The sequence below is a fragment of the Plectropomus leopardus genome, chromosome 17 (assembly GCF_008729295.1).
Source record: "Plectropomus leopardus isolate mb chromosome 17, YSFRI_Pleo_2.0, whole genome shotgun sequence".
Classification (NCBI taxonomy): domain Eukaryota; kingdom Metazoa; phylum Chordata; class Actinopteri; order Perciformes; family Serranidae; genus Plectropomus; species Plectropomus leopardus.
The window spans coordinates 780,478-1,068,835 of record NC_056479.1 but is presented as its reverse complement, the minus strand read 5'-3'; the positions used below and the strand labels follow the sequence as shown (position 1 = coordinate 1,068,835).

Sequence of the window (288,358 nt, the reverse complement as noted above, 5' to 3'; positions counted from 1 at the left end):
CTGGAAGAGGGATACCTCCTCAGCCGCTCTTCCTGAGGTTTCTTGCATTTTTGTCCCCCATTACATTTTTTGTGGGCAGAGTGTACCCCGCCTTCTGCCCAGTGACAGCTGGGATTGGCTCCAGCCCCCCCGCAACCCTTGCGAGGACAAGCGGTTACAGAAAATGACTGACTGACTGACTGACTGACTGAGGACTTTTTCCTTAGGCAATGTGGGGGTCTAAGGACAGAGGGATGTCATATGCTGTCAAGCCCTCTTAGGCAAACTGTGTTTTGTGATAATGGACTTTATAAATATAAAATATGAAATATTAAAATATAAAATGTCCCATTTTCCTGTCTGAGTCAATGGGCTGCATATATATAAATGGTAGCACTAAAGTCAGTCTGGCGGTGTCATGTAGTGAGGGACACTCACAAAAAAGCCAAACTACTCTAGTGAATGAAAGGAACAAACTAATGTGAAATGAAATTATTTATTCACCAATTTTTCAGATAAGTCACGAAATCTTGTTGCAGCTTCCTCATTAGCCTTCTGAAAGGCCTGAAATTTCTGCTCCTCCCTGGCTGCCTCCTCTTTCATGAATTGCAGGAGGGCACTGCCCCTGCTTTGTTTTAGTGGTAGAGTGTGCAGCAGAGGTTGGGGCCTCTACAGCCTCCTGTGTGAGGCAACTGGAGCCAGGCTGAGCCCTTCTTTATCCTCCCTGGAATGGCTGGCTGCCACAGGTGGACAATCAAAAGCCACAGCAGCCACAGGTGCCAGGTTTTCCACTGGCACCTGTGGCTGTGCACTACAGATGGCCTTCTCCCGATGGCCTTTTGCATGGCAGAAAACCATGGCCATGTGGCTGCTGTGCCTCTCCCTGGTCCGTCCCTGTCCCAGTGGGTGGGCATCTTAGCTCCTACAACACAATAAACCATTGTGAAGAGGGGCTGAATAGTTATTAGATCATGCATACACAGGTTCAATGATTTAGAGCACATGAACCATGCATCTAAGATGAATAAATATCTCCTGGTGCTGAGCTGTAACAAAAGCACTCTAACCACACCTTGTATTTTATTTTTAGGTTGTCTCATTTTTTGCTATCTGTATGGGACTGACCAGGCCTTGAAATTTCATCTTCTTCAGCATTTCCCTGAGCCGACAAAACACAACCCAAGATATTTTTACTCGCCACATCCAATAAGTAATTACTGTCATGACATGTTTCTGATATTTACGTGTGAATTTAGGACTTCAGAATTTTGGCCTATCATTTGGATGAATGAATAGTTACCCAGGCCCCAATATATAATCATGGATCACTGATTCCGAAAACATAAGATGAGTGAAATACACTGAAGATAACTTTATTGAACTTACTCCCATCCTTTTTTTGCACAGTTCCTTCTGCCCGTAAAGATTGCAAGGCATAAAAGGAGGGTCTTGTCATCAGTTTGTATATAATTGAGAGCTTTGCCATACAATGGTGATATGCATTTAACATGACAACGACTTAGCATGACATTGTTGTTTAAACCACGGAAATGTACAGAAAAAGCCTTCCTTTGGCTTAAATCATTGATCTCCCCTGATAAAATGCTTGGTTAAAGACATTTTTAAGTAAACAGTGAGAACATTTATGTAGTGGTTGTGCTTGTCGCATGCCAGCTGTGGAACTGGGGGTGGAGCTTATATACCGGTGTGGCGATGACACTTCAGCGTAGCCTGCTCTTGCTTTCCTCTCCTCGGAGAGCCTCCTCTCTCCTTGACTTCACAACTCCTCCGAGTTCATTAGAGCAATTGGGATGTCCTTATGTCCTTCGGTCTTGAACGGTTTCTGGGTCAAGTGATTGAGTAAAGAAGATGGAGGAGTCGAGGAGGGATATTTGGACAAACCCAACATGTGAGTTCAAAATAAAACAGGAAACACAAGACTTAAAAGACTGGGGAATAGAAACAAAAACTTAATCACCAGGACAGGGCATGACTGTGATAGGCGTCTGAATGCAGCACAGGAAAACTGATGTTGTTCCAGGTCTAAGAGTTAAATCCTCTACTGCCCCCCTTCTCTCTGCTCTTCAAGTGGCCTCTGTGCAACGTAAGCTGTTGTGTAATACCAAGGGCTCCTTATAGGTGGGAATGGCCATGTATGAGGGATTTCTAGGAGGTGATAGTCCACGATTTCACATAAGAATTGTGGATTCCAAACTCCTGGGCGATCTGCTCAACTTGAAGAGTTTCGTGATGCATTAACACCTCTTGTAGCACCTGCTTCAATATGCCCGAGGGAGCCAGTTCCTACCGACAAGCACATAGCCATAGCATCATGTGACCAAGAAAATTCCAAAAAGTGTTTCCATTGCAATTTTGTTAAATATGGCTTTTTCCAATCAATGAAATACCACATCATGCAAGCATAAAAACGTTTTTGCAATAAATGTGAGTTTTTTCAAAATCGGTGGGTTTCCATTAGGCGTATTTTATTTTCGCAATTTCTACTCGCAATTTGATGGTAAATGGAAATTAACTATTTTCTCTGCATATTGTGCATATTTGCTTCTACTGTTACCTTTTGCACAGCCCCTTTTGTACATCCTGCACAGCACTGTACAGCTGTATTATTCAGAAAAAGTGATATTGCAGATAATTTTTTATGTTATAGTACTTACTATAGTACTAAGAAAGCTGTCTGTCATATTTCTATTGTAAAACATAGGATTAGGGCCATGCTAAAGAAAAAAGAAACAGATTTTGAGAATGAAGTTATAATTTCAAGGAAAAAGTATTAATGTTACATAAAAAAAAAAAACCAACTTGTAATTTTATGTTAAAAAATTCAGAATATTATGAGAATAAAGCTGTAAAATCATGTTCAGTGGCAGAGCGGCAGCTAATCGTGCAAAATGTCCGACAGAGTGGACGTTGACTGCAACTATGTTTAAACTTTGGTATACTGTCCTGGGTTCAGCAATCCAACTATTGTTGATGAAGATATTGAGATGAAGGAATTCTCCAAGAGATGGCAGAGAACAAGTGGTTGAGCAAGGAAACAGTGAGTGCATGTCTGAGAAGGATGCTGGCAGCTGAAACAGAAGGTGCTTCATTAACTGTTGAGTTGACCTGAGGCCAAGAGAAGGGACATTATTTTTTCTGTGTTGGAGGCAAGGTTGTTCAAGGCTGGGGAGGGTCATGGTCCATTAAGATGACACCAGAAAAACATGGCATTGTCCTCACTCAAAACCCTGTAAAACCTGCCCACACAAATCCATGGCCAAGTGGCACCTGCACCAGTTGAGGATAGACTTTAAAAAAAAAAGTCAAACTAAACATGATGAAGACCTTTACTGCTGAGGCAGTGCCTGTGGTAGATGAAAATATTTCTCTCTATACACCAGAGGGAGAGGTTCTAGTGGTAATGGTAGAGTACCATAAGGCCTGCCAACAACCCTTCCAAAGCACCTGGCATCATTACAGTCTTCAGAGAACATACTGTGACACTTAGTTCCACAGGGGATGTATTGACACAAGTGTGCATATGCAAAGCTCCTCTTTCTGAACCCTTCACCATATAAAAAAAGCCAAGATTGTCTCAGTCAGATTATGGATTTGCATAAAAAAGGAGTCTTCAGCATGCTGAGTGAGTGTTTATTTCTTCTGTGGCGGTTATAAATAACTACGTTAGAATTTGGATTTTCACTCTCTTTAAAGTAAGGGGCACCATTAATCCATTTAGGAGAAAAATATATTTTAAATTATAACAATTTCAAAACATGTTACCACTTTAATCAATCTCACAATCTGTACTGTTTATCCTGTATACATTGATCTTGTTTCTCTCATAAAATAATGTCCAACATAGACAATGTCTAATAATGTCAGACAACGACTTGGCGATAAATGAAATCTTTTATTTAGGCAAATAAAATGATGAGTAAATCGAGGAAGGTACAGTATAAGGCATAGGAATCAAAGTAATGTATATACAGGTGATGTAAATGATTAAGTATGGACGCGTTCAAAGGGGAAGTAGAAAGAAGCCCTGAGCTGAGGGCTCACTTAGTTTTAATCTATGAATTTTGGGGTGCAAATGGGACGTGGGGTAGCAAACCTTTGTGCCGAGCGACCGCACATCTAGCATTTAGTTTTAGAGAACCTAACGTGATTTAGACATTTATTTCTCGTAGCTACTTTGTTGAAGAATTACTCAATTTGACCTGTTACATATAAAGTCACGTATCTTATTACCCCTATGGTCCATTTACAGTAATTTCAAACACATGCTAGGAGACCTAAAGGCAACTATGAATGTAACACACAACTTTGAAGATCCTTATTAAATAATCACATGTAATATAAAGTTATCCAATGGACTATAAAGAACTTGGTAATTACTTAGATATAGAATTACTGTTTAACATTATACAATGAATGCAAAACAAGATAGAACTATAAAGTTGATTACAAAATTACAAATAACTAAGGCCACTAGATGGTAGTATGGCTCCATCACAGAAAAGGAATAAAATATGATTTCACCTAACTCCCTTAAATTAAATAATAAAGACATGGGAGATGGTTCTACTTACTTGTTAAAACATAGAGATGAACTTTGACCTATTAGGAGAAAGATTAGGGAACTAGGTTTACCTTAATCCACAATTTTGGTTCACGTGGTCATGTTAAATGCTGGTCTTAACAAAAGAATGTAGAATGAGTTTATAACATGTCCTGCCTTTTTTCATCTCAGATGACAGGCAGGGGGGAAGAGGACATCAGAGGGACCAGTCCTCTACACCAAACTTCAGTCATTGTGTCAAAAAAGTGTAATGGACAACTGTTCTTGCATGTCTGAGCGACCCCAGGAGGTCATTTGGATGTCTTAACACCCTGCTGTGAACTAGATGAGATCACCAAAAACACACATCTCTCATGGCATCTTGAGCAGGAAAGCGTCAAAGGCTGACACTTTTTGTGGCTTAAAAGCAGAACCTGTTTGCAGATGTCCACTGGGGAGTCTTAACAAAGTTAATTTAGAACCCTCTGTTAACTTATCTGGGTTCATAAAACAATTTCTCTTGACGTGTCCCCCACTTGTATAGGGCAAGTTGAGCTCTGGAGATCCCAGAGGGAAAATGAAAAGACCACATCCCTCAACAGGACTGTTACAGAGGCCAGTGAAATTTTGAAAAAATTGGTCTTTCAGTGAGTGACATCCATGAGCCACCACCAGAATCCAATGGGCAGGTTGACATTGAAGATTTCTTGCATTCTATCAGCAAAGAGGTCCTCTGTCAAGGCATTGTGAAGAGTAAGTTCAAATTTTCAACTTGCAGTAAATGATTGGGACGGATTTAAAGAGGGTGCTGTGTTAAGTATATCTTACTGCAGGCACTTGGCAATTTCCTGTATGTTTTCTAGGATAAGGGGTGCATTTCCCTATGTGTTACATTGCCATTATTAATATCTATGCTTATCATGTCTGTTTAGCTCTTACCTAGGTCGTGCCGCAAACCCATGTGTGGTGTGCCCGTCACACCATAATTGGGCACCTTGGATAAGTCCTCAGACCAGGGCCAGTAACATTGTATTTAGCACTGAATACTTGAAGGGTCAACGCAGGAAACCGTCAAACCCAACAGAGCAGGCAGAGAAGGACATCATAGAAGAGAGATTAACAAATGAAATAATAAACTTAAAGGTGAGATGAGTTTTTCCAGCAAACTGTACTTGTTATTCGATAATGGGGCATAATGTAACGGACTTAAGTGTAAGCAACACATTGAATATAATTTTGCCAAAATCTGTTACATTTGAACTGTTTTTTTAATGTACTGCCCCTTGTTTTTACAGGCTGATGCTGGTGCAGCAAAAATGGATCTTGTTCTCTGCTTGCGTGAGTCAGGGCGTTCCAAAAGGTCTGGGGTGCACCTGGTAAATTGGGCAAAACACAAATTGGAATTGTGAGGCTTTCATTTGAGAAAATTAAATGTGTTTAACTGCCAGTGTTTCCAAAAAATCAGTAAGGTACTATTGCTTCAAATTTAAATCCTTTTATTGTCAATGTTTTTTCCTACTTAAATTCAATTTCCCTGTTAAGGTGGGTGGGCAGTGATGATGTGCCCTTGTGGAATTGTGAATGCTGTAAATTTCAATCTGAGAGCAGAAAGTCCAAGGGATTATGTTGACATGCTGCTATCCTTTAGTCACCAGCCTAATATCGTCAACTATGACTTTGCCAGAGGGTTAGTGAGTCACACCAACTTGCATCCTATAAGCTCTACAAGCGCACTTGAGCTCCTTCACCTATCTCCTCCTATCACCTCCACCTCCTATCACCTTGCAATACTGTAAGAACAAGGCCCTTCCTTGCAAGCCCTACTGCTGAGACATTGATTTACCCCTTAATTTATCTAGCCTTCTCCAGGTTTGCACCCAGGCTCTGGAACTACGACATTTAACACTAAAGAGGCCCCTGCAGTTTTTCAATCATACCTCAAGACCCATACTTTCTTCATACTCATTCATCCTTGTGTTCGCGGTCTGTTTTTCTCTAGTCTCCCTACTGCAGCCCCGTAGTGAAAAAGTGACCTTAAGTACAAGAAAAGTGCTATATCAGTCCCATTATTATCATGACATGCTAACTTTTAACCTTCTTCATACAGAGGTTTCCGAAGCAGACCCATGGGAATGACTGTGGTGTCTTTATGATAATGGTGGGTTGTAATGTCCTTATGTGATGTGGGACACTTGAACACCATTCTAGAACTGTCATTCCACAGTTCCACCATAAAATTCTAGAACTGTATCATTCCATATTTCCATCATAACATTCTAGTACTGTATCATTCCGTAGTTCCATCAAAACATTCTAGAACTGTGTCATTCCACAGTTCCATCATACAGTTCTAGAACTGTATCACTCAAGTTACATCATAGCATTCTAGAACTGTATCATTCCATAGTTCCATCATAACATTCTAGAACTGTATCATTCCAGAGTTCCATCACAAATTTCTAGAGCTGTATCAGTCCTCACTTCCATCATAACATTCTAGAGTGGTATCATTCCACAGTTCCATCATAAAATTCTGGAATAATATCATTCTAAATTTCCATCATAACATTCTGGAATGATATCATTCTGCAGTTCCATCAAAACATTCTAGAACTGTCATTCCACAGTTCACATCATAAATTCTAGAACTGTATCATTCCATAGTTCCATCATACCATTCTAGAACTGTATCATTCCATATTTCCATCATAACATTTTAGAACTGTATCATTCCACAGTTCCATCACAAATTTCTAGAGCTGTGTCAGTCTTCACTTCCATCATAACATTCTAAAGTGGTTTCATTACACAGTTCCATCATAACATTCTGGAATGGTATCATTCTACAGTTCCATCATAACATTCTGGAATAATATCATTCTGTAGTTCCATCAAAACATTCTAGAACTGTGTCATTCCACAGTTCACATAATACCATTCTAGAACTGTATCATTCAAGTTATATCATAACATTCTGGAATGATATCATTCCGTAGTTCCATCATAACATTCTGGAATAGTATTATTCTACAGTTCCATCATAACATTCTGGAATAGTATCATTCTACAGTTCCATCATAACATTCTGGAACTGTGTCATTCCACAGTTCACATCATACAATTCAAGAACTGTATCATTCCATATTTCCATCCTAAAATTCTGGAACTGTGTCATTCCACAGTTCCACCATAGCATTCTAGAATGGCATCATACTGCAGTTCTATCATAACATTTTAGAACTGTATCATTTCACAGTTCCATCATAACATTCTAGAACTGTATCATCCCACAGTTCCATCATAACATTCTGGAATGATATCATTCCGTAGTTCCATCATAACATTCTGGAATAGTATCATTCTACAGTTCCATCATAACATTCTGGAATAGTATCATTCCACAGTTCCACCATAGCATTCTAGAATGATATCATTCTGCAGTTCTATCATGGCATTTTAGAACTGTATCATTCCATAGTTCCATCACAACTTTCTAGAATGGTGTCATTTTACAGTTCCACCATAACATTCTAGAATGGCATCATTCTGCAGTTCTATCATAACATTTTAGAACTGTATCATTTCACAGTTCCATTATAAATTTCTAGAACTGTGTCATTCAAAAGTTACATCATACCATTCTAGAACTGTATCATTCCATATTCCCATCCTAACATTCTAGAACTGTGTCATTCCACAGATCCACCATAGCATTTTAGAATGGCATCATTCTGCAGTTCTATCATAACATTTTAGAACTATATCATTTCACAGTTGCATCATAAAATTCTAGAACTGTATCATTCCATAGTTCCATCATAACATTCTAGAACTGTATCATTCTACAGTTCCATCATAACATTCTAGAACTGTATCATTTCATAGTTCCATCAAAAAATTCTAGAATGGTTTCATTCTACAGTTCCATCATAACATTCTGGAAATGTATCATTCCACAGTTCTATCACAAATTTCTAGAGCTGTGTCAGTCCTCACTTCCATCATAATATTCTAAAGTGGTATCATTCCACAGTTCCATCATAACATTCTGGAATAGTATCATTCTACAGTTCAATCATAACATTCTGGAATGATATCATTCCACAGTTCCATCCTAACATTCTAGAACTGTATCGTTCCACAGTTCCATCATAAATTCTCGATCTGTATCATTCAAGTTACATCATAACATTCTAAAACTATCATTCCATATTTTCATCCTAACATTCTAGAACTGTGTCATTCCATAGTTCCACCATAGCATTCTAAAGTGGAGTCATTCCACAGTTCCATTATAACATTCTGGAATAGTATCATTCTACAGTTCCATCATAACAGTCTGGAATGGTATCATTACATAGTTCCATCAAAACATTCTAGAACTGTGTCATTCCACAGTTCCATCAAAACATTCTGGAATAGTATCATTCTACAGTTCCATCATAACATTCTGGAATGGTATCATTCCGTAGTTCCTTCAAAACATTCTAGAACTGTGTCATTCCACAGTTCCATCATACAGTTCTAGAACTGTATCATTCAAGTTACATCATAACATTCTAAAACTGTATCATTCCATATTTCCATCCTAGCATTCTAGCACTGTGTCATTCCACAGTTCCACTATAGTATTCTAGAATGGCATCATTCTGCAGTTCTATCATAACATTTTAGAACTGTATCATTTCACAGTTCCATCATAAAATTCTAGAACTGTATCATTCCATAGTTCCATCCTAACATTTTAGAACTGTATCATTTCACAGTTCCATCAAAAAATTATAGCATGGTTTCATTCTACAGTTCCATCATAACATTCTGGAATGATTTTTTCCAGAGTTCCATCAAAACATTTTAGAACTGCATCATTCTGCAGTCACATCATGACATTCACAAACTGTATCATTTCACAGTTGCATCATAACATTCTAGAACTGTATCATTCCACAGTTCCATCACAACTTTCGAGAATGGTGTCATTTTACAGTTCCACCACAACATTCTAGAATGGTATCATTCCACAGTTCCATCACAACTTTCTAGAATGGTGTCATTTTACAGTTCCACCATAACATTCTAGAATTGTATCATTCCACAGTTACATCGTAACATTCTAGAACTGTATCGTCCTATTGTTCCATCATAAATTCTAGAACTGTATCATTCCATATTTCCATCAAAACATTTAAGAACTGTATCATTCCACAGTTCCATCACAAATTATTAGAGCTGTGTCAGTCCTCACTTCCATCACAACATTCTAAAGTGGTTTCATTACACAGTTCCATCATAACATTCTGGAATAGTATCATTCTACAGTTCCATCATAACATTCTGGAATGATATCATTCCGTAGTTCCATCAAAACATCCTAGAACTGTGTCATTCCACAGTTCACATAATACCATTCTAGAACTGTATCATTCAAGTTACATCATAACATTCTGGAATGATATAATTCCCTAGTTCCATCATAACATTCTGGAATAGTATTATTCTACAGTTCCATCATAACATTCTGGAATAGTATCATTCTACAGTTCCATCATAATATTCTGGATTGATATCATTCCGTAGTTCCATCAAAACATTCTAGAACTGTGTCATTCCACAGTTCACATCATACCATTCTAGAACTGTACCATTCAAGTTACATCATAACATTCTAAAACTGTATCATTCCATATTTCCATCCTAACATACTATAACTGTATCATTCCACAGTTCCACCATAGCATTCTAGAATGGCATCATTCTGCAGTTCTATCATATCATTTTAGAACTGTATCATTTCACAGTTCCATCATAACATTCTAGAACTGTATGTTTTCACAGTTCCATCAAAAAATTGTAGAATGATTCTGGAACGTTTTTTTTTTTCCAGAGTTCAATCAAAACATTTTAGAACTGCGTTATTGTCATGGTTCCTGCATTCTCCTCCTCCCCCTCACCTTCCTCTGACCTGCTCTACCTGCAAGCCACGCCCACTGCTGCAGCCTGCTCTCCCCACAGCTGCAGCTCATCACCAATCTACCCAGTATTTAAGACACTCCAGCCTGCTCACTCATTGCCAGATCGTCCTCTGCATCATGCATGTCTTTCCAGCGCTTACTTGCCAGATCTTCCGTTGCCGACTCTGCCTGTTCCCGACCTGCTCTCCTTGCCTGACTCCCCATCAACCTACCTGCCTTCTGTCCCTGACCACGTGCTCTGTTTCGGCGTTCCGGAAAACTGACGGTTCTGCTGGTAAAGACCTCTCTGTTCGGCTTCGACGATTCTTCTGCCTAATCCCTGTTGGTGCTGTTGTCTCTGCGGACGGACTTCCCGGTGACCGAATCCCTGCCTGCCCCCGACCACTCCTCCGCTCGACCCCTGACAACGCTCCCACACGTGTTGTCGGCTCGTGGTGCTACGGGGCTTCCTCATCATCAGCCACAGTGGGTACAAGCTTCGTTTCTTCGCTTCGTGCGACACCCAGAGACATTACCAGGGCTCACAGCCCGAAGAACGAACTCACAGTCTGTAAGCTGAACTTCTATTGTGTTGGTATTAATAAAAGTTATTACCAACTGCCAGAGCGTTGTTGTGTACTGCATCTGGGTCCTAAACACACCCATTACAATTATTCTGCAGTCACATCATGACATTCAAAAACTGTATCATTTCACAGTTGCATCATAACATTCTAGAACTGTATCATTGCACAGTTCCATCACAACTGTCTAGAATGGTGTCATTTTACATTTCCACCATAACATTCTAGAATGGTATCATTCCACAGTTCCATCATAACATTCTAGAACTGTATCATTCCACGGTTCCATCATAACGTTCTAGAACTGTATCATTCCACAGTTCCATCATAACATTCTAAGAGCAGCAGCACATGTAGATGCAGCAGCCAGTAGCTCCTCAAATCTTTGCTACATTTTTGCTATATTTTTCCATTTTTGTTTTCAACACCATGAGCCCTTCTGCTGAAACACAACTTGTTCTATGATAGAGAACATCGGGAAAAGTTCTGTGAGTTCTGGATTGAATGCAGCAGACCATGAGAGGATCCCCAGTGGTGGAAAGTCAGGCCAGAGCGGAGAAACAAAACTGAAAGTGTGGGGCAAAGAAAGGGAGGAGAGCTGGCATTATGGTGAGGCTAACCCGACTTGAACCGAGTGCTTCTACTCTACCAAGCCTTCTCTGGCCAATGTCCGGTCACAGGATAGTGGAGTGGATGACATGCAATTAAGGCTCCCTCAGCACCGGGAGATCAGAGACTGCTCTGTGCACATGTTCACAGAGACATTGTTAAACCCCTAACATCCCGGATCAAGCTGTTGCACTGGATGGACTGACCTTGTGGGAGCCATTTGGACACAAGACTGATGCCAATTCAAACTGGAACTGGATGGAATTTCCATAGTAGCTGCTGATTTTAATCAACTCAACCTTCAACTCCAAAGATGTAGTAGGATCAAGGACAAAGGTAATTTCGTTTTTCAAAACTGATTTTAAAAATGACCAATAAATCTACTTTCTAAATTCTGCAGTTCCATCATAAAATTTTGGAATGGTTTCATTCCACAGTTCCATCAAAATGTTCTAGAACTGCATCATTCTGCAGTGACATCATAACATTCTAGAACTGTATCATTCCACAGTTGCATCATAACATTCTAGCTACACACTGTAATAATACGCTGTATTAACACAAATGGTGTTCTATTTTTCTATGAATATGATTCCATGAGCTGCTTAATCTGCTTCATCAGTCTGTAAAATTGAGTCCGATTTTGAGGGAACATGGTGAGGTAGTTTCCAAAGCTGCTGTAAATGTTCTGGCCCGCATGTGCCTCCTTTCTCACCTCTGCCGGCCTCTGGAGGATGGCAGCATTCACAGCATCCATCTCCTGCGCTCACTTCCTCCTTCTCTGGACTGTTGATGATCTTGAGGTGGAGGGCTCTGGGGAGGGATCAGGTGTTGGGGTAGACGGGCTGGGTGACTGTCCTGGATTGGTTTTAGGGGTCGGTGCAGGTGGAGTCATTTGGCATCTAAAACACAGTCTGATGTCAAGCCTGGCAGGCAAAGTGAATGTAGAGTGTTTATATTTAAGGCAAGAATCAAAAGGATTTGCACACTGTATGAAAAGCTCCCAGTAAATTTTCTTTGTGCGATGTTTCAAACTAACAGAGATCTTCCTCAGGCATTTTCAAATCATCAGCATATTCATCTCTCAGGTGATTGTGATCTGCTTGATTGATTGGCAATCCACTCTCAGGTAGAGACAATCAGATTGGGCCAATCAGAGCACTCCTATGTGGGGGACAAACATGTCTCCATGAAAAGAAACCATTATAATAAAAGATTATATGGAATACAACACATCAAAAGTTACAAGTATAAATCACAAACCATCCAAAGATAGTAATCATAAAAAACTAGCAATCTAGAAAAGTGCTTAGTAAATAGTAGAATATATAGTTGAAAATGTTCATACTTGATAAATGTCAAATTTAAAGTATTTGGCTCCTAATCTCAAAGCCAGTTGTTGCTGGCATCAATATTAAGCTATGAATGGCTTTGTTTGCATTTTGTTTATAATACAGTACATTAGGTTAATTGGATGCTACAAGTAGATGTTATCTTATCGTATTACAATATGGGAAATTATGGGAAATTAGTCTCAGTAGATCGATGATTGATGAAATTATTCAGCAAGCTCAGGCATCTGATGAATAGTGGAAAAAACATGCTATCAACACTGTCCTCACTCTGTTCTCCACCACTTTCCTCCGTGCATGGATATAACTGTCTCAGATTTGTTTCCATTTATTTTAGCAGGTTTCCAGGTCAACTTCTTAAATGGAACTGATTTGTCTCCAGCTATTTTGATAAATATGTTTGTGACTGTGCAACGACGATGACACATCGTAGAGATCTTGCTAATTGCGGAGTTGATCTGTTAACCTGTCTTCAAAACTTTCTGCCATTGTTGTTGCCACTTCTTATGTGCTTTTCTGACCCCTGACTTTATAGCTTCCAATCGTGTCACCATACTACACTGCCCCTATCAGTTGTATAAGTAACGGATCATGCAGATTCAATCAATTTCTGAGATGTGCACAACCAGTGCTCCAAACCGCCACAGGATACTCAAACCACCATTTGTGTTTTTGGCCATTGAGCTCTTCAGTGGCAATTGTCCACTCCCTGTTGGTATGGAAACTTACTTTTTTCTCACACAGGTGCAGAATATTTCTCCTTTCTCCTCCTCAGCTATTTTTTTATATTCTATTATTCTATTTTTTCGACTCCATGGCCCCTTCTACTGAAACGACTTTTCTTTGATAGAGAAGCACTTATCAACATCAGGAAAAGTTGTGTGGGGTTTGGACTGAATGCAGCAGACCACGACAGGATCCCCACCAGCAGCACGCGCAGAGCAGTGAGTCAGACCAAAGGGGAGAAATGAAACCGAAAGCGCCGGATGAAGACAGAGGGAGGAGAGCCGGCATCGGGGTGAGGCCAATCCGACTTGGACCGAGAGCTGTTGCTCTACCAAGCCTTCCTCTGGCTAATGTCCGGTCAGAGGAGAATAAAGTGGATGAGATACGATTGAGGTTCACTCAGCAACAGGAAATCAGCGTCCATAAGGACACAAGACTGATGGAAATTCAAAAAATGCAAGAACTGAATGATGACACTAGTAGCAACATGCTCAAGCAACTGGATGGAATTTTCATAGTAGCTGCAGATATTAATGAATTCATCCTTCAACTCCAGAGATGTAGTAGGGTCAAGGACAAATGTAATTCAGTTTTTTAAACTTTCTTTAAAAAATGACTAATAAATCTACCTTCTACCCTCTACCTTCTTCTACCTTCTCATTGCTGTTGGCTACAGTCTTTGCAGTGTCTCTGACAACGTCTTTGTTTACAGAATCCCATTAGTTGTTGAAACAAGGCATTTTACTGTGAAACATTTGCAGGTCTGTGTTGTTGACAATGCAGGAGCTGCAAGATTTCATAAATGAGTGAAATATGTGCTCATAAATATGGAAATACAGAGCTCATAGCAGCAGGCAGTTCTACAAACGTCACAGCAACAACGCTGGGGTTCGGCAAGGTTGCCACCATGCACTGCTCAGGCATGCAGGATGTTGCAGGTGGAGAAAAAGACACACACTATGTTGTCAAAGGCAAGCCGAAAACCCCTGGTTTTCCTGTCTGCACATAAACACTGAAAACTTCTGAATATCTTCATCCTGGAGGGAGTTTTTCAGAATGTCTGTTTTCAGTGACCAAAAGCTATGTTTTTAAAAATAACAATGTATTTGTGGACTAGGTATAAAACACAAGAAGCTAATCAGATACGGGCGAAACTAATCAGGACCATCAAAAAAGGAGGGAAAATACACAATGAGAGGAAGACAAACGTGACTCACGAGGATACAAACTACAAAATAAAACAGGAAATACAACACAAAACCAAGACATAACACCCAAACCATGGCACTGTCAAAGTGGTGGTATTTTAAGAGTTTGGAATGACAACAAGCTGGCAGTTGAGGTGGTTTAATCATGGATCACAAAAAACAGTAAAACATGACCACATCACCATAAATTACTTAAAAGTCTAAAATAAAACAGGTTCCAGTAAAATCCACAAGATAAGTAGAATGAAAAAGTAAGACCATTAAATTGTTTAAATAGGACAGTGCACAGACAATGAGAACAAAAAGTAGTAAGTGTCTGTCCCTGTGCTTGGGTGGAGTAACATCATACAGATGTTTATAACTCGAATAACTTACAGAGCCTCTCCTCAAAAAGTTTCACCATGTTTAAAATGTCTTCATTGTTTCCCATGGTCATGTCTTGCTTGAACTTTTGGCTGAACTGCCACCAAGATTTCCCATGGTACTGCTTTGTTTCATATGCATCCAAGCGCTTTTTAGAAACCATGTTCAAATACAGACAACATTAACTTAGAGTACGAACAGAGGGTGCTGTCCATCTCTGTATACATATCTAATGAACTGAGCCTTAACCCTAAAACACTAACGTCGGGTGATTTTCACCCACGCGATTATGGTCACGTGATTTTCACTGTGTTGCTGATGTGTGAGTTGCATGGGTCCTCGGGTAGCTTCAGTCTGCTCACTGACATCATCGAAGGTATGCGTGTTTCCCTGTTCCCATCCCTGTTCTTTTCTACAGGCACTTGTTTGGGTGATTTTCAACCAACGTTAGTGATTGAGAGTAAAATATTTTTTGGGTGGATTTCCCTACGTAAGTGTTTGTGTATTAAATCAGGTGATGTCATTACTTTTCATGGGTAACAACATTCAGGCCTGCCATATTTATTGCCCCATATCATGCACAGCTATCATCCTGTCACAGGCTTGGTGACTCTGGCATGCCAACAGGTGAGTAAAACATAGCTAAGGTTCATTTATGTTGGCAATTGTTATACACAAGGAGAATGCCATGAAGAGAGGTGACAACCAAATGAAGAGGAAGCAGTATACAGTATGCAGGCTTTGGCACTGGCACTCATCAAGCCATGGGCAGAGTAGAGGCTCCCCTCTTCAAATCTGTCACGTCAGCTCAGAATCCTTATCTGTAGCATGTGTGACATCCCTACCCCTGGCACTCCTACAGGCGAGGCAGGACCAGTGTGTCCTCACCACTCTGTGGCGGTTCTGGGGAGGGGCCAACAGGCGCCAGTGCCCCTGTAGCACTGATTCTGGACCCCCCTGTGGCCCCCCCTCCGAACGTAGATTATACAGTAGCGCTGAGTCGCCGACGCCGAAGGTGGAACTAAAGTGCGTGGCTTAACATTCTAGTCTGACCCTTTAGTGCGCTGCACTACTGAAAACAGACGAGCGCGAACACGTAAAACAACCCGTAGAGAAGCTGTCCGAAGATTACCACGACAACGAACGCTATTATATTGTCAAGGTAAGACTTCTGGTAAAGAGATGTTGTTTGCTAACCTTATGAATTATAATAGCAGCGTGCCAGAACACCAGGTGCTAATGCCAGCTTAAGTTGATTGTATGGTTCTAGCTAACGTTAGTTACCCTTAACGTACGTTACCACAACACAAAACCAAGCAAGCCTGCAACAGTGGGGTTGCTGAAGTGTAATTCCTCTTCATTGCTTTTTGTCTGTAGTTAAAAGTGAAGAGAAAAAAGGACATTACGTCCTATTTCTACATGAAAAAGACACAAAATGATGCAGACATTGAGACAGAGCCAGATGATGGTGGTGAGAGAGCTGAAGAGGAGTTGAGAGCGACAGAGAGGGAGAGTCAGAGGACATGGGAGACACTGATTTTCAGAGAGAGGGCACAGAGCAGCAAAGAGAGACAGATGAAGATCCTGAGAGTGAGGAAGCTGAGACTGAGATGCAAGCGGAGGGTGAGACACAGACAGAGAATATATGTGCATCTACAAGCACTGGACCATCAGGTATGTGATGCTGAAAAGAACACTATCCTGTTTTGTGTGTGTAACTTTTTTTATAACCCTTTTTATTTTAATGTTTATTTAACAGGAACAATAAATAAGACATTGCTTTTTAAAATTGGGAAAATTATATGCATGTAAAACATCTAGCTTCAGTGTATTTGCAATTTTAGTCCCTGGTCAGGCTTTAGAATATATTAATTTATATTTACTGAATGCAATAAACATTTAATTAATTAATTAATACAATTAATAAATAGCATTAATAAATAAATACAGTTTAGACAATTGTGTGTGTCTGAGTGCCTAAGCAGTAAGTGTAGCAGTTTAGTCTATATGTTGTGTTCATGCAGAACTTATGTTTACATATATTCGGTTTATCTTTCTCCACAGACATCAGCAAATGTAAAGAAGAAAAGGCAAAAGCACTGAATCTTGACTCATTTGTTGATCGGTTTGCCAGAAATCACCAAAACCGCAGAATACAGTTGCTGTAATAGTAGGGCAGCTTAAGACTGTCCCACAAGACCTGCACCTATATGAATCTCTTAGCAGCACTTAATTCAGTACTACTGTGACTATTATACTGTTTTTCATTGTCACTGTAACGTTATGACTGCAATGGTCTAACAAGTTTTATGAAAATAAAAAGTCAAATAAGATTTCGAATCTTTGTCTTTTTTGCCGCGGGTTTAATGTGCCCCTCTATCAAAACCCCTGGCCCCAGCCAGGCCCCCTCAGTGAAATTGGTCTAGAACCGCCACTGTCACCACTACTACCCTGCCTGTACTGACTGTATGTAAGGCATGCAGTGTGGTTAGAGTGGTCCTGGAATTTGCATGTAATCTTTATTTAGTGTAATAGTTATGAATAAATGTCACTTAGTGGTATTTTCCAGGGGATTTTATATAATCAAAACATTTTTCTACAATTCTACAATTTCATTTAGCAGACGCTTTTATCCAAAGCGACATACAACACAAGCAAGAATTTAGACTTAAGGAAAAAACCCTTAGTAAGTGCAAAAAGTGCTTCAGGTGTGATTGGTCACAGGTATTGCCGTCTCGTGGCAGAAGAAGTGCCGCACAGCCCCCCCCCCATTGGAAACCACAGTAATAACCAGTAGCGATCTCAGCATGTGAGATTCATCAATCTCAGTATAACTACTTACGATGACAATCAACATAAAACATCACACAACTTTGTCAGTGCTAGATAATCATTAGGTGCTGGGTTTTGGACCATCAGACTTACTCTACCCCAAAGGGCAAAGAGGAGAAGAGTCAGGTTAATTGCCTAGGTGTTCTCAGAACAATTGAGTTTTCAATTGTCTCTTAAAAGTAGAAAGGGACTCAGCAGAACGCACAGAATTTGGAAGTTTGTTCCACCATTTGGGAACAACAGAAGAGAAGAGTCTGGCTAGAGATTTAGAGCCGTGCTGGGCTGGAAGCACCAGGCATCTTTCGCATGCAGAGAGTAGTGGGCGAGTAAGAGAGTAGACCTGCATCAGGGATTCCAGGTAGGCTGGAGCAGTTCTTGTGATTGTTTTGTAAGCCAAGAGAAGTGCTTTGAATTTGATTCTGGCTGCCACTGGAAGCCAGTGAAGAGAAATTAGCAGCAGGGTGACATGTGCTCTTTTGGGCTGGTTGAAGACCAGATGTGCTGCTGCATTCTGGTCATTCTGCTGGTGATGAGGAAACCCCGTAGCTCCGTGAGCCGACAACACGTGTGAGAGCGTTGTCGGGGATCGAGCGGAGAGATGGTCGAGGGCAGGCAGGGGTTCGGTTACCGGGAAGTCCATCCACGGAAACAACAGTACCAGCAGGGATCAGGCAGGAGAATCGTCGGAGCAGAGCAGAGAGGTCTTTACCAGGGAATCCGTCAGATTTCCGGAATGCCGAAACTGAGCATGTGGTCGGGGACAGAAGGCAGGTAGGTTCACGAGGAGTCAGGCGAGGAGAGCAGGTCGGGGACAGGCAGAGTCGGCAACGGATGATCTGTTTGGAAAGTGCTGGAAAGACATGCATGCTGCAGAGGACGATCTGGCAATGAGTGTGTGGGCTGGAGTGTCTTAAATACCGGGTTGATTGCTGATGAGCTGCAGCTGTGGGGAGAGCAGGCTGCAGCAGTGGGAGGGGCTTGCAGGTAGAGCAGGTCAGAGGAAGGTGAGTGGAAAGTTACTGGCAGGGAGGGGGAGGAGGAGAATGCAGGAACCATGACAGTATTTTTCATTGGGTACATTATATCGAGTAAAATATACCCGACATTAGTGATGGTGTTGCTATTAGTTAGTGTTCTAGGGTTAAGCTCAATCTGTCCAGCAAAGCCAGACAGTATTGTGAGAAGGAATCCAATCTGCTTGGAGACTCTCCATTGATTGTTTGCCTGCTGATTTCAAAGACTCTTCAAATAACCCGCTGTAGTCAGTGAGACTACAGTGGGCTACAAAACCCGGAACAAGGCTATCAGAACCCTTTATCATCCTTTAGAGATAACAGCACTGTGAGAAGAAATAGAAGAGAATTTGTGTGTGTGTCCTTGTTTTTCAGCTTGGGTCGATTCTAACATCTGGTAATGGGAAATGCCTCCATCAGAGGCCAACACATGGAAGAAATCTATAAGCTTATGTAAGCATTTGTGTGTGCGTCAGAAATCTCTGGCTGCTTGTGTAATTTGTTTCTGGATTTACTCAGGCCCAATGGTGTCTGTGCCTGCCGGTGTCTGCCCACATTTGACGAAAGCCTGAGTAGCTCCATGAAAAAAGGCGTAACTTTAACACCAGCAACATCTGATCAGAGAACTGTAACGTTAACTGTAACTATAGAGAAGTCTTAAGAAAGCAGGGTTTACTTCTAGCATTTTATTTAACATCAAGCATTGTTTCCACATGCCCCAACATGCTGACTGGAAATACAAGCTGTGCAGCCTCTGTGATTTTCCTCTGGCTTGTGACTTCAGTGGCTCTGGTAAAAGCAGTGGACAACATCGAGGGGAATGCAACTGCTGTTGAGGTGAGAGATGCAGGCAGACGGATTGATGTTGTGTATTAATAGCATGATGGGCATAATCAGCTATCTCCTTTATCAGGAGATAATGCCATATTTCAGCTACCCCTACCCTGATACCATGTGAGTCTGTGTGTGGAGGAAACACATTTTGGTTTTGTTGTAATGCTTCATGTTTTTATAGCAGCAACATGCACATTACTGAAACGAATGAAAATATGAAGGTTCCTTCTAGGACTTACATCCTTGTGCAATTACACTGAATTTGGCAGAAGTAACAAATTACAACTGAGCCTATGGGCCAGGTCAGATGTAACAGACAGAGGGTTAACTGTAAGACTTAACTGTAAAGTTTTGGATCATCTGATTCAAGATCCCGCAACTGCCACTGGCTTTGTGATATCTCTGACCACAGTAGACTCATGTCACTTGTGACTTGGACTCACTGTGTTCCCCAAGAAGGACCGAGATGAGATCAGTCACCTGCTTATAGCTCATTAGCAACGAGCAGATGAGATGAGGTGTAATGCAATGGTCAGGACAAGAGAGTAGAGATGGCACAAAGTGAGACATATCATTCTGTTCTCATTCTGAAGTCATCAAATACTGCTGCCTTGACAGTACTTTTGCTGTTCCCCAAACCAAAAGCCACCTCTCACATCCACTTTATATATGCAGCTGAGCGGCATCTGCTGAGAATGTGGCAATAATCCACTCTGTATAATACATTATACATGAAAACATGATTCACCTTTTAACAGTCCCTCTAGGAATTTGGGATGTTGTGATTGTAACAGTTTGTAACAGCCAAATGCCATGAAGTCTAACGACCTTGCAATTTTGTCCAATCACTCCCACTTTACTGCAAATTTGACTAAATTCATTGTACAGCTGTGCACAGCGTGTTGATCCACTCAACCCCTCTCTTTGTCTATCTCATGAGAATACTGCTGCACCTGTGACAGGATGATCATTTCTGATGCTTTTTATTATGCATGTAAGACCCTAAATTACATATAGTGCATAAGTTGTCTGTGATTTGGGTTCCCAGAGGCTTTAAAGGCCTTATGGGATATTATTTTGCAGCAGTACAGGTATACATAAAGGCATTTTTTTCATGAATACAGTATATACAGTATGATAGTGTACAGCACTTAAATTTTTGAGTAAGACTCAACTTTGGGATGAAATGAATATTGTATTATCATTATTATTATTATTATTGGTTTCTTAAAAAACATAAATAGTAAGTATTTTTTCTATTGCTCTTTTTTGTGTGCTTATTTTATGTATATTCTTTACTGGCATATTATTCTACTAAATTCTCTCATGAATTTTGTTTAACGCTTCTAGGAACCCAGATCACCAAAACGTTCTCAATATGTAATTTAGGCTCTTACATGCATAATAAAAACATGAAAAATGATAGACATTAGCCTCGATCAAAAACTGAAATATTACTATTTCAGTGGTTTTTTTTATTGTTTTTTTTTATTTTTTTATTTTTTACTGTTTTCTGAAGCTGGGTTGATCTGGGTTTGGTTATCCCCGATCCATATTACGTAATATGGACAAAGCCAATTTAAAGTCAGGTGTCACTTGATACTAATAAACGCCTACTGGGAATCCCTCAAAACTCCTTTCATTGTGGTAGATTTTATGTTGCCAGATGTGGCAATGTCATTCTCGAAGTCTTCAACTAATGTAATGTTATATGTGCAGCACACAGTGTGTATGTTTCCTGGCTTTTACCAACATTACATAGATGGACACCAGTGAGTAGGTTGCAAATGGTAAAGCAATAAAATAATATGAACAAATCAATAATATGGTACTAGTGATAGCTAATCTTACAGTGCCTTCATTAATCACTGCATTCATAGTTTTGACAACAAATAGGTGCATCTCAGCTCGCAGGTGCTTCATTATGCTTACTGTATGCTACATTAATATAGGGAACAAAGCATTTTATAAACTCACCATTCAGTGAAATGCATTATTTTGAGAATGACGGTACATTTGGAAACACTCACTCTGAGTGCCAGACCACACTCTGGCCCAAACAAACTGGACTGTGCGTAAATGCAGAGCACTGATAGAATATACCATTGGGTTAGACCATTGGATTTAGGAACGCAGCCACAGTCAGAGGCTGGAACGGATAGAGCTGCAGAGTCTTCTTTGCTCATGGCTGTCATTGTGGAGGAGAGAGACCGTTGACAAAGGTGGAATCCAAGGAGGTGTCAATCAAAACATGCTCTGCCACACCCACACAGTCTGGAGAAATGCTGTCCACAAAATGAGCTGTTGTCAAACTCGCTTTTATAATAGTTAAGAAGCTTTAATGTTATTATGCTGAATTGTTTTATCTTGACTATGTGGACCACTGTTTTATTATTTATTTGTATTATTCCTTGTTCTGTCTAACTCAGTTAGCTTTATTTGTTCATTTCAGAAACCCATCCGTCAGTCCCAGTCTTTGTGTGCTGGTGAGCAGGAGTATGTTGACGAGAGAAAACAAGTAGTCCTGGAGTCACTCAACAGGCTGGGAATCAACTGTTCTGCAGTAAGAAAAAAAAACTTATTTCACTTTAGGAAAGACTATATAATTTAGTCTGTCTCTCTTTGTTTTTTTCCTGTAAAAAAAAAAAAAAAAGATTTGGAAAGTTTCAAGTCTGCACAAATGTCCTACACATGAATATTACATGATAACCTCTCTTCACAGAACACTAATATCTGCATAAATATACCTGCATAATGACTATGACCATCGCACAAACTCATGGTAACATAGTAGATCTCAGCACATCCTTATGTCATGTGATTTGACTCTTTGACAGTAACCTAAATAATAATCTGTACTGTTGAGGCTGCATTGATGTAGGTAGCAGATACTGTGGCTTGCAACTAAAAGACTGAAACTATATGTCATAAGATATGTTTGCTATATAATATGGGATGTTATCATACAATCAAAAAAGATATTTGAGCATGCCTAGATTAATCTGTTGGGATTACCCAATACATTTACATTTTTTTCAAGCCTTATTCTGTTATTGTTCTGTTACTTTGCCAAAATGATGGTTTTGCTATGGCTGCTGTATAAATCTACATATACTAAAATTAAAGTGGTAAAATGTTGCTTACTTAAAATATGATCAAACATGCAGCGGTTATCAAGGGTTCAAGGATACTTTATTATTATTCTGACCATGAAAATCAAGTACTCAATTCCATGTTTAATAAATAAATAAATAAATAGATACCTATAAAAAGGCAATATAAAACCAATAAAATGCATTAGAATAATGGCAATAACTGAGCAACAGGAGGCAACAGCAGCATTAAAAAGTGCAGCAGCTTGATAAAGTGCAGTATGTGATAATCGTCAATTGTCCATATTTTTGAGTTTTTTAGTGATAAAGCTCTCATAAAATTAGTGTACACTACCTGCTCAGCACCAAACAGCAGACACACAAAGCTAGCTTGTGGACACAGAGGAGTGTGTAACGGCTAAAGTGCGATAAATGTTTCTCAGGAGTTGATGGAGACCAAAACAGAGCTAAAAACTGGACATAAACTGGACTTTAAATTCATCAGGTAGCAGGTACAACTATTGATAATGCTTATATTTTTGTTTTGGATAGTGATGAGATGCCAAGACAAAAAGAAGATAGAACAACAAAAAAGGCCATTGGCAGGATTTGAGGTGTTATAGTTGGCCTTTAAAACCCTCATTCATTGACACAGCCTATAAACTAAACAAAACATTCAAATGCAACACTTTTGTTTTTGCTTTATTTTTTTCAGGTTTACATTAAGGGTGTAAGACAATCAAAAGATTTATTTTTCTCAAAATTTGGTGGTAATTTTTTTAAAATCCAAGTTAATAAGCACTTCTCCTGTTCTAATTCATCTACCGACAGGTGTATCATTCATAGAGAGAGAGAGAGAGAGAGAAAATGAGTCACACAAATGTATTAATATTCTGGGAGCACTAGTTAAACTCCTGTTTCAATGTGATATTTTTTCTACACCTCACCATGGGCCTCTTTCTCCTAATCCTAACCCCCTGTGCCAGTGTGTGCATTTGTTGACGTCATGGCATTGGTTGCCATGTGCCTTTGTTGCCTAAACATAACCACGTTCAGCAACATCCCACCATGTGAATTTGTTGACATAATGGTAGTGGCATCCTGGGACATAAAGGACAGATACAGAAGAATTCCTATTGCAGCTCCTTTCACAACAACACAGACATAGGTCATTCTCTCACGGGTGTTTATTGGGCATTTCTGTCCTCCGCATAACGCCATCCTGTCACACTGTAAAAAAACTAATTTGTAAATAGACATAACTAAACATACATCAAAACACTGCACACAGTGCAACATAAGAAGTGAAAATAAAACTACAAAAATGATGGTAAGCACAAATATAAACAGAGTGGAGCAAAATACCTTATTGGCTGCTTGTCATGAAAAGAGTTCCAAAAGTGCACAAAAGTCCAAAATAATGACATTCTCTTACAGCTGACTGTTTTACGCAATTATTCTATAAACTATCAAATTAATTGTCTATTCATCTTGTTTCAAACAAGGACTCGGTCCCCCACATGGCTCTGTTGGGATCAGGTGGGGGCCAGCGGGCTGCTGTGGGTCTGATGGGTTCCCTCTATCAAATGAAAAAGGAAGATCTGTTGGACACACTGCTCTACCTGGGAGGAGTCTCTGGGTCAACCTGGTAACAAAAACCATTAACACACATAAACACAACATTCTGTATGCATGAGACACAGCTGCTTGACACAACTGCGTGTTAGCTAAATGCTAAACATGTGGAAAAAAACATGGGAAAACATGGGTAGAGGGCAATGAGCAACAAAAGAAGAAAAAGCCCAAAACTTGGCAGGAAATGAGTAAGAAGTACAAAAAACATCTGACAATTAGTTTAAAAGAAAAGAAAAGAAAAGAAACAGAAGAGAAAAAAAGATAGTGAAACCACAAAAATGACTAAGGAAAAGTGCTTTAAATTGTATTTAAGCAATATCACACGAGAGGGAGTGATGTGCTCGTATATCATCACAGCTGTGATTCGGTCGTAGGCATGAGGCCACAGGAAGAGTGCTGAAGATAATTTAGTCTAGTCTTTTATTTGTTAATAGTAGCAAGCTACAATCCATCCATCCATTTTCTTCTGCTTGTCCGGGGTCGGGTCGCGGGGGCAGCAGCCTAAGCAGGGAAACCCAGACTTCCCTCTCCCCAGCCACTTCATCCAGCTCTTCCCGGGGGACCCCGAGGCGTTCCCAGGCCAGCTGAGAGACGTAGTCTCTCCAGCGTGTCCTGGGTCTTCCCTGGGGCCTCCTACCGGTGGGACGTGCCCTGAACACCTCACCAGGGAGGCGTCCTGAAGGCATCCTGATTAGATGCCCGAGCCACCTCATCTGGCTCTTCTCAATGCGGAGGAGCAGCTGCTCTACTCCGAGCTCCTCCCGGATGACCGAGCTTCTCACCCTATCTCTAAGGGAGAGCCCAGCCACCCTACAGAGGAAACTCATTTCGGCCGCTTGTACCCGCGATCTTGTTCTTTCAGTCACTACCCAAAGCTCATGACCATAGGTGAGGGTAGGAACGAAGATCGACTGGTAAATCAAGAGCTTTGCCTTTCGGCTCAGCTCCCTCTTCACCACGACAGACCGGTGCAGCGCCCGCATTACTGCAGACGCCGCACCGATCCGCCTGTCGATCTCCCGTTCCATCCTTCCCTCACTCGTTAACAAGACCTCGAGGTACTTAAACTCCTCCACTTGGGGCAGGACTTCATCCCCGATCCGGAGGGGGCACGCCACCCTTTTCCGGCTGAGAACCATGGTCTCGGATTTGGAGGTACTGATTTTCATTCCAGCCGCTTAACACTCGGCTGTGAACCGATCCAGTGAGAGCTGAAGGTCGCGGCCCGATGAAGCCAACAGGACCACATCATCTGCAAAGAGCAGAGACCTAATCCTGAGGTCACCAAACCGGACCCCCTCAACACCCTGGCTGCGCCTAGAAATTCTGTCCATAAAAGTTATGAACAGAATCGGTGACAAAGGGCAGCCCTGGCGGAGTCCAACCCTCACCGGAAACGAGTTCGACTTACTGCCGGCAATGCGGACCAAGCTCCGGCACCGGTCATACAGGGAACGGACAGCCCGTATCAGGGAGTCCGAAACCCCATATTCCCGGAGAACCCCCCACAGGATTCCCCGAGGGACACGGTCGAATGCCTTCTCCAAGTCCACAAAGCACATGTGGACTGGTTGGGCAAACTCCCAAGCACCCTCAAGGATCCTGCCAAGGGTCCAGAGCTGGTCCAAAGTTCCACGACCGGGGCGAAAACCGCATTGCTCCTCCTGAATCCGGGGTTCGACTGTCCGGCGGACCCTCCTCTCTAGTACCCCCGAATAGACCTTACCAGGGAGGCTGAGGAGTGTGATCCCTCTGTAGTTGGAACACACCCTCCGGTCCCCCGTCTTGAAAAGAGGGACCACCACCCCAGTCTGCCAGTCCAAGGGCACTGTCCCCGATGTCCACGCAATGTTGCAGAGTCGTGTCAGCCGCGACAGCCCCACAACATCCAGGGCCTTGAGGAACTCCGGGCGGAACTCGTCCACCCCCGGGGCCCTGCCACCGAGGAGCTTTTTGACCACCTCGGTAACCTCAGCCCCAGAGATAGAGGAGCCCACCCCCGGGTCCCCAGGCCCTGCTTCCCCAACGGAAGGCGTGTTGGTGGGATTGAGGAGGTCTTCGAAGTATTCCTTCCACCGATCCACAACATCCTGAGTCGAGGTCAGCAGCGCCCTGTCGCGAACATACACAGTGTTGACGGAGTACTGTTTCCCCCTCCTGAGACGCCGGATAGTGGTCCAGAACCTCTTCGAAGCCGTCCGGAAGTCATTTTCCATGGCCTCAACGAACTCCTCCCATGCCCGGGTTTTCGCCTCAGCGACCGCCGCACTCCGCTTGGCCTGTCGGTACCTGTCTGCTGCCTCCGGAGTCCCACAGGCCAAGAAGGCCCAATAGGACTCCTTCTTCAGCTTGACGGCACCCCTTACCGCCGGTGTCCACCAGCGGGTTCGGGTGTTGCCGCCCCGACAGGCACCAACCACCTTACGGCCACAGCACCGGTCGGCCGCCTCAGCAATGGAGGCACGGAACACGGCCCACTCGGACTCAATGTCCCCAGCCTCCCCCGGGACATGGTCGAAGCTCTTCCGGAGGTGGGAGTTGAAGCTCCTTCTGACGGGATACTCTGCCAGACGTTCCCAGCAGAACCTCACTATGCGTTTGGGTCTGCCAGGTCTGACCGGCGTCCTCCCCCACCATCGGAGCCAACTCACCACCAGGTGGTGATCGGTTGACAGCTCCGCCCCTCTCTTCACCCGAGTGTCCAAGACATACGGCCGCAAGTCCAACGATACGACTACAAAGTCGATCATTGAACTGCGGCCTAGGGTGTCCTGATGCCAAGTGCGCATATGGACACCCTTATGCTTGAACATGGTGTTCGTTATGGGCAATCTGTGGCGAGCACAGAAGTCCAATAACAAAACACCACTCGGGTTCAGATCGGGGGGGCCATTCCTCCCGATCACACCCCTCCAGGTCTCACTGTCATTGCCAACGTGAGCGTTGAAGTCCCCCAGCAGAACGAGGGAGTCCCCAGAAGGAGCACTCTCCAGCACCCCCTCTAAGGACTCCAAAAAGGGTGGATACTCTGAACTGCTGTTTGGACCATAGGCACAAACAACAGTCAGGATCCGTCCCCCAACCCAAAGGCAGAGGGAGGCTACCCTCTCATTCACCGGCGTAAACTCCAACGTACAGGCACCGAGCCGGGGGGCAATAAGTATTGCCACCCCTGCCCGGCGCCTCTCACCAGTGGCAACTCCAGAGTGGAAGAGAGTCCATCCCCTCTCGAGAAGACTGGTTCCGGAGCCCAAGCCATGCGTCGAGGTGAGGCCGACTATATCTAGTCGGAACTTCTCAACCTCGCGCACCAGCTCAGGCTCCTTCCCCACCAGAGAGGTGACATTCCACGTCCCCAGAGCTAGCTTCTGCAGCCGAGGATCGGACCGCCAAGGTCCCCGCCTTCGGCTGCCGCCCAGCTCACACTGCACCCGACCCCTACGGCCCCTCCTACGGGTGGTGTGTCATGGTTCCTGCTTCCTCCCCCTCCTCCTCACCGCCAGTATTTTTCCACTCACCTTCTCCTGACCTGCTCTCCTGACATGCCACGCCCACCGCTGCAGCCTCCTCTCTCACAGCTGCGGCTCATCGCCAATCAGCTAAACATACATCAAAACACTGCACACAGTGCAACATAAGAAGTGAAAATAAAACTACAAAAATGATGGTAAGCACAAATATAAACAGAGTGGAGCAAAATACCTTATTGGCTGCTTGTCATGAAAAGAGTTCCAAAAGTGCACAAAAGTCCAAAATAATGACATTCTCTTACAGCTGACTGTTTTACGCAATTATTCTATAAACTATCAAATTAATTGTCTATTCATCTTGTTTCAAACAAGGACTCGGTCCCCCACATGGCTCTGTTGGGATCAGGTGGGGGCCAGCGGGCTGCTGTGGGTCTGATGGGTTCCCTCTATCAAATGAAAAAGGAAGATCTGTTGGACACACTGCTCTACCTGGGAGGAGTCTCTGGGTCAACCTGGTAACAAAAACCATTAACACACATAAACACAACATTCTGTATGCATGAGACACAGCTGCTTGACACAACTGCGTGTTAGCTAAATGCTAAACATGTGGAAAAAAACATGGGAAAACATGGGTAGAGGGCAATGAGCAACAAAAGAAGAAAAAGCCCAAAACTTGGCAGGAAATGAGTAAGAAGTACAAAAAACATCTGACAATTAGTTTAAAAGAAAAGAAAAGAAAAAAACAGAAGAGAAAAAAAGATAGTGAAACCACAAAAATGACTAAGGAAAAGTGCTTTAAATTGTATTTAAGCAATATCACACGAGAGGGAGTGATGTGCTCGTATATCATCACAGCTGTGATTCGGTCGTAGGCATGAGGCCACAGGAAGAGTGCTGAAGATAATTTAGTCTAGTCTTTTATTTGTTAATAGTAGCAAGCTACAATCCATCCATCCATTTTCTTCTGCTTGTCCGGGGTCGGGTCGCGGGGGCAGCAGCCTAAGCAGGGAAACCCAGACTTCCCTCTCCCCAGCCACTTCATCCAGCTCTTCCCGGGGGACCCCGAGGCGTTCCCAGGCCAGCTGAGACGTAGTCTCTCCAGCGTGTCCTGGGTCTTCCCCGGGGCCTCCTACCGGTGGGACGTGCCCTGAACACCTCACCAGGGAGGCGTCCTGAAGGCATCCTGATTAGATGCCCGAGCCACCTCATCTGGCTCTTCTCAATGCGGAGGAGCAGCTGCTCTACTCCGAGCTCCTCCCGGATGACCGAGCTTCTCACCCTATCTCTAAGGGAGAGCCCAGCCACCCTACAGAGGAAACTCATTTCGGCCGCTTGTACCCGCGATCTTGTTCTTTCGGTCACTACCCAAAGCTCATGACCATAGGTGAGGGTAGGAACGAAGATCGACTGGTAAATCGAGAGCTTTGCCTTTCGGCTCAGCTCCCTCTTCACCACGACAGACCGGTGCAGCGTCCGCATTACTGCAGACGCCGCACCGATCCGCCTGTCGATCTCCCGTTCCATCCTTCCCTCACTCGTTAACAAGACCCCGAGGTACTTAAACTCCTCCACTTGGGGCAGGACTTCATCCCCGATCCGGAGGGGGCACGCCACCCTTTTCCGGCTGAGAACCATGGTCTCGGATTTGGAGGTGCTGATTTTCATTCCAGCCGCTTCACACTCGGCTGCGAACCAATCCAGTAAGAGCTGAAGGTCGCGGCCCGATGAAGCCAACAGGACCACATCATCTGCAAAGAGCAGAGACCTAATCCTGAGGTCACCAAACCGGACCCCCTCAACACCCTGGCTGCGCCTAGAAATTCTGTCCATAAAAGTTATGAACTGAATCGTTGACAAAGGGCAGCCCTGGCGGAGTCCAACCCTCACCGGAAACGAGTTCGACTTACTGCCGGCAATGCGGACCAAGCTCCGGCACCGGTCATACAGGGAACGGACAGCCCGTATCAGGGAGTCCGAAACCCCATATTCCCGGAGAACCCCCCACAGGACCCCCGAGGGACATGGTCGAATGCCTTCTCCAAGTCCACAAAGCACATGTGGACTGGTTGGGCAAACTCCCAAGCACCCTCAAGGATCCTGCCAAGGGTCCAGAGCTGGTCCACAGTTCCACGACCGGGGCGAAAACCGCATTGCTCCTCCTGAATCCGGGGTTCGACTGTCCGGCGGACCCTCCTCTCCAGTACCCCCGAATAGACCTTACCAGGGAGGCTGAGGAGTGTGATCCCCCTGTAGTTGGAACACACCCTCCGGTCCCCCGTCTTGAAAAGAGGGACCACCACCCCAGTCTGCCAGTCCAAGGGCACTGCCCCCGATGTCCATGCAATGTTGCAGAGTTGTGTCAGCCACGACAGCCCCACAACATCCAGGGCCTTGAGGAACTCCGGGCGGACCTCGTCCACCCCTGGAGCCCTGCCACTGAGGAGCTTTTTGACCACCTCGGTAACCTCAGCCCCAGAGATAGAGGAGCCCACCCCCGGGTCCCCAGGCCCTGCTTCCCCAACGGAAGGCGTGTTGGTGGGATTGAGGAGGTCTTCGAAGTATTCCTTCCACCGATCCACAACATCCTGAGTCGAGGTCAGCAGCGCCCTGTCGCGAACATACACAGTGTTGACGGAGTACTGTTTCCCCCTCCTGAGACGCCGGATGGTGGTCCAGAACCTCTTCGAAGCCGTCCGGAAGTCAGTTTCCATGGCCTCACCGAACTCCTCCCATGCCCGGGTTTTCGCCTCAGCGACCGCCGCACTCCGCTTGGCCTGTCGGTACCTGTCTGCTGCCTCCGGAGTCCCACAGGCCAAGAAGGCCCAATAGGACTCCTTCTTCAGCTTGACGGCACCCCTTACCGCCGTGTCCCCAGCGGGTTCGGGTGTTGCCGCCCCGACAGGCACCAACCACCTTACGGCCACAGCACCGGTCGGCCGCCTCAGCAATGGAGGCACGGAACACGGCCCACTCGGACTCAATGTCCCCAGCCTCCCCCGGGACATGGTCGAAGCTCTTCCGGAGGTGGGAGTTGAAGCTCCTTCTGACGGGAGACTCTGCCAGACGTTCCCAGCAGAACCTCACTATGCGTTTGGGTCTGCCAGGTCTGACCGCGTCCTCCCCCCCACCATCGGAGCCAACTCACCAGGTGGTGATCGGTTGACAGCTCGCCCCTCTCTTCACCCGAGTGTCCAAGACATACGGCCGCAAGTCCAACGATACGACTACAAAGTCGATCATTGAACTGCGGCCTAGGGTGTCCTGATGCCAAGTGCGCATATGGACACCCTTATGCTTGAACATGGTGTTCGTTATGGGCAATCTGTGGCGAGCACAGAAGTCCAATAACAAAACACCACTCGGGTTCAGATCGGGGGGGCCATTCCTCCCGATCACGCCCCTCCAGGTCTCACTGTCATTGCCAACGTGAGCGTTGAAGTCCCCAGCAGAACGAGGGAGTCCCCAGAAGGAGCACTCTCCAGCACCCCCTCTAAGGACTCCAAAAAGGGTGGATACTCTGAACTGCTGTTTGGACCATAGGTACAAACAACAGTCAGGATCCGTCCCCCAACCCGAAGGCGGAGGGAGGCTACCCTCTCATTCACCGGGGTAAACTCCAACGTACAGGCACCAAGCCGGGGGGCAATAAGTATTGCCACCCCTGCCCGGCGCCTCTCACCAGTGGCAACTCCAGAGTGGAAGAGAGTCCATCCCCTCTCGAGAAGACTGGTTCCGGAGCCCAAGCCATGCGTCGAGGTGAGGCCGACTATATCTAGTCGGAACTTCTCAACCTCGCGCACCAGCTCAGGCTCCTTCCCCACCAGAGAGGTGACATTCCACATCCCCAGAGCTAGCTTCTGCAGCCGAGGATCGGACCGCCAAGGTCCCCGCCTTCGGCTGCCGCCCAGCTCACATTGCACCCAACCCCTACGGCCCCTCCTACGGGTGGTGAGCTCACGGGAAGGAGGTCCCATGTCACCTCTTCGGGCTGCGCCCGGCCGGGCCCCATGGGTAAAGGCCCTGCCACCAGGCGCTCGCCATCGAGCCCCACCCCCAGGCCTGGCTCCAGGGGGGGGGGCCCCGGTGACCCGCGTCCGGGCGAGGGGAACTCCGAACCATTGATTGATGTCATCATAGGGGTCTTGTGAGCTACACTTTGTCTGGTCCCTCCCCTAGGACCTGTTTGCCATGGGTGACCCTACCAGGGGCATGAAGCCCCCGACAACTGAGCTCCTAGGATCACTGGGACACGCAAACCCCTCCACCACGATAAGGTGGTAGCTCAGGGAGGGGCAGGCTACAACAGATTGATTTATTTGTTTAATTAATGTTTTTTTGAGCTCCGCCAACACAAATAGTTCTGCAACTGCTGGACGTGACAGCTGTTGCCTAGCAACGCATAAACGTTTTCCTGCATGCTGCTTCCTAATCTGTTTTAGCTCGGTCTTCATGTTATGCACAGACCAGATGCTTAGTATCATTAACATTTATATCTGTGTTTTCAGTGTTCTGTGTTGCCACTGGCAGCAGAAAGTTACATATTTTATATCGTAGTAAACTCCTCTGGTGGAACAGCTCCATCTGAAACTTGGTCAGCATGGCCTTAACACATTGATGATATTTCTTGTGACTATTGTAAGTTTAGATCGAATTATGTTGCCATGGCATTGTTTAGTGCTAAACAGGAAGTTGTTGTAAAATAGTTTGTAACCTTGTCCAGTCTTCCTGAAATTTAATTTTTGTTTTGTAAGGCTCCAGGCCTGAAGACATTAACAGGCCAATTAAGTGTCATATCGACTGTGCCACCCACTGGCAGCTGGAAGTATGCCTCTTCAGACAATTACTATTTGATGTACATGACAGTACATGGTGTGGTCTGTAATTTATTAACAGCAACTTTATGAATATTTAGTGTTTTCTCCGACATGCACAAAGGCACGGGAGCCCGTTCATTGTTGCTTGCAGCTCTGATTTTTATTTCATTTCCTTTATTCACTTACTTTTTTTTTCACAAATTTACCATCCTTACTTAGGCTGGCATATTAGTAATTTGGATTATTGCAGATGTCGGTGCTCTTGCATATGAGGTTTTCTATCTTTTGGTACAGATCTCAGAAGTCACAGTTTTAGTTTTCTAGCCATTAGTAAAAATTTTTGCTTCTCTGTGTTAAAGCCCCAGGTTTTGATAAAACCTGTTAAAATTTGGCTGAAACAGCTTGTAGTACTTACAGGAAACAATACAGTTGCTCCAATGATGTTTTTCTCCACCTATGTATAACTCTCCCCTCTGATAGGTCCATGACCTCCATCTACAGTGACCCTCAGTGGAGCACCAACGTGGACGCAGCAGTGTCCAGGCTGTCAGGTCCTGGGGTCGATCTGGACTATGCTTTAGTCTGGCTGGATGAAAAGGCAAAGGAGGAATATTTCTCTCTCACTGATGTCTGGGGAGTCTTGACCTCTGCTGGGATCATGAAACAGGTACCAGGGCAAGAACACACACTTTTACTTCTAATATGTCTCATTTGAATGCAGCACCCTCTGTTTTGAACACTGTATGTGTAATCCTTCAGAGAAACCTTCCTTTTATTAGATGGACCTACGACATTTGTCAGATGAGATGTACAGAAATGCTACCAACCCTTACCCCATCTACAGCGCCATGGAGAATGACTGCTCCACAGGTAGGTACACACATGCATATACATATGTCACATTAGCAGCTTAGTGAGCAATTATTTGCAAGTGTTAACAGACTTACTGTCTCTTAGGGAATTGGTTCGAGATGAGCCCTCATGAGGCTGGTTTCACAGAGTTGGATGTCTTCATTGAAACGTCTCTCCTTGGCAGCAAGTTCAAGAACGGAGAGCTGCTGGAGAAGATGCCAGAGATGGACATAGTCCAATTACAAGGTTCAGTTTTACAGAGCAGAATGGAAATACACACCATGGCCTGTATTCAAAAAGATTCTTACTGTCTTACTGTGCGTTCACACCAAATGAGGGAAAAAAATTGCGTTGCATTACTCGCTCGTATACAGGTGCTTGTTTATTTTTGGAGCATTTTGAAACTCACAAAAATTCACCGCAGCACAGCTGTGGTTGTGCTTATGTTAGCTTGGAGGGGCGGCTAACAGCAGTGAACCAAGATGCACACTCTTTATTATTTATCAGACTGTCACAGCACATTACACACCCTCCGTTGTTTACATTCCACAATAAAACACCAACTTCCATTTCTCAGGGCGTTTTGCTGAGAAGAAACTCAACAAAAATAGCTTACACAAGACACTGTATTTTCAGAACTTACCATGTATCTTTGTAGTTTGCTCGCTGATCTCCAAGGCCTCGAGGTCCGTATTTCTGTCTTTGTACAGTACTGACACTGAGTAAAGCTCAGGTCTCAGTAACGTCTGGAGAATCTCAACTGCCAGAAATAAAGTTATCACAACTGTAGGATATTTGGCAACTGAAAAATGCTACAGCACATGACTATCATCACAAAAACAACACTTTTTACACTGTCATCTTGTGAGCCAGGCTCACAGAAAATACAACCAATCACATCTGTACATAGAATGTGTCATATTGAGCAACAGAGTTAACCACACTCTCTACTGAGGTCAAAGTTTCTTTCCCTTCCTTGCTCAGATTTACTCTTAGAATCACCACTACTCAAAGACTCCCTGCTAGATTTTTTTAGGCTAAACTAGGCTAGGCTCTGAGAATATTCTCTGAATGTTTGTGGACATGGACCCTGGAAACCAATTCATAGCTTGCTTTTATTTTGAAATGATTAAAGTATATTGGAAAGTCATTACCAATACATGCTTAGAAACATGTTTCAAAGTAAGAGATTAGATACAATATTAAATCTGCACCAGTTAATCTGTAAAATTTGGCTCCAGATCTACGTATTTATCATTCTATTTATATAATATATTCAAAACAAAATAAGCAATAATCAACATTAAAAAGGATCTTTTGGTATCATCTCTTCACTATTTTCCCCATGAGAATGGTGATGATTCTTACATATTCACTCACTCACTCGCTCTCTCTTTCTTATATATCCATAGATCTATGTTCACATGTAAATAGAGTTTGTCATGTACTTTATGGCATTTTGTCTTCTCTACAAGTGATTTGCTGTTTCCTCCTTTAAACATACCACCTTTGGGAGTTTCTTCCATGTCGTAATTTAATATTAACTGTGATACATCATGACTGTTTAATTAATCAGTTAAACAAAACATGACTAATCAATCATTTCATACAGGGTACAGCTTATAGCATAGGCTAATAAGGCCACATGCACAAACACACACACACACACACACACACACAAAGGGAACAACACACCATACAGAAGTCCTGTGTCTGCCAAGCATCCGAAGGCAGGAGTTTTGTCAGCAACTGGCCAATAAAGAGAAATATTCTGTATATTAATCGATTTGATCTTAAATCAATAACCTAAGGCTGTATGACAGTATTTTTAAGTTTTCAAGCATACCTTGCCCTTCAAAAATGTGTGTGCAGTGGAAAAATATCTACAAAAAGATCGGTCCCTTTCGCTTGCAGTTCCAGGGACTGTTGGGCCCTGGCATTTGGTGCTTGAGCCCCTTAATATATCCAATATGCATTTACTTACTATGCTATACTTTGGTGAATAAGTTCCTCTATTTTCTCGTAATAGTGGTTGTGGTTGAGACTGTTGACTCATGCATATGTGCTCACAAAGAAGGACATCACTATTTTTAAAAGTGATCTCAAAGTGGGAAAATTCTTTTCCGACTCCAAAGTCCGAAAGTGTCCCACACCTGCTGAGTTTAATTTCCAGAATGCTGTTTGTCTGATAGTTGGAGTGAGAGAGGATACATCCACATGAAAGGGTTTTTCAGTAAAGTTGAAAATTGTGTTCATGCACATCACTGAGTCTGGATTCAGAGGTGGCTGCAGAGGTGGGTCGTTTGTAGTGAGAGATAGTACTTTTGGGAGTTGAATGAATTCTCTGTCAGGTGTATACAGGGCACTTATTTTGTTCTGAAATGCTCAGACTGTGTTCAGCATTTTGTTTGGCAACTTATCTCTCCCATATAGCTGTAGATGCAGCTCGTAAAGTAGTGCTGTTTTGACAGTGCTTTTGCCAAGCCAGTTTTCGATACCAAATAGCACCTTTTTGTGGGCAGGGCATGCTGCTGGACGTGTGGATGGGTTCAACAAACAATGTACTTTCAAGAAGATCGTTTGATGGCAACTCAACACCTGGGTGAACGTGCTAATTTTAGCTCCTTAAACCTTTGCAAATTGGCTTGATTCAGGAAGAAGGCAATGACCAACAAAAGAAGAAATGACCCATGGATAAGCAAGAAATTAATCAAATGACCTGAAAATTTGTAAGAAAGACAGAAAGAAAGAGAGAAAGAAAGAAAAAAGATCTAGAGAAAATGCTTAAAAATTACAATAATTTCTTAAATAATTTTTAATATGTAATTTTGATCATTATAAATTTACTTTCTCCCTAGATTCTTAAAAATAATTCTTTAAATCTACAAATTTATTGCAATTTGTGAAACAGTTCTTGTCAAGTTGCTCATTGCCTTTTTCTCCATGTTTTTAAATAATTTTACCAGTTCGTAAGTCTAAATATTTTTGCCAGGGGTCTGAAAGCAGCACAAGAAAAGTGATGTCACTCCAGGTTTCAAAGAGTTAATACCCTCTTTGTGTTACATTCTGTAATTAACATGTTATTTTTAATTTCCTGTTGGCTATTTATTTGAAATGAGGCTCAGTGGATTGTCCTCTAATCGGCAGGTCAGCGGTTCGATCCTCGGCTCCTCTGGGCAACATTTCAAAGTATCCTTGGGCAAGATACTGAAAACCATATTGCTCCCGATGTTGCGTCATCGGAGTGTGCATGTGTATGAATGGTTATTACCTAGTAGGTGTCACCTTGTACGGTAGCCTCAGCCACCACTGTTTGAATGTGTGTGTGAATGTGACATGTCTTGAAAAAGCGCTTTGAATGGTCAAAAGACTAGAAAAGCGCTATATAAGTACAGTCCATTTACCATTCCTTTTCTTCCCTTTCTGCCACTGCTGCTACTTAACACTCAGTCACTAATATGTTATATCAAGCCTGAGCCCTCCTATGCCTGCCACCTCAGTCTAATTGTTGTTTTTTGTACCTCCACTGGTCATCTGACTGTGACCACCAGCCTGTCTCACATCCTCCTCATCCTGCCCAGTTACTCAACCAGAGGCCCCACAATCTCATTCATGTGTATTGGCTACATTATCATTTAATTGCTAGCTGTCATGTGAGCCACCAATGAAAGCTTTTCAAGACACACAATGACGGTGACACACTGTAAGAGAACCAAATCTATGGCAAAAAAAATTATGTATTACTCACATAATTACTCACTAAAAAGTGTATGTGTATTTTGTCTTTGTGTCACAGAATTCTCATTGATACTGTAGAATTGCTAATCATGCATACATGCTAATCCTCTTTGTCACACTGTGTGTATGTGTTGAACTTTTGTAGGTATTCTAGGTTGTGCGTTGGCTGATAAGCAGGCCATCATCAACTACATCCCTGCTTGGCTGAAAGGTAATCACAGTTTGACATTACCATTCACTCTAAATGTGTTTTTTACAAGCTGCAGCCATAAATGTCTTGCTGTGTGTGTGTTTCTGTTTCAGAGGCTGAATTCAGAGATGCTGCTGCTGAAGAGTACCTTCGTGTATACAATATCCAAGATCAATTCTTAGACCTGACCAGAAGCACCATTAATGATCCTGTTGCTCTGTCTGAGCTGGACCAGCTACAGAAATTGCTAGAAGGTAGGGGTGATGATGACAATAACCCTGTTCACACTCCTCATTCTCATTCCCAAGGTGTCAAATATGGCAACTTGGTCGAGGCCGTCTGATTCTAAAGCACAATGCACCCCTTAGTGTCAGTATGGGTCGCACTGGACTTTATGCCAACTCCAATAAAACCCCTCTACAGCACTGATTAGCTTAGTGTGGAAGGGAGGGGGTTTGGGCTGGAGGAGACATTTCAGCCTGTTCTAATTCTTGTAAAAAAACTTGTAAAATACCACGTGAGATAACGTGAGATTGCAACAACAAAAGCCACCTTTGTATCCCCATGAAACATCGCAGGACAGCGTCAGGTGAGAACAGCTGGAGAGAACCAGGTGCAAGGTTATTATAAGCCTGAGGATGGCTGGACGGCAACTGCCACACCACTTGAGAACATGGATTGAGAACAAAACCTGCACTTTCATTCAGGAGTCCGGTGTTTGCTTCCCATCTGAATGTGATGGGGTTTTTTTTCTACACCTTAACATGTGCCTCCCTCCCCAAATCCTAACCATCTGTGCCAACATGTGCATTTGTTGACATGAAAATGTTGGTCCCCATGTCCTGTTTTTGCCAAAACATAACCATGTGCAGCATCATCCCACCGTGTGCTTATGTTGACATCATGGTAGCGGTATTCTGCAACTTAAAGAGCAGACACAAAAGGATACCAAAAGAGTAATATGTAGATGTGGTAGTCCACTGCAAAGCTGAAACATGACGACTTGGGATTAGACCATGTTGGACATTTAGATGCTCTTTTGTCTTCCTCCCTGTGAGGGAGACTGGAAGACATAATAGCATCTGCCCTGCCAGGTCACACGTTGGCATGTTATGTTGGATGCACAGCCCATCAGAACACCTCTTTATGTGCTTTGGGGCTGTTGTCCAGGAGGGCCCTATCCATGAGTCACCTCGCAGAATGGCTGTGTGGGTACCTAGAGCATAATAGGCCTCTGACTGGCTGCTGTATTTGATAAGTCGGGACTGAGAACGTGTTGGCTCAGGGAATTTACTATAAAACTCAGCTGCACGCTACTTTGCAAGATTGCAGCTACAGATACCCAAAAAGTAATGGCATCAAAGTTTTTACATTTTCTCACCATTTCAACTTTTTTGTACCTGTGTTGAAATAATCACAGATAATAACAAATCTCTGATTGAAAATGCCACAGACTTATTACTTACTTACTTATTATTATCTTTTCTAGAGTATGTAAATCAGGACAAGACAGCAATGCTTTTGTCAAGGAGTACGGAGGAGACGAGAAGTCTTTTTCAGGGCTGGAGTCTGGGACTGGTGAATACAGTCGAGACCTGGAGCCACAGCTTGGAGAATGCTACCCTGAAAACACATGGTCAGTGTATTCCAGATAAACAGTCACTGGTCAAAGTTGTAGACACACAGACCCATTTTATTTTGAGATGTAAACACATCTGTATATTTCTTTTTGACATGTTTTTCCCCAGCCACTCTGCTTACTAAGTACGTCCTTCCCAAGATATTGAAATGGGAGTGGGGAACAACAGCAAACTTTCTCCACCAATACCAAGGTGAGATGACAGACATCTCCAGCAATTGTCACAATTAAATGAAGTTAAAATAAATGTTATTTTGCTCATGTTTTTAAAAAAGAAATAATTTTATATTTTGGATAATTTGGTTATTTGCTTCTCTGTTGAAAGTTGGACAAGAAGATCTATGGATCTACTTTGTATGGGTTATATGAAGCCACAGCCAGTAGCTTGTTAGCATAGATTAAATAGGGAACAGAAAATGGCTAGCCTGGCTCTAAAGGTAACAAAATCTATCTACCAGCACCTCCAAAGCTCACTTATTAACATGATATTGTATATTTCCGTGATATAATCCAGACAACACTTGCAAAGCTCGGAGTAGAGCCGCTGCACCTCTGCGTTGAGAAGAGACAATCAGTCAAGAGCATGGGGGAGGGGGGCCATTAGAGTTTCTTCCAGCGTTCACTGGTGAAACTGGCCACTTGACCCTCTCCGTTTTTTGGGGGGCATTTTATGCAGATATTGAATTGATGTAGCGTTGTTGCTGTAGTTTCGAATCACCTTGTACAGATCACTCTTCTCTCTGATCCCAGCTACTCCACTTCATGTTTTGATCTACTGTCTTTTTTACTACAACGACAAATCCCAGCAGCCCCAAAATTACACACAGGGAGCATGAGAGCACCTCCTTGTACCAGCCGCCGAAAACACACTTTGACGTATATATAAGTCAATGGCACTCAAGCATTTGCTTTTGAATGACGTATATATACGTCAGTGGCACTCAATGAGTTAATTATTGGTCCTGAAGCTGAGAGAGAAACTGAAACTAAAAGTACAAACATTATCACTGAAAACCTGTCAACATGTAAAAAAGCTCAGAGTTGTCTTTGATTCGGATCTTAGTTTTGAACCTGGAATCAGAAATATTATTTAAACAAAGACATTACCAGAGTGAGACCATTTCCTTCTCGAGCCAACACCGAGACACCAATGCATGCTTTTATTACAAGCAGAATTGATTACTGTGATGCTCTACTTTCTTGTCTTCCCAGAAAAATATTTCTCAATTACAAACTCAGAAAGAAAGAACCAGTTTGAAAGTATCTACATTGGCTTCCAGGTTGCTTAAAAACTGATTTTAAGATCCATTAATTGATATTTAAAGCTCTTAATGGTCTTGGTCCTAGCTATCTGTCAGACTTGCTTTTATCTTATGAGCCTAGTCTAGTCTAGAACCCTCAGGTCTTCTGGCAATAGCCTTTTAATAGTCCCTTTAATTGTTACTAGTTTGTATCTAATTTTATTATTTTTAACATATCTTTTCTTGTTTTACTTTGTGCTGTTATCCTTTCATTTACCTCTTATCTGCTGTTTAGAGTGCTTGACTTAATTATTTATTATTATTACTAGTATTTATTTATTTTTAATTGATTGATCGATTAATTAATTGAATTGTTCTAACTCTGGATTTCATATGCATTCAGCAAGCAAGCCTCATTTAGTGAGAGGTGCTAGTGAGAGGATTTTGTTATAGCTGGACAGAGCCAGGCTAGCTGTTTTGCTAAGCAAAAAGCAAAGCAAAGCAAAACAGCAAGATATATTGGTCCACTAAATAGAAGATTAAGAAAGAACCCTAAGCCAATCAATCTCATCTGACTCTGTGCAAGAAAAAACAGGTAAATAACTACATGTATTTAAAAGGTTTTGAAAAGATTTCAATAAACTACAATCAACAAATTGTAGTCATGAACCCACAGATAAGCAAACTTTTAGGAGTTGGCAGAGACCAAAAACAGAGTTGAAACTTCACACACATTAGGTAAAAACAAATATGACACCAAAATAAGTGCTTATGTAACTCCATATCTGCTGGATGTGTAAATAGCAATCTGATCATTTGAGAGTCTTTTCTTCAATCCATGATGACTAATGAAGGAGGAATATGGACACAGTTACACATAAAAAATACACCTTCACCCAGCCATTGGCAATCACAATACAATACAATTAGTAAGTAAATGTGTTAATAAATAAAAAGACCAATAATTTAAAACATGCTGATGTTTGGTTGAATTGAAAAAAATCCTTCTGTTGCTGTGCAGACTCTACGGTTCCATCTTGCCTGAGCTCTAATGAAAGAATCCACCTGGTGGACGCTGGATTTCTGATAAATGTAGGCTACCCTCCATTTCTGGGAGACAAGAGAGACATCGACCTAATCATTGCACCAGAGTACAGTGCTGGAAACATGTTTGAGGTACTGTAAAATAGGTGTTTGTGTGTGTGTGTGTTTGTGTGTGTGTGTGTGTGTGTGTGTGTGTGTGTGTGTGTGTGTGTTTAGTCTGTCTCAACCCTGGGTTGATACTAACTGCTGTCAATAAATTGCATAAATCTTGTATGCATGAAAGGCCACAGAATGGCATCAGGAAAAAACACTGCAGGTAATGACGTAGTAAATTAAGCAAAAAGTTCCCTATAGAGCGGGTAGGAGGGGTCCAACAAACTGATGGGGTGTGACGTTCACTTCCTGTCTGAATTTCATGGGTTTTTTCACCTTACCATGTCCCTCCTTCCCCTAATCCCAATCATACGTGCCGGCATGTGTATTGACATCCCGGCATTGATGCCATGAGCTGTTGCCTAAACATAACCACATGCAGTGTCATCCCACCATGTGCTTGTGTTGACATCATGGTAGTGGCATCCCAGAACGTAGAAGAGAAGAGCAGACGCAGGATACCTAGAGTGTAATAGTAGATGCGAAAGTCCACTGTAAAGCAGCAACATGTGATGATTTGGGATGAGCTAGTTCTCATTTAAATGTGGATAGTCACCCAGATTTAGGGTCCCTGACCATTCATAGACTATTACTTTACTTGCTTACTACTTCCAAAATCATTTATAAGTCTGCCAAGTTATAAACTGTTTACAGCACATGTTCAACTCAAGTGTAATTTATTGCCCAGACTTTCTTTCCAGGGAATGAAAGCTGTGAAAACTGGAATACAATGTTCACTCTCTGCGTTCACAGACTCTGACTCTTGCCAGAGACCATGCAGCTGAGATGAAGATGCCTTTCCCTGAGATAGACGACAAGATCCTGGAGGACAGAGACTGGCCAAAGGACTGCTACGTGTTTGAGGGAAAAGAGAATGAGCCCACAATCATCTACCTCCCGCTCTTCAACAGACAAAACTGCAAAGGTCTGTTGCACACATGCAGATCTTTCCATGACTTTTCTTCTCAGAAGAACTGCTCTGGAGGCAGATCATGACTATTTTTCGTAATTCAACTTCAGCAACAAACAAACTAAAACTAAAGCAATATCTATTGTTTATCTAAAACAATAAGGTACTTAAAATGTTTCCACTCATCCCTGAGTGACATCTATCTTGAAAGATCAGCAAGCCGGTTTACTAGTGCTGACCTAATCATTTAATGTATCCCATGGCCACGTCTTGTAACTATCACAACCATAACAGTGGTAGCTTGAAAAAACTGAGGAACACTGATGGTTCACTTAACAGTAAGATATTGCAGGTTACTTACTTTTAAATATATAATTATGATAATTATAAATATAGTTCTCTGGAAATTTTCACTACACTTTTAAAAAATAATTTTCGATATCTACTAATTTCTTACCAAGTTGCCCATTACCATTTCCCCATGTTTTAAAAGAAATCAAACCAATTTGCTAACAGTTCGAAGGTTTAAATACTTGTGAATGGCGTCTGAATGCAGCTTAAGAAAAGCGATGTCGATCCAGGTTTTAAAGGGTTAACAAGCAGAAATGTTACATGTTCTGTGAAAACAAAAGCGTATTTGGAAAATACACAATGCATCTAACAAGTGTAAATGGAGACACTGTCTCTAAATGTCAAAAACTGACACAGAAGGGTACCTAGTTAATCATATTAAGTCGTTTAGGTCCGCTGACAAAGTGGTGGTATTTGATAAGTTGTTGTGAGAGTGGGCAAGATCATTATGACCCCCCCCCCCCCCCATAATCGTGAAACCCTTATTTGAAAATAGCTTGATTGAAACATGTCTGTTATGGATATGCTCACAGTTAAGGATGCTTAGTGTGTCCTGTGGTCATAATCAACCACAGACACATATTACTGCTAACAGTAATATGTGTGTTCACATGGTGCCAGCTCAGTTCAGGATATACCACAGCCTGAGTTTGAATGCAGTCGCTCCTGAAATATTACAATTGAGGAGTCTTTGGAAGGTTTTTTTTTAGGTTTTGGTTAAATTGCAACACTAACTGACAGCTTTAGAGGTTTGAAATCATGTTGAAGGGACCTCGCAGTCTGGCGTTCCTTTAAGCCTAGAAAAGCAACGCGGGAGCTGATTGACAGCAATTAATTTACAGTAAATCATGATGTGAATAGTAGCAGACTTTGCTGATTTAGATGCCAGAGTGGAACAAAATCATAATCTGTGTGCAATTTGCAAGATGTCAAGTAAAAGGGTTACAGATGATTGAGCCTTAACAGGTCTTGACTGTTTTCTATAGATGCAAAGGAATTCAAAGTGAGGATGGATGACTTCTCCACCTTCCAGCGTCCCTACAGCCAGGAGAAGATTGAGTCACTGTTGGAGGTGGCGAAAGCCAACATAAAGAACAACAAGGAAACTCTGCTGAGGGAGATTAACAAGGCTGTTCTCCGCCGACACAACAAGAGGTAGGGATGAGTGGGGGCAACATCAATATAGGTCAAATCAAAATCTCACATCTCAGTACAGCATGTCATCTGTGGGCTCTCTGTGTACACAAAAGATTATAAAAAAGGCTTCAATAAATATGTGTCGATGTGAGTGTGCTGAGAAAGTGAGAGGTGGATTGCTGATGGCTAAATAACCAAATAATTAAAAATCTAACATGTCCTCCTCTTCTCTTTGCTTCCTCCCTCCAGGTCATCTGTGCTGAACTAGATCTCTGATTCTTGTTTCATCATGATTATAAATGAGATATAGACTTTACTGTGCATGAGTGTAAGCTCTGAGCCTCAGGTGGCAGAGAAAACACAGCATGACACAACCAATATGCAATCATGTAATGTAACAACATATCGTATCTTTTTACCTGTACATTATGTACGCTATGTAGCCAAAGTACACAGATATCCACTTTTTCATGTCTTAGCTTAGCTCTCTTAGTTCCAATGAAGGGAGATAATGTTCCAGCAATAAATTGCAACAATTTATTTGAAGAAGACTGTGTGCTGTCTCAACATGATGCCCCCACGACCCACGAGGTCAACAAATGAACAAATGAACAAATGAGGAACTAATCATTAGTTAATGGTCAGTTCTTGGGTAACTCCCAATCAAATGTCATAGAGTAACTAATCATTAGTTAATAATTTGTTATCTGATAATAACTGAGGGAACTGATGAGGAATGAATGAAGACCAGTAAATGGTCAGTTCTTGAGTAACTTCCATTCAGATACCAGACAGTGGCTAATCATTAGTTAATAATGAGTTAATTTAGACATGAGTTATGTAACTAATAAGGGATGAATGAGGAGCTAACTATTAGTTAATGATCAGTTCTCTGGTAACTCCTAAAATTAGTTGATTAGTAAAATGATTGACAGAACAAATGAGGAACAACCTAATAACCAATCAATCAAACTTTATTGACCAGATGTAATTACAGTGAAATGTAATCCTGCCAGCTCCTGCATATTGTGCAACAAAGAAGCCCAGTAAGTAACACTTATAAATAATGAACAAATCAGCAACAATATATGCATGGAGGAAGCAGTGATCCTATTTGGGATCCCAGTGGCCCAAGAGTAGAAGCTACACCTGAGCTCCTCAGCACCAGCCTGGTGCATGGAGCAACATGGCAGAGAAAGGAATTTGGAATCTCAAGAAGATCCAGAACCACAGCAAGTGTTTAGTCCTTCTATGTCCAGATCAGCATTTCCCCAGATGCAGAGATGGATGCAGAGATGGTTTTGTCCATTCATGTGGTCTGGATCAAAGATGGTGTTTATCTTCTTTACCTAGGTATTTGCCCTGATGTTAAAGTTTGACAAACCTCAAACGTTCAACAAAAAACTAAAAAGTAAAAAACAAAACTACACAACAACTAATAACACATAGCAAGTCAATCGTGACTACTTAAACATTCCCCTTTTTGCTGAGTACTGAAACATTACTTAATTATTTCCTGACCATTAGTTGTCATTTTTGTGTAGGACTGCATTACATGAGTAGTTAATGTGAACTGAATCATTACTTAATTATTACTTGACCATTAGTTACCCTTTTTGCATCCCCTGAAGTAAAGTGTCACATCATACTGAGTACTTAATGAGTACTGAATCATTACTTAATAATTACTTGACCATTATTTACCCTTTTTGTGTCTACTGAAGTAAAGTGTAGTGTCATAATAAGTAGTTGATGAGTACTGACTCATTACTTAATTATTACTTGATCATTATTTACCCTTTTTGTGTCCCCTTAAGTAAAGTGTCACATCATACTGAGTAGTTAATGAATACTGTATGATTACTTGACTAATACCTTCAGTATGCTTTTTGTAAGTCTTAAAAGGGGCTACACCCTTATTCACTGGTAAATATTATCCTTCTGTCTTAACACATTGTGGGTCCTGCCAGTCATTACAATGTCAACATAAATTGGATTAGCTAAATTTTAACAATAAATAAATAAGGTTATGGTCTAGAGAGGCACATAAGACAGTAGATTCTGTTCGGATTCGGAGCCCAGTCATTCAAAAATAATAAAAAAACAAAACAAAAATATAGGCCTTTCAGTTAAGTGTGTGTCCAGAGTTCAATGACTTCACCTCTCTTAAAGTTTAGTTCCTTCAAAGTTCTGGTTATTCAGTTAATCCAAAGTTCGGTTCATCCTACTACACACTATGGAAGGAGAGGACTCCAGGTGTTGTGGGTAGCTCACCATCAAAGCAATATCACGTCATCATCATCATCATCATCATCATCATCCCTGAAGTCTATCAAAAAGCACCCTTACCTATGAAGAGGTCGAGAGGAATTTATTAATTTACATTTTAGTTCTCCTGTGCAACATTCTCAAACAAAAATATTGTATTGTATCATCTGAAACAGCAAGCTTTACTCATTTCCCCAAGATCTCAACTGATGAACTACCTGTCTGTTGTACATGGCAGGATTTACTGAAGAGAAGTTTCAAGTGAAATATACACAAATAGTAAATACAAATATATGACAAATATAACTATACATTTAACCCTCAGCTTCTCAAATAAAACATACTTACTGGCAATACCACAAAAAAAACAACAGTGAAAGGGATGACTGAGGATTGCAAACCTCATCTGCCCTCAGCAATAAACAAAATGGCTACCCTTGCTTTATACAGGAAGTTATCTAACCGGAACCTATCAAAATAAAAGCCCAAAATTTAAAATAAATGTCTTTGCACATCTTATATATGTTACTCATTTGTTAAATCTGTTACATCACGAATATCACAATCATGTTCAAATCCAAGACTCCTTAAGTCATGGCTAAACCTAATAATAACCAGTTATTATTCCCATAGCAAAAGTATTAAATTGAAATACATAAAGGGACAGTTAGTTCCTCATTTGTTCCTCATCAGTACCCTTAGTCATTATCAATTAATGAATTAACTAATGATTAGTTGCTGTATGACATTTGATTTGGTGTGTTACCTGGCATTCACTATGATTACAGCATTATTTTATTATTAAGGGTTCAAACCCGAAAACCTTTCATTCATCTTTGATCTCTTAACCATTTTCAGTGTTTATATATGTATTTCCTTAACCCCAACACAGTGTCACAACCCTCCGCATTCATAAGTACAATTTCCTTTCAAAATATTCACATCAACTTGCAATTATTTCACCTCATCCACCTTTCTCCTCATTTTCTTTGGCCTACATGACTCAGAATTGGGTTTTTGGAATCTTGGAAGATGTCATAGCAGTTTTGGTGATATTTAGCATTGCTGACATGCATATCAGCTAACACCTAATTGTTAGAGTTTTGTGTGCCGTTACACACCCACTGATAATGCTAATGAGAAAAGGTTGCATGATTTACAAAAGATGGATTTCTGGACATCACAACATAGATTTAGACTCTGAGTTGACAAAAAGCCAAAATAGTTCTACTTCCTGTTTTTGACCCTTTTTTAAAAACATAATTTATGTTAATAATGCTAATAATGAAAGATAGCATGACTACACCATGGCAACACATGGATTTTTGGATTGAAAAACACTGACTTGGACTCTTAGTTTAATTTTCTAAGTTACCCAAACAAAATTCCATTAAAAAAAAGTTTTGCAGGCCTGAATTATTAGCTTATTACTCAAAATGTCCTATGTACAAGTCTTTGCCACCAGGTTGAATTTCATTCACTAGGCCTACAGATGACATTTCAGTCATACAAGTTCATAGGAAACATAAACTTGGTGCAAGAAATTTCCATTAGACTACTAACAAAAATGTGCAGTGCGAAGGTGAAGGTGTGAAGAACATAATGAGCCACTGGATGAGTTCAAATTGAAAGGAGCGAGGGGAGGAAGTGAAAGATTCCTGACAGAATGCCCCAAAGGTCTTTCAAGGAAATTTCCCAGGAAAAGATTAGGAAGTTACAGACCCGTAAAAGGAAGTGTTACTATTTTATATCACCATGTGATGGTTTCACAACCAGCGCCAGGCAATGAACTGTGGGTCTAAATATATTAGACCCCAGTATAAAACAAATCTAATTGCTAATTTTCTAACAGCATAATGTGAACTTCTTCATGAGGCTAAAACACTTACATCCCCAGCAGAAATACAGGAGTCCTCGGAGTCCTGATGTGTCAAAAAAGTACTTTGAATACTTAAGTAGTATTTAAAAGCAAGTACTCCAGTACTTTGCCTAAAGTAATAATTTGTCTGAGACACTCTCCTTGGTTATGGAGAAATATTTGACCTGGAGTATCTATACTTTGACTTAAGTGATAGAGTTGTGTACTTTGGCCGTCACTGCTCATTCTTTAGTATGTGGCTCAGTCACGCTGATTTTTTAAATAAAGTGACCCTAAGCTGACGCTAGAGGTCGCACCGCGTCCACAGGCGGCCGTGCAGCGTCTTTATGTAGGTCAGTATCAGCCAGCATTTATCACTGCCGTCGGCATCCAACACGCTGCAGCCACAGATGGTTGCTTTGCGACCATGTTGTATTCTTTCTTTTTATTATTATTATTATTTTTAAAAAAATTGGTGGCATTTTTGTCTTTATTGGATAGGACAGAGTCACAGCACGAGAGGGGACGACATGCAGCAAAGGGCTGTGAGCTGGAGTGGAACCCGCAGCCGCTGCGAAAAGGACATTATAGTCATATACGCCGCTCTATCCACTGAGCCACTGGAAGACCCTGTTGTAGTTTTTAGAAATAAAAATGAATCACTGCCCCGAGCGATTTATATATCAAGTTTATTCACTGACATCATCACTGGGCTTTTATTTTATTGCTTTTTTTTCTTTTAACTTTTAAATAAATGTATTGAACGTGACAGTGTTTGCTTCAGTTGTTGCATAAAATATCAATGTTATGGCTTCTAGTAAAGTTTCCTCTATACAAAGGATGACTTTCTCATTCTTTGTGACATTTTAGGCACTTTGCATGGTTTCCCAATAAAACTACTGCTGATTTACAGGCTTCTTCAGCTGAGGGGACACGTTTTTGATTGTTTGACTTTACAAAGATAAAATTGTGTCATCATACAACATCATGAATATGTTGAGTGTGTCAGTATGTGTCGGTGTGTGTGCGCTCTCGGTGCGCTGTGCGTCGTCAGTGAAGTTGCCTGATCCGCTGCAGACGAGTGTGCGCTGCAAACATCCACCCTCTGCAAACGGAAGAACAGACATAAAATACACCATGAAGGGATTTCACAGCTGACAGGTCTTCTGGGAGGATAGATACAGAGATGGTTGATGCTTGTCACGGGTAAAAACATCGAGATGTTGCCCGAGCAGCTGAGCGGGAAGCGAAGGAGGGCGATGCTGTGAGGACGGATCTGCTGCGAGGCTTCAGAGCAGCCGACGGGGAGCAAAGAATCAAAGAAGAGGGGAAAATGTTCAAAGTTAGGCCGCGTCGTCTACAAGTGACACCCCGCAAAGTGTCGTCCCGCAACAGCTGCAACAAATGAGCATGAATTGAACGAAGAATGCATGTCGTTTGGGATATATCTGTGATTCTGCAAACATATTTCATCTGCACGTCATCAGGTAAGCTGCCAAGAAACAACTGGGCTTCTTCAAAACGAGAGAACACAAAAATATAGAATATGGAAAATTAAAAATGAATTAAATTGTTGAAGTGATGTCATCTCATAGTAAGTCACCAATAATTACTAACAGAAATACCATGTCATTATTATAGTGCTATTATGATTAAGGTATTTTTAGTTAAATTTAATTTCCTGTAAAATCACCATGATGACACACCTGCCAAGGTAAGCCATCACCAGTAATTTCACTGGTGAAATTAGGCGTGTGGTTGACAGTATTTACAGTAGGTGTCAACAGGCTGTTTGCATGGAGACACGCAGTATCAGTCACCATTCAGATCCAGAACCACTTATGTGACTCAATTCATGCATCAAAATTCACACATCATAACCCAGTGCTTTCATCTGTAGACTCTCAAGCACACGGGTTCACTCATGTAGAGGACATTAGTAACAATAATAACTTTATTGGTATATCTGGTATATATTAGTATATAACTTTATTGGACACTTAGGATGCAACATATCAATAGAAAGCCACACAGTAAGCAGGAGGAAATTTTAGGCAAAGTTGAGATTAAGTCAAAATAAAAGACAAGAGATCCAAAAATGAAAGACGCAAAATATCATCAGGGATGCACGATAATATCAGCAAGTCAGGGGTACTGGCAGATTTTGGCTTTAAAATGAAATAAGGGAATCACTCAACATGCTAATTTTTGCTTATACCACAAACCAATATTTTTTTTCATTGATAATGTGAACATGTACAAAACAGCAACCTTAAATTTGTTTTTATTGTTTTGCAAAATGAATGAATATTACACAGACTCAAAAGCATTGTATTTCATGTCTCCATCTGCTGGTTGGTCATCATGATAAGAGTGTGCAGAACATGATGTTAATTCCACTACAGAAGAGGCTTGATCATCACTAACATCAGGTGGGAAAAAAGTGGATATATCGATATCAATATCAGATATCAGCAAAAAATCAAATATAGGGCATCCTTGAAAAGAATGTAAACAGTAAAAGCAATACACAGACAATAAGACATCACATCAAAGCAAGTCTATAAAAATGGGTTTTAGGAAGAGATTTAAAAGAAGTGACTGGTTCTGTGAGTCTGGCTGTCCCAGGCTGATGGTTCCAAAGCCGAGGGGCCATGATAGGTAGAACATGGACACCTTTGGATTTCTGGACTGCAGCTTTGAAACGACCACAAAGGCCACACCTGAGAATCTAATGCAAGGGTCAGACTATACTATGTAAGACTAGTTATAGCCCTACTAGCTGTCCTACAGAGTGGGCTCATGCTAGGACATAACCACCCACAGTGACTGAAATAATAATATTAATGAAAATGACAATAGGACAAGAATAAACTGATTACATCACACATTGTGAAAGACGGTTGATCATGGACCAACATTTAGTCTGTCATGTCTCCTTCAAAGTCTTTGCAAGATTTTTTAACTCCATAATCACCTAACCTGACACTAGGTGAGTTTCCATTAATCCTCAAATTGCGCAAATTCAAATTGTGAGTATTAAATATGCCTAATGGAAACACGTCACTTTCGAAAAAGCTCACCAAAAAGTTTTCACGCTCGCATGAGGTGGTATTTCAGGTGATTCAAAAAAGCAATACAAGCAATAAAAGTTGAGTGGGTCATCTGGAAGCTTTGAATCCACAATTCCTCTGTGAAATCGTGGACTATCACCTCCCAGAAATCCCCCATACATGGGGGCCCCCACATATAAGGGGCTTGTATTTCCATTATGGCTCCATAACACGCCTTCGTGGCCTTGTATTGGAAATAATGACGGCTAGTACGGTGGCTGCAATAGAAATAAAGCTGCTAATGTCGCCATGCTTCTTTGAATGTTATCACCAGAGGAGAAGTCACAGAACATCACTCAGCGGAAACACAGTCATCTCACAATTGTGTTTTATTGACATTTCAGAAGTATCCCTCAAGTTTTATGCAAATCTGTAATGGAAACCCACTTATAGTGACTGTCGGAACCAGCAAACATATGTACGTAGTCTGAACTTGGCTTTGGGCTGCGAGTTGGCTCATATAGGGTCAGCATATCTGCTTTGTAGCCACTGGGTCTGGGTCTGGGTTTCTCTTCTGGGACAGCTTTAAAAGTGATCAGTAAAATCTGAAAAATTAATTTAAACAGGGAGCCAATGAAGTGCAGCCTGGACTGTTAAAAACCAGTCAAAAACCTAGCTGCAGAATTAAGAACTAGTTTAAGGCAAAAGAGTAACTTATGATTTATTCCAGAAATTAGTTACAGTTCAAAGCTAAGATCTGAATCAAATACTTTAGTACTCCTAAAGACCTGGCAATACGCTTCGCATCAACAGAGAAGGGACCAAGACTACCCTCAATGAGACTGATAGAGTTTGAGGAACTGGATAATTATATCTCTGTTGAAGGTAATTTTGTGCCATCTAGGAGTGTGACTTCTAAATGTTTCAACTCTAAACGTTTAGAAAAACACTAAGTGTTTGAAAAATTGCCAACCGTTTAAATGTTAATTAATTTTTTTTTCACGTCATAATGTGCGGATGTTGTCAGTACCGGATCCGTTCGGCCTGCCTGATCCTTTCCGTGCATGCGCAAGCAGTCCTTGGATAGCTGCGTACAGCAGCCTCACTTAGACAAAAATGTACGCCAGTACCTGGTCCGTGCCTCCTAACCTGCCCTTATGTGTAGAGGAATTATGCTTGTAATCCAGTTTCCATGCTGACAGCTTGTCTCAGGAAAAAAAAGAGTACAAAAAGCAAAATGTGCATAGAATATAACTGATTATTATAATAGATGAAAACAACTTGTGATTAAAAAGATGTTTGCATGTGAAGAGTTTCACAACAATAATTTAATTAATAATTGTATATATATTATAATATTATTATTGTATTAATTATATATATTGACATTACATTAAAAAGATGTTTGCAAGTGAGGAGTTTCACAACAACTATTTACTTATAATTGTATATATAAATATAATAATAATATTATTATTGTATCATAATATATATTCACAGTGCATCAGGAACTGCTAAGCTAATTTTGACATTTTATGGGTGTTTTTGGAGGTTATTGAGGATGCTCAATTCATTTCTGATATTTTCAAAATATATGTTTTAAACCAGAAGTCTGCATATTCTAACTGCAGTTGGGCTGATTTTGATTAATTTTTATTCAGTTTAGACATTTTAGAGAACACAATGAATTGCCTGTATTAGACGGTTTGGCTTACTCTGTATTATGCATTTGTTCTATTCATGTGTTTATAAATATAGTACAGTTTAGAGGGTAGAAGGTAGATTTATTGGATTTTTTTTTAAACAAAGTTTTACAATAAATTAAAAATTACAATTAATGAATGACTTTACTGATTTGAAGTTATATCAGTTATTTCAAATACATAATACAGAGTAAGCTACCTGTCTAATGCAGGCAATTCATTGTGTTCTCTAAAATGTATAAATTTCTGGCTTTAAACTTCTGGTTTAAAACATACAATTTGAAAATATCAGCATCGTCAATAACCTCCAAAACCACCCATAAAATGTCAAAATTAGCCACAGCAGTTAATCTATACATCTGACACGTGCTGCACAGTGCATAGCATGGTAGAAAGTCCCAAGCCACAGACTCTGAAATGTTTTGAAAAGAGCATTAAAAAAGCGCTGTGTCTCACTTTGAGCAAATTTAAGAGACTAAAGTAAAATGTTAACTTTGTGACAGTAAATCAACTATAATTTACTCTAATAGTACTGGAACAATGCAAAATCTATTAAAATATAAACATCTAACTGTAACGTTGAGTGATGTGAGCGACGATATTTGTGCAAGACTACAGCACTACAGTTAGGGATAGGGACTGTTTGTTATTTATGAGGGGGGAAGGGGTGCTGCAAAATGGGAGGAAGAAGAGGACTCGTATTTTTAATTTTGGCTTAGGTGAAGGACATACAACTTAAAATGGTAGGATTTTATATATATTTCTATTTAAACAAAAAGTCACACCACTTCTCTGATAAATGAGGTACAGTCTCACAACACTAACACAGAAGCTTAAGCAATGTCCTGCTGTGGACAGGGCCGCAGCAAAACATTTAACCACCTAAAAAAAGGGACATACTTCCCTCAGTAAATGGATTCTCTCTCGAGCATGGTTTAGTGGAACAAAAACAGTACTCCAATTAAATGGCCTAATTCAACTAACCATAACCGGGAAAAACAATATCTTTGAAAAATTTCAATCTTGCTTCCATCAGAAACACAGCTCTTAAAACAGCTCTGCTGAAAGTAACCAACAACATTCTATTGCATGCTGATAAAAGCATATTCTATTTTAGTTTTAATGGATTTATCTGCTGCATTCAATATCATTGATCACACCATTTTACTTAATAGATTACAGAAGTGGGTTGGTGCCTCTGGTTTTACCTATACCTGTTTGACAGACAATTCAAGTTTTACATGAACAATTATGTGTCTTCATCTGCTCCGTTCTCATTAGGGGTCCCACGGGAGTCACACCTAGGACCTATTTTGTTCTCATTATATGTCAATTTTTAATTTTTCAATTTTATTTATAGAGCCCATTATCACAAAACATGGTTTGCCTTAGAAGGCTTTACAGTGTACGACATCCCTCTGCCCTTAGACCCCTGGAAGAGGGATCTCTCATCATCCTCTACCGCTCTTCCTGAGGTTTCTTCCTTTTTTTTCCCCCGTTTTCAGGGGTTCTTTTTCGGGAGTTTTTCCTTGGGTGATGTGAGGGTCTAAGGGCAGAGGGATGTCGTACACTGTAAAGCCTTCTAAGGCAAACCATGTTTTGTGATAATGGGCTCTATAAATAAAATTGAAAAATTAAAAATTGACATATAATGAGAACAAAATAGGTCCTAGGTGTGACTCCCGTGGGACCCCTATAAATAAAATTGACTTGACTTGACTTGACTTTATCAAAGAGGAAGGTCTTAAGTCTACCCTTAAAAGTTGAAACGGTGTCTGCCTACCTGACCGAAACTGCAAGATGGTTCCATAGGAGAGGAGCATGGTAGCTGAAGGCTCTGGTTCCTATCCTACTTTTGGAAACTTTCGGAACCACAAGTAACCCTGCATTTTCAGAGCGCAGTGATCTTGAGGGTTGGTAAGGAACTATGAGCTACGACAGATAGGATGGAGCCTGACCATTTAGAGCTTTGTAAGTAAGGAGGAGGAGGATTTTAAATTCAATCCTGGATTTCACAGGGAGCCAGTGCAAAGAAGCTAAAACAGGAGAAATATGATCCCTTTTCTTGCTTCCCGTTAGAACATGAGCAGCGGGGTTTTGCACCAGGTGGAGAGACCTAAGAGATTTGTTGGGGCAACCAAATAATAGGGAGTTACAGTAATCCAGCCTAGAGGTGACAAATGCATGTACTAATTTTTCAGCGTCTGTTTGGGACAGGATATGTCTAATTTTTGCGATGTTACGCAAGTGAAAGAAAGCCGTCCTTGAAGTTTGTTTTATATGGGAGGCAAAAGATAAATCTTGATCAAATAAAAACTTTGAGGTTCCGTACAGTAGTGCTAGAGGCCAAGGTACTGCCATCTAGAGAAATTACATTGTTAGAAAAGGAGCTTCTGAGGTGTTTGGGGCCAAGAACAATAACTTCAGTTTTGTCTGAATTCAACATCAGGAAATTACGGCTCATCCAGGCTTTTACATCCTTAAGACATGTTTGAAGTCTAGATAGCTGATCATTTTCATCTGGTTTCATAGATAGACATAATTGCGTATTGTCAGCATAACAATGGAAATTTATAGTGTTTTCTAATTATGTTGCCTAGAGGAAGCATATATAAAGTAAAAAGTATTGGTCCAAGCACCGAACCTTGTGGCACTCCAAAGCAGACCTTAGTATGTGCGGAGGGTTGATTGTTGATGTTAACAAATTGGAAACGATCTGATAAGTATGACTTAAACCAGGCTAGTGACGTTCCTTTAAGGCCAATTAAGTTTTCCAGTCTGTGCAGTAAGATTTGATGGTCAATGGTGTCAAATGCGGCACTGAGATCTAATAGGATTAAAACAACACTAGACCTGTGTCAGAAGCGATAAATAAGTCGTTATAATTTTTGCAAGTGCCGTCTCTGTACTATGATGAACTCTGAAGCCTGACTGAAAGTTCTCTAATAAACTATTACCTTGGAGAAAGTCACAGAGTTGATGAGCAACCACTCTCTCAAGGATTTTAGAAATAAAGGGGAGATTAGATATCGGTCTATAGTTAGCTAAAATCTCAGGATCAAGAGTGGGCTTCTTAGAAGAGGTTTAATGACAGCTACTTTAAAAGACTGTGGTACATAGCCTGTTAATAAAGACGCATTGATTATATCTAAGAAAAAGTTTTCTAATAAGGGCAAAACTTCCTTAAGGAGCTTAGTTGGGATGGGGTCTAGCAGGCATGTTGATGGCTTAGATGCAGAAATCAAAGTATAGAGTCGATGAAGGTCAATGGGGGAGAAACGGTCTAAATAAATTTCAGGCCTTGCTGCCATATCCAGGCTATCTGTGTCCGGGGCCAAGTCAGGTAAGGGCAAGAGGTGATGGATTTTATCTCGAATAGTTAGAATTTTATCATTAAAGAAAGTCATAAAGTCGTCACTGCTGAGGGCAGAAGGAATACAAGGCTCTATGGAGCTGTGACTCTGAGTCAGCCTGGCTACAGTGCTAAAAGGAAACCTGAGATTGTTTTTGTTTTCCTCAATTAATGACAAGTAATAGTTTGCCCTGGCATGGCGGAGGGCCTTCTTGTACACTTTAAGACTGTCCAGCCCAGACTAAACGGGACTCTTCCAGGTTGGTTGAACGCCAGTGTCTCTCAAATTTTTCACGACGTTTGTTTCAATTTGCGGATCTGGAGGTTAAACCAAGGAGCTAATTTTCTTTGTTTTCATTGTTTTCTTCTTGAAGGGTGCAACAGTGTCGAGAGCTGATCGCAGTGAGCCAGTAGCATTATCAACGAGACAATCAATTTGAGATTGACTTAAGTTAGTAGGAGTATTCTCAGTCGCTGTAAAGACATGGTAATGATGTCAATGCAGAAGGAATCAGTTTCTTAAATTTAGCCAATGCTGGATCAGATAGACATCTAGAAAAGTAACTCTTACTAAGAGACTTGAAGTCAAGTAATAACAAATTGAAAGTTATGAAATAATGGTCTGACAAAACAGGAATCTCAGGAAAGACTAATAAATCTTCAATATCGATGCCGTATGCGAGGACTAGATCGAGGGTGTGATTGTAGTGGTGGGTGGGTTTATGTACACACTGACTGAAGCCAATTGAATCCAAAAGCATGGAGAAAGCAGAACTAAGGCTATCACTATTAATATCCATGTGAATGTTCAAATCCCCTACGATAATAATTTTGTCTGATTTAAGCACTAAACTTGAACTATAGAGTTTTAGCTTAGCCTTACTGTGAATTGCTAAGCTTGAATCAAAAATAGCAGCGACTCCCCCTCCTCGGCCAGTGTCCCGTGCAACGTGACTATTTGTATGACCAAGAGGAGTAGATTCATTCAGGCTAACATACTCATCAGGATAAAGCCAGGTCTCAGTGAGGCATAATAAATCAAAGGTTATCCAATATTAAATCAGTGACTAAATGAGCCTTGGTTGATAAGGATCTAACATTGAAGAGTCCGTATTTAATTCTCCTGTTATGATGCTGTTTGATAGGAGATGAGTTGATTTTTATGAGATTTTCTTGTACAAATCCCCTTTTGTTTATTTTAGCTTTAAACAAATGAAGTGGTCGGGGGGACAGACACCACGCTTTTTTTATAACATTTACATTATGGGTGTGTGACTGTGCTAGAGGAAGCTCAGAGAAGCGTGTAAGACTGCGACTCTGCAACCTGGTCCCAACTCTGGGATGTCATGGCTTTTGGGCCTCTAATAAACTCGGCCAACTTCCTAGAGAGTAGAGCGGCTCCATCCAAAGTGGGATGGATGCCGTCCCTTCGGATAAGACTAGGTTTCCCCCAAAAGAGTGCCAATTATTAACGAAGCCCACATCATTTTCTGGACACCACCACAACAATCAGCGGTTGAGTGATGACATGAGGCTAAACATGTCATCACTGGTCACATTGGGGAGGGGTCCAGAGAAGATTACGGTGTCTGACATCGTCTTTGCGTATTCACACACTGACTCTATGTTAATTTTAGTGACCTCCGATTGGCATAACCGGGTGTCATTGCTGCTGACGTGAATAACAATCTTACTGTATTTACGTTTAGCCAGCAGCTTCAAATTTGACTCGACGTCGTTCGCTCTGGCCCCAGGGATACATTTGACTATGGCCGCTAGTGTCACTAACTTCACGTTTCGCAAAATAGAGCTACCAATGACCAGGGTTGTGTCCTCGGCCAGTGTGTCACTGAGCGAGGAGTACTTATATGAAACGTGAAGGGGGGGTGGGAGGTGTACTGTGGGCTTCGGCTTACTATGCTTCGCTCGGACAGTCACCCAGCCCTCCTGCTGCACGGGGGTTGCCGGGGGGATGGCTAGCAGAGGCTATGCTATGTGGTCCGCACCGGCTACAGGGGGCTTGCTAACTATCGCAGCTAATGAGGGATTATCCACGGTGCGGAGCAGCGCTTCCAGATCGCTAAGCCTCGCCTCCAGTGCAGCAAATAAACTACACTTGTTACAGGTAACACTATAACTAAAGGAGGCAGAGGAGTAACTAAACATCTGACACACTGAGCAGGAGAGAGCAGAAGAGGGAGAGGAGCAGGGAGAAGCCATCACTAACCAGAGCTAATGCTAAAGTAGCTAACGGGCTAACAGTGAGTGAGCGGCTGTGTGAATAAACAGGAAAAACCGCTGAGAGGAGAAAAACAGCTGTGAGTGATTAAATAAAACTTATGTGAGTTTTCGGTCACAGACAAATAAAAAGCAGTCGAAGGAACAAGTTAAAAGATTAGCTGGGAGTCGCTCATAGGAGCAGCTCAGAGATGCTACCAGAGGCACAGACAAAGATGCATCGGAAATGAGGTCACACGCTTACCCACAGTACGTCAGAGATGTGCTGCCTGTGGGCAATCTTCTTAACCCCACTAGTGGTATCTCTTATCTTATGTGGATGACATGCAGCTTTACTTTGTTGAAACTATTAATCTCAACCACCCTACCACACTACATGTGACTGCATAGCTCCTATTACAAATTGGATGTTGAATTTTCTTCATCTAAATTCTGACAAAACTGAGGTCCTTGGGATCAGCACTGATGGCTTTAGTAAGGAGGTCAATCAATATATTGGCTCCCTCGTTAGCAATATAAAAACAGCCTAAAAAAATCTTGGTGTCCTGTGTGACCAAAATCTGAACTTAAAATCTCATATTACAAAACTAATTCAGACATTCTCCTCCAGTCAAGAAATATCACAAAATCAAACCAATACTATCAGCAAAAAACTTTTAGTGCATAATTTCTCACTCTTCACTTGTATTATACAGTCTTCCATGGTCATCAGCGCCACATAACACCAACTCTTACCTCTCTCTTTATTAGCTGCCAGTTTAACACAGAATTGATTTTAAAATTTTGCTTATCACTTGCAAGGCCTTGCATAGCCTGGTCCCTGAATATATTGCAGAGCCCCCCCTTTTTTTTACTGGTCAGCCACTTCTATCATCATATCAAGGCCTCCTATCTATTCCCCATTTCTATTTTCTATTTCCCTGAGAGCTACCACCATTATCGTGGTGGAGGGTTTGCGTGTCCCAGTGATCCTAGTGATCAGTTGTCAGGGGCTTTTATCCCCCTGGTAGGGTCACCCATGGCAAACAGGTTTCTAGGGGATGGGACCAGACAAAGTGTAGCTCACAAGACCCTTATGATGAAGACAACAATATGGGGCCCGGCCGGCACAGCCCGAAGAGGTGACATGGGACCTCCCTGCCCATGGGCTCACCACCCATGGGATGGGGCTATAGGGGTCAGGTGCAGTGTGAGTTGGGCGCAGCCGAAGGCGGGGACCTTGGCAGTCTGATCCTCGGCTGCAGAAGCTAGCTCTGGGACGTGGAATGTCACCTACTTCGGTGGGGAAGGAGCCTGAGCTGGTGCGCGAGGTTGAGAAGTTCCAACTAGATAATAGTCGGGGCCTCACCACCTCGACGCACAGCGTGGGCTCCAGAACCAGTCTTCTTGAGAGGGGATGGACTCTCTTCCACTCTGGAGTTGCCACTGGTGAGAGGCGCCAGACAGGGGTGGCAATACTTATTGCCCCCAGGCTCGGTGCATGTACGTTGGAGTTTACCCTGGTGAATGAGAGGGTAGCCTCCCTCCGCCTTCGAGTTGGGGGACGGATCCTGACAATTGTTTGTGCCTATGGTCCAAACGGCAGTTCAGAGTATCCACCCTTTTTGGAGTCCTTAGAGGGGGTGCTGGAGAGTGCTCCTTCTGGGGACTCCCTTGTTCTGCTGGGGACTTCAACGCTCATGTTGGCAATGACAGTGAGAACCGGAGGGGCATGATCGGAAGAATGGCCCCCCCCGATCTGAACCCCAGTGGTGTTTTGTTATTGGACTTCTGTGCTCGCCACAGACTGTCCATAGCGAACACCATGTTCAAGCATAAGGGTGTCCCATATGCGCACTTGGCATCAGGACACGCTAGGCCGCATTCAATGATCGACTTTGTAGTCGTATCGTTGGGTACCCAGGGTTCCTCAAGCCCTGGATGTTGTGGGGCTGTCGTGGCTGACACGACTCTACAACATTGCGTGGACATCGGGGGCAGTGCCTTTGGACTGGCAGATTGGGGTGGTGGTCCCCTCTTTTTAAGAAGGGGAACCGGAGGGTGTGTGTTCCAACTACAGGGGGATCACATTCCTCAGCCTCCCTGGTAAGGTCTATTTGGGGGTACTAAGAGAGGAGAGTCCACCGGATAGTCGAACCCTGGATTCAGGAGGAGCAATGCGGTTTTTTGCCCCGGTCGTGGAACTGTGGACCAGCTCTGGACCCTTGGCAGGGTCCTTTGAGGGTGCATGGGACTTTGCCCAACCAGTCCACATATGCTTTGTGGACTTGGAGAAGGCATTCGACTGTGTCCCTCGGGGAGTCCTGTGGGGGTTCTCCAGGAATATGGGGGTTTTCGGACCCCCTAATACGGGCTGTCTGTTCCCTGTATGACCGGTGCCAGAGCTTGGTCCCCATTGCCGGCAGTAAGTCAAACTCATTTCCGGTGAGGGTTGGACTCCGCCAGGGCTGCCCTTTTGTCACCGATTCTGTTCATAACTTTTATGGACAGAATTTCTAGGCGCAGCCAGGGTGTTGAGGGGGTCTGGTTTTGGTGACCTCAGGATTGGGTCTCTGCTCTTTGCAGATGATGTGGTCCTGTTGGCTTCATCAGGCCGTGACCTTCAGCTCTCATTGGATCATTTCGCAGCCGAGTGTGAAGCGGCCGGGATGAGAATCAGCACCTCCAAATCTGAGGCCATGGTTCTCAGCCGGAAAAAGGTGGAGTGCCCCCTCTGGATCGGGGACGAAGTCCTGCCCCAAGTGGAGGAGTTTAAGTACCTCGAGGTCTTGTTCACGAGTGAGGGAAGGATGGAGTGGGAGATCTACAGGCGGATTGGTGCAGCATCTGCAGTAATGCGGACTCTGCACCGATCTGTCGTGGTGAAGAGAGGGGAGCTGAGCCGAAAGGCAAAGCTCTCGATTTACCGGTTCGATCTTTGTTTCCTACCCTACCCCACCTATGGTCACGAGCTTTGGGTAGTGACCGAAAGAACAAGATCGCAGGTACAAGCAGCTGAAATGAGTTTCCTCCGTAGGGTGGCTGGGCTCTCCCTAAGAGATAGGGTGAGAAGCTCGGTCATTCGGGAGGAGGCTCGGAGTAGAGCCACTGCTCCTCCACGTTGAGAAGAGCCAGATGAGGTGGCTCGGGCATCTAATTAGGATGCCTCCAGGACGCCTCCCTGGTGAGATGTTCAGGACACGTCCCACCGGTAGGGAGGCCCCGGGGAAGACCCAGGACACGCTGGAGAGACTATGTCTCACAGCTGGCCTGGGAACGCCCTCGGGTCCCCCGGGAAGAGCTGGACGAAGTGGCCGGGGAGAGGGATGTCTGGGCTTCCCTGCTTAGGCTGCTGCCCTCGCGACCCGACCCCGGATAAGCGGAAAGAAAATGGATGGATGGATGGATGGATTATTTTAAATCCAGAGGTGATTTAGCTTCTGCAGTTGTCTGCTCCCAAACTCTGGAGTAGCCATGCCTTTGTAATCAGAATTGCTGAATCTGTGCCTTGCTTTAAGCGGCTCCTGACAAGTCATTTGTATAGGTTAACCTTTTTATAAAATTTACCCTGTATGCCACAAGTAACACTTACCTATGTATAATCCTTATGTATATGTATGTATGTTTTTATGCATGTGTATGTACTTGAATTTTTATGTGTTTATTTATCTAAATGTGCGCTTTTTAACTGTTTAGAAAGTGCCATATAAATAAAGCATTATTATTATGTATTGCATACATATATCTAGTAGACCACCTTCACACACACAACACAGAAGCAAACACATTTCCTCAAATACTCACACAGAGCACATGCATGAGTGCAAACGTACACAACTAGCTCCGAAGCACACAAAACACACAGGCAACCACTGGGGTATTGCACATTGTGCTCAGTATTCTTTTCAGGCGATAGACATAGCCTAGATGATAATGAAAAATAAAATGCTCAGATTGTCTCTATGAAATAATTTGGAAGGTTATTGGTTATTTGTATGTAAACATTCTTATGTGTAATTTCTTGTGTAAATTAAGGATATTTTAGTCAATTCTCAGAGGTTGAAATTGAATTGACCAGATGCAGATTCTGGCATGGGAGAGTATTCCATAACTCCTGTTCTTCTAACGTCATCTTTCTAATGTTGGTTAAAGCCGTTCTGGCTGTACGATGTTCGTTGTGTAGTCCAGTAAAATAGCAGCTGAATTACTGTTGTACTTGAAATGGCCACCATGGTCACAGGCTTTCCTCAGGATGTACATGTCATCTCCATCATTAGCCCTTTTTACACAGGGATTGCGCTATAGACCTGCTACGATGTCCCTGCTTTATGCCACCTTTGCATTTTTACACAGAACTAAACACCAGTGACATCATTCAGCCTCATTGTGTGACTTTAGATAGCATGCTTGCATTGCAGAATCAAAAGAGGCATGAAAGGTGTGACACAACAGCATCAGCCTTTAGTGTGACATATAACAGGCATTGGTTGTGTTTTTAAAACAATAACAATGTCATAGCATGTCAATAATAATTATGTAGTGTCTCTGTTATATAATGGCTGGTCTCGTCCTCTGCTCGGAAGATAAGGAGCTCCTGGACCTCACTGTTTTCCTGTTAAGCAGACATTTTTGGCTGCTGTTCCTCCTCTTTTAGGTGTCTGTTAACTGCTTTTAAAATCTTCATCGTGGGGTTGCATGCATTGCATGTCTTAAAAACAGCACACCTATGCAGCACATGACCCTGTCCTGTTTATACAGACCCCATTTCAGCGCTGTTACTACCTTCTGAGATGGATTAAAGGCGAGACAGCTCTGTCCCCGCATTCTATGATTATACCTTTTACACAGAATGACTGCATAATGGCGTAAAATTCCCACCTTGAAGAGGCAGTGTAAAAGAGGCTATTGTGTACTTCTGCAACAATTACACGCATCTAGTCTCTGCAGTGTGAGCGCTCAATCTCTACATCTTTGTCCAACCTTGTCTGGAAAACTGAAAAAAAGTTTGGAGACTGCGTTAGGAGAGCTCATTACCCAGCACCCCCATTATTCATATGTTAGATCTTTTCATCCTCCCCTCCATGTTCTCACACTTTAAATCTTCCACTTGCCTCTTGAGGTCTGTTATCGTATTTTGTACAGATACTATTTTGTCCGACCATGCTGACTGGCCTTTCTTACTAGCTTTAAAATTAGCTTCTACATCATCAGTTCTGCATGAACTGCAGTTGCTTTCTTTTTCGATGTCAGTGGTTTTATTTCCTTTTTTTTAAAGTTGCAAAGTTATCCTCTTATGCGCTCTTCAACTCTGCTCTTATTACAGAAGATATGTCTTTCTTTTTAAAGGAGGAGAGGATATCTGCTTTGATGGATGCAATGTTGATGGTTGATGATCCTTCCACAGGTACAAGTTGAGCTACATCAGTGCACCGTGAACTCTTTTAGGTCTGTGTTATGTCTTACATTGGTGAGACCATCACATTTGCACAGATTAGACATCACCTACATTGATTTTACCGATATTTAACCACACTTTAGCCTACTAATGATAGATTTTGAGTATTTTACGTGAGATTTAAAATGTAAATATTGTTTAAATATGTAAGCCTTAAGGAGCTCAACAGGAGCTCTGAAAAGTCTTACCTGTGTGTCTCACTAGCACCTTCAACATCCTGTTTTTGTATCGTATTTATTGTATTGCAGCAGTAATATTAATCCAATTATTAAAGTAAATTTTCCTGATTATACAGTAAGACTTTCAATTCAGGATTTTTAATTGTACCACAGTATTTTTACTGTGTGGTATTTGTACTTTTACTTAGCCCCTTGAAACCTGTGCAAACTGGCTTGATTTCCTTCAAAGCATGGGAAGAAGGCAATGAGCAACTTGAGAAAAAAAATTAGCAAGAAATTAGTGAGAAGTACAAAGAATTACCTGCAAATAACCACAAAAAGAAGGAAAAGAAAACAAAGAAGGAAATGTGAAAACGTGCTTATAAAAAATTATAACAATTAGAATTTTGCAACATAATTTTCAACATAGAACTTTGATAATTATAAATATGGTGTTTTCTGGACACTTTCCCTACCTTTTTTTAAAAAAAATAAATGTATAAATCTACTAATTTCTTGCAATTTGCAGGACATTTCTGACCAAGTTGCTCATAACTATTTCTTCCAAAGTTTTTGCAAGCACCAATTTTCTCAGTGTTCAAAAGTTAAAATACTTGTGAAAGGCATCAGAAAGTGGCACAAGAAAAATGATGTTAATCCAGGTTTAAAAGGGTTAAGTAAAAGATCAAATACCTCCTCCACCACTGCCTCCTCTTTGGTGCATGTCACCCAGCTCTACATTGGTGCTACTTGCAACACAAACTCGGGCATTCAGATCTCCCTGTCAGATCCCGGTGGCCCTGTTTAAACTGTGCTGCTGCTGCCAGACAGGCTGCCTGAGACCTGCAGGGCTGGACGGCAGAGGAGATGCAGCACAATTAGTGGCAGCCTGAGGCCAGAAACACACAGGACACAAGGTGTGGAGTTAAGTGTACCACACTGGTTTGTACTCACAATGTAGACCCACCACAGGGATTCACACCATGCATCCCACATGGACAAATCTCCATTTTGACCTACTTTGAAAGCCTAATTCCGACTTCATTCAGTTTTATAAAAAGAAATTATAACACCATCTTTTTTTAAAATAGGAAGTGATTATTAAAAAAAAAATTTCACATACATAAAGAAGGCCCTCACCTAAAACTAGGCTGTCTCTGCAGTAGAAAGACGCAAATACTTTTTGTAAATGATGCTACATGACTAGAGTAAAAGGACACTTTTGCTCAAGAGGTAGGAATCCTACAACTGCCAGAATGCTACGCACCTGACGTAATATGGAATGGTCTGTGTAAAACAATGGCGGCCAGCTGGCAAGAAACAATCTTGTATTCCAGTTAAAGGGTAAATTCTGACACATTTCTGAAAACAACTGAGGCGAGAGATATGCAAGTCAGTAACATAATCTTTTTGTATTTGATCAGCACTGCTTAATTTGATTGTTTGATGTGGGTTTTTTATCGGTATCTGTATTCACTGCAGGTAGCAGTATGATCCCACTTCCTGTTCACAAGTCTTGTCAAGTCTTGTCATTATGGCGAAACAGGGTCTTCATATACATTTTTAAAAACACTTTGGGTAACAAATAGGCAGTGAAGTAACATTATCTTGATATTCGATCAGCACTGCCTAGTTTTGCTGTTTCATGATTGATGGATTTCGGTCTGAGTTGCAGCAATAGAGAGAGCGGCACGGGTGTCTCTTTATCAGTTGTGTACTCTGTACTGTAAAATGCTGAAGTACAGCCAATAGTTTGAGCAACAACTTGAGTGCCAGCAAAATATTGATAAATAATGTAAATTGCACCATTTGTTATTTGGTGCAAGGTAAATTTATTATTCATTTTTTGAACAGTTATTCCTTCAAAACCAAAATATGTAGCAGGATTTGGGGACCAATTTTATTTATTTATTTATTTATTTTCTAAACTATGTTTAGAAAGAAATAATGGCAACACTTTCTATTAAGACCACATCTACAATGCAGGCATTCATAGTGAATTATAACACATTTATAATGCTTTATGAATACACTCATAAACACACATAATGCTTGCAAGGGTGGCCACATAAAGTGGCAAGGGTCTTATGGATGTTCTTGACTTGTTATAAACTAGAGGTTGAATTCTGGGGCTTATAATGCATTATAAATATTTCTACTCACTTATTCACACATCAACAATTTTGTACCGTGTTAGAGTGGAGAAGAAAAAAGTGGACAGCGATTGTTGCAGCTCCTGAAATCCCTGCTAGGTATGCTGTATGCTATATACTAGCTGTGTTCCAATTCAGGGTCTGCATCCTTCGGAGGACACGGCCTACACGATCTACGGAGGTGACTGTTCCCACCCTTACCCCCACGTCAGTTGATTCCTGCTGTCAAGGCTCGCCAGAGAGAGAGGCCAAGAGAGGGGGAGAGGGAGAGAGAGAAATTATTTTATTTTTATATATATTTTTTTAATTTAAACTTTGCTGGAGGAGGAGGACAAGTGCCTCTGCCTGCGTTGAAAGCTGATTTTTGTCCGGTCAGTAGAGCCTCGCTCAGCGGGCGGAGCTCTCCTCTGCTGCGGACAGCACAGCGGAGCTACAGCACCGAGCTGGCTCTACATTCCCATAGCTAGTATGCTAGGTGGCTATGTGTTAGCATTACTAACGCCACGTATTATGAATGAAATTATGAGATTTTAATGTCCCTCTAAGTTTAACATATCTGGCGTTTGATTTTCAAATGAGTAAAAACCCACATTAAGTAAAATCAACGCTCCGATCTCCGCTCTGTGCCGCCATTATGACAATTACTTTTTGAAGATCGCGGGTGCAAAAGGAATCTTGGGAAGTGGAAGGCTGCGAAGGATAGTAACGATGTGTCCGCCAAAAAGAGGGAAAAGAAGGCTGCATTTGTGGGCTGCGTAAAGAGGAGCCTTCGAATTGTGACCAAATGGGACAGCCTTCGAATGCAGCCTCCGAAGGATGCAGACCCTGAATTGGGACACAACTGCTGTAAGCTAGCCAGCTAACCACTGTAGGGTCTACCTATGAGCTAAAGTTAGCTACTAGATTGTTTGGTATTAGCCTGCAAGCTAACTATATGTTTGAACTTAAAATTGCCAGCTTCAAAAATTGTATCATGTATCCATGTATATGAGTGGCGCTAGCTAGCTTCAGTTAAAACGTAGGTTTAGCTTGCAGGCTACTAGCAAACATCCCAGTGGCTAACTTAGCTTGCAGATAGCCTTTTTGATTTGGGGACAGTGGTTAGCTAGCTAGAGCATATAACATACTCACTGCAGATTTCAAGGGCTGCAATAGTTTCTGTCCACCTCTGACGCTGCAAGATCCCCAGTCTTTGTGAAATCTAACTCTGTGACTAAAAACCCTCTCTGACACATTGTCAGAATTCAGTCTTCTAAATGTGTTTTCAAAGTTGTGAATGGTATGCATTAATCACTTATGATGTGCCATATACGAGCCAATAAATGCATGAAATTGATTATACTTTACTTAACAACAACTTCTTTTGTCTGCAAAAAAAGACTGGGAAAGTTTTTGAATTGTTTAAAAAAAACAAAGCACCTGCTTGAAACCTCCCACAGGGTAACTGGAAACAGGCGATAGTATCCTGATATGAAAGGGTCATCCTCAGTCATTCACAGGCAAGATTTGAGCGAGGTTCACCACTTTGTGAAAAACTATGTGGGCAAACAGTCAAGTCAACAGTTCAATAACATTTCTCAAAGCGCAATTGCAAAGAATTAATGGATTTGACCATCTACAATCTATAATAGAAAAAGACAGAGAGAATCCAGAGAAATCTCTGCATGCAAGGGGCAAAGCTGAAAACTAGCATTTAAAGCCTGTGACCTTTGACCCCTCAGGCTGCACTACATAAAAAACCAGCATGACTGTATAAAGGATATTGCCACATGGGCAAAGGAACACTTTGAAAACCATTGTCAGTAAACACTGTTCATCACAGCACCATGGTTATGGGGCGCAGAGTTGATGTTGTCACAGATGAAGCAGCAGAATGCCAGGCGCACTCATTCTGCAGCAGCTTCTCTTGTCAATCAATCCGATCAGCTCTAACCACATCAACTTATCAATTATCCATGCCATGATTCCAACTGCTGCTGAGATGTAGAAATAAGTCATGATAAGTTTCTCCTGTGCTGCAGTGATGAATCCACAAGAATGTCTGAATTTAGGGAAAGGGCACAAAACAACAAAAGAAAACATGCATGCGCGCGCACGCGCGCACACACACACACACACACACACACACACACACACACACACACACACACACACACACCCCACACAAAGATCTTTTCCATAACATGGATTTTTTAAAAAGTGTGACCAAAATGTAAAAGAAATATATCTATTGAGTGCATGAAAAGAGTCTTAGATCTTTAACTCAAATTTGTGAAAAATGGGAGCAAAACATAAACGTTGCCGCTTGTGTCCATAAAAAGAGAAAATTAAAACTTTGTCACAGAGCTAAACTGACAAAGTTTGTTGGAAAGGTCTTGACCTGGACACTAATGTGTCGATATGAAGATTCTACATGGCTCCTACTTTGAAATACTGACCTTACTGAAACATAATGAATTAACCTAAGAACTGTTTCCTCTCTCTGTCTGTCTCCCTGCAGCTCAGCCAATCACATCCAAGCTTGATGCAGGCTGGTGGGCGTATAAGGACGTTGTCCAGGGCAGCTTTGTTCCAGGTAATAGAAATATCTCCCCCCTCATATATAACGTGGTGTCATGACCAACACATGGTAAAATATTTGTGAATGCTGTGGAATGTGTGGCTGACAAGAGTTGAACTCTTAATTTTAGAAGTGAAAAATTGTCTTACCAAATGTTGGAACTCAGACTTAGATTTGATTGAACAGTGACTTACAACAGATTGTTAACTGATTTCTCTATAGTAAAAGCAGTGTTCCTATATGCCTCAAAATTAGGGATGTCCTGAAAGTATCGGGGCCTGATCAATGCATTTTTTAAATTGATCTGGATTGGTTATTTTGAGCATGTGCCCCACCTGATCCTTTTGTTTACGTCCACCGTCACACCGGTGTTTTAAACGGAGAGCATGATTTGTGGCAGATATTCTGGTTTTATTGCAATGCTGTTACTTTTGTAAGTGGAAACAAATTTTAGTTAAAGTGGCCACACCACTTTAACTGAAACTGAATTTTATTTTGTTCATTTTTATTGAACTAGCTTTATTATAATGCTGTAAGAAGCAGAATTATGGCTGATTTTTATTTGCTGTGACTGGGAATGTTAAAGTTCAGCGGTAACAAGACTTTGAAGTGGAACTGAGATTATATCACTCATTTATAGTCTTCTGTACTTTTACTACAATGGTACACTAAGTGGATTTGAGAGCAGTTCCTGAAGACACATTTTAGTTTGTTTACTTTGTTTTTTGGTTTAAAGAAAAACAACAAAAAAAGCTGGACCAAGTGGAATTGAGATAAGAGACATGGAAATATTTCTGGTTTGTTTTCTTTGTTACTTTGTTGAAATTTAATTTTAAAAAATTTAAAAACTGTTATGATGCAAACGATTTATTATCTGTATTGCACTGCATTTATTAGACTGTAATGTATACACACTGGATTGATTTTAATAACCAAGTACCATACTTTAAGTGTGCATTGTGTAGCTGCAATATCCAGGTAAATACAAGACTCAGTATTGGCAGATTATCAATATCAAATGACTCGGATCGGGATCTGGACATCTCTATTAAAAACCTCAGTGATTTATGCCCAGTGCTAACTCTCTGGAGGGGGTGTGAAGCAGAGAGTCAGGGTGGGGGATGGCTGGATAGACTGACGAGCAGTGCATAGTCCAGGTAATGTGACCCCCCCAGTGCTGTATCTGACATGCACAGACACTGTCGAAAGAAATTATTTTAAACAATGAAAGGTTTTGCAAACAATATTTCCAATGATAGGGTTTACAAATGAGGCAATGATCAGATAGTGTGTTAGTGAGTTTGGAGATGATGTAGATAAGGCACTTCTATTGTCGCATAAAGTTAATTAACTTTAACAAATGGATTTTGTTTTCCCTCTCTGTGGATCTGCATATACAAACAGGACCAGGATCATTTATTTATAATTGCTTTGAAATTTAAAATGAGTTTAATTTGGAGTTATACTTTCATGCTAGAGCAAGTGTCATGCTTTTTAAATGGCATGTTTCCTGTTTTAGAATGAGACCGAAGCATTTTGAAATGAAGATGTGTGTGTGTGTATATGTGTGAAGGGTGTGACAGGCCTTCTGGGGAATCTGAGACTGACAGTAGGCTCATCACATCAGTGAGTGTAGCCTGACTTTGACTCGAGCTGTTTCACCCTCAGTCTGCTCTAACGCTGCACCTCTTTCTTTTCTTTGTGTTAGTGCTGTGCTGGCATAGAGAAATGTCTGCTTCAAACTGTTTTGGAGAATGAAGTGCAAATATTGTCAGCAAAAAAAAAACTCAGGTCACAGATGGGTGTCATCTTGTGCTTACTTTTTCTGTAATTACCTTTGCAGCCACATGAGGCAATTTGCTGAGACAAAAAGGGACTGAGCAAAGGGTGCTTTATAAAAATGCTGAGAGATGGGTGTCTGCCAGCCTCAGAGAAGAAGAGACAGAAATCATAATTCCCTCTTGAGAGAGATTACTGCAAGAAGACCCAACAGAGTTTGCAAGGAAGGAGAGTGAGCACTAATGATGCAACTTCAGTAGTGTGCAGTAAACACTGAGCTGCTCAGAATGAGCAATAAATGGAGGCAGAGAGGAAGGAGTCTGGCAATACTACTGTGGTTCGCCTATGAGCTATGACTCTGGCACAGGAAAATATGGAACTAAATATAACACAAGGTACAGTATGCACCGCAGATGCCATGGAACAATGGTAAGTGTTTGGCAGGTGGAAATGGCAACATTCAGATCTGGTCCTCTACTTCATTTCTTTAGTTCATCCAGCAGCACCTGCTGAGACAGGAGCACCTTTAGGACTGCTCATGTTCAGGTCAGGTCAGTGACAGCATCTGACCAGCCAGGCTCGGTATCGATTTCACTTAATTTCAAACTGGAGTTTGTGCTGCCTTATGCTGTTATAAGCCCAGTATACACTGTGCAATTTTGGGCTGTCTCAGACGGAAGATGAACATCATGAAAGAAATGTGGTGATATCTTTGGTCTTGAGTCTAAATCAGTGGTCCTATGTCGTACAGTGAAAGAGGCTCAAGGATGGCAGACTGCTGTGATGACCTACGCCCACTAACCAACCAATAGAAATGCAGCATGGAATGACACACTGATCAGCGCCACACTGTTAAAAGCTCTTGTTGCAAAACTGGCATGCAAAGTTGTCCTCTCTTACCTAGCCAGGACCGTGGCCACTTTCTCCTCCTCCTCTTCTTCAGACTTTTTATGACACACATAAATGCCGCTATAGCGAGGGCTCCATTCATGTTTGTTTACATTTTTCTCTCACCACTACAGCGGCTTCGATAGATGACACACTCCCACAATGTTTTGTCCTTGCATATTAACGTCATGGACATAGGTCACAGCATACAAACATACATACATACAGTACATAGTCTGTATACATCAAACTTGAGGTCATACCCAAGTTTATTAGATCCATGTCACAGAGTGCAGCTGTAAAAAACTTCCCTAAGATTCTCAGAATAAGAATCTTACAGTCTGCAGGAGGCTTTAGGCAGCATCCACTGAATAAAGCGATCGCCCTTTCCCCCCAAACCAAGTCTGCACTCGGTCCTGACAGGCTGTGATTGGCTCTACGTCACTGAGCCTGCCTAGCAGTATGTAATTATCACAGACTGTGTAACTTCGTCTTGCTTATTAAGCAGGCCCACACCATCATCACGCTAAGTGTTTCAGCTGTAGTTCTCACATGACGAGGACATCCACAACTGCTATGTTAGGTGCCTAGAGCGGGGCCACACTAAAGCGTTGGAAACCCTCTTCTGAATGGACTACTCGAAACTCTAGCTCAGAGTAATTTGACGAAGAGCAAACTTGTCAGTTCCTGGTCCTTCATGTCCCACTAAGAAACCTTAATGTGGTCAGAACATTACAGATGAGGAGGGAGCTGCCATTTTGCCAATTGCAAATCTCACACCGCGCCAACTTTCAACAAGGAGCTGTAGGAATTTCACGCGGCTCAGTGGGGTTCAGGCGAGGAAGATAACGGGGAGGACGTCCTAGATGAACCTCTGGTGCCAACTGATCCTGCCTCAAAAAAAGGTCCATATATGGACCATTAGGAACTTTTGTATTGTCCCTAACAGGCTGTGGAAAATTAAGGAATTTCCTGACCAGACCCTGAAACCCTCACTCGCTCTGTGCTAGCTGGGGCTTATTTCACCAGGACAGTCATCACTTGCACTCCACCTCACCCTCTCCTGGTGCTGGATGACATGATGAGGGAGGTGTCCCTTTGGAGCATGTCAAATAAACCATTGTATCTTTGTTGTTTCGCCTTCACTGAATAACCTTTCCACCAGATTAAGTAACACACATTATGTGATGCTGACTGATGTTTATATCTAAATATGCACATTCATTTTCTTGTTATTGGTCTCCAAACAGATCATGGCTCTATCTAGCAGCTGCATCTCAGCCCATGTTTGGTCCAAAACAGCTAAATGCTACCTGCTGTTACATTTGATTATCAAAACTAAACTAAACTTCAAACTTTTAATAATAATTAAGAATATTCAGGAGGGCTAATATTGGATATTATTTCCCTTAATTGTCATGAGATGGCATTAATTGCCAAATTATTATAAATCTGGATTTTTATCACTTACTGTAGAGATTTTTTCAGTATTGTTGAGATTTTAACAGTACTACTGTGTTACAGACACTGCTTATTGATCCAATACTTTAATGGCTCTCTTATTGGCACTTTGGGGGTTTTTAAGAGAGAAAAAAAGAAAAAAAATGAATTAAGAATTAAGTTTGCTTTATTTTCTATGTATGTAAGGTAGAAGGTAGAAGGTAAATTTATTTGTCTTTTTTTAAAAGTTTAAAAAATTACATTTGTCCTTGATCCTGCTACATCTTTGGAGTTGAAGGATGAGTTGTACTACTATGACAATTCTATCTGGTTGCTCGGACCTGTTGCAGCTGATGGCATCATTCAATTCCTACAGTTCATTTTTTTTTAAATTTGCATTAGAGACTTGTGTCCTTATGGCTCCCAACCAGGTCTGCCCATCCAGTGCAACAACTTAATCTGGGATATTAGGGGTTAACCATGTCTCTGTGAAGATGTGCACAGAGCAGTCTCTAATTTTCCAATGCTGAGCCTAAATCTCATCTCATTCACATTATTCTCATGAAGAAGAAGGCTTGGAAGAGGAGAAGCTCTCAGTCCAAGTCGGGTCAGCCTCGCCCTGATGCTGGCTCTCTTCCCTCTCTTCATCAAGGATCAAGGATCAAGGATCAAGGATCAAGGATGTCTTTATTATCCCAGAGGGGCAATTTGCTTTACAGCTAGCAGTAGCAACAGGCAATCTCACAGACCATTGCAATAAATAAAAGACACAGTACAAAAATAAACAATTATCACAAACAAATGTCACATGGAGCTATTCAGCAGATTAATTGCAGTTGGAACAAAAGAGTTTTTTAGCCCATTAGTCCCGCATGAAGGGAGGACATGTACATCTGGTGCTTTCGATTTTGTTTCTCCCCTCTGGTCTGACTGGCTGCTCAGCGTATGCCGTTGGTGAGAATCCTCTTGTGGTCCATTCATTCAGACCAAGCCCCACACAACTTTTCACGATGTTGATAAGTGCTTCTCTATCATAGAAAATTTGTGCTTCAGCAGAAGGGGCGATGGTGTCAAGAAATATAGGAAAAATTAGCAAGGATTTGAGGAGCTACTGGCTGCTGTATCTACATGCGCTGCTGTCATCATTGGAATGACTTATGTGTGTGCAAGCTAAACGAGAGATGACTAATGTTAGTACAAATGTAAATCACCAAGGCAAACTGCATTATAGCATGTCAAGTCCTAGTTTTACAAACTGACAGACCATACCATCAAGTCCAGTCAGAATAATAATCAACACCATTAAAAAGTGGTTTGATTATAATTAAAATCTGGTCAGCAATATTGGAGTGCCCCAGGGATGACGTTTTTCTGTCAGCCAGGTTCGCCCTGATTCCCTCGTCAAAAAACCTTTAGGATTTTTCCATAGGATTTTGGATGACGTAAACAAATGTTCATACTTACACGTTTTGAGTCCCAAGATAATCTTCACTAATGAACAATGAACATGACTTCAAGGTTCTTGAAGCCTAAATGTATCACCAGAAGTAAAAAGGTAATGTTAGGCTATGAACTAACTATGGTTACATCACCACCAAAACCACCACAGCAAGCAATGTTCAAAGTGATGATGTGTTTTTTAATCTGGTGAAATGATTGTTGAAGTTGAAACAATAAAGATATGGTGGGTTATAGTGGGATTTGCTGTGTCAGCCCCACTGACTTCAGTAGAACTGACACCAGAGTCTGGCTCCTTGAACACTTTCACTGACTCATAACCTTTTATTCTTATTCTTACATATTTTCCTTGCCCTAAACCCTCAATCCCACCTGAATTAATTGAAGGGAATTTAATCAACAGCCAATCTGATAGAAGCGTTTGAAGCTGAGCATGGATCAGCACCTGTCATAGGGCGGCCGGGTGGTACAGTGGTCAACATTGTTTCCTCATAGCAAGAGGGTTATGGGTTTGAACTCGCTGACTGGCTTTGCTGACTTTACTTTGTGTGTGTGTGTGTGTGTGTGTGTGTGTGTGTGTGTGTGTGTGTGTGTGTGTGTGTGTGTGTGTGTAGGAGCAGCCCTCCCACAGACAGGCTGCAGTGTGATAATAAATGACAACAAAATGTTAAAGAAGGGATAAAGTCAGAGCTTTTCTATACAACAGTCTTTTATAATTTAGCCCTGGGGCTTGTAAATATGGGGTTTCAGTAGCCATCCCTATATATCTGTCCTGTGTAGGTACCCACTCTTCTTCTTTGTCATTTCTCCACCATCTTTCTTTGCATCATCGGGCTGTGAGGGGCGTTAGGTTCATTCTTTAGTTATACACTTCTTATGTATATTTGATTTCATCTGTGTCTGGTTGCTTCCCTGTCTGCATTTATCCTCTCCCTCCCCTTGTCTGTATTCTCTCTCATCTCCTCTGCCCTTTCAACTCTTTTCTCTCCGTTCCTCCTTTCCTCCTCCTGTTTGTGGCTGGCCCATTTTTCCTCTGCCTTTTCTCTTTTTTCCTCCAGCATCTCCTCCTCATCTTGTCCCCAGTTACCCATCTATCCCTCTCTCTTTGTTATCTCGCTCATTTCTCTTTTCTGGCTCAATTCCCTCCAGTGCACTCTTCCTTCCAGCCTGAATGGCCTGGAGATGTTGCCATCATTCATTTGAATTTGTTCATGACTTGAGGCCCACTGAAACCTCAAAGGAAATCTCGACGGTGCAGAGATGGCTCTGATCACACTGCTTCTTCTGTTACCTGGATATGTGGAAACAGACAGTCAAAGGTTACATTTGGTTGTTCACGCTAACTTAAGATGTCACTGTACCAGAACAGCTTGTGTCCACACTTCCAGCTTACCATGAGCAAATTTAGAAGAGAGAGACAAACAACTAAACAACATGAATGAGAAACCAGAGATTTCACTCACTACATTTACTGTATATGCACTTTTTCGTCACTTTTTTGTCTTTAGCTCGATTAGGTCATTAAATTGGACCACTGTCCTGATCCCAGTATACAAGCAGCAGGGGAGAAGTTTTTTTTATTGATGAACGAATGTACAACTCTGCCACCGATGCTGTCAATATGCGTCCTTTCAGCTAGTTGCTTTAGACATTTATTATTTAGCTATTCAGTCTATGATATAGACTAAATAACATCACAACTCTTTATTTACAATAACTTCGGGGTAGAAAACCATGGCATGTACATATAATCAAACGGCATTGAGCAAACTCTGCCTTCACTTATTAGTTTGAACCCAACTAAAACAAAACAAAAAAAAAATATCAGTTTCAGTGTATGCTATATTTTTAAAATATTTTCACAGCTTTCACATTATCAGTTTGTTTGAGGAACAGCCCAATCTGTAAAACACAAGCCCTACAGATATTTTAGGTTATTAACTGATACATGTTACAGTGTCAGAATGGGTGGTGCTGCCATTATAAAGACAATAAGACAATCAAGAAACTGAAATGACTATCACGTGTTACAATGTTGGACTAGGTGCTACTGCAATGACAGAATTCTCCGTTTGTTAATCAGCGGAGAAAAGACAATCCACAAACTATTGGTATAGAGCTTGGCTCTAATGGCAGCGCAGCCTCGGCCGGTCACACAGGGACGTTCATCCTCGGGTCCGAGCGGAGCTGCAGAGAGATGTTAATAATCAAGGTTGCCAACTCTCATGCTCCTGGCATTTGACACCGCTTTCACCGTCAGTTTCAAGCTCTCATGACACCCATGCAAATCTCATGCTAAAACACTGCCACAGCAGAAGTGTTGAACAGTCATGTAATGCAGTAAACAATTTGGACTGTAGCCAACTATTTGACAACCAAGCGACGTTTCATTATCGTGGATCAAACAGCTGATGGCCCAACAGCACAGCAAGACAGATAAACAGAGCGGAGCTTCTCCTCACAGCACCAAAGTGTCTGAATGAACCAACAGAAATATTCAGAGGTGGAAAGTGACTTCTTTAGACTTCTGTTTTTTTAAGATTATTTTGGGGGGATTTTCCCCTTTATTAATAGGACAGCTGTAGAATGACAAATGTGGAAGAGAGAGAGGGAGAATGACACACGGCAAAGGGCCACAGGCTGAAATCGAACCCAGGCCGCTACAAAGGCCTCAGCATATGGGGCGGACACTCTAGCAGGCGAGCTAAAGGCTGTCCCACTTCTTTAGACTTCTAAAGACCATTTTGTGTTTTTCAGGTTTAGTCAAACTTTTGGATGGAATAATTAAGAGTGCATCGGTCATGTCTCATCCAGCCACTGACACTCATGAGCTCTCATTATTATTACCCAGGGCAGACGTAGTGATTCGGGGCCTAGGGCCACAGGCACATTGCCTTATTTTCAACCTCTCTTAATTTAATATGAAATATCCCTAAAATATGTCTTCAGTGTACTCAGTGATAGTAAATAAGTCCCTGAAGGACAAAGGTTGGGAACCACTGTACATGGTCCAGCCATATACTAGGTTTTAATCTAGTCTTGTTTTAAAATGCCTGATCTGTTTTGCAGCACCCCTTCCCCCCTCATAAGTGGAGAGAGATGGACAGTCCCTCTCCGTAAAGACCGAGGGAGGCCCCAACTTGGAGCACACATAGAACACCTAATCCAGTTAAAGTCTGACTGAGGTGTTTACATGACAGAATAGCTCAACTTCCAATAGCATTATCTGGGTGTTTCGAGAAATTCAGTTTAGTACGATTTCAGTCAGACTGACATGTTTACATTTTAAAAGTCCAGTTTTAGTCGGAGTTACAAAATCATTCGACTTTTTCTAACATGTAGGTAAAAAAAGGTACTGATTGTTTAAATTCATTATTAAAACTAAAAAAAATGCTACAGTTACAACTTTGATGCAACAAATGATGTGACCATAAATATAATACATTTGGTAGCAGATGAGTTCCAAATTATTTACACATTACTAGTTACTCTAAAAAAAAGAGTAACTAGTAAAAAAAAGTTATTTCTTTACTGAATTCAATTCAATTTTCAATTTTACTTATAAAAAATAGTAGGTAGGTAGTAGTAGGTAATTTGTGATGTCAAACAACATAAATAGCAAGTAATTTGTTACAACACTCGTTACATTACTTTTGCATTAGTCTGCAACATTTCCTGAGACACAAGTGGGTCACTATCAAATTGTTCATTTAAAATAGTATGAATATCGACTGTATAGACAGAGAGACAGAGAGAGTTGCGATGGTCGTTTCATAAAACATTTTTTTAAATTTTTTGGATCAGTGGACCCTAATGTACTGGAGAAAAATATCATTGAGGAATGGGCACACGTTCAGTCTAAATGACCACTTCAGGCGGAGCGAATCAATGGTTTTTGTGTCTCTTTTGTTTTGCATGCTGGTATTGTGGTTAATAAATCATCATTTGGTGCTCATGGTTTTAATAAATGAACTGAATGATTGAAAAGTGGAGAATCTCACCAAGCTAACGATGTGTAGTATGTCCATTTTGACAGTAGTTAAAACATTTGTATATGTGATCTGAGCAGCTAAGTAATGTTAGGAGATACACCTGATGAGGAGAAAACCATTTAAATCATTTGCCAGACAACCTTTTTGTTACGTCTCCTATGATGGAAGGGTGGAAAGGAGACATCAACGCGACAATCAAAAGACAAGATGGAGTCATAGTGTGCGTGGCAAAAAAAAATGATTTATTCGAAGCTACTACTAACAAAAATTCACAATTGTGGAGGAAGAGGGTGAGATGAGAGGTTGTGCCAAATAAACTCAAAACAATACAATAAAACAGGACCTAAACTGAATCTGGTCTTGAAAACAAACTCAAACAAAACCACCAACCTAGTTCACGAAGGATATGCTGAACGGCAGCATTCAGCACCTCACCCAGCAGCTCCAGCAGGCAGAGACCCGATCACTGCAGCCAAGGTCCTTTTATAAGAGAGCCCTGGGTGTGATTGGCCAGTCTGGGAATCCCCACACTACACAGGTGCAGGCCAATCAGGTTGATGACACCTGAGAGCAGAGGAGGAGAAAGAGAAAACCAGGAGGGAAAAGACACACACAAACACAACTGCACTGTGCCCCTCCTCCCTTCACAGCCTGGCATGTAACACTTTTCCTCCACTGAGTCATCAGATACTGCCCAGGCCGTCACTGGTGTTAGCACATTTTATTTTTGTATTTTATTTTTTTATGTAATGGAAAAAACAACATTATTGTTTGATTAGTAACTGTAATGTGATTACTAACTTTAGAAGATGATTGTGTTACAGACAAATATCATGTGATTACAGTAACATGTTACTTTGTAACTGTTACTTGTTACACGTTATTCTTAACACTGGTGCAGATGCACTTCGATCACTGCAAGAATTAAATAAACCCAGTCTCATTAATAACTGATGATATGGCATCGTATTACACAGGCATACACTGGCTGGTTTTAAATAAATGAACATTTATTAAAATCTGAGGTTCTTATGTTTTGCTCAAATGAAAATGGCACCACGTAGCCTATTAATTATTTCATCAACCTGCTGTGTGTGCATCTGTGCATGTGTTAATCAAAAAGTGTATTATTATTTTTGAATTACTAATTAATTTTTATTAATCATGAAACACAGCAGTAGGCTTTAATGAACTAATGGATGATGATACAGCTGTGTCCTATGTCATATTTAATAACATTGCTTAAAAATGATGCTCTGAGGCAAGGATGTCTCATTTTGTTAAGTGCCTGTTGCCTCGACTCCTCTCTCCTCTCGTCTCTTCTCGCCTCCTTCCGTTGCATCTTCTGTGAGCAGGACTAAGGGCTCATTTATGCTGCAGTTGTGTGAGAATAGACATGGATTTCAGATGTTGCAAACGCTGTCCTCATACTTCCATGCGTCCTTTATCATGACATGGATACAGCTAATAGCTGATAGCACCAGAGGGCGGAGTCAAAAAACATAGCAAAGAAGGGGATGGTGGAGGGGGTTGTAATAATGCGACTTACAAATGAAGGCAGAAAGCAGTGGTCTGTGAGATCATTAATTATATAGCGACATGTGGACCGAGAATTATTTTCACTATATTATCGATTTGTTCCATTCTGCCTTCTTTAAAAATGTCTTTACTGCCCCCACCAGCTCCAGTGGCTCTGCTCTGTTTTGTCTGTATCTGTAAGCTGTCAGAGAATGTGAACAGATACAGACAAAATGAAAGCAGAGTATAGACAGAAGGCTCCATCCGTGTCCATTTACCTATCTAACTTTGTGTATAAATGAGCCCCGAGACGTGAGGAGAGGGAGTGAGGAAGGGAATGAGGGATGTGCAAAGTGAGAAATGGGAAAGGCCTACTGAGAACACAAGGAAACCCGAGGGGAACAGCTGGAGGCCCAGCCAAACCCTGCAACTCTGTGTTCTAAGCATGAGGAAGTGAAAGCTGACTTTGAATGCATCGGCTCTGTCTCCCTTCTGTCTCTGTTAGAGAGGATGCTGGGAGATGGCAGTTGGCCCATTTGAGAGACAGACAAGAAGAAATAGGAGGCAAAACAGACTGTACCACCTCCAGTGTGTTTGTGGAAAAGAAAGCAACTTATATTAATGCCACATCTCTGGCTGTTATTGTTGTGTGTTACTTGTGTATTGTGAAAATGGGGGCGTGTGTCTGTAAAGGATCTAATATCACTGCTGCACTTTAGTGTGTGCAAGTTCCATGCTGCCAGTGTGTGTGTGTGTGTGTGTGTGTGTGTGTGTGTGTGTGGAGAGAGAGAGAATGTAAGTTGTTATTTCTGTGTCTGTGTGTTTTGAGTATATAATATCACAGCACAGGGTTGCTATTTGGGAGTGCTGCAGAGTGAGTAAGTAGGACACCAAGTTAGTGATCAGAGGAGCCTCTGCCTTGCTCTCTGACTCCCCCCCCCCCCCCCCCCCATCTATCTATCTATCTATCTATCTATCTATCTATCTATCTATCTATCTATCACACACACACACACACACACACACACACACACACACACACACACACACACACCCACACACACACACACACACACACACACACACACACACACTCACAGCGTTTGCACAGCTCACAAACGCAGGGCCACAGGAGAGAGGAAAGCAGAAAAAAAGAGGAAAAAATTGAGAGAAGTAGTTAGATCGGTTGGAGGAGGATATGACATTCCTCCCACGCTGTAGAGGCGATATGAGCAATTTTAGATGGGACTAAAGGAGTGATCAAGAGGCAATGAGACAGACTGAAGAGAGAGGAAGAGAGAAAAAGACATAAGAGAGAGTATGAGATAAGAGATTAGGAACACCAGCAGCAGAGAGAGAGAGAGCAGAAATTAAGTTACACTCAATCTCAATAATGCCCTGATATCATTACACATCCACATTCTCCACGCCTGATGTCCGCCCGCTACATTTCTTGCAATTACTCACCGCGGTAACAACATTAAAGCTAATGCTGCCAGTGATTATGGCATCTTTACTATTTGTTCTTATTTAGCTGGGCCGCCGCAGGCTGCTGTAATGGATGGGCACATGCTCTCCGAGACGACTGGTTTATGTAGTTAAAAATTCCAATGAATTCCTCAGCCTGTAATGTAGCAGAGCTGAGAGGCTTGCCAGGCGCAAAGTGTTGATGACTAGATGTAAAGAGGAGGGCAGTGTTGTTAGGGTGCATTTTCAGGAACATTGTGGGCATTTAGCTGCGGCTGTACAGCTTCTTACTTTAAATGAGCAGGTCAGTATGTTACTTTATTAATTTCATAACTTATAGGTCACAGTAGGGTTAGGTGGTAGATTTAAAAAAATGAGTGCTTCTTCAACCACCACAACCACTCAGATTTATCTTGTGAACCTTTGGAGGGGGGGCAAGGTTATTGTAGTTGATGCATCATTAACAATCTGATATAATACTGCAATAATAATATATTGTTATAAAGGTGTATTCTCACAACCCAACCAAACCACACAGAACCCTGCTCGACATTTCTGAGAATTTTGTTTTAGCTGGTCTCATGGTGCGCTCACACCTGTATATGGTTTAATTTGGTCTTTGGAAAAAATTATACATTATTGCAGTTCGGTTCTGGTTCCATTTGTGTTCACTCAGACTTTTTAGAAACAAACCAAGGGGGGTAAACATAAGGTTCAACTGACTGACAGGTAACTTGTTGATTGGACAGTTTTGGCATTTGTCTTCATGCATCATCAAAGCATCATTAGGACCCACATGGGGAAATCAAATAAGCGAACTGACAGAAGTTTATTGTTATTAGAGTGTTTATATTTATGTTGTTTGGTGTCACAAAGAGCTTACACACAAATAAGTGATTGTAAGCATTATGAGTCGGCTATTATTAGACTGCAAAGCAATTGCAAAATTTTATGTTCCACTACAGAAGAACCATAGAACAGGCATTTTTCAGCAGCTGCTGGAGGCTCTACAGAGAGACACGTCTACATTACCTGCTGCCAGGTCATTACTGAGGTTCATCATCACAGCTTCTGAGTAAGTTCTGCAGTTAACTGATGACAGGAAGACCATTAAGATATTATCGTACCCTTGTTTATCGCAGGTATCTTTTCATAAGCTCAAGTTCACTCAGCATAGGCAACTGTATTAATAACTAATAATAACATGAAAGCATGCTGTGCAGCACTGTGTTCACAAGGTACAAGGTAGACTTATTGTCATTTTTCTTAAACATGGTTTAAGAAGAAATGAAATTAAAGTAAATCCTAAATCCTGCTACATCTTTTTGGCATTGAAGGAGGAGTTGAGGAGTCTCACAGTCTGGGGAAAGAAGCTGCTCTGTAGTCTGGTGGTTCTGCAGCGGATACTTCTGTATTTTTTTTCCAGATAGCAGCAGCACTAAACCAGCAGCAGCACAGCTCAAATGTTGTTGTGCCTGAGAGAGCCTTAGCTGAGGGACCTAATACAATATATATGATTATGATTGACGATGACCATATTGGGCTGTTTGGTGCCCCCTCTGGCAATGCCCTATGCACAGCGCATGAGGTGCGTGCCTGTAGTGGCGGTGCATTATCGGGATCAATTATGAGATCACAGACAGACTTCATTAGAAGGATTTATTATTGGTTTAACTGTTGAAATTACGCAAAAATCTTGTAAATGATGCTGCTTGGCTGCAGAGATTGTGCATGTACATGATGTTTTAACAGCTGGGTGTGTGCAATATGTGTTATGTACAATCTATATGGAATATTTTGAATGTGCAATTTGGATGCAATTTACTGGTATGATTTGGTACAGCTTCTCCTGTTTTGTTCATCTAGTTTGTTTAATTGTGACTGTGAAATCACATATCTGCTATCATAAAATCCTGTGTTTAGTTCATTTTCACACCACAAAAGAACTGCACCAGAGTTCATTACCTAGATCCACTTTTTCAGGTGGTCTCAGTCTAGTTGTTGGTCCACACCAGGGTTTGACAGATTTCACACCAGCCCAAATGAACAGTAGCAACTGCGCAAACAGACCTGAGTTCATTTTAGCGAAACCAAACAGGTTCTGTGGGAAAGCACCCTCAAAGCAGCTGTTGGTCCTCACCACAGTTTGATTGATGGCTTTCACAACAACCCAAAGCAGACAGGTTCGGTGTGAAAGCACCCTAAGATAAATATACTTTGATTTATTAATTAAAAACCTGAACATGTTACAGCTGAACATTGAGGTAATGTCATGCTGTTTGTTCTGTTGCTAGTTAGTATCTGATCTTAATTTGTTCTCTTTGGAGAACAAAACACCACAAAATAAGGTCAGCAACAGCACAGACTCCTACACCAACATCAGGGTCTCTGCTGTGACAGCTGCATGTGTGTCTGAATCTTTGCAGGCAGAAAAAGAGTTGAAACTGCCCAGCATCAGACACATATGGGACTCATCTCAGTCCCAGAGCTCGGGAGGCTGAAGGACGAGTGATGGTCCAGTGTCTCAGCACTCCTCTTTAGGATGGACCTTCAGGTGTCGTCTCAAAGAAAGTGTCCCACTGCTGATTTCACATGCTGAGGGAACATCAAGCCAGCCGGCCACCAGGGGCACCCATAGGAGAACAGAATGTGAATCATGCTCTGAAACTCGAGTACATCTCAAAGAAGCTCAGAGTCCAGCTGGAGAGGCAGCTGCAGATGTCTGCTGTTGCAGCAGTGAGGTGGTGGCTCCTCTGGCTTGGGGCCATGGCCCCCTCACTTTTCAAGTCCCATTTTGTCCACCTCACTTTTTTTTAGTGACTGTGTAAGTCACTACTTCACTATCTGACAGTTTTAGTTACTTTACAATTCAAGATTTTTGCATGAAAACACAAGGAGAGTTTCTAAAATCTTTTCTGAAATATTCAATTACCAAATAGTTTATACAAGTACGGCTGCAACGATTAGTTGATTAAATAATCAGTTGATTCACAGAAAAAGAAAAGCCAACTATTTTGATGAACGTTTAAGTCTTTTCCTATTTTTTCTGGGTTGTTTTTTTTGTTTATAACTTTGAGTGTTTTACTTTTAATAAATGTTACTGATGAGACTTACTATTACTTTAGGACAATTTTCAATACAGGACTTAAATTTGTGACAGAGAATTTTCACATTTTGGTATCAATACTTAAAACTAAAATAAAGGATCTGAATACTTTTTCCACTGTGAAACATAACATGAACTCAGTTTCCCCAAAATTTTTATTTTTTTTCACCTACCTGTGAAACCCCGCTCATATACCTGGTTTTAATATCCATTGTCTGAGTGTAGAGGATGACCCATGATGTCATCTTATCAGCAATATCCCATTTGCCTTGTTGTTTGCTTTATTAGCAACAGCTCTTCTCTCCTCTCTTATGGGTAGTTGGCTGCATATTTAGTTCCGCCTCACACAGATGCAGGGTCTTGTGTTAAAAGTCACCACCCCCTTTTTCAACCCAGCACTTTCAGTGTACAGAGATCACACGTTTACTATAATTTAGTCTGTAAAGGGAAATTACGCCCATTTTTTAAATTAATACATCATACCGATGGCGTAGGAAAGTCCAAAAATATTCGTAGACATGAACAGCTTTCTCCCAAATCCAAAAACTAGTGCTAAATTAGTACCAAAACTGTCACAGTCTGCTCTCCCCCTCTCCTGCTCTGCTGCTCAGCCACACCCCTCATCAGCTTTACTGCTTCCACCTGCTGCTGTCACCTGCTCACCATCTCCAATCAAGCCAGTATATATGCAGCTTCACTCCACTCACTCTTTGCCAGATTGTCTTTGCTCTCATGCCTGACTCTCCAGCACTTGTTCCTGGACTACTTACCTGATATTGACCCGACTCGCCTCTGACCTTTGCTTCACGTCTCAGACCTGGTAAATCCACCAGCCTTCTGTCCCCGACTACGAGTTTTGCCTGCCGGCTTTCTGTTCCTCGGCTGCCTTTGGCTGGTTGGGACTCAGCCTGTTCCTGTTCAGCCCAAAGACCCACTGTGTCAACTTCACCTCGCCAGCTCCTCTCCTCTGGTGCCATCAGCCTTGCCAACTCCCTTTCAAGGTTCAGATCCACTCCCAGTCCTCATCTGAACCACTTTCCAGGAAAACTTCAATCTGCAGTGAGTTTGTGCTATTTTCCCTCCACCACACTCACTGAACCTTTTGAGAACTTTCGGACAATTACATGCTCATGATTCCTACACTTTCCCTGCCTGCCCTGTTGGTCTTGTGGTAACTTGCCAGTCTGCCACATGGGAGACCTGGGTTCAAATCCTGCCATACCTGTCTGCTCTACTCTGATGCATCTTGTGGTTAGATGTTTACTGCATTAACCTGCTTATTAAAGACTTATTTCAACAAACATTGTTCATTTGTCCTGCAATTGGGTTCACTCTACACCCTTTGTAAAAACTTAAATTTATGATGTCATGGGGCAATGGTTTATAATCTTTTTTGGGCCAGTGACTCCTATCTGTTATTCAGGCCCCTTACCACTCTCCATCAATTATAATGTGGGCTAATTATCTTCCCAGTATGTTAACGTTGATTATTATTTGTGTTATATCATTAAAGTGTGTTACTGAATGTTAAATTTAACTAAAGCGAACAGGTGGAACATCAATATTATTAAATTCACAAGTGTAATACAAATAAAGCAGGAAGAAATTTAAGAATAAATCAAACAAATCACACTTTAATCAAGTGTCATTATTTATCACAAACAGCAGCCAGTCAGAAAGTGGTATATTTAATTTCCTGCATTATGTTAAGTTTTATGCACCAGTTTTCTGGTGTAAATGTGTTATTTTAGAAAAACAATATGCAGGCTGTAACTAACCAAAACATAAATATAATGCAGTAAGACTCTCAGGCATTTTGCATTACTTTCAACTCTATTCTATTTTCGTATTTCTGCGAGTGCAGGCATGATTTATTTTTATTTTTCAGTCCTCTTTTGTTTGGGAAAGTGACCTTTTTAAATGTGTAAGTGGCACCTATTTGAATCAATGATAAATCAGTTTATTTTAATACATTATAAATATTTGTTTTAGCAAGATTACTGCTCTGCAACTTTATGCACATTCCAAACATCTGTGTTCTCTGACAAGTTGAGTCATATTTTTTGAGAAAAAAGTCCTGCCCTACAGTCTGTTGTGCCTTTACATTATTGCTCTGCACTGTCCCCTCAGACAGTCTGAAGGGCAGTACCCATTTTGTTTTGCAGTGCGCAACTGTGAGGAAAAACTTGGTGGCTATAATAAAATTGACAAGCTCGGAGACAAATGATTCCGATGGATGTGAAATCTTCTTTTTGTGTGTTTTGTGAAATGTTCTTTTATTCTAAATGTTTTTTGTAGAAAAATGTTCTTTTTTCTGAAATGTTTTGTGAAATTTCATTTTTTTTTTTGTATCTTGTGAAATGTTTTGACTCTCGTTGCCACGGCAAAGACTATGTTGTAGATAATGAGTTCCAAGAGAACAGAATTCATGAGTCATGATCAGCTGATGAGTATCTTTGTGTTAACATACAGACTACATTCATGAGTCTTTTCTCTACCTTTTTGATTTGCTCTCTCTATCCTTTGTTTCTTTCCCCTTTTTCATGTTCATTGTTATGTATTTCTAGCTCAAAGATTCCAGTGTACATAAGATTAAACTCATTCCATAGTTGTCATCTCTGCTGTATTGGAGCCTGGTTCCATTATCTTGTGTCATGTAGTCTAACATCGTTAGGTCAGTTTTGTATTGTTTTATTGCCTTTGATGGATGATAAATCATGGCAAACTATAAGGCAGTATAAAGCAGTGATAGTTCAAGCAGTGAGGGATGATGCTGGATGGCTTTACAGTCACCCTGTCTCACTGTCCTCTTTAAATATGACCTTTGTCTTAGTGTTGGGAGTTATCACAGCAGGAGTGAAAGTCAGAGAGACAGACATAAAGAGAGGAAAAAATGCTGAGGGAATGATGGAGTGACAAGAATACACAACAAGGGGGTTAGAGAGAAACAACCCTGTCTACACACACACACTCATACACACACATAAAGATGCAGTGAAACACAGAAGCTCAGCAGCAGATGGCTGTAAATCCCTCATGATGACCGAAGGAAGGTTAAGACCCTGGAATATCACCACTGGTCGCAGCAGTGGTGCTGATGTTGCAGCTCAGCTGATCTCAGACCGGCTATATGTTCATAAGCCCTGCACTCTATATGACACATTTTATTATAAGCTAAGAGAGGCAGCATTCAGTAGTGCTGGAGACAGTATGCAGGTTAGGTTAACTCCAGGCCATGAACTGCCTGTAGGTGTCTGTACTATGAGTGCTCTGTTATGGTGACCTGTCCAGGGTTGTCTTCTACTTTTGTTTGATGGTTGATTGAATGGTGCAGGCATTCATGTTGAACAGGAGAAAATGGTATGACCTTTACACCTTAGCACCATCATCAGTTCAAATAAGATTTTTGTCCAGTTTATTCAATACTTTGGTTTAGGACCAAATAACTACAAAATTATTGTCATTTCCATCAGCCTCAGCTGTAGCTAGTTGTTTAGGGCTGATAAGTAAATGCAAGCAAGATGACAGTAATTAAGACACATCAGCACGTCAGCATTGTCATAGGTGCCATATTATTATTTCTATTATCATTATTAGTATTATCATTATACAACTTATTTTGTCACGTCTGGTCAAAATGGGTCATGTGGTGTTGGAATACAGATATTACCGCTGTCAGTCCGTCCATTTTGTGAATGAATGGAGAAGTGGGGTAACCCACCAACTGTAGCAAAACTTCTGTCAATGAATTCTCCCCCGGTGCTTGTATACTGGGACAAAGACAGTAGTCCAATTAAAAGGCCTGATGGAGCTATAACCATAGCTCTGCTAAACTGTGCATGGTAACATACTGACTATGAGTAAATCAAAATACTGATGACAGTACAGTATTCAAAAGCCCTGTTGTGCCTCAGTACAGCCTGCTAGCATGGCTGTATACTCTTAAGCTCCCTTCCCACTGGATAAAAAAAAAAACAAACAAAAAAAACAGAAACACTTGCTAACATTTCCATTTGTCTTAATAGAAAATGGTTACAATTAGCATTCATTCATGGGACAAATGACTCTATAATAGTCACAGGCATTTACTGGCTTCAGCTTTGATTGGCACTGATGGAAACATAATATCTGGGTGTACTCTAATTTTTGCCTCTTTTATGGACAGACCATTGGTAACTTTTGTGATTCTTTTCCATCTTAGCCAGAAATTCTGTCCATCTCTATCCTAGCAGCACTAAAACATAGTTCAAAAGTAGTCGGCATAAAGTTTTAAAGACTGAATAACTGATAGATATAAAAAGGAAATAACCACTGTTTTCACTGGCCTCCATACTGCTTATTACTGTTTACTACAAGGTACTTGAAAAAAGAAAAAGAAATCAAAAAGTGTCCCTAAATCCTGCTACATCTTTTGGCATTGAAGGAGGAGTTTATGAGTCTCACAGCCTGGGAAAAGAAAGTCTAGTGGTACGGCACCAGACACTTCTGTATCTATATCTAGTTGGCAGCAGGGTGAACAGACTGTGGCTAGGGTGGCTGCTGTATCCTTTGGGCTCTGTGCAGACACCTCACTTCACCGAGGTCACTGATGCTCTGTAGATGGGAACCAGTGATGTTCTGGGCAGCATTAATCCCCCGCTGTAGAGCCTTCCTGTCCTGGGCTGTGCATGAGCGATGCCAGTTCATGATTTTTCCTTGTCAGTATGCTTTCTAATGCTTTTCTGCAGAAGTTAGCCAGGATCTTGCTGGAATTTAGCCTTCCTAAGTTTCCGTAGGAAGTAGAGCCTTTTCTGTCCTTTTTTAACCTGGGTTGTGATGTGTAATGACCAAGATAGGTTCTCAGTGATGGTAATTCCAAAAAACCTACAGCTGTTCACCTGCTCCACCTCAGCTCCACTGATGTAGACAGGGGTGTGTGTGACGTTGAGCAGTAGGTTGTTCTCTGTGCACCACTCTGCAAATTTGTTGATTTCCTCTTGGTATGAACTATCATCATTGTTTATAATGTGGCCAATGATGCTAGAGAGTTTGTTGTCTTTGATGTGCTGGAGAACCAGTTTCTCAAAGCACTTCATCAAGATGGGTGTAAGAGCCACAGGGTGGTGGTCATTAAGACTGGACACAGTAGACTTTTTAGGTACAGGAACGATGATGGCTGTTTTGAGGCAGTAGCGAACTGTCTCTTGTAAGAGTGAGATGCTATTAATGTCAGTTAACATTAACAAGCCGATAATCACATATTTTTAGTACGGGTCCAGGAATGTTATCTGGACTGGCAGCCTTTTTTAGATTCACTCTCAGCAGGAGTTTTCTCACATCTGCTGTGGTCACTGAGAGTGAAGACCAGACTTCACAGCTCTTTGAGCACAGTCTTTAGTGAAGAGGTCAAAGCAAGCTTTAAATGTGTTCTGCTCTTCCGGCAGTGTGGCCTCACACATGACAGGGTGCTCCTGCTCTTGTAGCCTGTGACATTTTGAATCGCCTGCAACATATCTTTAGTGCTGTTGTTGTTGAGGTCTCTCTCCAGTCTCTGCTGGTGTCTCATCTTATCCTACTTGATGCTAGCTCTCACTGTCTTTGTGATCACCATGTCATCAACACATTTGCTGATATATTATGTCACAGAAGATGCATATTCTTCAAGACTGATCTCGTTATCGTGAGTGGCAGCATCTTTAAACATTTTCCAGTCAGTGAACTCAAAATAGTCCTGTAGAGCTGTGGCTTCATCTGTCCAGACTTTAACAGTTTTAAATGTTGGTTTGAGTCCTAACCCTGTTACCAGGGAATTTTTGATGATTCTCTCTCTTTCCTGACTGACTCTCTCCTTCTGTGTTTGTCACATGTTTTACAGCGACTTTTCTCACAGGTTCAATTTCAGACTCAATTTTCTCTCCTGCAGTGGTCAGTCTGCTGTGATAAATCAGGTCCTGCATGTTTTTATTTGCAAATTCGTAGAGCTGAAACAGTCTATTGATAGAATAAAAATCAACTTTAATAGACAAGTTAGTGAGTACACATACATTTAATGTGACTCCAGATGTTGTGCTCCCAATGTACAGACACAGAAATGGACATACAGTTAAAATACAGACGTCCCACTTTAGGCCGATGACCATTGTGGCATTTGCAGATTTCAGGAATTTAAGAGATGAGTCTTCGGAAGTGCAATCACAGATGGGGATGGGGAAGACCAGGGGGGAGAACACACATCCCAGGGGGGTGCCAGTGCTGATGTTCAGGGTTCTGGGTGTGATTTTTTCCCAGCCTCACCTGCTGCTTTTAGTTGGTCAAGATTACACAGTAAGCATTCTGGGCATGGTCCAGGGGCCTTGACTGTCAGTTTAGGAGCCAGGCAGGCTGCAGTGTTTTTAAAAAATTAAATCACAAGCAGCAGAAGTGGGTCCAGCAACCGCAAGAGAAAATTTAGATTATGCTTTTCTCAATTAATCAGAAGATTATTTTTCTGATTAGTCAACTTATCAAACAACAAATGTATTTTTTATTCTTATATTCATATGTATTTTTTTAAATTACTGTATAAATATAAGAATTATTTTGCTTTATCATTGAAATAAATATTTAATATGATTATTGATAAGGGGCGGTTGTAGCTCAGGTGGTAGAGCAGGTTGTCCTCTAATCAGTTTAATCCCTGGCTCCTCTAGTCCAAGTATCCTTAGGCAAGATACTGAACCCCAAATGGCTCCTGATGGCTGTTCAATATGTGTGTGTGTGTGTGTGTGTGTGTGTGTGTGTGTGTGTGTGTGTGTGTGTGTGTGTGTGTGTGAATGTTTCAAAACTGAGTAGCAGGTGGCACATTGCACGGTAGCCTTAACCACCAGTGTGTGAATGTGTGTATGAAAAAAGCTCTACAAGTGCAGGTCCATTATAGTGGTATATTTTAAAATAATCCTGATTTTCACTCCTCTGTTTTAATATTATCAATAACAATAATTATTATAGACCCCACTTGTCAGAAACCTGTTCAGGAGAATACTAGACCTCAAACTCAAAAGCATTGCTTTGACTCATAGATTAATATAATCATTGTATATCACAGCAGCCGGTTATCATTTTTTAAGCACTTTACTTCAAACATGGTTTTGACATGGATTTATTTAATCACTGGAGTAATGTATTTTAGAAAATTATTCTTTTTTGCATTCACTGTGGGGAAGGGAAACTAACAGGAACAATTCACAAACTGTAACAGCTGTCTGTAGGGATGTAACGATATTACATTTTTCATATTATGATTATCGTGACCAAAATAATCTTGGTAATCAATATTATCACTTTCAGGCACTTTCAGCGTCTGTAGGAAATTGTTGCTGCTAACTTCCGTTGAGGCATTACAATCTGACAGTTAGTGTCCATAATTATAATCCATAATTGAGATAATATGCAAACTTAGAGAAGAGGCCAGAGCAAAATCTAAAATAAAAGTATTAAATATATTGAACAGCTCATCACCACAGCCTCTGTGTGTAAATGAGTTCCCTCTGGTGAGCTGTGATGCTGTGTATCCATCTAGGGCTTTTATTATGAAATGTAAGAACGGAAGAAGTGCAGCTTTATTGACATTAACGAGATTAGTAGGCTACTGTTGGTGCTGGCAGCAGCCCAATGCAACCTGAAGCTAGCTGTCGATCACAGTGGATTACTGAGGCATCTGGCCTGGTGTGGCCATGGAGAGAGGCGGGGTGGAGTGGAGGAGATCAACAGACAGACACAGAGACACCCCCTGGAGAGCAGATGAGGAGAACAGGAAAGAGGCATCAACTGCCTTCTTAAATACAGGCAACATAAGGTTTGTCGTATCTGGAGTGGATAGTGTGGTTGCATACTGATAGGCAGTAAATGGTATGAGGAAGATGGCAGGGATTTTGTGCTGGCTCTTTGTGCAGAAAACATTTAAGAAGGTCTCTGAATGTGGCTGAAGACAGCAGGAGGCCAGTCCTGGGTTGCTGGATAAAAGTTTATAAAAGAAGCTTTTTCAGCTAATATAAACTTTGATTGCATGAATTTGATGGCCATCTCAGTATGATCGAAGGTAACAAAACAGGTTAAGGTGATGAGATCAAAAGTTATGTTGTAATGGTCATGAAAGTAGAGGATACTTTTGCAAGCTGACCAGTAAAAAGAAAGGGTTGATGATGATAAGCTATCAGTGATGGTTGAGAATCGATGATGAGTGGTATTAGGGTGGAATTTACAAGTAGGATGTCAGTACAGAATATGGAGAGACCTGAGTTAGTAAGGTGTTTGCAAGAGCTTGTGGAATAAGAAATGAGAAAGAGAGTCAGCGATGGCATTGGAATGAATGGTAATATGAACTGAGTGGAGAACATGTGCATGAACCACATGAAAGATTGGGCGTTGGATTGTCCTTTGTTAATTATGTCAAAGACTGCAAGGTTATATGAGTAAAAAGAACAGACTTGCGAGACCCCTTGTGGCCTTATAGAAGGCTTTTAAAGATTTGTTAGTGCTACTAAATTTCAAAGAGCATGGTGGAAGAAAGTTAAGCCTGAGCGAGAGTTTACCATGACTTAAACTGTCCAGTGAGATAGAGTCCAAGAGTAATGGGCCGGGAGAGGTGATTGATGGCATATGAGAGACAAAAGCTCGCCCTTAAGAAATAATGGTTAGGGTGAAGTTGGTATGTATCCTCAAAGAACTGCTGAAGAGGGGCTGCAGCTTTGGAGGCATAGTGGATGTGATACTGGGAGAAACCATGTTTCCAAAAGTGGGCCAGAGTAAGGATGATAGTAAGTAATCATCCATTTCCTGCTGGTGGGTGGGAAATTATTTGTAAGTCTCTGAAGAGAGAGAAAGCATTAGCCAACTCTGTGGGAGTAAGTTCTTAGGGATGGGTGGTAGTTCTGTCTCATCTTTTGGCATTTGTGTGTTGAAGGGGCGGTATGATAAGCAGTGCAAGATCTGTGTAATAACAGTTGATGACCCCAGTGCCTATAGTTCCAACTGAAGTCATCTGCACATACTGGTGAAGCTGAAGGCGGAAGAATCTAATATCCCAAGGCCAGGAGTATTTGCTACAGCAAACTGTTGCGGATGCTGAAAGTGGGTGACATTGCATCTCCTTACCAGATGCCCTGACTAAAGCGTGCTGCTGTAGTAGTTGGAAGTGGACAGCTGGGGACACTGACATGTGCCCTAGCTGGAGCTTGCTGCTGTGGTTACTGGAAGTAGTCGGCAGGGGTCACTGGTATCCTGGTGCCAGGTTCCCCTGCCAAAGCTTGTTGATGTAATTACTGAAGCCGAATAACGAGGGGTGCTGGCATCCTGGTGCCCTAGCTAGAGCAAGCTGCTGTAGATTGTTGTGTTGTAGTTTGTAGCAGGGAATGCTCTCAACGTGCAGTCAGTATATGATTATGTATTAATGTGCATGAATATTAAACTGAGTAAGAGGTGGCACCTTGTATGGTAGCCTCGGCCACCAGTGTGTGAATGTGTATGTGTGTGTGTGTGTGTGTGTGTGTGTGTGAGAATAAGTGAATGTGACTCGAAGTGCAAAAGCATTTTGAGTAGTCAAAATGACAAGAAAAGCACGATAGAAGTGAAGGTTCCTTCCATATCCACATTCATCAGGCAGCCATCTCGCTTGTCAACAAAAGGCCACTCAGACCACTCTGTAAGTGTTTGTGTATGTATGTATATATATATATATATATATATATATATGCTCCACCATATATATATTCAAACATATTTTCTAATAAAAGGGGCTAATTAAAATTTTATCTTTACTGCTAAAAAAATATTTCAGTGATCTTGCACAACAAATCAATTGAGGAGCTGTATTGGATAGTTGAAGTACTGTGATGCAAATCCTCCAGCAGTGTAAAATTGGTCCCCCTACTTTCTCGCAGACAGCTCGGACCAGACCATGATGGAACTGCATACATCAACAAATAGTAAAAAAGTAAATGGACCTGCACTTTTCCAGACTTTTGACCACTCAGTGTACTTTAGAATCACATTCATCCATTCTTAAACACTGGTGGCCAAGGCAACCGTCCAAGGTGCCACCTGCTACTAGGATTGGGCGGTATCACGATATTACGGTATACCAGGGAATTAAGATATCTTGAAGGTAAGTTCCTCAATACTGTCATAAATACAGGCGCTCCTCTTTCTATTAAACTCATTGTATTGCATTGTATTACTGCTATTGGATCAAAGCAGTGTTAAACTAAAACTTTGCTTATCTAAATCAAGATAATATTTTGTGATGTCATTAACCAATTAAGCAGACATCAGTTTACGCTGACTGGATGCAGTTTTCAGGGCTGCTTGCCATTCTCTGACGTAAATACTGACATTATTTTATGTGTTTCTTTGTTTTGTTCTTTTTTTTTCTTTTTTATGTACCAACACAAGCAAATGACCTTTTATGTACAGTCACCAATATGTGCTTAGTAGTGCTTGCCAAAAATGAAATAAATAAATAAAAAAATAAATAGATGGATAAATAAATAATTTGTTCAAACAGTTGAATGAGTTTAATAAAGAAAAGATTAAAAAATCAGTGATGTAGCCCTGACCCCTGACTCATCCTGTTTATGCCATCTATGCATAACACTCCACTATTTTCTCCTTTTCTTTATTCAAGTCAGAATTGCAGGATTAGCTTGTGACCTTTATCACCCGTCATATTGCTATCCACCAGCAGTCTCATGTAAAGACCATCTTTCAATGGTACAACTGAGTTCTACCTCGACAATGCTACAGGCACCCACACCACCCACACTATTCTCCCAGCCCCTCTATATCTTCTTAAGGATATGAGATTACTGCATGACACACAGCACCCTGAACAGCTTGATTCTCCCAAGACAATGTTATTTTTAAACGTCTATCGCTGTAAGTCATGTCAAGAGTAAAATAGGCTTTCAGATGAGATGGGGAGGGAGAAGATTGGTTGTGGTGAGGATCGAGCATCAAAGAATGATGGCAAAAACGAGCTGAGATTTAAAAAAAGAAAGCTTTCAGGTTCTGGTGCCTAATAAGACTTCTTTTCTGTTAGGGTTGAAACATTAAAAAAATACTTCTTACCGCTTTGTAGTTCACCAATTTATTGTTCACCACATAATACTTTATGTCTTTAAAAGCAGTATGTATGGGTTTATTTGCAAAAATGATATTTCAGTTTTATTTCTTAACCACATTTTTGTGCACTCCAGTGAAACCAATCAAACTGGTGATGGGTTGTTTGGATAGGATATCTTTTTTTTTGTTTTCTTCAATTATTTTTGTTTTTTGCCTTTTTTTTAAATGTGCACTCACAGGAATTATATTGTTGATGTGTTTATTTAAAGAATGGCTTTTATCTGTTTGTGTAAATGAACAGGTTTGTTTAGTGTAATGTTCTTGGACGGCTGAAGCAGCTTTCACTTATAAAGCCATTTCCTTCTTAAAGGGCTAATCCGTTGATATTCTATATTGTTCTTATCATCAGCATAAAGAACCAAAAGCAGCAATAAACTGATCCGCTAGCACTTTAATAATACAGCCCGTGACTTACCATGTAATTACGTGGCACTTACTATGTAATTACATGACACTTGCGTGACACGAACAAGGTACTTTGGAGGAAAGATGTTAAAAATTATCCCTTAGGTGTTTTATAGGTAACTGGTACCTACACGGTACTATAGAAGGGTAATTCAAAGGAAAGATGTCTGAAGTTATCTCCTAAGTTTTTGTAAGTACGGGATACTTTTAGGGGGAAGATGTTTGAAGTTATCCTCTCAGTATTTTGTGAAGGGTACTTTAGAGGAAAATAAATTAACTTATCCTTTAAATATTTTCTTAGTACTGGGTACCTACTGGGATTGGTACAGGTTTATAGATCCAAATGATTTACAAAAATGGGATCCTGCTAATAATGCAGCTCTCTGTTATATTGATAATATTGAACTTATTATACAGTACTTTTTAGTTTCATTCTCTAGTTATCTTACTTGTCTTTGACATCATAGGGTATAATGTTTGAACAAACAACACACCAAGGGTTTTTTTTCCTCTTTAGATTCAGATTCAGAATCGTTTATTTGTCATATGCAGGTTAACACACAGTCAGCAATGCAATGAAATGTTGGATGAGAAAAACTCACTATTCAAAACAATAAAAATAGAATAAAAATAGAAAAATAGATTAAAAATTAGATGTGTCTATAAACATGTGCAGGGAACATGTTATTGAACATAACATATAAATCATACAGGCATTCAGCTGGTGGACATGGAATGGACCCCTCATTCATCCAACACTGCAGAAATGCACAAGTAGCAGGCTGGATGAAAACAAACCTACCTTTTCTCAGCTCCATAGAAGGCTTGTGTTGTCGTCCAAGGACGAAAAAGTAAGAAAATAGTAATCTAACAACGTCACAGCTTAATGAAGGTGGATCAAACGTATGCTATATGGTCTGCTGGCAAGAATTATTTCCCCCAAAAATTATAAATGAAATGTAATTCAAGGTTAAGTGGTTATGTCAGTGTAAATTCAAAACTAACACACACAAGACCAACAGATGGGCTACTTCTGAATAAATACTATTGTAATTTCTTAAAATCATTGCAAGTCTCCACAGTTCCCTTTTATTGCCCTTTACCTACAGAGTACTTACCTTGTACTTACGAAGTACTTACCATGTACTTACACAGTATTTACAGGGGCGCGGACTGGATTATGGAGTGTCCACTGTTCCCCCTTCTTACCCTGTAATAACACAGTACCTACTTTGTACTTATATAGTATTTACAGGGCCGCGGGCTGGATTATGGAGTATCCACTGGTCCCATTTCTTAGCCTATTATTAAACATTACTTACCCTGTAATTACATATTATTTACCCTGTACTTCCACAGTACTTAAAGGGGTGCAGGATGAATTATATAGTATCCACTGTTCCCCTTTCTTACCCTGTAGTTACACAGCACTTATCCAGTACTTCCACATCCTGTTATTACACAATATTTACTCTGTATTTACAACGTACTTTTCCTGGAGAATCTTGAATCTCAAGAATCTTGGTGTGTTTGTAACCCACCTGGAGGTCATCAGAGTACTTAAATATATTAGGACCAGTGTCTAGATTCATAGGAGGGGTTAAAAGAGAATGACAGACACAATAACCAACTGGAGTCACAGGGTGCATTTCACTTTAAAGTAGGCTATATAGGCATAAAACAAAAATCCAAGGGTCCCTCTTTAAACAAGAAAAAATAAATAAAGCTTCTTGCGGTTGATACCATAGGAATGCATTCAGTACTTCAATAACTGTTTAAATAGTGTTAAATGGGATTGATGTAAACACATTACATCAATCCCATTTAACTGGTTTGTTTGACATAACTAAATTGGAGGTTCCTTTAAGTTCAAATTTGGTCCTTTATTGCAGTCAGGTCAGTTAGCTTCAGACAGAATGGGTGATGATGATGATCTCCAGCTCCTCTGGATAAGGAATTGGTCAGATTCAATGGTGGTTCGCCATCTCCTTCATCAAAAAGAGTTTAAAGTCCAACATCTGACAATGTCTCCGGGGTAACTCAAAACCTAGCATGCGTAAAAACAAGGCTGTTACTCCACTGATTCATTACATCCAAATCCTCTACAGCCATACTGAATATCACATCAAAATACTCAAACAATATTATTTCATCCCTTTTTATATCATTCATGAATTATGTTTAGCTTTTTTTTAACCATAAAATATGATTATTTAACATTTCAACCACGAATTACGATTATTTGACATTTTTTAACATCATCTTAACCACCAATTATGATTATTTAATATTTTGAAATCATAGTATGAATAACAGCACCAACATCATATATCTTGTGCACATCAAACACCCATTCATATAAGGTAGTTTTAAGTACAACTATTCAGGTTTCTCTTTTTTTAAACACAATTATTAGCATACAACTTGTTTTCAATTATTTCAATTGAGAGAGATAGCTCCATTATTTCATTTATATTTCCACTATTATTTATTGTCTAATGTGTCAGTTACAATAATTTTGCTCACATTTGACTGTCATAGGTTAAATGAAGAAACGCAGTTTTCCTTTTGGACATGGGAAAAATAAGTCCCACCCATCCACGTACATGTTTGATTGTACAGTGAGAACTCCCATGTTTGGATGAGTGCTGCCTGAGTCAGAAACAGATGAAAATACTAAGTGGTGGTTAATAATTTTGCTAGAAATGCAGAAGAGAACCACAAGCAGCATTTGTGAAGTGGAATATGTGAACCAGGAGATGTGCGCCAGGAATTTATCACTTTGGCATATTAGTGAGTTTGGCTTAGTTGAGCTAGCATGGAGACTAAGTACTTAGCAAGTGTCCTCAGTAGAGACAAAGCACTGCAGAAAGGCTCTGTTTTCCCCACTGAGCGTCACATTATCCTTACTGCTGTAATATCAGGTGTTATAGCTTTAGTAAAAGCTCCACATTTCTGCACTGATAATCTGATTGAAATAATTAAAAACAAGTTGTGTTATGGTCTGAGAACCAAGGGAGGTGGAATGACCCAGGAACAAACACGCAGACAGTGGAGATTGAATGAAAAAAGGTTTTAATGGTCATAGATGGGGAAGGAATGGGAATGTGGGGAAGGGGAATCCCGGAAGCCGAGCAGATGGAGAGAGCTGGCGGGGCTAGTGAGGCTGGTGAGGCGGGAAGATGGTGGAATCCAGAGTTGAGGGTGGAAAACGGGTGGCGGCACACAGGGGCGAGAGGCTGGATCTTGAGGCACTAGATCAGGCAGGAAGAGGCTCCGGAGAAACACACGAAAAAACAATGAGGTCAAGAGATATCCTAAGAGTCAAAAAGTCAACACTAGTTGTAATGAAGATCACAGAGTGAAGCGGCCGATCTAACCACGGGTAGTAGGTAACAATCTGTCACCGGAGTTGAGTGAAGCTGCAAGCTTTATGTCGGGGTTGATTCATGGATCTATTATAAATCTGGATACAGCCACGTGGGCAGGGCCTCATTCATTCCTATGGGAGCTGCTCAGTGGCGCATGAAGCATGGGTATATTATAAGGAAGTCTACAGCCGTGGGGGCGGGGCCTCATTCATTCCTAGAGAGCTGCTCAGTGGTGCATGAAGCAGAGAAAACTCTTTTTCTGGTTTTAGAAAAGTGTAAAATACCCGGATCTACTGGCCCATAGAGCATGCGTGGAAGTGATTAACGACAGCCAAACGCGGCCGAGTGTACCGGAGCATTGACTCTGACTCACTGGCTCGCTCACACAGATGACCCGAGTGCTCAAAGCGAACAGCGCCGGTGCACGAGCATTCCTCTTGTAGTAGCTTAGCTTATTAGCAGCAGCAGCTAATCGGCAGTATAACGACAGCGCTGTCGGTTTTAATATTTACGTGATTATCAGATAATGGTATATTTATCTCTCTCTCTCTACAGACACACACACACACACGCACACATATACATACAACTCATCAGGGAATCATATCGTAATCACGACCAGAGAAATCAAATTAACAGAATTGGAATGTGTCATGCCCGTAAAAAGGTAATAAAAGGTGGAGCCCCATGTTGTATTACACAGCTCAACTTTAAAAAATACTACGTTCAGTACCTTTCAGTAACTGTCACTAGTGCTCCGTGCTGCTCACTGATAACCGGTAGTTTGAATACAGACCGTAGACTGTATATACGGTCTCTGATACAGACACGTTAAGACGTCCATATTACAGGCTTTACAGCCAACAGCGTATGGATGTGTTGTAAAATGGTAAAAATGATGACTCTGGTGCAGTAAGTGGCTTTACGCACCTTTTTAAGATATGGTTGCAACCCAATATTAATCAAAAGAAGAACAACCCGTTTCAGTCAAACTGAGGTCGCACCAGCATTTTTAGGGACCATATTGGGCCAAACAAATTTGCCCTTGCGTACTTCATGTGCTCCTCTCTCAACTCTTCATTCTTGCAAGTCAAGCAAGTAGCACGGCAAGTTAGACAAGTTTACGACAACCCATGCCAACATGTCACTTTCCCATCAGGCTCTTCTGCCTAGAGTCAGTAGATTTTGGGGCTAACATCATGCTATGAGCAAAGACATCACACCCTGTTCTGGGCCTGTGCAGGGCAAGAGGGAGAGATCAATGTCTGCATCATTATGAGTGGCATGGATATTGGGCAAAAACACCAATGTTTATAGACTCAGAGACTGTCAAACAGTTATGTTGGTATCGATCTACGTGAGAAGACAGATGAGAAAACCCCAAAAAGTTTAATTGATTTGATCAACCGAATTCCACTATTCGACACGTCAACTGTAAAGAGTCCAGGCCGTGCATCGGACATTTTTGAAATGCTTTTGGACAAACTGAGAAAGACTGAGGTGATGAATGTGTAGGAGGATGAAAGCTGTGAATGAATCGATGGACAACAGCAATGTTGCCGGGCTGTGCCTCTACATTAGATTCTTTGGTTGAGAATGCTTTCAGCATTTTTTATAAGTACCTGGTACCTACAGGGTACTATAGAAGGGTACTTTACACTAAAGATGTAGGAAGTTACCCACTAAGTATTTTGTAAGTACTGGCTACCTACAGGGTAATTTAGGGGAAAGACGTCTAAAGTTATCTCCTTTTACAGGGGCGCGGGCTGGATTATGGAGTGTCCACCATTCCCCCCTTCTTACCCTGTAATTACATAGTAACTACTCTGTACTTGTATATTGATAATTATTAGAACTTATTATACTTTTTAGTTATATTCTCTAGTTATCTTACTTGTCTTTGACATCATAGGGTATAATGTTTGAACAAACAACACACCAAGAGCATGAGCTGTATGAAACTACTCATATGTAAATTACTGGTAATCCTGGCCAGTATGACCTACCTCAAGCTGCCAACTGAAGGTCTTCAGTGTGGACACGCTAGAGTTAACCTGTAATTCATCTTCATAAAAAGGCAGCAGGTGCAAGAATATTTATATTCTGCATATGTATATTGAGAATACTTTGTATGACACTGCAGAGAAGTCAAAAGCAGAAGACTGTAACTCTCTAGTTTATTTTGCTAAACGTAAGGTTCACAGTGTTTGTATTTATGATTGAAAAACTTAATATATAGAAAAAGAGCACTACTCAAAGACATTGCCTTTCAGTTTGAATTATTACTTTTTTTTTAAATAAATGGAATTATCTGGAGTATATTGAACTGTCGTCTGACACCTTCCTGTACCAACAGCCAGTATTTTGCTTGGGAGCCGGGCTTTCACTAAAAACTGGGACGTGGGCTGAAACTATAGAATGGGTTTTACCCAGCCTTTATTTTCATAGAAACTTTTCGACCAAAAACTCATTTTCCCTGGTGGCTGTCTGCAGCTTTGACAGTCACACACATAGGTTCAAAGGTAGCATATTGCCCTAGTTTTGACAGCTATATTTCAGACTGCTGTCTGGAAAATTGTAAAACATAATCCTTCCAGCTGAGTCCTGGTGGAATTTATGGTAATGTAGGAATAGATTACACTCAAACAAGGGTTCATTAATTAACAAAGCTTCGAGCAACAGTACAGGGTACATACTGTATATTTCCTAGTCCTAATTTGTATACACAAGCCTCCAAAACACTGTTTAGCAATGTACTGTACTACCACTTTATAGAAAAAATGGACACAACAGTAACTTAAATTTTTTTATAATTGATTCTAAATTTAGTCAGCTCCTTACACATTCAGAAGGTTTTTCCTACTATTTTACAAGATGGAGAATGATTTTTATGTCCTTTACTGTATTACAGGGTGTTAACCTTGATTCTTTGTTGTATGTTGATTTCCATATAGTGGAAAACACCTGGCTCATGGCGTACATGTAGTAGGTGATAGTCTGCTGCTCTCACCCTATACTGGAAGCCCCCATGTCTGCATTTTTTGAAATAGTGTGATGAATGTCGTTATGTGAAACTGTAATACTGTGTTACCTGTTTTATACACTTTTCCTGTGTTGCTGATTCAGATGGTAACAGTCCTTTCAGGATTCTGTGTGCTGTTTCTGGGATTGTTGCAGCCTGAAATGCCTGATTAGAATGATTTTGTAACATTTACAGACATTTTTTTGTGATTAGATTGTAAGAGCAAGTGAATTTTAGATTCAAAGCTTGTTTTTACAAGCATTTAGTGTTTCCCAGAGAATTGGAATCTATTTGTGATAGTGTGGTAGTGTGTGTGTCTGTTTGGGGGGTGAGCATGAGGTAACACAGGACAACGTGATTTCATCCCCATCGTCATATTTTGCCACTAGGGCAGGAGCCTCACAGCAGCGGTTAACATCTTGCACCAAGCCATTAATCTCACACCAACATAACAGCTCGATTCTGTCTTAAATCCCATTAATAACCACTGGAATTAGAGTGGTAGTGCTCTGGCCTCCTATCATTAATTTCACTGTCCAATGATTGCACCTGAATATTGTCACCAATTTAACTACAGTGAGAACATAGACTGCTCAGATTTTTGTGTCAGTGGATAGTAGTGTTTGTAAAGTTACATATTGTATTCCATGAAAGCTAATGTATAGTTTTGTTCAGTGTGGCTGTGCGTGCGCATATATAATCATTACTCATGTCACAAACAAATTATCAGAGGAACTGGGTCAGGTTCATGCTGAACATGCACACCTGGGTCAGAGATGCAACGAACTGCACCTGCTTTTCCCGATCGCTTATTCTCTCTCTCTCGCGCTCTCTCCTTCACACACACACACACACACACACACACACAGACACACACACAAACACACACATATCCAAGCCCTGGATAAACACAGATTGAGAACAGTGTATGGGGAAAAAGGAGGAGAAGGCCAGGATGTTCCTGGAAAAAGGCCAATGATCAGATCGTGCTTTATGCTTCAGTTTTCGTGTGTGAGAAGAAAAACAAACTGTAACACAATAAACAGTGTGAGAGGCACACAACATTCTGCATGAACTTGACATGATTTAAATGAAGCGAAAGATTCAGTGATTTAAGTGCTGTTTTTAAAGTTTTTGTTGGGATCACAGCTCCACAGATTTGTTCATTTGTGTAAACTGACTGAATCTCTGGAAGTTCAGCCCACTCAAAATGGCAGCTGTGTCTTTTTTTATCTTCAGACTAAAGAGAGCAAAATGAACTCAGTTTCCTACAGTTCTCTGCCCTTTTCACACCTATGTGAAGAAGCCCTGCTTCTCTTGCTTTTCTACTGGGACCTTGTGCAGCTGAAGCTGCTACGCCCCTCCACTTTTTCTCACCTCGGCTGCTAACAGGAGCTGTAGCCTAGCTCTTTGAATGTGGTCTTCTCCCAGTACACACACAACTCTTCTAAATGGTAGAAGACACAAAAAAGTTAGTGCCTGCAGCAGACAATAAATCTGCAGGCTAACTTCACAAGCAATAAGGAGCAACAAAGCTGAGTTAGAGCCACTCTAACTGCTAACTCTACAGGAAGAAAGAGCAATCATTCTCCTCTTAACTGTAACAATGGAATAGAGCACAGCAAAGACTGCACTGAAACCACTGTCCCCTGAGCCAGGCTCATCCACAACAAACGACTGCCGGCTAACCAAAGCAGCACTCCGTAGCATGTCTTCTCCCTCTCCATTCATGGACTGGTAATATTTTGGCCTATTTCCCTTAGCACAGTAACATTACAGGCTAAACAAGACTGTTTCCAATGTTTATGTGATGTGTTGAGTTGTATGGGCCATTTGTAAAAATTGATTACCATTTTTTTCACTGATATATTTTCAATATTTAGTTTATTTTATTCACATTTAGCATTTTTTCCCACAAAAGAGACATATTTGATTAAAATTTTGTTCATATGTGAAAGAAATTTTGGTTTGAAAACATGGGCATTAAATGTAATATCTAAATATTATATCTAAATCTAAATGTTAACTGTTATATGTTAATGTTAAATCTAAATCTATATGTTTATTTTATACCTAAATATTAAATCTAAATCTATATGTTTAATTTATATGTAAATATCAAATCTGAACCTAAATATGTAATTTATATCTAAATATTAAATTTAAATCTAAATGTTTATTTCATATCTAAATAACAAATCTTAACCTAAATCTTTATTTATATCTATATGTTAAATCTAAACCTAAATCTTTATTTTATATATAAATATTAAATCTAAACCTAAATGTTTACTTTATATATAAATGTTAAATCTAAATCTTAATGTTTATTTTATATCTAAATGTTAAATCTAAACCTAAATGTTAAATGTTGATCTAAATCTGAATGTGTTGCCATTTGTAAAAGCTATTCAAATTTTCAAATCATCATCATTTCATCATATGTCAATTTCCGAAATGTACCGAAAGCATGGCTGCTTCTCTCCCAGTAGGAGAGATTGAACAGGTGGTTTTGACAGGTGTCCAAGTCGCACTTCAAGTTGTAGTTAACCTGCCAAAACGCCCGTTCGCTGGCAGAACGCCAGTCCGACGGTAGTTCAAGGGGCATGTAAATTGCATTGCACATAATTTGCAATGAGACCCCCAGAGACCCTTGTTTGCCTCTTTTCAGTCACAATTTGTTAGGCCAAAACATTATAGATAGGTTCCATACCTTCTTTGATTTTATCTCTCTTGTATGAGTAACTTCACTTAAAACCCATCGTCATGACTTCCTCTAGGGATGGATAATGCTTCCTGTACTGCTCTGATATATCACCATATTTGCTTTGCAACAACTCGACAACTTGACAGACATACTGATGTTACTTACAGTTGCAGAAGTCTCTGGTCTTTTTGCCATCTGTGTGTACTACTTAATGTTACTAGACAATCTGTTTTCTGTTTACACTGGTCTATGTCTGTCCAGTGTATGTGAAAAGTCCCATGATTTCGGCCATGTTGATATGGACAGGATGGAATTCTGAATCTATGCTAAAGTGCTCTTGTTTACAGAGACTGTTTTCATTTTAAAGTGCCATTTTAAATTTAAAACCCATCAGTGTGGATGTGGCCTCAGTTGCTGAATGGTGCATTAATTCAGTTTAATTGGTCAACATCAAAGATAATCTTACTCTGATTTTACCAGGTATATATGCAGTCATCCTCCTTCTTTCATACATTTTCTACTTCACTTATCATCATATTAATTTTTTTGTGTCTGTAGTTATTAGTTGTGTGTGAAGATAGTTGTTTGATTAACCTTTATTTCATTAAGAACTTGATAATGTGGTTTTTATGTGTATGACACATTACGGCTACTGTACACGAGTCAAGAACTCATTAGCAACTTGTAGAAGTGAAACTGATTGAACTGGCTACCATTTTTCCTTTTTTGAAGCGTGTAGGGTGTAGGGGGCTCTCTTGGCAGAAATGGAATATAATATTCATAACTTTGTTTTCATTTGTATATATAAACACCTGAAATGGAAAATTGTGTTTTCATGACCTTATAAGCCCTCCATATCCACATTGTGAGTGCTTCATCTTTTCACCGAGTCCGCAATGTCACACCATCATGTTTTCACAGTAATGAACAAGCAAATCAAACTCTGGCTCCAGACAGTTGGCTGCAATCTCACAGCCAGATGCCACCAAACCCCACACAATGAATCTTTAAGTGAAATTCGTCATTCAATGTAACATTTATTATTTCTCATAGAAAAAGTTGAACACAGTCACTGTCCTTCATCTTTTGTACCAGTGTATGTGTTGATGATGCATATTTGTTAAGCCAATTAAGGCTTATTAATAATATGAATTCTACTTTGTTATTCAGGAAATATCAACAACTTAAATCACTTAATTTTTTGCATGCACTATTTATTTGATGGTATCCAAACATGAAATGGTTGTTGCACGTCTACATGTAACAGAAAATCGTGTAATAGTGGCAGTAGGTTTTTCTAAAGTCAACACTACTTCAAAGCTAACCTGATAATTTCAAAGCAGTTGTGTGCAATAAACATGAGCTGTTGTGTATCAGGGCACTAACAGTATGGTAAGAATTCAGGTAGAGGTTTTAAAGACCGCTGAAGGCTGAAGAAGAATGAAAGCAAAGAGTAGCAATACTGTGTAATACAATGGACCAACCAGTATGAATAAAATGAGAATAAAATCTTAATATTTTTTTACAAAGCTGTTGACAAACAGCCAGGTTACACATATTCTGCATGTGTCAGTGTCAATATATATGTCTGCATTTCATATCATTATGCTCATATCCTTCTCTCTCTCTCTATAGCTTACTCTGTGTGTCTGTCTGTCTAAGAGATGAATAAATCTGTGAGTGGAATAGAGAGACACAGTAAAAGGACATGGACACAGTGGATTATAGTGGAGATACATTGTTGTTTGAAAGAACTAAGTCATTTTATTTGGCCTACATTATTATTATAAATAATAATAATAATAATAATAATAATAATAATAATAATAATAATTATTATTATTATTATTATTATTATTATTATTATTACCATTATTTGAAAGCTCTTGTGAGTACTGCAGTTGGGGAAAAGCTGCACTGCTCTTTATTGTCCAATTCTAAAGAAAATGCGTTGCCTCAGTCTGTACATGGCCCCAAATAAATACATAAGTACTTAAATATATTTACACACCACACCATAACTGCACCAGATGCAACCATTTTTATACACACAGTGCCTTCAAAAATGCAACTTCCCGGGCCTGGTGAGACTAAAGTCCAACCATAATGTCTCTATTTTCAGGCTAGGGGTCTGTATCTGAGACCAGATGAGAGCAGTGTTAAAATGGGTTGAGGGGGTGTCAGAGGTCATGTGCTCTGTGTGAAATGGCTTTGCTTTTGAGGTCTGAGAGTTAGCTCTAGACATAATGAAGAAAATAGTAAATGTGCATACTGGTCAGGACTTGCAACATAATCCTGTACTATTAGCTGCAACAAGCTCATTACAGCTTGAAGCTACAAAGACATATTTCAATTACCAGCTGCAGGAATGCTGCAACCGCTCGTATTGATTTTACCTCTTTGGTCTGTTTGTGTGTGTGTTTCTTCACGATAACAAAATGATGAAAATGACAGCTGAGTTTGACAATAGGTGTGGTCTGAGTAAAGGGGACTGGGAGTCACGGGGTAGGAAGTGGAGAAGGGGCCATTGCTCCCCCCTAACCCTCACTTTACACCCCTGGTGGATATTTGCTTTGTAGGGATTTTAGCTTTAACACGGGGCAACCCTTTCTGTGACTACGCCTCTTGCAAGGGTGACCAATTTTTAAAGTATGGCTAACAGAAATAAAAAATGATTATTAAAAATAATTATTAATTATGTTAAATACATTAAATCACCTCATGGGGCACTATTCTCGGAAAGGGAAAATGATAGCAGTCTCATAAAATACACTAAATTATCAATTTGGACCTCTGATCAATAATTAAATTATAACCAAAATTACCATATTGATAGTAAAGATTAAAGGATTTCGGAGCTAACTTTTGTACAACATTAAGTAGACAGCAAGTATGATTCAAAAAACATTTATTCAAAAAGAGAAGCAATGCTAAACAAAACACACAATATATTGTAACTGCTAATATATACAAGTACATATACAAGTGTGAATGTGTGAATATGTGTGTGTGAGAGAGAGAGAGAGACAAAGAGAACGTGTGTGTTGGTGTTAGCGTGAACACACCAAGAGGCAGAGATGGATTGACTAACAACAGAAGCTACAACAAGATGCCTGATTGAAGATGCTGGATCAAAGATGGCCACAGAGTGAGAAAGGTCTTTGGTGACCATGTGGTTGGTCAGACAAAGGAACAAAGAAAAGGCGGGAAGTTTAAGTTCCTCCTCCGTGTGCTTCTGTTGAGAGCCAATTTCTGAGTGTATGTATTAGGGCTGCACCTAACGATTATTTTTTTATTGATTAATCTATCAGTTATTTTTTTGGATTAATTGATTAACCTATCGATTTTTTTAAATTGATCTAACTATTTTTTTTTTATTACTTGATTAATGTAACAACAAATTTTCCAAAAACAACATTTTAAAACTTCATACACGGCAGGGCATTATCCCCCAACAAAAAATAGCCCAGTTTAATTGGGTGACCTGTGTTTTACAGTCTGATATAAAGTCTCTCCAAAATAAAATGAATGCAGGCTTGTTCCACTCAAGTAAAAGGAATGCAGTGCAATCTACATTTAGCAATCCAACAGCTAAATAAAAGAATGTAAATTCAAGTCACTTTTAGGAGGAGTAACAAAACAGTTACTCTTTGTTACAGTAACAAACCTTAAATCTAGCAGTCCAACAAAACATTTTACAGTAAAATTACTGCAGTTTGAATGACACTATAACTTTTCTCTAACAGAAAAAATCATAACTAGTACATTCTTTCTGCATCAAAATACTCCAGCCTTAACTGGGCCTTAAGGCATATCGCTGCCTGCTGATATGAGTGCTGTATTTTCATATTTATAAGCACATATTCCACTCATTTATGAAGTTATACAAGCTCCTGCACAGCTGACAACCCCATCCTGTAAATGTTTCAAAATAAAATGCACTGTATCAGCAACTGATGGCATTAAGACTCAGACAGATAGATTTTGTTTTGAAAAGGAAGCAAGGAAGTTGAGGTAAAACAAACATCTTTGTATTTCTTCATCTCTGTGGCAGAGAGGGACCTTAATCTGCAGTATAAAGTGGTATAGAGTCAACAAATGTTGGTGTTATTGGTGTTCATCTGGCACCTGGTGCTAATTTCCTTAATTATCTGACAAACCCTATTTAACTGGCAGCCTAACTTTCCAGTCTTCACTGACTTTGCAAGATGGTAAGCCATGCTAAAGTGACTGAAACCCTCCAGCAGATGGTTGTCCAGAAGAAGGCCAAAGGGATGATCAGCCATAGCAGGAGAAGTTGGTCGTTCCAAATCTGTGATTTCTAGACTATTGCATCTTTACAATGTTACAAACTCATTCTAGTCACCCAAGAAGGCTGGTCATCCATGAAAGACAAATGCAAGAAAGGACAGGATAGTACAGAGAATCTCGGTGGGCAATCGGTTCAACAATGCAGCTGGAATTGCTCAGCAGTTCAGCGCTGAACAGGGTAAGGAACCGTCTCGTCATACAGTGTCTCAACGTTAAAGAGCATTTGGGCTGAAAGCCCGCTCTGCAGTGACCAAACCTCTCATTAGCAGAAGGAATCAAAAGAGAAGGTCCATGAACAGCTCATAAAGCCTGTGTATACCAGCCAGTGTCTGCTGGATCCATGATGGTCAGTTCGTACTGTTACACTTCAGTTAAACCATAAGAGTCCACTTTAATATTACACACACTCATATCATTCTGTGCACAAAATGTGCTTTCAAAAATCAAGCTTTGAAAAATATCATACATAAATATAATATTTTCTGTTTTCATTGATTTATTTCTTAACTAACATCAGTCATGATCAAAAATATCAAATATTTCAAATCTATTATGATTTGTAAAAAACAAATCATAATCATCTAATAAACTGTACAACACTGTGTGATAGATAAGAGAGCTGAGCTGTGCTTCCTCTGTTGTCTTCTAGGCCATTCTTTTTTAGTTTGGGCATACATTGAGGAATAAAAGCCTGAATAACTCAACAATATCACACTAACCTCACTTGAAATCATCATCACTTTGTATAATTTTAAGATACGTCCACCTCATGTTTCGTTTCTTAAACCTAACCACAGAACATTTATTCCCTATCTTTGCACATTAAAAACGTAACACCATTTGTGGGCTGCTAATTTCCCAGGAATCACAAAAGCTGTTTTGTGTGCATTTTCCTAGGACATTATGCTAGTTAGTTCTACAAGAATACGTTGGAAAATTTAGTGTCAACTTAGTACTGTCATCACTTGAGTCTTCCTTAATTTAGGACTGAATGACTGAGCTGGTTATTGGTTTAATAATAACCTATGGAGCAACATGATCCTGTAATCTTTTAATCCACTCTCCACAACACATGATCTGTTCTGCAGCTGTGACCATTATATCAACATCCTATCGGAAGTATTACTCTAATACTGTAAAGTCCATAGCTATCAGCAGCATGACAAAGCTGTGTCAGTGAAGTCTGCTCTTGAGGAAATCCCTCATAAAACAAAATCCATATGCTCTCCATTTAAACATGGCATTTCCATGCATTCCGTGATATGTATATGCACTGTACATGCATATTTCCAGGGATGGGGATTGTTAGGATTTTATCTACAGTACTACTCTTACTGAGACTCTTATCAGTTATTTTTTCATCTCTAAATACTAAGAACGGGATTAGAATTGAATATTTTAAATATTTAAATGTTTCTAGAGCAGCAATAAGCTGATGTTTTCAACAACAATGTCACTAAATAAAGTCAATAATGTCTCACTGGAAGCAAATCTAAAATGTTTGCAAAATCCATCCATCCATCCATTTTCTTCCGCTTATCCGGAGTCGGGTCGCGGGGGCAGCAGCCTAAGCAGGGAAGCCCAGACTTCCCTCTCCCCGGCCACTTTGTCCAGCTCTTCCCGGGGGATCCCGAGGCATTCCCAGGCCAGCCAAGAGACATAGTCTGTCCAGCGTGTCCTGGGGCCTCCTACCGGTGGGACGTGCCCTGAACACCTCACCAGGGAGGCATCCGGGAGGCATCCTAATTAGATGCCCAAGCCACCTCATCTGGCTCTTCTCAACGTGGAGAAGCAGCGGTTCTTCTCCGAGCTCCTCCTGGATGACCGAGCTCCTCCCGGATGACCGAGCTTCTCACCCTATCTCTAAGGGAGAGCCCAGCCACCCTACGGAGGAAACTCATTTCGGCCAGTTTTACCCGCGATCTTGTTCTTTCGGTCACTACCCAAAGCTCGTGACCATAGGTGAGGGTAGGAACGAAGATCGACCGGTAAATCGAGAGCTTTGCCTTTCGGCTCAGCTCCCTCTTCACCATGACAGATCGGTGCAGAGTTCGCATTGCTGCAGACGCTGCACTGATCCGCCTGTCGATCTCTTACTCCATCCTTCCCTCACTCGTGAACAAGACCCCGAGGTACTTAAACTCCTCCACTTATGGCAGGACTTATGCGCCTAGAAATTCTGTCCATAAAAGTTCTGAACAGAATCGGTGACAAAGGGCACTCGGACTCAATTTCCCCCGCGAGACTCTGCCAGACATTCCCAGCAGACCCTCACAATGCGTTTGGGTCTGCCAGGTCTGACCGGCGTCATCCCCCGCCATCGGAGCCACCAGGTGGTGATCGGTTGACAGCTCCGCCCCTCTCTTCACCCGAGTGTCCAAGACATGCGGCCGCAAGTCCGATGATGCGACTACAAAGTCGATCATCGAACTGTGGCCTAGGGTGTCCTGATGCCAAGTGTGCATATGGACACCCTTATGCTTGAACATGGTGTTTGTTAAGGACTTCTGTGCTCACCACAGAAGTCTGAACCCACCACACGGGTTGCTCCCGATCACTCCTCTCCAGGTCTCACTGTCGTTGCCAACGTGAGTGTTGAAGTGCCCCAGCAGAACGAGGGAGTCCCCAGAATGAGCACTCTCCAGCACCCCCTCTAAGGACTCCAAAAAGGGTGGATACTCTGAACTGCTGTTTGGACTGTAGGCAAAAACAACAGTGGCAACTCCAGAGTGGAAGAGAGTCCAACCCCTCTCGAGAAGACTGGTTCTGGAGCCCATGCTGTGTGTTGAGGTGAGGCCGACTATATCTAGTCGGAACTTCTCAACCTCGCGCACCAGCTCAGGCTCCTTCCTCACCAGAGGGGGGAGGGGGGTGACCCACGTCTGGGCGAGGGAAACTTTGGACCATTTGTCTTTCTCATCATAAGGGGTCCGGTGAGCTACACTTTGTCTGGTCCCTCCCCTAGGACCTGTTTGCCGTGGGTGACCCTACCACAACTACCAACTACCACCCTACGACAACTGAACTCCTAGGATCACTGGGACACGCAAACACCTCCACCACATTAAGGTGGTAGCTCAAATGCAAAATGTCTAAGATAATAATACTGACATCAAAATACTGAGTGAAGTAAAAAGGTAATAAAGGAAGAAGAACTCATTCCTTCCTCCTGTCTTCTGTCCCCCTGTCCTCTGTCCTGCTGTCCTCTGCTGCTGAGGTGATTAACTGTCTGCGGGTACAGCTGGAAGAGGAAGGAGGAGCTGTTTGTATTAGCCAGCAACTAAAATTATAGAAGAATTTTCCACATTTTAAGATACGTGGCAAACTGAGCTAAACTCTTACACACACTGTAGACAGATTTCATGTTAGCTTGTGCGTAACCATTTGCTGTTAACTGAGCTAGCATACTGTGCTTACTTTGGCCTTTTAGTGGCAAATGTTTAATAATGCCTCCACAACCCAGGAATGATATCTTAAGAACAGCTTGAGGGATTTTTTTTTTTTTCAAATTTAGCTCAAATGTCCACTTGGATCCAACAATTAACTGATTCAGTTTTGATGGTTGAAGGTCAAAGGTCCAGCTCAGTGTGACCTCACAAAACATGTTTTTGGCCGTAGCACAATAATTCTTATGCTACAGTAATTATGACAAATTTCACAATAATGTCTAGTAGAATACAATGATCAAGTGATGACATTTTATGTACAAGTCATTTTCACTGTGACATCATACTGTCCTGCAAAAACACTTTTCTGGTGATTGCTCACATTTGGTCAGATACTGAATTGGTGACATTAATCTGTAAACTGTGTTGATTGTAGAGATCTTCTGTGCTGCTGGGGGGAGGATGTGTGTCAAACATCCATGTTTTCACAGACATGGATGTTAACTTTTAAAGAAACTTGACTGGGGAGGCATACAACTACAGGTGATAAGTGTAGTTGCACTTACAGTAAAGAGCATAACTTCCATCACTCGAGTAATCTTTGAGTCGTGTCCACTACGTCTCCTCCACAGCCTCTCTGCTCTGCTGTTTGCTGACTTCAACTCTGTCTTCTGTGTGTGTGTGTGTGTGTGTATGTGTGTGTGTGTGTGTGTTCGTGGAAAATACACAAGCAATGTGGGTCAGCATGGTTAAGAGCCTCATAAGCTGCGAGCTGGACTAATGCGTGGTTAGTAGGATGCTGACGGTTTACTGATTCACTGTGTTTAAAGCACACTTTGTGCTCACACTGACACAGATATGCTGGGCTAACATGTCCTTTGACTACCTTTCAGAGCAGCTTTTTTACTAGTTTTTACTAGTAAGAGAAATGTTTCGAAGGCATCTCCATATGGCCAAGAAAAACATTCTAGCCGAGAATTGTTGAATCCTGGTCAGGAAATACCAACACGTTCTCATCGCAGGTTGTCACACATTGCATTTTTGCAGTAAACTTCAAAAACTTCTAAATATAACATTTTATGATGTCTTTCTGCATCTGCTCTTCACATTCTGGGATGCTGCAACTGTGATATCAACACAAACACATGCTGGGACGATGCTGCAAATGGCAAATAACACTTGGAGGTTAACAAAAACACATGGTGGCATGGGTGGTTATGATTAGGGGAAGGAGACATGGTAAGGTGTAAAAAAACAACATCACATTAGGACGGGAGATGAACACCGGACTCCTGCACCAATTAACATGTTTGATTTAATTTCGTGAAGAGTAAAGATGCCCCCTGTCTAAAATGGCATAATGTTATTTAATCAAGTTACAACTAACTACTTACTTACAACTAATTAATTAGATAATGTCTGTTTTCAGCAGCCCCACACTGACCCTGCTTAAGAGGCAGTCTTTGAACTTTAATTGAACTTTGGTCCTCTTTTGTATTTGGCCTAGATTGGTTTAAATCATCCTTTATTGTAACTTGTCTAATGACATCATAAACTCTAACTTAACAAATTTTATTTTTAAGGGGCCCCAAGTGAAAAGAACTTTTTTTCTGTCTGAATAAAACAAATTTATTTATGAAGCTCTTTTAACAAGCAATTTTTTTTTGCTATGTGGTTTACAGAGCAACAAAAGACGTGAATATAGATAAAAATAAGAAACAAGTACGTCCCAAATTTTTAAGACATGGCCAGTGCTTCTGGCTGTATGTGTGTGTGTGTGTGTGTGTGTGTGTGTGTGTGTATGTGTGTGTGTGTGCGCACGCACGCGTGTGTGTGTGTGTCTCAGTCAGACAGAAACAGTGAGCTGCAGGATGCAGCAGTACAAAAAGAATGGATGTCTGATAAGGGACTTCTATTATGGCTTTCAGTGAAGCAGTAGCTGATAATGAAATCATTTTCAGGGATAAATTGCTTTTATAAAGAACAAGGAAGGTTAATGTGAGCATTTGCAGGCTCTGTGACTGCTGTTCCTGCTGTGAGCACATCAATTTTCAAGGTGGTAAAACTTACATATTTACAAACAACATCTCAGCAGCAAACAGTAACAGTTCTCAGGCCATTTTTCAATAAATAATAATCAGACAGGCCCCCAAAATAATATCAGATCTAACTCCTGTTCTTCACCCAGAGTTTCAGCTCAGACAGCGGATGGCCAGATGGCACCTGCCGCATCCACATGATGACGATGGGCAACATCACATGAGAACACAGCTGGTCAGAACCTCTCACGTCTGCATGCATCAGGACGGCATCAGGTTGAAATGCTGCCAGTAACAATGTAATATAATGAGCACAAGGGTGTCTATAGGGTGGTTGTTACCAAAACTCTGGATTGTCATGCAGGAGTCCGGTGTTCGTTTCCCCTCTGAATGTGATGGGGGTTTTTTTCTACATCTTACCATGTGCCTCTTTTGCTCTACTCCTAACCATTCATGGCAGCATGTGCATTCATTGAACATCCCAGCGTTGGTTGCCCTGTGCTTGTGTCGCCTAAATGTAACCATGTGCAGCGTCATCCCACCATGTACTTGTGTTGACATTACCTAGCAGCATCCTGGAACATAAATCACAGGTTGTAGAGGGACACCTAGAGCACACACATTAAGTCCACTGCAAAACAGCAACATGTGACAAGCTGTCCCTTTTGTTGTCGTTCTATACTGCACTGCATCCACTTTTTGTGATGTACATGGGCATGTGCAGTTGATGAATGAATGCATTTTTTTTGTCACTATTTTTTTGCGGTGATCTTATACTTCAAACATCATGAAAAGTCAGGGAAACATTAATTTTGTAAGTGAATTATCCAAAAACAAACAGGCCACAATGGACCCTCACACCTCATCCCTGTGATTTCCACCACCAACTGCTCGGCTCTGCTCTACCAAGTATCCAGCCTCCGCTCTGGCTGCTGGTTCAGTGTTACAAAATGCAGGCAAACAGGAGCTACTATACAACTCCACAAGAGCTCTTCTCTTCTCTCACTCATTTACATATCTCTTTTATTTCTTACTTGTAGCATCTCTACCACTCACATGTCACATGTTTCAGCAAACCAGTAAAATCTCAGTGATTGTTATTAAACGTCAGAAGGCTGTAAAGATTATCTTTCTGAACAAAATGTGTAAGCATCATAAATGTTTGTTTACTACAGAGCTTATTTTCCTCCATAATCCAAAGTCCATTTTAAAATATCAAATGGTTTTTAACAAGTGAACCAAGGCAATACTAAAATCCACTTTGGATTATGGAGGAAAAACTTGATCTCTGCTGTACTCCATAATGGAACTAAAAACGGAGAGAAAACAGTCTATAGATGTACACAGAAGTTCCCTGGTTCCCTCAACAAAAACACAAGGAAAAAAGGAGCACACTCCCAAGACAGCCACACGATGATGCTTCAACCATCAGTTGGCACTTATGAAGACTGTTGGTTGAAACACATTCGTTGTGTGGCTGTCATAGAATAAAACGCATCTAAAAAGGACATTATTGTGTGCTGATGGTCAGTTTTGTCCCTTATCAAAAAGCCTATGAGAATTTTCCATCGGATTTTTGGTCATTGCTGAAAATAAGCTCTGTAGTAAACAAACGTTCATTATACTTACACATCTTGTTCAACAAGATAATCTCTGCTCTGGTCAGGGCTCTGGTCCAAAACTCATTTTCTAAGGATGTAATTTCGCTACATGGCATTACCTTGGCTTCTAGCTCTACTGTAAGGAACCTCTGAGTTTTATTTGATCAAAATTTATCTTTTGCCCCCCATATAAAACAAACTTCAAGGACTGCTTTCTTTCATTTGCGTAACATCGCAAAAACTAGACATTTCCTGTCCCAAACAGATGCTGAAAAGTAAGTACATGCATTTATCATCTCTTGGCTGGATTATTGAAACTCCCTATTATTTGGTTGTTCCAACCAGTCTCTTAGATCTCTCCAACTGGTGCAAAACGCTGCTGCATGTGTTCAAATGGGAACCAAGAAAAGGGACCATATTTCTCCCATTTCTTTGCACTGGCTCCCTGTGAAATCCAGGATTGAATTTAAAATCATCCTACTTACATACAAAGCTCTAAATGGTCAGGCTCCATCCTATCTGTCACAGCTCACAGCTCCTTAAGATCCTTAAGATCACTGCACTCTGAAAATGCAGGGTTACTTGTGGTTCACAAAGTCTCCAAAAGTAGGATGGGAGTCAGCGCCTTCAGCTATCATGCTCCTCTTTTATGGATCCATAATCCAGTTTCAGTCAGTTTTAAGGGTAGATTTAAGACTAGGGCCGGGACTCGATTAAAAAATTAATCTAATTAATCAGAGGCTTTGTAATTAATTAATCGAAATTAATCGCATTTTAATCGCATATGTCTACGCTACCATCCGCCCGCTTTTTAAAACAAAATTTCCCATCCATGGGGCCAACCAAAGCGGTCTCATCTGCTTCTTCGTCATGAACGGTAGGTGGTGCGCTAGTATAATCGGTCCCCCGGAAACTCATCAAGTGAGAAAGGTTCTGCGGTGCAAAAATTGGTGTGATTAAAATGCGTTAATTTTTTTAACGCATTAATTTTTGTGTAATTAATTAATCGTGATTAACGCGTTAAAGTCCCGGCCCTACTTAAGACCTTCCTCTTTGATATAGCTTATAATTAGGGCTGGCTCAGGTTGCCTGGACCAGCCCCTAGTTAGGCTTGATATAGGTTTAATCTGCTGGGGGACTTTCTATGATTTTTATTTTTTATTTAACCTTTATTTAACCAGGTAAAGCTTACTGAATTTCACAGAACAAAAATAAATTTCACAGAACAAAAATAAATTTCACAGAACATAAATCATTTCACAGATCACAAAATACATTTCACAAAACCAAAAGGGGTAGGACCATGGTACTTGTTTATGACTGACTCAACCCAAGCCTGTCTGGCATCAGTCATTTATCATTTCCTGTTTACACTGGATACCGCAATAGCAGAGCCTCCGCGAAATTTCAAGTGTTTACCAGGATGGAAGAGGAGCTTGAGTTGATAGTGCAACACACATGTATGTAAGCTACTAACACTTTGCTTAAGTATTTACATTTCCTATATAAGTGTCAGGATTTCTGTTGATCCCCCAGGGAAAAAATTATGTTTGTGGCTTCAACACAAAATACTTAAAACGTGAAACTAAAATGCGTAAGATAACGCATTTACGTTTGGTATGCCAATTATAAGTACAACATTGTTTAGACCCTCAGGTTTCTTGTTTACCTCTCTTTAAAAATATGCATTTTTTGGTGCATTGTTAAAGTAAAATTTAATTAGTGAAATCTGCATCCAGTAAACTTAAGACAGCAGCTCATTGGTTATGCACAAAATTGATGTCATTATAATAAGGGATAGCTGACTTATATTTTAAGGAAAGCATTTGGAAAAAAACAAAACTCTGTTTTCTGAATAGTGACCACCAAGACTCGATACGTTGATTATTCGTTGAGGACACAAACAAATGGCTCCTGGCACCAGCATGGTAATCGCTAAGATGATGGCGAAGAGTGTACTGTTCAGCTGCCATAACCCAGTTCTCGATCCCACAGTCTGTGCAGAGTCTCATGGGAACCACACCAACACTTCTGATGCAGTCAATAAAGTTATTTTTTATCACTACGGGGTTGTTGTTGGTTGGCCCACATTTGAGACACATTATTCTGCGGGAGAAACTGTCTATACAACCAGATACAGAAAATCTGAAAGGTTTTTTGTCATACCCGTCTACATGCCACAGGTATTTCGGACCCATTGAATGGTAAGTGCGACGGATAAACCTGCGACGTGCTAGCAACAGGGTCCCGCGTGGATTCAGCTGCCGGAGCATTCTCATGACGGTCTCCCTTTTGACATGCAGACCATGTTTCTGCTTAAGTGTTATCCACATTGCTTGGTATCCAAACAGTTGTCCAGGTCCCAGCAGCTCTGATGATATTTCCCTCCTAACAAAATTCAATGAAGAATATCTGCCCCTTCTCTGTAGTGCGAGGTCTTTTAAGCGTGATTTAAGGGTTCCAGTTGATATGTGTATTTCATGATACAAGGAGAGCATTTCAAGAATCACACTATATGTATGTCCCTTGTTGAAGTATTGCGCTCCAAGCTCCTCTTCCATCCTCTTAAACACTTGAAATTTTTGCGCTGGCTCTGCTATTGAGGTATCCAATGTTAACAGGAAATGATAAATCACTGATGCTGGACAGACTTGGATTTGGACAATCACAAAAAAGTACCATGGTCCTACCCTTTCCGGTTTCGTGAAATGTATTTTGTGATCTGTGAAATGTTTTTGTGTTTTGTGAAATGTATTTGTGCTCTGTGAAATTTGTTTTTGTTCTGTGAAATTTATTTGTGTTTTGTGAAATGTATTTGTGTTCTGTGAAATGTATTTGTATTTTGTGAAATGTTTTTGTGTTTTGTGAAATATATTTTGCACTTTTGAAATATTTATTACTATTGGCCTTCAGGGTCACCGTACTTTTCCACCCTGAGCAGAATATAGGTCTCTCAAAGAACAATACATACTTATTGTGGTCATATTTAAAGATGCTGAACACTGTGCAGAATATTGTTAATCAATCAATCAATATGATAATTGTTCAGCTGCCCATCAGCAGTCGCCTGGTCATTCACACCAAGATCACATTTCTCTGCGCCGGTCAGCAGCAATTCAGCGTTTCTGCTCCTTTCTAATCACATGGAGAGCTCTGTCCCTGTCTCTCTATCCCTGCTTGTTTGTGTCTCTGGCTGTTTGTCTGCATTCTTCAAGTGTGTGTGTGCATTGCCGTGTGCCTAACTGTGTATGTCAGTGTATGTCCACCCCTCTCTCTCCCTCTCTAGACATATTCCCACTGCACAAAAAAACCTGCTAACATCTGGCTTTTTAATGCAATGAGAATGCGTATGATCGGCATTCACACCCAGGTCAAATGATTCTGCAGTAGACACAGATTTTTTTATCTCCACCGGCTCCCATCAGCATTGATGGCAACACAACACCCTGGTGAATGCGGTAATTTCGGCTCCTTAATCAGCAAGTTACGATGACAAGCAGTTGCTAATTGCCATCCATTTCCTCCTAAGCAGCACTAAAATACTGAGTTTAGACTGAGTTTGAAAGAGAGACTGAATAAGAGATACAGAAAGAGAAGAAACCACTGAAAAGTTTACAACAACCTCTGTTCCTGCTGCTGTCTACTGTTTACCTGTTCTCCAACCTGTCGGTGACATTACACAGACACAAAAACAAAACAACACACACACACACACACACACACACACACACACAAAAGTTGACGAGAGAAAGGCAGACTCATGTGCAGCATTAGTGTGTTCACAGGCAGTGAAAGTGCAGTCTATTGCCTATTTTTGGCAGGTTTACCTGTGTTTGAAAAACCCACATGCACGCACACACTAATTTTGGTAGGCAAGATCTGTTTAGACACAACTAGCAAGCATTGTGGAAGTACTGGATGATGAACATAAATAATAATACATTTTATTTATAGGCGCCTTTCAGGACACCCAGGGTCACCTTACAGAAACAATAACAGTAAAACAGCATAATATCAGACAAATGTCACCAGACACTATACAGTAAAAAACCTAAAAACACATAAAAATTCAACAACAGTGGTTACACAGACTGAACAAGAGAGAGTCGATGTCACGGTTGGTTTGTGGGAGAGAATTCCAAAGACGAGGGGCTGAATGGCTGAAAGCTCTGGACCCCATAGAGGATAAACGGGCAGGAGGTGTAGTGAGGAGCATGGAGGGGGAACAAGAGTACAGGAAGGTGTGTAGAAATGAAGGAGGGCAGAAGGGTAAGGAGGAGCGAGGTTATGGAGAGCCTTGAAGGTGTGGAGGAGAATCTTATAAAAGATGCAGTGCTTTACAGGGAGCCAATGAAGCTGCTGTAGGACAGGGGTGATGTGCTTTATTGAGGGAGTTCTGATAATGATGAGGGCAGCGTATTTCTGAACTAAGTTTTGAACTTAACTTTTTTAACAAAGTTATTCTGTCAATGGTTTTAGAGGTCTGGCCCAACTCAGATGAATCTGGACTGTATGTTTCCCATCAACTAAAATAGTTTTACACCTCTGATTATTATGTTTATGCTCACAGCCAATCACCACAAGCATTCTTTGATTTAATGCGAAGTGTGATTGGCCCAGGACCACAGCAGCTGCTCCCCCACAGTCTTTGGTCTGGTGAATTTGAGAGTTGTTAGTACAGTTATTTAATAAATATTTAAATGATTTGAACACTTTCAAAATGTATGCGTTTAAAAATGTTTTGGATGCAGAGGAGTGGCAGCATTTTACTTACTTACTTTACTTACTGCTTCCATTCACATGACAATACCTTTTCATCCCAACTCGTTACATGGTGCCACTCTGTCAGTGACCTACCTAAGATATTTTAGGTATCCTTCTGCATCAGCTATTTACGCTCCAGGATGCCGTTACTGTGATGTCAACACATGGTGGAATGATGCAAACTGTCATGATGATGAGGATTAGGCAACAAAGTCACAGACGGTTAGGTTTAGGCAAATGAGGCACATGGTAAGGTGTAGAGAAAAAAAACCCACACATATCAACACGGCAGTCAAGTGTCGATGCCAGTGTGCATTGCATATGGAACAACGCCACTGGTTCTGTCCGAGCATGTTCTGATCTGACACCAACCAGCCAGCATTCTGGCTGGACGCAGACGGTGGCTTTTGGCGTCACGCTTGTACACCAAGTACTGACTGACAGAGCGGTGCTATTTGACAAGTTTGGAGTGAGAATGAGCTGCACATGATGGGTATTGGATGACATAGAAATAAAGGGTATGAAGAGAAGTGCTTCATTGATATTGGTATCACTTTAAGGGTACAGGTATTGTAATTTTTTAAACGATACTCAGCTCTAGTCTCCTTACAGCTCTGGATGCCAAAATATAGAATTAATCCTGGTCTTATCACTCCACACATAAGGCTCCTGAATACTCAGTGTTCTCCGTCATGGATCCTCAGGCTGTCTTCCCTAACTCTTTATCTCTCTCTTCTCTCTCTCTCTCTTCTCCCCACCATTTGAACCCAGTCAGATTTATTAATATTAAAAAGGATGGTGGGTCCTAAGGGCTTCCTCCCACTATCTCCATCCCCCATCCCTCTGCCTCCTTCCTCTCTCTGTCTCTGTCTTTGTCTCTGTGTCCCTCACTTTTCTCTTCACTTCGTGACCCAGGTAAGGTTGAATTGTACAGATGTTAAGAAGCATTTGGGCTGTCTTCTGTCTCCTCTGTCTGTGTTTGGCGGCTGTGAATCTGTCTGTGATTTGGTCCTTTCTCTGTACAAACACAATAACCAGGCCCAGACACATATCAACACATAAACACTAAAGGTCCCTGCTGTGCAATTTAAGATGACATGGAAGAAAGTTGACAATTGAGGGAGATACAAGGTGAAATCTTTGGTTAATAAACCAAACTGTGGTCTGAGATTTAAACCTTTGGAAATTAAATTTGGACAGTGTCAGATATTAGGATCACAGTATGACTGCTGCTACCACCCAGGTCTAATCAAGCATTCACAGTATTCATTATCCCGGAGGAGTTAAATGCATCCTGAGTGATTCCACACCTCAAGATTTACATCCATAACCAGTGTTTAGTTTCAGTGCAAAAAGCAGTGCCCATTATGCAATGCCTTGCCCCCCCCCCCTTGCCTTGGCCCAAGCACCGGACGGTGCAAGGACCCTTTTGAAACTAAAGGGATTATTATTATTAGGGCCCGAGAACCAAACGATGTGAGGACCCTCTTGAAATCCTTGGAATTATTATTATATATTCTTGAAGCTGAAGGAATTGTTATTATTATTTTCTCAACTGTATTGCCTTATTTAGGGCTTTGCAGACTTATCAGGTCTGGTGAAAAATTTGATATTTTAACAGTCTCGTGCATGGGTGGGAGGAAATGTATTAGTGGCAACCCCTACAGATTTTCAACGAAGCAGCCCCTGCAGCACTTCAAATGTTATGACTACCTTCATAAGACCTTTGACAGCAAAAGCTGTTCAAATCATGAGTTTTCGTCCCTTATGAGGCATCTAATTTGCATGTTCTGCTATGAACCAGGAAGTAAACAGGAAGTGGTATGTAACTCTGCTGTGAATGGTCCAATCTGCCCCAAACTTCACATGTTTGATAGGAGTACTGACCTGAACACATGTATATGACAATTTTAAGCGTTAACGAGAGCGCCAGCTATTGGCACAGGGAAGGCAAAGTTTTACACTAAGATGTCCAGCTCCTAGCAGGTTGACTCGATTGATCTCAAAATGGTCTCAAAAAATCATTAAGCTGTTGATGATGCTTGAAAATAAATATTGTGAGTTTTCATTGAAAGGTGTTACCAAAGTTGGGTGGACAATTTCGATGTTTTAACATGACATCATACACTGTTGTTACTTCGCCGCACATGGTCAGATCTTTCCAAAATTTCACAGATTTGATAAGAGTCCATGCCTGAAGACATCTGCGGTGCAATTTTGAATCATAGTCATAGCAGGAAGTTACTTTTTTTACTCTTTGATTTTTCCCCTGTAGCAGGTTAACTTAATTAACCTCATATTCAATTAGAATACTCATCAAACGCTGTTGCCGAAATTACACATTATTTGCCATGAAACTGGAAGCACTTTTTGAGGGGTAAAGCATGCACCCAAACTCACCAAACGTGGCACACACATCAGAAGTCCTAAAATGTGATATCTGATATGATTTTTTTTTGCACTGATGTGCCAAAATGGCTCTGTAGCACCCCCTGCAGATTTCAGTGAAGCAGCCCCTGTGATACATTTCATCTAGAGCTACAAAACTTGGGAGGCATGTGTAACAGCCCAATACCTACAAAAAAGCCTCTTGGACCCATACCCTAAGCCCAACAGGAAGTGGGCCATTTGAATTGAATGTGCAATTTTGGTGTATTTTTGGCCATTTTCAGGGGTCGCAATTTTTAGATCTTCTCCTACAGATTTCATCCGATTGACTTCAAAATGAAAACATCCTCTCAGAAGGCCTGGAACATCAAAAGTTATAACATGAGTTTTGTCACACCTTGTGGCCGTTACTGGGCCACACATTTTCATGTTTTGCCATTAACCAGGAAGTAGTTTATAACTCTGAGGGAGATGGCCCAGTCTTCACCAAACTTCACATGTTCGATGACTGTCTTGCCCTGAGCACATTTACATGACAACCGTAACCATTTCTTATAGCACCCCCTACTGACAACATGAAATGTCATTGAAATTACATGCTTTCTTCTTTGATGGACTGCTCCTACAGATTGTATCCGATTGACTTCAAATCTGGTGACAAAAGCTTTAAGACCTTAATGATGCCTCCCTCTGAAGTATAGGTTTACAATGAACCCCATCACCATGAGGCCCGGTGGTTGCCACCAAACAGGAAGTTGTTGTAACTTCACTTTGCATAGATCAGTTGGCCCCAGATTTCACACTTGTGGTCAGGCTGCAGCCCTTAAGACATCAACATGTCATTTACCTATGATACTCCCTGCGCCACCTGCTGGCAACAGGAAGTAAGCCTCGTAACACAACTATCCTTTGAGTGACATGAAATGTACATGGTTTGATCTACAAATGATTAAGTATAGGTTTTCCATGAACGCTGTTGCCATGGAGACCCAGTGGTCGCTGTCAGAAAGGAAGTTGTTGTAACTACTCAAACTTGGGAAGACAAGTGTTGAGACCTTGACGATGCCTGCTTGTGATGTCAGAGGTTTTTCATGAACATCGTTGCCATGGCAACATGGTCTTCGCCCGCCAAACAAGAAGTTGTTGTAACTTCACTTTGCATCAACCGATTGGCCCCAAATTTCACAGTTGTGATCATGCTGCAGCCCTTAATACATTAACTTGCCATTGGACTATGATACTCACTATGTGACCTACTGCCAATAGGAAGTATGGGTTTCACACAATTACTCAGGTGGTCAATTTCTGATTTTTTTTTCATCACACCATGTTGTTGTGGCTAGGTTGTCAACTTTGATGTTTTGCCATGAAACAGGAAGTTGTTGTAACTCAGCCAGACATTGTCCAATCTTCCCCAAATTTCTCATGCTTGATAAGAGTACAGAGTTGAACACATCTGCATGGCTCACTTGACTCATCGGCATACCGCCACCGACTGGAAACAGGAATTTACATGATTTATATTTTTAGTTGCCTCCCCTTACAGGTTGACCACATTCAACTTAAACTTGGTCACAAAAGCTGCTGTAAGACCTTCATGATGCCTTCCTGGGAAGATCATATGTTTTTCATGAATGCCGTTGCTGTGGCAATGCAGTATTCACCACCAAACAGGAAGCTTCTGTAACTTCAGTTTGCAATAACTGATTTGCCCCACATGTGTGGCAGGTGTGAACAGGTTGTGGCCCTGAACAAATCAACATGTGATACTCAATGCACCACCTGAGTCTAGCTTGACTCAATTGATCTGAAAATGGTTAAAAAAAATCCTTAAGACGTTATTTGATATGCTTTTTTTGCTTTGATGTGTCTAGATGGCTCTGGAGCTCCACCTAGAAAATTTCAACAAAGTAGCCCCAGCAGGCCATTTAACCCAGAGCTACAAAGCTCGGGAAATGTGTAAAACTCCACAACATACAGAAAAAAAACCTAAACCTAACAGGAAGTCCACCAGTTTTAATTTTATATAATTTTTGGGCTTATTTTAGCAATTTCTGCTAGAGCCTGATTGATTTTTCAGTATACCTGTATTATCACCTGACATAAGCCTTTTACAGAAAAAATGGAGCAAATCAGTGCCAGGTCATATTTTTTCCCATATGCGCTGATAGGAAAACTCTCTCAGACCATATAGTGTGGGACATGATGCTAGGGTGGTTTTGAAATAGTTGCATTCTATAGTTTGTCCAGCAGACAGAGCTCCTATTCCATTGTTTATCCTACTCTGAGCACTGTAAAAGCAGTAAATTACAGCAAATACAGCCCTCCCACAATCACACAGGCTGACTGCTTCCCTGTTTCACACCTCTGGGGGCTGCAGCTTGACTCTACATCTCACACAGAGAGAGAGAGAGAGAGAGAGAGAGAGAGAGAGAGAGAGAGAGAGAGAGAGAGAGAGAGTCAGAGAGAGTCACAAACACCTTCTAAAGAAACTTAACAAGTATCCAGCTCCATGGAGACCTGACACAATGACACAGGCTGGCTTCTTTTTCACACTGCAGTGTTGCCCTTTCCCAGAGAGACACAGCCGCATCAGTCGGCGGCCAGCAAGTAGCCCTGACGTGCTCGGCGGTGCGAGGGCCCATTCATCACTGCTTGCAGCTTTAATATAATTTTAAATCTTGAAATTATTTTTGTTGTTATCTTTTGCTTCTTCTTTTTCTGTTATATCTCTCAATCTCTCTTGTGTTATTTTATTTTTGAATTAAATTGTACGTTGCATTTTGCTGTTTTCAATCTTTCTGTACAGCACCTTGAACTTACCTCTTTGTATAAAATGGCTAAAATAAACATTGCATGCATAAATTGGTTTTGCAAGAAAATCACATGGTATATTATAAGTAAAATATGGTGAGTATTGCATGGGTATCATGATGAAGGCAAAGCTACATGTAAAGCTCCTCTAACGCTAACACCCACTAACATCTAGCTTTTTAATGCACTGAGAATGCATCTGATTGGCATTCACATACGGGTCAAATGACTTTACAGTAATCACAGGTGTTTATCGCCTCCGGTTCCAATTGGTATTGATAGGACACAACACCAACACGCTAATTCTATCTCCATAACCAGTGAAATGCAATGATGCACCATCACTAACACTGTCTCCTCTGTAGCAGATAAGACATTGATCCAAATGAGTCTGCACGGAGTTTGAAAGAGAGACTGAATAAATAAGAGAAGAAACCAACGTAAAGTTTTCATAGAGATCCCTCCATGCTTCTGTCTTCTGTTTACTTGTTCTCTGGCCTGACTCTGATGTTGAATGTGTCACATAGAAACTACTAAATACATGTCTGCAGCAGAGCCATGTACACGGCTCTGCCCTGCTGGCAATGGGAAAGCATTCCACAGCCTATATTTAGCAGGTCTGACCGTGTTTAAAAAAACCTGCGCACATTGCAGGACAAACACACAAACTCACCATGTGAGTGAGCAAGAGGAAACAAAACTGAAGTAGAATAAAGAAACAGTGCAGACTGATCTCAAAATGCTACCAAAGAGAGCCAACACTGGAGTTGAGGAGGAGTTGGAGGAGATCAGGAAGTCTCTTCATGTCTCTTCAGTCAGCTTCACGTTGGATGAACTTAGCAAGTGGCTAAACAACAAGGTATGCTACATGACCTAATGGATGAAATCAAACAACTGAAAAACCCAAAGAGACTCAAAGAGAAAGATAAGAAAACAGAAAGCTAGGAAAGAGAATTGAGGACATTGAACAATACACAGGAATGGAAGATATAATCATTAACGGACTGGAGACGAAAAACCGAACCTACGCCAGCACTACAGCAGGCGGCGGTAAAGACGAGGAGGACGCCATAGCAGAGAAGCTACAAATGCTGGAGCAACAAATTATTAACTTTTTTTCTGTATAAGAATGTGAGTATCCAGAGCCAGAGTATTGCAACTTGTCATATCCTTCCCAGAAAAGACCTTTTACCATTGTTCGATTTGTGAGCCCTAAGGCCAAGCTTGAGATATTGAAACAGGTGAAGAAACTAAAGGGAACTAGAGTGTATTTAAATGAACATCTAACAAAAAAGAGAGCCAAGATCGCCAGACAGGCCTGTGTCCTGAGAAAACAAAACAAAATAAAACCTACGTGGACAAGAAAATGCAAAGTGATGATACGACTGAACGGTTCACTTGAGGAAGCAAAAGTCATAACAATACAAGAATTCAAAGACTTAGAGCAATATGGATAAAAATAAATAAAAACAAAAATAAAGAGAGAATAATGGACGATGCTGTCAATGACGATGATGCTTTCCTTTCCCTTTGGAAATATATGGAAAATAGAATATATGCGGACAATGTTTTGGACTGTGTGGGAGCACTATGGACAATGAATTCGACAAAAATAAATAAATGACAAGCCATAATGAGGACTATTTGTTCACATTCACAGACTGAAGAGGAGGATTTCCTGGACAGTGGAAATAACTATCTAGAGGGGCATTTACACAGCCCAGAAATCGAAAACTGGAACTTAAAAACCTTCACCCCTATACAGAACACAGGGCATATGACCTTGAAAGTGATTTGGACCCAGAAAACCACTTCTACAACAACAACAGCAACAACAATACTTGTGAGTACTACACAGATGAACAATTCAATATGAATGTTAGGATGGAAGATGCATTATCAATTAAACACTTCCACTTCCTTTCTAAAAACTATTCTAAAATAAAGGATGACTTGAGAACGTAGTTGCAATATCAGAGACATGGCTTGACAAAGAGAAAGTGAATGATTTGGGACTGGAAGGATATGATTTACAATGAACAGGATTAATAAAAAAGCGGGTGGAGTTGCCTTGTATGTGGACAGAGCTTTGAGATGCAGTGAGGTTAAATGTATGACAAATACTATAGATAACATACTAGAATGTCTAAGAATTGAAATACATATGGAAAAATATAAAAATATAATAATAAGTTGTGTAAGCAGAACACCTGGATCATGTCTTGATACATTTAGTAATAAATTAGCTGCCATGTTTAGCAATATGAATGACAAAGTGCTAATAATATGTGGTGATTTCAACATTGACTTGTTAAACCCAAATGGACACAGGAGGACAACAGTAGATTTTATACATAAAATGAACAGCAGCGGCCTTTTCCCTCTCATTCTAAAACAAAGTAGAAAAACAACAGACACAGCTATGCTGATAATATATTCTCTAATAAAATTGATGACAAAATAGTAGATGGACTTGCAGACTCATAAATGACATAATAGATCAACTTCCTGTCTTTGCAGTTTTTCAAAATTTCAAAAAAAAGCACATGACAAATACATCTAAACTGATAGGACATAGAACACCAAGTGCGATTGCTGCCCTCAAAGTGGACCGAGGGAAAATAAAATAATAATAAAATAATAAAATATTATTATTGTTGATAGAATTAAAGATATAGCTAACGAATTTACTGATTATTTTGTACACAATGCTTTTAACCTAGCAAAAGACATGAAAACCCAAGAAATAAAGATGAAATACGTAAACATATTATTAATAAAAATTAAATAAAATGAATTAAATAAAAATTCCTCTCTTCATTAGTGCAGTAAATGATAAAGAAAGAAAGAAACATTTAATACTGTTAATACATTTAAGAATAAAAAGTCCACTGATTGTTCTGATATTGACATATTTATTTATAAAAAAAAAAAAAAAAAAAAAAACATCATAGATTACATAGTGAAACCTTTTACATACATCTGCAACCTTTCCTTTCAAATTGGTATATTTCCTTCAAAAATGAAAACAGCAAAGGTTATTCCTATCTATAAAAGTGGAGAAAGACATCTATGTACAAACTAAAGACCAATATCACTGCTTCCTCTGCTCTCAAAAATCTTAGAAAAATTATTTGTCCATAGACTTGATCAATTTTTAGAGAAAAACAATATATTGAGCGACTGTCAGAATGGCTTGAGAGCAAACAGGTCCACCTCGATGGCAGAAATGGAACTGGTGGAACAGATATCTTCTGCAATAGATAATAAGGAACTTACTGTTGGTGTTTTATAGATCTGAAAAAAGCCTTTGATACTATTGACCATAACATATTAATGCATAAACTAGAAAGATGTGGCATTAGAGGGTTAGCATACTCGTGGCTGAAAAGTTACCTTGATAACAGATATCAATATGTACAACTCAATAATGTAAAACCAAACCTATTTAGGGTCACTTGTGGGGTTCCCCAAGGGTCTGTGTTAGGTCCCAAGTTATTTGTATTGTACATAAATGATATTTGTGAAGCTTATTTGCAGACGATACAACTCTTTACTACTCTGGTCAACATTTAGAACAGCTTCTGAAGACTGTGGAGAGTGAATTGAATGTATTAACAAATGGTTTGACATTAATAAATTATTGCTCAATTTAGGCAAAGGGTTTGGAGGTATGTGTATAACACATACAAAACCAATACTGATTCTACTTTTAAGTTGCAGATGAAAGCAATAAGAATTGTAAATTGATCAGACCTTAATGAACCAATCACCACATTGTTTATCAAATTATATGCCTTTAAATTTTATGATTTAGTTTAATAAAAACAGCACAGATAATGTACAAAGTATACAATAACACACTTTGCCACAGTATAAAGAGGGCTGTTTGACATTAGAGAGATCCATTGGAGTTTCTTCCAGCGTCCTCTGGCGAAACTGGCCATTTGTGTCATGTCTGCTCCTCTGCAGCCTCTCCTCACACACCTCTCTCTCCTAATCAGCCTGATTTCTTCCACCTGCAGTGCTTCCCTCTCTCTCGCTCCCTCTGCCTAGCTGCACCCTCGTCAGCAGTAACCACCTCCACCTGTGTTGCTCATTTCCTGTCCCCGCCTATATAACCTGCTCTGGGTCTCACCCTCAGTGCCAGATTGTTCTTTGTGATGAGAGACTTTCCAGCATACCATTCCTGCCTGCCTGCCTGTTTCCGACTCTGTCTTGCCTGTGTGCTGCATTTGGGTCCAGAAACTAGCCCTGACAGTACAATCTGGCCAGTCATGGACCCAGCACACACACGCCGTCTCCACTCGATCACCTGGCGAGGTTGGAGGGAGTCCTCGGGCAGCACGAGGAGCTCCTTTCTGCTGCCACTGCTGAAGCCAAGATGGCGGCTGAGAGACACGAGCGGTCCCTTGATGCTCTCTCGCTCCAACTCCAGCAATTGGCGACCCAGATCGGTAGACCGGTGATTCCTCCGGCTCCTGCTCCACTTCTCCCTGCTGATGCTCCTGAGCCCCGGGTGGGCACCCCCGAACGCTATGATGGGGATCCAGAGACATGTGGCCCGTTCCTCGCGAACTGCTCCCTTTTGTTCTCCCTCCAGCCGCGCACATTCGCCTCAGAACAGGCGAGGGTGGCCTTCACCATAAACCACCTAACCGGACGAGCACGGTTGTGGGGGACTGCCAAGTGGGAATGACGTTCACCTGCCTGCGCCTCCTTTCTGCTCTTCTCCGAGGAGATGCGCAAGGTCTTCGGCCAGGGGGTGTCTCATTCTGAATCTGCTCGGGGGGGGACTGATCGCCATGAGACAAGGAAACCGGAGGGTGGCAGACTACTCCATAGATTTCCGTACCAAAGCCAGCCTGAGCAACTGGAATACGGCTGCCCTGGTTGACACCTTCATCCATGGGCTAGCTGACTACATAAAGGACGAGATGGTGTCTCACGACGTGCCTGCGACCCTGGACAGGATCATTGAACTTGCCACCCGGATTGATCTCTGTGTTCAGGCTCGCAGGCGGGAGAGGCGTTTGGAGGCACCCCGTTCTCTGCAGCAGACCCACCCGCCTAGACTGTTGCTGCAGACCCGACTCCTTCTCCCGAGTGGCTCCCATTGGCTCTGGTGGATTCGGGAGCTGAGGCCAACATTGTCGGCGAGGACCTGGTTCGTCAGCTGGGGCTCAGGCGGGAGCGCCTGCCTGTACCTGTTCTTGTCCGGGCTCTGGATGGCCACCGCCTAGGCACCATAACCCACACACCCAACCTGTGTCCATGCTGCTATCCGTAACCACCACGAAACCATCCGTTTCCACATCTTGGCACACACCAACCTGCAGCTGATTCTGGGTCATCCTTGGCTCCGTTGTCACAACCCCCACATCAATTGGCAGACCGGGAACCATCCACGAGTGGGGGTCGACCTGTCACCTTACCTGCCTCAGACACGCCGCTGTCCCGCAGCATCTCCCATCCACTGTTCCTGCACCTGACCTGACGGGGGTTCCCCACGAATACTGGGACTTCAGTCTGGTGTTCAGTAAGGCTAAGGCCTCTCCCTGCCTCCTCACAGACCCTATGACTGCACCATTGACTTGTTGCCTGGGACCTCTCCCCCCAGAGGCCATCTGTATTCCCTGTCCGCCCCTGAGAGAAAGGCCATGGAGGCCTACATAACAGACTCGCTGGCTGCAGGGATCATCCGACCTTCTTCTTCTCCTGCTGGTGCTGGATTCTTTTTTGTTGAGAAGAAGGACAAGACCCTCAGACCCTGCATTGATTACTTAATGACATTACTTAATGACATTACTGTTAAAAACAGATACCCCCTGCCTCTGTTGTCGTCCGCCTTTGAACCCCTACAGGGGGCCACCATCTTTACCAAACTGGACCTCCGCAATGCTTACCACCTGGTCTGTATCCAAGAGGGAGATGAATGGAAGACGGCTTTCAACACTCCAACTGGACATTACGAGTACCTGGTAATGCCCTTTGGCCTTACCAATGCCCCAGCCGTCTTCCAGGCTTTGGTGAATGATGTTTTGAGGGACATGCTCAATAAGTTTGTGTTCGTTTACCTGGACAATATCCTTATTTTTTCCCGGTCCCGTGAAGAACATATTGGTCATGTCCATCCTGCAACGGCTCCTAGAAAACTCACTTTTTGTCAAGGTCGAGAAATGTGTGTTCCATGTCTCCTCGGTGCCATTTCTGGGTTTCATAGTGGGTGAGGGCAGCCTTCAAATGGACCCATCCAAGGTCTCTGCTGTTGCCTCCTGGCCTGTTCCTGAGACCCGTAAACAGTTGCAGCAGTTCCTGGGTTTTGCTAACTTTTACCGCCGCTTTATCAGGAACTACAGTTCTGTGGCTGCTCCCCTCACCACCCTGACCAGCTCTAAGGTCCCGTTCCGGTTCCAGACCCCTGATCCAGACCGGCAGTTCATGGTGGAGGCGGACGCCTCAGACACAGGGATTGGGGCCGTCCTCTCTCAACGGGCTACGTTGGACCAAAAGCTCCATCCCTGTGCCTTCTTCTCCCGTCGCCTGTCCCCTGCCGAGTGCAACTACGACATTCAGAACCGTGAACTGGTGGCGGTGAAGGAGGCCTTGGAGGAGTGGCGACACTGGCTGGAGGGAGCCAAGGAACCCTTCCTGGTGTAGACTGACCACAAAAACCTAGAATACATCAGTTCTGCCAAGAGACACAACTCCCGTCAGGCCCGCTGGGCCCTCTTCTTCACCCGTTTCCACTTCACCCTCTCCTACCACCCATTCTCCCACAACGTCAAGCCCGACGCTCTGTCCCAACAATTCCAGAGGGAGGAAGACCCCGCCGATGGTCCTGCATCCATTCTTCCGTCCCCATGTGTCGTCGGCTCCCTCACCTGGGACATAGAGGAGAGGGTGAAGTCGGCCACCGGGGCTCAGCCGGGCCCCAGTTCCTGCCCCTCCAACCGTCTGTACGTCCCTAAAACCCTGCGGTCGGAGGTCCTCCAGTGGTCCCATGCCTCCCGCTTCGCCTGTCACCCTGGCACCAAACGCACACTGGACATTATCCGCCGGCGGTTCTGGTGAGCGTCCATGGAGGAAGACACTCATGACTTTGTCAAAGCCTGTCAGATCTGCAACCAACACAAGAGTTCCCACCAGGCCCCGGCAGGTCTCCTCCAGCCCCTTCCTATTCCGCACCGTCCTTGGTCCCACATCGTCCTGGACTTTGTCACCGGTCTGCCCCCCTCTCACGGCCACACCACCATCCTCACTGTCATAGACAGATTCAGTAAAATGGTCCACTTCATCCCGCTTCCCAAGTTGCCCTCTGCCAAGGAAACGGCCCAGCTTGTGCTCCTCCATGTTTTCCGGGCCTTGGCCAGTCTGTCCTCCGGCTACCATCCCCAGTCCAACGGGCAGATGGAGAGGGCTAATCAGAGCCTGGAGACGGCCCTTCGGTGTGTGGTCTCGCAGGATCCCTCCTCCTGGTCTCAGCAGCTCCCCTGGATTGAGTATGCCCACAATACTCTGCCCAGCTCTGCCACCAGCCTCTCTCCCTTCCACTGTACCTACCGTTACCAGCCACCCCTGTTTCCTTCTTTGGAGAGAGAGTCTGCCTGCCCCTCCGTCCAGACCTTCATCCGCCATTGCCGACGAACCTGGGTTCGAGCTCGTGCTGACCTCCAATGCTCTGTCCAGCGGTACGCCTCTGCTGCCAACCGTCGGCAATCCCCGGCTCCGGACTACAGACTATGGCTGTCGACCCAAGATCTTCCCCTCCTAGTCGATTCGCGAAAGCTGGCACCCAGGTTTGTCGGTCCATTCCCCATTCAACGGATCATCAGTCCGACTGCAGTCCATCTCTGGCTTCCCCGCACCATGCGGATCCATCCCACCTTCCACGTGTCCAAGCTCAAGCCAGTGCACAAAAGCCCACTGTCCCCTCTGGTGCCACCTCCTCCTCCTCCTCACCTAGTCGACAGTTCCCCAGCGTACACTGTTCGACGCCTGGTCCGGTCTCGACGCCGTGGGAGGGATCTCCAGTACCTTGTCGACTGGGAGGGATACAGCCCTGAGGAAAGGTCCCGGGTCCCATCCCGTCACATCCTGGATCCGGACCTCATCGCTGACTTCCATCGTCGTCACCCAGACATGCCCGCTGGTTCTGCTGCTCGGCCACAGGGTCGCCACCTTCCTGCAGAGGATTCGTCCCAGCCTGACGTTCCTCAGAGGGAGGCCGTCAATGACGCTTCTGCCACCCCGGCAACTGCCTCGGCCGGGTCGGGCTCTCTGGGGTCCTGATCCCTCCGTCCTGTCTTTTCCCCCTCCTCCCGCCCGGTTTGGGTTTTTCTGCTCTTTGTTGTTGGTGGTGGTTTTGTTTGTTTTGGGGTTGTCTGTTTTTTTGTTTTTTTTTTCCTCTCTCTCCTTTTGGGACCTCGGGGGCCGCCCCTTGAGGGGGGGGTTCTGTCATGTCTGCTCCTCTGCAGCCTCTCCTCACACACCTCTCTCCTAATCAGCCTGATTTCTTCCACCTGCAGTGCTTCCCTCTCTCTCTCTCCCTCTGCCTGGCTGCACCCTCATCAGCAGTAACCACCTCCACCTGTTGCTCATTTCCTGTCCCCGCCTATATAACCTGCCCTGTGTCTCACCCTCAGTGCCAGATTGTTCTTTGTGATGAGAGACTTTCCAGCATACCATTCCTGCCTGCCTGCCTGTTGCTGACTCTGTCTTGCCTGTGTGCTGCATTTGGGTCCAGAAACTAGCCCTGACAATTTGGGCATTTTATGCAGATATTGAATTGATGTAGCTTTGCTGCTGTTGTTTTGAATCACCTCTGTACAGATCACTCTGCTCTCTGATCCCGGCTACTCCACTTCATGCTTTGATCTACTTTCTTTTGTACTACAATTACGAATCCCAGCAGCCCCAAAATTACACACAGGGAGCGTGAGAGCGCTCGCCGTTATTGCAGACAGTGCAGGGCCTTTAAATACACAGGCTGTTTACACAGCAGCGGTTCTTGCATAAAATGTTAAACCTTCGTCGTGGTTTGCCTTTTGTTCACAAGACAGCTGCGTTTTGGGGGCCTGAAAACCAAAATTTTTGAAACCAGATTCTAGAGTGTAATCATTTCAAAACTCCACCCCTTCTGTTGCCGTGTAAACTGCCAATGCATGGATCCTGTGAGAATGGTGAGGTCACGGCTGCACTTCGCACATGTGCATGGTGTTCTTCTATGGTGTGTCATTACAAAGGTGTATCAATGTACACAACGATCATTCTCATAATATTATCAAATGAACGCAAAGAAAAGACTTTTCCGTGTTTAGTAAGGCTGTTCTTGTCTAAATGAGGCCACACTCTCAAACACATGCTGGCCTCATCTAATATATCCTATTTCACTTAGAAAATAACACATAGATGGATGTTTACACCTTCAGATTCTCTTCATTTTTCTACACACCTACATACAATGTGACACACTTTTTTCTCCCACACATACACACACACACACACACACACAAACACACACACACACACACATACACACAGCTGTATGATTTAACAGTTGTGTTGACATGTGGCTGTGTGCCGAGCAGGGGTCAGGATTGCACTCTGCAGGTCAGGGCTGCATCTGTCACTGAATACTGCCTCAGAGGGATAGATGAATGGTGTGGTGAAAATGAAAACAGTTTGCAGCTGGAAAAGAGCCTTAAAAATAACTATAGAAATACACTGATGTTCATAATTGAACACTGAAGTATTTTTCCCATTTAGCTGACTCTGAGCTGAGCCCATGACCACCACTAATGAGGTTTTTTTTTCTTTTTAAACATGACAGCTGTTTTACACAGTGAGCTGTCATTAAGCCAGTCTCTGACAAGCATTATGACAGTTTAGCTTGTGATAAGCCCTCTCATCTGTGTGTGTGTGTGTGTGTGTCTGTGTGTGAGAGGGAGAATGTCTCTGTGCATAAAGTCAGAATGTCGGTGGCTCGGTAAATGTCATTTAAAGCTCTTTGTGTGGGCTGATGTACAAATGCTGGTTTGCAGTGTCAGGTCTGTCTGGCTTTTGGTCAGCTTCCAGCAGGATATTACCGTCCAATCCTATTCCAGGTCCACCTCTGCTGGACAGAGGAACTCAGTAATCATGTTACGGTAAAGGATCAGCTACACGCAGGGACTTTTAAGGATTTCTTTTAAGGATTTTAAGGATTTTTTTCATTTTTAGATTAACAAAAAATATATATTCTTACAACTACATGATTATGAGATTATAACAATAACATTATGCATAATAGAAAATTACTTACTTGTAACCTGAGTGATCTCCAGCTTCACTGTATCTTCTGCCCGTTCTCATTCTGAATTTGGAAAATATCACTGCTTTGACAGTGGTTTTGGCATAAGATTTCAATGCAAAAGCAACCTTTGTCATCTGCCTGAAATGCATCAGGATGACGCCAGGTGAGAACGTTGCCAGACAGAACCATGCACTGTGTTATTATATGCCAGCAGATTACACCTGCTGTGTACTTGAGAGTATGGTCTCACAGAACCTGTTCTGTCTGCATGAAATATGGCAGGACTGCATCAGGTTGAAACACTGCTGGTAATGACATAATAAAAGGAGCATGAGGGCACTTATAGGATGGGTGGAAATTGCAGTGGATGGATCCAACAAATCCCGAACACTGGACAGTAGTCCAGTGTTTCTTCCCATTTGATATAATAGGTTTTTTTTTCAACTCCATACCATGTGCCTCCTTCCCCTAATCCCAATCCTAATCCATCTGTGCCAGTATGTGAGTTTTGGTGACATCCCAGTGTTGGTTGCCATGTGTTTTTGTAGCCTAAGCATAACAACATGCAGCGTCATCCCACAATGTACTTGTGTTTACATCATGATAGCGGCATCCTGGAACATAAAGAGCAGGCACAGAAGGATATTTAGAGCCTAATATATAGATGTGGAAGTTTATTGATTAAAAGAACATTTCTTTTTAAAGTCATATTTGATCAAAATCATTTCATGCTCCTGCTAGTCAGCAATTAGCATACATTCCCCCCCATGATCAGCTAGTGAGCACCACATAGGAGTTGTATTTTTACAGTACAAATTCAGGTTTTCAATTGGGCCCAGGCCCAAAACTGAATTTAAGAGAGCACGATATGAATTAAAATTTTTAATTATGTAATAATTTAATAAATGTAATAATAATAATAATTCATTAATGACAAGCAATATTTCTGATTATTCCTTATTTACACAAGCACTGCAGGGAGCAGAGGCAGCAGTATATTTCGTTAGTACCTACGAAAAAATCGGAGCTACTAACATCGTGATTAATGCCAGAATACCTGTATAAATTTCCTTCTGCGAATAGTTTACATACAAATTTGTTTGTCAAGTTTCATGAATGATATCCAATATTTCTATTTTACCTTTCACAATAAAAGCTTTAGACATACACACTGCACCACTTTTAATATGCAATAGTTAGTTTGAAAGAATTCGAAGCAAGTTCTATGCAAAAAGTATTTTTTGTGTATTGGCAGTAAAAATAAACTGGCTACAGTGGAACAAATAATTCACTTTTGAGTCAAATCTGTCTGTAAAAGGAAATCATATAAAAGATACACAAGACAAAAAGGTGGGGAACCACTGTTGAAGATTAGAAGCAATAAAAATGATTAGGAGAACTTTTAGACAGACTTTAATAAAGTCAGTGTCTCTACCTTAGTAATACGGGTGGATAATAACCTGGAGACTGTTCTGAAAGTGCTGTTTTTAGTCAAATTTTAATGAAGACATGCTAATTTAAAACCTCCCTAAATCCCCTATTTCTCCTGTCCCATCATAATGAAGCTCATCTGCTCAATTCTTTCTCTTTCTTTCTGTTTTTATGGTTGGAACGTATGGAGGACTACAGAACACACACACTAATTACTACTCCTCTCTTTGTCTCCCTGTCTGTCTTTGTCCTCACCCTCCTCCCACCCACCAGTCCCATCCTTCTGGGGTCTGGTGCACTCAGCCTGGAACCTGTGCGCCATAGGGAAGAGGCAGTCACCCATTGACATCGAGACCAGTCACATGATCTTTGACCCCTACCTGGCCCCTCTGAGGGTTAACACAGGAGGACGGAAGGTAAGGAAAACGAGATCAGTGGTTCCCAACTGCTCCTGCCACGGGTTCCAGATTTCTCCTTAGTCATTTGTTCAAAGTCCACAGTGACCATATATTTAATTTGATTTCACTAAATGTAAACGACACATTGGTTTAAAACTTAAATAAAGTTTTTTGCAAACTTCAATAGTCACACTCTGTCCATTCAGAATGGCCCCACAACCCACTTTTGGACAGCAACTCACCACTTGGTAACCATTGGTTTAGATGCCCTGACTGTCCTCATCTGACAGCACCGGGCTTTTACATCATCACACCAGGACACATTCTCTGAATCAAGATGCAGAGAAACTTTTGTCTGACTGGGACTGTGAGCTTTTTATCCATTTCCAAAGGCTTTAAAATTCCCAGCTGCATTTGAATCACTTGGCTCAGGAGGCATTACCATTTTAGCCCTTTACACAGCAATCACAATTAATCTTCAAAGGGAAAATCCTCTCTAAAGCACCCATAGCCTCTGTTAAACACCTTTTGGTGATGTTGCACCCTCGATTCATGTTGGTGTTTAGTAGTGAGTTCAAGTTATTTGGTGTTTTAGATTAAGTGAGGTCACACTGAGGTAGTTTCTGCTCAAAGAAGAGTGAACTGACTGCAGCTGAAAAAGTCACCCCCAGGCCCTTATCAAAAGGAACGTTTTTATTGATATTCATGACCTTGAAATTACAAAGTTCTATCTGAGTGGTTTTAAGATTTTGAAGTTTAAACATCCAAAACTGAGACATAGTAATGTTTCATAACAAGTGTCCTGGATATACTATAAAATATCTGATCAAAATTGTATTATTATTTAAATTGGGTGGATTTCAGATGGAACCTTCTGATACTGAGAACTCATTCTCTGCCTTTAATTATAAGCTTCTGTCGGCCAAGGCGGAGCAAAACTAATGGTTTTGTGTTAAAAACGTACCCAGTTTAAAACACATGAGATATTTATGGAACAGTACCCCCTAAGTCTGAATTTTTTTCTAAGCTCGTGTTCCCTTTTGATGAATATAGAATTTCCCCTGATTCATGAGGGAAGGCCGAGCTTTGAAACATCATGGAATCATAATATAATATTGTTATAGCCAACACTCCGGACTTTATTTTGCTGCTGTCCCTTTGCCTGCTGTTCCTCTACTTTCACCTGCACAAACTTAGGTCCTTATTGTGTCAGAGCTCTGCAGGTAGTCAGCCATCTCCCCAAGCAGTTATATACCCAGTAACAGCAGGTCATCCACTGATCACAAAATTCGTTCAGTCGTCCAAATTCAACATGCAATCAGTGTGTAAGAACGTTTGAATGCTGAGCAGGTTGCACTTTGTATGGCAGCCTCGGCCAGCAGTGTATGAGTGTGTGTGTGTGTGTGTGTGTGTGTGTGTGTGTGTCGAATATTACAACCCCAGTTCCAAAAGATTGGGATGTTGTGTAAAACATCCAGACAGATAACAGACTGCAATGATTTGTAAATCCTTTTTGACCTATGTCAAATGAATATAGTCCAAAGACAATACATTTAATGTTCAAACTGATAAACATTTTCTGTTTTGTGTAAATAAATAAATACTACTCTACAAATATGCACTTGTTCTGAATTTGATGCCTACAACATTATCCAAAAAAGTTGGGTTTTACAGGCACAGTTATTTTATGCGCAGAGTAAGAACACTTCTATGCACATATTATTAAAAGAGGCCCATTGTTCTGACACTGTTGGACTATTTGTCCACGCTGCCTTTCACAAAGTGACCATCCATGCTGCTGAACAACTGAGCCTATTGAGGTTGTGCCTGACATAGCAAATCACAATGATTTAATCTGTTACCCATCGACCTGTTTACCTGTATAAGATTTCTAACAGGTGTTCATTATATGCTTTTCTTAGGCTTTTGTTCCCCCTTTTCCAAATTTTTTGAAACATGATGTAGGCATCCGATTCAGAGTGAGTGTATATTTACAAATATCAACAGTGAATATCTTGCATTTGGACTGTATTCAATTGAATATCGTTCAAAGTGCAAATCATGTATTCTGTTTTTATTTAGATTTTATGTTTGACACAGCGTCTAAGCTTACTTGGAATTGGGGTTGTAGAATTTGACCATAATTGCTGTCATCTCTCAAGCAGTCACAGTAACTTCAATTACTAATAAGAACAGTAATTCTTGCCAAAAAACAGTTACATGAGCTGTGTTATTAACATTAGCAAGCTAGCCGTCTAGTGGTAAATATAATCTTTTTTTTAAATTAAATATCAGCTTTTTATGAAGTTCATACAAGATACAAGGTAAACAAGCTGGCTCCTTTAACCTCACAATCAGAGTAGTGAGGTGAGATAGTAAGTTGGTCAGACTTCATTAGATCTTCTTTTGAATTCAGTGCACTGATTGGTGGTACAATCTTTCGGAACTAAGTCAGGAGGAGAAGCTTTAAAGTCTATAAAGAACCTTATAATCCTAGAGACAAAACGCTGTGTTAAATAGAACAGATCAATACATATTACAGTGTGAAAGCAAATGAGGGAGGGATTTTCCTACCCCTCAAAAATTGTAAACAAGTGATTGTGCAATGCCTTTCTGCCTAAAGAATTCCTATATTATTTTGGACATCTGCAGCCCAGTTCTCCCTGATGAGGGATTATATGCTGCTTTGCTATTGCAATGTAATATTCCCTTGAGAAATCACATATATTGTTCTCTTATAATAGGTTTATGGTTGACTACAGTTTGAGATGATAATGATTGTTTCATAACTGTCCAGAAAAAGTTATGTGTGGAAAAAGGCATGGGTTTTCATACACAGCATTTATGCATCTGGCCCAAGGTGTTTCAATCAATATTGTGATTCTAGCATTGCTTATAAACTAAACAGCTAGTCCACATAAAGATGCCAGTCATGTGAGCAAATTGAAAGACAAAACAAAGTTAAATGTAACACTGTCAGAAACGACAGCATTCTGAATATACTAGTCTGTGTATCAGGAGCCTTCTATCCTATAACACAGATAACCTCTAATGATGTCTATTTAATAGAGTGATAACTTGAAAATGGATGGCATTGATTTAACATAGTTTTATTTTTAACTTGCACTGAGATGTGCGGATATACTTCAGGTTTGGCCTGTTAAACACAATGAGTTGTCCTTTAGATGTCTTCATTGCATTTTGCAGAGTTATGGACTGTTTTGCATCAAAACTATGATACTGCATGTGTCTTTCAAAATGAAAACTTAGTCCTCATCCCTCCCGCCCCCCCAACTACATTTCTTTCTTTCCATCACATTTCCTGTTTTCTCCTTCATGTTTCCTGTTCTGCCCTCCAAGTTTCCCTCAACATATTTCTCGTCTTCCTCACCAGTCCTTTTATGAAGGGCTACTCCAGCAATGTAGTATTGCACTGCGACAAAGCTGGGAAGAGAAAGTATAATCAAATCAATCAAAGCAGCAGAGAAATTCTGATTTTTAGTCTCTAAATGGGGCTAAATAAAAAGGCAATCTATGCTTCCCATAGTTGAACTACAGGGCACTTTTCTTTAAACTCTTTCTGCCTGCACCAACATCTACCAACTCTCCTTCCTCAGTAAGCACACAAACCTTCTGGGATAAGGCCAGGCTAAGATAACCTTGATGACATCACTATGACATCATCCGGGTTAAAGCCTGACCAGCATATTGGTCAGCTGATTTTATTGACCAATATTAGCCTCACAGATATATTGGTATCAGTGTATATGTTGTCTTTTATGAGCCAATATGAAAAGGTAATTTTTTAACAATATTAATATTGTAAAATATTAATATATTAATATATATTAATAAATATTAATATATATAGTAAAAAAGATTAATATTTTTTTTTCCAGAAAAAGTTGCTTGCAGTCATTTATAATTATATTATATTACATTCCCAGTTAAGTTTACTATTTCAGTGCAGTGATGTCATTTTTTAGGGATAATTCCATGGTAAAGGTAGATAAATACATAGAAATACATATACATATAGTGGCATTGTTAGGCCTCAGCATCTGAGGCTACACCCACAAATGTTTTATGTATCAATATATAGGCTAATTATACATATATTATAATTATAAATAGGCCTTATAATGAAAAAGCCCTGCATTTAATAATCTTTTACTCTGTTCATGCATTAAAGCCCTTAAAGATAAAGACAGTTTATTTTTTATCAAAATCACAATTTCCAAATTAAATTTTTCAAATACTAGTCAATACAATTTTGAAGATAGCAGTTTTTAAGTATCCTGTTTCTATAGAGGGTATGTGTTGATGTCACTTTCCACAAGAATACTCCCCCTCAGTTGGAGTGAGTGACAAAACATACGTTTAACAAACAATCATCTGCTCAAATTAAGGGAGGATGGACCCAACAATGATCCAGAAACTCATTAAACTTATTCACCGCCTTTACAGCTTTACAGTTACAGTCACGCTCCAGCTTGTAGATTTATCTGTTTAGAATATTTTTCAATCGTGTTTTAACGTGTTTTTAAGGTGAACGATTCAAGGTGGTGACGTTTATGTTGTGAGACCATAATGTAGTTCGTTTATAGCCTAACAATAGCTTTTTACTCCTGGTGATTTCATTTACACTTCAAAAAACACAAAAATGGTGTTTGTTTATTAAGATTATCATGCTGAACAAAACGTGTAAGTCTCATAAACTTGTGTTTGTCACAGAGCTTCTTTTTTGGAGATAATTGAAAATCCCATTAAAAAATCCCATATGGTTTTTGACGAGGGAACCAGTGTGACGCTTACTTCCTGGCTGGCCTACAAAAACACTTCATCCCTTCACCACTCTGTTGTGTGATAGCTGTATTTGTTTGTCTGTATCTATTGTTGTAACCATGTTTTAAGCTGCCTTCTTGGCCAGGCCACTCTTGGAAAAGAGATTTTAAATCTCAATGAGTCTTTTACCTGGTTAAATAAAGGATATATCTATATATATATATAAATATATATATATATGTAAATAACCAGCTGATGATCAGTCACTTTACTGTATACAGTGTGTTTAAACATGCAAATAAATGTAGAATTTACTTTTACTTGTACTTTTAATACTTAAGTACAGTTAATACGAGATGGGAACCGCAAATCCATGTTGTGGTGCCTGGATTCTAGTTGTTTCTGTGAATGGCAGCAATCCATTTGCTTCTTTTCTTTGGCTTTCAGTAGTCTGTAAAAAAAAGCTCAGACTACTTGTTGAATCTATTTGTACAGTCAGTCACACAACAGCTCTTCCCCATTTTAGACGTGATTTTTGTATTTCCGTGGCATTCAAGCCAACGCTGCCACTCGTCTTTTGCCACTCAGTGGGCAACTTCCACATGCTGTGACATCACGTACAAACCCTCTATTAGTAATTCTAATTACTAGCAACAAATAATATTCCTAAGATCACAATTCATAATTAATAGTCTGTTCAGCCTGCTGCCATATAGAAAAAGATACAGTCAAGTTAATTTTATTCATAAAGCTCATTATCACAAAACATGGTTTGCCTCAGAGGGCTTTACAGTGTACGACATCCCTCTGCCCTTAGACCCTCACATCACCCAAGGAACAACTCCAGAAAAAGAACCCCTGTAACAGGGGGGAAAAAAAAGGAAGAAACCTCAGGAGGAGTGGCAGAGGATGATGAGGGATCCCTCTTCCACGATGGACTGACATTCAATAAATGTCGTGAATAACAAATGAAATACAATTGCGGCAATAAGGAAAGAGAAAGAGAGAGGGGGGAGGGGGAGAGAGGCACAGTATAATAATAACGATAGGTGTGAAATCATTAAATGTGATATTAAGGGTGATGATAAGAGTCCCATGCGTGTATTGATAGGAAGGTGTCCAAAGGCATGATCACGGCATCGGCACAACCAGGACCAGACCACGATCAGGGTGAGCAGGGGGTACAGTACCAGTGCAGCCACAGCAGGAGCACAACTAAAGGCAGGGTCACAGAAGTATCCACTGCTGACCCACCAGACTACAGAACAGCTTTTTTCTCCACTGTGAGACTCCTCAACTCCGCCTATGATGCCAAAAAGATGTTGCAGGATTTAGGGACAAACTTTTTATTTCGTTCAAAAAAATGACAAATAAATCTTCCTTCTACCATCTAATCTGGGAAGTTAAAAAAGTGTCAATAAGATACCAGCATGCATCAAAAAAGATCCTGTTCATCAAAAAAAAAATCCTATTGGAGGATCCCCGTGGACCCCCTAACACAGATCTCGGCTAAGCCCCAGTGTCCTCAAATTCCAGGAACATCCCTGTAAGTGTGTACATTGTCTGGTATGTCAATATCAGGATTTTTTTACTCCGCAATATCGGTATTGGCATTGATTGAAAACTTGATCAGGCTCTAATCAGGGTTATTTTGTCAGACTGTTTCAAAAGAGTATTATTCTTCTTTATAAGTACTCTTATGTTCTTGTGGAGTTAAACGTGCCTTTTTACATTCACACGAAAGACAGTGCATTTAAATCTGTCTTATTTGTTTTGAACATGTTTGTTCCATAATGTGTTACCTTACTATGTATGTAAAAGATTATAGGTGAGGGTAGATATAGGAGCAGATGTTTACACTCCTAATAGAACAAATACATGGGAAAGCGTCCACTTCATCTCTTAAATGATAGTCAGGCCACTCATTTGCTGAACTATTGCTCCTGTTATCTTGGGGGGAAAAAACCTGTTACATTTGATCCTACATGTTCTAAAATCAAGCTTTCAAGCACCTGTCAGCTTACATGCTAAATGTGATTTAGAAACCATCACCTCTAGATAAAATATAGCAGTTTATGTGTTGCTTTATTATTAAGTGAATCATTTTGATTTGTGATTGTTAATTATTTCCTGTAAACTTTGTCTGTTCTTTTTCCCAGGCTTTCAAATACTGATGCTTTATCACGCCCCTCGTCTCGTAATATCTACGCCAAAAGGCACCCTTTAGCTTCTATTCAGGCAATATTTGTAGTTAAGAGCAACTGATGTACAACGTGGCATAAAATGTGAGAAGGTTGGTGATGTGTGGGAAGTGGATGAAAACAGAACAAGGAGATGCCAGTTCTTATTCCACGTGTTACCAAAAGTCAACGTTATAATCTAATGTCACATCAAGACACCTTTTTTAGTGTAATGTTAGGTACTTAACGTATGGTTGTCAAACTCTGACCTCACTCACATCATGTTTTTATGTTATGTCACATGTTGATATGCAAGAAAATACTTAATTCAACCTAAAACATGATATTTTTTAAACCTAACCAAGTAGTTTGGTGTCACAATGTGTCATGTAGGTATGCCAAAGGGTATGACAACCTGAGAATGGTTGGGTTCAGATCGAGTGTTCTCAGTTCTAAAACAGAATATGTTACCATATACTCAGAACATTCCCCTGGCTGCTCTCAGTGACATCTAGAACATCTTTTACCACTCACTGTCTACACTTTATACCTTATGACGTCACAACTTAAATCTTTAGCTTTCTAGTGTTTGGACTTGGGAGAGTTTTTCATATTTACTAATATTTTAATTTTAGACTGTCTTAGACCAAGAAATAACATCTGAATCTTTTTAATGGGCACAGTTCCCCTTTTGATTGAATCAGGTCCTTTCTTTTGTTAGACACTAAAACAACACGTTTTATTTGCGCTGCATCAGTGGCTTGCATTGTTTCACAGGCCACAAAAAACTAGAACAACAGCCCCATCCATGACATTTTAAAAGTCTCTGTCCTCTTCCCCCTGAGACATTCTAAGTGTGGTGAGGGCTAACAGATGTGCCACAGGGTGAGCTCCATTAACTCCCGCTGAGAATACTGTCAACCACTAATCATGGCTGCCGTGTCACACTGCAGTTCAGATGAGGATGGTGCGAGATCAGATGAGTGGCGGTGGAAGCCCAAACCACTGGGGAATGTAGGTCGCCTGGGCTAATGAAATATCTGGATTACTCACTGTGCCAGAGCTCATTAGAAATACATTTGTATGGAAATTCTGTTAATATGCCTGCAAATGCACACTGCAGTTCCCTTCGTGGTCTAATTTTTTGCAAAATAGAGCAGTTTTAATGTGGTTGTAATATTTTTGGTGTGGATGTGTGATTAAACTATGTCACAGTTTGTGTTTATATTTGAAATATCAACTTCCCATTATCATAATAATGATGTAAAAATGTTTCTTGAAAAATGTAGGTCATATACAATAAAGACTATAAATAAATAAACATCAGAACTGTTGATTGGGCAACTGCTCCACTGACAAAGCTGTCTAATATAATGCAGGGTTGGCCAAACACATAGACAGCACGCAGTACTACATGGTTAAAATCCAGGTCAGATAGCTGGTGTTTGAAATGAAAACAGTTCACTAGTTGGCTAAAAGGAAAACTATGGTTTATTATAGTTTGTTATCTTTTGGAGCTCAGCCCATATTGAATCAATTAGTAATGATTACTTTGTACTCACTAATGTAACGGCTGAGATCTTGCTTACTTAGTTCTTCAGTAGTTCAAATAAAATTAATTTCCTTCAAAATATGAATAGCCTTTGCAGCTTTGTTCATTTGTGGTGCAGTACTGTTTAAGTGTGCATCATTAATAGGTTACCTCTGAATAGAAAGCGCAACAATGTCATGATGTAATGCATTCTTGGCATACTTTAGGACACACCTCTCCAAGAGTGACAGAAATGTGGTATGGTGGGAGGCGCGATACACCTCAAAGTTGGTATTGCAATTTATCAAAAAACATATTGACAAAGTCCCAGAGGAACTGTACTGACAAACTGTACTGAGAGAAGCTGCAGAAGGAAGCAAAGGAGCACTACTTTGAAAAATTAAAGGAATGAGACTGCCTTGATCTGTAGCAGTAGTGGTAGTCTGTAGTGGTCAGGCGATTTTAACATGCTGCCAAATGTAACTTTTCGGGATGTATTCTCATACTTGTTCTGTGGAGTGAGTGCCTGCACTTTGAGAAGATCAGAAATGATAAACTTCTCAAGACTCAACCTCAGTTTACAAATGGATGGGTGCAGGGCTTGCAGATTTTCAGGGTAAACAACCTAAAAATCATCGTTCAAAATTAAGTAACCTAATGACCACTCGCCACACACACATATCTCTCTGTCGCCACTTTAAACTCAAGAAAACACTATCTTTCCACCATCTTTCTTTAGTTTCCATGGCAGCTAGCTGTAAAAATGGAGAGTATTTTGATTGATGTAATCATCATTGATACTAATGAACAAAGGAAGATAACAGCGATGGCAGTGTGGTGGAGTTAATGGCTTCTAAATCACAGTTAAACTGGTTTTACTTTACTTTCCTGTGTGAAAATGCTGTGAACACATGGACATGTGTTGGGAAATGTAGCTGCAAGTGATGTTTACAGCTGCTACCCAGGACATGCAACGCCTCTTTTTCTAATTATTAGCCAAAATTAGGGCTGGGCATTGTTTAAAAAATTGAGCATACAAGTAACAATAGTAGTACCATTAAAGTGATACTGATGCCAATAGAGTACGTCACTGGATACCTTTGTGAATGGAGTGACATGTAGCAAGGATACTTTCACACATTGTCATAGCGAATGGGTAAGCTGAATCATCAACTTGGTCCAATATGCCACACTTGACTTCACCACATGTATGGGCTGTAGCTGCTGCTGCAGGAGTGTGAGCTCTGCAAGGACAGTTGTGAGAGTTCACTCTGCTGCACACACACAGTCACAGGACTTACTCTTCAGCATTACATGGCAAATATTACGAAATGATTATTAATGGGTTTAATGACAGAGTCCAGCCAGTCATTGTTGACTAATTTTTTTCTGAGAATAATTGTACACTGGCATTAATGTGTAATATTGTGTTTTTATCAGTGTGTTTACAGTATTTAAGCATACAAATTCACTGTTCACAGCCTTATTGCTGTTTAAGCAATTGTTTCATATGTCGTGAAGTCATAGTTTTCAGTTCAACAACTTGAGAAACTTTAATAAATTTAGCAAGCAAATTTATCAAGTGTTATCAAGTGTTATCAAGTATCAAATGTTCTTGAAAAGATCCACAATGATGTTGTTTTTGTGTCTTAATATAATTTACAGGCTTGATTTGTTAAAGGGAGGCCCAGCCCCAGATGATCACACAGTAGAATATGCTTATTAAAATCATGGCATAAATATTCATTTAGGATTTGAGAGATACACATGGTCTAATCAAACAAAAACTGTTTAAATTCAGCAGCTAAAGAGGAAGAGAACATCAGACTTACATATCAGGTGGAAACAACACATCCTCAAATGAATGCTAGCACTGCTACATATCTGCTGTATGTGTAAATAGGTAAGTGCTAGTGTTGTGTCTACAGCTTGTTTCTGAATTTTAACTTACTAAATGAGGAGAAATGACTCAGAAATTAGCAGGACATTAGTCAAAAGTAAAAGAAAATTACCTAAATTACCTATTTATCTAAAACAAAAAGACAGAAACCAACCAAAAAAAGGTGTGAAAGATGTCTAAATGAAGTACATAAAAAGTCATGGTGATCCAGTTTTAAAGGGATAATCTAATAGCATGCATCATATTTGATTAGATAATTGCATGACTGTATGTAGAATTTTAATATGAAATGTTAAATAAGCGCACTGTAGTGGAGAAAAACTACATTAAAATAGCATGGAAATTAAGATATCTGCAATTATTGTTTTAAGTATATGACTTTAGGTGACTTTACGCTATAAAAACTCTTAGCACCTTTCCATTTCGCGGGGGTTCCTGTCCAAAATGGTCCTGTCCTGTCCAAAATTTCAGGCAGAGTGGTGTGTTTACAGTCGGGCTCCGGGGGCCTTAATCAAGCCATGCATCAAATCCACAATCCATGTTGTTAATCTGCCCAGGCTTAACTGGACCTGTCCTGAGGGATGGTTTTATCACACAATGTTTTGCAGGTAGTGTTCTTCCTTATTTAACAAAGGGTCTGAGTTTCAATTTGTTGCATCCAGGTCAGTTGTATTATTGGAAAGTCATGTAGGGTTTTCTCAGAAGTGCTCGATGAACTGGGAAGCTGTGTTTTTCCAGTGTTTCTATGTTTCAGTGTGGGATGGTTTTAGCACTGTTGGGTCCTCTTTCATTTATTGACTGAGAATATTGTTGCCCTCCTAGAGTCAGTTCCTCTTGTGCTTATCAGCTGTATCATATTTGATACTTCAATATTTTCTAAGGGGTGCTTCAAGATGTACACCTATGGTTTAACCCAGACCAAGGTTGTTCTCCCGACTCAGGTTATTTTTGTGGATCTATGTACACAAGGATCGTTTTCACAATGTAATGATATGATCGCAGATTTTTTTTAAAATGGCCTCGATAACAATGAACTGACTGAGCGTGGGTGGCTGTTCAGGCTGCTGGACAGAGAGGAGCTAATCATGCCGATTTCATCCAAAGAGACTCACATTAGCATGTGTGCATAAATTTGACTGTAGCTGCACCTGGTGGGAAGAATACTGCTAACTCTGCTTCTATTATTGCTATGTGTCACCCCAATATAAATATATTGCTATCGTATTTCATAACAGCATGTCCAATAAATCAGCAAAAGGCAAGATTTTGCCTTGTAAACTGCTTTTCTCCCTGCTTACTCTTGACATCTGAAGAATTTGAAGTTTTAATGTCTTACATAAATCACATGTTTTCTGGGATTCCTTTCAGTCCTATGTGGCATGTCTGCATCTGTACTGTTTAAGAATGTTGGGCTGACGATGTTCTTCAAAAGAGAATTAGTCAGGGTTCTTTACAAGAAGCGGCACAACTGCAGTAAATCCTCTGAGTCCTTTTTCATGATTAATGCTCGTGTGCATCTGCTGAGCGAGAGCACATAGCATGGCCATCTGTCCCAGAAAGTGCGTGCGTGAGTGCATGCGTCTGTGTGTGTGTGTGAGAGAGAGACAGAGTGCGTGTGTGTCTGTGTGTCTGTGCATGCTGAGAAGAGATGGAGAGAGATAGAGAGCATGTGTGCAGTGAGATTGTGTTTGTGTGTGAGAAAATGACACCAAAGATCGAGGGTAAATGTGAGCGCATGTATTTGTGCAACTTGTGGATGTGTAGGTTATAGAGTCAAATACAAAATTGGACACCTTTGACTGTGTGTGTGTGTGCATAGTAACATGCAACAGTGTGTTATCCAGTTATCCCGGCCAGCCTCTCTCTTGCTCCTGCTGCTTGTAAGTGAGCTTCCTCAGAAGCTGTTGCACAACAGATTGGCTGCTCTGGGATCAGCTGTCAGTGACAGATTTCTTTGTTGCTTGGAAATTCACAGTCTGCATCTACATACATTTTTTACAGTAATCCTCACTATTTGCAACTGTACTATGCAAACAGAGCTGAGGAGCTCGTATATTTGGCATCTGTATAGAAAGACAGTAAAGTATAGAAGGCCTGTGTGTCTTGTGTCTTAAACACTCCCAAGCTCTTGACTTACAGAACTAACCAACCAGAAGCTAGGAGGACAATTGGTCAGGGGATTTAATTTTTTTTTCCACGATTTTGGCTTCCTTTGATTTTCAAAACAAGACAATCAGAATAAAACAATTTTGCGCTTGGCCCCCCTCGAAATTTCAAACAGAAGTTTCGGTGCAAGTTAAAAGCAGTCAGTACGTTTACATGCACAGTTTAGTGGAGCTACAGTTATAACTCCATTAGGTCATTTAACAAGTTTACAGTCCTTGTCCCAGTCTACAAGCATTGGGGGAGAATTAATTTATTGATCGAAGTATGTACGACTCTCCCACAGCAGGTGAAGATATGCCCTTGTTCAGATAGATCTGTAGACATCTGTTATTTACAGTCTATGATATAGACCGAATCACAATCACAACAGTTTATTTACAATAACATCGAGGTAGTCAACCACCGCGTCAATACATTTAATCAAAAGGTGCTGAGCAAACTCTGCCTTCAATGATTAGTTTGAAGCCACCTAAAAAAATCAATATAAGTTTAAATGTATTCTATATTCAGAATATTTTCACCTCTTTACCTTGCTGTAAGACAGCCCTGATGGGTATTTGAAGCCGTTATATCAAAAACACCAGACTCCGTTGAGAAAAATAGTCATTTTACTCCACTGAACAGCAGAACCGCTGCCTCCATCAGCTGATGTGTAAGGTAAAGAGGAGAAAAGATTCAAATATAGTGTCCACTTAAACTGATATGACATGTTTTACAGTAACCCTGTCCACAGCAGCACATTGCTAAGATTCCATGCTGGTGTTGTAGGACTGTTCTTTATTCATCAGAGGAGGCGGATGGCTGCAGTGTGACTTTTCATTCAAAACAAATATAAAATACTACGTTTCATTTCCCTCACCTAAGTCAAAATTAAAAACAGAAGTCCCTCCCCGGTGCTTATACATATTTTTTTGGCATTTTATCCTTTATTAGATAGGATCAGTAGTGTGAAAGGGGGGAGAGAGAGTGGGGACGACATGCAGCAAAGGGCCTTGAGCAGGATTTGAACCCGAGGCCACTGCAGCAAGGACACTGCCTTCATTCATGGGGTACCTGCTCTATCCACTCATCCACCGACGCCCCACTTATACATATTTTTAATGCCTGACTCATTTTTCAGCACCCCTTCCCCCCTCATAAGTAACCAACAGTCTCCTATTCCCACTATCCCTAACCACTGACGAAGGCCAGCAGAGCAATGAGAAGCAGGCACAGAACACAGAGTCCAGTTGAAATCTGACTGAGCTGTTTATATGATGGAATAGATCGACACCCAGTTGAATTAGCTGGGTGTGTTAGTCCCATTTCCACAAATCCAGTTGGTAACACTTTCTATGGAGACCAAATCTATAATGCATTATGCCGGTATTCATAATAGTCTAAACCATTATAGATTTGACTTATAATGATTTATAAGTGGCAAGGGTCTTATGGATGCTCTTGACGTATCATAAACTAGATGTTGAATGCTAGGGCTTATAATACATTATGAACACTTATACTCACTTATTCAGCTAAGTTGGCCACTGGGATGTTTGCTATTAGCCTACAAGTTATTTGTATGATTTAGCTGAAGATTGCTTGGTTCAAAAATACATGATTACTTGATATATGAATTTTGAAGCTAGCAATCTTAAATTGAACCATATGGTTATCTTGCACGCAAATGGTAAACAATCCAGTAGCTAAAGTTAGCTTGCAGAGGCCCCTCTGGTGGTTAGCTTGCTAACTTACAGCATGCAGCATACTCACCAGGGATTTCAGAGCTGTATCTCTGTCCACTTCTTTCTTCTCCAGTGTTTAGTGGTACAAATGGGAGGCCATATCAAAGAAGCACTCTTTAGGTGTGTCCCAATTCAGGGTCTGCATCCTTCGGAGGCTGCATTCGAAGGCAGATTATGTCACAACGCCACACAAAGGCTGTCCCAAGTGGTCCGAATTCGAAGGCTCCTTCTTATGCAGCCCTTCTTTTCCCATCTTTTTGGAGGACACATTGCTACTATCCTTCGCAGCCTTCCATTTCTAAAGATTCCTTGCGCGCCAGCTATTTTCAAAAATCCTTTATCATCATGGCGGCACAGAGCAAAGATCGGAGAAAAGATTTCACATTTAAATGTAAGTATTGGGTTTTTACTCACTTGAAATTTAAACACCAGTTACTGTATGTTAAACTTAGAGGGACCTTAAAACCTCATAACTTTTATAATATGTGACATTAGTAATGCTAACATGTAGCCACCTAGCATACTAGCTATGGGAATGTAGAGCCAGCTTGGTGCTGTAGCCCCGCTCTGCTGCCCGTTTAGCTTGATGCCTGGAGCTCTCAGCCTTTGGATGTAAAGCCCTAAAAGCTTTCACTTTCAAATGTCAGATGTCCAGAGGTTGATATGTTATTGTGACTGTGGAGATTGTATTTATGCTTCATATCAGGTATATAAATGGACCAAGACTAACAAATTTAGATTAAGTTTTGAGTCCTGCTTTATTTCCAGACTGTGCAACTGTAAAGTATAGTTAACTTTTTGGATTGAATACTATATTAATATAATATAATTAAAATAATAATAAGAGGAAGAATGACAATAATAATATAATAATAATATTTTTGTGACATCTGTCTGTCAAGCTTTACATTTCGTCTTGCTTTAGGGAGCAAGGAGCAAACTGAATGCTTCATAAAGCTCTGAGGTGTGAACGACTGTTCACAGGGGCCAAAAACACTGCCACTGTTGGGTGGAGGTAAGGCAATAATAAATAGCCCTTTTGTACACATGAATGTAAAGTTACTTAGAATAACCCAAATCCTGTACAAAACCAAAAATACAACGATAATCTAAAGAACAAAGGGCTTTATATAAATAATCTTTGCATCCCTGTTGTTAAAAAGGCCAATATATCTTATGTTATTTCTTGTTTTTCTGGTTAATCGTTTTCTATTTGTTTACTCAGCTGTCAATCAGATCACAGTCAGCCAATCACATAGCGCTAAATTCCGTCTAGCCCCGCCCACCATTGCGGTTGTTCTTCTCCCCTCAATCACGGAGATACAGACGGCCAGACAGACATCAGGAGTGCTGTAAAGTTTCCAAAGGTGCTGTGCGTGCACGAAAACTGTGAGTAGACAAGTCTGAGCTTTTGTTTGTAATGTTTCTGCAGCTGTGTGTCAGGTTAAATGTAGAAGTTTATGTTATTAATGATGGTCACGTTTCTGCTAGCTTAATTGCTATGTTAGTTCTATTGTTATGTTAGCCCTATTGAAATGCAGAGTGCCTGCTAATGATTGCTAATCGTTGCTATTGCTAACCTCAAGTGTAAATGAGACTGCTAATGGTTGTATGGAGATCCTGGTAAGTGTTAATGCAAATGTTGTTGGTTCATTTATGAAAGATTTATAAAGGTGCTTGTCGCTCTTTTTCTGTGATGTTTATGTTTGGTATACATACCAGTGTGCCTTATTGTCATGTGATATTGATTGATATGGCTCTGATTAATATTCATATGGCTGATTTTCAGTTCTTTGCATATTCATGAATGATTGTAATATTTGGAATTGTATTATTTTCCTTTCAGAACCACACTTTAATGCACATTGGAAACTGCAGTGGGTGATTGTGTGTGGATAAGCTGTAATGGTGACAAGGCTTCTACATAAAGATTCTAAAATCTACTTCAACTGCATCTGTCTTTTACTGGACATCCCACAGCGCGCTGGAACTTTAGCTAACTAGCATTGTGTATAACGGGTGAGGGCTACATCAGCCAACCGTTCCATATGGGGGAGAGCTTCCAAGAGCTAACCGTAATTTTCATGGTCCTTCGAGCCGGATACAGACTCACTGTGGGCTAGCATGTTGAATTATCCAGACGAAGAGGAATCTGCTGTGCGTGACAAGCCACTGACCTCCTTCGCCATGTACCAGCCTGAATACTACCAGGACCTGGACCAGATGAGGCGTTCGTCACCACCACACACAGCACGTCACCCACAAAGCAGCTACGCAGCTGATGAAGAGGATTGGCGATATGCAGCAGGCCGTGTCCCATCACCTCCTGTGAGTCAAGCCTCTTACTCACCAACCCAATGGGTGATTAAGGACAGGTGGGACGCCACTAGAGAGGAGATGAGACAGGAGATCGAACACCTGCGCCGCCGGCAAGATGCCCTCATGTTGGAGATGGCGAGGATGGATATTGACCGTGCTGAGCATCATCCTCGGTCCAGCTATGACAGAGAGTCTCTATATTACTCCCAGCTCTCCTCCACACGACCAGGCCCAGTTCCTCGGCAAAGGAAGCCGGAGGTAACAACAGAGCCAACCCGACCTACTCCAACGCCACGAACCAAGAGGCCCAGTGCTACCTCTACCACAGGCAGCCTGGGCACAATCACTGGACACCAGGACCAGACAAAGGATAGGTTGTCCTACTCCCATCGGGGACACCTCCTATTCCCGTTCATCCCAGTGTTGATGGTCATAGGCAGGAGACGCCGAGATGCCGAGACTCTACTTACCAACGAGGCTCTCATCACCCTGACCAGCTAGAGCGCTCACAGTCCCCACCTTACCGTGAGCGCTCCCGACCTAGATCACCGGGTCCCCCATCTCAGTATAACAGCCATCTGAGGATGTATAAGGGACCCACTCCGACTATTCCAGACTTCAGCCATCCAAACCCCAGAGAGTTCTCACGGATGAAAATTGCTCTGGAAAACCTTCTCCCTGACGACGCTAATGAGAGATTCAAGTTCCAGATCCTCATGGATCATCTCAAGGTAGAGGAAGCTCTATTAGTCGCCGACTCCTACTGCAACTCAGAGTACCCCTACTCAGACACCATGGCCGCTCTCAACAAGCAGTATGGGCAGCCGCACCAGTTAGCCCTCCAACGGATTACCGAGCTGATGGATGGCCCGAACATCGCCAGCAGTGACATCAAGGCATTCAGACTGTTCGCTCTCCGAGTGCGCTCACTGGTGGGTCTGTTGGAGCAGCTGGGCAGAAAAGGTGAAGTGGAGCTTGAGTGTGGCTCACACGTCTCAAGACTGCTGGGGAAACTCCCACATGACTTAAGATCCATGTTTCCGCCGTTTTATCCACCCGCTCCAGAACCCCATTCCCACTCTGCTTGATCTGGCGAACTGGCTGGAGTTTGAGATCCAAGTGCAAGAGGATAACACAAGGTTCACTAACAGCTCACGGAAGGAGCCCCTGGCCCAGAGTCGAGACCCACGTAGGGAGCCTAAGCATGCTGGTAGGATGACCACTGTCCTTCTCGGCACCGAGACAAAGCCGCCAGGTGCACCGTCGAAAGCTCCTCCCATTAAGGATAAAGTGAAAATGTACTGTCCCTTCTGTGACAATGGAAGTCACACGCTCAACAGCTGTGCCAACTTTCAGCAGTTAACCCGTGAGCAGAAGGAACGCTGGATTAAGGACAAGAATGGATGCTGGCGCTGTGGTCGAGACCATCATGCGAAGGAATGCAGCCTTAAGATGCGATGCAAAACCTGCAACAGCCGTCACTTAATGGTGCTCCATGATGTCTCAGAGAGGATCCCTGAAAGACCAGAGAAACCTCAGGATCCCACTGAAGCTGCCAACTCCGTCCTGTTCAACACCACCAGTGTAGTACTGTACGTCAACTGGCCAGCCGCAGGTCGCAAAGTCCTCTTGAAGCTCAGGAGGTTCTGCTCAGAATGGAGACAGAACCATGGAGGCTTTTGCAATCCTGGACGACGGGTCAGAACGCACAATTCTTCTCCATGCGGCAGCACAACAGCTTGGGCTCAAGGGACAACCAGAGGCCTTAACTCTCCGCACAGTGTGACAGGAAACTCCAGGTTCTCCACGGGGCGGCTGTCTCCTTCAGCATCTCCCCTGCCACAGAACCGAAGAGGCTGTACCACATCCGGGGAGCATTCACAGCAAGACAGTTAAGCCTCGCCAAGCACACCCACCCTGTCAGCGCCTTGCAACGCAAGTTTCGCCACCTTGAAGGATTGCCATGGCAGCAAATCGTCGAGGCCGAGCCGCTGCTACTTATTGGATCGGACTACCCCCACCTGATAACGCCGATGGAACCAGTCCGTCTCGGGCCACCAGGGGGGCCAGTCACCATTAAGACGCGCCTTGGATGGACACTGCAAGGCCCTGCGCAGGAGCTGTGCCATGGTTTCACTCACCAGCAGTGCCTCTTCACATCCAGTCCGCCATCATCGGCGGATCTGCACAGTCAAGTGGAAAAGCTGTGGCAGATGGACGTGCTACCCCTGGCGCAGTGAGAAGGCTAGTGCCAGATCACGTCAAGATCAAGAGGCCATAGCTCTTCTCGAGGCCAAGACTATGAGGGTTGAGGTGGATGGAGTTCGACGATACGCAACTCCCCTCTTGCGTGTCAAGAACATGCCCCAGTTAAGAGTGCCAAAGGAAGCTGCACTGCCCCAGCTAAGGAGTATCGAGAAGAGGCTTTGCTAAGGCACCTGATCAGGCCCAAGCCTACAAGACTGAAATCCAGAAGCTGGAGCAAGCTGGCTCCGTCATCAAGCTAGTGCCTGGTGCTGAAGAGGATACGGATACCAGCTGGTACGTCCGCATCATATGGTGCAACATAACGGCAAGAACCGTGTGGTGTTCAACTGCTCGTTCCAGTTCAGAGGGAACAACCTCAACGAGCTTCTGCTTCCTGGACCCACGCTGAGTCCATCACTGCTCGCAGTTCTCCTCAGATTCAGAGAGCATTCAGTCGGTGTTAACAGCGACATCCGTGGGATGTTTCATCAGGTGAGACTCCTCCCTGAAGACAGGCCACTGCTAAGATTTCTCTGGAGAGATCTGAGCCGTGAAGAACCGCCCAGTGTTTATGAGTGGTGTGTCCTCCCGTTTGGCACCACCTCCAGTCCCTGCTGTGCTACCTTCGCCCTCCAACTGCACGCCAGGGAAAGCAGCCACTCGGGGGAGGCAGCGAGAGAAGCAGTCGAGAAGTCCTTCTACGTGGACAACTGCATGCTGAGTCTGACTTCTGAAGCGGAGGCTAAGGTGCTTGTGGTCCAACTGCGGAACCTGCTAGCGGAAGGAGGCTTCGACTTGCGTCAGTGGGCAAGCAATGTCCCTTCAGTCATCCGCCATCTTCCCCCTGCGGCACGATCAGTGTCGAACGCTGGATTGCACAAGGGCAACCAGACAGTCAAGAATCGGTACTAGGGCTCCATTGGCACTGCCAATCCGACACTCATACAAGTCCCGATCACTCGACTGTCCTCAGGTCACCATGCGCACCATATACAAGGTCTTGGCTAGCCAGTATGACCCACTTGGCTATATCATTCCCTTTACCACCAGGGCCAAGGTGATAGTCCAGCAACTCTGGGGTAAAACCCGAGACTGGGACGACCCCCATTTACCTGAAGATCTCCTTCAGGCATGGAGAAGGTGGGGAGAGTGAGCTTTCAGACCTGCAGAAGATAGCCCTTCCTCGGTGCTACAGCAGCCAAGAGATGGATTCTCCCACCAGTGCCAGAGATATCCACGTGTTTTGTGATGCTTCGGAGAGAGCTTATGGCTCCGTGGCCTATCTCAGAACAGAGGATCCCAGCGGCAAGGTTGAGGTGGCATTCCCTAGCTGCAAGGTCGAGGGTGGCACCTAAGAAGCAACAATCAATACCTCATTTGGAGCTATGTGCCGCACTCACCGGGGCCCAGTTAGCCAAGGTGCTCTGGACGGAGCTCTCACTGCCCATCCGCCAAACCATCTTTTGGTCTGATTCCACAACGGTCCCTGACTTGGCTCCAATCTGACTCATGCCGGTTCAAGGTGTTCGTCGGCACCAGAGTGGCAGAGATTCAAGACCTAACGGATCGTGATGCATGGCGCTATGTCGACACATCGAGTAATCCCACCGACGACATCACCCGTGGGAAAATTCCGGCGGAGCTAGGCAAACAGAGTCGGTGGGTACCAGGGCCCATCCTTCCTACGAGAGACTCCCGAGCTGTGGCCTAAGAGGCCAGTCACTTCATCTGCAGAAGGAGATGAGCTCCGGAAGACCGTGGTCTGCCTCACCGCTACAGTGTCGGCTCCAGACACCCCAGAAGCTAGTCAGTTCGGCACCTTTGGCAAACTTCTGGAGGCTACAGCACACTCCATTCATGGGGCAGCCGAAGGAAGTCCCTCTGCCAGCGACTTCAAGGAGGCAGAGCTATCCCTTCTTCAGCAAAGCTCAGCAGGATTCTTTCGCCACTGAGGTAGCACATCTGAGAGCAAGAAAGGCTGTACCCAGTAGCAGTCGCCTGATCACTCTTGCTCCTGAGTTCGATGATGCCACTCAATTGATCAGAGTTGGAGGTCGCTTGCAACACACCACGCTGCTGGATCAGGATGCCATGCATCCAATTGTGCTTGACCCCCAGCACTGGATCACCATGTTGATCATTAGAGACTTTGATGAGAAGTTATTCCACCCTGGCCCTGAGCGAGTATTCGCTGAAGTTCGCCGGAAGTATTGGGTCATCCGTGGCAGAGCAGCTATCCGACGTCATCAGCGAGAGTGTGTCGACTGTCGGAAATGGCGTGGAACGCCCCAGATTCCCAGAATGGCTGATCTGCCCCCGGCAAGACTTCGTCTGCACAAGCCTGCATTTTACTCCACTGGGGTGGACTGCTTCGGCCCCTATGAGGTTAAGGTTGGCCGTAGGAGCGAAAAGAGATGGGGCATCATCTTTAAATGTATGACGACCCGCGCAGTCCACATTAATCTCCTCAGCGGCATCGATGCCGACTCTTACCTGATGGCACTGCGACGCTTTTTTGGCTCGGCGTGGGAAACCGTTCGAGATACTGTCCGACTGCGGGACAAATTTCAGGGGAGGAGAACGTGAACTGAAGGAAGCTTTCGCGGCTCTCCAGCCTGAAGTTCAAGCTCATCTTGCCAGTCAGCAGATCCAGTTCTCCTTCAACCCTCCAAATGCGCCACACTTTGGTGGTTGCTGGGAGAGGGAGATCCGCTCCCTCAAGCAAGCTCTGCGGGTCACCCTAGGTGCTCAGTCTGTGACGGAAGAGGTGCTCCGGACAGTCCTCATCGAGATTGAGGGATCCTCAATTCTAAACCACTTGGATACACCTCCTCAGACATCTCTGATCCGGACCCAGTCACCCCAAATTCTCTCCTGATGGGGCGGCCAGACTCGTCACTCCCACAGGGTCGTGTATCCGGAGTCAGAAATGTTGAGTCGGCGGAGATGGAGGCACAGTCAGTTGCTGGCGGACCATTTCTGGAGACACTTCTTGAAGTTCTACCTACCTGGTCTCCAAGCACGTCAGAAATGGCAGACAGAAGCGCCAGATATCCAGGTCGGGGCCACAGTCATGATAGTCGACCCTCAGTTACCCCGAGCACTCTGGCCCGCGAGACGGGTCTCAGAAGTCCTCCCTGGAGCAGATGATCGAGTCAGGACTGTGAGAGTACAGGTTAGGGACCGCACTTACACACGTCCAGTGGCCCGGATCATTCCCCTCCCTGCATTACCTGATTAGGATCTCCCATTGATAGGGCCTTTCTAATGATGTGCAGATTTCCATAGGAAATCTGGGCGGCTGTTAAAAAGGCCAATATTATCTTATGTTATTTCTTGTTTCTGGTTAGTGGTTTTCTATTTGTTTACCCAGCTGTCAATCAGATCACAGTCAGCCAATCACATAGCGCTAAAGTCCGTCTAGCCCCGCCCACCATTGCGGTTGTTCTTCTCCCCTCAATCACGGAGATACAGACGGCCAGACAGACATCAGGAGTGCTGTAAAGTTTCCAAAGGTGCTGTGCGTGCACGAAAACTGTGAGTAGACAAGTCTGAGCCTTTGTTTGTAATGTTTCTGCAGCTGTGTGTCAGGTTAAATGTAGAAGTTTATGTTATTAATGATGGTCACGTTTCTGCTAGCTTAATTGCTATGTTAGTTCTATTGTTATGTTAGCCCTATTGAAATGCAGAGTGCCTGCTAATGATTGCTAATCGTTGCTATTGCTAACCTCAAGTGTAAATGAGACTGCTAATGGTTGTATGGAGATCCTGGTAAGTGTTAATGCAAATGTTGTTGGTTCATTTATGAAAGATTTATAAAGGTGCTTGTCGCTCTTTTCTGTGATGTTTATGTTTGGTATACATCCCAGTGTGCCTTATTGTCATGTGATATTGATTGATATGGCTCTGATTAATATTCATATGGCTGATTTTCAGTTCTTTGCATATTCATGAATGATTGTAATATTTGGAATTGTATTATTTTCCTTTCAGAACCACACTTTAATGCACATTGGAAACTGCAGTGGGTGATTGTGTGTGGATAAGCTGTAATGGTGACAAGGCTTCTACATAAAGATTCTAAAATCCACTTCAACTGCATCTGTCTTTTACTGGACATCCCACAGCGTGCTGGAACTTTAGCTAACTAGCATTGTGTATAACGGTGTGAGGGCTACATCAGCCAACCGTTCCATACGGGGGAGAGCTTCCAAGAGCTAACCGTAATTTTCACCTGTTATTGTGATCATGTGGGGGCAAACCGCAACAAGCCAAAAAAAGGGACAACTTGAAAAAAAAGTATGTACAGGTTTTGGATGAGGATTTCATAAATAAATTACATTTGTTTTAAGCATTCAAGTTTATGTTATGCTGGAAAGCCCTCTGATGCAAAACTGTGCATTGCAATTGCAATAATGGCCTTTATAAATAAAATTGACTAAAAAAATTGCTGTTGTTGACATGATTGATTTCCTTTGCCTTAGGATTGCAAAGATACAGCGACAGGAGAGGGGGTCAACAGGAAGCCCACCATTGCAACTTGGCCCTGGTTTGTCCTCATGGATGAGATGTTAGGAAAGAGGACTTCCATGGTTTCCCCTGTCCTTATTGCCTCCATCCCTGAGGACACACCAGGGCCTTGGGGACTGACCAGGAGAAGAATGAGGAGGAGAGCCAGCCTGGGCCAGCAAGAAAGAGAAAGAGAGGGAGAGAGGGATAGCCTCCCTAATTTGATTAAGGATATGAGGCTGCAGAGGGAGGCAGAGGAGAGGAGAGCATGGATGGAAAGGCACTTCTCTCTCTGTGATTTTTTTTTTTTTTTACTGTTAATATTATTCATGAGTTCTATTTTATATTTTTTGATTTTTGATTTAAATTATTTTTGTAGAGTTCATTGTTCAATGTCAATAAAAGATTTTATGTTTTATTTATTAAAATATTGTTACTTTGTTACACATTATCTATTCCATTTAGTATTTACAACTCAAGTACAACCAAACGGCATCAAGTGCTACTTTTCAGGGACAACAAGGGATTGATTTTTTCTTTTATTTACAAAGGTCTGAACATTTCTAGCTATTTACAAGGGGCAGTCTTAAAATTTACAACTATTTACAAAAGTACAACAGAAATTACTATTTACAGATTACCTAATAAAATTATGTGCAATTTGCTGTTTAACAAAAAACTAAAATAATTATTAAAATATAAAATAAGCTAGCTAGGTACAGCATATAGCATACTCAATGTGGATTTCAAGGGCTGCAACATTTTCTGTCCACCTCTGACACTGCAAGATCCCCAGTCTTTGTGAAATGTAATTCTATGGCTAAAAACTTATTGTCAGAATTCAGTCTTCTAAATGTGTTTGCAAAGTATTCTAGTAAAATGTATGCATTAATCACTTATGATGCGCCATATATTCTTATAAATGCAGTCCTTACTATAGTTAATTGTTGATGTATGAAATAAGTGAGTATAGATAATTATAATGCATTATAAGCCCCAGCATTCAGCTTCTAATTTATAACAAGTCAAGAGCATCCAGAAGACCCTTGCCACTTATAAACCATTGTTAGTCAAATCTATAATGGTTTATGTCTATTGATATAGTGCATCAGTAAGCATTATGTGTGTTTATGAGTGTATTCATAAAGCATTATGAATGCATTATAATTCACTATTAATGCCTTTATAATGCATTATAGATGTGGTCTTCATAGAAAGTGTTACCATTCAGTTTTTAGTCCGACATCAGTCGGACTAGCATGTTTACATATATTTTTAAAAGTCCAGTTTAAGTCGGACTAACACTAATAACTAATAATTCCACTTTTTTTAACATCATGTAATCATATTTTATTCCCACTTATGCTGTGCATGACAGTACACAGCTCCTCTGCTGACTCCCCCCTGATATATATCAATCAAAATAATCATGATTATTATTTTTGCAATAATCTAGCAGCCCTACACTACATGCGTTAAGAAGTCCATCATCTTTCCTGTGCCCAAGAAAAAAAAATCAACCTGCCTGAATGATTACCGCCCAGTAGCACTCACCTCTGTAGTGATGTAGTGCTTTGAATGACTGTTAAGGATTACATCTGCTCTTTCTAACCAGCACACTGGACCATTTACATTTTGGCTACTGTCCGAGTCATACTTCCTACAAAGAATTGGATTGTGGTCATGGCTGTGCTGGTGCTGTGATCCTATCTGTGGTTGCGCCTGTGTCATGGGTCTTGGTTGCACTGATGCCGTGATCCTACTCAACGCCAACTTCTACTGCCATTACTGTTAGTCATGCCTCCACTATTAATATTCTTATATGACTGTTATCGCCATGTACATAGACTACAATATTTGCATGTAACATTACATCCCTACTCAGTTGCTCTTCCTGAGGTCTCTGCCACACTTTTTCTCCGTTAGAGAGGATTTTTCAGAAAAGTTTTTTCCTCAGTCGATGTGATGTGGTCTAAGGACAAAGGGATGTTGTATGCTGTAAAGCCCTCTGAGGTAAATTGTGATTTGTTATGTGGCGAGGAGGGGGTGAATGAATATAAGAATAATATTGTTACCAGAAAAAGGGGCTCGACAACGCCACCCTGGGAATTTCACCCAGAGAATTAATTTTACAACTTAAGGCACACAAGTTCGTTAACTCAAAAAGCAGGAGACGTGGTTCCAAAAATTAAAAACACATTTTATTAAATAATTATTGTTAAAAGCACTGGTCAACCATTCACACAGTAAGGGGGGAGGGAAAAAAACTTTATCAGGGCTGAGGCCTAGTGGATGAACGAGAGCTAGTGCAGGGGAGGATCCACCAAAAAAAAAAAAAAATATAAAAGGGAATCAACTTAAATCACCAGGCACATGTGACAGACACACTCTCAGTGAAGAAACCCACTCCCAGGGACACAGCAGACAGGGGAGACCACCACCAACACCAGCACCGCCACCACCGGCCTTCAGCAACTGAAAACAAGGGAAATTAAACAAATTAGTGGGGTTGCAACAGAACAATACAAAACAAAAAAATAATAAATCAGAATCTAACAAAAATTATAATTTATGGGCAGGTCGCAAGCTTAAACTTAACAAAATATATCAATCAATAACTGCCCAAGCAGAACTTAAACAAATGTAACCAATCATAAAAAAAGGAAGGCTAAAGAAAAGAAAACAAAACCCAAACCCAACAATGACCAAATTACATATAGAAAATCTTTCACTTTAACCTAATTAACAAATTAATTACATAAGTAGCCAAATCAGGGTTAATCCAAAGAAAAAAATACAAATCAACCCATACAAATAATCCAAAAGTACCACACGTTTACACACTCACACACTCATGCATACAATATTTAAAATTGTGCTTCGGCTGTGGCGTGCGGCCGAGCAGCCGTCACGCACAGGACGTTTGAACAAGCAATTAAGCCTTCACGCTGTGCCGTGGAAGCCAAGCAGCAGCAGGGCAAAGCAGAAGCGGTGGAGACAAGCAGCAGCGGAGACAAAAACAGCAGTGGCCCCAATCAGCTGGTTGCATCAACACCTAACCAAGAAAAATACTATTAGCATGGCTAAATGACTGAACATGATGCGGTGCGCACTACCAGACACACATACCTTTTCGGTCACAGCCGGCACACACACAGACACACACGAGAGGAGGGAGGGAGAGAGAGGACTCCAGGCAGCGACCAGCGTTTACCTGTGACCACACTAGTATTAGCCAATTAATAGCATCAGCCATACCGTAGAGGGAGAGAGGACACTTACCATGGCCAACAAATGCAGCAGCACCTACATGGGGCAAAATATTCTAAAAATGTAAGCCACTTCTCAAGGAAGGTAACTGTGTCTGTACCCTCTCCGCCCTCCGTAAATCCCCCGCTCAAAGATTCTTCCCCTTCTGTCTATTTTCATAGTCGAGGAGGAATGTAGCTTGGTCCTTACAACACCCTTCTAGATGGCGAATGCCAAGAGATACAAAGTTCCCCTCTACATTCTCAATTGAACTGTCTACATCTACTAATCTTTTAGTCAGTGGAGACTGAATTGCTTTCTAAAAAGTTGGCTATTTTCCCAGAGAATTAAACCGGTGTCTGGGGGTCAGAAGGGGATTTCAGAGAGGCATCATGTTGGGTTTCAGGCCATTTCTTTGATTTACTAGCACTTAGCTTCCCTGTTTCTTTGCTTTTCATTATCATGTTTTTATCTTCTTTAAGGAGCAGTTTAATTTCTTTCCCACTACAACTCTTAGTTTATGGTACATGAAATGATCATATGTCTTTTGTGACCAAATTAAAAACTATGCTGCAGCTAGGTGTGTAAATATGAATCAAGTGTGAAAAGAGATGAGGATATCTGACTGCTCACATTGCTGTCATAACTGTAGGCTTCAAGGGATCTGGCAGCATGTCATGAAACTCTCTTCAATAACAACTGTTTGTAGGCAGCTATCAGTTATTATGCACAAACAGATTATGTCTTTTCAATGGTGGATGTTTAGTAATAGCCAATCAGCTGCATTATCACTCTGCAATCTGTCATGAAAACTTGTGGCCATGCTGCTCTGAAAAGGCCATCAACTTCATTTACAACCGACATAGTGACAGAGTGACCTTCACATTCACAGCCAAGAGATGCTACAGACAGGTGTGATAAGACCTGCAAATATGATAAATGACTATCTGCACAAAGACTTTGAATGCTCTGCAGCATGCTGACATTTTACTAATAGATTGGACAGTGTGTTTGTGTGTGTGTGTGTGTGTGTGTGTGTGTGTGTGTGTGTGTGTTGTGAAAAAGACAGTTCATTAGTCATATCCTATCTAATGGACTGACTCCAGTACACAAAGGCACACACACACACACACATCACACAGAGAGACATGCAAACACCCACTCAGTCACACAGTATTTGATCCGTGATGACAAACTCCCGTTCACTAACCCAGAGATGATTTGGACCTTTATTAAATTTCATTTTGATGTGGCAGGAAATTAGAATATCCAGAGAGTTCTGTAAGAGAAGACGCTGAGTTTGATCTTGATGGCTTAGAAATAAGTTACACTCTTCTCTGTGTTTGTAATTAGTAATTGTGTCATTTGCATCATTCATTTGATCTCATTTGTACTTTACCTTGAAGAGCTTGGGGGTGCCAAAGTACCACGCTGCCATTCCTTGTACTAAAAAACACGACTTTATTTCAAAATGAAATGCAATTGAATGATGCAAAACAAAACATTTTTAAATGTTAATCAGCCTGTTTATTGGTATTTTATTCACTGCTGGTTGGATCATCAATGCCTTAAAAAAATATTGTTTCTCACTGAGCATGCTTACTGTAAATAAGTTTTCTTATGTATGGGTCCATGGCAGCTTGTAACATAGACTTCACACTAAAATTACAATAAAACTCACATTATTATAAACTCTTAACACGTGTCTATGTTGTGAGAACATTTTAAATATAAAATTTTTAGATTTTTAAAAATTCAATGGTCTAATTGACATTGTTTTGCTATTTATTCTAAGTGCCATATCGTAGGAAACAAGACTTGCTGATTTTCTTGTTCCTTTAGTTTCATCTGGCATTAAGAGGCCTCTTTAGCTCTAATGGACTGACATAGAGGATCATGAGCCTGTTGGGGTAGTTCAGGGCTTCTGCCCTTTTCTACCCATTGCTGGTGGGTTGGTGGCAGTGGTGGAAGGGGCAAGATGACTCAGGAGGTAGAAGGACACTAGAAAAGAAGGAAAAAGAGAAAGAAAAAGAAATAAAGAAAGAGATACAGAGAGAGAGGAGACCTGTGTGTGTTGTTTACATTGATGTGTGTGTGTGTGTGTGTGTGTGTGCGCGCATGCGTTGTGTGTGTGCATGCGCTGTATGTGTGCATGTGTGCATGCATGCATGTGTGTGTGCGTGTATGTGATGTTAGGCAGCAGTGGTGGACAGTATTCTGTGTGTGTAGGACTGGTTACTTGGTTATAAGGGGTCGGGGGTGGGTGGGCTTTGGCCAGCTGTAAGATGAATGACTGCAACTGTTAGGTCTGTTTCCTGGATGGTTTTCTGGAGGATGGGATTGTTAGAGGCGGTTTTCAGATATTTCTGTGCTATTGCTTGGTGTCGTTGTCTGATGGTCTTGATGCCTGTTATGGTTGCTGATGGAGAACGGGGTCTTAGACACTGTTTACTGCTGTGTTTTATGTTTCAATACTGGCTGTGGGTACCGTGTACACCACTGTACATTGTATGCCACTGCTAATTGGCCTTCTCTGTCTGTTTGCAGGCTATCACACTGGTCAGAGTTTACTTGTGCTGGTTCCCTTTTATTTATGTACATATATGTGTAAAAACCAGAATCAATATGGCCTGCGCTCTCACAGTACTCTTTTGATGACGGTCCACAAGGTTCGCACAGAACTTGGCAAAAAAGCTTTTAAATTTGCCACCCCTCCACTTGGAATAACTTACAGAAGAACTTAAAACTGTCTGAGCTGATTAGTATGGGGGAATTTAAGTCCCTTTTAAAAGGTCGAGAAAATAGCACTACTGGTCAATGTGACTGCTACTCCAATGAAATTTGATGATTGCACATTTTAACTGGAGCTTTTGCTCGCTCTTTGTAGTGTTTGATAGTTGTATTTCTCTGTCTGTATTTATTGTTATAACCTTGTTTTAAGCTGCCATCCTGGCTAGGTCATTCTTGGAAAAGAGAGTTTAAATCTAAATGAGTCTGATACCTGCTTAAATAAAGGATATATATGAACAGGGGTCTGTGGGCCAGTTTGAGTGTTTTGTTTTGGATGGTTTGGAGGCGCTGGAGTTGGCTGTCTGAGATGGTGATCAGGCAGGGCAAGAGTATTCAAAAAGTGATCTAATATATGGCAGGTAGACTATGACCACTGTAGAGGGTGATATGCCATGCTGTCCGTAGAGGGCTTATGGTTAAGTCTATTGTTTGCTTTTTGAATAGAATAAAATATATCTTTCTTGTCCACCAGGGTGGAAATTTGTCTTCAGCCCAACTAACACAGAAGACACACAGATGACAGCACAATAAAAAGCAGACAGTCAGTTAGTAAAAACAAAGCACATAAACAGGTCATTAGGGACACTTAACACTACAATCAATTTAGGTCATTGTCTGTCCGTGGTTTAAAACTCATCAGTTATTTTGTTGTTACAGGGTGTCAATGTGTTTGGTCCAGGTCATATTGCTTTGAAATGTTACCTCAAGGAAAGCTGCTGTGGTGCTGATGTTTATTTTCATATCAAGTGTTAGGTTGGTGTTGTCTGACTGCATGTGTGAGTTTTTGGTAAAAAAAAAAAAAAAAGGATGCCTTTTTGTCTTGGCAGGGTTTATTTTGATTCTTCAAGTTTGACCAGTTTTCTCTTTCAGTGATGCATTGGTAGAGTTTCTTGGCTGCTATTTTTGGTTGATGGACCAGTAACAAAGATCATCTGCAAGACAGGTGGGGGGAGCCAGATTGTGGAGGGCTTTATAGTTGATGATAAGGAGTGTGAAGAGGATACGGTGGGGGATTGGGAGCCAGTGGAGATTATGAAGGATGGGGGTGATATAGTCACAGGTGCAGGACTGTGTGAGACAACAAGCAATAGAATTTGAGTATTTTCTATGATGAACCATAGAGGAGACTATTGCAGTAGGCGCGTCTGGAAGTTATGAATGCTTGAATAAGAGTCACTGCAGCTGAAAGGGAGTGGGATGGATGGAGGTGGGCAATGTTTCTGAGATGGAAAAAGGCTGTTTTAGTGATGTGCTTGATATGTTGGTTGGAGGAGAGGGTTTGATCAAAGACACCCAGGTTATTAACGTTGGGGGAAGTGGACACAGTGGAGCCATCAATGGAGAGGGACTAATTATGGATGTATTTGTTTAGAGATTTGATAACAATGATGATGACTTCTGTTTTGTCACAGTTAAAGTTTGAGGAAGTTGGTTTGCAATGAAGGATTTTATTTTTATGATGATAAATAGTAAATGGACTGCACTTTCTAGTCTTCTGACCACTCAAAGCGTCAAAGCTTTTGCACTACATGTCTCATTCACACAGTCATACACTGGTGGACAAGGCTATGGTACAAGGTGTCATTTGCTACTCAGTTACCACTCACACTCCAAAGATACTGATGTTGACTGGAGAGGCCAGGGATCGAACTGCAGATTTTCCAATTAGAGGACGACCTGCTCTACCTCTGAGCCACAGCTGCCCATGATGCAGTTGGTGAGGATAAAGTGGGTGGCAGGAGCGATGGCTTTGGTGGAGATGTGGAGCTGGATGACATCCGCAAAGCAGTGAAACTTAAGTCCATGACAGCTGACTATTTGACCAAGGGTGCACAGGATGAAGAAGAGGGGGCCGAGAACTGAACCTTGTGGAACACCTTGAGGGAGGGGAGCAATGGGGGATTTGCATTTGTTCATGCTGATGAAGTGATATCTGTCAAAGAGGTAAGATATGGGCCAGGAGAGTGCAGTGCTGGTGATGTTGGAAACTGTTTCATGGTGGGAAAGAAGGATGGAATAGTTGATGGTGTCACATGCTGTGCTTAGATCAAGAAGGATGAGCATGTTGAGGTTGCCGGCTTCAGAAGAGATGAGCAAGTCATTTGTGACTTCGAGGAGGGCTGTTTCAGTGCTATGGTGGGTGCAGATATTGGCTGGAATGATTCATGGACTGTTACAAATTTTACTCATCATTAATTGAGGAAAATAAAAACAATCCCACGTTTCTTTTCAACACTGTAGCCAGGTTGGCTCAGAGTCACAGCCCTTTAGAGCCTTGTATTCCTTTGGCCCTCAGTAGCGATGACTTTATGAGTTTCTTCAATGATAAAATTATAACTATTAGAAATAAAATCCATCACCTCCTGCCCTCAACCAATCTGGACACAGGTAATCTGGATATGGCAATAAGGCCTGAAATTTATTTAGACTGTTACTCACCAACTCACTTCATTGATTTCCGCATCCAAGCCATCAACTTGCCTGTTTGACCCCATCCCGACCAGGCTACTTAAGGACATTTTACCCTTAGTTGACAATTCTTTGTTAGATATAATCGATGTGTCTTTATTAACAGGTTATGTACCACAGTCCTTTAAAGTAGCTGTCACTAAATGTCTTCTAGAGAAGCCCACTCTCGATCCAGAGGTTTAGCAAACTCTCAACCTATATCTAATCTCCCCTATGTTTCTAAAACCCTTAAGAAAGTAGTTGCTAACCAGCTTTGTGACTTAGACAAAGACAATAGTTTATTGGAGGATTTTCAGTCCGGATTTAGACTGCATCATAGTATGGAGATGGCACTAGTAAAAATGACTAATGACTTATTGATTGCCTCTGATAAAGGACTGGTCTGTGCATTGATCTTATTAGATCTCAGTGCCGCATTTGACACTATTGACCATCAAATCCTACTGCACAGACTGGAACACTTAATTAGCCTTAAAGGAACGGCACTAAGCTGGTTTAAATCATACTTATCAGATCATTCTCATATTAATAATCAATTCTCTGTGTGTACAAAGGTCTGTTTCGAAGTACCACAAGGTTCTGTGCTTGAACCAGTCCTTTTAACTTTATATATGCTTCCCTTAGGCAACATTATCAGAAATCACTCTGTAGTAGACTGCCTTGGCATGGTCTTTTAATTTTCCCCTTGGGAAAACTCCAGAGCTCGACTCCCCTATGCAAGTGGGGAACATGTCAAGAGACACTGTTTTACGAACCCAAAGCATTTAACAGAGGGTCCTAAATTAACTTTACTGAGACTACCTGTGGACTTCTGAAAACAGGTTCTGCTTTTAAGCCACAAAAAAGTGTCAGCACTTGACACTTTCCATCTCGAGATGCTGTGAGAGATAGGCATTCTTTTAGGCCTCATCTACTACACAACAGGATGTAAGACATCTAAATGACCTACCTGTCTACCTGTCTACCTGTCCCTCACACACACTCTCTCTCTCTGTCTCTCCCTTTCTGTCCCAATCCACACACGGACAAACAAACAGATCTCCTCCACTCTCAGGTCTTCATTTCCCCCTGCTGAGATGACAAAAGGCAGGACATGTTGTAAATTTATTATGACTTCTTGTGTTGAGACTAACATTTGACAGAATCACTTGGACCAGAATTGTGAGTTAAGTTTAACCTAATTCCCTAAACTTTCTCCAAGTAGGCAAAAGTTTGTCTCTATGCTTTGATGAGTAAGTATGACCAACTTCTATTCTTTTATCATTTAATTTGAATTAGTTAGGTAAAAACATGTTTCATTCCCTTTTTGTGATGGAGCCATACTGCCATCTAGTGGCCTTAGATATCAGTAATTTCGCAACCAACTTTATAGTTACATCTTATTTTACATTCATTGTATAATGTTAAAGGTAATCCTATATCTAAGTAATTACCAAGTTCGTTAGAATCCATTGGATAATTTTATGTTATGTGTGGTCATTTAACAGAATTGATCCAAGGATCTTCAAAGTCGTGTGTTACATTATAAATTGCCTTCAAGTCTCCTAACGTGTTTGAAATTACTGTGATGAGAGTATAGTGGTGACTAGATACGTGAATTTACACACAATGGATTAAATTGTGTAATTTGTCATTAAGCACGGAGAAATAAATGTCTCCTGAATTACATTAGGTCCTTTAGAAACTAATGCCAGATGTGCACTTGCTTGGCGCGAAGGTTCACTACCCAGCCTCCCATTCGCACCCTAAAATTCATAGAATAAAACTTAGTGAGCCCTCAGCTCAGCGCTTCTGTCTACTTTGCCTTTCACTGCAGCGCTTTGCGCGTATACTCGCTCGCACCTTTCTCTTGGTTCTTCAATTTTACAAGAGGAGCCGCAACTGCTCATCAGAGCTTTGCTGAACTTTAATTTTTTCAAAGCCTTTTCTTTTATAATCTCTGACGTTTTTCTTAACACCTGTTTTTGGTCAGCAAAGACATTTTTGTATTTCATTTAAAATAAGCTCAAAAAAATAGTTTAAAGTGACTTTGTCAGGCAAACGGGACTACTTTTAATTATTTCTGCGAGTTTAATGGAAAAAGGGCACTCTCCGATCCCCTGTCAACTCTGCCACGGATCTAGAAGCACCTACCCTTAAAGACTTTGTTCAAAGACTTTTACCGGTTTGCTGAGGCGAAAACCAAGGCCAGTTAAAGACTGCCGCACATCGACTCCACCTGCCCGGCCGCCACCACCTTTCAGCAAGTCAGCTCGTCTGGAAGACCAGCAGCCCTACACTGGAGCGAAGCGACGACCTCGACCTCCCCGGAGAAGTCTGTTCAAGTTGGCAAAAGTAGGCAAAATAGCATCTTGGATGCAATGTTCTAACCAAATTTCTAAATTTCAATTTACTGTGCAGCGCCTTGCTCTATACGGTCACATATTTCACTCACTATTATCCATAATTAATCATTTACATCACACTGAATATACATTACCTTGGTTCCCTTTCACTTGTTTAACTTCATATATATGACATATCCCTTCCTCTATTTAATCATCATTTTATTTTATAAATAAAAAGGTTACATTTATCACCAAGTTGTTGTCTGTGGATATCATTTCATGAGAGAAACAAGATCAATGTATACAGGGTAAACAGTAGAGATTGTGAGATTGATTAAAGTGATAACATGTTTGAAACCTTTATAATTTAATTTTTTTTTTTTCTTAAATGGAGAATGGTGCCCCTTTTACTTTAACAAGTGCAAATTCCAAATTCTAACGTAGTTATTAATAACTTGTACAACTGTATCTATCTATGAAGCCAGATGAAACCGATCAGTTATCTAAACCACAAGCATGTCTTAAGGACATAAAAGCCTGGGCGAACTGAATTTTCCTTAAATTCAGAAAAAAATAAACTGAAGTTATTGCACTTAGCCCCAAACACCTCAGAAACTCTTTTTCTAAGGATATAATTTCTCTATATGGCATTGCCTTGGCCACTAGCACAACCGTAAGGAACCTCAGAGTTATATTTAATCAAGATTTATCTTTTGCCTTTCATATAAAACAAACTTCAAGGACTGCTTTTTTTCACTTGCTTTTCACTCAGCCTGAATCGTGGTCATGGTTGTGCTGTTGCTGAAGTCCTGTCTGTGGCTGCACCTTTGTCGTGGGCCTTGGTTGCGCCGATGTGGTGATCCTGCTTTAGGCCAACTTGTACTGCCATTATTATTAGTCATGCCTCCACTAATAATATGCACATGGTACTATTATCAACACCTGCGATGTTTGCATGTAACATCACATGCTATCATAAATTGCATTTATTAATTTTATGTCTATCACTATTGCTATAAGTTATGTTATTGTTGCCATTATTGCTGTGCATCTCTCCCCCTCTCTCCCTCTCTCTTCCTCCCTGTCTTTCTCTCTCTCTCTTTCTCTTTTATGTCATTACTGTAATTTAATTGTTATTTAAGTCATCTTTTGCACGTCTGTCCGTCCTGGAAGAGAGATCCCTCCTCAGTTGCTCTTCCTGAGGTTTCTGCCATGTTTCCCCAGTTATAGAGGATTTAGGGAGTTTTTCCTCGGTCGATGTGAGGGTCTAACGACAGAGGGATGTTGTATACTGTAAAGCCCTCTGAGGCAAATTGTGATTTGTGATAATGGGGTTTATAAATAAAATTGACTTGACTCGAATTGACTAGAGGTTTTTGGCATAGAGGTGGGTTGTGAGTTTTGAAGAGACAGCACATTCCAGTAGTTTTGATAGAAAGGGCAGGTTGGAGATGGGTCTGTAGTTGTTTGGTCCAGGTTTTTAAGATCGGAGAAACAGTGACAAGTTTGAGGGAGGCTGGGTCAGAGTTAATTGTTGTGGGTTTGAAACAGATGTTGAGTTGGCATTCTGCCTGTTCGATTAGAATCAGAATCAGAATCAGACGACTTTATTGATCCCCGAAGGGCAATTCAGTTTACAGTTACCCTGCCTCGTTAAAACAATCCCGACAACTAGGAACAAAAACAAACAAATGCAAGACATTCACTGCAGCATACAGACAACCACCTTCACCTGTCAGTGCCAAGAGATCAAGATGTCAAAGATGCATTAAGAAATAAAACATACTGAAACTCCAGATTCCGCCACCAATCAGTTCCAGTTCATTTCTCAGCATTTATCAGCCTGATAGCTGAAGGGATAAATGAGTTCGAGTATCTGTTTGTTTTCCTTGGGGGTGCATGGTAGCGCCGCTCAGAAGGCATAAGAGAAAAGTCAGAGGAGAGAATGTGGCCAAGCTGATCTATTATTCCACGGGCTTTCTGGACCACACGTTTCTTCCAGAGGGAGCTCAGGTCCTTCAGCTATACTCCAATTTGTACATAGCTGTCTGTGTACAAGATAAAAAAGCAGGGGGGAAAGGACACAGCCCTGAGGAGAACCAGTGTTGGACATTAAAAGCTTGGACATGTGACCATTCACTAAAACCAGCTGGACTCTGTGTGTTCAAAAATTTAAGAGCATCAATAAAATCTGACCAGACAATTTAAAATGAGAGGAGAGTCTCTCAATTAAAATATGAGACTGAATTTTATTAAAAGCTGATGAAAAGTCAGCAAATAAAAATGTCTTTGTCTAAAATTAAAAGCTTGGCATCATCCACACTTTTCCCGGCTTGATAGGCAAACTGTAGCGGATCGAGTTGGCCCTCAATTAAAGAGATGACTTCCTCTTTTAATATTTTTTTAAATGTTTTCATCACCAAGGATGTCAGAGCCACTGGTCTAAAATCATTCATATCCCTCGGTTTATTTGACTTTGGCACAGGAATTATTGTTGCTGTTTTCCAAATAGATGGAATTTCACCCCTATCAGCACACATCTGAAAAAGATGAGTGAACACGCCACTGAGTCAGTGTACATTAAGTCAGGGCCAGCAGCCTTCCTAATGTTAACTTTACTAAACAAAGATGTGACTGTTTCCTGGGCAATCACCAGGACCAAATGATTAACAAGGGACTCTCTCAACATGGAAATATTACCAAGGAAATCAGCTATTTCCCAGCGAGAGAAAAATGAATTAAAAACATCTGCCAATCCATTATCACTTACACCACTGAGTGTGACAAGACGCTTAGTATGAGTGGGCTGGTTAATGGATGCCATGGATTTAATTCCACTCCAGGCCGCTCTTAGGTCTCCACTACTAAACTGATGTTCAATTTTTTCCCGATACATTAGTTTTGCCTTACGTATTTCCACCTTTACCTCCCTGGAGATGCCTTTATCTCAAGTGGGTCACCAGAATAGAAAACCCTTTTCTTTTTGTTGATGACTGACTTTACTTCTTTTGTGGGCTTATTATTTGGGTAAACACCTCCTTAGTAGGGATAACCAGATCCCCACAGAAGGTAATGTAGGAGGATATTGTCTCTGTAAGTTCATTAGCATCCTCACACGCATCATAGAAACACTGCCACTCTGTACACTCAAAGCACGCCTGAAGAGAGGAAATGCTGCTTTCTGACCCTGTTTTTACTGTTCTTTCCTCACATTAAAGGGGTTGAAAGCAAGGTTTGTACAGAGTCATAAAAAAAACAATGTTGTGGTAAGAAGCACCAAAAGAAGGCATGGGCAAGGACTTGTAAGCTCCACTGACTGAACCATAACACAGATCCAGTGTAGTGTTCTTCAGTGTTGTTGCACAGGTGACATATTGCTCATAAGTTCTCAGAGTTTTATCAAGTTTACAATGATTAAAATCCCCAAGGATAAATTTAGGTGCATCTGGGCATATTGAGTCCAGATTATGAGTGACGTCAGTGATCATCTAGGCAGCAGCTGATGCACTGGCTTGCGGATGAATGGATACTAAAGTGTAAAACAGTTGTTGGAATTCGCGAGGCAGGTAGAAGGGGAGGAGAGAAGTAGACAGTCGCTCCACCTCAGCCGTACATATCCTCTCCCTGACAACAACGGTTTTACAGTACTTTTGGTTTACGTAGAAACACACGCCTCCTCCCCGACTCTTCCAGGTTATCTCCGGAGACTGGTCCAGACGAATAGGGCTTCCAAACCCACTTAGCTCCAGGTCCCTGGAGTAAGTAACAAGAAACTTTACCTATTCAGAGAACATGTTTTTTCTTCCCTCTTCAATTTTGTATGTGTTTATGACGTTCTTAAATATCGTTTGCTCCTCTGTGGATAGTTGCTAAGCTCTGAGGAAAACGGAAAGTATCCTGCTAGTCTTCGCAACAATGGCAGCAAGGAAAATACCACCCGGAGACGCTAGGTGGGGGTAGAATTAAAAAGCTGAAAATCTTATCTATCTTATCTCTTTCCATTTTAACATATTTCATTATGCTCTATGATTTACTGCTGCTGATCTTTACAAAACAAAACACAAAAATTCACAAAACTACCTTGCAAGCCTAGGGAGGAAGGCTTCACCTAGACTGATATTGGAAGACTGAAGTCTATTTGTAAATCAGTAGGTACTGGGGAAATTGTCAGGAGAAATCAATAGGAGTTGGGGGTTTCTGGAGGAGGGAGAATAGAGGAGGCAGCTAAAGATCAGTTTGACTTGAGTGACAAGAGAAGACCCAGTAAAATAAAAGGAGTAAAAGAGAAAAGAAAAAAAAAGGTAGTGATTACGGAGGGGAGAGGTGGGGAAAAGGGAAGTGAAAAACAGGACTAGAGAGAACAAGTCAGGAGGTTGAAAGGAGCGAGAAAAGAAAAGAATAAGAGGCAGAGAATGAGAAGACATGGAGGAGGAGAGTGGATGAACGTAGACAGAGGCAAGCATGGGGTCATTCAAACAGGGAATTAATCATTTTGACAGCCTATATGTCTCCCTTTCTCTGCCCCCCCCCCCCCCCACACACACACACACACATAGACATGCTTTCCATCAACCACGGCAAAAATCAGCATTAAGAGTAACAACAGACAATGAGTTTTTGAATGTATACTTAAGTTACATATCTATCAAAGTAATCATACAGGGGAAATCCTCTTATTAAGATGTTCTCAGGCCAATGTTGGGGAATCAGGGCAACCTGATGGCATATGGGCTACTGGAACAAGACACAGATGGAACAGAAAGAACAATGTGTAAATGGTGGAATGCTACTATAAGAGCAATCCCAGAGAGGGGATATATGCAGAGGATGTGGGACCAATGAATACTTCAAAACCAATCATCCACACGAATAAAGAAACAACTGCTAGCTCAGTGTTTGAACAGCTGCTTTCACAACTAGAGATTGAAGGCGTACAACAAAGATGCTAATGCAAGGGGGAGCCAGGACAACAAGTCAGAATGGGGTTAATAAAGAGCTGGACAGCACCTGGCCCTGATATGGTTCACACCTACTGGCTAAAGAAGCTAACTGCACTTTATGGATGTCTAGCAGCACAAATGAACCAACTGCTGCAAGATGGGACCCACCCAGAGTGGATGACCCAAGGCCGGACAGTCCTGATCATGAAGGACCCCCAGAGGGGAGCGATTCCTTCAAACTATTGGCCAATACATGCCTCTGCACAGCCCTGGGGGGCTCCGGTGTTGAGCACTAATGTAGAGGAGGTGTGACTGCCAATCCGAATTCTCTGGGGTCTGCATGTGAGGCAGTCCAGTATCCAGTTGCAGAGCGTTGCACTGAAGCCCAGAGTGTTAACTTTTCTAATCAGCTTCATGGGGGAGATTGTGTTAAATGCTGAGCTGAAGTCAACAAACAGCATCCTGATGTAACTGTTCTTATTCTCCAGGTGAGTGAAGACTCAGTGAAGAGCAGTAGATATGGCATTCTCTGTGGATCTGTTGGTTCTGAAAGCATACTGTGAGGGTCCAGGCTGGCAGGGATGTTGTCTTTGATGTGCTGGAGAACCAGTTTCTCAAAGCACTTCATCAGGATGGGGGTAAGAGCCCCAGGTAGTCACTAAGACTAGACACAGCAGACTTTTTAGGTATAGGAACAATGATGGCTATCTTGACGCAGTAGGGAACAGTCTCTTGTGAGAGTTAAGTGTTAAAAATATCCGTTTATGATTTTTAGTACGCGTCCAAGAATGTTGTCTGGGCCTGTGGACTTGTTTATATTAACTCTCAGCAGGAATTTTGTCACATCTGCTGTGGTCACTGAGAGTCGCCGGTCCTCTGGAGGTGGATTAGACTTCACAGCTGAGTCCTTATTGAGGAGGTCAAAGCAAGCGTAAAATGTGTTCAGCTCGTCCGGCAGCATGGCCTCACACAAGCCGGGGCCTTGTAGCCTGTGACATTTTGAATCACCTACCACATATCTTTAGTGCTGTTGCTGTTGAGGTCTCTCTCCAGTCTCTGCTGATGTCTCCTCTTAGGCTCCTTGATGCCAGCTCTCAGTCATGACTCAATACATGAGCGGGGGCCAGAAAGGAGTTGACAGTAACACCAGGGGAGCCAAACAGTTACTGGTAGACAAAGCATTCAACCAAGACTGCAAAACCAGACAGACCAATCTGTGCACCGCCTGTACTGACAATAAGAAAGCCTATGACTCGATCCTGGAATTCTTGAAACTGTACAACATCAACAGGACACAGAAAGCCTTCATCAAGAGCTCAATGGGATTGTGGAGGACATCACATGAGGCCAACTCAAAGCCAGTTGCACAAGTTACCATCAAGTATGGCATTTACCAAGGAGATGCTCTGTCCCCGCTGCTGTTTTGTTCTGTTCTGTTAAGAATTGGCACTCTTTCTGGGGTCTTATCCGGAGGGATGGCATCCATCCCACTTTGGATGGAGCCGCTCTCCTCGCTAGGAATCTGGCTGAGTTTATTAGAGGCCCAAAGCCATGACATCCCAGAGTTGGGACCAGGTTGCGGAGTCGCAGTCTTACACAGTTCTCTGAGCTTCTAGCACAGTCACACACCCATAATGTAAATGTTATAAAAACGGTGTCTGTCCCCCGACCACTCCATTTGTTTAAATCTAAAATAAACAAAAGCGGAGTTGTACAAGAAAATCTCATAAAAATAAATACATCTCCTGTCAAAGAGTATCATAGCAGGAGAATTAAATGCGGACTCTTGAACATTAGATCCCTATCAACCAAGGCTCTTTTAGTCACTGATTTAATATTGGATAACCATATTGGTTTACTCTGCCTCACTGAGACCTGGCTTTGTCCTGATGAGTACGTTCATCTGAATGAATCCACTCCTCCTGGTCATATAGTCACGTTGTGCGGAACACTGGCCTTTCTCACCCATCCTGGAAAACTCTACAGCCAATTCTATTTGTTATAGTGTACCGCGCCCCCAGCCCATACTATGAATTTCCATCTGAATTCTCTGAGCTTATATCAAGTTTAGTGCTTAAATCAGACAAAAATATTATCGTAGGGGATTTTAACATTCACATGGATATTAATAATGATAGCCTTAGTTCTGCTTTCTCCATCATTTTGGATTCAGTTGGCTTCAGTCAGTGTGTACATAAACCCACCCACCGCTACAACCACATCCTTGATCTTGTCCTTGCATATGGCATCGATATTGAAGATTTATTAGTCTTTCCTGAGACTCCCGCTCTGTCAGACCATTATTTAATAACTTTCAATTTTTTATTACTCGACTACAAGCCTCTCAGTAAGAGTCACTATTCTAGATGTCTCTCTGATTCAGCAGTGGCTAAATTTAAGAAACTGATTTCTTCTGCATTGACCTCATTACCATGTCTCACAGTGACTGAGAATACTCTTATTAACTTAAGTCATTCTCAAATTGACTGTCTCGTTGATAATGCTACTGGCTCACTGCGATCAGCTCTAAACTCTGTTGCACCCTTCAAGAAGAAAATAATGAAACAAAGAAAATTAGCTCCATGATTAAACCTCCAGATCCACAAACTGAAACAAACATCCTGAAAATTTGAAAGAAATTGGCGTTCCACCAGCCTGGAAGAATCCCATTTAGTCTGGCTGGATAGTCTTAAAAAGTAAAAGAAGGCCCTCCACCATACCAGGGCAAACTATTACTCATCATTAATTGAGGAAAATAAAAACAATCCCAGGTTTCTTTTCAACACTGTATCCAGGATGACTCAGAGTCACAGCTCTATAGAGTCTTGTATTCCTTTGGCCCTAAGCAGTGACAACTTTATGAGTTTCTTTAATGATAAAATTATAACTATTCAAGATGAAATCCATCACCTCTTGCCCTTAACTGACCTGACCCCGGACACAGGTAGCCTGGATATGGCAGCAAGGCCTGAAAATTATCTGTCTCCCCCATTGACATTCGCCGACTTTACACTTTGATTTCTGCATCTAAGCCATCAACCATGCCTGCTAGACCCCATCCTAACTAGGCTACTTAAGGACATTTTGCCCTTAATAAGCAACTCTTAGATATTAGATATAATTGATGTCTTTATTAACAGGCTATGTACCACAGTCTTTTAAAGTAGCTGTCATTAAACCTCTTCTAAAGAAGCCCTCTCTTGATCCTGAGATTTTAGCTAACTATAGACCGATATCTAATCTCCCCTTTATTTCTAAAATCCTTGAGAGACTGGTTGCTCATCAACTCTGTGACTTTCTCCAAGATAATAGTTTATTCGAGGACTTTCAGTCAGGCTTAGGTTCATCAGAGTACAGAGATGGCACTAGCAAAAATGAATACGACTTATTGATTGCTTCTGATACAGGTCTGGTCCCTGTTTTAATCCTATTAAATCTCAGTGCCGCATTTAACACCATTGACCATCAAATCTTACTGCACAGAATGGAACAGTTAATTGGCCTTAAAGGAACGGCACTAGCCTGGTTCAAATCTTACTTATCAGATCGTTCCGAATTTGTTCACATCAATGACCAATCCTCCGCGCGTACTAAGGTCTGCTTTGGAGTGCCACAGGGTTCTGTGCTTGGACCAATCCTTTTTACTTTATATATGCTTCCTCTAGGCAACATAATTAGAAAACACTCTACAAATCTCCATTGTTACGCTGACGATACACAATTATGTCTATCTATGAAACCAGATGAAACTGATCAGCTATCTAGACTTCAAACATGTCTTAAGAACGTTAAAGCCTGGATGAGCCATAATTTCTTGATGTTGAATTCAGACCAAACTGAAGTTATTGTTCTTGGCCCCAAACACCTCAGAAACTCCTTTTCTAACAATGTAATTTCTCTAGATGGCATTACCTTGGTCTCTAGCACAACCGTAAGGAACCTCTGAGTTTTATTTGATCAAGATTTATCTTTTGCCTCCCATATAAAACAAACTTCAAGGACTGCTTTCTTTCACTTGGGTAACATTGCAAAAATTAGACCTAAAACAGATACTGAAAAATTAGTACATGCATTTGTCCCCCCTAGGCTGGATTACTGTAACTACCTATTATTCAGTTGCCCCAACAAATCTCTTAGATCTCTCCAACTCGTGCAGAATGCTGCTGCACGTGTTTTAGTGGGAACCAAGAAAAGGGACCATAATTCTCCTGTTTTAGCTTCTTTGCACTGGCTCCCCTGTGAAATCCAGGATTGAATTTAAAATCCACCTCCTCCATCCTATCTGTTGGAGCTCATAGTTCCTTACCAACCCTCAAGAGCACTGTGCTCTAAAAAATTCAGGATTACTTGTGGTTTCCAAAAGTAGGATAGAAACCAAAGCCTTCAGCTACCACGCTCCTCTCTTATGGAACCATCTTCCAGTACAGGGAGGCAGACACCATTTCCACTTTTAAGGATAGACTTAAGGCTGGCTCAGGTTGCCTGGACAAGCCCATAGTTAGGCTGACATAGGTCTCATCTGCCAGTGGACTTTCTATGATACACTGAGCTTCTTTTCCTTCTCTTACTCCCGCCATCTGAAAATCATGCATGTTTGTTTACTGCATTACCCTTACTGCTAAGCCTTGCCTTGTAGCTGTGACAGCCGTTTGTAAGCTTAGCTTAGCCTCAGTAGTTTAGCTTAGCCTTGCATCTGTGATAACCATGTGGTACTGTCACTACCTGGGGCTCGCACTTATGAGGCCTGAGTCTGTTGAACTGCACTACGCTAATCCTGTTGCCTCTCCGGAGCATTCCTGCTCTCTTGTTTCCTAGTTTTCCCCGGATCCTGGCCGTAACCTTGGCTCTGCCTGATTGTGGTGATAGCTGTGCTGGTGCTGTGAAGCAGGCTTTGGTTGTGCTTGTGCTGTGGCTGCACTGATACTGTGCCCCCTGCTCGCCCTGATCGCGGTCTGGTCCTGGTTGCGGCGATGCCATGATCTTGCTTCTGGACACCTCCCTATCAATATATGCATGAGACTCTTATCATCACCCTCAACATCGTCATAGAGTGCATTTAATAATTTCAGACCTATCGTTTTGTATTATGACATGCACCTGTTTCCATTATTGCTGTGCCTCTCTCCCCCTCTCTCTTTGTCTTTCCTTTTTGCCATGATTGTATTTCATTTGTCATTTACGACATCTATTGCACGTCTGTCTGTCTTGGAAGAGGGATCCCTCATCATCCTCTACCGCTCTTCCTGAGCCCCCCCCCCCCCCCCATTTTTCCTTGGGTTATGTGAGAGTCTAAGGGCAGAGGGATGTCGCACACTGTAAAGCCCTCTGAGGCAAACCATGTTTTGTGATAATGGGCTCTATAAATAAAATTGAAATTAAAATTGAAATTCTGTATAGGTCTGCACCCCCTCAGCCAGATCATAAACAGGAGTGGCTAGGGATACTGGTTCTAAAGTGGAGCAACCATCAGCCACCTTTGCTGGATGACATCAAACTGTATGCTAAGAAAGAGCGTGACACTGACTCACTGATCCACATCACCAGGATTTGCAGCAACGACATCAGGATGTTGGGCTAGATAAGTGTGGACGGATGGTATCTAAGAAAGGCAGGACGGACTTCCGGTTTGTGCGGTGTCATGTGAGTACATTTTTCTGTGAGCTGCTCACCAGAACCTATTATTTTCGATAAATTAGCTGCCTCCTATACGTTTCAACTAAATTATTTTGCAAACTATAACCCTTTTACTACACCGGTCTCTTTTTTTTCTGATAAAATGCTAACTAGAAATGCCGGCTAACGTTGTGAATGGGGGTTGGGGGGCTGCCTGATAATTCACTGACAATATGCTGTTCACTTTCAATGAATCAGGCCGCGACTCTTTTCCGGATAGGACTCACTGGTCGCCCTGATTGTGGTCTGGTCCTGGTTGAGCCGATGCTGTGATCTTGCCTTTGGACACCTCCCTTTCAACATATGCATGAGACTGTTATCATCTCCCTCAACATCATCACAGAGTGCAATTACTAATTTCACACCTACCATTATTGTAATATGACATGCATCTGTTTCTATTATTGCTGTGCCTCTCTCCCCCTCTCTCCCCCTCTCTCTTTCTCTTTCCTTTTTTGCCATGTTGTATTTCATTTGCTATTACGACATCTATTGCTCGTCTGTCCGTCCTGGAAGAGGGATCCCTCATCATCCTCTACCGCTCTTCCTGAGATTTCTTCCCCCCCCACCCCGTTACAGGGGTTCTTTTTGGGGAGTTTTTCCTTGGGTGATGTGAGGGTCTAAGGGCACAGGGATGTCGTACACTGTAAAGCCCTCTGAGGCAAACCATGTTTTGTGATAATGGGCTCTATAAATAAAACTGACTTGACTTGACTGGTCATATATCCCCAACAGTTAATGGTTAAGCTATCATTGTAGCCTGCTAACAGGCTGTTACCATGTAGCAAAACAGCCGCTCTCCACACATGAGCGGGTGAGACGATGTGGTTCATGTTCTCTGTGTTTATCAGGATAAACAGAATACAGGCTTCAGATAGAGCTGCAACCACCTTCACAAGCTGGAACGTTAGGGGGCTCAACCACCCAGTGAAATGCAGTAAGGTATTCTCCACTGTACGGCATATCATCACTAAATTACAGTCTAAACATAGGGGCACAGCTATTCTGATACGACGACATGTACAGTTTTTGTTAAATCCAAAGTTACCACGGATAAGAATGGCCATTATGTTATTGTTGTGATGACATGTGTTTACGCCCCCAGTTGGGATGACACAGAGTTCTTTTAACAAACTATTTGCTTTGCTCCCAGACCTAAATTCACATCAGCTCATCCTCAGGGCTGATTTTAACTGCGTCCTCCATCACACTCTGCTTCACAGTCTTCTCTAGACCACTGTCGAACTTGAAGACTACAGAATGGTCGACCCTGGTGTTTTAAGAATCCTACCTCTAGGCAGTATTCTTTTTTTTCTACGGCACAACAATCATACCCAAGGATAAATTATTTCCTCTTCGACAAAAAAGTTACTGCCTTACCTCAAGTCCAGTGGATACTAGAGCATCATTGTCTCAGATCACAGCCCAGTAGTAATGCAACTCTGTTTCCGGGTCATGTACCGCCACAGAGGGCTTGGCGGCTCAACCCACGCTTATTAGCAGATGAGGATTTTAACAACTGCATCTCTCTATACATATTGAATTATTTCTTGAAACTAACTGACAATCAGTAACAAGTATTGGTACGATGCGGGAGGCCATGAAGGCGTATATTCGCGGCCAAATTATATCCTACTCGATCACAATGAATAGGAAAAAAACAAGTCGCATGACAGAACTGCTTGGTTTGATCAGTGACATTGATAAGAGACACTCTTCTAACCCATCTGTTGAACTATATGAAGAACATGTCAAGTTACAGTTGGAATACAACTCTCTAGCATCCGCTCATGTAGAAGTCCTGTCCTGACCAATTCAGGAACTTTTATGAAAACCTTTACTCCTCAGAGGCCAATAATGGCTCCTCTATCAAAGATCTTAAACTTCCGACACTGAGCTCTGAGGATGTTCCATCTCTTGAGGGGGACATATCTAATAGAGAGATTGAATACGCAATCAAGGCTATGAGGAGCAGTAAAGCCCCAGGGCCTGACTGGCTCCCGATTGAATTTCATAAAAAATTTGCCAGCAAATTAATACCCGTTATGCTCGAGGTCTATGCGGAGGCTTTTGAGCGAGGGTTGTTACCTCCCACTTTATCACAGGCTGTCATATCTGTCATCCTAAAAAAGGGTAAAGACCCAACATTATGTGACTCATACAGGCCAGTGAGCCTGGTCAGTTGTGACAACAAAATACGCTCTAAAGGTCTAGCTCTTCGGTTGGAAACAGTTAAAAAAAAAATCATCCATCCAGACCAGGCAGGATTTATGAAAAGTAGGCAATCCTTTGGTAACCTCAGGCACCTGTATAATATAGTTTATTTTAACCCCAGCCCCACCACAGAAGTTCTAATCTCACTTGATGCACATAAAGCATTTGACCGCATTGAATTTGATCTCTTCACAGCTCTTGGACAATTCGGCTTCAGCCCCCGTTTCATATCCTTGATAAAAGTTTTATATACAGCACCACAAGCCGCAGTATGCAATAATAATGCCATCTCGAAATACTTCCCCAGGCAAAGGAGAATGGGACAGGGCTGCCCCTTGTCGTCCCTTCTGTTCAATTTAGTAGTAGAACCTCTGGCTGTCGCCCTCAGGGACTTGGGTGACCTTACGGGTATAGAAAGGGGAGGCTACACACATAAAGTGGCCCTATTCATGGACGATCTCTTATTGTTTTGCACTGACCCGCTGCAATTGATTCCAACTGTACTTGACACTACCACGTCTTTTAGCCATGCATCTGGATACAAAATTAATTTGACTAAAAGTGTACTTTTCCCCATTAATGTAAAGCACGTAAACTTTCACATACTGACTTCCCCTTCAAGGTGGTTGATTTGTTCACGTACCTTGGGATATGTGTAACACAGGTATTTAAAGACCTTCTTAAAAAAAAGCTACAGCTAAATCTCAAGCACTGGGCATCCCTTCCTCATTAGCAGGAAGGATAAAACACCATCAAAATGGTTATTATGCCAAGATTGTTATACTATTTTCAGTTGATTACTGTTTTCCTCCCAAAGTCCTTTTTTAAGGAACTGGATAAACATATTTCGACATTCATTTGAGACAAGAAAATTTCTTGCCTTCGCTAAACATTTTCGGAAAAAAGCCAATCAGAAGGGGGTCTATTACTCCCGAATTCCTGCATTACTAATGGGCTGTAAATATACAGAAAATAAATTTTTGGATGTCTCACTTTCAGGCAGGGACCGGACCGGTTTACATGGAACGACATTCGTGTGGACCAATGGATCCGGCCTCCCTGTTGTGTGTTCCCCTACCTCTTAACAGAAAATACCTTTCAAACAACCCGGTGGTCAGCAGCTCCCTTAGAATGTGGTCACAGTTCAGGATACACTTTGGATTCAAACAATTGATCCCAGCCATCCCTATAATACAATCCCTCTTTTAAACCGGCCCTGCTAGATACCACATTCCATCTCGGGTATCAGAAGGGTCTGAAGTGTGTGGCTGACCATTTTCAAAATGGTGTATTCATGTCTTTTGATAATCTGTTTAAGGAGTATGACATGCCAAGAAAGCATTACTTTAGGTATCTTCAAGTTAGAGACATTGCTCGGAAAAATGCACCCTCGCTTTGTGGAAGAATGCTTCAGCCTTGATCCCTACTGGGAGGGCTGCATATCTAAGATATACAATACACTTCAAAATATTTCATAATTCTTCTTTATGTGTGAGACATGGTGTACTTCAATTTAAGGTGTTCCATCGTCTGCAGAAGCAGGCTCGCCAGAATATACCCAGAGGTAGATCCTACCTGTCAAAGGTGCCTGGACGCCCCAGCCACTCTACATCACATCTTCTTTTCCTGTTAGTCATTGGCTCCATTTTGGCTCTCTGTTGTTGACACCTTTTCCTGCATGTACTCCTGCAACATTTCACCTAATTCTATTACCACTGTGCCTGGGGTTGCTCCTGAGGGGGTGTCCCTTTCAAACTCCCACTCAAACTCCCAGGCCTTTTCCTCCCTTCTGGCCCACAGGCTTATCCTCCTTAAGTGGAAGGACAGAGTTCCACCTTCACACGCCTGTTGGGTCAGAGAAATTGCAGCGCATCTAAAGCTAGAGGAGACAAGATGGTCACAACTTAAGGGGTTGAACTACCAGGGCAACATAGCAGATGGACAGGAAAGTGGAATCCCAAAGGCAATTGGGAAACATGATGAGGCCATATGGAAGTCAGCCATAACGAAATACCTCCACAGAGTAAGGTTAAAGTCAGCTTAATAGAAAGAGCAACATCAATGCCATCAACATATACACACTGCCAGTCATCAGATACCGCACTGGTACGCCAAAGGAAGAGATAGAGGCCACTGATATCAACAAGAAAACCCCTAACGGTGCTAAGAGAAAGGGGGGGTGTGGACTAGTGAGAGTCAGAGCCACTGTCCAGGAAGAAATACCCAGAGCTCATCAGGAAGATGGCCCCAAATGATGACTTGTTATGTGATTCAGGCAGCAGAAGTCCAATGATGATGATGATGATGAGGAGAAACGGTCATGGAAGGACAAGCCCCTGCACACCACTAACAGTTAGCAGATATGGCTGATATCGAGAAATCCTACCAATGGCTGGAAAAGGCTGGTCAGAAGGACAGCACAGAGGCAGTGATCATGGCAGCACAAGAACAGGCATTCAGCAAGAGCAGTAGAGGCTGGGGTTTATCACACCAGGCACGACCCCAGGTGCAGGCTGTTCAAAGAGGCCCCTAAGGCCCCACATAACAACAGGGTGTAAGATGCAGGCAGGCACAGCGTATATGGAGAGCCATAAACAAGTGGCTGGCATCATGTACAGGAACATCTGTGCTGAGTAGGGACTACAAGTCCCAAGCTCCAACGGTGGTGGAGAATGGCAGGGCTAAGATCCTGTGAGACTTCAAGATCCAGACTGACAAACTGGTGATGGCTAACCAACCAGACATCGTAGTGGTCAATAAACAACAGAAGAAGGCTGTAGTGATAAATGTAGCAATCCCGAGCATTAGCAACATCAGGAAGAAGGAACGAAAGAGGCTTAAGAAATACCAAGGGCTGAAAGAGGAGTTAGAGAAGGTGTGAAAGGTGAAAGAAGTGGTGGCACAAGTGGTGATCGGAGCACTGGATGCTGTAACCCACAAACTGGGACAGTGGCTCCAGCAGAACAACATCTGAGATCGCAGTCCATAAGAGTGCAGTCCTAGGAACAGTTACAACCATGGATGTATTAAAGTGAATAGTACAATGTTTGAACAAGCCAGGGGTCTGTCCACAGTTATGTATATATATATATATATATATATTATATATATATATATATATATATATATATATATATATATATATATATATAAAAGTTCGTACTATTAAATAATTGTTGTGAAACTCCTCACTTGAAAACATCTTTTTAATCACAAATTGTTTTCATCTATGTTCATGGACTGCACCACCCCCCCCCCCCCCCCCCCCCCCCCCCCCCCCCCCCCCCCCCCCCCCCCCCCCCCCCCCCCCCCCCCCCCCCCCCCCCCCCCCCCCCCCCCCCTGCAATGTGCATCATTACTTTTATTAATGTTTGGCAAATTGGGCCTAACATTAACAAAAATGCCACTTATTTCACGCTTGTAATAACCTTATTATTGTCATTGATGAAGTGACTGAAAATCTTTTGACACAGAATTATTCCCTATTACTTTGTTCAGTATTTTCTAAGTACCTTTGGTGTTGCTTTGATTGTCTTTTAACATTTTATTATAATATTCTTTCTTTGCTCTGCCTCATTACTATAGTCAACTTGTCTTTGTAAACCTCATACTGCTTTTCAGCAGTTTTTGTTTTATATTTTAAGAAGTCTTAGTAAAGTTTGTTTTTCTTTTTGCATGCACTTTGTAAGTCCTTTGTTATGTAAGGCTTTTCATTGTAGTTACGTTTATGTTTGCATTGTATTATTTGACAATGTGAATTATACAGTGACAAATAGCTCTTTAAAAATGCTTCATATGCATCATTTACTTCTTCCACAAAAATCCCTTTCCACTCTTCTTTTAGAAGGTCAATCCTAAATTTGTTTATTGCTTCATCAGCTCTTACCCTTACATATCTGAAATTAATTTACTTCTTCATTCTCTTAATTTGATGGTCATGCATTAGAAATACAGGTAAATGATTGCTTATATTGTTTATTATTAACCCACTTTTAACACTGTTCTCCATCACAAATATGTGATCAATTAATGTTGCACAAGGTTTTTCTACTGGGCTCTGTAATCAGTGGAAACAGTCCTCTACTATAAAATGAATCAAAAAAATCAGATTTTGTTCAGAAGCATTAACTAAGTCAATGCTGAAATTCCCACAGATTGTAAATGCATAGTATAATAATAATAATAGTAGGTAAGTATCAAGTATTATAAGTAAGTATCATTAATGGTATTAAACACATAGCTCTCAGGATCAATATCATATTCTAAATCATATATTTTAGGCTCAGCAGAGTCCGTTCTTAGAAATGTTTGTGTCAGTCATAAGAATATTTCAAGTCAATTTATGTCCTTGGAGGGAGTAGTTGATCATTCCCAGGACATTAATCTCTGCTTTGGAAACCAATCCATATCTTTTCAGTCCTCTGATGTTTTGTGTCCATCCAGAAACTCCAGTAGTGTCTTTACAACGGACATCAGCTCACTCTCTGCTGAGGCAATTCTCCAAACAAATTTTAGTTTTAGCACTCAAGTGTTAGATGTGGGAGAGTTGTCTTAGTGGAATACTATGCATACATTTTGAAAAATGGGCATAGTTCCCCCTTAAGGAAGTGATCTGTACACATGATGTACATGTGCATATTTATGTAGGATTACAGGGTAACCATTGTAACAACTGTGTGCATCAGAGAGTGGGGATTCCCCCTGAGGGGGTGTCCGAACATGTATTTTTGCAGTTATTCTTTTAAAGGTGAAACATATAGTCCACAGTCATTTGTCATACATATTACAGTACATTAGAAGTATTTTTGTAGACAGTCACTGTATACACAAAGTGGACCAGAACTAAAAGGCAAAGTGTATCATTTTTTGAGGCCAACATTGCCATTCACTATAACAGACATGATGGGATGTACACTATATTCACAGTCATTGCTCAGATTCTGGGATTACTGGCACAAAAACAATTCTGTCCATAGGACGTTACTAATTTAAAAGTTGCAGTAGAGTGCAGGAGGCACTAAAGCTATCTACTGTAGTGCAGCTTTGCACACTGATATCTTGACCATTTCCAAATTCTGATTTTTGTTGCAAGTTGACAGAAAATGTAATTTAGGATGGGATACAACAAGCATACTATCCACATCTGCCAATACATTAGAAGGAATAGGTCATAAAAACAACAACAACAACAACAACAACCAATTAAGGTCAAATTAGACAGTGTATGTTGATGCTGTTTCAACACAAATGAGCCTGAATGTTTGAACATATTTTATATTGGACTTATTTATTATTGATTAGTGCCGGTTAGTTGCTATTAACAATCAAGTCTGTGATTTTAAACATAATCTCTGAGTCAAAACAGCCCCTGCCTGAATGATAGATAGACCCAAAGAGCAAGATATTCCACTGACCTATAAACTTTTATCTGAAAGCCTTTCAGACAATTTCACATTTTAACTGAGTGGCAATCAGCAGTTTGAAGATTCCCAAGGCAATGAATACCATACAATACAATACAATGAGATATATGCATTGTATGAAAAGTGCAAATATAAAAGTAAGGCCAACATTTGATCATGTAAATTCTGCAAATTACAAAAGGTAGAAGATATATTTATTGGTCATTTTTTTAAACAAAGTTTAAAAAACAAAGTTTAAAAAACGAAATTACAATTATCGTTGATCCTGATGCATCTTTTGAGTTGAAGGTTGAGTTGATTAAAATCAGCATTAAGATTCCATCCGGTTGCTTGGTGATGTTGCTCCTGATGGCATTGTTCAATTCCTGTCTTGTGTCCAAATGGCCCCCACAAGGTCAGTCCATCCAGTGCAACAGCTTGATCCGGGATGTCAGTTAACCATGTCGAAGATATGCACAGAGCAGTTCCAGATCTCCCGTTGCTGAGTGAGCCAAAATCACATCTCATCCACTTCACTCTCCTGCGATCAGACACTAGACAGAAGAAGGCTTAGTAGAGGAACTGCTCTCACGCAGAGTCAGGCCAGGCTCACCATGATACCGACTTTTCTCCCTCTTTTCATCCCACACTTTCAGTTTCCTTTCTCCCATCAGGTCCGACCGGCTTGTTGGCGTATGCTGTCGGTAGGGACCCTTTCGCAGTCTGCTGCATTCAGTCCAAGCCCCACACAGCTTTTCCCAATGCTGATAAGTGCTACTCTATTGTAGAAAAGTCATGCTTCAGCAGAAGGGGCCATGGTGTTGAAAAATCGTTGCTGAATCAGCCTTAATCGCATCTCATCCACTTTTTTGTCCTGCAAGCAGACAATAGACAGAAGAAGGCTTGAAGAGGAATAGCTCTCGATCCAAGTCATGTCATCCTCACCCTGAATACCGGCTCTCCTCTCTCTCTTCGTCTGGTGCCTTTGGTTTTGTTTCTCCCCTCTGGTCTAACTCACCGGTGGAGATCCTCTAGCGGGCTGCTGCGTTCAGTCAAAACCCCACAAAACTTCTCCTGATGTTGATAAGTGCCACTCTATCATAGAAAGTCATGCTTTAGCAGAAGGAGCTTTGGCATCTAAAAAATAGACAAATATTACAAAAAAGTAGCAAGGATTTGCAGGCTACTGGCTGCTGCATCTACATGCACTGCCGTCATCATAGCAATAAAAGAAAAAAAAAGCATACCTTGTTAGGGTTGCAGTGGTACAGTCAGCCAATAAACATATAATGGAACAGAATTAAAAAGATACCTACTTTCTAACGGTGGCTTTGGATGAAGAAAATTAAATTTGTTTTGAAAATTGTGCCTCAAGACACAGATCTGGGAGTGGCTCCTGAGGAGTGATGGCTGGCACCTGGCTGGGTGTGACTGCTCACCTGTAGAAACCTTATTCCTCACCTGCATGATATCTTGCATGAATTTTGGGCATGAATTATGGACATGACCTTTGGCGCTTAACTGGAACTGGTGTTTAACCTGTATGTTCTCTTCCAAATCCAACCTTACTAATGCAGCCACAGTATCCCCAGTATCAAGGTTGAAAATGAGATGGCTTAAAAGGTATTCTGTGATATCTCCATGAGTTGTTTCAGATCTTCCAAATTTATTAGAATCCCTGCACATAACAGTGGCATCTGAAGCTTTTAAAGCCTCTGGAAACTTTGCTTGAAATAGTAAGAATGCACATCTTAGAAACTTGGCTTGAAATAGTAAGAATGCACATCTTAGTTGAGTGTCTCATTAAGTATACATAAATCTGACTGAAAGAAAATGTTCCAAACTAATAGAAAACCCAGTTCAAAACAGCTCATTTTGAAGATAACTTCATTTTGAAGTTCCAGGGTGCGCTCTGATGCTCCCAGAGTGCACTGCTCTGGATAAATGAAAGGTACATTCCAAAAGCTCTCCGAATTTACCAGCGGTCCAGTTTGTGAGGGTGAGGGTTTCCGAACACACACTATTGAAAGGAGTATGGAGGGATTTCAGTTTGCCATGTTAAATTAGTATCAACTGACAGATGACTTTGAATTTTCGATTGGCTTTACTCATACTATATGATAAGAATTGGGGATAACCCACCAAAATCAACCAGCTTCAGGAAACTGTGAAAAAACTAAAATGACAATATTTCAGATTTGGGTGATTTGGGTTCCCAGAGGCTTTAATTGTACTTCCATGAGCATTTCTATAGTTGTAAATATGGTATGTACATTTTGGGGTTAATATTGGGATAACAGGGTAATTGAACACAATCAGATTTTGTCTGATTAAGTCACAAACACAACATGACACTGCTGAAAAAGAAGCAGTAAGCATGTTTTTGAAGTGTGGATTAGCTGGTGTGAGATGCTCAGCCCTGCAGCGTTGTCTCTTCATCATGAGCTCGTAGCAGGGATCCCTGAGGGGGCGAGTGGCTGGAAATCACCGTCCTTTCAGCAGCATCATTTGTGAAAGAGGAAGCAAAGCAGAGCTTTCTACTCACTGTCCTTTGGTGCAATAATTAAGCCCACAGTGTCAACAGAGGGAGAGCCACAGAGCTTATCTCTAATAGATAGCGACAGAGCAGAGAACTTCAATTAAAACCTCAACCCTTACTGCGTGCTCATTGGCTTACATGCATTATGCAGTGGCCTATTACAGCCCAGGCCCAGGTGGGACTGATCACTTCTCTTTTAAATATTAGCATTTGATTTCCCTGACTGTTTCTCTGAGGACCTGAATCTTTTCCTAACCCATTTCTCTATCCAAGTTTTCTCTGTCTGTCAAACTCCAACCCAGTTCTCTCTGTCAATCATTAAAGTTGGTCTAATTTGAGCCCAATTCTGTCCATTTCCTTTTCCATAATTTACCCCTCTTTTTCTCATTATCATTCTGTCTTTATCCTTGTCAGTTCTGCAAATACTACTTTTCTTTGTTTCTTTCATACTTGCTGTGTAATTGTTTGACTAACTGATTCTCTGTCAGAATCTCTGAATGTCAGAATGTCTGTCAGTGTGTTAATAATAGTATGCAATATGCCCTATCTCCTTAGGATATTTTTCTATAAAGTAATATTGAAGGAAATTATATATACATATATATAATGCATTTGACGTCATCAGAGTGGTGGTGCCATCTTGTGTTTTCGCGGTGATACAGAAGTGGGGGGGAGAGAGATAGATAGGTAGATATAGATCGAAAGTTTGATAATATATATTAAAACCTGAGAATACATATGAAAGTTTGACAATATATATTAAAACCTGAGAATATATATGAAAGTTTGAGAATGTATATGAAAACCTGAAAATATATATAAAATGCATTTGACGTCATCAGAGTGGTGGTGCCATCTTGTGTTTTCGCGGTGATACAGAAGTTGTGGCAAGATGAGAGAGTCAGCAAGAAAGCTGATCTCAGCCATTCTCATGAATGAAGACAACATTAACAGCCTCGCGTATGCATGTACGGGTCAAAATAATACAGGTAATCGTATTCAACAGTAACGCTCTACCGACGAAGAAATTCATTCGCTTTTTAATCGAAAGACCAAATGCAGTGAACGTCCAGAGCCAAGCAGTCCCCCTCCTTATCGAACACAGAGAGAAACTCGTACTTAAACACGCTGGTGCCGCCGCCAGCCCCTAACTACAATCTGCACCTGTTCACTCGAAAGGCCCAAGAAACAACATGTAAGAATATTCAATGTAGGCTATCTGAATTGTTGTTAAAGAGTAAGATCCTTTGTTTCACCAGAAACGGCCTTTATCCCCCTCTTAAAGGTAGCCAGGCCTTCACTAAACAGTCATTTTTACCCCTGCCAGGTTATTGTGTGTCTCCGGTGAGTTTTAAATAGTTCAAATCCTAATCAAATTACACATCATCATTTATTGTTTTGAACATCAGGTTTTTACTTCACATTCGCATAAAAGGAGGAACTAGATAGCGATTTACAAACCAATTTCCAGGTTACCATGGTAACTGATCCTAAGTTTAAATTCACTTTCTGGAACAGAAAAACAATTTCCCTCATCTCAGCTTAACAAACTCAGTGTTTCACGAAACCTGCTTTCTGGAATACAGCCCTGTTTTTGTGTTGTGTGACTTTGATTAGGATCTGATAAAAGCAGATAAAAAGAACTCCGTCTGCTGCGCTGCATCACAGACCCGCAAAAACATTGGATATTAGAGTGACCCCACAGATAGAGTGACACAAAATGCCCCCAGCTCCAAATATATATGCATACGCTCAATAATTGGACACGTCAGATGATAGCCGGACGAAACCGGTCATGTGCAGCTGAAATGCTGAAGTGTAGTGGAAATCACGAGCGCAAACAGAGAATGGCATTGGACACTCCAGCTAGAGATGGTCAAGGTGATCCAGTCTATTTGGGGGTTGTGAGTCTGGAGCCAGGGTAATCCCAGAACCACGGGAGAGAGGGGGGAGGGGATTACAAAGAGCTGGATATTTTCATTATGATTCCCGGAGATGCTGAGGGAGATTGGGGAGGTGCAATGCGTGATTGAGGCAATTAATCTGCTGTCGAGAGCTATCACTTTTTTGGGGGATCCAGGGGCTTGAGGGAGAGACCAGCCTTTGCAACAAACGTGTCATTGATGACGTTGTCATCGGCCCCTGAATCAATCAACACCTGGGTTTGAAAGGAGTGATTCTTGTGACGGATGCTGGCAGGCAGGGAGATACGGGAGGGAGAGCTAGGGGGATGGTCGTTTGGCTCACCCCTGCGCTTTCCACTACTGATGAGCCCTCCCTTTTGGCGCAGAGGGGGAGAGAGGCCATGCTTGACCACAGTAGATGCACAGATTGTTGTTCATACGGGCGTTGGCGTTCCACAGGGGTAAGCCCGGGCTCGGCCTAGCTGCATAGGCTCCTCCAGGGCAGCAGGGGGCACTAGGGACTGGGAAGGAGGGTGGGAGGCACTTGGAAGCGACAGCAGTTTCTGTTGCAGCAGGTGAGGTATAGTGTCATGAGTAAGAGCAGGTGAGCCATCATGGCTAGATTTCCACTGCTGATCCCACGTTGGTGACACAGTTGTCTTAAGTGACGTGCGGTGAGGTTCATGGCTAGTGACTCTTTCAGAGTCAGATCTACAAATACAAATGAACCCGAAAGAGTATCTTCTTCATCATCTGTACGTCCTGTGTCTGTCAGGCCAATGCGTCACATTTCTGCTCAAATTGGTCATAAAAACTTCAGTCGTTTGCGTTCTAGAACCCGAAGTGTGTCGCGGATGTGTGCACAACAATATTGGATATCCAACATTTTGTTTTGAAGCACTCTAAAAAGTACATCTGTTTCACTAAAATTGTCCTCATATGTCATAAGTAAGAAGCATGTTGATGCTTTTGACAGCCACCGATCATATCCTGTTGCCAACATCAGAGTGTCATTATCCCAGTTGTCAGGATTTTCCACCATAATGTGGAATAAAGCACACAGATAATTTTGGTACACGCTTATTGTCTGAACCAGCCTAGAGTTAGAGCTCCATCTTGTGGGCGCTGCTCTGGGTAAACGTCGCTTCACCACCTCATCCATTAAGTGGGTGCGCTTTGTGGACTTGCTAGAAAACGCCCCTAGTCCCTCGGCTGTTTTAAAAAAGACTTGACATGCAGGTATGCACTTTGCTGAATGCATTAGTACAAGGTTCAATTTGTGCAGGTAACAGTGGGTGAACATGGCTTTGGGCACCTTCTCTTTAATTTTAGCCTGCACCCCATTAAGGTCTGATGCCATTACAGAAGCCCCATCATATGTCTGAGCTACAAGCTTTTCAACACAGTTGTATTTCTCCAACACACCCATAACATACTCAGCTATAGCGGGGGCTTGTCTGTCTGCACTTACATCATCAAAACCAAAATTGCCTCCTTTACTTCACAAGCCGCTTCAGTTTTGGCTCTGCCTCCCCTGCCTCCCCTGAATGCATGTCACTGGTTGTCTTCTGTCATCACTTAGGTGGTAGTTTGGCACGCTTCATGTAGGAGGAGGGCGCCGTTTTCCCCCCTCACTTTTTGTGTTGTTTCGTTGGTGTCCTCAGACAGAATGCCAATACTGTCATCCTAGATCATTTCCTGGAGTGTGCATTGGTCGCCTTTAAAGCAGTGATCTGCCTACACTCCTGACGAATCCTCAACGCCTTGCTGTGACTTTAATATGCTCTGGGCATTAGCTAATGTATTTGCAAAGTTAATGGAGAGCCCTGTGTCGTATGATTTTGGGACGAGTTTAGAATGGCTGGCATGGACCCAAGTAGTTTTTTCTGTGACCTTTACAGCTGTTTCAGTGGGGAGCACCTGGAATGGACGGTGATATTGTCTCTGCTTCCATTGATGCTTCCTGTGGACTTTAATGAGCACCCAATCGCCTGGCTTTAGGTTCCGAAGCACCGCTGTGGCTGCTAAGGGCACTTTTCACCTGAGAATGCAATGCTAACAGAGTAGCAAACAGTTCGACACAATTTCACAGCATTTCATCATCACATGAGGTTGTCGTTGGAATAGAATGCTTAACTGGACCTATGCTTAACTGGACCTACTGAACATGATTTTAAAGGTGATGTTCATTTCTTACGCGAGTGCACATTTAAAAAAGCACTGGCGGAAGTGCTTTAACTCATGACAGTCCATTTTCATAGCAACCTTTCGCCCGTTTTGCCTTTAATTTACAATTTTCACATTTCATAGCACTGGTTCACTGTGGATGATAAATACAGTGATGACGTATTAGAAGTGATCATGTATATATTGAAGCCTAAAAAGTGTGACACTTTAGGGAGCACATTGCTGGTCAGTCATCATGACTGATTGTTGAAATACCCCATGTAGGTGCCTTTGCCACTGCACTGGCATTGTGTTTAGCTATGGTAAAAAAAACTTCAGCCCATTTACTGAACATGTCGACAATAACAAGACAGTATTTCTTTCCTTCACATTGTGTTAGTTCAGTGAAATTCATCATAAAATGGCCAGATGGTTTATGCATTGTTGGCTGCACAAATCATACACCTCCTGTAAAAATCTTGTGCAAAAACTGAAAAATCTCTGTGTGTGAAATGCAGGGTTAAAAGCAGTGCACATTAAAATGCAGAGTTAATAACAGTACACCTTTCCTCTTTTGCACTAGATTTTGACCAGAGAGCAAGTGAAGTTGAGAGTGATTGGAAAACAGAAAGGGTTAACTTCAGTGGGTGTGTTTGGCAAGACAACATGGAGGGAATCTTGAACCATAGACAGCTGCAGCCTTTCTTGAAAAAAAAAGAAAGGTTACATCTGTAAGGATGAGAATCACATTTGACTACAGAGATGGAGGCAGGGAGCTAAATGGCAGCTAGCAGGCCCAACATAAGACCATAAGACACAACCGCAGCTGTTACTGCTGCAGCTACAGCTCAAAGACACAGAGCAAGTCCAGCTGTCACAGGATCAAAGTTAGTAGAAAATAACAATCAGGCCATGATTTTCTGTCAAAGAGATGTCACGTCACCATCCTTTAGTCAGTCAAGGCTCTGTCAGTTCTGTCAGTCCAGTTCAGTTTGTTGGTCGCAGTGAGATTTAACCATGAATCATGGAGGAGAGAGTTGCCTCTATCTGATTTGGAAACCACTGTTTACAGTGTGATGTCATACCTTTTATTTGTATACTTAGTAACAGTTTTTGACATCCTTTGGATGGCAGTTATGCATTTGGATGTGGATGGACAGAGGCATTAACTGCCTGCAAATGCTGGACAAAAGCGGTATCATGAATTTTCTTTACAGGAAAAATGGGTAATTGCACAGGAGAGTCATGACAAGGAAGAAATGACTGCAGCCTGTAACAATGAATCAAAAAGAACTCAAATACTTTTTAGCGCTTTGTGTTTAAACAGCTATTGTTTCATGCACTGCCAGAAATCAGACTTTGGTTAAGGAGCTCAAACACACAACGGAAAGGGGGGGCGGGCCGAGAGATCCAAGACAAACAGAGCAGAATGGGTTGGCCGGGTATACTGTAAGTAGGCGTGCAGGTAATTAGCAGTTTGGTGGAGGAGTTGTTGAGGCATTGTCCTGCTTCTGAACCTAACTTAACAAATTAATTTAATTTCATTAGCAAGGACCACGCCACAACAATATATCGTTAACAAGATTTATTGTAATATGAAGGTTTGGTTGTATGGGTCGGTGATGGATGTGAGTGGCTGGTCTAGGAGGAAGTCTTGATGCCGGGTAGAGGGAGACTCAGAATGGGTGTATCGTCTTGTGCGTGTCCACCAGATCCAATTTCCAAGCCCCCAGATGTGTCTGAATTGGATTGAGCTCAGCTGAACATGGGTTTGACAGAGGTCTCTGAGATTATTATGGATGTATAGTCAATATGCCTGAGATGACTAACGGCCTAAGATCTGAATGGTTTGGTCTGAGATACCCAGTCTTGCTGCTGTGGACGCTGTACCGATGCGGAAGGATTGGCAGGAATAGTGTATTGTAATTATACCTTAAATGTGAAGGATCGCGAACCACCTCCGGCAGTAGTAGCCTCCGAAACCCAAGGAGGGAGCCACTTCTGTGTAGAGCTGAATGTCCTGGGGATGAGTGACAAAGTTGGCGTAGACGAAGGAAACGCCGTTCCAAGAAGACAGAAGCGTCTGCCACAGATGCATCTCCATCTTGCAACCCTCGTCAAGAATGAGACGATTGAGAAGAGAAGGGACGGTCGCAGCTGTGGCGAGGAGGTTGGGCAAAAAGGATTTTTCCTGAGGAATCATGTGGGTGGCATAGTTGAGGTGGCCAAGAAGGGCCAGAAGCTGGCGCTTGGTGCACCTGTCCACCAGGAGATAATCGCCTGAAAGGCGACCGAGTCCAGGGTGATGCCCAGGAACTCAATGGAGGTGCTGGGCCCTGAGGTCTTCTCCTCGGAAAGGGGGACACGAGGTCTGAAAAGGGCTAACCACCCGTAAGGGTGGTTAGCCCGAAGCGAGGAGGCGAGGACGGTGGACTGATGACAAGAAGCCAAAGGTGAGGCACATGGAAAAGTAATAGGCTCCCTTCCAGCAGACCCTGAAAAAATGCCAGAAGTCGGGGTGATAGGCAACACCTTGAGGGTGCTCGTGATGTCTGCCTTAGAGAGTCAGGCCCCACGGCCAGCCAAGCAGATGAGGGTGATGGCATCGATGCGTACTGCATCGAGAAATCCGGGCTGGGAATAAGGCTGTTGATGGAGGGGACAAGCAAGCCATGGGAGAAGAACAGGTCGATGACCAACCTATTCTTGCCAGAGTACTTCGAGGACTGACAAACGGGCCAATCATGGAGCTGTCCACGCCTTCCTTAGCCAACAAGGCATCAACAGTGCAGGGTTCTGAGAGGGCAGACTGAAGGTTGAGGCAAACGAGGGAAGCGCCAAAGCAACAGCAAGGACAGTTATCTTAATGGGCTTGCCAAGATGCCGTGTTAGTCAGTCTGCTGGCGTAGTCGGATTGTGGGGGCAGGAAGACCTGGCATGAGCCCCCCTTCAGAAGGAGCAGACATGCAGGAGGCGGTAGTTGGACAGGGCAAGGTGGTTGAAGTTGTTGCAAACCATCCGACCCCCCTAGTAGAGGATCGGCCGGCCCTAGTTGTCGACCCCCTTGGGTAAAGGAATGTTGATGGAGGGCCGAGGGATGATGGGAGGTGGGGGCGCAGCTGGTGACAGACAGCTGAAAACGGGTGTAGTGCGCAAGGAATAGGTTGGCTGGGTATAAGTAAGCAGGCAGGTAATTAGAGGTGTGGTGGAGGAGTGGTTGAGGCGTTGTCCTGCTTTGGAACCTAAGTTAACAAATTAACTTCATGTGTGGACACAGAGCTCATTCTGAGTCAGAGATACAAAAACAGCTGCAGCCTCCTTTGTCCAGAAAACATGTTGTAAATACAACCTTTCTACTTCCTGATTAATTTCATACCATCCTTTCTCAAACTTTCAAAACTTTCATCTGGTCCCTCAGAAACATGTGATGTGCAGTGTAATCAGTCTGTCTGCATATAACAGATTGCTGGGTGCTGTGTGTGCTTATGTGCATGTGCCTTTTTGAGAAACTCAGCATTCACCTGATTCTGTGAGGACAAGAGACCATTCTAACGTGTGTAGGAGTGAGGTTGGACTGTATTTTACCATTTGAGCATTCACAGGCAGTCTGGTTACTTTAACCCATCTAAACATAAAGTTAATAGAAAACCTAAATGGCAAAATTAGATTGCTATCAAGTTAATGGGACAATGTTCAGATAACAGAAAAAAGTGCTTTGTCATGGTATCAGCGAGTGTGCATGATGAGGGTGTGGTGTAGAGTTCCATCACAGAGATGTCATGATGTTAATGCTTTTAGGACAGATAATGTAGCTCCTGAATCAACTTATTTACTGTTACATTAAAATTTACAATGCCAATTTTCTAAATCCTTTATGTTCATCATTATACAATTGTAGGTTGTTCCATTTTGATTATTTTAACCATAGCTTCCGTATATTCAATGGCATTCACTATTTATCATAATCAGTTTGATATGGCTTCGATGATGTCTTGTTCTGCCCATGCTCTTAATACCAACACGGGGCCTCCTTGACCTGGTGTTTCCATCATCAGCATTTCCACAACTGAGAGGCTCTGGCGGCTGCTTGGGCTTTATTTTGTTCTGACACCAGGTGGTGGTGGTGCGGATGAGCTTCAATCAGCAGCTGCATTTCCTGCCTGTGTTGCTTCTCCTTCAGGATTAGGGTGGAATGGAGCATATGGGGGAGGAGGAGCAGAATCCAGATCAGGGTCCAGCCAGAATGGGTCTTATGATTTGCATACCTCAGTCAAAGAAGTTAAAAAGAGTGTTAGTTTGTTCTTATGTGTTATTCTGTTTTTGTTGTTGTTGTTTTTGTTGTTTTGTTCTGGTTTTTTTCTTTGTTTTATTTTCATCTATCTTGTCGCTCTGCTTTAACTCTTTCCCTTTCTTTCAACTCTATAGGCATAGGCCTATAGCGTGTGGAGAGAATAGGCTGTCTGCCGTTAGTGGCTTATTAATCTTTCCCTGTTGTTACAGGTTCCTCTACATCTCTCTGCTCCCACGTCTCCAAACATGTCTTACGCTGGTCAAGCTAATATAAGCTAAAGCTTCCAATCACTGGGAAGCCCATTTCAGTCCATTTATCATATTGATCCACAGATGTGTTATCCTTTTGGATCATAAATGTAACAATTGGTGGAAGGAGTTTAGGAACAGTGACCCCATCAGATTTCACTTTACTCTGACTTTTACGCAATCTCTAGTTATTCGTCTCTTGTGTTTCCAAACAATAATGGTACACTTGTTAGGCAGATACACCAAAACTGAGTGGGACACTATGAAGTAACCAGGACATGTCAGTCCACATTACCATCCTTGTGTGAGATTTTACCAGTATTCAACCTGCACTTTGTTCAACTCTGTAATCTCCTTTGAAAATTATTTACTGAAATTTATTTACTCACTTTTTACCTTGTAAGTTCTTTATCCCCAATATTCCAGGATTGGAGCGTTGATCCGGTCTTCACTGGTGACAGCCTCTTACCCACACGGACCTCTGTCTTCCAACAGAGTCCAGATCAGCCGCCCGATCCCATCTTTATCACCAAGTTTGCGGTGGAAATTACAGTATTTCAGTTCAGAGAAGTGGATAAATAAATGATAAAACAAAAAGCAGCAGTCTTTTGGATATTTTAATGAAGTAAAGAGAACAAAAACAGAAAAGGATTTAACAGAGTCAATCCATTTCAGCTGAAAGGACAGAACTCAGGCTCCTAGGGTCCTTTCCATTACGCTAATTTATCTTCCTCCCTTCCTACCTCCTCCGGTGACCCGGAAATCGTTTCCCCGCCGCTATCTTGAAGGATCCTCAAACTGCATAAATGCGCTTGGAGGAGGCGAGGATGAAGGAGAGAGGAGGCTTCTGGAGAAGCCCAGAGCGAGGATACACCGGTGTGTCCTTCACGGAAGTCTTTTATCGAGTGGCAAGACAACAGAGCTCCCTGAGGGTCATGGAGATTCTTCATTTGCATTGTGTCATACATATGCCGCACCTCCTCACATATCTTATTTATTCTCACAGTTTATTCTCTCAGTGCTCATTCTGCAGAGTCACTAAAGAGATCTGTAGATAATATCATAGAACACTGACGCATGATGAAATGTAGGACTGATTTAATGCGCCGTCTAATTGTGTGATAAAACTAACAGTGAAGTTTTAGGATATTTTTATTATAGGTGTTTTGGCATCACGCAAATCAGCAGCTTATTTCCCTTAGTCCTTTTATGTTTTTGTTTTCTTAAACTGACATTTCAATTAGTGATGTGTGTTTCTACATAGTACATCGGTAGGAAGACAACAAGTTCTCACCTATCTTTTATGTGATTACACCTCCAGTATGATCTTGTGTGCACAGCTGATATCCTACAGAGGTTTGTTTACGTGATGTTAGTGTATATTTAATATAGCCTATTCAGTGTGGACACAGAGACGCTTCCTTGATATTAAAAAACGCTGTTAGATATGTGCAGAGGGAAATATTTTTAGTGGACATTATGACCGGAGAAATTAATCTTAATATGTAGGAACTGAGCAGATGTTCCTGATGATGAAGCTGCTGCTGTGTGACAGAGATGGAGAGAGAGGAGAGGAGAGGACAGGAGAGGAGAGGAGAGGAGGAGGTGGAGAGAGAGGAGAGGGTGATGGCACAATGTTGTTGTTGCTTATATAATTATTAATAAATTACTCAGAATCCTGCCCCGTCACTTTATGACCCACTCGCCCTAATTCTGCGATATTTTTTAATATGCTCACCCGGTAGGGGGGTCATCACGAATACACATTCTTACACAGAGAGGCTGTGTGGTGTATAACTGTTCAGATAAATAATGCAAGAAAATTAATGGCCTAAATGATTATAATTCATATCCCTATATGAATTAGATTGTAAAGGATTCTTCTCTCCCAGTCAGTCTGACAGCTGATCAGTTATGCAGCATGTCATATGCTACTGACGTTGCTTCAGACTGACGCTGTGGGACGGAGGATTTCCCAAATCACACCTCCTCGACTCCTGTGGGAGGGACTACGACACGAGGAAAGGAGGCGAGTGGAGGATGCTTGGATTTGGGTTAGCGTAATGGAAAGCACCCCTAGAGTGTACTGAGTGAGTCTGACAAAGAGGATCACATTCAGTCACACATTTAGAATTGCAAACACAGTGTTAGGAAAATAAGGGAGGTTACCTTCACTGAGATAAGGTTTTCTGGAACAAGGAACGTTTGTCTCATTTTCCCAGCAACAGCAAGTTTCCTCACACAGAAATGAAACTTCCAAGGACAGTTGGTCAGATGAATAGCACAAGTTCATGAGTTAACTTAGGAGCGGCTGTAGCTCAGAAGAGTGGGTCGTCCTCTTTTCAGAAGATCAGCGGTTTGATCCCCGGCTCCTCCGGGCGACATGTTGAAGTATCCTTGAGCAAGATAGTGAACCAAGAAATTGCTCCCGATGCTGCATCATCGGAGTGTGCATGTGTATGAATGGTTACTACCTAGTAGATGGCACCTTGTAAGGTAGCCTCTGCCACCACTGTGTGAATCTGTGTGTAAATGGGTGAATATGACATGAGTGGTTGAAAACACTAGCGCTATACAAGTACAGTCCATTTACCATTTAACTTCAGGTCAAATCAAAGTTAATATAAGGTGATTAAGGTTAATGTATAAGGTAAATATAAGGTGATTAATGTGAATACATAAGGTAATGGACAATTTCTGTCTGTACAGACAGCATCAGGTAATAACGTGCACTCGTGCTCCTTATATTATGTGGTCGCATAATGTAAGGAGTGCAAATGCACTTATAGGGCAGGTGGCTGGAGAGATGGATCAGTCCCACAAACAACCAATTTTTGTGCAGGAGTCCAGAGTTAGATTCCCATGTGGATGTGTGTGTGTGTGTGTGTGTGCGTGCGTGCGTGCGTGCGTGCGTGTGTGTGTTTCCTCCGCCTTACCATGTGCCTTTTTTGCCTAAACTTTACCATCTGTGACTTTCAGGCCTAATCCAAATTATTATTACAGTCTGTGCTGTTGTGTAATCACAGGGACCATGCCGCTTCATCCCACTACACGGGCATTTGTTGACATTACGGTAACAGGCTGCATCATCCCACCATGAATGCATTCCATCATGTGCATTTGTTGACATTACTGCAGTGGCATCCCAAAGCATAAATGGCTGGCGCACAAGAGTACCTGCAAAATCATAGGTTTACACGGAAGTGAGTTGAGTTGGAGTGAGAAGGCGTTGTTCTGATGGGGACCTGACCCAACAACCTTCCAGTTCCCAAGCCAATTCCCTATGGACTAAGCTACTGCCATGTTTCTAGTGGGTGCATTTCTGCTGCAATGCTGTGGTAGTTGTACCAAATATGTCTCACACAGATTCACAGATTTCATCATTACACTGTATTCATGAAAAAGGCAGTTGTATTGAGGGTAAACATGTCAAATTTAACAAATAAAGTAAACAACAACAATTTGATCCTTTGTTGCCAGAGGAGAAAGTCCCCAGACTCCCTTAAAAATCATAGAAATTTGAAAGTTGTTGGGGTTTGACTTGGGTTTGACCTGGGGTTTAATTTGATAAGCTTTGTAAATCACTGCCTAAAATATATTTATGAGGAAACATGCCTTGTTGTTAATATGGTAAACTTAACACATTGAGTTATTTTCTTCTATATATAGAAAACATTGTGTCAGTTTATCCCAGCCTGTAATAACGTCAGATGAAACCTGCTCAAAGGAGTGCCATGCATGCAGTTATTTCTGACTGGATGTAATTCATTTTCATGCAGTTCTGTGAATAAAACACTTCTTATAGCAGGGATACTCATCTTGCTTTGCCTGGGGCCACTTTGCAAAATGGCAGGCCAGTTGCAGCAGCCCCATACATGTTTCTAGGATTTTAGCACATTTCTAGGATTTCAGGACATTTCTCAGACATTTGCAGGATTTTAGGACATTTGTTGGATTTTTGCACATTTCCAGGATTTAAGGACATTCCTTGGACCCATGGTCACAGAAGGGATCCGTTACAAATCTTCGTGAGCCTGGTCACACAGTACGTTTACATGCACAGTTTAGTCAAGCTACAGTCATAGTTGGATTAGGCCATTTAATTGGACTACCGCCCTTGTCCCAGTATACAAGCACTGGAGGAGAATCCATTTATTGACGGAAGTATGTCTGACTCCACCAAAACTGGTGAAGATATGCCCCCTTTCAGCTAGCTGCAATAAACCGATATTATTTATATAGTCTATGACATAGACTGCATCACAATTATATCTGTTTGTTTACAATAACTTTGGGGTACAAAACCGCCACGTCAAGTACATATAATCAAATAGCACTGAACAAACTCACTTGCTGTAAGGTTTTAAAATGTAATAAAACACCAGACTCCATTTTAAAAAAGTAATCATTTTACTCCAATGCATGGCCGAGTTGCTGCCTCCATCAGCTGTTGTGGAAGGTTAAGATAAAGATAAAGAAAATATTCAAATATCTGTGCATTTAAAGTGGTATTAATTTTTTAAGGGGGTAAAACCTTTTTTCTGCAGCCCAGTCCACAGCAGTACATCACTTACCTTCATGCTGGTGTTGTGGGACTATATTTTATTTTTCAGCACAGAGCACCTAAGCGCTGAACACCAGGCACCCCAAGAGTATTAATGGTTGATGTGTTGCCAGGGGCATTGTGAGGAGCTGACAATATACAGCTCTGGGGCCTTACGAGCAACAGGAAGTGCTGTTTTAATCCACACAAACAGAATCACTTTGTTTGTTATACACTGTAAATATAGAGGTATAACTTTGTTTGTATGTCAAAACAAAGCAAAAGGACAAAACCCTATGCTGAATGCAAAGAGCAATAGAAGAAGACACAGTAAACAAGACGTCTGTCTACAGATACATGCGTCTAAATCACTGCAAATGTGACAGTATTTGATGACTTCGGAATGAGAATGTGAATGGGCTTGTATTTATTGTTGAACTGTTAATGCTAAATGGACCTGCATTTGTATAGTGCTTTTCTAATCATTTTGACCACTGAGAGTGCTTTCACACTACAAGTCACATCACCCATTTACACACATTAATACATAGATGGCTGAGGCTACTGTACAAGGTGCCACCTGCTTTTTATACAATCACACCCACACAACAATGGAACAGCTATCAGAAGCAACTTGGGGCTCAGTGTCTTGCCTCAGGATACTTCACTTTGCTGTCTGGGGATTGCACTGCCAACCTTCCAATCGGACGGTGATCCGCTCTACCTCTGACCCACAGCCCCCCACTGTCCACTTAGAATCCTAACCTTACACTAATACTATGGAGTTGTAGAGACGATACAAGTTACTATGGCTCATACTGTGAAAAAAACTATCAACTTTGTTTTCCTGTTTCTTCTTAGATAGCTGTATGTGAGGGAGGTACTAGGCCCTTTGAAAAGGCCACAGAAACACTTTAAATTAGTTATGAGTCCATTAAGTATGAATCAGATTCAAATAATGAAAATCATTTTATGTAGAGTACATGAACAAACACACAAAACTATTAAAGCTCGTGTTGGTAACACAGCAGGAGGATGTGATTTTTTTGCTTGTCTCGTGTACTTCTTATAATGTAGTGGCAGTTTCAGCAAATATGACACAAATTTATTTTCATAAAAGTTTCCAACTGTAGCTTTGAGAGTGAAGTAGTACAGCAGAACTGTCTTCTTGCTCTGTGATTAGGGTGAAATAGTCAGTTCTGAAATCTCCAGAAAAAATATGAAAAAAGAGGTTGCAGCAAACCCTGTCACACATCACAGCACATCCTACTTTTCCTGTTTTCCATTTTGTCAGAAGACAAAGCTGGTATAGTTCTATAAGTGGGCCACAGTGCTGCTAGGGCTGGAGGCAATGGGATTACCCATGTTAAAAATAGAAAGAGGGCTCATTAAAGTACTTAAGGCACAAGTGTCATGAAACAACCCCCACATAGACCAACAGCTTCTCACAGCTTATCTGCAGTGCTATTGCATTCAAATGAAACTTTTACAGATTTTTCTCATTGAGAAAAGTAGTTAACCCAGTGTCATGCATTTTCAGTGTTGTACACAAGAATTCTTTTCTGACTATGACACTGAACATAATTGTGAACGACCATAGTACAATACAATAAAAAAAGTCAGCATACATAAGGAGTAACATCTTCACACTTACTTGATGCCACGTTTGATGGAGACATTTTTCCATTAAACTTTTGTTGCAAGTAGCAAGTGTGGAAGTTTGATAGCCTTGAACCTATGAGATGTACATAACATTTACCATTTGCAATATCTTAGTCAAAGGAACACTTCACTTTTCAACCAGCTTTGTATCAAAACAATGTGGATATTATGTGTCGTGAACTTCCCTTCACCAGCAAAGTGTCTCTGGCATTCTGTTGCACTTTTTACAGGCTGTACTTCTCTGTTTTCATATTGCCTGCCATTGCAGACACAAAGAGTTTACAGCTGATCAAGAGACACACTCACCCCTTTCTCTCTCTCTCTCTCGCTCTCTCTCTCTCTCTCTCAAACTTGGACCACAATCTCACCAAATGGTAAAATTAGGCAGCACTGATCAATTATTAATTAAGATTTTATTACTGCACTGCCTACATCTCACTTCAAATGTTTTTAGAAACACATTTAGTGCCCTGTTTAGCTGCAAGAGTTTGTGGTGGGTGCCATACTGCTTCCTTTACAGTGAAAACGGAGACGAAAAAAAATTGAGATTAAACTGTAAAATTAAGCAACAGTGATCAAATATAAACCGAGATTCTCTTTCTGAGCTGCATATTTCTCATCTCAAGTTTTCAGAAACTTGCTTCACCTTATTGTTTCACTGTAGCACAAGATCATTGCTTGCTGGCCAGCTACTATTGTTTCATACATATGAGTAAGTGCTTCTTGTTTCGGTGTAATGGTAAATGGACCTGCACTCGTGTAGTCTAGTCTTTTCTTATGTAGTCTTCTCTAGTCATTTTTGACCACTCAAAGCGCTTGCACACTATAAGTCACACTCAATTATTCACACACACATTCCACTAGTGTCCGAGGATACTGTACAAGATGCCACTTGCTACTCAGTATTTTATACATTCACACACACACTAATGGAACAGTGTGTGTGGAAGAGACATTAGGAGCAATTCTAGGTTCAGGTTCTTGCCCAAGAACACTTGGGCAAGAAATTGAATGTTGGCATGTTTACCCGAGGAGCTGGGGATCCAACCTCTAATCTTCCAATTAGAGGATGACCTACCTCTGAGCCTCAGTGCTTAGTGATGTGGTGCATTGCATTCTGGTACTTAAAATGTTTCTCCCTCTGAGCAAAAGCCTCCTTTGTCTTTGTTTCTCTTTTTCTTTTTTTGCTTATGTAGCACCAATTTCAAAAGAATCTGCATTTTTTTCTGCATATACAGCCCAGTTTTTATTAAAAGGCCATATTTCTAGTAAAGAACTACCTCTTTAAGGATGGTTAAACATAAGTATTTGTGGCACAGATTGGATCGATTGTTTTCTTCAACTAAAAAACAGTGTCATACCATGATGCCAGGTGAATCAATCAACTCGAAGTAGTTGGGAATTCAAAGGTCAAGTCAAGTGAAGCCAAGTCAGCAATAGTGCACAGCAATAGTGGAAACAGACACATGTCATATTACAATAACAATAGGTGTGAAATTATAAATTGCACTCTATGATGATATTGTGGGTGTTGATAAGAGTCTCATGCATAAATTGATAGGGAGGTGTCCAAAGGCATGATCACAGCATCGGCACAACCAGGACCAAGACCACGATCAGGGCGAACGGGGGGTACGGTATCAGTGCAGCCACAGCACGAGCACAACCAAAGGCAGGGTCACAGCGCCAGCACAGATATCACAACAATCAGGCACATTTTTTCTGTCCTAGCAAAAGTTATAGAAGGAAACACATTCTTTTAGACATGCTCTCACCCCAGGTCGTCACATATTGCGGATTTGTTTGTGGACTTCCACATCTACATATTATGATCTAGGTATCCCTCTGCATCTGCCCTTTATGTTCCAGAATGCCACTACCGACCCCTGAAAGTTAACAAAAGCACATGGTGAGATTAAACTACAATAGCACATGCTTTTGTTGAGGCAACAAAACCGCTTGGCAACCAACACTGGTATGTTGACAAAAGCACATGCTTAGGATTAGGCAATAAGGGCACGGATGGTTAGGTTTAGGTAAAAAAAAAGGCACATTGTAAGGTGTAGGAAGCGAACACAGGACTCCCACATGAAAATCTAGGGTTTGCTGGATCCATCTACCGCCCCTCCTGCCCGCTCTAGCGACCTTCATGTTCCTTATATTACATTGTTACTGGCAGCATGTCAACCTGACACTGTTCAGCATTGCATGTGCTGTCACCAAAACAACCACCACTGATGCATCACTGGAGATGCATCCAGATGCATAAGTGTTGACACAGGATATGTGGTCAAATGCATCCCAGACCACCTCAGCAAGTGGTTTCAGTGATCACATCACAGGGCATCCTGGTGATTGTCCACATATTATATTGCCATGCCAGGGGCTGTCTGGTCAACCAGCAGTGTAGGTTCTGTCTGGTGGTATTTAATGACTTTAGAATGAGAATGGGCTGGTTTATACCAGTTATAAACAGGCTCCTCCTGGCATCTTATCTGCCTGGCCTTATCCACCCACCTCCTCACCTGCATAACCCAATTACCCACCTGCTTCCCATTCCATCTACTAAGATCCAGCTCCTCTAATACCAGCCGAGATTCTTTGTTCCAGGACAGTTTGTCATCATTGCAATGCGATTAGCTAAAAGTCTGCTCCCTTTTACCTGCTTGTTGCTTGTCAGACCAACTGCCCAACAACTTTTTGTATGCCTGTTAACTTTAGCTTTTCAAAGTAAATTACTGAATTCATGCTGCTGCCTGTCTGCATTTAGGTCAAATCCCTGTCCCCATCAAGATAATTTCTAACCCACACAAGTGATATCCTAACATTTTATGTATACTGCAGTTCATGCCTATTAACCTTGGTGAATATGGAGAAGTTTATTCTTTTCTAGCAAAAGTTACAGTACAATACATATTGTTTCACATCACTTTTGGTCTGCCACAAAATAATTTTACCCTCCCTGTAATGTAAGGTGATGCCATTTTATAAAATTGTTGAGATACTGGGTCTCATCATAGGCAGTGGAGGACTGGCAACATAGGCAACTCAGGAATTTCCTAATAAGCAGTCCCAATCTTATTTGCTGATTTATCATTATTTTTCTGCAGAAATGTTTTCACAATTTCCCCTCACATGTAAGTCTGATGCATGGCTCAGCATATAAGTCAAACTAACTCCAGAACTGTTGGACCAGTCATTGTGAAATTTGCAGGATATGGCCACATAGGTACCAGAAACATACCTTGCAAGTTATGTTTGAATCAACCACTGGTTGGCTTAAAAAGGAAAAATAGTTTTTCTATTTGCGTCTGATACCAGTTTTTCGTTTAGCTTAGCTAGGATTCAGAGACACTCTTGTCGTGCTTTCAGGTGTTTTATTATGTTAAATTTTGGTCCACTTGCTGTAGTCCAGTGTCTAGAACCAAACTATGGTTATCTTTGAGGCCCCAAAGGGGAAGTCACAACTGAACAGATTCAACAAGCCAATTGGTCAGGAAATCATTGACGGCCATTAGCATATTAGCTGTTGCAGTGGTAACAGAGTAGCAGTGAAATTATAATCATAACAGCGATGCCCATCCATCCCTGTCTGTTTCTCTGTAGATGGGAGGCACCATGTACAACACGGGAAAACATGTGTCCCTACGACCCGACAAAGCCCACATGGTGAACATCTCGGGGGGCCCACTGGGTTACAGCTACAGGCTGGAGGAGGTCCGCCTCCATTTTGGTAGCGAGGACGCCCAGGGTTCAGAGCATCTCCTCAATGGACAGGGCTTTCCTGGAGAGGTAAGAAATAAGACAAAGATGACACAGACTGGATTGAAGTATTTTTGGAACGTTCATGTAAAAATGCTGAGAACTTTTGAGGTGCTTCTCCCTCTCGTTATGCAGAACAGGTTGTATTTGTACTTCTGTCAGAGATGTTATAGAAGGAATGAATTTTGGGCAGAGCAGAAGAACCACAACTACAGCCAAGGATATGTAACAAGTAGTGATAAGAAGTTTAATCAGTTCGTATCGATACACGGACACGCAGCTGTGTGTGGATGCAATTTTGGAATGAAATCGAGACGCATCAGTCATTAAATGTCTGCATCAGTCATTAAATGTCTGCATCTGTAAAATCCAATCCATTTAATATTAGATTTTCTATTCATTTATTTTAAAGTGTTTCCAATCAAATAATTTAATATTTCATTTTGTTTCACCTACTTCTACTGGCAGCACGCAGTGAGCATTACATCTGTGGCACTGTGTTGTTCTGTCCTCCATGCGGCTCTATATCCCACCAGGAACGTCTGTAAAGCGTTTCAGAAGCAGTGCGTCCTGCCAGCTGATACTGTAGACTTTATGAGATTGTGCTTATTGAGTAATTTTCCCTTAAATTTGTGGTCATTGTCCCTTGATTTTTGCGATTCTACCGTGGGACGTTGTTGTGCTGCAGCCTGAAGTCCAGCCACGGAGAAGTAGATTAAATAATTTAGGCTGTTTTTCATTCAAAAAACATGCTCATCTTGAAAATTATACATATCAGTAAAAATATAGAATAAAAAGAAGATTTGTGGCTGTGATTTAGTAAAAAAAAAAAAACAGAGTGATCTTATTAATTGTAAAAATGAATAATTAATAATTTAATCATAAATGAAAGAGATATGTAGAGGATTTTAAGCATGTTTTTGTTAGTTAAACTTGACCTTAAATCCATTTTAAGGTGTTTTATTTTGAAAATTGACCGGATGCAATGCTGCTTGACTTCCTGCCTGGTACGATCTGCTCTGTGTGACTTGGCCATAGACTGTATAAAGATCATATGAATGAAAGAGAATGATGAGCCTTCTTGCTGCTGAAAATATTGTACATTGTTTTTCATATTGCTTTTAATTGTTCCTAACTTGAGCATCCTTAATTCTGTGAGCCAGGTGGATTAAAAGTGTACCCTACTGTAAACTAAATAATCAAGCTCATTGAACTGCATAGCATCATTCCTTTACATCGTCAAATCACATTGTGTCAGATGGAATTGCACTGTGTTGAATCAGATCGTGTTAAGTCGCACTGCATCATGATTGGGGTGGGTCTTATCGTATTGCATCAGTAGTTGCTGCATTATGTATCTTTAATGTATCGGATTGGTGACAATGTATCGAGATGCATATCGTATTGGCCTCACACCAAGGATGCCCAACCCTAGTTGCAAGTAATGAATAATGATGAGGCTATGTTTGTGAAAAAAATCAACAGTATGTAGAAGACACTCCATATGACATTCCACTAGATACTCTGGGTAGCCTATACCCTTCCAGAAAACAATGGAGTTGTCTTCATGAACCTATAGGAAAAAAAACGTCATGCCTGACATGTATTAATCATCCAAGCACAGTCTAACCTAACATGTATTAGACCCAAACCAAAATGCACTCAACCCTGACAGACCTAGTAAATAGAGAATCAACACAGGCACCAGAATTATGCACTATCAATTTACAAGCAGCAGTGTTTGAAAAGCTCAGCTATATTATAATAATGTCCACGTAACGACAGGTTTATATGCTTTAAAGACTCTTATAATTAAATGCCCTATTTTCACCACCTGCATCAACTTCTTTGTCACCAAGTTATGTAGCCAACTTGGCCATAGATCACCTCGACCCCGGTGAGAGCCAAGGCCAGAGGCATTATGTTTTCGGGTTGTCTGTCTGTCCATCCACCTGTTCTTGTGAATGCAATATCTCAAGAACAGTGAGGGAATTTCTTCAGATTTAGCACAAACGTTCACTTGGATTCAAGGATTAATTAGATTTTGGTGATTGTCAAAAGTTAAGGTCACTGTGACCTTGTCTGTCTCATTCTTGCGAGTACGATATCTCAAGAACACCTTGAGGGAATTTCCTCAAATTTGGACTAAAGAATTACCTAATTAGAACCTGATGGTCAAAGGTCAAGGTTAAGGTGACCTAATAAAACATGTTTGTGGTCATAACTAGATAATTATTATTGTCCTTTTTTTAAAAAAAAAACTCCTTTTATTGAGTTTTTTAATGTACACAATATAAGCTGTGCCTACTCTATTAACAGCAGTCACCCCAACCCCCCCTCCCGCCCTCCCCCCACCCCCCCACCATTTAGTATCACAAAAAAGTTATATTAGGTCAACTTAGTCTACAAAGAGAAGGATCAGTTTTTGTAGCATTGGTATCTATTCAGTCATGTCTGGTGTTGGGTATTCATTCTCAGAATGTGTGCTGTGAGTGTAATCATTTTCAGTTGTTGTGTACGAGCATTTCAGCTGTGTGTTTTTTGCATTTCAGTTGTGTCTCGTATGTCTTGAATTGATGTTGGTTTTTTATGTAATGTGATATAGTAATTCTAAATAATGTACTAACATTTGCCCTCATAAAATCTTTGCCCATGATTTTTAGGTTCTGGTTTTCTGAAAAATGGTTGGAGATACACTTTAACTGTCAATTGTGAAGTTGGTAAATAAGTTTTTTCAAAATACAATCTGTTTTTTTTTTCCTTACTTTCAATTTTTCAAATAATTCTCAAATTTTTGTCCAGCTTTTATAAAATACAAGGTGACCACAGAACACACCATGAATTTTTTTCTGTATCGTTATGTCAAATAATTTCTTGACATTCTTTTCAAGACTGTAAGCATAGTTTTATGTTGTCCTTTATTTATAGATTTCATATTCTTTGTTTTCCTGTTTTTATTTTGTTTTTTATTCGTTTTTTTTCGATGTCTTTTTTCTTTTTTTTTTATTTTTAGGATTTTTTTTTTTTTTGTTTTATTTGTTTTTTAATTTTTTTTCTTCTTGTTTCGAGGACTTTTCTTTTTTCCGTCTTTACGGTCGCTACATTCACCCTCACTTTTGTCAACGACAACCCTCGCAAAGTTTTTTTGAATAGAGAAATTTGAACTCTTCTCATTGCAGTTTGCTCTATCTTCTATTTTATGCAGGTCATACAAGTGTGTTTTTTTGCATCTCTTTGTTATTTATTCAGCTTTTTTGCCATGATGGGTGTACTTATTAATCTAATAGGCAGCTTCATGTAATACTCCCGTCACGTTGACCTAGAAAAGTAACTCTGCTGAGATAACTCCTCCAATACCTCGATACCTTGTTTGAAGTCTCAGACTCCTTGTTGAGAAAGTTGTCTTCTTTTTCATGAACTAAGAAAATAGGTATTTCATTTTTTTTCTATAAAATATAGGGGAACTAGACCTTTATCACACTACTGAAAGGAACCCTCTCATTGTTGCTGCCTAACACTCGTTACTTATTTACCTTGAGGGCTCTAGCTCTATCTGGTTTACTTTTAATATCAAACTAGCAGTGATTCCCTCTGGAATGTGTCTCTGCTGCAGAGAGCGACCAGCTGTATGTACCAGAGGCTGTTCTCCAGTGGGGGATAGGCAAGTGCGGATCGGATCCGAGCTCAGTGAGGGGGTGATTGAGGAGGCCTAATCATGAGGGATGTCCTTACAGGGATGGAGGTAAGCCTTGACGTCAGCTGCCATCACTGCACCATCAGGGACTGATGCATGACCGCAGGGAGGCGATGTCATTTCCCCTCAAGCATGGTATAAATCAAAGAACTGTCACATGCAAATATACCGACACTGACAGCTGGGCAACTAACGAAATGTGTTTCAGTGGTGAGCTGGCTCTTTCAAGTGTGGCTGTGAAGGACACTGTAGTGGCTAGACACAACATGAAAACTTGTTCACTCAGTACATAGCTTATAACATCATGAAAGTCCAAAAAATTGACCAAGTTCCTTTGCTTATTCACCTTTATCGCAAAAGGCATGACTCAAACTTGTTTTCATAAACTTTTTGTTCATTCTCCACAGATTCAAATACGAGAGAATCAAATCAAAACGTTCAAGAAATTGTGGTGAAAACTCACGAGTCACATACGAATGCAAATGTCCCTAAGATTAGCAACATGCCTGATTTTTGTCAGTGGACAGATTATGAGAGCTCGTCTTTCAGTGGCTAACTTTGGTGCACTGGTTTAGTCCAAAAAGTAATAAGATGTAATACTATGAGACAAGTTGCCAGTATTAACAGTTTTGTAAACAGTCTCGCCAAGAACATGATTATGTTAGAAGCAAAGGGCAAGATTCAACTCGATTGCAAATAGTTGCCTCCGTTAGGTATTTGCCATTTTTGCGTTAAGATGTTCTGCTGCAAGATTTGCTATCTTATGCGGTAGTATCGTTTTTATTGTTTGTGAGCCCGAGTGTTTCGTATCATACAAAGATTTGCTCTTTTTATAACCTGGCTATGATTCATTTTCATGGAACGCCACCGCGTACAGGATGCTAGTAGATTCTAACATTTTTCAGGTGCTCATGTTATTATGTCTGCGTTTTTGGTTTGAAATTGGTTGAATGGTACCCTTTCACATGCTTCTGGGAGTGGCGTCACACTATTGTTCAGTTGGTCAAGTTGTGAGTACATTTTTTTTTTAATGTTTAGGAAACACACTTTTGTATCCAGTTATTACTGAAAATTTACAATAACTAAAAAAAAACCATTACTGCTCTGCAGAGCAATACATCACCACATTCTGAGGTAGTTTTTTCACGTAATTAAGAATGCAGGCCCATGGTCGCCACCAGTTGCAAAAATTATACATTTTTTTCATTCTCAGCTATCCGGATTGTGCTTGTTAAGGTCACCTTTGTGTTTATGGGTCTGTGCCAAGTGCCACACCACTGGCGAAGCGTCCATGTTGTCCAGACTCCCAGCCAGATAAAGAAGTTCGATCATATGAATGAAAGAGAATGATGAGCCTTCTTGCTGCTGAAAATATTGTACATTGTTTTTCATATTGCTTTTAATTGTTCCTAACTTGAGCATCCTTAATTCTGTGAGCCAGGTGGATTAAAAGTGTACCCTACTGTAAACTAAATAATCAAGCTCATTGAACTGCATAGCATCATTCCTTTACATCGTCAAATCACATTGTGTCAGATGGAATTGCACTGTGTTGAATCAGATCGTGTTAAGTCGCACTGCATCATGATTGGGGTGGGTCTTATCGTATTGCATCAGTAGTTGCTGCATTATGTATCTTTAATGTATCGGATTGGTGACAATGTATCGAGATGCATATCGTATTGGCCTCACACCAAGGATGCCCAACCCTAGTTGCAAGTAATGAATAATGATGAGGCTATGTTTGTGAAAAAAATCAACAGTATGTAGAAGACACTCCATATGACATTCCACTAGATACTCTGGGTAGCCTATACCCTTCCAGAAAACAATGGAGTTGTCTTCATGAACCTATAGGAAAAAAAAACGTCATGCCTGACATGTATTAATCATCCAAGCACAGTCTAACCTAACATGTATTAGACCCAAACCAAAATGCACTCAAACCCTGACAGACCTAGTAAATAGAGAATCAACACAGGCACCAGAATTATGCACTATCAATTTACAAGCAGCAGTGTTTGAAAAGCTCAGCTATATTATAATAATGTCCACGTAACGACAGGTTTTATATGCTTTAAAGACTCTTATAATTAAATGCCCTATTTTCACCACCTGCATCAACTTCTTTGTCACCAAGTTATGTAGCCAACTTGGCCATAGATCACCTCGACCCCGGTGAGAGCCAAGGCCAGAGGCATTATGTTTTCGGGTTGTCTGTCTGTCCATCCACCTGTTCTTGTGAATGCAATATCTCAAGAACAGTGAGGGAATTTCTTCAGATTTAGCACAAACGTTCACTTGGATTCAAGGATTAATTAGATTTTGGTGATTGTCAAAAGTTAAGGTCACTGTGACCTTGTCTGTCTCATTCTTGCGAGTACGATATCTCAAGAACACCTTGAGGGAATTTCCTCAAATTTGGACTAAAGAATTACCTAATTAGAACCTGATGGTCAAAGGTCAAGGTTAAGGTGACCTAATAAAAACATGTTTTGTGGTCATAACTAGATAATTATTATTGTCCTTTTTTTAAAAAAAAAACTCCTTTTATTGAGTTTTTTAATGTACACAATATAAGCTGTGCCTACTCTATTAACAGCAGTCACCCAACCCCCCCTCCCGCCCTCCCCCATCCCACCCATCCTGGCTCAAGCAATAATAAAAAAGAACAATAAGAATGTCAACAGAGAAAAGAAAGAAAATATATATTTTTTTAAAACATGTTTGTATGCCCATGTACATACAATATGAATATTCTTGAGTATATAACAGTAATAGAGACAATATCAACTCCAAATTTTAATATTTTCTACCTTCATCAAGAGCGTCACATCCTGGACTCATTGGGTAAAAGATAAAGGCTTGTTTGATTTCCAATACAAGAGTATAAGATTCTGGGTCAAGAGATAGGCGAAAGTGATCTCATCTCTATAATGGCTCGGTAAGCCCTCTTCTGGCTGAACTGATCCAAAAATGGCTGCTAGGGGCTTGGGTTTCATTGTTTTCTTTTATACAGATCAAAGGAATTCAAAGACTGAAGACCAAAAATCAGTGAGGGCCTGGCAGGACCAAAACATGTGTCCCAGTGACACAGGTGTATGTTTGCACTTGGGCATTCCGAACGAACTGCTGGATAAGTTTTAGCCAATTTATCATTAGAGTAATGGAGTCTGTGAAATATTTTAAACTGTATCAAATTATGTCTTACACAGAGGGATGTTGAACTGATTAGTGAAATGGCAGAATTCCATTGTTCATCTGAAATGGTTTCTCCCATATCCACTTCCCAGGAAGTCCTCATATTATCTCACAGCGGGGCATTTATATTCTGAATCACATTTTATACTGTATTTTAGAGATCAGTCCTTTAGTGTATGGATTGAGTTTAAGGGTTTTGTGTGTTGGCCCTTTTTCTGGTGGGCTGGGATACAATGGGAAATGTTTTGAGGCAAAGCTGTGGGCTTGCAGATAGTGGAAATAGTGGCTTTTTGTAATGTTGTAGTTTTGACATAAAAAGTCAAATGATCTAAATGAGTGGTTATCAAACAAGTCAGAAAAAGAGACCAGCCTGTAGCTATGCCAGGCTTAAAAGGCCAGATTCAGTTGAGTGGGAGGAAATATATGGTTAAATGTCAACAGAGATGAGCTGATTGTTTGAGAAATATTGAAACGTCTCCTAAACTGAGTCCAGATTTTTATGGAGCTTCCAACCACAGGGTTTGGACAGCTTTTTGACAGGTAATGGGGCCGTCAACAAGGCAATAGGAGAGGCTGGGAGACTGGACTGTAGTTCCATACTTGACCATAAAGGACCCTTTCCCTCTGCAAATGTTGATAGCCAATATTTTAACTTGCCCTGAAGTAGAATAGAAAGTTCAGCAGGCCCAATCCACCCTGTGGTTTTGGGGTTTCTAAGCTTGTCTTCCTAAGGAGACTTGTTCCAGATAAAGGTTATAATCAGGCAGTCTAAATGTTTAAAGAAAGATTTGGGTGAGAAGAAGGCTATCATTTGAAAGAAATATAAAAACCTGGGCAATATAGTCATCTTAACTTAGTTAATACATCCTGCAAGGAAGAGGGGGAGATTAGACCATTTCTCCAAATCACCTTTTGTACATTCTAACAGTTCTCTGAAATTGTGTCTGAAAACTGATTTAAATGAATTTGTAATATTGATACCGATATATGCAAAACCTTCCTGCCTAAGTTAACTCAATAATTCATGCGCTCAAATTTTACACAAAAGTCTAAATAGCAGTCAATAACCGCATTGATTTACAATATACACGGAACACATTGTATGTAGTTTCAATATTATATTGTTTTTTTTAAGTAAAACGTGCTTATCTGAAGATTAATGTTAATAGCTAGGGTTAGATTAGATTGATTAATCTCATACTCGAGAGATTCACACATTTCAGCAGTTCAAGAGTCAAAGGCAATAGAAAACAAGTGACTGAGTGCTAAATAAGCGTTAAAATATGATTAAAATACAAAAATATATATAGATATAATGTATAATCACATAGTATAAATGTGAATGATGTGGATATGACATATATGGTTATGCTGACATATTTTAGACTTACCATGGTAAAGGAGCAGGTTGCTGTTTATTGCTTATACATATAAACCTGTATTTTAGTTATCTTTGTCTTTCTACTAACTTACTGCAGTTAATTAATTTCATTAATATCTAATAAACTCAGAAACATACCTAAATAGCACATTAAGCAGTTGGTACATGTCTTTTTGTGGTGTCCTCTCAGATAGTCTCCACCATGTTTTGCTGTGCTGCACGGGGTTAGGGTTCAGGCGTGTAGAGAAAGGGGGTATATGTGCACATTTTCTCCACTGAAACACAGATGAGGAAAATATTGTGGAATAATGCTAGCAGAAGTAATCTTACATTCACCGCAGATTACAACTACAAAAAATATGTGAGGTTATCAATTTCAAAAACTGCATTAGACCATTTTACTCAAACAAAGAGCACACCATTGGGAAGCCTTGCATATGGTTTAATAAAAATAAGAAACAGGGAAAAGTTTGCAGAAGACAGGGAGCTGACACTCAGGATGAGGGTGCTGTCTTAGTGCAGGGAGTCTCCAGGCTCCATTGAATCCTGTGTAGCTCTTTTGCTGAAAGAGGGAGGGGGAAAAGGACAGGAGAGAGGGTTGGAGATACTTTTATAGGCCTGGGTGGGAAACTACTTTGGGAGATGAGGCATTTTGTTCCCCAACTTCAGTTATGAAACTTTACTTGTTGTGTTACGTTTGCGCTTATCATAGTGAATTACTCGCTTGGAAATTAGCTTTTGCTGTGCTAACCTCAGCATTTGTCTATAGTGTTTCATATGATAGTCCTACAAATATTGATCATTTTTATTAATTTATCAGACCTTGATCCTTTGTCAGCCTGCCCGTCCATGTGTCCAAGCTTTTTCCTTTGTTTAAAAAGGTCTAGGCTACTTCATTGTTCTATGTCGTCACACTACTGTTATTATAAGAGAGTGATTTTAATACAAAGTGTAAACCACTGCATGTGAATGCATGAATTAGTCAGATCTGTGCTCCAGAGGAGAGCCTTCATCAGGCTGTGTAATATTGCCCTCTACTGGATTTATACGTTAATGAACTGCATTAAACTAGAGCCTTCTGCGTTTTTAGAACCTGCTTAGGAATAGTTCCTCCAGCACCCAGTGTTCCTATTGTACTAATATACAATAACATGATTAGAGATATAACAACATAATAAAAGATAATATAATACAGTAGTGTAACAATGTCAGTGTTTAGAATAATTCCCCATTAAGCCTAGTATGTTTCATTTTTCTAAATGATTTACCCTGTAGCCTCATTCAGGTCTTTCAGCTTGCCTCCCTTTGCCATCAATGGAAAATCAGCTGAGCTGAAACATAATAAAGACAAATGGAATCAACAGAATCACAAAGCTAAAAACATCCACCCTTAAATTACATTTCTGTTCACAGTAATGTTTTTATATTGTTTATTAGTCTCAGATATGCACTCTTAATCCATATCAACACTTATGTACCACAAAATAGCACTCTACTATCAAGCACCATGTTATCTAACAAAGCTGACATGTAACTCACACTGACCTTTCAAATAAATCACACAAGCCTTTTCTCCTCTTTAACTCCCCAATCTTAGATGAAACTTCTCAAGAGCAGGACATTTTAAATGGACAGGCTGTTAGTAGCTAACAATATGTTTACAGTATAATCAGTACAGTGTCCTAACATTAGCTTACTCTGTTAGCATATCTGTTATTGGATCGTGAATGTACTAATTAAGTGGCAGATAATCCAATATCATGCTTTAATGTGTAGTGGATGATGAGGACAACTCTTGATAAGATATTCAAATGCCTACCCAAAACTGAAACTTCTTTAGGAGATTCCTTAGATGAACCTCGGGGTCAGCTAATGGACCTAACTGCCTTGTTGAACTTATAACTCTTGTAAGCAGAACTAAATTACGATAGATTTTATTGCCCGGCCGACAGTTTGAGTTAACTTACGACTCATTTGGGGCGAGGAGCTGTCAACTAAACTCCTGCAAAGATTCAAGGAGACATCAGGAGATCTCTACATCATAGAAACCGACAATTCATGTCTTTGTTGCACAACTAACATGTGACATACCCACACATCTCCAGACTGTAAGACAGAACCACATTAAATGATTTTCGTATTCAAAGTAAAACATACTTTGAAATGTTGTGTGGAGGTCTCATACCTACAGAACTGGAACTTTGCTTACCTACCGATTTTGAGGTCAAACTCACAAACACAACCTGGGCCCGTATGGAACACGAACAGGAAACACGAACACTAGAAACAACTTTAGTGCAGAGACAGCCGATTTACCAGGGGTGAGGTGGGGAGACAACCTGGCACCAGAGAGTGAGGCAGGAGTATATATGCAGCCGTGAAGGTGATTGGCGATGAGGTGCAGGTGAGGAAGTGTGCGAGGAGCTCCAGCACCCAGAAGCCACACCCAGCCCGTGCAACAAAAAGCACACCCAGAGACCCCAGCAGAAAAAACACAAAACTAGTCCCAAAAAAACAACACATAACCATCAGGCACCACAGCATCTCCTCTATCTATATCTTAATTATCCTTCCTTTACACTTTTGTGCACAGATGCTATATTGTTTTGTAATCATGCAATTTGTGATTTTCTAATTATAGGTTTTGTTGATAGACCATTGGTCATATTAAGTACTTTCATACTTTGTTATATCTTGATGCTAGTACTTGTATACCTTTACTAAATAGGATCTTTAACAACCTTTAATTATATCAGAGTGTTTTGACATGTAGACAGTTAAAACAGTAGAAGTGATAGAAGGGAAGAGTGTATTTTTCCCGCTTTGATGTTCAAGCACCACACCCCTTTTTTTCACAGGAGTTATAACCCCAGTGAAGTCAAAGGACTTTGGTCTTTTGGCTTTTTTGGTTTTTGCGTATTTGGGCTTTGGGTTTTTGCCTCTCTCCCCCTTCCTCCTTTGAGGAGGGGGGGTTGCCCACTTGTGCTGCTGCCCTGAGATGCTGTGAGCTGCTGTTTATCTATCATGAAAGAGCGAACTTTGGAAACAGCCCGTGCTACACTTGATCTAAATGACGATTTAGAACCAGAGGACTTTGCACGAGAGAGACTGTGAGACAAAGACAGACTTCGAATGAGACAAAGCCTGATAAGCTGTCATAGTGATCTCATCTCAGCCACATGAGGTGTCAGAAGATGACCCAGTTCTTCATGGAGAGAGAGAGTTGGAGGAATCAAACTCAAGCTGAGTTTGCAACGTTCAAACCGTTTCCCTGGCATTGAGACTTCTGAGGAAGGTGAAACAATGTTTCCTGTGCCTTTTTGGGGTTGATGCTCTTAAATGATAGGGACACATAGGAAGAGTTAGACCTAGGTGAGGATCTCCCATTAATACAATTATGGGTTATTCTCTGATCAGGCCTCTTCTTTATCTTTTCCCTCAATGTTTTATGGGATATGTTGCCTCTCTACTGTTGATCGATGCTTGACATTGACTTCAATCTTTAATCTTTAATCTTAACTTTTCATCTGCTTGATCATCTTGCACTATTTCAGTGCACCTGATCAAGTCAAGATGTCACACCTAATTCAGTTCCTCACTGGTTTTCATCCCCTCATTTTTATTGTTGCTTCATTTATGAGTTTGTTGTTCATTTAGTCATTTTACTCACTTTTTGTCCTTGCTGTACTCACTGTTTTATCATTTCTATCTATACTTATTCTTAAACTCATTCACTGTCTTGTAGGAATAGTTTTGCGGTGTAGTGAGTAGTTTAATAAAACCTTCATTCATAAAGACACTTGATCTTGTGATGTGTGTGCATAATGTCAGCTCCCTGTACACCTGGAAAAAGAACTCTGTAGCAAACTTCAATTTATGAGACTAAATTATATTTATAAGGCAAAATGGGCTATCAGCCTTTCTATTTTAATGGGTGGTGCTCTAAGGGTTTTAAACTTTTGGTATTGATTTATTAATTAATTAATAATTTTAATTAATTGCTTATTAATTAATAAATCCCCTATTTAAACCGCTACAAATGCACATGTTAATTTAGCTACGATATGCTGATAATATAAAAAATGATTCTTTAGACGTCTTGCCCTGTTAAAGCTCATCACAAATGGTCTTCTCTGCTGCAAAGCTACTTCTGGGAACTATTGAGATGCTCCACGTTCCGCCATTGCTGTGAAAAAACGGTCCATTGGAGCAAACGGAGATGATGGAACTCTCTCTTAAAGGGCTCTGCTGCACACTATTCAGCGTCTTAAGTCGGGAACAGATGGAGAAATATTTGGTCAGAAACTGAAGAAGGTAGTGACTTGGACCTTCTAGGAGGCATTATGTCCCCCTGCCATAAACACTAATGCCTCCTTGGAATCTATGTTCTCCTCTCTAAAAGGGCCCAAATTCCCAACTCTACTCCACAAAAAACTGCAAAATTGTACTTTATAAGTATTGTACTTTATATGCTAGTAAGGCTGGTAACTCTCTAGGCTTGCAGTACTGATTCATTAGTCCCTGGTCGTGGAACTATGGAATTCAAAACAGATACTTATTAGACAACAGAATCTCTTAAATAGCAGAACAACTAACCCATTTAGGCAACCTAAATATTTTTTTACCCTTCTAATTCGTGTGTTAATATATTGGCTTTATGTCTGGCCCACATTTCCCTGTTTCTGTCTGATGCTTTCAGGGGTTATAGTAACAGATCCTGCTGATCCTTGTCTTACGCAGATCCTTTTTAACCCAACTCCCAGCCTCCACCCCATCACAGCCCACTCGTGTTATTCTTTTTTTTTTTTAAATTGTATATAGTTTTATTTTCTTGTTAATACTTCACCCTCAACTCAAGACCCCACACAATCTGCAACATCAATGATATTCCTATTCTTAAAAAAGCAGCATACTATTGAAATATACTATAAGATTACTATTTGTAGTAATATTTTTGCCATGATATTTCCTCTGAAAATGTAATTGAAAGGGGGATGCACTAATAGGGTGTTTACAATGTGTGCTGCTCTAATGTTCTCCTTGCTTCTTGCACCACACAATGCACTATCATGATCTTGCTGTCCAAAGATGCTGACAAATATGCTTTTTATCTGTCTGTGAGGGTATCAGTGTTACAAATTATTGTTTCTGATCAGATGTTGAACCACCTCAACCTGCCCCTTTCAACACAAAGGAGCAGTGGCTCTACTTTTGAGCTCTGTCCAGATGTCTGAGCTCCTCAGTCTATCTCCAAAGCTGAACCGGGACACACTATGGAGGAAACTCATTTTTGTAGCTTGTATCTGTGATCTCATTCTTTTGGTCACTATCCAAAGCTCATAACAGTGGGTGAGGGTTAGGACATTAAGGGGCCAGTAAATCAAAAGCTCTGCCTTCCACCTCAGCTCCCTTTTTACCATGACAGTCTAGCCGAGTGACACCATCACTGATGATCCCACGCCAGACCACCAATCCATCTCAAGCTCTGTTTTACCCTCACTCATGAACAAGACCCTAAAATATTTAAAGTCCTTCGCTTGGGGCAGTAACTCTTTCCTAATCTTGAGGGGGCAATCCACTGTTTTCTGGCAGAGAACCATGGCCTCAAATTTGGAGTTGCTGACACTCATCCTGGTCGCTTTATTCCCAGCTGCAAACCACCCCACTGCATGCTGGAGGTCACGGTGTGATGAAGCCATCAGAATCATTTCGTCTGCAAAGAGCAACGATGCAACACTTTCCTCCCCATAGCTGCATCTTGAGGTCCTGTCCATGAATAATCACAGAATCTGTGACAAAGTACAACCCCGGGAGAGGCCAACACCCTTCCAGATGGTGTTGGCCTCTCTGTGTTTGTGTTTCTCTCATGTTTGTCTTTGTGCTGTGTATGCTGACACAACTCTCATTTAGGTTATACAAGGACTGTTGTAGGAAAGCCTTAGGTAGCCATATTTCCTACCCATTCTCATTTCAAAGTCATCAAATGCTGGTGCTTTGTCAGTGCTTTCAGCGTAAGATATCAATCCCAAAAGCCATCTTAACTATGATGTGCTACTGGACACTGTCAGGTTGAAACTCTTCAGGTAAAAAACTAATATGAGGCTGTCTAGAGCGTAATATTTAGACACAAAATTTGACTGACGAAACTGAGATACAAGACGACTTGGGATGAGAAGGCTCCCTCACACACACACAAGACTTCCTGGTTGGACAGAAAGTTTTCTGTTCACCAAAATTAAACTTCACCAGATTTTTGGCAGAGAATTGAAGATCCAGGAGCATTTGACCATCATACATCAGTAGAGACTTGACATTTTCAGAAACAAGCAACAGAAAAAGCACAAAGAGAAACAAGGTTGACAGCAGCAGACAGCAAACCACACACACTGGCACCATTATGCATTAAAATGAAGAATAACTAATAAAATAGCTTTCTAAATAAGTTTCTCCTGGGTCTCTCCAAGCCTCTTGTTCTCAGAATGCAACTTCTTGTCATATTGCTGTTTGTAAAGAAAAAATGGAGATATGCATTATTAGATTATGAGATTAACCCCCCCACCCCCTCCCTTAATGAATTGTTAATATCAGTTTCATACCCTTTTGTCATGATTTTAGTTGTGAAGAATGCTATGGCAGCATATGTAAACATTTTAATGGAAATGAGGTTAATTCACAGTTGAAGTCCTGCAGGAGTAGCTCTAGTTTACTTGTAACGCTCGGTGTCATTTTGTCTCCTTCAGGTCCAGTTGATCCATTATAACCAGGATCTGTATGCCAACTACACAGATGCAGCTAAAAGCCCCCATGGCATCGCTGTGGTCTCCATCTTCATAAAGGTCAGCATTCCCTCTGGGAGTACAGAGAAACACAATTAAGGAGCTATAAAGAAACATGGTGGGGCAGGTGTTAGCACTGTCACCTCACAGCAAGAGGGTCAAACTTCGTGGGTGGGTTCTGCTGAATAAAATATAAATACATTTGTAACAGAGTTTATTGGATGATTTGGTCATGATTTAAAACATAACCTCTCAAATGTGGATTATGGATGGCATTATAGATTGTAATTATAAAGATTCCAAAAGAGGAAACAAAAAAATGTCACTGTTTCAGTCCTTAAGCCACTTACATTTACTACTGTGTGTGTGCACGTGCATGTGTTTATGTGCACATGTTTGTGTGTGGTGTGTGTGTGTGTGTGTGTGTGTGTGTGTGCGCACGCATGTGTATGTGCACGTGGTATTTGTGTGTGACTAGGTGTGTGTGTGTGTGTGTGTGTGTGTGTGTGTGTGTTTGTTTATATGTCTGTGCTGTACCATTTCTTGTGATAAATATTTGATCCCCCTCTCTCTTTGTCATTTCTCAGCTCTCTGAAAATTCCAATGCCTTCCTCAACCGTATGCTCAATAGAGACACCATCACAAGAATCAACTATAAACGTAAGACACACAGACTTTCTCTCCATCTCACACACACGGTCTCCACCTGTATTTTGTCCCTTGACAAGCTAATTTTTTGACCATATACTGGGCTGTATCTATCTTGTATGTCTTGAGCAAAATGAGATATTTAAATCTGCTGTAAAAAAAACTTCTTCAACAGATATTATGAGATAATTGTCAGAAGTTTTGGGTTTTGTTCTGACCAGTGTACTGTCTTCTCTGTCCAGCAAAAAAACTTGTCAAACAGGCTCCACATGGGCTGCCCTCTAAAGTAGTAGAATCTAAATTTCTGTTAATGTGAAACTTTGATAGTTAGCTAAAACTAACATTAAGCTAACGAAAGTTAGCTTTCAGAAAATGTCCTTTTGCTGGTTGTGGGGACCACTGAATCCATGACTTTGTCCATTTGTGTGACCTAAACTGAACTAAACCGTTAAATGAACTCAGTTTCCCACAATCCTAAATCATTTACACCGACATGTAAAAACCCTGCCAATTGATCCAGTTGTCATTGGTCAAGGTTAGTGGATGACCCATGATGTCTCTCGTTATTTATGAAGCCGTGCAGCCACTGTATTATCTGTCACAATCCTGCTCCTCTCCCCCCTCAGTACTTTTCCACTCACTCTCCCTCTGCTCCCTCTACCTGCTGACCACGCCCACTCTGCCTGCTTACTCACTCACCTCCAGCTGCAGCCCATCAGTAATCAACCCAGGATATAAGCCACCCACACACACAGACTCATTGCCAGATTGTTCCTTCGCATCATGCAAGACTCTCCAGCATTCTCCTGCCAGATCTTTGAAAGCCGACCCTGCCTGTTCCTGACCTGCTCTCTTCGCCTGATCCCCGGTAAACCTACCTGCCTTCTGTCCCCGACCACGAGTTCTGTTTTGGCGTTCCTGATCTGCTCTGCTGGCAAAGACCTCTCCGCCTGGCCCCGACGATCCTCCTGGTCCATCCCCATCGGTACCGTTGCATCATCGGACTGTTCACTCGGTTTCGGAACCTCCGCCTGTCCCCGACCACGCTTCCGCCTTCTCCTCGACGGTATCTCCACACGTGCTGTCGAGCTGCTGGGCTACGGGGTTTCCTCTGCATCTACGCCGAGTGACGTAAGCTTCGGTTCGTTGCTTCGATCTCCCTCCAGAGACTTTGTTGTGGGTTCCAACCCGAAGAACGAACTGTTTGCAGAATTACTTCATCTTGCTTTGTGTCTGATTTGTGCTGGGCTGAATAAACGTCATTACCAACTATCCCTGTTTACCGGTGTACTGCATCTGGGTCCGTATCACACCCGTTACATTATCAACAACACAGTCCTGCAAATATTTCACAATAAAAGGTCTTATGTTACCAACGGAAGGAATTCTGTCTACAGAAAGTTTGTCAGAGGGCTTTTATATTAAAACGGAAATGGGAAAAGTTGAGTAAAACAGATACATCTGTATTTCCTCATGTCTGTGACAAAAAAAGACATTGAAACTGTAGTGAAAGGTGGTATCGAGTCAACATACCTATCAAAATATGATTTTCATTGGCTGTTTTTGCCCCAAACCACACCTATCATGTGGGAAGAAATGTCAAGACTCAAGCAGCGCTGCTTACGCATGCAGTGTGGCTGCTCTAATCTGTTAACATTGGCGGCAAAACAAAAAACAAGAGAATCTGTGACATCACTTTCTGCACACGCATACAGTGTGGCTCATGCTCTGTCCACTTCCTCATTGAATGGCCCTCTGACCTCCACCATGTAGTCTGCTCGGGGCAGACACACTGTACTCTCTAACAGTAGCTACACAGAGCCTGCTTATTCCGGGTTAGTCGAGTACACACCGGTAACCAAGAATCAACAAGTTAGCTTTAGCAGCTACAATACAAAGTCCGCCAGTTTCGTAAGCAACAAGGATCAACAACACCAAGTTAGCGCAGACATGCTAATTCTGCAAAGAAAATAAAAACTGCTTTCACAATGCCTGTTCAAGGTGCAAATATCACCCCATATTGCCTGCCTTGCCGTTCTGTATATAACGTCCTGTTACAGAAAGGAGAAAAGAGTTGTCTCGCCTCTGATCCAGGACCAGAGGTAGTAACAGCACTGTAACGAGGACTGTGTAAAATATTAAGCTGGAAAGACATGACCATGGGTCAGGAGGTGTGATGTTTTGATTACGTATAATGTTGGTGACCACACTGCAGGAGATTTAAAGCAGCTGTTAGCAATTAGCAGCTAATTCAAAGAAGAACAGCCGCAAACTGAAATTCAGGAGCTCTTAACCCTCCGAACAGAGGACGATATCATCTGCCATGGTAAATGATTGTTAATGAAATGTTATACCACAGTTATAGTTTAGAAAGTGTTGCCGATGCATTTATTATATCTCACACTAAAGGCTGACACTGTTGTGTTACATGTCACGCCTGTCATGTCCCTTTTGATTGCGGGATGCTGCGATGCAGTGTATTATCACACACTGAAGCAGCGTGATGCTGGGGTACATCTCCTTGTAAAAGCAGCCGAAGAGTGACCAGTTTCCTCTGAACTGCACAATCTGAACACAGCACAGCAAAGACTGAATTGGAAGCATAGCTTTTCCCAGTCTGCATCAGAGGTGGATCGCTCTCTATCAGACTCTCTACTAGTGAGTGAACAACAATCATAGCATTCAGCATCATGAAAGTGCGTTCTGGCAGCATTACACCCGTGATCCCACACATGCTTATTTCTTTTCATTCCTTTAATCAGCTGCTGCTGCAGATAAACCAAAGTCACTTGGTTGATTTATGGTGTCTGGTGCACGGCACACCATCAAGCAGACTCAACAAAACCAAAATCTGTATTATGTTTTTTTTAAAAAGAAGGAAAATAAATGTGGAAAATAATATCAGATCGGGCTGTTTTTTTTTTCTAGTTTTTCTTTCTTTCTTTTTTGACATGCTTGTTATTTGTGCCGTTAATCAGTATTGTACTGTTAAAGAAACTATATAAAAAAATCAACCTCTGTGTGTGAGGATGCTGCACCTTCTGATATGTAGATATTTCCACATGTCACTCCAAACCACAAATGTCAACCTCATGGTGGCACCAGGGGTAAAGTCAGGGCATCACTAAAGTCATTAGCTTTCATCACTGACTGAATAAAATTTTGTAGCAACCCATATTAAATAGTTGGTAAGATATTTCAGTCTAGACCAAAGTGGTGGAGGTTCAATAATGAACATGGGAAAAAGGCAATAGCCAACTTGGCAAGAAACGCAAACAGAAGAAATAAATAAAAGGTGACAAGGAATTGACCAAGCAACTCAAGAAGACATGGCCCAAAAAGTATCCAGATATCAGAAAAAAAGTTACAAAATTACCTAAAATTAAATTAATTTTAAATATATAATTCTAATTATTTTGAATATAGTTTCTGGTCATTTTTCACTAATTTTTAATAATTTTCTTGTAATCCTTCCTTCTTTTTCAAAATAACTTCCAGGTCATTTTCTTTGTCACCTTGTATTCATTTCTTGCTATTTGTGGGACATTCTCGTGAAGCTGGTCATTACCCTTTTTCCACATTTTTGACAGAAATCAAACTGATTTGCTCAGGTTTCAAAGGGTTAAACAGCTTGTGAGAGGCATCTGAACGCAGCACAAGAAAACTGATTTGAACTAGGTTTTTAAAGGGTTAAAAGAGTGCATTCTTAATTTCATACAAATAAGTGCAACATTGCCAAAATCTGTTTTCATACCTCTGCTGTGAAGATGTAAGACCCTCTGGAGGGTTCTTGCTGCTAATGGGGCTAAACATAGCAACACAAACACACAAACACACATGCGCCGAAACTTGTCTGTGCCACATACGAGGACAGTGACTTCTGTGGATTCTCTGGAGACTTACACGTAGCTGAGCCAAGGAGCAGGTCGTTGAACACCATAGCCCGTTTTCTACAGGCTACAGTTTGTCCTTAAATAGGAGATGAGTGCCCCTAATGGAGCTGTGTAGACAGAGTGTCTCTAATTAATACAGCACACACACATATATATTGCTTCCAGATATTTAGCAAATGATTTCTTATAATTAGTGGAAACATTATAGAGTCAAACCCTGACGCAATGCTCTTCAACACACACACACACACACACACAGTATCTCAACCTTTTTCTTTTTTCCTAGGATGCTGTGTTCCCGCTAATGGGTCTGAACATAACAGACCTTCACACAACACACTGCATCACCTTCTCTCTCTCTCTCTCTCTCTCTCTCTCTCTCTCTCTCTCTCTCTCTCTCTCAGTTCAATTTGCTTTATTGGCATGACTGTTTCTAAAACAATATTGCCAAAGCCACAGATACAATTAAATGATGATATAAATAAATACAAGAGAAAAAAATCAAATAATGATATTCAAATCAACAGCCATCCATTGGATAAAAAAATAGATGCATAAATAAAAAGAGCAAGTCTTTTTTGTTTCTGTGTGTGTGTGTGTGTGTGTGTGTGTGTGTGTGTGTGGTGTGTCTATAGACTGTATACTGTATATAGACATAACTAAACAAAACCAAAAAATAAAACAAAAGGTGAGACGTGCAGGAGAAATGAAGTCTAAACATCATGTCAGGTTGTTGTTCAGGTTGTCCTGTAGACTGTGACATGCACCAACATACCTCGCTGCTTCTATGCAGCCATTGTTGGGCGTGTTCCTGTGAACTGTGATGATGCTTTTACAGAACTCAGTGAGTAGGGTTTCAAGTGGGTGTTTGTACCATTTTTCAAAGTCTTGATTTACAAGAGGACCCTACACTTCACTACCATACAGTATTATTGGTTGGATTATGGATTGGAATATTTTGAGCCAGATTCTGATGGGTATATTGATGTTTGAAGACTTTTTTATAGCACAGAAGGCCCTTCTCCCTTTGTCTCTGAGAACATTCAGGACCAGATTGAAATGTCCTGTAGAGGTAATGTTTAGTCCCAAATATGTGTAGTTGTGTGTGTATTCAATGTTGGTTAAACCCTGCAAAAACCTATCTGGGTTTCCCACTGGGTCGTTTCTGGAAGACCATAACCCTGGTCTTCTCCAGATGAACTGTCAGGGCCCAGGACTGACAGAAGTTTTGTAGATGATCCAGTTGCTGTTGTAAGGCCTCTTTAAATGGAGCCAGCAATACGAGACCATCTGCAAAGAGTAGTGATTTAATCTCTGAGTCAGAAAGGGTGAGGCCGGGGATGTCTGATTGTTCTAGTGATTCTGCCAGATCATCAATATAAATAATAAACAGGGGGGTGCTGAGACTGCAGCCCTGTTCCACCCCTCTACTTTGGGAAAGAAATCTGTCTCCATATCACTGATTTCACAGCACATTTAATTTCAGGAATAGACCATTAAGCCAAATTGAGTCAAATTCTTTTTTGAAATTGGCAAAACAAGAGAAGATTTTCATCTTGTTTTGGTGGATATGTTTATTAACTCATTGAGTGCCATTGACGTATATATATGTCATTCAAATGTCAAATACTCAGAACAAGGTTGAATAGTTTTAAAATGACAGTTTTGAGCTTATGGTGGCTAAATTTCAGCATTTCATTTTAGGATACCATCAGGACCACTGGCCTTCTTTGGCTATAGTGCATGGATTTTAGACAGTAGCTCCTCTTCAGTAATTTGGTAGTCTACAGGATTGTCTTTAAGGACTGTTTCTCCATCCATCCATCCATTTTCTTCTGCTTATCCGCTTACTCTGCACTGTGGTTTCGACCATAGGCACAAACAACAGTCAGGATCCGTCCCCCCTACCCAAAGGCGGAGGGAGGCTACCCTCTCATTTACCAGGGTAAATTCCAACATACAGGCACTGAGTCGGGGGGCAATAAGTATTGCCACCCCTGCCCAGCGCCTCTCACCAGTGGAAGAGTCCAACCCCTCTCGAGAAGACTGCTTCCGGAGCCTACGCTATGTGTCGAGGTGAGGCTATCTATATCTAGTCGGACCTTCTCAACCTCGTGCACCAGCTCAGGCTCCTTCTCCACCAGAGAGGTGATATTCCACATCCCTAGAGTTAGCTTCTGCAACCGAGGATCGGACCGCCAAGATCCCTGCCTTCGGCTGCTGCCCAGCTAACACAGCACCCGACCCCTTTGGCCCCTCCTATGGGTGGTGAGCCCACGGGAAGGAGGTCCCACGTCGCCTCTTTGGGCTGTGCCAGGCCACCAGGCGCTCGCCCTCGAGCCCCAACCCCAGGGCTGGCTCCGGGGGGGGGGGGCTCGGTGACCCACTTTTGGGCAAGGGAAACTTCGAACCATTTGTCGCATTCATCAAAAGGGGTCCGGTGAGCTTCACTTTGTCTGGTCCCTCCCCTAGAACCTGTTTGCCATGGGTGACCCTACCAAAGGCATAAAGCCCCCAACAACTCAACTCCTGGGATCAGTGGGACATGCAAACCCCTCCACTACGATAAGGCGGTAGCTCAGGGAGGGGACGACTGTGTCTAAAATTTGTAATTTGTTGAGATTATTTTGGACTGAATGCAGTGTTATAGTACTATACAGGTTTATACAAGTGCATACAAGTGTTTTTTTCCACATTTCACCATTTTGAAAAGCAATGATAATTCTTATTTGTGCAGTTTGTTGAAAGAGTGCCATTTTTGCAGAAATTATTTGAGTCAATGGACTCTTCAATTGCAGCAAGTTGATCAGGATGGTCCAGCTGTCTGTGTTTTTGATTTGATTCATTTCCGAGTGTTTTTCTCAGATGTCTGCAGTCTGTGTCAAACCACTTTTCAATAGCTGACTTTTTGGATTTGTGATGCTGAGACTTTTTCAGATGGGATAAATTTGCAGCATTGTCAAATATGTTGTTAATATTCCTTACAGCCTGAGTCAGGCCATTATTACTGTGGGGATATCATGTGGAAAGGAAAGAAAATTGTCTAATGGTCTCTGTCTCTCTCTCACTCTCACTCTCACTCCCTCTCCCTCTCTCTCTCTCTCCCTCCTTCTCTCTCTCTCTCTCTCTAGATGATGCATTCTTATTAATGGGTCTGAACATAGCTGACCTTTACCCTGACACCACGCGTTACATCACCTATGAGGGCTCCATCACCATCCCTCCCTGCTACGAGACGTCCACGTGGATACTTATCAACAAGCCTGTCTACGTAACGCAGATGCAGGTAGTAGTCTCCAAGGTCTATATATAAATGATCTCCCTCTCCAACTGTGTCTTTAGTAGCCGCATTTATAGTGCCTGTTCAAGGCAGGAATGGCATATTGTGCTGCCTTGCTGTTCTGTATATAACATCTGATCGCCAGAAGGGAAACAGTGTGGCCTCACCTCTGAGCCAGGAGCTAAAGTAGTACCAGTCCTGAAACGAGGTCTGTGTAAAGCATAAACCTGGAAAGACGTGACCATGGTCAGCAGGAGTGGGACACTTTGATGACGTGTTTATATGTGCGACCCACCTTAAAAAGCAGCTGTTAGCATAGCTGCTAATGCAAAGAAGAAGAACTGCAGCCATAAATGTCTTCAAATTCGGACAACAATAAGATTAAGGGGCTCTTTACTCTCCGATCAGAGGACAAGATCAGCTGCCATATAACAGACACGCAATGCATGCTGGTTAGATTTGTGTCCGCGCGCATCTTTACTTGCTGTGTAAAATACCCAGATCTACTGGCCCATATAGCATACATACTAGAGACTCACTTACAGCTCCACTGAGAGGAAGCCCCTCCGAAAGCGTCCCGTTACCATAGTAATTCACTTACCGGCATGCTTGCATGCACATCGAGAGAGGAGAGGAGGAAGAAAAAAGATGCTGACTTAAATTACAGCATTACAGAGAAGAAACCACTGTACAAATAATTGTGTGGCTATTGCGAACCTTTCCCCAGATGATCTGAATGACTTGTTTCTCTGTGCTGACCTGTCTCATCAGTGTGCCGCCAATAACCTTGTTTCACCGCGATGTTTTCAGTTATATATCCTATTTTTTCTCTTTTTATTGCTTGGGGAAATGGGTATGGCACGGCAATATCAATGATTTCAAACTCTGACTATTGATTAACTTTTTCTCCTGGTAGCCCCTCAGACTTCCTTACACTTAACAGAGCTATTTACATCACCAGCAAATGATACAGGTCCTTCATTAGAAGCATACATGTATAAGTAGTATCCTATCTTTACACTTTTGAATTAAATCCTTTAATCCTTCCCGCAATGCAACCGACACTCAAGCCACATGTCCATTTTCCCAATAATGTGCGTGTGTGGTTTTAAGTTGTGTGCATGTATGGTCATGTGCATCTATTTGTATTGTATTTTTTGTATTTATTCATTATGCACAGTTTAAAACATGCAGAGGAAAAAAAATAACAAGAAAGACAGGTACCCAAAGGGCTTATTTAAAGCCTCCACCTAAAAAAAACTTTCTTTTCTAAATTATTAAAAACTTAAAATAGAGGAAGAACACAAAAAATAATACTAATGATGCCAAACTAAAAACAAACATGCTAGATAACAACAACAACAATTAAGCATATGGTATAGTATGTATATGCGTCTATGTATGAGTGTGTGTGTACGTGTGTATGTGAGGGAGATTAGCTTTTTCTATCAACCCATGTGCAATACTTTTCAAGCATCTTCAGTAACATTGTATGGAGATACAGTTTTTTGCCAAATAAAAGAAGTCATTCAATAATTTGCTACCCCGAAATCTTATTGAAAATTGACCTCTGCAAGTGAGAAATTTAGGAAGGTAAAGATCTAATGATTTACGAGTTGCATATGAATCTAACTGTGAATTTGTTTCAAAGTAAGTTTGAACTGCTGAGGAATATTCCCATCACTTAAAATTGTTTTTAATTAAAACATATCTGAAAAATATAAATATCATAAATAGTTCAAATCTGGAGTCCCTGAAATAAAGGGGAGGTTAAAATATGTGACTCTGATCTGGTTGCATCCTAACAAAACGTTTCTGGAGGACCAAAAATTTGTGAAGAGTAGTCGGAAAAGTATTCCCCCAAACTATATTGCAATATGAAAGATAAGGAAAAATCAAACTATAATAAAGTGTTATGAGGCAATTTGTGGTGACAAAATGACCAACCCTCCTTATTATACCAATAGATTTATGATTTTAGTTTGACATCTCCAATTCGGATTCTCATCAACAATTCCCAGAAATTTTGTACTTGACACCTGAGGCATCTCAATAGACTCAATCATAATTTTAGATAAATCTTTGTATGTGAGTATGTTTTTTTACCACTGAAAACAATAAAGTTAGATTTTTTTTATATTCAAAGATAATTTATTTAATCTGAACCATGTAGCATAGGCAGATAAACCAGCATTAGCATCCTCCATCAGTGAATCAAAATTTGAACGAGAGAAAAGTAGGGTTGTATCATCTGCAAACATTATTGGAGACAGAATATTTGAAACATTAGACAAATCATTTATATAGATAAGAAATAATAATAAAATAACCTTTAACACAAGCAAACTGACTTCTATTAGAGACATATTGTTTAACCATTTGTAAGCAGCAGCATGAAAACCATACTTATACAGCTTTTCTAACAAAATATGATTTAACTGTGTCAAAGGCTTTTGAAATATCAATGAAAATACTGCAAGTAAATTCATTATTTTCAAGTGCAGAGGTGACATTGTCAATCAGCTGAAGCAAAGTTACAGTATATAAGTGGAGTGGTTTTTCCGGAAACTATACTGATGTTTGTGTGGCAACATGAGGGGGGGGGTAGGTTGTTAAGTTGAATAATGGACAGAGTTTAATAATTCTTTTAAAGAGAATTTTGATCAGGCCAACCACACCCAAACCGCTATTAGAGGAATTAGTATTTGACAAAATAATTATCAGTTACCGACAACGCCACCCCAGGAATTTCACCTGGAGAACTGTACTAACCCTTTCCACAGTAGTTAAAGCACACAAGTTCATTCACTGATGAAAGCTTGAGACCGGGTCCAGCCTAAAAAATTAAGTTAATTTTATTTAACAATATATTATTTTACTTAACACAGTTCAATAAAATCATTATACGCATGCACTCACCCTTAAACAAACCCCACAAAATACACAAAGAGAAAGGCAAATAACTAAATTAGGTTTTACATCAGGGTTAAATTAATGAACCACACATAAATTAACAAAACCCCACACAAAATACACAAAAAAAGGACAAATAACTAAATTGGGTTTTACATCAGGGTTAAATTAATGAACCCACATAGCTTAACAAAACCCAACACATGCAAGCAAAAGAAAACTGTCAAACAACCCAAAGCAAATAAAGATAATCAGAAATAATCTTGAATTCATCAAAACTGATAAACCCAAATAAACATGCAAGGCAACCAAAGAAAAATAATCAAGGATAAGTAAGCCAAAACAAACATGCAAAACAACCCAAACATAAAGCAAAAAAATAAAATAACAACTATCAAAAGTAACTAAACCCCAGTACACATGCAACACACTAGTAAAGAAAAAGAAACTATTACTAATAAACTTCAGTCCATGCTTAGGAAAAGGTTAAGATATGCACAACCCAGGATAGGGACAGCAATCACCTTAATGAGTGCCAGTAACAGCAGGGTTGGAGACGTAGAGTTGGATGAATGGAAATAAACAATCGCCACACAAACAAGCACGCAAAACAGCAGCCGGCCCACGCGGCGTGCGAGGGAGGCGGCGTTAGAGCTGGTGGAAGGGATCGCACACACGTGTACCCTGCCATTGAAAGACATATTTTTTATTTCATAAATTAACTATGCCGGTAACTTGGCATCACGATGTCTACATACCGTTAGGAGTTGAATGAACATCACAAAGTGAGGAAGAGAAGCACTCTGCGCCACAGCGGCATAATTACAAACGTGGCAGACCGCGGATCACTCTCCCACGCTGCAGCACGCGAGATGAGGTGCAGGGAAGAGACGCTCGCCGCCCAGCGATTAACGCTGACAAGGGAGAGGAAGACCCAAGTCCAGGCACTGCATGAGAGACGAGAGCCAATGTTGATGATGACCGCAAAACTTTATGAAAAGCACACAGAACCATGCAGCACCGCACATACCCGGGATCGGCGAGCTGAGCGATCCGGCCGCGAGGCGATCAGGTGAAAGCTACTGGTGGAGGCGGAGCACCCGGAAGCTTCGAGGCAAGAGAGCTCCCATGGCACAACCACCCACCTTTATAGACTGCGCCCCTAGCAGAGACATGCTGATCACTAATTATGGCACCGCACAGCTACAGCCATACTGCTGAACTAGAATATAATGAGAAATTATCCATTGATATACAATTTTTTCTAATATTTTTGAAAAGCATGGCAAAATGGATATAGGTCTATAATTATTAAAGCAACATGGATCTCCTGCTTTAAACACAGGTATAACTTTGGCAACTTCTAAGTCCTCCAGCACAGAGCCTGTTTTCAAAGACAAAGAAAAAATATGAACAAGTGGCTGTAATACTGACTGCTTCACATGTTTGACAAGGAATGCATGACCAGCAGAAGATAATTTTTATTCGTCAATTATATCACTTATTTCTTGGGTATCAGGAGGCTTAAAATAGGAGAGAACAAGAAATCTTCTTGGAATCAAATCCAGTGGATTACCAGGACAAACAGGAATTTTTGTTAGCTAATTCGTAACCAATATTTACAAAAAAATCATTAAATCTATGAGCTGTATCAAAAGGATTGTTAAAAGAGTTTTTACCCTCCAAAAAAGGCTGAAGGTAACTCTGGGGTAGACATTTCTCTATGATTTATTAATTTCCACATGGTTTAATATCCCTAACTCTTCGCTGAAATATTTCTTTTTTGCAAATCTAATGGAATGAGTATATTTTTTTCTGTAAGATTTGTAAACACTCTGAGTAAGAGGAGTACGATTTGAGACATATTTCCTATACAATTTATTCTTTTTCCACAAAAGCTTCAGTAAATCAGCTGTAAACCAAGGTGTCTTGAAGTCTTGCCTGTGTTTATTAACAGAACTGCCAATTGGTAAACATTCATCGAAAAAAAAAGCTAATAACTTTCATAAACTTTTGATATGCAGAACTGGCTCTCTTTTTGTCATAAAGATCATCCCATGAAATACTAGCAAGCACATCCTTAAATTTAGAAATACTTGAGTTGCTCATTATTTTTTTAGTCATTATTTTCTTGGTATATTTTGCTCCATTAGCCTTGATTAAAGAATACTGGAATATAGGTAAATGGTCTGACAGATCAGAAAACAAAACCCCAGATTTCATTCCTTTGGTCAGAGAATTAGTTCGGTGTTATCAAAGTTGCTGAGTTTTCATTAACTCGTGTAGACTTGATGAAAAAAATAAACTAGAGTGAAGAATATTGAGAAAATCCCCACAAAGTGTATCTGATTTATATTTAAAGAGGTTTATATTGAAATCACCTAAAATATAACAGAGTTTTTCCTCCTAATTCATCAAGTCAGCCACAATTTTACCTGCACGCCTCAGGGCCCTTGTGTACAGGTCATGGAGAGATGGCAGGTGGCAGCCAATCAGATTAAGATTTGAATCAATCAGAATCAAATCCAACAGGATGTGGGTGCCTCTGTGACTTCCGGCACAGACTGAAGGTTGCTGGAAAAGTCAGAAGTCGGTCCAACAATTGCAGTTTTTGTCAAGCCTCCAGGCGAGATGCAGTTCAGCTCGATAAGTCTATTGCTTAGAAAGTGCTGCCAACACATTTGTTTTATGTCACGCTAGAGGTGGATGCTTTTGTGTTAAACGTCCTGCCTGTCATGCCTCCTTTGAATGCGTGATGTCGTCGGGTGGTTCTGAGTAAAAGTGCAGGGGCAGTAAAAAGAGGGGTCATCATTGCAGCCCTGTAGCACGATCTCTGTGTAGAAGTAGCTAGTATGAATGGAGTAGACTTAGGTGATGTAAATAAGATATCATCACCTGCTTGCAGTGACACAACTGAATATCTACACTTCATGTTGTTGTCACTCACCAGCAGGAGCATTTATTGGGCTGGTACAGAGCAGCGTATTGTGGTAATTGTAGGATATTGAGTAAAAGTGAATGCCACAGTTCTTTCCCTCTGTTTTCTCTGGTCGTGTAGCACTAATTTCAACAGTATTTGTGTCTTTTCACTGCAGAGATGGCCTAGTTTTATGTGAGGACCCTCTTTACATCAGGGATATACTTCTTAAAAGAATACATCAAAAATCAATATGTCAACTAAAATAATAAAAAAGGTATTTGTTACTTACCAGTCCGCCACTGATGTTATCAGGAAATATTGCAGCATTGTCCCGGTCCATCTCCAAGGCAACTCTAGGACCCTTTTTCCTGTGACAGACAGTGTTATAAAGAACAGTGCAGGCAGCGATGATGTCACAGGTCCTGTCCACAGGGACCCTCAGGTGGTGAAGGCTCTTGGAAGGGGAGATTAAAAATGCTGAAAAATTGCCCTTGTCGCTGACTTCCTAGAAAACATAAATATCACAAAAAAACATACTTGTTTTTGATCAAAATGACTGATGAATGAATGGATGAGTCTTCATGTCACGGTTCCTGCCTCTCATCCACCTCCTGCCACTCTGCCAGTGTTTTTCCACTCACCCTCTCTACCGGCTAGCCACGCCTACCTCCTCTGCCACCTCGTCTCACTCACCTCTCAGCTGCAGCCTATCAGCAATCAGTGCCTGATAAAAGCCTCCTCAACACACACACACGTCGCCAGATCGTTCTTTCGCAGCATGCAAGACTTTCCAGCGTTTACCTGCCTGATCACACGAAGCCGACCCTGCCTGTCCCTGACCTGCTCTACAAGCCTGCTCCCTGGAGAACCTACCTGCCTTCTGTTCCTGACCACGTGCTCTGCTTCGGCGTTCCTGATCCACTTCGCTGGTTACGAGACCTCCGCCTGTCCCCGACGATCCTTCTGCCTGCTCCCCATCGGCACCGCTGCGTTTACGGACTGCTCCGCTGGCTACGAAATCTCCGCCTGTCCCCGACGATCCTTCTGCCTGCTCCCCATCGGCACCGCTGCATTTACGGACTGCTCCGCCGGCTACGAAATCTCCGCCTGTCCCCGACCACTCTTCCGCTCTCTCCCGACGGCACCCCCACACGTGTCGCCTGATCCAGCGGACGACGGGATTTCCTCCTCGAAGGCGTCGAGTGCAGTAAGCTCCGTTTCTTCCCAACGTTCATTCACCAGAGACTCTGTTTGGGCGTTCCACTCGAAGAACGGACTATTGCCATTACTGTTTCACCAGCATTGGTGCATTTTCTGTGTTGGTTTAAATAAACGTCATTACCAACTAGAACTGTTAATCGGTGTACTGCATCTGGGTCTACACCTCACCCGTTACAGTACGATCTGGCCAAACATGGACCCAGCAGAAAACACCGCTCTTCAGTCTCGTCTTGCCCGCGTGGAAGGAATGTTGCAGCAACACGAGGCTCAGCTCACTTCCAACGCGGCTGAAGCTCGCCAATCGGCATCAGCGCTGGAGCGAGCGCTAACCCAGTTAGCCACCCAGGTACAACAAATGGCTACCACCCTGACTCATCACACCCCTCCTGCTCCAGCTCCTGCTCCACCACAGATGCCAACTCCTAACCCTGTATCCGAGCCCCGGGTGGGGGCCCCTGAACGATATGCCGGGGATCCTGAGGGCTGCGGCCTGTTTCTAACAAACTGTTCAATCCTGTTTGCCCTGCAGCCACACACCTTCGCCACAGAGGGAGCCAGAGTGGCCTTTGCCATAAACCATCTCACCGGCAGAGCACGCTTATGGGGAACTGCGGAGTGGGAGAGAGGCACGCCAGCCTGTGCCTCCTTCCAGGCTTTCGCGGAGGAATTGCGTAAGGTTTTCGGACCCATCTCAGCGGGACCTGACGCCAGCGGAAGTCTCCTGAGTCAGAGACAAGGGAACCGAACAGTCGCAGACTTTGCCATTGACTTTAGAACCAAAGCCCGGTTGAGCGACTGGAACTCGGCGGCCCAGTGTGACGCCTTCCTCAGCGGGTTGGCTCCCTACATAAAAGACGAGTTGGTGTCGTTCGACCTCCCTGGTTCATTAGATGGGCTCATTGAATTGACCACGAGGTTGGACAGACGGATCCAGGCCAGAAGGAGAGAGCGGAGTCTGGAGGGAGCCAATCATCGGGCTCCCAATCACCAGAATGGGATACCCGCTGCTTCTGCTCCCCTGCCCGATCACCCCTCGGGAGCAGAACCCATGCAGGTGGGTCGCACCAATCTGACACCTGAGGAACGAGAGAGAGACGCCGACGAGGGAACCTCTGTCTGTACTGTGGCAGGGCGGCCATTTTGTCTCTCGGTGTCCGGTAAAAGGGAGGGCTCAGCAGAAGACAGGGGCATTCTGCTGAGCCGATCCATACATTCGAACTCTGCTCCTGATCAACGGCCCCTGTTTCACGTCCAACTTCAACTGACGAGAGGATCTCACACCCTCGCAACTTTTATTGACTCTGGAGCCGACGTCAACCTCATGGATGAGGAGCTCGCCCGGCAGCTGGAGATCAAGTTGGACCCTCTTCCTCATCCCATCCCGGCTAGTGCACTGGATGGCCATCTCCTGGGGAGGGTGACACACCAGACTACCCCCATCTCGATGCTCCTGTCTGGCGCGCACCTAGAGACAATCAGGTTTCACATTCTGAGATCTCCACGCATTCCCTGATCCTCGGTTATCCCTGGCTTCGCCGCCATAACCCCCACATCGACTGGTCCACGGGGTCCATTTTGGATTGGAGCCCCTCCTGTCACCAGGTCTGCCTACGACGAGAAATCACGCCTGTGCCACCTGCCAGTTCCTGTTCCACTCCTGACCTCTCTAAGGTGCCTCCTGAGTATCATGATTTCCGGGAGGTGTTCAATAAGACGAGGGCCACGTCATTGCCTCCGCATCGACCCTACGACTGTGCCATCGACCTCCTGCCCGGCTCTGTTCCTCCCAAGGGGCGCCTGTACTCCTTGTCAGCACCAGAGAGAGAGGCGATGGACACATACATCGGGGACGCCCTGGCTTCCGGCATCATTCGTCCCTCCTCGTCGCCCCCGCCGGTGCTGGCTTCTTCTTCGTGGGTAAGAAGGATGGTTCCCTGAGACCCTGCATCGACTACCGGGGTTTGAATGACATTACTATAAAGAACCGCTATCCTCTACCCCTCATTGCTTCTGCTTTTGAACTGCTCCAGGGGTCCACCATTTACACCAAGCTAGATCTCCGCAACGCCTATCACCTGGTTCGGATCCGTGAGGGGGACGAATGGAAGACAGCATTTAATACCCCCACGGGACATTATGAATACCTAGTGATGCCTTTCGGGCTCACCAATGCCCCGGCAGTTTTCCAGGCTCTCATCAATGATGTTCTCAGAGACTTTCTCAACAAATTTGTATTCGTGTACCTGGATGATATCCTGATCTTCTCTCGCTCGAAGCAAGAACACATACACCACGTCCAGACAGTCCTGCAACGCTTGTTAAAGAATTCCCTCTTCGTGAAAGCTGAGAAGTGCGAGTTCCACGCCTCCTCTCAGTTCCCTTCTTGGGCTACATCATTGGTCCTAATCGCATGGAGATGGACCCTGCCAAGGTCTCGGCGGTTACCTCCTGGCCGGTTCCTGACTCCGCAAACAGCTGCAACGGTTCCTGGGGTTCGCCAACTTCTACAGGCGGTTCATCCGTGGCTACAGTGCGGTGGCAGCACCTCTCACTGCTCTCACCTCCTGCAAGGTTCCCTTCCGTTGGTCACCAGACGCGGAGGCAGCGTTCCAGCTCCTCAAGAGACGCTTCAGCTCAGCTCCCATTCTCCTGATCCCGGATCCCGAGAGACAGTTCGTGGTGGAGGTGGACGCTTCCGATGTGGGTGGGTGTGGGGGCTGTCCTGTCGCAACGTTCTGCTGAGGACCAGAAGCTTCACCCCTGTGCTTACTTTTCCCGACGATTGTCACCGGCAGAGAGGAATTATGACATCGGCAACCGGGAGCTATTGGCGGTGAAGTTGGCGTTGGAGGAATGGAGACATTGGCTGGAAGGCACCAAGACCCCCTTCCTCGTCTGGACAGATCATAAGAACCTCGAGTACATCCGCTCAGCCAAGAGACTCAACTCCCGCCAAGCCCGGTGGGCCCTGTTCTTCGCAAGGTTCACATTCACCCTGTCATACCGACCTGGTTCCCGCAACATCAAGCCTGATGCCCTGTCTCGTCAGTTTCTAGTTGGGGAGGAGGACCTCCCCAACCCGGACAGTATTATTCCCCCTTCTCGTCTCCTGGCCGCCCTCACCTGGGAGATCGAGGAGCGTGTAAAGGCTGCTGTGGAGGACCAGCCGGGTCCTAGCTCGTGTCCCCTGGACCGACTCTTCGTTCCCCAGCGGTTAAGATCTGAAGTCCTGCAATGGGCTCACAGTTCTCGACTCACCTGCCACCCCGGGATCACACGGACCAGGGAGTTCCTACAGCGACGGTTTTGGTGGGCCACCATGGATGAAGATACCACAGACTTTGTAAATGCCTGCCCTGTCTGCAATCAGAATAAAGCTCCTCGGGGAGCTCCTGCCGGCCATCTACAGCCACTACCTGTGCCTCTTCGCCCATGGTCCCACATTTCTCTGGACTTTGTAACCGGTCTGCCACTGTCGGGAGGCAACACCACTATCCTGACAGTGGTAGATCGGTTCAGTAAAATGGCCCACTTTGTGCCTTTGCCCAAGCTCCCCTCTGCCAAAGAAACCGCTGAGCTGCTCCTAGAGCACGTGTTCCGGCTCCATGGTCTCCCTTCTGACGTGGTCTCTGATCGGGGCCCCCAGTTCACCTCTGCATTCTGGAGGGAGTTTTGTCGTCTCCTGGGTGCCTCCACCAGCCTGTCCTCCGGGTACCACCCGCAGTCAAATGGCCAGACGGAGAGGAAGAACCAACAGATGGAGACGGCTCTCCGGTGTATGACGTCCAAACACCCCACCTCCTGGGCTTCGCAACTGCTGTGGGTGGAGTATGCCCACAACACCCTCACCAGCTCTGCCACTGGCCTGTCACCGTTCCAGTGCGCTTATGGGTTTCAACCCCCCCTGTTCCCGGCGCAAGAGAAAGAGACTGCTTACCCCTCTGTTGAAGCCTTCATCCGTCGTTGTCGCCGGACTTGGACTCAGGCCAGAGCCGCCCTGCTGGGAACTGCAGATCGGAACGCCAAGGCAGCCAATCGTCGCCGTTCCCGAGCTCCTCCTTACCTGGTGGGGCAAAAGGTGTGGCTGTCCACCCGAGATCTCCCCCTGAGGGTGGCAATCCAAGAAATTGGCTCCCAAGTTTGTCGGGCCATTTCCCATCGAGAGGGTGATCAATCCGGTGGCGGTCCGACTACAGCTGCCCCGTACTATGCGGATCCATCCTGTCTTCCATGTCTCCAGACTCAAGCCTTTCAGAGACAGTCCCCTGCAGCCTGCCTCTCAGCCTCCCCCGTCTCCACGCATCATTGATGGGGCTCCTGCTTACACGGTGCACCGCCTGCTCCGCTCTCGTCGTCGTGGGAGGGGGCTCCAGTACCTGGTGGATTGGGAGGGGTACGGGCCGGAGGAACGGTCATGGGTCCCGGCTCGCCAAATCCTGGATGCTCGACTCGTGGAGGACTTCCATCGTCTGCATCCGGACCAACCCTCCAGGCTCGCCTCGACCCGAGGGGACTCTGGTTCTGTTCCTCGTCCTGCCCCTGTGTCTGCACCGTCTGAAGGTGACGCTGTGGTTTCTGCCCCGGAGGGGAACGGTTCCCTCTCGGAGGATGAGGGAGGTTTTTCGGACGTCTCTGAGGAATTCTAGCCCTGCTCTACAAGCCTGCTCCCTGGAGAACCTACCTGCCCTGTTCCTGTGGACGTGGGACTCTGCTTCTTGGGGGGGGGGGCGTTCCTGATCCACTTCGCTGGTTACGAGACCTCCGCCTGTCCCCGACGATCACCCTCTCTACCGGCTAGCCTGCTCCCCATCGTCTCACTCACAGCTGCTGCGTTTCAGCAACGTGACTGCTCCGCCGGCTACGAAATCTCCGCCTGTCTTTCCCGACGATCCTTCTGCCTGCTCCCCATCGGCGACCGCTGCATTTACGGACTGCTCCGCCGGCTACGAAATCTACCGCCTGTCCCCAACTACTCTTCCGCTCCTCCTCGACGGCACCCCGACACGTGTCGCCGATCCAGCGGACGACGGGATTTCCTCCTCGAAGGCGTCGAGTGCAGTAATCTCCTCCGTTTCTTCCCAACGTTTTACGGTTCATTCTGTCCCCGACCACTCTTCCGAGACACGTGTCGCCGATGACGGGATTTCCTCCTTCGAGTGCAGGGTTTCTTCCCAACGTTCATCACCAGAGACTCTGTTTGGGCGTTCCGCTCGAAGAACGGACTATTGCCATTACTGTTTCACCAGCATTGGTGCATTTTCTGTGTTGGTTTAAATAAACGTCATTACCAACTAGAACTGTTAATCGGTGTACTGCATCTGGGTCTACACCTCACCCGTTACACTTCAGGATTTATTCAGCCTTGCTGTTAGCTGTTAAATTCTCGACCTTCTTTATGTTAATGCAAAAAGGGCATAAACTTTTTCTCCCCTCCCACCACTTGGAGACTCAAAACATCACCTGGTACATCTTGTAGCCACCTACAAGCTACTTGTTATGCAGAGGGCTAACACAAGATATGTAAAGGTTTGGTCGAAGGATGCTGAGGTAACCCTCCAGGAGTGTTCTCATTGCAGACTGGGAGTTATTCAAAGAGGACTATAGGGATGACACTGAGTGTCTCATTCACCCAAGCCCTGGATAAGTAAGGACATAAAAGACCCTCCCAACAGGAAAAATAAGGCCTACACGACAATGAGCAATGAGCAACTCAGAACTGTAAAAAAAAATGGAACTGAAGAGGAAACTAAGAGATTCCTAGAACATCTATAAGGGGAAGATTGAGGCCAAACTGGGGCAAAACAATGCAAAGGTGGTGTGGAAAGGAATGAAACAGATGAGCAGTGCACAGTGCAGTGCAGCAAACCAGTGCCTGGAGTCAAAGGGTACTCTGCCTTTGCCACAGAGTTGAACCTCTTCTTCCACAGTTTCAACACAACCCCCACCTCTGTGTGCTCAAAAAATGGGTGAAGTCCCCCCATTCACACTTCCCCTACTCAACCCGCTGCTCCCGTCAAAAGAACTGGGTTACCTCACTGGCCAGTCATAGTACATCAGGGTGGATAGCAGTGTCTCTGAGATGGCGATTAGCAACACAGGCACACCCCAGGGTACTGTACTTTCACCATTCCTCTTCACTCTCTGCACCTCTGATTTCCACTGGGAAAAGTTCTCCAATGACTCCTCCATTGTTGGATGCATCAGTGAGGATGACGAGGAGGAGTACAGAGAACTGACAAGGAGCTTACTCAAATGAAGCCATAACAATCACCTGGAGCTTAATATTAGTAAAATCAAGGAACTTTCTGAGGAACAGGAGACCACTGTTCCTGTTGTGACTCAGGAAGAAGAAGTTGAGAGGGTGGACTCAAACCGGTATTTGTGGGTTCACATTAACATAAAACTGGACTGGTCACACAACACTGACACACTCTGCGGGAAGGGTCAGAGTAGACTGCTCTTCTTCATTATGTAATCAGCTTCTAAAGACCTTCTATCAGTCTATGGTAGCCAGTTCTCTGTTCGTTGCTGTGGTGTGCTGGGGTGGCGGCATCAAGGCTGGTGAAGCCAGCAATGTCAACAAACTGGTCAAAAAGCTCTGTGGTTGAGGAGGATAAAAGACAAGATTAAAGCCATCTTTAACAACCCCTCTCACCCCCTGTATGATCAACTGTGGCAGATGGGAGGCTCATTTAGCCACCGCAGCATCCCTCCTAGATGCAAAACGGAGTGCTTCAACGTTTATTTGTTCGCAGCTGTCATCAGACTGCTTAGCTGTTAGCTTGGTCTAGAGCATAAATCTCCATGGTAACTGTCATGAACCAGAGTCACGGCTGAATTCATCCAGGATAACTGCAAAATCCAGGCTTAATCTGCTATCTAGGTTTTGTGAAATAGCCCTCAGCATCATGCATCAGTGTAATCAAATCCCACACACCATCTGCCATTTACTCACTTTATTTACTCCCACTCTCAATCCCCGATCCTCTCATCTCAACCCCTCTGTCTGTCTCTCTCTCTCTATCTATCTAACTATCTATATATCTATCCATCTATCTATCTATATTGAGCATGACGTTAGTTCAGGCAGGCCACTGTATCAAGAGCTGCTACTGTTGATATCAGCTGATATCAAGCCCCATCAGCTGATGGCCAGTTGATTCGCCTCTAAGCATCTGATTCGCTAACTCACTCGCGCCGCCTTATTTAAGCTGCTCTAGCCTTCCCTGTTCCCTCTGCATGCACCCTCCTCCTCCCCGCCTCCTCCCTTGCGCCATTCTGACTTGATCAGTGACATTGTTGTCATTGATGCCTGCTCTGTTGGGGAGTTTGTTCTCTTTTTTTTTGCTGCTGCTCTCCCTACTTCAGGCCTTCCTTGTATGCACAGGAAAGGAACGTGTGCTGTTCCTGTTTAACGCTGTCCACATAAGCACTTGGAAGGGTAGGGGGTCCCGAGAACGGAGCCATACCGCCAAATACTAATAACTGCAATGAGCTAAATTTAAAAGCTGCTAAGAAGTGTTTTTCTTGACTAAGTGGTCCTGACTGATCAGCGTTTTTTCTTCAATATTTTTCCTTCACCCTTTAATTTCTTGTCCCTCTACCCTTTTTTTGTAGCAAACTCCAATGTAGCAATTAAATCATAAAGACTTAAATACCGCTTTTCTACACAGTGGACCCACTTTGTAGCATTAAGAGGCATCTATTGGCAGAACTGGTATGTCATATCTATACGTATATTTTCAGCACTTTATAATCAAGAAACTAAGTATAACTGTGTTTTCATTACAATGAGCTGTTATTCATTCACTTCTGTTGAAACTTTGTTACTGAACAAATTGTTTCTAATAGCTGAGATGGAGTGTGATCTTTCTCCTTCACCTTTTGCAACAATTTTTATGTATATGATTAATAACTTTGAGTTGTGACGGATTTAGTTAGAGTTAGTTAGATTTAGTTAACTGAACTATTACCAAAAAGCAACCAAACAAATTTCAGTGAGTTAGTGGTTTCAACTTTTCAAATGAACAGATGATTAATCAACATCATTAAGAGTATGATGACTGGATGTTGGCAAGTTTGCTGATCGCCCACACTTTTTCATGATTGACCTTTATTATTGACTTGGCTTTTCATATATAAATGCTTTAAAACTGTGACTCTGACAGCTGAACTTTTTAAACAAGTTTTCTGGTGGTCGATGAGTGATGACCCCTGCAGTGGGTATTGTCACAGAAGGCCGTCTCTTAAAATGCAGTCGTACTGTTTGTGACTTATAGGGTGGAAGGGGTGCTGCAAAACATGTCAGTTTTTTTTTTGTTTTTTTAAGCACTAAGTGTTTTTAATTTTGGCTTCTGTAAGGCATATACAACTTAACAAGGTAGTATTTTCTTTATTTTTTTAATTTTTAAAAGTGACACCCCAGCCGCCCCTCTGATAGACCAAAATAAAGTACAGTCTCACAACACTGGCATGGAAGCTAAGCAATATCCTGCTGTGGACGGGGCTAAAGCAAAACATATTTTAGCCACCTAAAACAAAATTTGTATCAGTGTAAGTGTCCACTATTTTTCAAAATTTCTGGTGTTTTTGATATAATGTCTGTAACGGCTGTCTGACAGCAAGTGCTGAAAATAGGCCTATTCTAAATATAGCATACACTTAAACTGATTTTGATTTTAGGTGGCTTAAAATGAATCAGTGAAGGCGGAGTTTGCTCAGTGCTGTTTTATGATATGTGCAGGACACGGCGGTCTTCTACCCTGAAGTTATTGTAAATAAACTGTTTTGACTGGGGCGGCACGGTGGCTTTGTGGTTGCCTCACAGTGAGAGGGTCCCTGGTTCAAATCCCAGTTGGAACAGGGTTCAGTGGGACAAGGAAGGTAGTCCAATTAAATGGCCTAGTTGAGCCATACCCGTAGCTCCACTAAACTGTGCGTGTAAACGTACTGACTGTCTTGCTTTGTTAGAGAATAGAGAATTTTGTTAGAGATAGGGGTGATGCTATTGAAAGTTGAGTTGTGGTTCACTGTGAATATACCTAACAGAAATAACTGCAGATATTAGCTTTGTAGATGGGAGAAGTCACATGGGAGAAGTTGTGACTAATGTATTGATTTTGTATTTTAAAGGGAGGTTGAGACTTCCTTTTTTGTCACATATCCCTCACACCACTTGGATCCAGCATTTAGTGGTTTGAGTAACTAAAGGTTAATTCACCTTAATGACTTGAACACCTGGCAGCAATGGTTGTTTTTTGACCAAAAAGATTTGTGTTGTTGAAATAAACTGCACAAGCTGAATTCAAACAAACTCTATAAATGCCAGCCTCCTCCCATACTCTTTCACTACCCCATCTCTCCTCCACAGATGCACTCCCTACGCCTCCTCAGCCAGAATGAGCCCTACAAGATCTTCCTGAGTATGAGCGACAACACCCGCCCCCCCCAGCCCCTGCTGCAGCGGTGCATTCGAACCAACATTAACTTCAACAAGCAAGGCCGCGACTGCCCCAACAACCGCGCCCTCCGCCCACAGTACAGAGGTAACGTAGAGAGGGGCAGGCAGACGCAGTGTTCTTCCTGAATAAATTCATAAAATAAATCATCAAATATTCTCTGCTGCCAGAAATGGATGCCAAGAAAGATTACACTTTTCATCCTTTTACAGCCAAGTAGTACAGTTTTTAGTTGCTTATGCCAAGTTTGGGGATATTTTTAAGTCATATTTATCATACCTCTCAGGCTTATGGACCCCTTCCACTCCCTTAATCAACCAGGAAAACCTCAGTGGAGACCGTAAATCTCGTAAATCTCTTAACAGTCAATGCCAATCATACTTTGTAAAGGTTTCTGTCCTATTTACATTTTGAAAAACAAGATAGGCTGCTGGGCCTAGTGTGACATTCATGAGCAGTGTGACTGCACACCTTGCACAGAAAAAAAAAACTTTTATGTTTGTCTAAATTCGCCATTGATGGTGAGCAGTTGCCCATTTAAGTCAGTTATGAGGAAAAACTGCAGTCAGGTCAAGACCATGGTGAGAATGATGAGCACACAGATAAGCTTCCCTCAGATGGTTACTGAAAGTTTGTGTAGAAATTCTTTGGCTTTGCAAACTAATGATTGTATTAGCTGTTCAGGTGGACCATCTTAGAGATGAAGACACTGGATGTGGAGGTCCTGCACTGGTGTGGTTACATGTGGTCTGTGGTCATGAGGCCGGTCCAATGTACTGGCAAGTTAACATAAACATTATCAGAGATGGCAGCGAAACTAACATTTAGTTCACAGGAAATAGCTCTGGTGGACATTCCTGCAGTCAGCAGCTGATGGCACACTCCATCTGTGAAATTGTGTTGTGTGATCAGACTGCACATTTGAGGCCATGTTTAGACGAGAATGGCCCAACTATAAACAGAGAATTATTTTGGAAATCTGTAGTGTGGGGGGTGTTTTCAAAAGGTTACACGCTGGAACCTGGTTTCAAAAGTTTGCGTTTTCAGGCCCCCAGAACGCATTGATGTGTGACCGAAAGGCCAGTTTAATGTTTCATGCAACATTGCTGTGTAAATGGCCTGTTTGTGTTCTTTTATTGTGGCCATCCCAAGACACATCTTTGTAGTAATGATGCAGTTTAAACAGCATCTTGATTTGCCATACCTGTCAGGTGGCTGGATTATCTTGGAAAAGGAGAAGTGCTCACTAACATGGATTTGAACAGATTTGCAACCAAAATTTGAGAGAAATGTATCTACTGAGTCCATGAAAAAATCTTAAAACTTAAACTCAAAAATTGGAGAAAAATCCAGAGTGCTTCTTTTAAACTGTGTTCTATGTACTTACATACTTTTACATACAAGTTTTGAATGCAGGTCTTTATTTGTAGTGGAGTATTTTAACAATTTCATGTTAGAACTTAAATAAAGAATTGAATTGCACTGGATAGATGGACCTTGCTGGGAGCCATAAGGACACAAGACTGATGCAAAATGCACTGCAGGAATTGAATTATGCCACCAGCAGCAACATGCCCAAAGAACCAGATGGAATTTTCATAGTAGTTGCTGATTTTAATCAACTAATCCTTCAACTCCAAAGATGTAGCAGGATCAAGGACAAATGACATTTCATTCTTTAAAGTTTGTTTAAAATATGATTAATAAATGTACCTTCTACCTTCTAATATCTCTTCCACAACTGGTATTAATACACAAGACAAATCATCACATTCCCCAGGACAATCTTCTGCTCCAAGTCTCCTCCTTCTTCCAACAGATGGACCCTCTCAGTGACTGACCTTTGGTCATCCATCACTGCAGTAAAACCTGCACTGAGAGCAGACATTCCAGTCTGTATGCTCTACAACATCACATGTATCACAGTAACAAGGCAGATGAACAGTTTTCCCTTCTGAAAGTACAGACAGTGGAACCAGCTGTATAACAGCTTGGGTTGGGTTGCACTGACTGTCAGCTCCTCTTATAGTCCTCTCATGTATGAGCACATGGTGAACTAGGGAGGTACAAAGTTGATCTAAGATTATTTGTCGTTATTGTTGTTGTCTTCCTTCCTTTCTGTTGTCTTGCAAATTCTACATTGCATATATGTTCACATTCTGTGTACCATTTTGTCATGTGGTTTGTCTCCATACAGCCATCCTCAGTTGCTCTTCCTGAGATTCCTTCCTCTTTTTTTCTGTTAGGTATTGGGTGTTTTGGGGAAGTTCTCCATATCCATTGTGACGGTCTCAGGACAGAGGGTGTTGTAGGCTGTACAGAAAACTGGGATATTGGGCTGTAAATAAAACTGACCTGACTTGACATTGTTAGGACATGTCTCTGGGCAATTTTTATTGATCTGCACAGTTCTGATTTATGTGCTAACAATTTTGAGGCATTTTGCACCTAGAGAGAGGTGTTCTTCTTGAGTTTAGGTTGTGATGACTTGAGTTAATTATACTGAGAGCAGGTGTTTCCTGAATAAACACAGTGCAACAAATGATTGATTTGGCCACTCTTGTGTAAGGTTTTGTGTGTAAACTGTAATGTTGAAAATACAATCTGCAGTGATGTAAAACAGAGAGAAAAATGCAGGAACAAGGAGAAATCATTCTAAATGTACTTTTCAAAATGAGCTTAACCCTTTGAAGCCCAAGCAAATTGATTTGATTTCTCTCAATACTTAAACTAAAAAAGACAATGGCCAACTTGGTAGGAAATGTCCCAAAATTGCACGAAAATAGTAAAAGGATACAAGGAAATGACCTAGCAACTTTACAAGACATGGCCTGACAATAAGCAAACAATTTGTACGAAAGTTACACTAAATTTATATATGTGTATATATATATATATATGTAACATAATTTTAGATATAAATTATTATAATTCTAAATATAATTTTCTGGACTTTTTTCCTTTATTTGGATAAATGTTACATATATATATATACACATAAATTATGTAACATAATTTTAGATATAAATTATTATAATTCTAAATATAATTTTCTGGACTTTTTTCCTTTATTTGGATAATTGTCTCATTATCCTCCCTTCTTTTTGAAAACTAATTTTTAGGTAATTTCCTTGTCAACATTTAATAATTTGAGAGAAATTAAACCACCTTAAGGTTTAAAGGCATGGAAACTGTATCCAGGTTTCAATGGGTTAAAGAGCATAGCAGCAGATCCCATCTGTGTGAAATATATTAGTGCGTTTTGACCCCCAGCAGCAGCAGGGACAGATATTTATGTGTGATGCTGAAAAGTCTGAGTCTGAAATAACTTGAGGTTAGCTGTGAGCAACTGAGAGAAGTCAATGAAAGGTACTTCTAAGTATAGGTACAGGTGATCATTAAAACTGCCTCGGGCAGGCAGGACGGTTGACTGAGCATAGCTCTGTGTCAGCAGAGTCTCCTGAATATGAAAACAGAATGAAACAGAGAGGGAGATTTCAGAACGAAGCCTAAGACACATATGGAAATAAAAAGATGCGTATGTGTGGGAGTGTATTGTCTGCTTGTGTGAATTTATAACTGGGGGTGCATAGGTGAACAGAAAGCTGGTGCACCACACACACACATACACACACCGCAGTTGTGGAAGTGTTACGTGGAGAGTGTGGGAGTCTATGTATGCTCGCAGTGCTCTGTGCTTTACGAATATCTTTGTTATCGATATGATCAAGGCCAGCATGTTCTCCACAACATCGAACGGACTCTGTGTCCTCGGCTTCTCTTTGATAATAACTTGCCACAACACAAAGCTGCAACAGGAGTTCTTGTATTCACAGTCAAAGAGCACAGAGAACACAGTCAGAATGTTAACATACACAGTTTAGTCGAGCTGCAGTTTTAGCTTGATTAGGCCATTTAATTGGCTTACTGTTCTTGTCCCAATAAACAAGCACTGGGAGAGAATCAATTTATTGACAGATGTATGTCCACCTCCTCCACAGCAGGTAGAGATATGCCCTCTTTCAGCTAGTTGCTATAGACCTCTATATTTATACAGTCTATGCTATAGACCGAATATCACAACTGTTAATTTACAGTAACTTTGGAGAAGAAAACTGCTGCGTCACATAAACATATAATCAAACAATGCTGAGTAAACTCTGCCTTCATTGATTAGTTTCAAGCCAACTGAAAGAAACAATATCAGTTTAGGTGTTATATTTAGAATCTTTTCACCTCTTTACCATGCTGAAAGACAGCCCTTACCAACAGGGATTTGAAGCGGTTATATCAAAAATATTTTACTCCGCTGAATAGTGGAGCTGCTGCTCTACTGCAGCTCCACTATTCACCACTATGCAGCTCCACCACTATTTTAGGTGGCTAAAATATGTTTTGCTGCAGCCCCATCCACAGCAGGACATCACTTAGCTTCCGGGCTGGTGTTGTGAGACTGTACTTTATTTATCAAAGGAAGGAGAAGGCTTGGGTGTTACCTAAATTAAAAACACAAATCCCTCTTCAGTGGTTAAATTTAGTTTTTTTAATGCCTAACCCGTTTTGCAGCACACCTTCCCTCCTCATAAGTAATGAACAGTCCCTAACTGATAGGCTGGTGTGGCAACAAGGAGCATGCTCAGAACACAGAGTCCAGTTAAAGAGCGACTGAGGTGATAACGACAGAATAACTCGACTTCCAATCGAATTATCTGGGTGTGTTTTTCCATTTTTGAGAAATTCTATTTAGTCTGATTCAATCAGACAAACATGTTTACGTATATTTTAAAAGTGCAGTTTTAGACTAACATGGACTAAGGAATAACACAACTATTCAACTTTTTACAATATCATGTAAATGCACTGACTGTAGTCTGAAACCACTTTTAGCCAACAGTGTAAGATTTTATAAAGAGAAAGACAGTCACACTGATAATACACATCCTGTACGTGCCTTCAGGATGTTTGTCATAATAATATACAGACCTAACTATAAAAAAATCACAAAAAGTTAGACTTTGTACCAGCTACTTGGTGTAAATCCCAGTGCTAACATGACCAGTGCTAGGTGTGTCATTCATTGTCTTCCAAGTTATGGACTGCTGATACAAATTGGACAGTAAGATATCAATGTCCTGTCCCCTTCCTCTAGGAGTATTTTTAAATCTGAGAGGTCATTAAAATCATTCAGAAATGACAGTTGAGCTTGTTAAAGTTGGGGGCGGGACAGGGCAATTTTCAAAAAGAAAAGCCTCCTGATAATGACATAATGACAAATTTTAAAAGGTCAGAATTTAAAAGACCCTCAGATGGCAAAATTAGTTCACCAGGGGTCCCAGACAAACCTGAGATTTCTAAAAAAAAAAAGCCCATAGATGATAATGTTGTTGAATTTAATGCTTTTTAAAATTTTCAGTCATTGCAGGGATTAAACACATCTTCAAATCCTCACTCTACTTTAATTCCATCTTTTTTAACAGCTCCATGTTCATAGGTTATCTCTTTTATGCTTTAAAAAGGTCACAAAGTCATTAGACTTCTAAAGTACATTTTTTGAGAGACTACTACTTCTGCATACTTGCAGCTACTTTTCAAAGGCTTTATGCTCTTCAAGGACACTGTGTGTATTATACATTTTATACTACTACTTTTATTATTTTAAAAGTAGCATACAAAGCACATTTTCTTTTAATATTTTCAGTTCATTTGAAGGTCCACCTTATTTACCAGATTAGCCCCCAGCTTTTCTAGGGAAGTATTTCAGCTCATAGATTCTCTTAGATTTATGCTTCCAGTTCTGCCAGATATCAGATCTTTCAGGCATATTATTTCTGCATTTAGCAATACTTTTAAATTAATTTTAGCTGTCAGCATTCAGAAGTGTTTTCTACTGAAAATGCATTTTCTTTTTGACTCTTGTTTTCTCTCTTAGGTCTATGTTAACAGCTGGGTCTTTGGGCACTGACATGCCAAGTAGGTCTCAATGATTAACTTTGATTGGTTAAAAAAAGTTTTGTCTTTTAACTCATTGAGTGCCAGCCCTATTATATAATGGAAAGTGGCTTGTGCCAGCTTTTTTGGCCATTTTGAGTCATCTTTCAAGACCCACAGAATATTTTGTACAAAGACTCTGAAAACACTGAATAGCTCAAATGAAAGCAGAAACTTTTCTTTTCGTCATGGAAAAAAACGTTTGTTTGCACCTTGTTCCATTCTTGATTTATCGGAAGTTGAATAGAGGCTAGTTTCATCAAAAAGACCACTTTTTTTCTAGAAAGCTGAGAAAAATGCTTTTTTGTGAATGGGAGTCTGTCAAGCAAAACAGTGATTTGAATGTTATAATTTTGCCTTCAATGACATAAAAGACATCTGAAAATTGTATTACAAATGTGTGTAAATGTGCAAAGTATAGCACAATGCAACAAATCATGGCCACAGTTCAGAGAGAGAAGTATTCGGGCAACCAGGCCTGCTTTGAACATTAATTTTTTCAAAGTAAACGCTAGTAAAACGGGGGAGTGTACTGCATTCAGTCACTGACTGGTTTGAGTGAACATAATTTCATTACTTTACCCTGAGTGCACTTCATACTCCGTACTCCATACTCCATGGTTTGGAACTGGAACACGCCTTTTTTTCAGTTACCTTTGTCTTTTATTCTCCTTTCTCATGCACACATTCTGTTTTTCACTTTGTCTTTCTCTGCACAACTTGTGAAACCTGAGGCACCCCTTTGTTCTATTTTATTCCACACTGCTTATCCTTCGGTACTAATTATCTCCTACTTCTTCTCTTCTCTTCTCTTCTCTTCTCTTCTCTTCTCTTCTCTTCTCTTCTCTTCTCTTCTCTTCTCTTCTCTTCTCTTCTCTTCTCTTCTCTCCCTCAGTGAATCAGTGGCTCCTGAAGTAGAAGATGAAAAGATGTCGGGCTGCAGCGCCACCAGAGGAGAGGCAGAATTCATCAAGTTTATTTCTCACTGCTACAGTGAGCTGAGCGTGCTGTTTGTCAGAAACTGACTGAGAAGCAAAAGTGCTGCACTTTACTAAAGACAGCTGAAACAAAGTGATCTCAGCTGAGCTCAACTGACCAAACTACAAACATTGTTCTTGGATGGCCTGCCACACATGTACAATGTTGACACACCTCATGGGCCAGCACAGTGAGGGGACAGACTACACTGGAGGAGACCTCAGGACTCTGACGTCTACTCTTTACTGTGTTTTTATTTGGCATGTTAACCAACAAAGATTGGAGATGTAAAGACTGTCATCATTTTATTTGGCTGCTTTTCTACAGTATGCTCATCTATATTCATATCCTGCCTACACAAGGAAAAAATGAAGGTGATTATCCATTGACTGTAGGAATTATTCCATTTCCACTGATGGTCTGAACCCCTGGAAACAAACACTCAGCTGTGGTTTGATGGGAGATATAAAAATATGCTGGTTCTAATATCAAATAGTTACGAGAAGGTATGCTTCCAAAGAACGTGAAATGTGTGAATTTCATGTTACATAGTATCATAAATTTTGGTAGATATATTTAGAATGGGACTTTAAGGAAGACAGAAGACAACCAAAGCACTTTGAGCCTGCCAGGGGGCAGAAAAAATAGCCTAATAGCCTAAAAATAGCAAAATTTCACCAAAATTGGTATGCATGCAAAATCTGATGTGCCATATTATTGGCGGAGGTGGGCATGGCCACACATAATCATAGATCATTATCCAAGATTATTCAAAAAAAACTCAATGGAAATATCTGGAACAGTGTTCTGAACATCCTTACCCAAACTGTTCACAATCAGCCAAATAGTGGCACTGTAATGAAGGCCAATATTGGAAGGGCTTCGCCCCTCACACCATACACCCAATTGTTTTGAAAACTGACACACAAGTTCAGCTCAATTAGCTCTACAAAAATGTCTCTTGGACTGTCAAGGGCCGCCTACTAGATTTCCCAACATTTTTATTGTTTTAGAAACAGTTAAATGAATAGAACTTCATGAGTTTTGAGTTAATTAACATCTTGATGTGATATACAGCATCTTTGGATGAATACAAACATTTTTACTATAAATGAAAACGATTAATCAAAAAACATGACCACAATCAACAAGTAAATATTGCAAGGGGCACTGCTTACCACGAAAATGACCATAACTCATTCACAACCTATCCAACCATCATAAGTCCTGGTTACAGAGCTGAAGGGGAGAAACTGCAACTCTGACATTTCACAGCCCTGAACAGATGGATATCACTGTAAAGAAACAGGTCATTCATTTTGCATGATTAACAAGGTATTTAATTAAAAAGTGGTGACAGAATTGAGTTGGCACAATACGTTATCGTCCAAACTCATCACATGGTGCCGCTCTGTCAGTGACCTTCTGCATTTATACTTATGACGTTTTAGGTGTTCTTTTGTGTCAGCTGTTTACACTCTGGGATGCCATTATGGTGATGTCAACAAATGCACATGGTGGGATGACACTGTATGGTCTTATGTTCACACAACAGCACATGGCAACCAACACGACTGGCAGGATGGTTAGGATTAGGCAACAAAGTCAAGGATGGTTTTGTTTAGTCAAAAGAGGCACATGGTAAGGTGCAGAAGAAAAAAAACACTCATTCACGAGGGAAGAGATCTCCAGAATTCCAAAGTCAGTTGTTTGTGGGACCCATCCACCTCCCCTCCTTCAATATGTCATGCACATGTGACCAGTTCTGACCACCTGTGCGCACTGCATGTGAATGCGCCTGGTGCCTTCCAACGCCCCCAGTTCTGTCCAAGCTGTGTCATCTGATGCTGTCCAGCCGCATCACCCTCATACCCAAAAGCACTGACAGAGTGGCACCATTTGATATGTTTGGAGTGGAAACTTGCTGGCTGGCATCAGGTCCCAGAGCAGCAATTGTCCAATCACAGCTTTACAACCAGATCCAGGGACAACAGACCTGTCAAGCTTTGAATCTGTACACATGCTGACATCGAGCTGTAAGAAGATATACTTAGTGTCTCAAAGTTTGGATTATTTTTTCACCCAGACAAAACCAAAAACACAAGAGCACAGATAAGTGGAAGGAATGGATGACAGTGGGTCTTTTAGCTGTAGCGTAAACTGTAATTGGTGGTAGCATGCCTGACCAGCTTACCTTTCTACCTACAAAAGTAAATCCCAAGGCCAAGGTGCATGGAAGCAGTCAATTACATTATTATATGCCATTAAGTTAGAAAAAAACCTGTTCAGGACAAGATCAGACACTCTGTGTGTGACACATGTGAACAGAATGCTTGACAGTCATAGCAACAGTAACAAAGGGGGATGGGACTTAGACATAAAAGCTGTGTTCGAAACCATCCCTTCATTCACTCACTCACTATTCACTATATTGTGTATTAAATAGTGCACTATATAGGGAATAACGAATGAGATTTCGGACACTACATTTTTTCCCCCCAGAAATACATGGCCACATTGCATTACAGTATAAGGGAGTTAAATGTAGGGTACATCATATGTACGCTCAGATTTGCTGTGCATTGTGGGTATTTTATAGTGCAATATATAGTGGATTAAATTAACCACTGAGAATTTGAACACCACTACAAAATGGCGACCACACTAGCCTATATAGTGCATTATATCCATGATAGGGGACAGTTTCAAACACAGCGCAAGAGTCAGATTTAACCAGAGTGAAGCAAGGTGAAACTCATGTTCATGTTAGCCAGCATTAACAAAGTGCTACAGTATAAAGCTGTGTTCATACTACGAGCAACACAGCAACAACATGCCCAGCTGATATCGGCCACTGTTGAAGTTTTTTTTCTAGTTATGTCGTCACAGTGTGTGTGTCTGCTACTTGCCACAAAGCACCTCAATGGCATCTAAAATTTGTATTTGGTCATAATATATCTGTGCTTATGATCAATGTCTGAGCCCCTTGGTAACATTCAAATTCACCGCCACACTGCATCCCTGTTTATTGCAATGCACAAAAACCTGGCTTAATGTTAGCTAACTAAGCTAAAACAGTATCACAGCTAAAAACAAACTGGGTCATTTGAGCGCTAAAAAAAGTTGAGGTCAGCTCAACTTTCGTTTGTAGCACGTCACGCCTGTCCACAGCGACAAGTGTTGGGCATTAGTTTGTCGCATCATGTCACCGGCTTCCATTAACAACTTCCATTAACAGTTGTGGAGTCTCTCGCAGTGTGAGGGCATACATAAAAGTCTAATTTCAAAATAAGTTTTCAGCCATTTTAAGTTATGTTGATGAATTAAACTGCTGGTGTTAAGAGGAAAACACATTATCATATTACTATGATTAGTGATGCATTCGTTCTTCTGTGCACAAATCAATTAATCATTTAAAAAATACAAACTCAGTGTCTCTGAAATATCAAGGCTTTTCCAAAGAGGCTGGGGCACTTTTTGAGCCCATGGGAGTTGTGGGGTATGAGACATGCGCAGTGTAATATCGGAGGGTTACAGCAGACAGCGCCAGAAATAAAGGCTCAGTATGCCCTTATGTGCTCTTCAGGGGCACTATTTTTAGCCTCTTTGGGTGCATTTGGCCTGACAGAACTGTTTGAATGCACTCAAATGGATGGCAACTGAACACTTTAATACAAAAAGCATTTGTTTATGGGTTTTTATTGAGGATCTTTTTGATATTTGCAGAATTGTAATTCTCACCATGTTTCTACATATATTCCAACCCAAGGCCAACTGCAGACAGATCAGTGAAATGAATCAACCATCCCAAGGACCTGTGACAGTGCACCTGCTATTGAACCTTTAAGGAAGTGCAGAGCAGATTTCACTGCGCATGTGTTGATATGACGCAATATGACGGCATGACTAATCCTCTTTTTAACCTCCTTGTGAAATATTAAAGAGGTCCTGTGGAGTTTTCTTGTTCATATTGAGTGTTTCTCATCAAACGCTGTGCGTATGCTTGAGATCTAAAACATTGCAAACCTGGGGGTTTTTGGTTTGTTTGTTTTTTTTTTCAAATCTGCCAGCTAAAGATCAGTGAAACAGTATGAAACCATTAGCTGGAATGTGAAGTGCGTCATCTGTTTAAACATGCTCATACATGTTCTTCATGTGCTTGCGCAAGACAAGATCCACCCAAGAAACTGCTCTACAGCCAATGATCACAGGGTTCCTTTGACTCACAGATATCAGGTAGCAGCCGTTGGAACAGGTACACAGGTCTTAGCCCCATGTGATCAGAGCTGATGGACTCCACTTCATCCATTCATGTATGGGACACACTGGGCCATATGAACATATGAACAGATGTTCTCTTACTTTTGTTCATATCCATAATTTGGTTTTAATTTATTAGTACTTACTGATTTCTGGGATTCGCCAACGTTCTCTTATTTTTGCTCTTCAGAACATTTTAGTTGTGGTTGAGAGTGCTCTGACCATAAGAAGAAAAATCTCATTTTAACACTCTACAAATTGTTTTCCGACACAAGAAAAAATTGGTTTTATATTTGAGGAAGATTTAAAACATGCATGAATATCATTATACAAATTTAGATTACATTTAAAAGTGATTATAATGACTGAAATATAGAATTTCAGAGCTGAAGAAGTATTACTCTACTTGGTCAATTATTCCTAATTGCTGTCATTTTATGTGCGTCCCCCTGCTGACCAGTGCTGGAATTATAGACTGTGTATAAAGATTGACAATGCGTCCCTACTTACCCCCGCTATGCTACAGTGAAATTAAATTATCCCGGATGAGGCCACTGCCATCTTGCCCTGGTAACATCACTGAGAGCCAGAGTCTGCACAGTGGTCCCCCACACAGCAGTGGGAGAGTTCCCACCAAAACACACATCCGACCCATTGCAAGCAGCCTCATTTAATGCGAGTGCACGGATTCGCTGTCACAGCTGTTAATCATGGCAGAAAATCCCCTTTTGTAATTGAGAAACTCATTAAACCTGAATTTATCATAAAAAACAATCATTTGAACAAACATTAGAGTAATGGGAACTACCTTCAATGACAGAAACCATCTTTGGGAAAAATGTGTTGGGTTTGTACTTTGAGTTTTTAGTTTGACCTATGTCCCATCACTGACATGGAGGGGCAGGCTTTATGACCCATACTGCAGACAGAGACCAGGGGGCGATAGAGACTGAAAAGTTACACTTAGGGGGAACTGTCATATTGTCCATCATCATATACAGTCTGTGTGTGGAATCTAAGTACAATTACTCATGTACTGTACAACAAAAGTACAAAATAAGGTACTTTTAATTTCTACTTCTACTCCACTACACCTCAGAAGGAAATATTGTACTTATGCATAAAAAGCTTTCATGTTTCTGGGTTTTTGATTTTCATGTAACATCAGTACTGACACTCTGGAAAATCACACAAAGTTTATTTAACAGAACACCTATGTCAATTTTAGTACTGCAGATGTTCTTCTTCTTACAGCCTTTGTTTGGTGTCATGTCTCCATTCTTAACCATTTGTCAGTGTTTAGGGGGCATTATGATCAAGTGGGATCCAGCATTGAGCACACCTGGGAAAGAGCCTATTTCTTATCAGAAAATTAAGAGAAATTCTAAGACAAAAATTTAAGAGATTGTTGCAGCATGAGGCCTATTGTTCAGGTCTTACTTACTTGCAAGTAAGGGGACTTATGAAGACCTCTTGTCCCCAGTAAGTGTGTGGAATTTTTAAGAGACACTGTAAAGCTGTCGGATGGGGGGACATATAGTATCATGAACGGACATCATGGATAAACACAGACACATTAGCTTGTCTGATTGTTTTGTTTTGTTTTTCACTTTGCCGTGGTGTTCTATCTCTCTAAGGGAACAGAGCTAGGTGTTGCTGTCTGATTTTCAAAATGTAAATGTAATAAATAGATGGAACTGCACAGGTGAAGATGAGTGTGATCACATGTAGCTCAACGGAGAAATGCACAAATTATACCACCAACTATGGATGGTATTTCATTTCTTTTAAGGTTGCCTGAAATATAACACATGGTAGACTTTGAGCTGTAATGTAAATATGAATTTAGATTTAGCTGGATTACTGTGGAAATTCATAACTTTTTGGATAAAAATAAATGCTGTCATATGCTTAAACAATGTGGAATTTGTGAATTTATACCAGGCAGCGTTTAAAAGGGTCCCAGCAGTCATTTTTCATATAAAAACATTTCATGGTCTCACCTCTCATTTGCAACTTGAGTCTAAATCAGCTCAAGTCATTTGACTTTGAGTATCCCACCTCTGAATCACGGACTGCGGTTATATGGACATGAATAACCCATTCATGAGGCTTACCCTAGTTATGATGATATTCGGCATATGGTGTTTAAATGCTCAAAAGCATAAACAGAATAATACTAATATATTAATAATTACTTCATAGCTGGATTTATATTTTGAATAGAATTAAATATTTCTAGAGCAGCAACAGAAAGGTTTACAGCAGCAAAATAACAATAAACACATCAGTATCTCACTGGAAACTTATTGAAAATGTCAGTTAAATGAATTAATACATTTTCCTGACATCATAGAACTTAGTTAGGAGTTAAGAAACAGTACAGAATATAGACATCAGTCTGCCCTCCTGTCCTCCTCCGCTGCTGCTGCGATTCACTGCCTACAAGTCACGTCACGGCTTGTAGATAGAGAGGAGGAGGTGAAACAAGGGTGTTGTGTGAAAAACAACTGCAGACAAGGCAGGCAGAAAGATCTCCTTTATACTTTTACACAAGCTGACAGCAACTCAAGTTCTTGAACGCAAATGTTACCTTCACTTAACCCGATTCACTGCTGCCACTGGCTGCGGCCTTTCTGCTCTGCTGTCTGCTGTGTGTGTGTGTGTGTGTGTGTGTGTGTGTGTGTGTGTGTGTGGTGTGTGTGTGTGTGCGTGCGTGTGCGTGTGCGTGTGCACACGTGTGCCTAGGGGCTGAGCAACATGCAGAGAAGTGGACAGAGAAACAAACCAGCTGCACAGTTGGGTTTAGGCCACAAACTACTTGATGGGTTTAGAAATAGATACACTTGTGTTGTGGGATGTAAGCATGTTGTAAAGTCTCATAAGTAGCTGTCATGTAACAAGATGCAGAAGCATCTCAGGACTGCTCAGCCAAGATCAGACAAAGCATCAAAATATGTGACCAAGTTTAGTTGCAATTGCAAAAGCCTTTTTTGATTTATGAGTATCAGTTTAAAAATGTATAACTTCAAAATAAACTGATGCACAGAAATGTCCGTGTAAACTTTAGAGCAGTGATGTCCATAGATGACTCTGCCAGAACCAAAGTTTGGAAACAATTTGCCCAACAGTTTCTGATGAGTTCTCAAAAATAAGAATATTTTGTATTTTTAAAGAAAAAGTCTATGAACAAAGATACAGATTAGCTGAGATATAAAAGTAGTGAAAGTCTTTTTAATCAAAGCCAAGCCATTTAGAAGATAATTGCAAAAACGTTAAATTTATTGTCAATATTGAGGTCAATGATTGTCTTTTTTTTTCGCCTGAGTAGTTTCTGGAATTTGCAACCCACCTGCCAATATTGCTGACTTTTGGTCATACATTTTTTTCTGCACAAATACTTTTAAAGAGGCAAAATAAGAAAGAGGAATAATGAAAATCAAAACAGTTGGGCTACAGCAACGACAGTCGGTGCTTGGACCCCTAATTATTCTATTCCGATACAATTCCGATTCAAAACTGTTTTTTTCTGCAGTCGTCCCAGCACCTCCACTTTTGCATGTCTAAGATCCACTGACCAGCATGTTCTCATCCCATGTTGTCACATGTTGCTGCTTTGCAGTGGACTTGCATGTCTACATATTACAATTTAGGCATCCTTCTGCATCTGCGGTTTACATTCCAGGATGTCAGTACTTTGATGTCAGCAAAAGGACATGGTGCGAACACCGGACTTCCGCATGAAAGTCCAGGGTTTGTTGGCTCCCTCCACCCCTCCCCCTGCTTTTTGTCATCTCACACTTACACCAAACACACTGTCAGATGCACTATTTAAGTAGTTGGGAATGAGAACAAGCTGCACTGACTGACTACATATTAATGCAGATGAAGTCTATACAAAGTCCTACAAGTTACTTAAAGTAAAGCAGAATTTATACATCTGCACTGAATCGATACTGTACTTGCATAGACTTGTACCCTACATGTGAGTAGAAGACAGTCCACCAGCCATGAGGCTAATTTCTGAAATGCCAAAGACCTATGCTAATAATGTTAGCAGGATTACTTGTGGTTCCCAAAGTTTCCAAATGCAGGATAAAAACCAGAGCCTTCAGCTACCATGCTCCTCTCTTATGGAACCATCTTCCAGTTTTGGTTAGGGAGGCAGACACTGTTTCCACCTTTAAGGGTAGACTTAAGACCTTCCTCTTTGATAAGGTTTATAATTAGGGCTGGCTGAGGTTGCCCGGACCAGCCCATAGTTAGGCTGACATAGGTGTAACTTGCCGGGGGACTTTCTATAGGGTTCAGAGTGCAGTGGGACTAACACTGCTCTCTGACCCTTATATTTAAGCCATAATAGCTGATTAGTGACCCTTTCTTTAGTGTGTATATTCCTGGAGCACAAGTTTCTTGTGCTCATTTGAAATCCCCGTCCGTGTGACGGGGAGGAGGGGCGGGTGGCAGAGCTTTCGGACCAATTCGGCGGGGGTGGTTTTGAGTCCAATCAGACCTACCACTCTGGCTCTGCTTGCTCTCTCTTTCTTTCTTTTCTATTCCTGCTCTGGCTTTCATATTTAAGTCGTAATTGCTGATCAGTGACTCTAGGATCCTCATTGAGTGCTTATCCTTTTTACTGCTCACCACCTTGGGTCTGTTGAACTGCACGACGCTAATCCCGTTGCCTCTCCGGAGCATTCCTGCTCCCTTGTTTCCTAGTTTTCCTAGATCCTGGCCGCAGCCCTGGCTGTGCCTGATCATGGTGATATCTGTGCTGGCGCTGTGACCCTGCCCTTGGTTGTGCTCGAGCTGTGGCTGTACTGATACTGCACCCCCCACTCGCCCTGAACATGGTCTTGGTCCTGGTTGCGCCGATGCCGTGATCTTGCCTTTGGACACCTCCCAATCAATATATGCATGAGACTCTTATCAACACCCACAATATCATCATAGAGTGCATTTGATAATTTCACACTTATCGTTATTGTAATATGACATGTCTGTTTCCACTATTGCTGTGCTCCCCCCTCTATTGCACGTCTGTCCATCCTGGAAGAGGGATCCCTCATCATCCTCTGCTGCTCATCCTGAGGTTTCTTCCTTTTTTTCCCTCGTTACAGGGGTTCTTTTTCAGGAGTTTTTCCTTGGGTGATGTTTGGGTCTAAGAGCAGAGGGATGTCGTACACTGTAAAGCCCTCTAAGGCAAACCTTGTTTTGTGATAATGGGCTCTATAAATAAAATTGACTTGACTTGACATGTTGTATTTTGGGGACTAACTATTAAGTCATGTTTAATATGTGTTTTAGGTGTGTTTTGAATCAATCAAACTGTACAGCATCCCACAGAAACCCACACAAAACCACAAGTATAAATGCGCAAAATGGTGTAGGGTCTGTGTAGAGCTGATGCACCACTATTAATCCACCCTAACAGTTGCCTTATCAGATGGCCATTAGGAATCAGAAATATAATCTAAATGATTGTATCCATTGTATGATTACTTAATAATCTAAAAAGTAGGATCAACTGTGCGAAACACTTTTGATAAAAACTTTATAAAATAAAACTATGTGACTGAAAGACAGTAGGAAGGTAGGTAGGAGTAAGAAGTTAGATTGTTTTAAGAGCCTGTGGCATATGAAAATTTCACATGGAAAGAAAAAGTACAAAGTTTTTGTTTTGCAAGTCTGGCCCTCAGAGCTTGAGGCCACAACTGCTGCTATATATAAAGGCAGCGGCATGTTTTGTCAAGGTTACATAAGCATGTCCCATTACAACAGGTAAGCTGCCCTGGGAGACTGCCGATGTAAACCCAAAGGAAAACCCACATTATGTAACTGATCGCTACAGCACTCACACTGAACGGTGTGAGTCACACTCAAAGCTGTTACAGAACACAGTCTTTACTCTCTATACCTCAGTATATAATTGGAATCATTTTGATTGCATGATATGATAGAACAGAGTTATATGAAGTAATGTTATTAACTCTCTGTGTTGTTTATGTCCATGTGCTGAGGGGCAGGACTGTAAAACAATGAAAGTGGGACATGTCTCAGGCCAGAGATGTTCGCTATGCTCTGCTACTGAAAATGTATATGGGTTGTCAGGTTGTTCTGGTTCACACTGCCAGTAGGGTAAATAATACATCCAAGCTCAGCTAACATGTTTGGCTGAAGTTATTTCACTCCATGTCACGGCCGGATCCCAAGATGACGAAACAAGTATATCAGATTTGCTGTGGTTCTGAGATGGCATGTGAATTAACAAAACTGGGAAAAATCTATCCACTATTCCACTATTTATTTACTGTTTTATTTGGTAATAATGATAATAAATAAATACATAAATACACGATTTTTTTATATTGCAACTTAATAGGATAGAATAGGATAAGATAGAATAGGATAGGCTTCACTTTCTTAAAATTGGTCTGCCACCATAGACATAAAACACACACAGCATATTAACAAAAACACAGACAGAACATTAGATTACCAGGCAGAGGCATTGAACAGAAGCACATAGCTCCACTGCAACAACAACAAAAACAACACCAGCAAGTCCAGCTTGTTGTCAATAAGAACACCCAAGTGTTTATAGTATAAGGACACCACCTCACCTGTCCTGTGATGCTCCTGTGCTGGTGGTGATGGTGTCAGACACAGTGCTGTGGAGCCTCGCATACTGAGGTCTACATGTTAGGCAAGGTCTACATTTGAGCTAATGTTTAAATGTGAGGTAAGGTCTAGGTGTGAGGTAAAGTATACATTTGAGGTAAGGTTTAAATGTGAGGTAAGGTCTACATGTGAGGTAAGGTTTAAACACGAGGTAAGTTCTACATGTGAGGCAAGGTTTACATGTAAGGTAATGTCTACATGCAAGGTAAAGTTTTAAATGTGAGGAAAGGTTTACATGTAAGGTAAGGTCTACATGTGAGGTAAGGTTTAAATGTGAAGTAAGATCTACATGTGAGGTAAGGTCCACATGTACAGTAATTATCGTGTTAAAGATATTGAAGAATGTGTTGGTCCATCTGTTATGACAGACATCATGTTCTTAAGGCGTGTGTGGTTTCTAATGGTTGATTATTTTTAATTTACCATTAGATAACACAACAAAGTCTGAAACTGGCTTAACAAGAGAAGACAATGCTTGACAGCCACATTAGCAGCACTGTTAAGGCTGTGACACACCAAGCCAGCAGTTGGTCGTCAGTTCACCTTGGGCCGACAGTGCAGGCGTGGTCCTCGTCACCATGGTGGTTCCCATACTGGTTGGCCCTCGTAATCACTTGTCTGCATTTTTTTTGGCTGATTCAGCATGTTGAAGCAGTGATTGCCCTGGAGCCCTTTGGTGAATAAAATCACTGATTTCATCGCAAATGAAGAGAGACAGAAGTGAGAAATGTAAACTAACAGCTAAAGTTAAGAGGGAGTGAGGTCGAAACAAACTTGTTATATGAGGTTTCTTTTCTTATTTTTAGGGATTATTATTCTTTAACCATTGAGAAACATTTCCTGATGGGATGTGTTGTTGTTCACTGGTGCACGGTGAATTTGCTTTGTTCAATTATTATTATTATCATTATTATTATTATGCTATGACGACAGCAGCACTTGTAGATGCAGCAGCCAGTAGCTCCTCAAACCCTTGCTACAAACCCCAATTTCAGTGAAGTTGGAACATTGTGTAAAACATAAATAAAAACAGAACACAATGATTTGCTAATCATTTTCAACCTATATTCAATTGAACACACTACAAAGACAAGATATTTAATGTTAAAACTGATAAACTTTATTGTTTTTTTGCATATATGCACTCATTTTGAATTTAATGCCTGCAACAGCCATGTTTACCACTGTGTTACATCACCTTTCCTTTTAACAACCCTCAATAAGCGTTTGGGAACTGAGGACACTAAGTGTTGAAGCTTTGTTGGTGGAATTCTTTCCCATTCTTGCTTGATGTATGACTTCAGTTGATCAACAGTCCAGCGTCTCCGTTGTCATATTTTGCGCTTCATAATATGCCACACATTTTCAATGGGAGACAGGTCTGGACTGCAGGCAGACCAATCTAGTACCCGCACTCTTTTATTACAAAGCCACACTGTTTGTAACACGTGCAGAATGTGGCTTGGCATTGTCTTGCTGAAATAAGCAGACGTCCCTAAAAAAGACATTGCTTGGATGGCAGCATATGTTGCTCCATAACCTGTATGTACCTTTCTGCATTAATGGTGCCTTCACAGATATGCAAGTTACCCATGCCATGGGCACTAACACACCCCTATTCCGTCACAGATGCTGACTTTTGAACTTTGCGCTGACAGCAGTCTTGATGGTCCTTTTCCTCTTTGGCCTGAGGACACGACATCCATGATTTCCAAAGACAATTTGAAATGTGGACTTGTCAGACCACAGCACACTTTTCGACTTTGCGTCAGTCCATATCAGATGAGCTCGAGTCCAGAGAAGCCGGCAGCGTTTCCGGGTGTTGTTGATATATGGCTTTCGCTTTGTATGGTAGAGTTTTAACTTGCACTTATAGATGTTGCTACGGACTATGTTAACTGGCAATGGTTTTCCAAGTGTTCCTGAGCCCACATGGTAATATCTTTTACAGAATGATGTTGGTTTTTAATGCAGTGCCACCTGAGGGATCAAAGGTCACAGGCTTTCAATGTTGGTTTTTGGCCTTGCTGCTTACGTGCAGAGATTTTCCAGATTCTCTGAATCTTTTGATGATATTATAGACTGTAGACGATGAAATCCCTAAATTCCTTGCAATTGTACATTGAGAAACGTTGTTCTTAAACTGCTAGACTATTGGCTCTCACAGCTGTTAACAAAGTGGTGAACCTCGCCCCATCCTTGCTTGTGAACGACTGAGCCTTTCCAAGATGTTCCTTTTATACCCATCATGACACTCACCTGTTTCCAATTAACCTGTTCACCTGTGCAATGCTCCAAACAGGTGTTTTTTGAGCATTCCTCAACTTTCCTTGTCTTTTGTTGCCCCTGTCCCAGCTTTTTTGAAATGTGTTGGATGCATCAAATTCAAAATGAGTCAAAATTTGAACTCTCATCATTGTTTGTAATACAGCCAATGACGGTGGTGTTGTCTGCATACTTCACAATAGAGTTCTCCTGATGTCTGGGAGTGCAGTCATGGGTATGCAGTGTGAACAGTAGGGGACTGAGCACACAGCCCTGGGGGGCTTCAGTGTTGAGTACTTATGTAGTGGAGGTGTGACTGCCAATCCAAACTCTCTAGGGTCTGCATGTGAGGAAGTCCAGTATCCAGTTGCAGTGTTTTACTAAAGCCCAGAGCGTTACGTTTTCCAATCAGCTTCATGGGAGAGATTGTGTTGATTGCTGAGCTGAAGTCAATAAATAGCATCCTGATGCAGCTGTTCTTATTCTCCAGGTGAGTGAACACTGAGTGAAGAGCAGTAGATATGGCATCCTTTGTGGATCTGTTGGTTCTGAAAGCATACTGGTGAGGGCTGGCAGGGGTGTTTTCTTCGATGCGCTGGAGAACCAGTTTCTCAAAGCATTATATCAGGATGGGGGTAAGAGCTACAAGGCTGTAGCCATTAAGACTATACACAGCAGACTTTTTAGGTATCCCCGTGTCTGCATGGGTTCTCTCTGGGGTCTCCAGCTTCCTCCCACAGTCCAAAGACATGCAGCTCAGGTTGATTGGTGGCTCTAAATTGCCCTTAGGTGTGACTGTGAGCGTGTATGGTTGTCTGTCTATATGTGTCAGCCCTGCAATAGTCTGGCGACCTGTCCAGGGTGTACCCTGCGACTGCTGGGATTGGCTCCAGCCCCCCGCGACCCGTACGAGGACAAGCGGTTACAGAAAATGACTGACTGACTGACTGACTTTTTAGGTACAGAACAATGATGGCTGTCTTGAGGCTGGAGGGAAGAGTCTCATGTGAGAGTGAGATGTTAAAAAATGTCAGTTATAACATAAGAAGAAGGTAAAAGGTAGATTTATTAGTAATTTTTTAAACACAGTATAAAAAAATGAAATTAAATTTGCCCTTGACCCTGCTACATCTGAGGAGTTGAAGGATGAGTTGATTAAAAACAGCAGCTATTATGAAGACTCCATCTGGTTGCTTGGGCATGGTGCTGCTTGTGGCATTATTCAATTCCTGCTGTGCATTTTTTTGGATTTGCATCAGAGTCTTGTGTCCTTATGGCTCCCAACAAGGTGTTATGGGTTAACCATGTCTCTGTGAAGATGTGCACAGAGCAGTCTCTGATTTCCCATTGCTGAGTGAGCCTCAAACACATCTCATCCACTTCACTCCCCTGTGACCAGACATTAGCTAGAAGAAGGCTTGGTAGAGGAACAGCTTTCAGTCCAAGTTGGGTGAGCCTCGCCCCGATGCCAGCTCTCCTCCCTCTTTTCGTCCGGTGCTTTCAGTTTTGTTTCTCCCCTCTGGTCAAGACTGGCCGTCCGGTATATTCCGTTATTGGGGATCCTCTCGTGGTCTGCTGCATTCAGTCAACACACAACTTTTCCTGATGATAAGTGCCTCTCTATCATAGAAAAGTCATGATTCAGCAGAAAGGGCCATGGCCATTAACAAGCTGATCAGCTGAAGTTTTTAGTACACGTCCAGGAATGTTGTCAGGGCCAGCAAACTTGTTTATATTCACTCTCAGCAGGAGTTTTCTAACATCTGTTGTGATCACTGAGAGTGGCCAGTCCTCTGGAGGCGGAGTAGACTTCACAGCTGAATCCTTATTGAGGAGGTTAAAGCAAGTGTAAAATAATGAAACAATTTTGTCTTTTTTTCAAATGCAGATCATCTTTCATATATAACATGTTGTCAATTTTGTGCTGGGACTTTATCCTGGGGTCATTCATCTTGTTCTCTTGAGACTGGGCGAGGGTGGAGGATGTGCCCAGGTCCTCAGCCTGTGCCTGCAGCCCGATCGTTTCCCTCGGTGCCTTGTTCACATCTTCAGGCTGACATGTTCTTTGATGACGTCCCTCTTTAGGATGGCAAAGGAGGTGAGTTGGAGGAAATAGGAGAGTATTGCATGAATCACATCATGTGATTTTATCAAAAACGATAGGTGCAAAAGAGTTTCATTAAATACTGCAAAAAAGTGAATCAAAAAGTCTGAGTATTACAAGCTCAACAGCTACCATATTCACCGGCACCCTCTTGTTAAGTTATACTTTTTTAACAATTGTAAGTGACAATAAGAGGTATCTGAGTCAGAGACCCGCATCTAATTGGAGCATGTCATATTATATCATATATCATATCCATCTTGTTTCTTTTAGTGTTACATTATCAGGGAGAATTCTATCCAGTAGCACTTAATGTCCACTTTACTAGTCACAAGGAGTATTTCTCAGCCTGTTAAACTCAACAGATGAAAATAACTGTTGTCATATTTGTTTAAGCTGTTCACATATCCCGACAGAAGAACATCAGATAATCCATGAAAAAAATCATGGTCCTCTGCCTCCTCCTCATGCTCCTAACAGCATTTGTAAGATATTAACATGCCTTATGTTGAAATCAAACCCTAGCCACTGCAAAGCGCTTGGCCTATATGAGGTGCATGTTCTACCAGGTGAGCTAGAGATCATCGCAATAGCAGTGCAATGTTAAACTATATAAGACCTTGGTATTAAAAAACCGTCTGTGGTGAGTGAGTGTTTTTTCTCAGAAGCACCCAGCAAGTCAAAGTTTCCAGTTCAGTCAGGAGCTTTATTAGTTTCTCAGAGCCGAGGATCATCACAGCCACGCATCCATGTTTGCTCTCACATCTAAGGCTGAGTCATTAAACCCACACACAACACGAGTGCTCTTATTCTTATATTTGCTGTTAGTACCAACTGAAATAACCACAGATAACATGTTTGAGTAGTCAGAACACTATGGAACAAAATGTCAAACAAAAATTAGACCAGTAACATTATAGAAACCAGCCCAAACTTGTTTCTATAAACCTGATGCCCTCCTGCCTGCATGGAGGATTCCCTTGACTGTACAGCTCCTCTCCCAGGGAGCCACAGCATTAAGGACACAGATAGTGAGATTTCCACCAGAAAGTTTGATGTGAGCAGCATGCCTGCAGAGCATACAAGCTTGAGCATAGTTTGCAACCCATTAAAACAAAATAACTAACAATACTGACAAAACGAGTGGACTGGAGACTCCCAGCTATGATTGTCTGTTAGGAATGATGGCATGAAGGAATACTGGGACTCCAACCCTCCATGCTGCTGAAAAAAAAATGAGCATCAGGGGAAATGATTGACACTAGTTTTAGTCTCAATGAGAGTATTTCAGCTGAAATGCCAGGAGCCAAACAGAGAGGTCCACCCTCCACTGTAGGCTGCCTCAGCCAGCTATACTGTATTTGACCTAGATCCTCAAGACTGAGGTGTTTTGTTTTTTTTCCATGGACACAGCGAGTGACGTGCCTTGTCTGCAAATTCAACTCACAAGACATTCCTTATCAAATATTTATCCTCATTTTGGATTCAGAGCTGTAACTGAGTCTGCTGTGTGTGTGTGTGTGTGTGAGAGAGAGAGAGAGAGAGAGAGAGAGAGAGAGAGAGAGAGGGTATCCATCCATCCAGCTCTCAGCTGAGCTGTATTTTGTCAGATTAAAGAGGGTCTGATGCCGAGTGTTAAGCAGCCTGCTGTCTGATTTAGTTTTGGTGTCTATCACAATAGTAGCAGTGGGAATATCACACTCTGCTGTGCCCTGAGGTTAGAAGCATGGTACTTCTTTGGTTAGTTCACTCCCTCTCAGTCTCTGTGTCTATATCACTCTCTCTATCGGTGTCTCTCATCCCCTGTATCTCTCTCACAGTTGGTTTCCATCTGACGCAATACTGTGCACAATGATGAGCAATAATGTAGATGTCGGTCCATCTAACACTATGTGGCCTTTAGACTAAATGTATTAAATGTATGCAGACATCCCTGTCCACATATCTTTTTTCTGGACCCTTGAGCCTCATTCCTACTGCACAAAAAACCTACTAATACCAGGTAACATCTGGCTTTTTAATGCAATGGGAATGCGTACAGTCAGCATTCACACCAGGGTCAAATGACTCTGTAGTAGACATGGGTTTTTATCGCTTCTGGCTGCGATCGGCATTTTCAAGATTCAAGATTCAGATTCAAAGTGTTTATTGTCATATGCACAGTATGGAAACATGTTTCCCTGTACAATGAAATTCTTACTTTGCTGTCCACAGAATGCCTAACGTTTAGCAAATATAAAAGAAATATGAAATAGAAATTTAAAAATTTGCATGTGCAAACGGAATATTAAACTGTCTGGTACAGTTATGAGGTCGTGTGTGTGAGGTAGTTGCTGTGTGGACTCCTGTCAGCAGTTTAGGAGTCTGATTGCAGCGGGAAAGAAAGAGTTCTTTAGTCTAGTGGTCCTGCATTTCACACGTCTGTACCTCCGGCCTGAGGGTAGAAGTGTGAACAGACCGTGCTGGGGGTGGGTGGGGTCCTTCAGGATGGAGGTCGCTCTGCTGTGGACTCTGCGGTGGTAGATGCTCTGCAGAGAGGGCAGTGGAGTCCTGATGATCTTCTCAGCAGTCTTCACCACTCTCTGCAGGCGTTTGCGGTCCACAGCAGTAGCACTGCCGTACCATACGGTGATGCAGCTGGTCAAGATGCTCTCAACGATGCAGCTGTAGAAGTTGCTGAGGATCTTTGGCGACATGCCAAATTTCCTCAGCCTCCTCAGGAAGTACAGCCGCTGTTGCGCCTTCTTAACCAGCTGTGTGGAGTTGAGTGTCCAGGTGAGGTCCTCGCTGATGTGGACGCCCAGGTATTTAAAGCTGCTCACCCTCTCCACTTCAAGCTCCCGGATGAAGAGTGGCTGCTGAGGTCTCCTCTCCTTCCTCATGTCCACTATCATCTCCTTGGTCTTGTCTGTGTTGAGGGTGAGGTTGTTGTCCTCACACCATGACACCAGACTGGCCACCTCCCTCCTGTAGGCCGCTTCGTCACCGCTAGTGATGCGTCCTATCACTGCGGTGTCGTCTGCAAACTTCAGGATGATGTTTTCCTTATGGGAGGCGACGCAGTCATGAGTGAACAGGGTGTAAAGGATGGGACTGAGGACACATCCTTGTGGGGTGCCAATATTTGTTGTAATGCTGGCTGAAGTCCTGTTACCGATTCTGACAGACTGGGGCCTGCCAGTCAGAAAGTCTAGGAGCCAGTCACAGAGGGCGGGGTGCAGACTAGTGAGGACAGTTTGTGGGTGAGCTTGTGGGGGATGACTGTATTAAAGGCAGAGCTGTAGTCAACAAAGAGTATCCTGATGTAGGAGTCTTTGTTTTCCAGGTGGGAGAGGGAGTAGTGGAGGGCGGCAGCAATGGCGTCAGAGGTGGACCTGTTGGGCCGGTAGGCAAACTGCAGGGGGTCCAGGATGTCCGGTAAGCTGTTCTGAATGTGGTCCCGCACCACTCTCTCAAAACACTTCATGACGATTGGAGTGAGTGCTACTGGCCTGTAGTCGTTCAGACAGGTGGGTGGGCTCTTTTTGGGGAGGGGGACGATGGTTGTGGTCTTGAAGCAAGAGGGAACAATGCTCTGACTGAGGGAAACGTTGAAGATAGAGGTGAGAACATCAGCCAGCTCGTCGGCACATGCTCTGAGAGCCCTCCCAGGAATGCAGTCTGGTCCTGCTGCCTTGCGGGGGTTGATCTTCCTCAGAGCTCTGTGTACCTGGCCTGATGAGACGGTTGGTGGGGGTGGGGTGGGGGGTTGAGTGGACCCAGTGTGTGTGTGCCTCTCTGTGTGGTAGCTGGAGTTCTCAAAGCGGGTGTAGAAGAGGTTGAGGTCATCCGGTAGGTTGTCTGTGGAGCTGATGGAGCTGATGGTGGTCCTGTAGTCCGTGATGTGCTGCAGGCCTTGCCACATTCGCCCGGCGTCAGCAGTGGAGTAGAGGCCGTCCAGCTTCTCTCTGTACTGCCTCTTAGCCGCTGTGATGGCTTTTCTCAGTCCATACTTCTCAGCTTTGTACTCTGTCTCATTGCCTGATCTAAAAGCAAGAGAGCGAGCACGCAGCATGTGGCGTACCTGACTGTTAATCCAGGGCTTCTGATTGGGGAACTTTCGGACTTGTATGGTGGGTACAATGTTTTCAACACAAGTGCTGATGTACCCAGTCACATACTCAGCATAGTCCTGTATGCTGACAGAAGAGTCCTCTAAAGTGGCTGCAGTCCGAAACGCATCCCAGTCTGTCCGAGCAAAACAGTCCTGCAGGATACTCTCAGACTCTTGGTTCCAGAGTTTTACCTGTTCATTAACAGGGTTCGTTTGTTTCAGTTTTTGTCTGTAGGCTGGATACAGGAACAGAGAGATGTGATCTGAGTGTCCAAAGTGGGAGCGGGGTGCAGCCCTGTAAGCACCACGTATATTACTGTAAACGTGATCCAGTGTGTTCTTCTCGCGGGTGGGAATGTCCACATGTTGGTAATATTTTGGCAATACAGTCCGTAAGTTGCACTGGTTAAAGTCGCCAGCGGCGATAAAAACAGCGTCAGGATGAGCCGTTTCTAACGCGCTGATGACGTTGTGGAGTTTGCCGAGTGCTGCCGTGGGATTAGCTCGCGGGGGGATGTAAACAGCGGCCAGAAACACTTTGATGGGAACGCAACACCCGCAACACCCGCATGAAGAGATTATGTAAAAAAAATAAAGAGAGAGAGAGAATAAACATTTTATCATACTGTGCTGGTATCAATACAAAAGTATCCTGTATATACAAAAAACTTTTTTTTTTAAATTTCTATCACCATGGGTGTCCCGAAAGCTGTTACATTTTAGAACATTGATGCAATAATTACAATAACCAAAATGAAAACATCCACAGGGTTTTCTGGGGAGCCGCGTGGTTTTAAGGTCAGCAGGCAGATAGCTATGCACAAGCATATCACAGTAGGTGAGCATTTAAAGCTAAAAATAGGAGGCTCTGAGGCTCTACATCTACACCGGCTTTGAAAGGGGGACTTAATAAGTAAGAAATAAATAACGAGAAGAAACTACTGAAAAGTTTTCAAAGACCTCTGTTCTTGCAGCTATTGAGTGTTCTTTTGCCTGTATGTGACATCACACAGACACACAAACAAGACAACACACACACGCCAGCTGACAGAAAGGCAGACTCACTCTCCAGCGGTAAATTCAGTGGCAGTGGGAATATAGCAATTTCCCAGGTTTACCTGTGTTTAAAAAAAAACTGTGTGCACCGGCCAATTGTGGTGGGAATGAGTCATTAGTCTGAATAGCATGGTCATAGTTTGGGTTTAAAAAAAAAACTAGATACCTTCTTTTCAGTGTCAGTCTAAAACCATACCAGTTTGCAAAGTGGTTTGTTGATAAAGCTGTGTTATTGCGTCTGCACTCTATATTGCAACACCTAGAGGGTCCTGGTAACTATGCAAGAGTTCTATTTTGTAGTGGATGATGAGGACGACTCTTGATAAGAAGATATTCAAATGCCTACCCAAAACTGAAACTTCTTTTGGAGATTCCTTAGATGAACCTCGGGGTCAGCTAATGGACCTAACTGCCTTGTTGAACTTACGACTCTTGTAAGCAGAACTAAATTACGACAGATTTTATTGCCCGACCAACAGTTAGAGTTAACTTACGACTCATGTGGGGCACTTGAATTTTGATATGCATCTCCTCTATCTGCATCTTAATTATCCTTCCTTTACACTGTTGTGTACAGATGCTATATTGTTTTGTAATCATGCAATTTGTGATTTTATAATTATAGTGTGGCAAGGCGAGCGGAATAAGAAGGTTGCTGACAACGCCACCTGGGGGCTTTCACCCCAGGATATAACAGGACTTCATAAGTTACCAGTTTTCGATTTGAAACAAGGCACGCAGTTCGAAAAACTCCACAGGACGAGAACGTGATTTCCAATTATAAAAATATATTTTATTAAACAATTATTTTTAACTGAGTAACAGACTAAATAAATCAAAATAAAGACAATAATAATGGTGAGAAATGATGTGAGGAGCCACTTAAAGGAAATAAGGGACAGGGCTGGGGCTTACCACGACAGCGGTAACAAAAAAGGAGGGATCCAAAACTACACTTCACCCGTGACACTGCAAACCAAAAACGTGAAAAAGGAACCACCACCAGGGAAACCGCTGCCGCTCTGGGCCTCAGCACCTGTTAACAGAAAGAAAACAATATTAAAACCATAAAATCAAGGCAGTCCTCACACCCAACATAACCAAAAATAACACCCCAAAGCCAAAAGGAACTATACTAAATCACAAATTATCAAAAGCAGGAAAAAGAAATATTTCTAAACAATTAATCCGATATAACAGAAACTCAAGCAATAATAATTCAATGAAAAGAAATAACATAAATAAATCCAAACAATAAATCCAATATAACACTGAGACACAATAATAATCCAATGGAAAGAAATAGAAAAGAAATAAACCCAAACAATCAATAAATGTCTGCCACTCTAATTTAAAACAGTCTTGGCGGGTATGGCTCTGTGGCAATAAAAGTTAGGACGCCTCTCTGGGCGCACGCCGGCAACTTTTGTCTAGGCTGTGTTGCCACAGCCTTTGGCTGCAGTCAACAGGGCCGGATCAGAGAGTCAAATGCAGGCCGAACCGGAGCGCCGAGTCAAAGCGGCTGGAGTCCCACGAAGAGCCACACGGAGGACAGTTACACCAGCAGAATGGACGAGAGAGGGACAGCCACGAGCCAAGACAACGCCGAAGCCAAGACGAAACTAAAAGAGAAAAAAAACCAAGGCCAAAAGGAAGAGCCCGGACACAGAAAGAGCCCGGACACAGAAAGAGCCAGGGCAGCAGCAAGGCTCACAGCGGCGCGTGACGGCCGCGTATGGAGAGCAGGATCAGAGATGTCACCGCGGCAGGAGGAGGAAGCGCACAGCCCAGATTCCGCAGAGAGTGCACCACACACACACACTGACCCGAGGGAGACAGCCCGACTCCAGGTAACACCGCACTTTATTTTGAGATCTAACCTGCAAACCAGCGAGACGCCACCACAACACACGCTGTCGGCTCCGTGAAGGAGGAAGAGGAAGCGGAAAGGACGAGACGGGTCCGACCTGGTCTATTTATAGGTGATGCGCAATTGTCTGCCACACTGCCCCTCACGGCAGGGAGTGCAGTGCTATCCTGCCACAATAGGTTTTGTTGATAGACCTTTTGTCATATTAAGTACTTTCATACTTTGTTATATCTTGATGCTAGTACTTTACCTTTACTCAAATAGGAATCTTGAACAACCTTTAATTATATTAGCGTGTTTTGACACCGTAGCATTACACATACAGTACTTATTTTCACACATATTCGTTATGTTTGTTAAACATGGTTAATACTGTTTTCCTTAGGTAATGATCTGCCAAATAATAATTTGGTTTTCTCATAAGTGTTTGGTATCGATCAGCAGAGGAGAGCCTCGTGGTTTCAAATACTGAAGATTTTAAGGCCTGTAGTGAACTTTATCAACGCTAGGAAGAAATTAAATCTAGACAGTTAAAACAGTAGAAGTGATAGAAGGGAGGAGTGTATTTTTGCTTGCCCGCTGCCCCTGAGATGCTGTGAGCTGCTGTTTATCTATGTTGAAAGAGCGAACTTTGGAAACAACCCGTGCTACACGTGATCTAAATGACGATTTAGAACAAGAGGACTTTTCACAAGAGAGACTGTGAGACAAAGAGAGACTTTGAATGAGACAAAGCCTGATAAGCTATTATCGTGATCTCATCTCAGCCACATGAGGTGTCAGAAGATGACCCAGCTGTTCATGGAGAGAGAGAGTTGGAGGAATCAAACTCAAGCCGAGTTTGCAACGTTCAAACTGACCGAGGCCAGCCACCGGAACCGCACAAGCGTAACCGAGCTGCCCGTTCAGTACGCATCAAGACTTTTGAGGAAGGTGAAACAGTGTTTCCTGTGCTGTTATGGGGTTGATGCTCTTAAATGATAGGGTCACATAGGAAGAGTTAGACCTAGGTGAGGATCTCCCATTAATACAATTATGGGTTATTCTCTGATCAGGCCTCTTCTTTATCTTTTCCCTCAATGTTTTATGGGATAGGTTGCCTCTCCACTGTTGATTGATGCTTGACATTGACTTTTCTTTAATCTTAACTTTTCATCTACTTGATCATCTAGCTCTATTTCAGTGAACCTGATCAAGTCCAGATGTCACATCTAATTCAGTTCCTCACTGGTTTTCATCCCCTCATTTTTATTGTTGCTTCATTTATGAGTTTGTTGTTCATTTAGTCTTTTATTCACTTTGTGTCTTTGCTGTATCCACTGTCACTCATCATTTATCCCTGCTGATTCTTAAACTCATGCATTTGTAGTTTTCTAGAAGTAGTTTTGCTTTGTAGTAAGTAGTTTAGTCAAACTTTTATTTATAAAGGCACTTGATCTTGTGATGTGTGTGTATAATGTCAGCTCCCTGTACAACTGGAAAAAGAACAAACTTAAAATTATAAGACTAGATTAATTTATAAGGTAAAATGGGCTATCAACCTTTCTATTTTAATGGGTGGTGCTCTGAAGTTTTTAAACTGTAATTTTCAATTATTTCCCATTACTGTACTTCATCTTTATACCAATTCATGTTTCTGAGTCATAATTTTCAATTGTGAGTTAAAGTTACGTATTTTGGTATTGTTTTATTAATTAATTAATAATTGTAATTAACTGCTAATTGATTAATTAATTAATATATCCCCTATTTAAACCGCTACAATTTGTTGATTACAGTTCCACCTTAAGTACTATTCTGTCATCTAGACTGTATGCCAAGCTCCTTATATGAGAGTTGAACAATCATTGTGTCAGTGGGTCCTGGACTTTTTAACAGAGAGGCTCCAGGTTGTAAAGGTTAGAAACAAACTCTCTAAACCCTTGTCCATGAGCACTGGGTCCCCCACTGGGGCTGTTAACTCCCACCGCTCTTGTTCTCGCTGTACACAAATGATTCCCATTGTCACTCAGTTCGATTGTTCAGATTTGCCGATGCCACTAGTAGTTGCTAGTTTGGTGATGAAACTATGTACAGGAATCTCTAGTGAACTGGTGTAGCACAAAAAATGAACGTTTCACAAACCAAGGAACTAGTTGTGGATTTCTGTAAAAGACACGAGGACCACCCTTGATCATCAACCACACATAAGCACAACAATAAATTTCTAGGAGTGAACATCTCGTCCACCCTGAGATGGAAGAACAACACCAGCACTATTTTAAAGAAAGCTCACCAAAGACTTTTCTTTTTAAAACAGCTACAAAAGTGTGGGGTGTCCAGCAAAGGTTTGCTGTATTTCTCAGGCATCAGTGGAGAGCATCTTTACATCTGCAATAACTGTCTGCTTTAAAAACATGCCTGCAGAGAAGGACTCAGCTGATCGAGGTGGTGCGGGCTGCATCAGTAATCACTGGGTGTCCCATCCCCAGTAGAAATCTACAATGCCAAGCTAAAAAGGAAAGGCCTCAAGATTTTAACGAGCCCACCCACCCAATAAACTACCTCTTTAACTTTCTCCCCTCTCACAAAAAATTGACAAGAACACCCAGAACAGTACAAACCCCCAAAGCTGTTCGCCTCCTCAACGCTCTGAACCTCATACCGTAGGCCATGTGATAGATTTTAATTATGGGGCTGTAAAACAGGGTTTTTATTACGCACTAATGCCCTTTATCTGGGTCGCTGATGTTGTTAATCAGGTCCTGCTGTCTTTATTTTACTTCTTTTAAGGGTGCTGCTGTTTTATTGTTTTATTCTTTTTAATGGTTTGATTTTCACTGATTTGAGTATTTGTTTTTATCATTGTAATGTATTAGGAGTGAGTGTCTCTTTTGTCTGTGAGTGGAGCTCACTAAAACAAATTCCAATCCACCTCGTTGATATGGCAATAAAGTCTTGAATCTTGAAACCCACAGATGGGGATAAGAGAGCATACCGGAGCTGGCCTGATGCATATACAAACTAAGCAGCTGTGGCCAGCAGACTGGCCCCAAATAGCACTTGAAACTGGGACATTTGCATTTTTGCATCAGCCACCATAGTGAGGATCTGCAATAAACAGCTGCTGATACACTGGAGATACACTGACATCTAATGTGAAACTGTTTTATTCAGTATTTTTAGTGGTTTAAATCACTGGGTCAGTTTGTTTTGGAGCAGAAGAGACCTCTGTCGATTAATGCTAAAAACGTCCTGAACATCTGGATTTTACTTTTTTTTTTTTAATTTGTAAAAATTTGAACATACATTAGCATGTGTTAGAAGACCTGCTGCAGCGACATGCATAACAGCGTCAAAGAATCATTGATTTGTAAAGTAAAACTGCTTTATTCTGTGTTTTTAGCTGCTTCAGTCACCAGGTCTGTTTGTTTTTGAGACTAAGAGAACTATGTGGATGATTCAGCTCCTGAGAAAACCCTCCTGAACAATGAACACTGAAGGGATTCTTACCAGGAGAAGATTCAGTTGGTTGCAATCTGCAGTTCACCGCTAGAAGTCACTAAATCCCTCTAGATCTTACACACTTTACCTTTCATTGCCAGGCTCTCTGCACAGTCTGGTCTGCAGCTGGGACTGACCCCCATTAGCATCGGGGCAAGTTTGTGTGCATATTTCATATGAGCATTTACACAGAGAGGTGCAGAAAATAATGTGATGGTGCCGTCTTCAGGCAGACGGATGCAACATGCATGCCTGTAAATAATAAAACATACTGTGAATACAGTATCGAAAAATTGTATTGACCTTTCATGATTTGTGTCTCTTCATGTCCAGGTGAGGCCCAGTTCAGCAGAAGTAGAGGGGGAAGTTAGGGAGAGCCAGGAGGTCAAACTACATGAAAATGTTTTTTAGTTTTCATCCACAGCAAAACTCACAAAACACAGTGCAGAAACTTCTTTCACAAAGATGACACCCATCCAATGTTGCCGACCTACAGTAACAATCATGGCACTCTTTGTTGTATAATTTGTATGGCATTTGCAAGGCTTCCTTTTATCACCAACATGACCTGCCTCAAAGACAGACAGTGGAGCTATATGAGGGGTGATGTGCATGTTCTGAATCTGGTCATGGCTGACAGAACAGAAAGGGTCATAGCAAATGGGTTACTCTTCATGTTTCTTGCTGTGTTTCTTCTGTGAGTTCTACCTAGGGATGTCAGGATTAACTGGTTTTGTCATGACCATGGTTACATAACCTCATGGTTTCAGAACCATAAGAAGAGTAGAACCTACAGTCTATGGTGTCCTGATTCCTGGATTGTTGCTCTGTTAAAAGAAATTCTGCAAGTCATATTTGCATGCATATAATATTCTAAAAAAATAAATAAATAAAAAATAAATTTTCCATCCATATTCCTGTTTACATGCAGCTGTGCACCCTTGCTTATCATGTCAAAATAAAGAAAAGTGGAGCAAATAGAGCTGCTCATCATTTTACCTCATTGTATCAAAACAGGAATTTTTCAAAGTGGAAGCTTAAGGGTTAGGGTTACAACTAGACTAAACCAAGGACTTGTAGGAGATGGATATCCAATTTGCAAAGAGCTATCCAACACTTCGAGTGAGTTTCAACATCTTTGAGAGAATCATCCACCCCTGCAAGTCAAGGATTAAAGCATATTATATTCAGTTCAATACAGATTTATATACATATATATATATATATATATATATATATATATACATATATATATATATATATCATGAATCACAATTTGCCTCAGAGCTTTACAACATACAATATTTCTCTGTCCTTGGACCATTGCAGGGGATGAAGAAAAACTCAAGTCAAATGTCTTTACAAAAGGTCTGTTCAGACCTTATAGTAGTCCTTATCTGTCAACCAATCATAAGATGGGCAGGGCTGAACCTAGTCACAGTGATCAGTGTGGCTTGATACATCTTTAAAGCAAAGTGAGGATCTGGATGGCGCAGAATCCGTTTTGCTGTGGCAACACTCCTTTCGGTAGCCCCATTGGCTTGTGGGTAGTGTGGGCTGGGTGTTGTATGTTCAAAGTTGTATGCCTTGCTGAATTCTTTGAATTCTGCTGAGGTGAATTGGGTACCATTGTCAGTTACCAGCTCCAACGGGATCCCCCACCTGACAAACATGCTTTTCAAGCGAGTAATAAATTGCTGACTGCTGATGGTTGGCAGGTGTGCAATTTCAATTACACATGAATAATAATCCACAACAACAATCTTGCTTTCAAATGTCAGCTGGAATTTTCTGCCACCGACCTTGTGGCAGTGGTGTGGTCATTAATGGCTCTCTTTTCTGTGTAGGTTTGTTTCTCAGGCAAAACTCACACGTTTTGACTGTCTCATTAATGTCTCTGCCAATCCCTAGGCACGACACTGACATATTAGCTCTCCTGCGGCACTTAGTCAGGCCTTGATGACCTTCATGAATCTGTGAGAGCACATTCTCAAACAGTGAGAGGAGAATGACAATCCTGTTGTCATACAGGAGTCCCTCGACTTCTGATGGATGAGCTCTGGCAACATGAAACTTGTGCAGTGTGTACGGTATTTGCGACACTTCTGTAGGCCAGCCCATGTTGGTGTAGCAAGCAACAGTCTGAAGGTCCACGTCTTGGCTAGTAGCCTCTCTGATAGCATCCAATCGATCAGCTGTTATTGGTCTTGTAGATATCACTGCCTGTACATAGGCTTTGACGTTGTGGTCTGTGTTAGATGTACAGTTGTCTTGCATGACAAAATGTCAGCCACAAGGAACTGCTTTCCTTGAACATGCACAGCTTCAACATTGAACTTCATCAGTTGCATTAACAATCACTGACATCTCACCAGTGCTTTATCAAGGTCATGCGAATCTATCAGATGGTTGAGGGGTTTATGGTCAGTTTGCAAGGGGAACTTTTCCATTACTTGTAGATACCTCACAAATTGCTCACATGCCCAGACACTTGCAAGGCAGTCCTTATCTATCTGTGGTTGAAGTTTCTCAGTCTCTGTCAGTGTTCGTGAGCAGAAGGCAACCGGTCGGAGCCCATCTCCTTGCTGATGATACAGGGCTGCCCCCAGATCATAACTCCTGGAATCTGCACCCACCACTGTTGGTTTGCTTGCATCATAATATGCCAGGACTGGCGCTGTGGTCAACATGGTTTTCACCTGTTTGAATGCCTCTTCTTGCGTATCACCCCAAATCCACACAACATCACTCCTCAGCAGGCTGTTAATTGGGTGCTTGACAGAGGTTAGGGAGAAACCTTCACAGATAGTTGATTATCCCGATCCTCTGGCATAGCTCTGTGACATAAGTGGGGAGAGGCAGTTCTGTGATAGCTCTAACTTTTTCAGAGTTAGGCTTGATGCCATCCTTTCCAATGATGTATCCAAAATACTGGATTTCAGTTCTTCCAAACTGACACTTGTCCTTGTTTTTCTTTTCGATCACTGGCACCTTAGGTTCACACCAGTCGGTAGCTTCCTTTACTTTCTCAACAATGCCAAGCGACTGCATTTGTTTCAGTTCTGCTTCCACTTGTGGCAGGATGGGAAAAGGAATAGGCCATGGTGTGGCGATGCTGTAGGGCTGGGCATCAGGTCTGACTACCATTCAGGGTCACAATCTTCATATGCCTCAAGTCTCTCTCACAAGTCCCGTTTGAGTAGCTGTTTCCCATCCAAGCAGGTTAGCGATGAATGGGCCTTTCATCACATATATCCAGAACGTGTGTTTCACACCCTGTCTCGCACAGTCATTCAGAAATTTGCCTTTGCAAATGAGATCTTCACTCGTGAAAACTGCATTAGTGTCTTTCAAGAGAGGACTTTGTGGCTTAAGACTTAAATAAGTGTCCTCTGATATAACTGTAATATCAGCGCCTGTGTCAATTCTAAATTGCACAGTAGTCCCATTTATTGGCAGATCTTGTCACATTCACGACAGTGTTTTCCAGTTGCAGGTCAGGCACCATGATCATGCATTCTGCCACATCTTGTACATTTTTTCTCATTAGTTGTTTTTGCTGTTCCATTAAATTATAGCTTGCTTCTTCCTATAGCATGTCACTTTTCAAGTGGCTTGTCAAATGGCTTTAATTTCTTGAATTTTCATGCAACAGCACTTACTTCATTTTCAGTAGATCTGTCACAGGCATTTTATAATAATTAACAAATATATCATATTTTTATAACTCCTAATAATAATAATAATAATAATAATAATAATAATAGCTATTTGTAGAGCACTTGATTAACAATAAAAATGACAAAACACAATAATGAATCCAACACATGAGATAAAAACACAATAGAATAATTTTAAAATAATTTAAAAGCAGTCAGCATT

The 288,358-nt window shown here is 41.7% G+C and overlaps 2 protein-coding genes across 3 annotated transcripts; both read left to right on the top strand.

Moving 5' to 3' along the window:
• The first annotated feature begins 19,694 nt into the window (after positions 1-19,694).
• On the top strand, positions 19,695-44,830 carry LOC121957031 (cytosolic phospholipase A2 gamma-like). Of its 2 annotated transcripts, XM_042505524.1 has the most exons (14): positions 19,695-20,015; positions 22,465-22,575; positions 24,610-24,752; positions 33,507-33,693; positions 33,806-33,896; positions 33,984-34,124; positions 37,762-37,827; positions 37,920-38,060; positions 39,296-39,442; positions 39,555-39,638; positions 41,708-41,862; positions 42,637-42,808; positions 44,131-44,299; positions 44,531-44,830. In XM_042505524.1, exons 1-14 carry the CDS (start codon positions 19,902-19,904, stop codon positions 44,547-44,549), a joined length of 1,740 nt encoding a protein of 579 aa, XP_042361458.1. In that variant the 5' UTR covers positions 19,695-19,901; the 3' UTR covers positions 44,550-44,830. The 2 variants fall into 2 exon arrangements, with proteins under 2 accessions (XP_042361458.1, XP_042361459.1); XM_042505525.1 differs by lacking the exons at positions 19,695-20,015; positions 22,465-22,575; positions 24,610-24,752 and adding an exon at positions 28,588-28,724.
• A 5,003-nt stretch (positions 44,831-49,833) lies between these two features.
• Positions 49,834-258,604, top strand: LOC121956787 (carbonic anhydrase-related protein 10-like). Its single transcript, XM_042505171.1, has 9 exons — positions 49,834-49,894; positions 68,999-69,073; positions 138,649-138,791; positions 212,158-212,343; positions 227,330-227,425; positions 227,953-228,025; positions 235,038-235,192; positions 251,611-251,785; positions 258,582-258,604. Exons 1-9 carry the CDS (start codon positions 49,834-49,836, stop codon positions 258,602-258,604), a joined length of 987 nt encoding a protein of 328 aa, XP_042361105.1.
• Positions 258,605-288,358: the final 29,754 nt, after the last annotated feature.

Coding starts and splice junctions, on each gene's coding strand:
- LOC121956787 (XM_042505171.1), top strand. CDS start 49,834: ATGCATGTCGTTTGGGATATATCTGTGATTCTGCAAACATATTTCATC. Junction 235,193..251,610: donor TCTACGTAACGCAGATGCAG/GTAGTAGTCTCC, acceptor TCTCCTCCACAG/ATGCACTCCCTACGCCTCCT. Junction 251,786..258,581: donor CCTCCGCCCACAGTACAGAG/GTAACGTAGAGA, acceptor TCTCTCCCTCAG/TGAATCAGTGGCTCCTGAAG.
- LOC121957031 (XM_042505524.1), top strand. CDS start 19,902: ATGCTGACTGGAAATACAAGCTGTGCAGCCTCTGTGATTTTCCTCTGG. Junction 33,897..33,983: donor GGAGAATGACTGCTCCACAG/GTAGGTACACAC, acceptor ACTGTCTCTTAG/GGAATTGGTTCGAGATGAGC. Junction 42,809..44,130: donor CAACAGACAAAACTGCAAAG/GTCTGTTGCACA, acceptor TGTTTTCTATAG/ATGCAAAGGAATTCAAAGTG.